The 243793-nt window shown below is 41.9% G+C and overlaps 1 protein-coding gene across 6 annotated transcripts; it reads left to right on the top strand.

Annotated features, from left to right (window-relative positions):
* The first annotated feature begins 1637 nt into the window (after positions 1-1637).
* On the top strand, positions 1638-175122 carry STK33 (serine/threonine kinase 33). Of its 6 annotated transcripts, XM_073808590.1 has the most exons (18): positions 1823-1929; positions 2092-2241; positions 20643-20737; positions 59313-59413; positions 94637-95026; positions 96089-96202; positions 99975-100088; positions 102777-102881; positions 107673-107811; positions 110059-110147; positions 112027-112111; positions 122433-122508; positions 126566-126678; positions 127134-127219; positions 151906-152100; positions 169950-170033; positions 170379-170505; positions 174870-175122. In XM_073808590.1, exons 5-18 carry the CDS (start codon positions 94802-94804, stop codon positions 174977-174979), a joined length of 1662 nt encoding a protein of 553 aa, XP_073664691.1. In that variant the 5' UTR covers positions 1823-1929; positions 2092-2241; positions 20643-20737; positions 59313-59413; positions 94637-94801; the 3' UTR covers positions 174980-175122. The 6 variants fall into 6 exon arrangements, with proteins under 6 accessions (XP_073664696.1, XP_073664691.1, XP_073664693.1 ...); XM_073808592.1 differs by lacking the exon at positions 59313-59413; XM_073808591.1 differs by lacking the exon at positions 2092-2241 and having other exon boundaries at positions 1886-1929.
* Positions 175123-243793: the final 68671 nt, after the last annotated feature.

Raw genomic sequence — 243793 nt, 5'->3', positions numbered from 1 at the left:
TCATTTAACGGGTGGAAGCCAGCATTAAAAAGTGATAAAATGCATGTGGAATGGGTAATATTTTATAAGACTTGTTTTAGTTATTAAATGTGTAGGTACCTGTGTACTGGGTGATAATGTAAAACATATTTCTTTTGGTGGATTATCGTCCAAAAAACTTGAAAAACCCTGGGCTGGGCAATATGGTAGGATTCTGCTACTGGGATGTAAAAAACATCATTCTTAAAATAATCCCTCCAGTAAATTCAGAGGTGTCATGCGTATCTTTTTTTAATAGCATCTCAATATAAGCAGATGGCATAAGGGTAAAGCATGACTTGGTAGAGACAATTTTGTAAGGGTGAAAAAAAGTGGTACAAACAGCTTTTTGATGGTCTGGCTTAATTCAGGATAAAACATAGCCCAGTGGTTCCCAATCTAGCTTTGTATCAAGCTCATATGAAGATCTTTTAAAAATGGTTTCATGAGATTTACTTAATCAGAATTTCTGGAAGCGTGTCCTGTGAATCTGTATTTAAACACAAAGCAAAACAAACAGAACTCCTCGGATGTCTCTGATTTATAGCAGGTTTGGAACTCACTTGACCCAGAGACTATGTAGAGGAGGGGGTCATCTGCATGCCTTTCAAACAATTCTCCGGAACTGTAGTTTCTCTCCACCAGGCTTTTCACAGGCATGAGAAAGTGGACAGTTCAAAGTTATTTCTTGGTAAGGCTGTGGAGTGTAAGACTACCTAGCTGCTGACTAAAGGCAGATCCACACACTTCACAGCTCAGTGAAGCAGATGGTAGAGTTTATCTTCTTTTGTCGGACATTGTGGCACTAACACTCATGTTTGGATAGAGGCAGGGTTGGGGGAGAGAGACAGAGAGAAAATTCTTGCAGGCTATTCCAGACCCTTGTTAGACCACAGTTCTGTACTTCTTCAAAACAAAGTCTGGCCAATACCCCAAAGTTCTAGAGTACAGGACATGGTGGGGATTATTTTTGTGTTCGAAAAATTTGCAAAACTGAAGTTACCGGTTGCTTACCACGGCCATTATGAGTTTTCAGATGAAGCTGACAGGAGGAACCCGTTGCCAAAGGTGGACTTCTACCTCTAAGCAATAGAATGAATCGACCTGCTGTACCAAGTTCTTGGCTATTAATCAAATAAATTTTAGAGGACATCTGCCTTAATAATTAGGCTAGGATCTGGAGAGTTGAGCCCACCCCTCGTCCCCCCACCCCCGCGGCAGCTGCTAGAGAGCAAGACCCGTGTCCACAGAAGCCATTCCTAGTTCAGGTCAGAAATACATTAGCATACAGCTGGAGCCCGCATTTCTAGCCTCTATTGCAGGGGGGCACGCATTCAGATGGTTCCACGGAGATTTGTGGCTAAAACATATTCCTGGTAATTGTCATTTGATCTCTCAAGAGCCTTCTCAGCGCCTCCGTGGGCACAAACACCCTGCACTCCGGGGGCCTTTCCCCCAGCACTGATACTCATTTCCCTTACTTTTAGGCCAGCTCGGAACCCAATGCAGTGCGAGGCTTACAGCCCCAGCTTCAACCAGCTGGACCACGAGGCCTCGGGCCTGAGCGAGAATACTAGCCTGGACATCACCTCAGTAGTGTGATATGACTGTTATAAAGTGTAACAGGTCTGCTTCTCTGTCCCCGAGACAGGCTTCTCAGGTCCATCGCTAAGAGGAGCTGCTCGCGGGAACGCCTCCGAACGCACCTGGGAGAACCCTCCTCGCCAGCCCCGCCGCAGGGAGAAGGGCTTCGCGCCAAGCCGACGCGCTTTGTCCCAACGCGGCCCCCGTCCACCTCCCTAAGGCTGCCCCGCCGGCCGAAAAGTTTCTCCAGGTGCGGAATTCCGGACTTGGCGACCACCAGCGCGGAGTGTGCGCGCCAGTTGGGAGCCAGCCCGCCCGACGGCCTGGGTGAGTGGCCCCTGGCGTTGCGGCGCAGGGCGGACCCCGCGGAAGTGGGCGGGAGGCTCCGGGGTAAAGCCGACCTGGCCGTTGCTATGGCAACGCGCAGGCGAACGGGCAGCTGGGCCTCCGTTGACCAGTCGGCCGGTGGCCCCCGCCGTCCCTTCCTAGTGTTTCCCGGGGCCCAGACGTTGGGACCTCATTTCCCCCTGAGTCGGTGTTTGGGGTGGTCCCTGGCTGCCCGGTTCATCTCCACCTTCTCACCTCGACCCCACCTTGGGACATGAACCTTTTTGAAATTTAAAGCGAATTTACTCTAGGGTAAGTGTAACACATCCTTAAAAGTTCTGAAGTTGCGTTGTTTTTTTGTTTTTTTTGTTTTTTCTTTCTCTCTCTTTAATTTCCTAGAGCCTGGCACCTAGTAGGACCTCATTATTTGGTAGTTCTTACAGCACTTAGTGTAGTTGCTTGCACACAGTGGATGGCACGTTTGAGGAGATAGTATGGCGTAAGAGCAGCCTCTGTGTAGACAGGTAATTTAAGCGCTCCACCTCAGTTTCCTCATCTGTAAATGCAGACCACATTTTCTCACCAAGTGTTGTGGGCTCCAAGGAGCCTGTATGTGATACTGCGTTGTGAACAGTAAATATCAAGCACCTGGGGTTTAGTTGTAACGGGTGTTTACATGCTGCACGTGGTTTGATTCCTCCTGTCCCATATCACCAGGCAAGGGGGACCTTCTCTTTTGTCTAACCACCAAACAGCTCCAGTATTCAACCAGAAAATGGGGTCCTGCATCGGAAGAGGGCTCTGCCAATGGAAATAAACATCAGCAGGTTTTGAACCTAAACTTTTCTTGTTTTAGACACTCTTACAGGCTCCCCCGCTTCAAATTACAGCTGCTATGCAGATGCCTCACATATTTAAATTTCTAGCTCATGTAAATCTCTAGTGAATCACAACACCATCCATTTAGTTTGCAAGCCAGAAGTCTTGGACACTCTTTCAGTATGGAAATCATCAAGGTCTGTTTATTTTACGTTCAAACCAAACTCAATTCCATCCACTTCTTTCTGTCTCTACTACTGTCACCCTGGACCAAGCTGCCATTGTCTCTTGCCTGGTCTCCTGTTGTAGCCTCCAAACTGGTCTAAAGGTATTCACCCTATCCTTTCAGTATTCTTGTCTGTTCTTTGCCCTGTAGCAAGACTAATCTTTTGAAAATTAAAATTTCATTACGATACCCTTCTTCTGCCCCCCTGCCGCTTAAAATCCATCAGGATTTCTTATCGCTTTTAGGATAAAAGCACGACTCTTTAATGTGGCCGATAAATTGGATGGCCATATATTTTATCATATAGACCAGGATACCTTTGAGAGTAAAAGAGAGTGCTATTATTTACACTGGGACTGTTCCTAAGGCAAACTGGGACAAATGGTTACTCCACCTATAAGGTCCTGTAGCATCTACCTCCTCTCTAGCCTTATCTTACACTAGGCTCTCCTGGTTCTCTGTGTTCCAGTTACACTGACTCTGAATCCTTTGTCTCCATTTTCCCTCCTACTACAGGGCCTTTGAGCATGCTCTTCTCCTTCCAGGTATGCTCTTCCCTCTTCTCGTTAACTCTTGCTCATTCTTCACTTCTCAGATCAGATGGTTCCTCAGGAAAACTGCCACTGACCAGTCTGTCTAGGACAAGCCCCCTTAGGGTATAGGCTCTTCTGACACCAGTTATCTGTCCTTAGTAGCACTGTCCCAATTTTAATTTTGTCTGTGTGTCTGACACATAGTATGTAGTTAATAAATACTTAAATATTTTAATTATAAGAATTTCCCCATGCCATTAAACAGGCTCTCAAAATAACCATGGTGGTTAAGAGCACAGACTCCAGAGCCAAGCAGATGCATAGATTTGAATTTCAGCTCTGCCACAATTCCTTATATGAAACTCGCGGGGCTGTCTGTGCTTTAAAATTCAGAATTTTTCAGATTATAGAAAGGCAACATGGTGTATAAACTGCATCCCTTCTAGTGGGGTCTGGGGCAGCACTCTGTAATCAAATGCATTAAGTTTTCTTTAGCAAGATAACTTCACTCAAAGTGGGGTAAGTAAAGACTATACATACTTTTGCTTCAGTTCAGGTCAGGTTTTGCCAACCAATGAATTTGCCACAAATTTATGAGAACACGTGGTGTTCAGAGCTTTTTGGATTTTAGAATTTCAGAAAAGGGCATGTGAGTCTGTGCCGGTGTAACCTTGAACCAATTACGTAAGTTCTCTGTGCCTCCGATTTCTCAGCTGTGAAATGGAGATGATACTAACACCTACATAGCTCACAGTTTCCATTTATGGTGTTGGAGGAGTGAATGACTGAATACATGTTAACTGCTTAGGACAGTCAGTGGTCCTTTATCAGTGCTATAGAATAGTCAGCGCTTACTATATCATTTTTATTGGCTCCATAATAATCCACACTGTGGACAAAGCATAATTTATTTGCAGTTTACTTACTGTTGGATAGTTACATTTCACGTACAAAAATGTAGAGATGAATATCTTTATACTTAAATCTTTTGACTAGATTTTTGATTACTGAAGATCAATTCCTAAAAATGACATTGCAGGGTCAAAGGGCAGAGGAATGCTCTTCACACATGCTGCCACCATTAGAAAGAGATACCAGTTTACCATCCTGCTATCAGCACCTGTGTTAGCATTATTATTTTTTAAAAAAATCTTCGCAAATTTCACAGATTAAAAATAGTACCTCATTTTAACTCACATCTTCCATTATTAATGTGTTACAGCATTAAAAATCTTATTAGCTGTTAGATTGCCTGTGCAAGCTCTTTGATGGTTTTTATATTGGAGTCTCAGTTTTTTTCTTAATTGTTTAATTGTTTGATTTCTGCCTCCCTAGCGCAGGCAGAAGCCAATATGTTGGGCTTTGGCTGGAATTAGTTGGATAAGGTATCCCTGGAGCCTGGGGTGAGTTGTTACTTGCCTGCAGGTTACAGAGCAATGTAGAAAGCAGTGTTTCAGAGGCTGGATCTTGGGGAAAATCTGAAATCAAGATCAGGCTGTTTATCTGAATCTCCTGGCTAACAGGGCTGAGAAGAAAAAGGGCATCCGGGTAGGAGGCAAAGGACTAAGGCAGAAGAAAGGCACAGTGATCATGAAAGCTGGGAGAAAGAAGCTGTAACCTCTTTTTTTTTGTAGGGACCTAGCAATTTCTTGTACGGATGAGGAGGGGAATGCGGGACAGGGTAGGGGGCACTTGTCTTGGCCAGACGCTGATTTGTGTGAACTTTTTATAGAGTAAGAATATTATCCCTTGCTTGTCATATTGGGGCATTTCTCCTACAGTTGCCTTTTCTTTTAATTTATGATGGCTTTTCATTTATAGAAATTAAAACAATTTTATGTTGTTTACTTGTTAACCTTTTCTTTTTTGATTCATTGCTTTTTATGCTTAGAAAGTCTTTTTCATGCAGAGACCAGTTAACAAACTACATTTTCTTTAAAAATGTTATTTTGTGATGTCAGCAAATCAAGGAAGAGTTAATGAAAGTGAGAGAGAATTGAGTAGTGTGATTTCCAATAAAAAACCTAAAAGATGATGATGTAAAGGGTGATACTCATGTCATCTTTATGTCTCCTTGAAGATAGAAGAAAAGAGCTTATACTGCTGTAAAAGAAACTGACGAAGACTTTTTCTGACAGTCTGTCATAGATCGTGAACTTGTAGAATGGTATCCTTAGAGACTTTCAGAAGTGTCCTGAAAGAGGAAAAGATGTGATCTCTGAAGAGATTTTCTACTTCTTTTACCCATCTGATGATTCTATATAGTATTTCAAGCACCCACAGTTGTTACATTCTGAGAAATTATTTCCCTGTTTTTAAAAGAGGCTTAAAAAAGGGAAAATGTAATGTAGAATTAATTGCTGACCTTCTAGGCATTGGTAAGTTAGTGTGCTTTAATATGTGCTTCAGAAAGAACTTCCCTTCCTACTGAGCTCCAATAGGGATCAGTGAGGTGAATTGTGTTTTGCTTGATCTGTCTTAGGGTTCCAGAATGTGAAGAGTAAACAACTTATTATTAAACTGTATCAATATATCTTTTTCTTAGTTTATTAACTAAAATAAATCTTAGGGTGCATGAAAGATTAACCACGTCACAAATTTCTGCAGTTTTATTAACCCGAAGTTGTTTTATTTCAGGAAGGTTTGTAAGATGAGAGGCAGTAACTTTTAGAATTAATCAGAATATCCTTTCTACTTATGATAGACTAATTATCTTTCTTAATAACCATTGACTTTTCAGTTTGACTCTCAATAAGGGTGTGGTATAACATCAGGAATAAAGCAAGAAAAAAACAACTTTATTAATGAAGATAAGTTGATTTAGAAATACTGCTACTGTTTGCCTTAGTATTTGATCTAAGTTATGTAGTAGATATTATTAACTATATAAACGTTATTCAACAAGTATTTATTGGGTGCCTACGATGTTCCAGGCATAGTTCTAGAATATTGTCTTATGTTTTTACTTTTACTTTGTATGTGTACAAAGTTTGCTTGTGATTCAATATTCTTGACATGAACTGTGTTCACCTGGAAAAACTGGTCATTTGGACTCACACATTCATTCAGAGAATCTGAGAAAAGCCTTATGGAAGATGTTCATCCAGTCTCTAAGGTTGAGATGCTGGTAATTGAAAGTTCTACTCTGTTACTTTGTCGTTATCATGGTGGAATGCTTGTCTGCAGTGACAGAGCTTGCTGGGAGAGAATCCATTTACCATTTACCAAAGGCAGGGCGTCTGAGGCTCAGTTTCTTATACTTGAATTCTTTCAAGTCTGTTTGCTGTCAGCAAATCTAACATAGAGGCTCTTATATCTGCTCCAGGGAGCTCAGCTTACAACCAGCTGAGATATTGGGAAGAAAGCAAATATTTATCCTTGGACGTTTTTCATGGAATCAAATTAATTTTTCCTCTCAATCTTCTTTATGTTGCTGTGCAGTTTATGGCAATAAAATGCAGTACTTCTCATATTTGTTATTATGAAAGTAAACACCAATGTCCAGCAGTGATTTTCAAGTTAACTTAATTGCTTTTCTGTTTTATCTCTTTGATGGTACGTGTTATAATGTGTACACTTAGCTCATTTTTATACTTGCAGCTCACCTTTTTTTATTGAGATATAATTAACATACCATATAATTCATCCTTTTAAAGTGTAAAATTAAGTTTTCAGTATATCACAAGGTTTTGCAATCATCACCACTATCTAATTCTAGAATGTTTCATTGCCCCCAAAAAAGAAACCCCACATCCGTTAGCAGTCGTTCTTCATCTCCCCTCCCCCAGCCCCTGGCAAACACTAATCTACTTTCTTTGCCTATGGATTTGCCTATTATTATGGACATTTTATATAAATGGAATCATACAGTACGGGCCCTTTTGCATTTGGCTTCTTTCACTTAGCATGATGTTTTCAAGCATCATTTCTGTTGTAGTATGTGTTAGTCCTTCATTCTTTTCTGTAAACAAATAAAATTCTATCATATGGATATACCACATTGTTTTTATCCATTCCTCAGTAGATGGCAATTTTGGTTGTTTCTTCTTTTTCTTTTTTGCTGTTATGAATGATGCCGCTATGAATATTTGTGTGTAAGTTTTTGTGTGAACATATCTTTTCATTTCTCTTGAGTATATATCTAGGAGTAGAATTGCTGGTCATACAGTAACTCTATGTGTGACTTTTTGAAGACTGCCAAACTGTTCTCCAAAGTGGTTGCACCATTCCCATCAGTAATGTATGAGGAGTCTTCCCATACCATCCCCAACCCTTTGTTATTGTCTATCATTTTGATTATAGCCATCTGAGTAGGTGTGAAGTGGTACCTCATTATACTTTTGATTTGCATTTTCCTGATGACTAATGATGTTGAACATCTTTGGCCATTTGTATATCTTCTTCGGAGAAGTATTATTTAACTCCTTTATTTTTTTAATTTGGATTCTCTTTTTATTCTTGAGTTGGAAGAGTTCTTTATATGTTCTGGATATTAGACCCTTATCAGACATATGATTTGCAGACATTTCCTCCCATTCTGTAGGTTGTCTTTTTGCTTGCTTGGTAGGGTCTTTTTTTTGGGCCTCCTCGCCCTGTGGCATGTGGGATCTTAGTTTCCCGACCAGGGATTGAACCCATGCTCCTTGTAATGGAAGCACGGAGTCTTAACCACTAGACTGCTAGGAAAGTCCCTGGTAGTGTCCTTTGAGGAACAAAAGTTTTAATTTTATGAAGTTCAATATATCTGTTTTTACTTTGGTCGTTTGGCTTTAGATGACATACCTAAAAAACTATTGCCTAATTCAAGGTCAGATTTACTCATATGTTTTTTTCCTAAGAGTTTTGTGGTTTGAGCTCTAGTATTTAGGCCTTGATCCATTTTGAGTTAATTTTTATATATGTGTGATGTAGGTGTCCAAATTAATTCTTTTGCTTGAGGATAACCAGTTGTCCCAGGACCATTTGTTGTATACCTCACGTTATTTGTTTAAGTCAACTTGTGAGTCATGTTTTGGGGAAACAAAATTTGGCTGATTCCTTGTCACCTCAGTTAGATGCCACCATCCTACAGAAGACATTCTAGGCAAAGAAATACCTGTATTGCTAGTTAGGACTTTGGTTACCATTTGTATGTAGGCTTATAACTTGGTGAATAGGCTTGCAGGGGATGTGTAAGCTTCAGGGCTGCTTCCCCCTCTAATCTAAGGCCCCTCAAGTGGACCCACATAGCTCTCTCCTTGCCGTCATTCCTCTGAATTATAACTTGATTGCCACTTGACCTGTTGGGGAACGGGAAGAGTAAAAGAGGCGTTGGAGAGGCCCTTTGTAAGCTGGAGAGGTCCTACAATTTTCCTTCCAGACTCATGGGAGGAACATGGGAAGAGTTGTGAACCTTTCGACAAGGAAAAGAGGGGTATTCTCAAGGGAAGGTAGAGCTTTTTCACCTCTTCATACTTCCCATTGAAAGCTCTACCCTCTGGAATCATGACCTGATTGAGCCTCGGCTTGTTTCAGAACTCCTTTTCCTTGGAATGGAGTGATAGGGAAGGGAGAATTGTGTTTCTCCCAGGGATTCATGTGTGCAGTGTGGGAAAAGATTAGGATTGGGGTCAGGTTCACCTGAGTTCAAATTTTGTCTCTGCATCTCTATCTTTGGTTTCTTTATCTGTAAAATGGGGATTATAATCCCAATTTCCCAGGATTATTATGAAAAGCAAATCAAATATCATATATAAAGTGCCTAACAAATTTGTAGCTCCTCAATAAATGCTAGTTTCCCTTTTCTCTTTTCCAAATCTTCTGGGAAATTTGTATAAGTACAGTTTTTTAAAACTCCTTAGAATCTTAGCACTGGAAGGGACCTTCATACTCATGACTATATCACTTTGCTGAATCTGTCAAAGCTCTTTTCATGTTTATTCACTTGATTTATTCAGTTGGTTTTCATTGGTCACTTCGTGTGTTTCAGGCACTGTTCTCTGTATGTCTGTCATTAGTCAGTAGAGAAGAGATAAAAGACATACATGAGACAAAGCCTGGCACATGATTGTCACCTTACTTATCCTACTTCCCTATGTTTGATTCATTCACTTACTAAATTAAGAGCCAGACTATGCTAGATTCTTGGAATATGAAGATACAGTCTTTGAGAGCTTACAGTCTGTTTTGGAGGGAAGCAAACCAAGAAATGATCATATCCCATGGGAGGTGCTGGAAGAGACACATGGATTGGTGCTATCGGAGCTGGAGGAGAGTACTCCCTGGTCTGCTTGGGGCAGTCAAGGGAGGATGAGCAGAAGGGGAAAGGAATCTGAGGCCGGATGAACAGCAGGCCCAAAAGCCTGGAGGTGGGGAAGAGTGTAGGTCTTTAAGGAAGCTGATATCCAGGGGAATAGTAGAAGACAATGACTGACAGGCCAGCAGTGCCCAGCTTTACAAAGAGCCTGTTATGCTGGGCTGAGATTTGAGGTCAGTTTGGATGGAGAAGACAGAAGCATAATTTGTAGTTAAGAATTAACAACTGTCTTGGCTTTATTCTTCTTATGTTAAGCCTAGCTTAAAAAATTCCTTTTCTTTGTCTTTTGTCTTTAGCATTTCCCCCAAGCATCTAATATTTTGGGCTTTTGCCATCTTGCTTCTCTTGTTATAGCATCCTGCCACTTTAATATCATCCTAGGTTACTTGCCTGTCTACTTTGGGATTATGACCTTATCCTCACGGAGAGCTCCCGCTGTGGCTATATACTCTCTGGAGGAGTCTCTGTCCTGTTTGCCCCAGGGCTTAGTCAGAAACAGGAAAGACCCATTAGGTTGGCTGAGACCTAGTGGAGAGAGCGCTATTGGAGAAAGGCCAGGTATAGGGGAAGGCCCCTGAACTGGAGGTGCTGTCCCCTGGTGTTTCTGATGTTGGCATAGTCATAGCCTCTCTTCTGATCTTCTTCCATAGTCACTTACTGAGTGGCTCTGCGCCAGGGCTGTGGCTCTCAGGTCCCTCCTGCTTGACTTATGCAGAGTAACTGAGGGGTTGAAGAGTGGGGCTCAAGAGGCTTCATCTTGTTGGGGGCAGCCTCCTCCCGATAGCCACTCATTTATCCCCTCAAGACACAGTCTGAGCTGGCCCGTCAGACATGAAAGAACATGTCTGAATTTCCAGAGGTCACTTATATAGGACTTTGTTCTGAGATCCTCCCTATATTATAAGTCATTGAAGGAACTGGCCTTGGAAAGAAGATTGGTTAGGGCGGGAAAGGAGGGTATGACAGCTTCTTTCAAGTATTTGAAGGGTTGTTCAAGTATAGAAGACAAGGTACCAGATTTTGGTCTTTAATTTTGGTCCTCCTTCTTACTAGCATTTTTTTTCCATCTAAATTCCTTTCAGCCTAAAATAATTCTGTGATTCAATAAATGAAGCAGGCAGTGACTATACTGATTAGATCAATAGATTCTGGAGGCAGATTGAGTGGCAGTGTTTTAGCTTTCTGAGCTCAGCCACTAGTGAATTGAAATGGTAATAGCTGTATTTATTATACTCAGAATTGAATAAGTAATTAATAAGCCATTCCTTAGCCCCATATTATCTCTGTTTTACAGACTAATTTTTTTCAATAGGATTTTCTTAATTGTATCAAATGTTTCATTCCTAGAATGCTTAACATGTCTGATTCGTATAATCTCCAGGGAAACTAAACAGTCTTAATTACATCCAGTATTTTGATTTCATTTGATTCTTTAGATGAGATTAAAAGTAATTTATTTTAAAGGCTATGACTATATATAACCGTGCTTATTGCAAATTTAGAAAGTTTTGGTCATATTACTTTAGCATTACCAGTTCTCAGGTAATTTAGGTTGTGGACTTAGTGTGGTTTAATTTCTTTCAGAATGAATAGCTTGATGACACTCTATTTTAAACTCCAACCCCCCCCCCACTTTTCTCATCACTGTTTTTGGATCGCATTGATTTATATTTTCTGTTTATCTAGCCATTTCCATTGTATACGTTAAGACTTGCTCCCTAGGAAGCAGAGGGTTCTTTGGTTTGACTCTTTCCCAAATATCTATTTCCTAGTGAATAAATGTTGGTAATAATTTGTGGAGTATGATTTTTAGTTCTAGATGCCGTTTTTTAATAGAGATACTGGCAAATTGAATTTCACCAAGAGGAGACTGAAGTGCCTGGGATGGTTAAGGGTCTTTAAATGATACGAAGGACAGCTTAGGGTATTGGGGATGTAGAAAAGATGCCTAGCCTCTAGGAAATATGACCAGGGGGAACATGTTCATTTCCTTCATATCTAGAACACAGAGACCTGTTAAAGATGGGCTAGGAATATCTGTAAGAACAGACTAGGTACTACCTGACAGGAGGATTTATAGGGAGATAATTTTGGCTTGATATGAGGAGAAACATCCTGTCACTGGAGTCTGATGAAATGAGCTTCTTGGGGAAAGTAAAGAATGGGCTCCCTGTCGTTGGAAAACTTACAACAGTGTCCATGTCAGCATCCATTAGATCTATGAAAGAAATTCCGTGCTGTATCAGATGTCCTTTGATGTTCTTTCCAATTCCAGGATTCTGTGATTGCCTGATACTATGACATGGCTACTTCTCCATTCTAGGTTTTGCTTCAGTGATTTATATGACTGATTTTAGATTCATGATCATACCATAGCCAAGAAGACATGGTGGATAAAAGCTGCCTGACATTAAATTGCTTTTGTAGATAATTCACAAAGTGGATATATATCTCCTGCGCATGTATACTTATACACATATTCATACATCTGTTTTGTATAATTGAGTGTTACTATACTTTCATAGTTTTGTCCTCTGTTCCTACTGTTGTAAAGCATATCAAGCTATATGCTGTAGAGACTTCTGAGTCTCATAAGAACATTTTGTTTTTTGAACACTTATTTATCAAACTGATTTAAAAAATACAGTTGTTAAGTCTTCAAAATAAAGCCAAAAAAAAGAGCTTTTGTGGAAGTGGGAATTAAAAACTGGTGATTTTATTGTGAGAATATTTGAGAAAGATCTATAAATAAAATAGTATGGATGTTCAATTAGCGTCTTAGATATTTAAGAATAGGAAGTAGGAGCACTATAGTCATTTTGGAAAATTGTGTTTTCAGACTCCCTTACTGATTGGATTTTTGAGTGCAGTATTAGTGGTTTCAAATGGAATCACAATGCATTGCAATTCTGACCTGGGGTAATAGATATGGAGGTAAAATGAAATCCATCTTCCTGAAGAAATACTGGTTTTAGGATATGATGAAACTGATTTTAAAATAAAGTATTAAGTGCAAACCACTAAGATTTCAAAAAATACTTACAGGCCCCGTGAAAGAAGATTTAATGCATTTAGCTTTCAAACAGTTTGCTCATTGTGGATGAACTGCCTTTAAATTGATGTGAGTTATCATGCCAATAAATTAATAAAAAAGGGGAAGTTACATATCTTCTGTCTGGAATGAGCTCAGCCTTCAGGGACAGATGGTTCTCTTTCGGAATAGACCTTCTTCTGAAGTGATAAGGCTCCATCTAAGTGTTGGGTTTCTTTTCCAAAGTCTTTAGAGAAGTCTGTTTTCTGGGCTGAACCTAAGCACAACGTGGATGCTGTTAAAGCTTTGATTTGGTATTATGAAAAAGAAAGTCACTGTGCTGGGAGAGTTTCCCTGGTGGGAAAGATACAAGTTTTATAGGACTTTTAGAATTCTTTTGTACTTTTCATTGCATATGTGATGATAGCAGATTACATCTCTCTTCCACGAACTCTTACACAGCCCAGGCTATTGGTATTAGAGTATATGGGGAATGTCTTTAAGTTTATTGGGGAGCGAGGTAAATTCTTGGCATCTTGGGGAATGAACAGATTGTCTGACTCTGTTAAAAGCAAATCTTCCACATGATAGTCTTTTCTTCTAACTCCAGCCTGCATACTGTGTAATGTAAATAGTGATATTTAATGTTGAAATAATGATTTTTCAAATATTTGAGTATCTGTTACAAACACTGAACAAATGAATTTTTCACTTCATGTTTGAACATTTTAGAGTCATGTCACTAAGTGAAAATATGACAATGAATTTCTGTTGAGAATATCTAACATTTTTCTCTCCCCCAATAGTAAAACATCCTCATGCATCTTTCTCAAAATATTAATAATATTGGTCATGGACAACCATTTTTGAAGTGTTTGAATCACTTTGACTTCTTAGACACTGAGTGGGGCATGGAACAATTTTTTTATTTTTCTCTTCCCACTTCTCCTCTTCCCCCCTCCTCTTCCTCCTTTTTTTTGGGGGGGGGGGCGGGCTCTGTGCTTCTACATAGGCTACATAAAGAAGTCTACATGGAGCTCCTTACTCTGTAAGCTTTCTTGTAGACTGCCATTGGATGAGAATGAGTAGTCCTTATTTCTGTTATTAATTAATATTAAAGTTCACTGAATTATCTGCATGTTAACTTTTAGAAATTTAACTTCTTTCAGGCTTCTTTTCCTTACATCTGTGGGAGTTCTCTACCACTTCAACGACTACCTTTCGACATACTTGAATAAATAGATTGCTCTTTCTCTCCCTTTCTCTTCCTTCCTTTTTCTCCTTTCCACAAACACCAAAAACCTACTATGTGCAGTGATAGCCTTAAAGATACAATGATGACAGATACACCTCTGTCTTCCTGAGAGTCTGGTGGAGGAGAGGTACTTAAGTAATACGATAGAGTGTGATAAAAGTAATACCAGAGCTGTGTATAAATTGCTCCCAGGTACAGAGGATGGAGAATCTTACTTTGTGTATGGAGGTGGGAAAAATAAGAGAATTGAAAATTGACTGTTAAGGTAGAGGTGAGATTGAATATTTATTAATTTTTTACTTGTCAGTGTGCTTAATCTGCATGGATTTTAGGCGTTGATTTTTCAGTTCATTGTGGTAGAACTTACAGTTGGCCAGGAAACTGCAGCATGTATTTTATATTTTTAAAAGATTTCCTATGATAGATTTTTTTTTTTTTTTTTTTGGTTTCCAGAGGCTTAGCAGGAGATGTATTGTTGCTCATGATTTCTTGCCTCTGTATTACTGGAAACTATTTCTGCCTATATTCTTCAGAGAGGTCTCTTTTGCTGTTTCCCAAAGATTCTGACCTGGTCACTGGACAGTCATAATGATTAGATTCTATGTCATATTGAGTGTCTCTGTAAGACTTTCAACTTCTGTATTTATTAGTATTTTATTTACTTGATTTACTTTAGTTTAAAAAAATCCTTCCACTTAATGTTGCTTGCAAAATATTCATGAACCTGCTGGAGCCCCATTTGTGATATTAATTTATTCAACAGATACTTAATGAAGCACCTGCCACGTGGCAGGCATTGTGGTGAGCATTAGGATAAAAGAAAGATGTGGTCTTTACCTTTGTACAGCTTATAGTTTGATGGGGGAATATAGATAAGCAAATAGGCAGTTGAGAAAAATGCTCTGATAGGGGAAATATATGGTACTGCTTGAATCATAGGAAGGGCACCTAATCCAGATTTGGGGGCCAGGAGATGTGTTTTTTGGATGAAGCGGCATCTAAATTAAGACTGAAGGGTAGGTAGCAATTATCCAGGTAAGAGGTAGAGTGATGGGGCATGGTGTTTCAAGCAGAGGACATAATATATCTAAAATCCTGGACCTGAGAGGTGTGGGACCTGAAAGAATTTTAGGAATGGAAAGAGTGATGACAGGAGCCTAGATGGCGGGGTGGGAAGGTAGATAAGAATGACACTTGAGACCATATCACACATATCACATTGGGCTCTTTAAGCCATGTTAAAAAAATCTAGACTTTAATTCAAAGTAATAGGGAATGATTGAAGGGCTTTAAGTAGGAGAACGGCATACATAGATACACATTTTAGAAAAATCATTTTGACTGCAGTTTGGAGAATATATTGGAGAGGGCTAGAAATAAAGAGATCAATTAATTGGAGGCCGATATAGTAATCTAGGTAAGAGGTATTGCAGTTGTACAGTAGGGAAGTAGCCATAGGCACAACGTGACTAAAACTTTAAGTGGGATGGAGACTCAGATTGATTGGACATTGGACTGTTTTGATTTTCTGTCTTGATGAAAAACTTTTGGATTTTATACCACTGTGGAACAAATATCTTATGACATTAAAAAAAAAAAACATGCTTCTGTTGGAAATAGTAGTGTATACTATAAAGTGTACCAGACATTATTCTAAGCACTTTATATTAATTCTTTTGCACTTTATAGTGATCCTATGAGATAGCTACTAGTATTTTCTCAGCTGGACAGATGAGAAAAATGAGACATAAGTTCAGTAATATGCCCAAGGGCAGAGAGCTGGTAAGTGCCTAAGCTGGGATTTGAACCATGCTATTTTGGTGCCTGGGTCAGACCTCTCAGTCACTGCTCTCCAATCCTGGAAGTCTGGGGGACTAGGCATGGGCCCTCTTTTCCAGTTCTCTCTCTTCTCCTACTCTACATCCATTCTGAAGAGAAGCGGATTCATTCTATAGATAGTTAGAGGTAGAAGCAGGATTGGTGGATTTAGGGAGAGGGAGGAGAGTAGCATCACTCTTAGATGTATGGTTTCCCATGTGGGTGACAGTGGGACAATTCACTGAACTAGGGGTCCCAGGAGGTGGAGGTGGAAGAGCAAGTCAGGCAAGGGTTGAGGGTGGAGGAACGAGGCAAGGTAGTTACTGCCGTGAATATGTTACTGCTGTGAACATGTTGAATTTGAGGTGCTTGTAGGTCATCCTTGTAGATACAATCAGTGTGGGCCTAAGTTGTTTGCTATGGCAGTAGATAGAATTCAGAGACCTGGGGCTACCAGATCCAGGGAAGCTTCTGTGAACAAAGTCTTGGTTGGCATAGGTAAGAGCCTTCTAGATAAGGGAAGAACAGTATGCTTGATGACGTCCTGGTAAGAGACACACTTCCTGTCAAGACTGTAGGTGAAATGAGTGCTGAAATGAGAAGATCTGAAATCTAGGCATTTTTATTTTTTCTTGTAAAGCATGTGGCCTTTGGCACGTCACTCCTCTTCTTTGGCTTTCATTTAATTAATTTATTATTTAAAAATCATTTAAATTCATATTTAATAGGTTACTCTTTAACTAAAAGTGTTTATCTACAAAAGAGGAACAAAAATGCCTGCTCTGCTTGTTTCATAGTTGTTGAAAAATTAGAATGTCCTTTAATGGACCTTCTGTTTCCAAGATGCAATTCCAGGAATTGAGCTAAAGTGTTTGAAAATACTTTACAAACAGTAAAGTGGGAATACAGATATAAATTGATGGCATTTGGTATTTAGTAGAGTAGAGATTATATGGATATGTCTGTATATAGTGGCAAATGTGCAGGGGCTTCTAACTGACTTTCTTATGAAATTCAAAGTCTTTAGCTAATACTTCCGTGTCTGGGCCAATCTCTAGTGGTTATACAATGGACATAAATGGTTGGATGCTGTATCTTTTTGAAAGAGGAACTAACAAAATTTGCTCACCGAGAATAAGAGAAAAAATGATTGATGATCTTTGTGACTTTCAAGTCTGCAGTACCATTTAAATAGAACATTGAATAATAATAGTTTCCAGGAACTGTGCTAAGTGATTTATATACTTGATTTGCTCTGATTCTCACAGTAACTGTCATTACCCCCATTTTACAGATGAGGAAACTGGGGCTTGGAGAACTTGCCTAAGGTCACACACTAGTTAATGGTAGAGCTGGGACTTAAACTCAGGTCTTTTTATCTACAGAGCCTCTGCGTGTAACTGCCACACTATATATTCTTTTAAAGTTTAATTATTTTTTGAATAGATAATAATTGTGTTTGGTACATAATTTAAAAATAGAAGGGTATATAGTGAAAAAGTCTTCCTTTTGTCCCTGTCCTCTTGACACTTATTTCCCTACAATGACTATCCTTTCAGAGATGTATGAGTCTGTATAAATTAAATATATAAAATATACATATATAATAACATTTAGTATATTATATATAAATATATTTAGTGTATAACATTTAGTATATTATATATAAATATAATTTCACCCCTCTTTTATACCTTGATTTTTTTTTGCCTAACAATATCTAGGAGATTGTTCCAGTTAAAAAAAAGTCTTTTCATTTTTCAGTTGTTGCATAGTATTCCATTGTATGGATGTACCACCAGTGCTTTATCAAAGGGCATTTGAATGTTTCCAATATTTTGCTAGCAATGCTATAATAAATAACTTGAATTTAGGTTATTTTGTACATGTGTGAGTCCACTGTGCCTGATAAACAAGAACCGAAGGGATTGCTCTGAATATGGTGAAATTCACTACAGGAAGAGCTCTATTTATTACTAATATGGAAGTTTTTAAAATTCCAAGTACAGGTGTATGATAAATCAACAAATATGTGAGTGCTTTTCCATCAGCAGGGCTCTACGTCAAGCACTGCAATCATATATATGTAAAAGCTTGCAGATTTCAAAAAAAAAATGAGAAAAGAGAAGGTTATGGCATAGTTGACAGACTTAGAGTGAGAAACGTCTGCATGTGAGCAGTCATTTACTCAACAGAGTGAGACTTTGATTCCTAAAGAAAAGTGGCTCATTACTGCATAGAAAGACTTCCCTGGAGAAGCAGTGATGCATTTGACCTTTATGATTATGGTAGGATTATGGTATGATTCTTGTTCAAGAAATTTGCCATATAAAAATGGCTGTAATGGGTCTGTTGCCATTGAGTATATCCAGAAAATGGGCAAAAGGGAATTTTAAAGATTCGTATGTGAAATGAACAGAACTAAAGTAAGCTTGTGTGGAAAGACCTGCAGAGCTGTCAGATGGAGAGGCGTGCGAGTGGAATACATACTCACATCTTCATAGCTTCTGTACTGGTAGAATAGAAAGTGACTAGGGGACTTCGCTGGTGGTGCAGTGGTTAAGAATCCGCCTGCCAATGCAGGGGACACCGGTTCAAGCCCTGGTCCAGGAAGATCCCACATGCTGCGGAGCAACTAAGCCAGTGCACTACAACTACTGAGCCTGTACTCTAGAGCCTGCAAGCCGCAACTACAGAGCCCGAGTGCCACAACAACTGAAGCCTGTGCACCTAGAGCCCGTGCTCTGCAACAAGAGCAGATGAGAAGCTCACACACTGCAACAAAGAGTTGCACACTGTAACTGCAATGAGAAGCTCGCGCACTGCAACAAAGAGTAGCCCCCGCTTGCCACAACTAGAGAAAGCCCGCGCGCAGCAACAAAGACCCAAAGCAGCCCCCCCCCCCGCAAAAAAGTGACTATGAAGATAAACAATAATGTTACACAGTACTTTTATTTTTCTGTTACTGAGTAGGCAATCACTATTTTTCAGGAGTGGTACTAGATATTTTAAAATAATCATGAAGAATATAGAAATATATTAATATGCCCAGATAAACAAGTTTAAGGAGGGTGACATGGTAGAATCAGGAAACATATCTAAGATTATTCTGCTTGTAGCGCATGATAAATAGTAAATAATAAATGAAGTTTGTGAAAAGTCATATAGGCTTTTGAAATTAGAGGCAAGACTGAGTTTGATTTGCTCTGTAATATTCTAATTTATTAATTATGCATTGGAATATCTTTGTTGATTTCTCTTTCTGGCTGTTTTCTGTTTCTTAGCTATTAGCTCTAGAATCTATAGTTAATGAACTTTAGAATGCAGACTAAAGTCACTTTAATTGTTGAAAAAATTAAAATCTCTTATCCAGAAATATAACTTAGTTTATTTGTATTGTGTTTCATAGATAATTATTGCATGTAACAGAGTGATGCTATCATATTTTTGTAGTTGTATCATGTAAGCTATTATAGTACTCTCTGTTAACTCTGTACTAGATTTTTTGGGCTCCTGTCCTCCTGCATTTTCTAAATGAATCTTCCTGTCCTACAGCCTCTGTTCTGACACATCTGAGTTCTTGGCATAGCCAACTGTCCTCCCTGAAAGTGTGATTAGACCAGAGATGGCTAATTGATTGGATACTTAGGTTTTCCAGCAGTGTATGACCTGTGTTCCTTGGTATGTAAAGGTGAAATGATCAGATATTCTCATTTTTATAACACTTGACTGTCAATATCTAAGGACCTCTCTTATTTCCCACACTTTTTCAAAGTCTATCAGTATTGGCTCTGAGGTTACACCTGCAGCTTTTCTTTAGCGTATAGCTCAGGGGGGCCTAGAGTGGCCTATACCCTTCTTTTTATCTGTCTGCATCTTCACCTCTCACTTTGTATGTTCTGCACATTCTCTTTGCTAGAGAAGGAAGAAACAAAATAGGAATTAACAAATTTTATGATGTGATACAATATATCTTATTACTATTTCATTCTTTTATGGGTTGTGACACTTCTGTGGAATGCTTATATTTATATTTAGTCTGATATAACAAATGAATACATTTATAAAATAACCATTAAATCAGCTATTGTTATAAAGTTACTATGTCTCTGAGTCAGGCATTGGTTTTTAAATGTTCTAGTGATAATATTCAACTTCTCATGATGTTCATCCACATATTTGGAGATAAAACGGAAAGCAGTAAGAGTTTGGGGTTCACTTTGGCACTTTTGGAAGTTTTGCTTGAGCAAGAACTGCTGGAATCTCTTGGGTTGTGGTAGCTTAGATGCAGCATCTTACATTAAGCTTCAGCGTCCCTGTTTATGAATTGGCAGCTATGATGATTCTCACTTTACAGCTCAGAAGATTGAGGTGCAGAGGTTAAATAGCTTGCTCAGGAATACTGAATGTTCAGTAGCACAGTAGGAGTTGGATCTGAGTATTATTCCACCAATTGGATCATACTTCTCTGAGTCTCTCTGATTAAGTAGTCTCAGGTGATGCTACAGCAGTCTGTTCTTTTGTTCCTGGTCATTTATTGTTAATCAAGGAGTGGTAATGGATGATAGTGATTTGTATTATATAAAAATAGTTGATTAGTTATTTAAAGTTATCCTGCATGGTACATTCTGCTCATAAATTTGCCAAAATGGTGTGGTAGGATTCTTTTTTTTTTTTTTTAAAGGAGATTCTAGGCTTATTTAATTTCTGTTTTTTTCCCAATAATTTTTTAAAAGGCGGAATTCGAGTCTTCTCACAACTAGGGCACCTACCAGGCACCAGTGGGGGACCACAGACACCTAAGGGGACGGGAAGAACCCCCAGCGACCAGGTAGGACATGGGGTGTGGGGGGAGTGAAGGGGGAGTAGAAGTGGAGGCGGACGGGACTGGCGCCCCTGAGGGGAGGCTGGGGGAGGGGAAGGGATCCCATGCCCAAAGAGGGAAATTAGGAACCCTTGGGAGGGCAGAGGATCAAAAGGGAGCGTGGCCAGGTTTCCCCTGCCCACTTGGACCCCCAGGAACCTATTGAGATCCCAGGCCTGATCCTCTGCCCACCTAGGCCCCCTCCACCCAGGCGGGTCCTGAGGGAGTCAGAGGGAGGGAAGGGGAAGCAAGAGTAAAGTGCGGACCTCTGGGACGGCACCCCTGAGGGCCGACTTGGAGAGGGGAGGAGTTCCTACACCCAGCGGGACACACCCATGGTTAGGGGTCCAGCGGCAACGGGTGAGACCCTGGGGGAGACGGGGCGGGGGGGGGGCAGGGGCATGAAGGAATGGAAGGGAACGGGCCAGTGCTTTCCCCGTCCACTTAGGCACCAGGGAGCCTGTTGGGCTCCCAGGCCTAATCCTCTGCCCTCGGAGACTCCCTCCTGGCGTGCAGAGCCCAAGCCCCGCCCCCACCCCCCCACCCCCGCACCCCCCCCACCCAGGGCCCTACCTCTAAACTCTGGAACAAGTACTGCCTCTCCCCTTCTGGGCAGGTTGGAAGCAGACGTCCTGCCCCACTCTTGAATGTCGCCCTGGCTAGGCCCCACCCCACCCTCAAACGTCAGCCCCCACCTGCCTAGGTCCCACCCCACCCTAAACCCCACCGCTGCCTAAGTTCCACCCCTGCCTAAACCCCGCCCCCATAGCCAAGGCTTTATTTTATTTTTCTTTTTTCCTCTTTTAGATTGGGGTTCTGTTTTACATTATTGATTCATTGTTGTTGACCCTTTTATATTTTTATTTTTCCTAATAAATCTTTTATTTTTCTAATTTTATTTTATTTTATTTTTTAACATTTTTATTGGAGTATAATTGCTTTACAATGGTGTGTTAGTTTCTGCTTTATAACAAAGTGAATCAGCTATACATATACATACATCCCCATATCTCCTCCCTCTTGTGTTTCCCTCCCACCCTCCCTATCCCACCCCTCTAGGTGGTCACAAAGCACCCATCTAATTTTATTTTATTCTTTATACTTTGTTAGTGATCTCTCCTTTTGACTTGTTGCCCCTCCCCCCCTTTTTTTATTTTTTCTGCTATCGTTTTATTTTACCTTGTTGCAGTTGTTTCAATTATAGTTTTATTTTTCCTAATATATTTTTTAATCTTTCTAATTTTATTTTGTTTTTTATTCTTTAATATTGTACTGCTCCTTTTTTCTTTCTTTCTTTTTTTTTTTTTTTTTTTAAACACTCCACGAAACATGTGGGATCTTGGTTCCCAGGCCAGAGGCTGGACCTGTGATCCTGTGGTGGGAGCTCTGAGTCCAAACCACTGGACTAACAAACAACCTCAGACCCCGGGGAATATCAATTAGAGTGAGCCTCCTGGAGGTCCTCATCTCAGCACCAAGACCCAGCTCTATCCAACTGCATGCAAACTCCAGGGCTGGACCATCCATCAAAAAAAAAAAAAAATGAAATGACAAAAAAAAATGTTACAGTTGAAGGAGCAAGGTAAAAACCTACAAGACCAAATAAATGAAGATGAAATAGGCAACCTACCTGAAAAAGAATTCAGAGTAATGATAGTAAAGATGATCCAAAATCTTGGAAACAGAATGGAGAAAATACAAGAAATATTTAACAAGGAGCTGGAAGAATCAAAGAGCAAACAAACAGTGATGAACAACACAATTACTGAAATTAAAAATACTCTAGAAGGAATCAATAACAGAATAACTGAGGCAGAAGAATGGATAAGTGAGCTGGAAGATAAAATGGTGGAAATAACTGCCAGGGAGCAGAATAAAGAAAAAAGAATGAAAAGAATAGAGGACAGTCTCGGAGACCTCTGGGACAATGTTAAACACACCAACATTCGAACTGTAGGGGTCCCAGAAGAAGAATAGAAAAAGAAAGGTTCTGAGAAAATATTTGAAGAGATTATAGTCAAAAACTTCCCTAACATGGGAAAGGAAATAGTCAATCAAGTCCAGGAAGCACAGAGTACCATAAAGGATAAACCCAAAGAGAAACATGCTGAGACACATATTAATCAAACTATCAAAAATTAAATACAAAGAAAAAATATTAAAAGCAGCAAGGGAAAAGCAACAAATAACATACAAGGGAATCCCAATAAGGTTAAGAGCTGATTTTTCAGCAGAAACTCTGCAAGCCAGAAGGGAGTGGCAGGACATATTTAAAGTGATGAAAGGGAAAAACCTACAACCAAGATTACTCTACGCAGCAAGGATCTCATTCAGATTCGATGGAGAAATTAAAACCTTCACAGACAAGCAAAAGCTAAGAGAATTCAGCACCACCAACCAGCTTTACAACAAATGGTAAAGGAACTTCTCTAGGCAGAAAACACAAGAGAAGAAAAAGACCTACAAAAACAAACCCAAAACAATTCAGAAGATAGTAATAGGAATATACATATTGGTAATTACCTTAAATGTAAATGGATTAAATGCTCCAACCAAAAGACACAGACTGGCTGAATGGATGCAAAAACAAGACCCATACATATGCTGTCTACAAGAGACTCACTTCAGACCTAGGGACACATACAGACTGAAAGTGAGGAGATGGAAAAACATATTCCATGCAAATGGAAATAAAAAGAAAGCTGGAGTAGCAATTCTCATATCATATAAAATAGACTTTAAAATAAAGACTATTACAAGAGACAAGGGCACTACATAATGATCAAGGGGTCAATCCAAGAAGAAGATGTAACAATTGTAAATATTTATGCACCCAACATAGGAGCACCTCAATACATAAGACAAATGCTAACAGCCATAAAAGGGGAAGTTGACAGTAACACAATAATAGTAGGGGACTTTAACACCCCCTTTCACCAATGGACAGATCATCCAAAATGAAGATAAAGAAGGAAACACAAGCTTTAAATGACACATTAAACAAGATGGACTTAATTGATATTTATAGGACATTCCATCCAAAAACAACAGAATACACTTTCTTCTCAAGTGCTCATGGAACATTCTCCAGGATAGATCATATCTTGGGTCACAAATCAAGCCTTGGTAAATTTAAGAAAATTGAAATTGTATCAAATATCTTTTCCGACCATAATGCTGAGACTAGATATCAATTACAGGAAAAAAATCTGTAAAACAAACACGTGGAGGCTAAACAGTGTGCTGCTAAATAACCAAGAGATCACTGAAGAAATCAAAGAGGAAATCAAAAAATACCTAAAAACAAATGACAATGAAAACACGACGACCCAAAATCTGTGGGATGCAGCAAAAGCCGTTCTAAGAGGGAAGTTTATAGCAAAACAATCATACCTCAAGAAACAAGAAAAATCTCAAATAAACAACCCAAATTTACACCTAAAGCAATTAGAGAAAGTAGAACAAAAAATTCCCAAAGTTAGCAGAAGGAAAGAAATCATAAAGATCATATCAGAAATAAATGAAAAAGAAATGAAGGAAACAATAGCAAGGATCAATAAAACTAAAAGCTGGTTCTTTGAGAAGATAAACAAAATTGATAAACCATTAGCCAGACTCACCAAGAAAAAAAGGGAGAAGAATCAAATCAACAGAATTATAAATGAAAAAGGAAAAGTAATAACTGACACTGCAGAAATACAAAGGATCATGAGAGATTACTACAAGCAACTATATTTCAATAAAATGGACAACCTGGAAGAGATGGACAAATTCTTAGAAAAGCACAACCTTCCAAGACTGAACCAGGAAGAAATAGAAAATATAAACAGACCAATCACAAGCACTGAAATTGAAACTGTGATTAAAAATTTTCCAAAAGGGCTTCCCTGGTGGCGCAGTGGTTGAGAGTCCGCCTGCCAATGCAGGGGACACGGGTTCGTGTCCCGGTCCAGGAGGATCCCACATACCACGGAGCAGCTGGGCCCGTGAGCCATGGCCGCTGAGCCTGCGCGTCCGGAGCCTGTGCTCTGCAATGGGAGAGGCCACAGCAGTGAGAGGCCCACGTACCGCAAAGAAAAAAAAAACCAAAAATAAACAAAAAAAATTTTCCAACAAACAAAAGCCCAGGACCAGATGGCTTCACAGGCGAATTCTATCAAACATTTAGAGAAGGACTAACACCTATCTTTCTCAAACTCTTCCAAAATGTAGCAGAGGGAGGAATATTCCCCATCTCATTCTACAAGGCCACCATCACCCTGATACCAAAACCAGACAAAGATGTCACAAAATTGAAAACTATAGGCCAATATCTCTGATGAACATAGATGTGAAAATCCTCAACAAAATACTAGCAGACAGAATCCAACAGCACATTAGAAGGATCGTACAGCATGATCAAGTGGGGTTTATCCCAGGGATGCAAGGATTCTTCAATATACGCAAATCAATCAATGTGATACACCATATTAACAAATTGAAGGAGAAAAACCATATGGTCATCCCATTAGATGCATAAAAAGCTTTTGACAAAATTCAATACCCATTTATGATAAAAACTCTCCAGAAAGTAGGCGTAGAGGGGACCTACCTCAACATAATAAAGGCCATATATGACAAACCCACAGCCAACATCATTCTCAGTGGTGAAAAACTGAAACCATTTCCTCTAAGATCAGGAATAAGACAAGGTTGCCCACTCTCACCACTAGTACTCAACATAGTTTTGGAAGTTTTAGCCACAGCAATCAGAGAAGAAAAAGAAATAAAAGGAATCCAAATTGGAAAAAAAGTAAAACTGTCACAGTTTGCAGATGACATGATACTATACATAGGAAATCCTAAATATGCTACCAGAAAACTACTAGAGCTAATCAGTGAATTTGGTAGAGTAGCAGGATACAAAATTAATGCACAGAAATCTCTTGCATTCCTATGCACTAATGAAGAAAAATCTGAAAGGGAAATTAAGGAAACACTCCCATTTACCATTGCAAGGAAAAGAATAAAATACCTAGGAATAAACTTACCTAAGGAGACAAAAGACCTGAATGCAGAAAACTATAAGACACTGGTGAAAGAAATTTAAAGATGATACAAACAGATGGAGAGATATACTATGATCTTGGATTGGAAGAGTAAACATTGTGAAAATGACTAAACTACCCAAAACTATCTACAGATTCAGTGCAATCCCTATCAAACTACCAATGGCATTTTTCACAGAAGTAGAACAAAAAATTGCACAATTTGTATGGAAACACAAAAGACCCTGAATAGCTGAAACAATCTTGGGAAGGAAAAATGGAGCTGGAGGAATCAGGCTCCTGGACTTCCGACTATACTACAAAGCTACAGTAATCAAGACAGTATGGTACTGACACCGAAACAGAAATATAGATCAATGGAACAAGATAGAAAGCCCAGGGATAAACCCAGGCACATATGGTCACCTTATCTTTGATAAAGGAGGCAAGAGTATACAATGGAGAAAAGACATCCTCTTCAATAAGTGTTGCTGGGAAAACTGGACAGCTTACATGTAAAAGAATGAATTTAGAACACTTCCTAACACTATACACAAAAATAAACTCAAAATGGATTAAAGACCTAAATGTAAGGCCAGACAGTATAAAACTCTTAGAGGAAAATATAGGCAGAACACTCTATGACATAAATCACAGCAAGATCCTTTTTGACCCACCTCCTAGAGAAATGGAAATAAAAACAAAAATAAACAAATGGGACCTAATGAAACTTCAAAGCTTTTGCACAGCAAAGGAAACCATAAAAAAGACGAAGAGACAACCCGCAGACTGGGAGCAAATATTTGCAAACGAATCAACTGACAAAGGACTAATCTCCAAAATATAGAAGCAGCTCATGCAGCTCAATATCAAAAAAGAAACTACCCAATCCAAAAATTGGCAGAAGACCTAAATAGACATTTCTCCAAAGAAGATATACAGATTGCCAACAAACACATTAAAAGATGCTCAACATCACTAATCATTAGAGAAATGCAAATCAAATCTACAATGAGATATCACCTCACACCGGTCAGAATGGCCATCATCAAAAAATCTAGAAACAGTAAATGCTGGAGAGGGTGTGGAGAAAAGGGAACCCTCTTGCACTGTTTGTGGGAATGTAAATTGATACAGCCACTATGGAGAACAGTATGGAGGTTCCTCAGAGAACTGAAAATAGAACTACCATATGACCCAGCAATCCCACTACTGGACATATATGCTGAGAAAACCATAATTCAAAAAGAGTCATGTACCACAGTGTTCATTGCAGCACTATTTACAATAGCCAGGACGTGGAAGCAACCTAAGTGTTCATTGACAGATGAATGGATAAAGAAGATGTGGCACATATATACAATGGCATATTACTCAGCCATAAAAAGAAACAAAATTGAGTTATTTGTAGTGAGGTGGATGGACCTAGAGTCTGTCATACAGAGTGAAGTAAATCAGAAAGAGAAAAGCAAATATCGTATGCTAACACATATACATGGAATCTAAAAAAAAAAAAGGTTCTGAAGAACCTAGGGGCAGGACAGGAATAAAGACACAGATGTAGAGAATGGACTTGAGGACACGGAGAGTGGGAAGGGTAACTGGGACGAAGTGAGAGAGTGGCACTGACATATATACACTACCAAATGTAAAATAGCTAGCTAGTGGGAAGCAGCTGCATGGCACAGGGAGATCAGCTCAGTGCTTTGCAACCACTAGAGGTGTGGGATAAGGAAGGTGGGAGGCAGACTCAAGAGGGAGGGGATATGGGGATATACTTATGCTTATAGCTGATTCACTTTGTTATACAGCAGAAACTAACAACACTGTAAAGCAATTATACTCCGATAAAGATGTTAAAAAAAAAGAATGTAGAATAATAGCTTTTACTTTTGAAATTTGGAAAACATTTTCACTTTAAAATTAAATTATCCTCTTTAATTTCTAGTTTCAAGAATGTATTCCCCCCAAAAAATGTTTTATTAGCATTATTTAATTTCAAAATACAGGAAACTTGAAATTCTTGTTGCCACTATTTACTTAGTGCATTTGACTTGCTTACTTTTAACTGTATAAGTTTATTTTCTGAGTCCTGGTTTGAAAATGATGAAGGTTAATGTACATTTACAGTTAGGTCACAATTTGAGATTACAGATGTCTCATATAAAAAATGCATATTTTCTAAACTTTTGGTCTATAAGCCTCAAAGTCTAATTTACTCTTTTTGATGGACACATATATGTGGAATCTAGAAAAATGGTACAGATGAACCTGTTTGCAGGGCAGGAATAGAAAGGCAGATGTAGAGAATGGATGTGAGGATTAGTTCTTAAGTTAGATCAATGGATTAGTGCATGAAATTTGTTGAAAGCTGTTTCTTTGCAGTATTCTGTTGCTTCCTAAATATGTTTCTGACATTCACCTTATATTTTTTTTAAAAACTTTTTATTTTAAAAAAAAAAAAACACCAAAAAAAAACTTTTTATTTTGAGATAACAGTAGAGTCATATGCAGCTGTAATAAATAATACAGAGATTCTTTTGGAGTCTTCACCCAGTTTCTCACAATGAGTACATTTTTTTAAAAATTTGTTTTTGGCTGCGTCGGGTCTTCGTTGCTGTGTGCGGGCCTTCTCTAGTTGTGGCAAGCAGGGGCTACTCTTTGTTGCGGTGCACTGGCTTCTCATTGCCATGGCTTCTTTTGTTGCAGAGCATGGGCTCTAGGCGCGCGGGCTTCAGTAGTTGTGGCACACGGGCTCAGTAGGTGTGGCTCGCGGGCTCTAGAGCACAGGCTCAGTAGTTGTGGCGCAGGCGCCTAGTTGCTCTGCGGCATGTGGGATCTTCCCGGACCAGGGCTCAAACCTGTGTCTCCTGCATTGGCAGGCGGATTGTTAACCTCTGTGCCACCAGGGAAGCCCAATGATAACATCTTGTATAATCATTGTACAATGTTACAACTGGGAAATTGACATAAATACAATCTGTGTACCTTGTTCAGATTTCACCAGTTTTACGTATGTGTGTGTGTGCGTGAGATAGGATCCCTCATGCCACAACCTCCTCCCTCTCTCCTCGCCCAACCCCTGGCAACCACTAATCTAGTCTCTATAATATTGTCACTTCAAGAATGTTATATACAAGTCCCTTATTATTTTTCTCCCTACATATGCATGATGTCTGAAAATAAGAACAGCTACAAGAAAAAGGGCAAAGGATTCTTAATGTTTGCTTCTACGTTGTTAGATGTTCTAAGGTTCTCTTTGATAGGAAAATAATCACTTTAATGTTTTCTAGGTAGATTACTTTCCCTGGGCATAAATTATAGTTTTCATATACTAAAATGCTGAGTTACTAAATCTGTGTAGTTGACACATTAAAAAATGCTTTTAATTCAGCTTTCCACTTAACTATCACCTTTTCAGAGAGACTATTTTGATTATTCAAACTAAAGTGGCCCCCAAGTTACTCTTGATCTCATTGTCCTCTTATTTTCATTTTATTGTTTACTTATTTGTCTTTCTCTTCCTTTTTACCCTCTTAAAATATAAGCTCCATGAGAGTAGGGACCTTATTTGTGTTTTCCCCTTCATGTTTCCAGTGCCCAGAGTGGTACCTGTACATAAAATGCTGTTATGGTATGAAATGCATTTCATGAGTCTGAAAACATATATTCTAAGCCCATGTTTTGTTTTGTTTTTTTACTTTGATGATAAATTTTAATTTGTTCTGGTGCCCTGACTCTGCCTGAGTTTAGGTGTACATTGCTGAAATGTTTGAATCATTTTATGATAATTTAGTCACCAATGATTTGTTTGGAACATTAAATCTAAGGGAGGTAGAGCAGTTCTTTCAAATCCTATTCAGGGTTGTTTAAAGTCATCCAATAGTCTTTTGTGAATTGATAGAATTCTAGAACATCTAGCACTGGCTTCATTTTATCGAATTACTCTTAAGAGTTTGGTCTGGCGGCAGATTTCCTGGATTGAAGCCTGTCTCTATCATTTATTAGCTCTGTGGCTTTGTGCAGATTACCTAACCTCTCTATATCTTGGTTTCATAATCTGTAAAATGGGAATAACATTAGAGCTTATTTTATAGAATTGTTATAAGAATTAAGTGAGACTGTGTTCCAAAAGTATTTAGACCAGTTCCTGTCACATAAAAGATGTTTAATAAATGTTAGCTATTATTATTCAGTATGAGAAAGTTAATGTCTGTTTTATTCACATACCAAGCAGTTGAAATAACACTAATCTGTGGCATACATTTAGTCATATAGTAATGTATCATAAGAGTTTTATCTATAATTGGAAAATGCATTCCAGGTTTATTTCCTCTTGTAACATCAGTTGGTTTCATGGACATCAAATAATTTGGAAAGTACTAAAAAAAAAAAGAAAACTTAAAAGCCTAGGAACATACTTTCTTGATTGTTGCTTGTAATTCTTGCTTTGAATGAGAGAGATCACTTCAGAATATAGACTGTTCTTTTGTTGTCCATGCAAATTATGATCACTAGTGTGAATTTGCCAGGCATTGGTTAAATGCCGACAGAGAATGAGAAGGATTAGGAAGCTACTGCTGTTTGTTTTAAGCTCCCCTTCAGCCCTCCTCTCAGAGCTCTCTCTTCATCCTCTCTATCTCACATGCCTGGTTGCTGCTTGCTGCCCTCTGGTACACCATCCTACAGACATTTTCTCCGCCATCTGCAAATGTTGGTTTGTTACTGATTGGCTCACTCTTTAGATTGAGTTAGTCTCTGTAATATCTCCCTCCCATATAATAGATTTATAGGTAGTGGCAAAGAAATGTCCAGGGAGTTCCTATGCACTTTTTACCGATCCTCCTCCAATATTAACATCTTATAACTGTAGTGTAGTATCAACACCAGGAAATTTCTGTACATTTATTGGGGGTGTGTGTGTGTATGGTTCTGTAGACATTTTTGTCACATGGGTAGTTTTGTGTAACCATCACTACAGTCGAGATACTGAACTATACCACCACCGTAAGGCTCCCTTGTGCTGCTCCTTTATAGCCATACCCACCTCTCCCACTCTGTAACCCCTGACAACCACTAATTTGTTCTATAATTTTGTTATTTCAAGAATGTTATAAACATAGAATCATAAAGTATGTTACATTTTGAGATTGGCTTTTTTCACTCAGCGTAATTCCCTTGAGGTTTGTTTCCCTTTTATTGGTGAGTTGTATTCCCTGGTATGGATGTTTAATGGTTCACCATTAAAGGGCATTGGTGGTTTCCAGTTTTTGACTGGTACTAATAAAGCTGCTATGAACATTCATGTACAAGTTTCTATGTGAACATAATTTATCATTTCTTTGGGATAAATGCCCAGGAGTTCAATTGCCGTGTTGTATGGTAAGTCCATTTTTAGTTTTTAAAAAAACTGCCAAGCTATATTCCAGAGTGGCTATATTAGTAGCCAGCACTGTATGAGTGGTCTAATTTTTCCACATTCTCGCCAGCATTTGGTATTGTCACTGTTTTTTATTTTAGTCATTCTGATTGGTGATATCTCATGATTTTAATTTGTATTTCCCTAACGGCTGATAATGTTGATCATCTTTTCATCTTATTTGCCATTTGTGTACCTTCTTTGGTGAAATGTCTACTCGTGTTTTTCCTATTTTCTAGTTGGATTTTTTTTAATGTTGAGTTTTGAGAGCTCTTATGTATTCTAAACACAAGTGCTTGTCAGATATGTGATTTGCAAAAATAGTTTCTCCTAGTCTGTAATTTGTCTTTTTAATCCTTAACAGGGTCTTTCACAGAGCAAAATTTTAAAAATTTTGGTGAAGTTAATATATCAGTTTTTTCTTTTTATCTGTTTTATTTTGAAAAAGCTGGCATTCAGTTTGGAGTTTGTTGAATTTCTTGGTTCTGTGGTGTATAGTTTTCATCATGTTTGGAAAAATTTTAGCAATTATTTATTTTTCTGCCCTCCTTTTTCTCCTTTTGATACTCCATTTATATGTATACTAGATGCTTAATATTGTCCCACAGATCACTAAAGCTTTGTTTCTTTGTGGCCTTTTTTTTTTCCCTCTCTGTGCTTCATTTTGGATAGTTCCTTTTTCTGTGTCTTCAAATTAACTGATTTTTCCTTTGTAAGTATCTAATCTGCTGTTAATCCTATCCACCCTATTTTTCATTTCTTGTATTTTTGTATCTGTAGAGATTCCATCTGGATCATTTAAACAGTATCTTCCATTTCTCTCTTAGTCATGTTCATGTATTTCTCTATCCTTTTAAACATGTGCAGCATATTTGTAACAGTTGTTTTAACATTCTTGTCTGCTAGTTCTATGATCTCTGCATTTTGGGGCCACATTTTCCTGAATCTTTGCATGCCTGCCCGTTTTTAATTGGATGGCAGACATTGTGACTTTCATGCTGTTGGTTGATGGATTTAGTTGACTTCCTTGCACAGTGTTGGATTTTGTTCTGGTATGCAGTTAAGTTGCTTGGAGTCAGCTGAAGCCTTTTGAGACTTGCGTTTAAGCTTTATTAGGGAAGTCCAGAGCAGCCTTTAGTGTAGGGCTGATTGGTCTCTATTACTAAGATGAGCCCCTTCTGAGAATGCTCTTTGCTGCTCTGTGTATTTTGAGGTCTCTCCATTCTGGCTGGGGTGGACGGGAACTGCTCCCAGTCCCGTATGAGCTCTGGGAGTTGTTCTGCTTTTTCTTCTCAAGGCTGCCTCTCCCCTCCATCCCCCAACCCCAGCCACTGCCTCAGCCTTGGGTAGGGTTTTTTAAAAATTATTATTATTTTTCTTTTGCGGAACGCGGGCCTCTCACTTCCGTGGCCTCTCCTGTTGCGGAGCACAGGCTCCGGACGCACAGGCTCAGCGGCCACGGCTCACGGGCCCAGCCGCTCTGCGGCATGTGGGATCCTCCCGGACCGGGGCACGAACCCGTGTCCCCTGCATCGGCAGGCGGACTCTCAACCACTGCGCCACCAGGGAAGTCCTAAAAAATTAATTTTTTATTGTGGTAAAATACATATGACATAAAAGTTGTCATTTTAAGCATACAATTAAATGGCATTAATTATATTTATAATATTGTGCAACTGTCACTGCCATGTGGTTCCAAAACTTTATCACCCCAAAGAAACTCTGTAACTACGAAGCAATAACTTCCCATTTTCTCCTCCCCCAGTCTCTGCTAACCTCTAATCTACTTTCTGTCTCTATGAATTTGCCTGTTCTAGGTATTTCATGTAAGTAGAATCATACAATGTTTGTCCTTTTGTATCTGGTTTATTTCACATAGCATAAAGTCTTCCATCTTTATCTATATTGGGTAGTTTGGGTCTCACACATGTGCATGTCAGCTCTTAGCCAGAGACTCACATGCACCTTTCTGTAAATCTCTGGAGCTCTCTTTTTGTGAGTTTCTTCCTACAACTAAGTTGGACTGCTGGGGTTTTTTTTTTTTTGGTTGGGGGGTAGTGGAGGTTCCTCCTCCTTGTACTGCATTCTGGAAACTGCTTCTAGGCAGTAAGCTGGTACAATTGTAGAACTCACTGTGTTTGTTTTCTTTCTCCCAGCTAACACAACCCTGTGTTGTCTGTTGTGTGATATCTGAAAACTGTTGTATCACATATTTTGTCCAGTTTTCTAGCAGTTTAAGGCAAAAGGGTAAATATGTCACCTCTTATTCCATCTTGACTGGAAGTAGAAATCTCCAGTGTGTGCATATGTGTGTGTGTATTTTTAACAGCTTTATTGATATATAAGTGACATACAATAAATTGTATGTGCTTAAAGTGTACAATTTGATTAATTTTGATATATGTGCACACCTGTGAAACCATCACCACAATCAAGATAATAAACATATCCATCGCTCTCAAAAGTTCCCTCGTGCCCCTTTTAACACCTTCTTCCTGCCTCTCTATGCCAAATCCCCATTTCTAGGCAACCCCTGATCATTTTTTGTCACTAAAGATTAATTTGCATCTTCTAGAACTTTTTGTGATTGGAATCATATAGTATGCTTTTTTTGGGTCTGCCTTCTTTTGCTCAGTGTATTTACTTTGATATTCATCCATGTTGTTGTCTGTATCAATCATTTATTCCTTCTTATTGCTGGGCAGTATTCCATTGTATGGATGTACCACAATCTATTTACCCATTCACCTGTTGGTGGACATTTGGGTGTGTGCAGTCTTTGGCCATCACAAAACTGCTGAAGACATATTTGTATAAGGCTTTTTGTGGACATATGTTTTTATTTTTCTTTGGTGTATACCTGGGATGTACCAAATTAAATTTCTTGTTCATAGGATAGATGTATGTTTAACTTTATAAGAAAGTGTCAAACTGTTTCCTAAAGTGATTGTACCATTTTATATTCTCAGCAGCAGCATGAGAAGGTTATTGTTGTTCCACATCCTCCCCAGTATTTGGTTTTGTTAGTCTTTTTAATTTTAACTTTTCTGAAGGGTGTGTAGGAATATCTCATCGTGGTTTTCACTTTCATCCATCTAATGACTAATGATTTTGTGAATTTTTTCATATGCTTATTGACCATTCATATATCCTTTGTAAGGTATTGGTTTTTTGACCATTTTTGTGATGGGTTATTTATGTTTTTTATAATTGAGTTGTAGGAGCTCTTTATAATTCTGGATATAAGTCCTTTGTTAAATATATGTATTATAAATATTTTCTCCCAGTCCGTGGCTTGCGTGTTCATTTTCTTATTGGTGTTTTTTGAGGAGCAGAAGTTTTTAATTTTGATGAAGTCTAACTTATCAATTTTTCTTTTATTATTAATGTTTTCTATATTCTTTCTAAGAAATCTTTAACTTATCTGAAAGTCATGAAAACATTCTTTATTTTCTTCTAAAAGCTTTTTAGTTTCAACTTTCGCATTTATGCATATCATCCATTTCAAGTTAATGTTTGTATGTTGTGGAAGGTAGGAATTGAAGTTAAAAATTTTTTTCCATATGGATATGCAGTTGTTTCAGCACCATTTGTTGAAAAGATTTTTCTAATTCATTGAGTTACTTTGCCACCCTCGTTGAAAATTAGTTGACCTCTGTTCTGTTCCATCAGTTTGTCTATCCTTACCCCAATACCACAGTGTCTTGACTACTGTCGCTTTATATCAAGTCTTGAAACCAGCTTTTTTCTTTTTCAAGATTGTTTTGACTTTTCTGGGACCTTTGTCTTTACAAACACATTCTGGAATCCGTTTGTCAATTTCTATAGAATGTGCAGCAAGGCTGAGACTCACAGAACAAACCTTGGTAAATCTATGCCTTGTAATGTTTCTTAGAAGTCATCCTGTGGACCTTCTCTAGAAAATATTCTTTAGGAGAACTGGGCTTTGTTCTATTTGAACTTTAAAATCTTTTAATTTCTAAAAAGGAAACTTATACTAATAAATACTTTTCTTTAGGTCTTTGGGTACATAGTCGCCTTGTGTGTTTTGGCATCTTTGGTAGAACTGTATTGTCACTGTTTCAGTCTTAAGAAATAAAAGTGTTTTTCTTAGTACAAGAAAAATAAGACAACACAGCAGGCACATCATTGATTAAGTATGTCTACAAAGGATATGTAAGAGAATGAGTTTTTTCCTCTGTAGTATCAGAATTGATCTTCCTTCTGCTACATTATATATTCTAGACAGGTATCAGGGACATATTCAGGGACACAATTTTTATGGCACTGTGCTTAGTGAAATATCAAATACTGTAATGGAGTAGCTTTATTGCTTTTATATTTCCAAATAGACTTGAATTTTCCAAAAACTTCAAACAGCCTATTTTTTGCAATTATCTTCAAATACTATATGCTTTAATAGTGTTACATTTCTTAGTGACTTTAAATTACAGAGAGAATTATATTACAGTAGGTGTGAAGTTTTCTAGAATTTACCTAACCATACTGTAGTATTCATTTTTGTAATTATTTCTGAGTTGCAGTTTTACATATATAAGACATTATCTGCAGTTTATTACTCCAATTACATACATTGGTCCTTTTTACTCGCTTGCAGTCAATACATGGAAATGTTATGAATAAGATCTTAGAGGAACTTTTATGTCATTTTAATGGGTTCGTGTTTGTATTGAATAACTGAATTGCAACTTTTAATTTCAATTTGGAGTGTTCACAGAATAAAAAATTTGAATTAAATGAATTAGGGCACCTCAGGACAGTGATGGAAATAACTAAGAACTATATTGATTTTATTAGAGTGATCATATTGTTTTATGAGAAAAACAAGCCATTTTGCTCTGGATGACAATTATTTGTGGTAAAGAAGTACCTGGAAATTATAGATCATTTTTCAATTTTATGGGCATTATTTTCAGCTGAAAATAATTACTGATTTGGGCTTTCCTTGGAAAAAGAGGTGGAAATTATATTATTAACTTTGTTTTAGTCGTTAATTAGATATGTTGTTCTAGATGCAGCGGAATATTATTTTTAAAAGTTAGAATTCTGTAATATATGCCCAATCAGTGAATAAATTGATTGTAGAAAAGTGCTACATGTGTGATTCAGAGAATCTGAGACTAATGATTAGTGTGCAGCAAGGTACTAATTGTATATGCTGTAGACATTAGGTACAAAAGGAGTCCAAAGCCTGAAAGATCCAGGTGGGCTGAATCTGCAAGTGTTTTTGGTTTAAAAGAGTATGTGGTATTCTTCATCGTGTTTGCATTGGGACAACAAAAAAACTTCCCCGTATTTCCCACAAAATGTTATCCACATACAGTTCACTTGCTTCTGAGTTCCCCCTGTGTTCTGTTATATACAGGCATAGCTCATGGATTTCTGCAAATGGGAGGACAAACTGAGCTGATGCTCTACTAGTATGTTACAGCCTAATCCCTAAAGAAGTGTGTTCCTACCAGGACTCTTTCACTTTTCTTCATATCCTCTGAAATTATGATTTGCCTCCAGCAAATAGCTCCCTCCTATAATAGCTACAGATAATAATGACCAATAATTTTATATCACTTAACTTTGTAGCACAATGTTCTATATACTTTTCATATGTTGACTCCTTTACTCCTCATGTCAGCCCTACGAGGTAGGTAATATTATTTTTCCCATTTTACAGGTGAGGAAACTGAGACAAACATTACACAGCTAGAAAGTAACAGAGATGAGCTATGAACCAGTCTCTGCTTTTAGTCTATTCTATTCTGCATAGCTTGAATTGATTAATAAATCCCAAGTAAATTTTATTCAGTGTTTTAAACATCATTTAAATAATGTCATAAGTTAGACAGCTGTAACTCTGTATTAGAGCTCTGTCAAAGAAGCATCTTCAGTAATTTCTTTACTTTCCACTAGAGGGCAGTCTGTCACCTAGTTTTTTATGTATATTATCTATCAGTACTTTCTGTTCTTGGAAGTACAAAATTTCAAGTATACTAAGTTAAAGAATTATGCTGTGAAAGAGACTTGGGCAATAGAGTAATTTTTGAATTATAAATATAATCAAAGAGTCATCTTTGCAGTAGTAAAAGCATACATGACTATTACAAGACCCTGTATTGACTCAATAGATTGTATTTGCAGAATTTAATCAAGATGTCCTGTGAGATGATATCCAGCATAGAAAAGGCTAATGACCTTGACCTTTCTTTATTGCCTCTAAACTAACCACACATTAAACATTAAACCAAACTTGGGTTACTAGTACTCCAAATTCCTTTTCTTGATTCATTTAATTCAATCAAGGACTTAGACTATAACCTGAGAGTAATGAGATAGTGAAATTATTTAATGTTCCCTAATAGACACTCTCTGGTAATTTTAAAGCAATATAGGTCTAAGATTTTTTTTTTTTTAAAGTAGCCTAGAGACTTTTGTTTCTCATCTTTCTAGTTTTCAAAATAGTTAAGATATTGAGTTAAGATGCAGAAACCAAGAGTCTTCATTTAGAAGCAACATTTTGTGGCAACTTCTGTGATTGTAAAAGGGGAGAGTCACATTTTGGAGGGATCAAATATAGTTATTTTGGGAGTTTAGTGTGGTCCTGCCTACAGAGTGATTTATCAGTTGATCAATGATGTTAGTTATATGTAAGTTAATGGTTCTGGCTACTGTAGGTTAAATAAAGCGTTTCAGGCAGCCTTCAAAGTAATGGAAACAATCTGACTTGACTTCAGATTTGTCACAGTGGAAATGAAAGGCAACATGCAGAAGAGGAGGCTGGGGAGGGAATACACAGCAGGGGTGAGTCAGCAGAGTTTATAGGTCTGGATAGGTAATAAGTTAAGTCCAGGGATTGTTGGTAGAGTGAGGGACAACAGAGTCCTGTAGGTAGAGATAAATAGGCAGAAGCAGACAGGATATTGGGGTTCCAGGTAGACAAGTTGCATCTGAGACCAAAGACTTCTTCAAAGGCAGCAGAGAAGAACGAAAGAACATGGAGGTAAGGATTTATGATTTCTAATTCTAACAGTACCTTTCCCTTATTGTGTACTATTGTGTGTCAGATACTGTGCTAAGACACTTTATGTCTCATGTTCTCTTTATAATAATCTTATTATACAAACAAGATGGCTGAGGCTCAAAGAGTTTCAGTAACCTGCCCAGAGACATATAGCTTGTAAATAGTAGAACTGGGATTTGAACCCAGGGCTTTGTGACTCCAGCTATGAAACTCTGCTTCCTGATGCAGAAGGTATTTTTTTTTTCTGCCCCAGTTTTATGCTGCCTGCAGTGTAGGGATGCTCATAGGCTTACTTCCAGTGGGAAATTAACCCCACAGGTAAACCCCAATTACAACAAAAGTAGAGGGTTATAACTTCCAGGGAGATGGGGGTGGGGATATTTTTGTTAAAAATGTGAAGTTTTTTAACCTTTGCCTGGAAATCACAGTAAAACCTATATTCTTTATGTGGCAGTGATTAGATGGTGGAGAATCTATCCTTTGTACTTCTCACTACTTTGTTGTTTTTTTTTTCCCTCTCCTAAAATCCACTAATTATCTTACTAGGTGTTCTTTCTGTTGCCTTGGTTTTTCACAAATGACACTCCTGGAGGTGCCCTCTCAAGGACTTTCTAGAGTCTTAATAAGAAGAGCAGTGGGCCAACCTAAAAGGAAGTTTAGGGATCACTAATTTGGTCTGTCAGTATACTTTTGTCACTTTATTTTTACAGCTGCAGGCAGCAGTGCTTCTGAGACCTTTTAGTCCTTTAAAGATAGCTTTGATCCTAGATCTCTTTCTGCTTGGGATATGTTTTTGAAGGGATGAGGACAGAATGTCAGCTTTCTTCTCCCAAAGGCACCCGTTGCTGAATTTCCCCTGTAATCTAGGGCTTTCATCATTTCCTCCATGTTGATGGTGGCGCTAGACCTGGGGAATAGCATTTATCTTTTGTTTTTTGACCTAAGTGACTGGTAAATGGTGAAAGGACCATCAGCTAAGAATGCTTTTAATAAAGCCCTCTTTTCTTGTGGTCTAGCCAGGGTCTATCTATGGTCAACTGTAAAAGTATTTCCTAAGTTCTCTCACTTTTTTCATCTGAAGTTGCTTGAAGGTGATGCTTAGGAAGAGTACCTCCACTTGCTGTACAAGGGCAAGCAAATGGAAAGTTCTTTTCTTTATATAGCTTTTAATCTCTTGGGTAAAACTTTGATTTATTTTGACAAAATAATACAGAATCCTTAACCTAGCAGTATAATGTAACACTAAATCCATAAGTGCCAGAATTCCCTTCTAAGCCTTTAGCAGAATTCTGTAAGGCCAGCGTGTCTGCTTTCTTCCAAGAGACTTTTGGGGTTGAATTTACTCATCCCTTGAATCCTATGAATGCCCAAAGTCAACTCTCTCTTCAGCTTGCTATATCATAGAGAAGGAAGACATTTGATGGGAATTCCCTACAACTAAATCTGTAAACCTACTTGCACCTGCACCCGCCCATTCTTCCTCAGATAACTTCCCAACTGGCTTTCCTACTCGTTTCCACTCTTGTTCTCTTACATCCTACAACTAAAGTCATGTTTTACAAATACAAATCTGGTCATGCCACTCTTAAAGCTTAATTATTACCTCGCATTGCTCTTAGGATAAAGCCTCAAATACTTAAGGTAGATTACAAAGCCCTACAGGAGACAGCCCGTTGCCGACCTCACCATCTTTGGCTGTCAACAGCGTAGCCCTTCTTCACAGTCCAGCCATACTGACCCTCTTTAATTTCCTCAGATCTTCCAAGTTTCTTCCTGATCCTTCTTTCGGAATGTATTCTTTACAACGAGATAACTGCTTGTTGTTCTTCAGATCTCTGCTCAAGTGTCACTCTTTCAGAGAAATCCCAATGTAGTCAAATCTCTTTTAATTATTAAGTTAATTGCATTATTTTCTACATGCTTTTATTGCCAGAAAGGTCAGTATCTCCCTTTTGAGGACTCTCCCTTCACTTTGTGTGTTGTCTAAGAACCTAAAGGTTCATGTAACAGTTGGGGAGTGAACTGGAAATCTGGTAAGTGCAATATAGCTGTTGCTAAAAAAGACTGTTGATGTTGAAGATGGTCCTGCACAATTATCTACTGCACGGTGGTGACCTGCTCAGGTTGTAGAATGTATCATTAGTTTACATTCGTTTACCCATTGTTCCTCTGGGCATAATCTTGTATCATGGTGATCATAGGCTGGGCTAGAGTCACCTTTCCTCCATAAACCCTTGGGCTGGCTTGAGCTTGGGTCACCAACTCAGGCAGCTCCTGCCTAGCAAGTACTCTTTTGGTGACATTTGCATCCCTTCTTGACAGAAGACTTTGGTAAGTGCCATGTCAGGTTTATCCCAACAGTTTTCCCTAACTTTGAATACCAAGGAATACTCCCACAAGGCCAATGGGTTTTGCACACCAAGAAAAAAGGTAGTTATTTTTAAGTTGGACCCCCCAAGAAAGGTCCTATTATACCCAGTTATAGGGTACGTCCTCATCTTGCAATCTGTCACTAAGGGAGGCAACTTACGTGACATCACAAAATAAATAAAATTAGCCGCAAGGAGGCTTTTGACTCTCCCCATACTGAGAAGCAACGCAGGAAGTTTCTTTCTTTCTTTCGTTTTTTAATATTTATTTATTTATTTATTTATTTATTTTTGGCCGCATTGGGTCTTAGTTGCGACACACGGGATCTTTCGTTGCAGCGTGCGGGCTTCTCTCTAGTCGTGGTGAGCGGGCTCCAGGGTGTGTGGGCTCTGTAGTTGCAGCACGTGGGCTTAGTTGCCCCACGGCATGTGGGATCTTAGTTCCCCTACCAGGGATCGAACCTGCGTCCCCTGCATTGGAAGGTGGATTCTTTCTTTTTTTTTTATTTTATGATTCTTTTTTTTTAACATCTTTATTGGAATATAATTGCTTTACAATGGTGTGTAAGTTTCTGCTGTATAACAAAGTGAATCAGCTATACATATACATATATCCCCATATCTCCTCCCTCTTGCGTCTCCCTCCCACCCTCCTTATCCCACCCCTCTAGGGGGTCACAGAGCACAAAGCTGATCTCCCTGTGCTACGCGGCTGCTTCCCACTAGCTATCTGTTTTACATTTGGTAGTGTATATATGTCCATGTCACTCTCTCACTTCATCCCAGCTTACCCTTCCCACTCCCCGTGTCCTCAAGTCCATTCTCTACGTCTGCATCTTTATTCCTGACCTGCCTCTAGGTTCTTCAGAACCTTTTTTTTTTGTTTTTTTTTAGATTCCATATATATGTGTTAGCATACAGTATTTGTTTTTCTCTTTCTGACTGACTTCACTATGTATGACAGACTCTAGGTCCATCCACCTCACTACAGATAACTCAATTTTGTTTCTTTTTATGGCTGAGTAATATGCCATTGTATATATGTGCCACATCTTCTTTATCCATTCATCTGCCGGTGGGCACTTAGGTTGCTTCCATGTCCTGGCTATTGTAAATAGAGCTGCAGTGAACATGGTGGTACATGACTCTTTTTGAATTATGGTTTTCTCAGGGTATATGCCCAGTAGTGGGATTGCTGGGTCATATGGTAATTCTATTTTCAGTTTTTTGAGGAACCTCCATACTGTTCTCCATAGTGACAGTATCAATTTACATTCCCACCAACTGTGCAAGAGGGTTCCCTTTTCTCCACACCCTCTCTAGCACTTATTGTTTGTAGATTTTTTGATGATGGCCATTCTGACTGGTGTGAGGTGATACCTCATGGTAGTTTTGATTTGCATTTCTCTAATGATTAGTGATGTTGAGCATCCTTTCATGTGTTTGTTGGCAATCTGTATATGGAAGGTGGATTCTTAACCACTGGACCACCAGGGACGTCCTGGAGAATTTCTAGCTAAATAACTTAATCCATAACTCTTGGGCCCTCTATTTAATTTCTGCTTTAACAACCACCTTTTTACTCACTTATTGATCTATTACCCTTGTGATTGTTTGTTTAGGTGTTTGTCTTCCTCGCTGTAACTATTTACAAGGAATAGTTACAGGGAAGAACTGTTTCTGCTTTCTTCATTGATGTGTCTTTAGCGCCTCTCAGAGTGTCTTGCACATAGTTAACATTCCATGCATGTTTGATGAGTGAATGGATTGTAAATTTTCCAAAGTAGAATTTTAATAGTAACTATTACTTCTAAAAGTTCAGAAAGTCAGTGGAGGGCCCTGAGTGCCCCATCCTTTGAGGTTTACACTTTGGGGCAGGCCATGTGAAAAACTGAAAATCCTCAAGGGAGCCAGTTCCATATCTTAGAATAGAGGGAGAAATAAGGCTAAGGGAATGGTGCCCTTTTATACTTGACTTCTAAGGTATAATGAAGTGAGGGGGAAGAAATGACAGTGAGCTTTGTAGAAGTTGACCAGAATCAAATGAACAGAAATGAATAAGCAATAAATTAGCAAACCAAAGTTGGCTAAACTGTTTTTCTCTAAGCATACATTTCAGATTCAGAATTATTTTGGGAAACAGAAATTCTGGAAAAATACATCTATAGTCACTTAAATAATTTGAAGGGAACATAAGATTTTTAACAATTGGGATTAAGGAAAGCAGGGCAGTCACTCACTAGTGAGGATCATGGGATGTGAGACTTTGGAGCTGTTGGCCATGTTTCCTGCCTCGTGAAGGAAGCGAGTCTGTCTGTGGTGGTAAAAGCCAAGTTAACACGTATAAGAAGAAATAAAAGCTGAGACACTCCTGGTAGATAAATAGGCCTGGTGGTGGTGGTGTTCAAGTCTGTGGTTCTAGTTATCCCTGAGGGCCAGCCGCTCTTTGGAGTTATATGAGGTACTCTAGTGTCATTTCAGTATATTCCTTTTATTTAGGCTAGTTCAAGTTAATCTTCTCCCATAGGCTTGCAACTAAAATTTCTAATATAATACAGATAATAAAGGTAGAGAGGATCCAACATATGCATTATTGGTGTGCCTAATAAAGAAAGCAGAACAAATGGACAGAAAATATTTAGGTGTATAATGGAGGAAAAAAACTTTCAGAGATGAAGGAAATTTGTAATTTGTAGATCAAAAGGGCACACAGTTCCAAGAAAAACTGAGACAGGATGATCAATACCAAGTAAGTATATAATAGTAAAGTTAGTGTACTACAAGGTTAAGAAAAGGATATTATAGGCTTACAGGCAGAAAAAGCAAGTTACCCAAAAGGGGGAAAATCAGATTGGCCTCAGATATCATGGTAGCAGTTAAAGCCAGGAGGCAGTGGAGCAATGTCTCTAGAGCTTGGTGGGATACATGTGGGCAGACTTGATACCTAGTCAAGCAGTGGTTTATGTATAAATAAAGGTAACAAATGATATTTTCAACCATTCAAGGATCTAGTTCCCAACAAATTGCCTCATGAATAAAATTAGTCTGTTAAGTGATAAATAAGGAAAAAGAACTTGGGAGTGGAGGAGCAGATCTATTAAAGGATTGGCAGGGTATGTGGAATCCATTTAAATATGGAACTTTAAATATGGAACTAAGTCAAATCTAAATAACTGCATATTATGAAAACAGAAGTAAATGTAAAGGCTGTACAATTATTAATGAAAAAAGGAATTAAATAATAAATATAAGGTGGGGAAGAAAGAAGAGGTAAAGGTATGTGAACTCATTTTTCTTAGTGGAGAGACAGAGAAAATCAGTAGATATAGCTTAAAGTTGACGAATTTACTGGTCTGAGTTGAAATCTTGACACTGCCACATACCAGCTGTGTAACCTCAGATAAGTTTAAACCTCATCTGTAGTCACAGACTCTTCATCTGTATCATGATGATAATGACACTACCCACCTACTAAGCTTGTTGTGAGGATTAAATGCTATAATGTATACAAAGTGCTTAGAACAGTGCCTGGGCCTGAGTAAGCATTCAATAAAAATCACTTATTAATTATTTTAAGGAGAAAATATGGGCAAAATAGTTTTATAATCTTAGGACAGAGGTCTTCTTAAGTATAACTCTAAACCCAGAGACGATTAAGGAAAAGATTAATAATTTGACTTCATAAAAAGTAAGGGCCTTTGCATGGCAAAATCACCATGATAACAATCAATGAACAAATATACAAGTGGGGAAGAATAATTGCAAAATATTTGACAGAAAAAGGATTGATGTTGTTAATGTTCAGGGATCACTGCTAAGTCAACAAGAAAATATGAGCAACCCCATATAAATGTGGGTAATTGATATGAACAAACATTTTACAGAAAAATAAAAATATTAAAAATTTGAGAAGGTACTTAGTCTCACTTATAATTAAAGAGGTAGAAATGAAAATGCGATGCCATTTTTCATTTATTGATTTGACAAAGGTGAAAAACTGAAAATATCTAATGGTGAAAAGGATGTCATAAAATAGGCATTCTCATATCCTTTCTTGAAGACAATTTGGCATTTATCAAAATTATAAATGTTCATATATTTTATCTCTGCAGTTCTTCTAAGAATATATTCTACAAATATATTTATCCTAGAGTACAAAGGTATATGTAATAAGATGTTGTTTTATAGCATTGCTTATAATAGAAACAATGTGGGAACTATTTACTTGACTATTGATATGAGTTTGTTAAATAATTTTAGGTGCTTGTATACCTTGGAATATTATATAGCCACTAAAACGAAAGTTGTATATTACTGATAATGGAAAAATGGCTGGGCTATAATACTTAGGGGAAAAGTAAGTTATATGAGAATATAGTATGATCTTATTTGCTAAAAATAATACGTAATTTATTCTTACATATATGCATAGAAAATTTCTAGAATATTACATGAGAGCCATTAAAATGAGTTCTTTCTCAGGTGAGGAATGGAGATGCTGTGGACTTTTGGTACACTCTTGACTCTTCCAATTTTTTTTTTACAGCAATTATCTTCTAATTTTATAGTAATTAAAAACAAACAAAAATAATCTTTGACTAGTGGTGACTGGTGACTATGTTGCTTTTGAAACTGGAATTTAATATTTGGGGACTAAAATTATTTTGGGTAAATAGCAAAACAAATCAAGTAAGTTCAACTAACATTTATTTAATGAAAATTAAGTAAGCCCCTGATTTTTGTGAAGCACTGACCTGAGTGCTCTTGATGCTCACAAGCCTGTGGAATAGATAATGCTTTATAAATGCTGTAAGTAGAGGCTCAGACATTCCTCCTGGAGGTTGGGTTTTCCTGATTAAAACAAAGTGAAATGGTATCTGTTCACAGATACTATTTTCACTACATGACAATTGTTATGATACCAAGCTAGAAACTGGCACCAGGGACAAGAACAGTGCTGTTGCTAAGGTTTGTGAACTATGCCAATGTGTTGGCTTTTGTGCCTTGGTTATCATAGTAGTGACTGCTGAAGGCCGAGAGAAAAACGTGAGAAGGTGTGCTAATGATAATAGTGATGATGACAGGAAAAGAAGATCCTAATTTCTGAGTAAAAACTAGATTTGATCAAATGCTATATTTACCAGTGATGTTTAGATTTTATGTCACTATATACTTATTGCTTTAAAGGCAATGATTTTATGAAGAAGATTGTACTTTCATGGAGCCAAGCAGACTCCAACGTTTTCTAGAGTTTGGCCATATGATTTATACAGATCTATTTAGGGATTGTGACTTTTTTCTATTAGAGACTCTGTGATTCTTCAAAATGTTGTGAGCTCAAGACATTTGAGCAATGGGGAAATGATTGCAGTATCAAGTTGGCATTGGTTGTTTGATTCTAAATACCCATAAAGTCAGTTCTGCTATTAATGCTTGTTTTGAAAACTTGAATTTGTTGCAACACGATTGATATATTAGGAAGCAATTTGAGCATAAGTGAATTTCATGTTTGCTTATGTATGATTTTTGTCAGCAAGAAGCACCAGGTGAACACAGAATATTGCACCCAGTTGAACCGAGCCATATAGGAATACACAAAATGGACACAGGTACACACACCTGGAATATCTACCAGCTCCCTCAGTTCACTGTGTGCTATGGGCCACACCCACCCACAGCTGGCATTACACCTTTCCCTGTGATTTCAGATAACCTTCTTTCCACCACTTAACAATTAATTCACAAGCTACAACCTTTCAAATCTTCACATCCACAAGCAAACTTCAGGTCTTTTTCAAGATAAGTTGCCATATTTATGTATTTTCCTAACCCTTTAACATGAGTGAAACTATGCTACCATTTGTATTGGGTTCCTATCTTGTGTGTGTATGTCTCTGACAAAATTTTTGAGTGTTGTGTCCCTAACTGCATTTTCTCCGTAAGGCCTATGTTTTCTATTCTGTGATTTTTACATAGTGTAGTGATTTTGGGGAATGCAGGTGTCTCTTTATAGCAAAACTACCTCCTTGAACAAATCTCTGCTGATCTTTTTTTCATTTTAAGTTTGGATAGTGCATCTGGTTTGCAAAATTTAGTTGCACAAAGAGCCCCAAAAGAATGATGGAAATCATGCTTTCCCTTTGTTCTAGGTACTCCATTGTACCAAGTTAGCTCAGCATTTCCAGAGTTCAGCCAACTTCTTTAGTTCCTTACTGATAGTTGGTTAGGCCTTCCTAGTTCATGTATACTAATGAATTGGATGATTTTTCTAAAGTTTTATAAGGGCTGCATCTTGTCATTAGGTCCCAAATGCCACATGTTGAACTCCTTTGGACTTCTCTAGACCTCTGTGACTCAAGGTTCATTACATTACTAATCTTCTATGAGTTTATTATTATATGAAGAAAACATTATACCATGTTTATGGCCTGGAGATCAAAGGTACAAGTAGCATGTGATTCAAAGCCATGTATTTATTAATGTGGAAATGAATTATTTGTGAAGAAGCTTAGCCATCTTTTTTTGAGGGTTTTATCTATTCCAGTGATTATTTAGGTTAACATAAAATCTTTCCTATTGAATGCTGAAGTTCTCTTTGAGGTTCTGACGTGATATGCATGGATCAAGGAGTCACCTCAAGTATATGATCACCTTTTTTACATGACTTATAATGCTTACTTTGTACTCAGATTCTGTTCCTTATTCCAGTTCATTTAGTAGTTGCTTTATTAATTATTTCTGTAAGGATATAAGAAGTAGAAATGTATATTCTGGCTTGAATAATTGGTTTAAGGTTTTCCTCATAAAAGTATAGACTTTTATTCTGATTTTAGAAGACAGAAATTTTATTCTGGTTTTAGAAGATAGGAATTTCGCATTCTTCTAAATTGAAATTTAAGATTTCTTTAAATTTTCCCTTTGAAAGAAAGTATCTTGGCCAATAGCACATTTAGCAAAGAAGGGCATTACAGTAGTGACCTTAAAATCTGTTCTGTTTTATTCATTCATTCTTCATAGACCTAATATCTGTTAGATGCCTACCTTGTGTTATATTGTTTAAGGCTCTGGAGAATATGATGATGAGCAAAAATAGTACTGTCTTTCCTTTCACAATCTAGTGGGAGAGAGAGATTTTAATCAATTACTGACCAAAATATATAAATAGTGATAAATGCTGTGTGGAAAAAGTATAAATTCCTTAGAAAGAGAAAAAACAGGGAGACCTAATTTGGATAAGTGATTAAAAAAGGCCTTTCTGAGGAAGTGACATTTAAACTAGACCTACAGGATAAGGAGTTTACCGGAAGGGAAAGGGGGTGGAAGGCTTTCCAGGCAGAGGCAAGAGGTTTTGTGATATCATTTTATAGTACTTATGACCTTTTTAGATGCTTACATAATTAGGTACTAGTCTATGAGCAAGACAGTTTATAGGGCTGTGTTACTGAAAAGATGCATATAAATTACATTTTTATAAATGAATTCCTGAATTCCTGCAGGCTTACATTATATTCACTGTGTTATATCGTCTGCATTTGATTGATGTTCACCTACATCAATTACAGCTAGATTGATTTTTCTAAAGCACAACTTTGATGATGCTTTTTCCTCCTCAGAAGTCTTTACCAGCTTCCCAGTTACCCAACAAAGTTCAGACTTCTCAGCCCTCCCAAACTGGTCCTAGTCTCAATGTCCTACTGCATCTTTAACTACTCCTCTTTCTGCAGTACTCTCTGTTAGCCAGTAGAATTTCTGGATGAGCATGGATGCTTTCTCATAGGTCCACCTTCACTTGTATTGTTTCTGTTCCCTTACAATGTTTACCTCCTTCTGAGATGGTCCAAATCACATGTATAGTTCCAGGCCTATCACAGATGTTAGCACCTAATCTTAATGTCTTCTCTGATCACCCCAGCTGGAAGTCACTTCTTTTTCTTCTGACTTCTTAAGACACTTTATTTTTACTGCTCTTTAAGCACTTCACCCTTTTTATTTTGTTTTGAAGTTCTTTCTAGTCATGTCTTATCTTCCCCACTAGACCTGTAAGCTTCTTGAGGCCAGTCTGTGATGGACAAGTCTTTGCTTCTCTTACTGTGCCTAACAGAGTCCCGTGCATATGGTAGGGTCTAAATAAAAAATTTTGGAAGGGATTTATGAGTTAGTTGTTGATTGCTAGATTGCTCTTAGACAGTTGTTAGTGGCCTCTAAACAAATGCTTCAAGGGATTGATATATACAAAAATCCTTTGTAACGTTGGTCATCCCAAATTCTGATTTTCTTACAGAGATACTACTCACTCGGGATGTTTATATGTCTTTTTGCCCATTTCACTGACACTGATTCACAGAGATTATTTTAGATTCATAAATGGTGCTGTCATTTCCATTTTTGCCACTCTTTTGAAGGTTTGCATGCTCATTTAGCTGTAAAAAAGAACGAAAAGAACAAATGAACACCCTCTCCAGTTGTTGGTACCCAGCGGGGAGAAATAGATTTGAAAGCATGGCTAGATAATGTACTTATTTTGATTGTTTTGGGTTTTCCAAGTGCATGTGACTTTAAATGAGTTTGGAATAATCCCACATAGAATTTCCTTTTTCATTGGTTCATTTGGACCTATACCTCTGGTGGACAACTTTCTGTTTATAAGCTTTTATTAAAAGCCATTTCCCTTTGAGAAGCTGTGCCCTTTATTTCTGTCTGAATAAACATTTGAACAGCTTTTAGACTGCTCTTCAATCTGTGACTATAGGACCATGTCATGGCTTTAGTTGATGTAATTCTTGGGCTTTTTTTTTTGATATAACATTATCTCAGGCAATATTTAAATATACAGGATTTCTCATAGAAACATTTGTCTCCAAGGACAAGTAAAACAAAGTATAGTTGCAGAATAATGTGTAAATATTTATGATTGATTTAGTATTTGTAATTCATTTAACATTATTGTTTTGGCTAGAAGCATTTCTTTATAAGTCTCTTTCAGTTTTATTCACTTCTCCCCCTTATATAAGTGGCACATTCATTAAAAAGAAATCATTTAGAAATTTCGTATCTTTATGATTAACTCTATTCTTAAAATTTAACCCTTGAATAATATGATTCTATATAAATTGAGGCGTGTATGTGAATTATCAAAGGCTCTTTTTCTTTGACTATATCATTTACTTTTCTTACAAAATTATTATGTGTGTAGTAAAACAAAAATTTTTTAAGTTATAAGGAAAAAAATATCTGTACTTCTTCTTTTCAGATACAATCATGATTCTAGGTATTTGTTAATAAAAAGAAATCTCTAAATAAATACCAGTTAAGGATACATATAAATCTGGATTAAAAAAACTTAAAAATCTGATTTCCTCTCTGGATGCAGTTTTCATATTAGATTAAATTCGGGACCCTAGAGTTTAAAATTTTTCTTTAAGATTGTTTTGACCTGGGAATTGTGAATTACTATTTAGGAAGATCATATGGGCCTTTTAACCTTTCCTAGTTACACTGTTCACATGATGAGTTTTTGCTGAAGACTGTTTTGATTGTTTAGTCTTGAAATATAAATTTGAAATACCTTGGTTTATCAACAAATGTGACCAAATAAAATAATAGTGTTTTAATTCCCGTAGTTAAAAACTATGTATTTTTGAGCTCTTAATCACTGAAAGCATTTGAAAATGTTTTCATCTGCTAATTTGAATGACAATTAAATGGTCAGTATAGTGTCCCTGTTTTGGATTCCCTTGGAACCATATCACACGGCAAGATCCTTGATAGACATGTGGTTTCATTTCATCATATTTGACATCACAGGGGAATCTGATGAATGAGTAGGTAAAGATCTTGAGAATAGAAATAGAGTCTGTATTAGGCAGAATCAGATTGATAGAGATAATAAGAAGCTATAAAAAGTAGAAATGAAGAAATTTTGCTTATTAAGATTCATTCATGCATTCAGCAAATATTTGTTCATTGTTCAAGCACATCTGATAGTGTCCTTGGTATTGTTTTAGGTCAAGGTTTCTCAGCCTTGGCACTAATGCCATTTTGGGCTGGATAATTCTTTGTTGTGGGCCTGTCCCATGCATTGCAGGTGTTTAGCAGCATCCTTGGCTTCTAACCTCTAGATGCCAGTAGCACTCCCCTAGTTGTGACAACTAAAAATATCCCCAGGTATTGCCAAGTGTCCCCAGGAAGGCAAAATCACCTCTGGTTGAGAACCACTATTCTAAATGAACATTTTAAAAGCAAATTTTTTGAAATGTATTTTGCATTGTTTCCCTATTTCAAATGTTGTACATGTTTCATGTGATTTGGTCTTTCAATACTTCCCAGGTAGTGCCCTATCTGGAAAAATGACTTAGGTTTTATAATGGAATATGAAACTAGCCGTATTACCTATAGAAATAACTGAAATAAAAACCATATATTTTAAAATTAACACTTGATTTAATCATGATTCTATAGGATTTATGACACCTGGGATCAAATAATCTACTATTTCTTGATCTTTTAAAAAGTACTTTGTACCTACAAACAAATTCTTACAAAGAAACCTTCTAATGCTTGTCATTTTCCTCCTTTAAAAATGATCCTATTCATCTTTTGTTTTAAAGGCTCTGTAGCTTATTGGTCCTGCATAAAAATTCTGTTATTGTAGAAACTGTTCCCTTTGCTTCTCTGCAGCATCCTTTTCTAAAGTTATGAAAGATGTGAAACATATTCCGAAACTTCATTCAAAGCTTTAAAACTTATTATATCCAGGAGAGACAGATTTAAGATTGCTGAGGTTTCTGGTTGAAGTACTTCAAGCAGAAATCCATACTCCATTAGACTCTCTAACATTGTGACCTTAATTTTCCAGATATTTAGCCCTTTAAATTGAAAGCAGTATTTTAATACTATTTAAGTCTTCTGGAGGGGATTGTAATATCACAAACTTAAGTTGTGAAACATTTGAAACAAATGGAAAGTAAAAGAGCAACTGACTTAGGGCTGTATCATTTTATATATTTTTTTATTTCAAAATATACAATGATAGAAAGATATGCATGGAACATACCTAATGCACTGAAGTTTGTGAAAAAAGCTATTTAGTAAGGAGTTGTTCATACTGTAGTTGAGTAGAATTTCTTTCATGGGGTTGCATGGGGTTCCTGGCATTGCCTAAAGAGTTTCTCATTGGGAATAGTTGTTAAGTTCTCTGAAGTTAGGAAATTCACTTTGTATAAAACTATGGACTGGGTGAAATGAAAATCTATCTGGACAATAGCTAGTGAGTTATCTTGCTTCAGCAGATAAAGCAGGAAATGTAAAATTGTATTACACTACTGAGTCAAGAAACTGAAAACTAGTTAAGAAAAAACCCTCTATGGAAAAGGAGAGATGAAAAGCCTCTTGTTCTTTCATTAGTAAATTAGGTTAGTTTTAAAATAATATGCTCATTGAAAAATGTACACATTTCTCAAGTAATTGATATAATTGAATCCCATTCCTATCTTAAAGGTATAAAGCTGAATTGAATTCTTTTGGGGCCCTGATTTGCTTTGTCTATTTTCCATTGTAAACGTTGTTTAGAACCTACATTGATCATATAATGTTTAGTTTATGGCTCACTGAAGGATGATATATCAAATATTCTTTATTAATCTATAGAAGCTTAAAATTTATATTAGCCTTTGTTTGTGTATTACTTTAGTTATGAGTTAGCTATAAAAGAGATATGGTAACCTCCCCGAGTTGTTTTATACATATTCCTGTTAGTTAAGTGCCAAATAAATCACATGACTGTATTAATGTCAAGTAATTATTGCATGAGTTGCTAGGGGACAAAGAAACAGTTGCAGGTAGATTCTTCAGATCTTTTGCTGTCCTGTTGTAATCCAAACCTAGGGTAGTTTGCCCTTACTGGTACTGATGTTTTACGGGTGCTCCATTGCTTAGGCTAAAAGTGAAAATATCCTCGCCTGTTTGTGGAATGTAACCCGTTTTTGCTGAGAGTTTGGTTTGGTGAGTCTCCAAGTCACTTTTTAATCTCCACCATATTGGCGAGCTGTCTTAGTCTACCTTATTCACTGATACCCTGTTTCCCAAATGATTATTAATGTCCTCATTAGACTGGGACAGAGAGGTCCATCACCTCCACTGAAAGAAAAATTTTTGAGATGCAGCATAGTGTCCAGAGATTATCATTAAGCCCCCGGAGGACTGAGCTTGATATCAATATAAGAATGCCTTTTCTGTGAACTTGCCATATCATTCAGTAGTGAAATCCTTCTGGCTAGATCTGACATTTCTTGGATATGGCTGAACATCAAAGGGAGAACAGATTTTGGACAACTCTTTTTTTTTAAATTTATTTATTTTATTTATTATTTATTTTTGGCTGCGTTGGGTCTTCATCGCCGCGTGTGGGCTTCCTCTAGTTGCGGAGAGCGGAGGCTACTCTTTGTTGCGGTGCGCGGGCTTCAGTAGTTGTGCCTTTCAGGCTCCAGAGCGCAGGCTCAGTAGTTGTGGCACACGGGCTTAGTTGCTCCGCAGCACATGGGATCTTCCCGGACCAGAGTTCGAACCCGTGTCCCCTGCATTGGCTGGCAGATTCTTAACCACTGCACCACCAGGGAAGTCCCTGGACAACTCTTAAACTCAATCATACCAGTTTATATCATCAGTATATTTGGAAACATTTCTCTTAGCTTTTATATACCTTCCTGTTGTCAGAATGGCTAATTGGCCAGTAGTGGTTCATTGTCCTACCATTATCACCCGAAACAGTTCCTGACCCCTAACTTTTAGAGGCTCCCTGTTAGGAGTTATAGCTTTAGTTCCTCCCCTCTTTAGCATCTTTTTATTTTTTTTAACATCTTTATTGAAGTATAATTACTTTACAGTTTTGTGTTAGTTTCTGCTTTATAACAAAGTGAATCAGCTATATATATACATATATCTCCATATCCCCTCCCTCTTGCGTCTCCCTCCCAATCCTCCCTATCCCACCCCTCTAGGTTGTCACAAAGCACCGAGCTGATCTCCCTGTGCAATGCAGCTGCTACCCACTAGCTATTTTACATTTGGTAGTGTGTATATGTCAATGCCACTCTCTCACCTTGTCCCAGCTTACCCTTCCCCCTCCCCGTGTCCTCAAGTCCATTCTCTATGTCTGTGTCTTTATTCCTGTCCTGCCCCTAGGTTCATCAGAACCTTTTTAATTTTTTTTAGATTCCGTATATATGTGTTAGCATACAGTATTTGTTTTTCTCTTTCTGACTGACTTCACTCTGTATGACAGACTCTAGGTCCATCCACCTCACTACAGATAACTCAATTTTGTTTCTTTTTATGGCTGAGTAATATGCCATTGTATATATGTGCCGCATCTTCTTTACCCATTCATCTGTCGATGGACACTCAGGTGGCTTCCATGTCCTGGCTATTGTAAATAGAGCTGCAGTGAACATGGTGGTACATGACTCTTTTTGAATTATGGTTTTCTCAGGGTATATGCCCAGTAGTGGGATTGCTGGGTCATATGGTAGTTCTATTTTTAGTTTTTTAAGGAACCTCCATACTGTTCTCCATAGTGGCTGTATCAATTTATATTCCCACCAACAGTGCAAGAGGGTTCCCTTTTCTCCACACTCTCTCCAGCATTTATTGTTTGTAGATTTTTTGATGATGGCCACTCTGACTGGTGTGAGGTGATACCTCATTGTAGTTTTGATTTGCATTTCTCTAAATATTAGTGATGTTGAGCATCTTTTCATGTGTTTGTTGGCAATCTGCATATCTTATTTGGAGAAATGTCTATTAAGGTCTTCTGCCCATTTTTGGATTGGATTGTTTGTTTTTTTGATATTGAGCTGCATGAGCTGCTTGTATATTTTGGAAATTAATCCTTTGTCAGTTGCTTCATTTGCTAATAGTTTCTCCCATTCTGAGGGTTGTCTTTTCGTCTTGTTTATGGTTTCCTTTGCTGTGCAAAAGCTTTGAAGTTTCATTAGGTCCCGTTTGTTTATTTTTGTTTTTATTTCCATTTCTCTAGGAGGTGGGTCAAAAAGGATCTTGCTGTGATATATGTCACAGAGTGTTCTTCCTATGTTTTCCTCTAAGAGTTTTATAGTGTCTGGCCTTACATTTAGGTCTTTAATCCATTTTGAGTTTATTTTTGTGTATGGTGTTAGAGAGTGTTCTAACTTCATTGTTTTACATGTAGCTATCCAGTTTTCCCAGCACCACTTATTGAAGAGGCTGTCTTTTCTCCATTGTATATTCTTGCCTCCTTTATCAAAGATAAGGTGACCATACGTAGCACCTTTTAAAAGGGCTGGACATTCTGCTCCTCTTTCAACATCTGTAGAGATGTGCATACATGCGTGTTCATTCATTCATTCATTCATCATTTGTTGAACACCAGACATTAGTGCAGGACACATCTTGTCGGTTTGGGTCACTCTGCAAAATTCGTGGGAAATTGCCTGTGTTCTTGAGCTCTTTGTTTTTCCAAAAATTCTTGCTATTGGCTTTTTTCTTTAGTTAGTGGCAACAAAATACTCTATAAAAATATACTTATGACTGCTAAAATGACGAGATTCACCCTTACTGTTTCCCTTGATAGAACATCGCAGCATAGAAATGGAAGATATAAGAATAACCAAATGATATTTTAGTACTCAAAAATACAACAGTTGAAATAAAAAAAACCTCACTAGTATTTAGATTTATGCTTGATTAAGTTCTAGTTCAATTATTAAACAATAATACTTCATAAGTGGTGCTGTATATTTTCTATTGTCTCACATCTTAAGCTTTGCATCACATCATCAGACATGTAGTGTCTGGTTTTCCCACTTTAGTGAGACTAATACTAATCGATAGGTTCAAGTGGTATCAGCCTGACCCCTTCCCCCCCGCATTGTGAAGGTACCTCACCAATCTTCCTTCTCTTTATTCTTGGTTTTCTGAAATTTTATGATTATTATTATTTTTAAAAATTTATTTTTTATTTTTGGCTGTGTTGGGTCTTTGTTGCTGCATGTGGGCTTTCTCTAGTTGTGGCGAGCGGGGGCTACTCTTCATTGCGGTGCGCGAGGTTCTCATTGCGGTGGCTTCTCTTGTTGTGGAGCATGGGCTCTAGGTGCACGGGCTTCAGTATTTGCAGCACGCGGGCTCAGTAGTTGTGGCTTGCGGGCTCTAGAACCCAGGCTCAGTAATTGTGGCACGTGGGCTTAGTTGCTCCACGGCATATGGGATCTTCCTGGACCAGGGCTGGAACTCGTGTCCCCTGCATTGGCAGGCGGATTCTTAACCACTGTGCCACCAGGGAAGCCTCCAAGAAATTTTACGATTATTGATGTGGATCATTTTTCATTAATTTTTCTGTGAAATCTGTGGGCTCTTTCAATTTGGAAATTTATGTTCTTTACTCCTGGGAAGGTTTATATGTATTATTTCTTTGATAATTTCTTCTCTTTCATGTTCTATATTCTTTTTTGCTTGAACTCTTATTATTCAAATGTTGGACCTCCTGGACTGATCCTTACTTTTCTCACCTATTCACTCCCCTTTCCATCTTTTTGTCATTTTGGTATGTTTTCTAAGACATTTTCCAAATTTATCTTCTAACTCGTTTATTTAATTTTTAAAATAAACTTTTTAGATTTGAAGGACTTCTGCTGGTTTCTGAATGTTCTTTTATTGTAGCTTCTTATTTCATGGATATGATATCTTTTAACTCTCAGAGGATTTTTTTTTTTATATATGGTATAATTTTGCTCCTGGCCTTCTCTCTGTTTTTTTTTGAGTTCCTTTTCCTCCATTTGTTTTGTTCTCTTTCACATTTGAGACTTTCATAAAATGTCTAGCTATCCTTGTGTATGTTTTCCTATTTGAGAATGAGGTATTAAAATTGCATCACAAGCTCTGTGTCAACTAGTAAAGGTGACCTGGTAATGATCTAAGCTCTTTTCCTGGGGGCTGCTGGGATTAGGGGAAGAATCCCAGTATGTCAGTACCTGTGCACCTTTTCACGTGTATCAGGCAGTTTCTCCAGTGATTCCTCACTGGCTCTAGTCTCCTGCCCAGGAGATATAAGCCTGGCTCCAAGCATTCTGGGAGGTAAGCAGGGGAAGAGGGATGGAGTATCTCAGTATGGTACTTCACTTTTGATTTCAGGTATGCTTGAACCACAAGCCAGAACCTATCTGAGAGGGGTAACTTTTAGTCTTTTGTAGATTGAGGAAGGTAGTGGTCTGGCTGTGCAGAATCTAGTGATACCTTTGAAATTTTTGCATTGATTGGGACAACTCAAATCTACAAATTGCTTTAGTAGTATTTTAGACAATAAGCCAAGTAATTCAGTACCTGGACCATTTATGTTTCTTGTATTGAGGCTTAGAAGAGAATAGTGGACAGTACCAGTTACTGGTAATTGGGACTAAAGTGACATCCCCAAACCCAAGCTGTCATGGCAAATTTACCATACTCTTTTGTATAAAAGAATAATAATTTTTCTAGATCTCATTGCTGTACCAGGTTTAGGGATGAATTTCCATACTCTTCCCTTCCCTGATATATTTCTGAGATGCTTAGAGGATTCTGTCATCCCAGGGAAAATATTTGCACTTTTCTCATTCCTAAACACTTAATTCAGTTTTTCACATTTTCTCAGAAACACCCAGTGTGCAGGGTCCTTTCAAAGGCAACTTCTTTGTAGTCCTTGGTCTCCTTAAGATCAATAGGACCGTGTAAGATATACTTTCATTTCTGAGTATTGCAGATTGCAGTTCTCTAATAATAGTAATTTTGTTTTGGTGGATCATGTGTCACTCAAAACAGTAGAATACCCACTGGAACCACAGATCACCTAATTGTGTGAACCACAGATCACCTAAGTTCAATGGATGATGATTTAGTATGTTACAGAGTTGTGTATATACATTTCTCATGCCTTAGAGCAGTGGCTTTCAAACATTTTGACCCAGACCTCAGTGTGAAAAAATTTACCTTGCTACACACACACACACACCCCCCCCCCCACACACACCCCCACACACACCTGAAGCAAGTTTGAAGAAATAATACCTTTATGACAAGTGTTATACTCTCATATATTCTTTTATATTTAATTTTAGAATGTTGTGTCCCACAAATGATCTAGTTTGTGAATCACTGCAGTTGTGATTCTTAATATTTTTGGGAAGGGGGTATGGTAGATTGTGGACCTTTTGGCACTCTGGTAAAAGTACTGGACTCTTTTCTCAGAAAAATGCACATACACATGTTTTGTATACATTATCAGGAGATTCACAGTCTTCAGGCATATACATGGACTTCCCAGTTCTAAAAACTTCTATGCCATATAAAATTTGGAGTTATTAGTTTTGCTGATACATTTCACCCAGCATACCAAGTATCATCAGCTACACAGTAGATCTTCTGCCCTTCCTCGCTTTATCTTGCTAGGTATTGTTAATACAGTGTTGTAGACCAGAGACCCCACATAATAAATAAAACTTCCTCTTGCATATCAAGGTTAAAAGTCTCAGAGGATCCTTATTCTTCCTGGGTATATAGTTGTCTTTATAGTATTTAGAGTCAGTGCACAGGAACTGGAAAGAGAAACACTTGCTTCTGATATGTCAGGAGCCATTGTGTCCTTCGCTAGGATCTTAGCACATCAGACCCTTAGCAACTGGAGGCTGATTACCTGGCCGTCTTCATTTTTAGTGGAGAAACTTATTTATTACCAGTTACCTTCCCCAACTGTTCTTTATAACCACCATCTGGTAATTCGAATGGAGCCGCAGCTTTGTTGTGTGAACTTCTGCCCTCTCTCCCTTTCACCTTTCATGCGTTCTGTCCTTCCTGCCACAAATGTTTATTGAGTTTTTTTCTGTGGGCCAAGCTTTGTTAATGCAAGGAATAATACAGTGGTAAGAAAAACTCACGTCTGGGTATGCCTGGTTACCCTTGCCTGGTTCCTCTAGGACTTCTGCTCTGTGGTTAGTTCTCCTGTGCCACCATCCTTGGACTTCATGGCAGCCCTGCTTACTTCCTGCTTTATTGGGATTTAGTATTTAACTGTTTCTTGCCCACATTGGAAATTTTCATCTGCAGTTTTTTTTCCTGCCTAGAACAACAAGCATACACATATATTTTCTTGTACAGTTTTTTTTTTGCCTAGAACAAAAAAAATACATATTTTCCTTTAAAATAATAATGTAAATATGCAAATCTTAAAATATCATTTCCCTTATTGGTATGTTCTGGGTCACTATTTTAGAAATAACATCATGGGAAAATGGTGTTAATGTGCGAAAATCACCCCCAAAGTTGAGAGGATCTTTGAAAGGTATCTTAATAACGGGAACATTTTTCAACTGATAAAATATAGGCTCATAGCATTTGAAACAGTATTAGTATTCTTCCAAGAGCAGACATCAATCTCAGAAATCTTGTGTACAAAAATGACAAAATTGGTCTGTATTACAGTCTAATAAAATCACAAAATGATTTTATTTCTCCACTTTTTTATGAATGTGAAATATTTAATACTATTACAATAACTTCCACAGCAGTTGGAACAAAATCTGATACATTGTTAATGGTGTAGTTAAAAATGTGTGCATTCTTTCCAAATTTTGTTGCTGTTATCCAACAGTTTTTTTAGAAGATTCTTAAAACTTGTATACTTTATAATCAGGCTCAGCAAGTAGATGCCCGTGGAAGACATCGCTAATCAATCACAACATTCTTCCTCACCGAGCTTGGACAGTTTCACAACCTTTCAACGTGGTGATCCAGGTCGTGAACTGCATGCATGTGACATGAAAGCTATTTGTTGTATTTGTTTTGCACCTTAACCTTTAGTATCAACAGAAGATACCAAAAGTCTGCTGAAGTTTGGAAAAGGGAAAATATAATGAGGTAGAATAATACAGTGGTTTAGGCAAGGGTTAGCAAACTTTTTTGGCAAAGGGCCAGATGGTAGGTATTTTAGGCTTTGTGGGTCAGTCTCTATTGCACCTACTCAACTCTCACTGTAGTGCAAAAGTAGACATAAACGATTTGTAAATGAATGAGCATGGCTGTATTCCAATAAAACTTTATTTATAAAAACAGGCAGTGGGCCACATTTGGTCAACAAGCCATAGTTTGCTAACTGGTTTAAATCACTCCTACTCAAAATTTATCTGTGGAAAAATGGTATCAACATCAGCTGTTGGAAATGCAGATCCTTGTTCCATACTCTAGACTTAAGTGAATCAGAATCTCTGGCGATGGTGCCCAGGCATCTGCATGTTTACCAGTTGATAAGGTGATTCTGGTGCTCACTAAACTTTGAGATCCTCTAGTTTAAATAACATGGCACTTCTCTCTTTAAAAGTTACATATAACTCAAGTGTGAAACTACCTGATGCATTTAATTAATGGCTGATCTTTAATCCCTTTTCCTGTCTTTTCTATGGCATTTGATCTGTTCAAGCTTTCTACTTCTTCTTGGGTCATGACTGGGAATTCATGTTTTGCTCCAGACTTATTGATTTTCTCTAGCATTCAGATTTGTTGCTGTGATGGTTTTAAAACATTTCTGCAATGTTTTTTGACATTCCTATCAAGACATGGATTTATGTTCACTCCCTTTGGATTTAGGCAGGCTTATGATTACTTCAGCCAATAGAGTATGGTGGAAGTGATACTAGGTAACTTCCAAGGCTGGTTCAGAAAAGGCCATGCAGCTTTTATCCAGTTCTCAGGGATGCTCACTCTGGGAGAAGTCTGCTGCCATGTAAAACGTCTGATTGCTCTGAGCCTACCATACTGGAGAGGCCATGTGTAAGCTCCCAGCTATCAGCCAGCGTCTATTGCCAGCCAGCTGAGTAAGCCATTCTGGACACAGTCTAATTGAACCTTCAGAGGACTGCAAACCAGCTGGCATCTCAGTACAGTCACATGAGAGACTCTAGCCTAGATGAGCCCTCCTTGACTTCCTGACTGATAAAATCTGTGAGCATAATAAAATAACTGTTGTTTTAAGCCACTAATTTTGGGGTAGTTTGTTATGCAGTCATTGTAACTAGGAAAATTACCATAGAATTGCAAGTACTATTGTTTTATAATTATCTTAATCGCGTTCTCATCTGTGCTTATGATTTCTTTTATACTCTGAATCTTTTATATGTATATTTTTTCTTTTTCTGATTCTTTTCCATTATAGTTTATTATTAGATATTGAATATAGTTCCCTGAGCTATACAGTAGGTCCTTGTTGTTTACTCTGTTTTGTATATGGTAGCATGCATTGTTAATCCCATACTCCCAATTTATCCCTCCCCACCTTCCCCTTTGGTAACCATAAGTTTGTTTTCTATGCCTGTGAGTCTGTTTCTGTTCTGTAAGTAAGTTCATTTGTACTATTTTTTAGATTCCACATATAAGTGATATCATATACAGTAATGTTTGTCTTTCTCTGTCTGACTTACTTCACTTTGTATGATAATCTCTAGGTCCATCCATGTTGCTACAAATGGTGTTATTTCATGCTTTTTTATGGCTGAGCAATATTCCATTGTATGTATATGTGTGTGTGTATATATATATATATATATGTATGCCACATCTTCTTTATCAGTTCATCTGTTGATGGACACCTAGGTTGCTTCTATGTCTTGACTATTATAATTAGTTATGCTTTGAACATTGGGATGTATGTATCTTTTTGAATTAGAGCTTTCATCTTTTCCAGATATATGCCCAGGAATGGGATTGCTGGATCATATGGCAACTCTGTTTTTAGTTTTTTTAAGGAGCCTCTATACTGTTTTCCATAGTGGCTGCACCAATTTACCTTCCCACTAACAGTGTAGGAGGGTTCCCTTTACTCCACACTCTCTCCAGCATTTGTTATTTGTAGACTTTCTGATGATGGCCATTCGGACTGGAGTGAGGTGGTACCTCGTTGTAGTTTTGATTTGCATTTCTCTAATAATTAGTGATGTTGAGCATCTTTTCATGTGCCTGTTGGCCATCTGTCTCTCTTCTTCGGAGAAATGTCTATTTAGGTCTTCTGTCCATTTTTTTATTGGGTTGTTTGTTTTTTTGTTGTTGTGTTGTATGAGCTGTTTGTATATTTTAGAAATTAAGCCCTTGTTGGTCATATCATTTGCAAATATTTTCTCCCAGTCCATAGGTTATCTTTTCATTTTGTTAATGGTTTCCAAGTTTATAAGTTTGATTAGATCCCATTTGTTTATTTTTGCTTTTATTTCTATTGCCTTGGGAGACTGACCTAACAAAACGTTGCTACTATTTATGTCAGCGAATGTTTTGCTTATGTTCTCTTCTAGGAGTTTTATGGTGTCATGTCTTACATTTAAGTCCTTAAGCCGTTTTGAGTTTATTTTTGTGTATGGTGTGAGGGAGTGTTCTAACTTCATTGATTTACATGCAGCTGTCCAGTTTTCTGAACACCACTGTGTTATCTCCATTGTATATTCTTGCATCCTTTGTTGAAGATTAATTGATGTAGGTGTGTGGGTTTATTTCTGGGCTGTCTATTCTGTTCCATTAATCTATATGTCTGTTTTTGTGCTGATACCATGCTGTTTTGATTACTGTAGCTTTGTAATATTATCTGAAATTCAGAAGCATTATGCCTCCAGCTTTGTTCTTTTTCATCAGGATTGCTCTGGAAATTCTGGGTCTTTTATCATTCCATATAAATTTTAGGATTATTTGTTCTAGTTCTGTGAAAATTTTCATTTGATAGGGATCACATTAAATCTGTAGATTGCTTTGGGTAGTATGGCCATTTTAACTATATTAATTATTCTAATCCAAGAACATGGGATATCTTTCCATTTCCTTGAATCATCTTTGATTTCCTTTATCAATGTTTAGTTCTCTGCATATAAGTCTTTTACCTCCTTGGTTAGGTTTATTCCTAGGTATTTTTTTTAATGTGATTTTTTTTTTTACTTTCTCTTTCTGATATTTCATTGTTAGTATAAAGAAATGCAACAGATTTCTGTTTATTAATCTTGTATCTTGGTACCTTGCTGAATTCATTTATCAGTTCTAATATGTTTTGTGTGGAGTCTTTAGGGTCTTCTGTATAGAGTATCATGTCATCTGCATATAAGGACAATTTTACCTCTTCTATTCCGATTTGGATACCTTTTATTTCTTTTTCTTGTCTGATTGCTGTGGCTGGGACTCCCAATACCATGTTGAATAGAAGTTGTAAGAGTGGGCATCCTTGTCTTGTTCCAGAATTTAGTGGGAAGGCTTTCAGCTTTTCACCGTTGAGTGTTATGTTGGCTGTGGGTTTGTCATAAATGGCTTTTATCATGTTGAGATATGTTCCCTCTATACACACTTTGGCAAGAGTTTTTATCATGAATGGATGGTTAATTTTATCAGATGCTTTTTATGCATCTATTGAGATGAGCAAACAAAACCTAAAGTCAGCAGAAGGAAGAAAATAATAAAGATCAGAGAGGAAATAAATAAAATAAAGATTAAAAAAATAGAAAAACTCAATAAAACCAAGAACTATTTTTTTTAAAGGATAAGCAAAATTGACAAACCTCTGGCCAAGCTCATCAAGAAGAAGAGAGGACCCAAATAAAATAAGAAATGAAAGAGGAGAAATAACAACCAATATCACAGAAATACAAAATACCATAAGAAAATATTATGAACAGTTATATACCAACAAAATGGACAATGTAGAAGAAATGGACAAGTTTCTGGAAACATACAGCCTGCCAAAACTGAACCAAGAAGAAACATAATCTGAACAGACCAATCACTAGAAGTGAAATAGAATCTGTAATAATAATTTAAAAAACCTCCCTGCAAACAAGAGTCCAGGACAGATGGCTTCACGGGGGAATTCTGCCAAACATACAAAGAAGAACTTATACCTATCTTTCTCAAACTCTTCCAAAAGATTGAAGAGGAAGGAACACATCCAAAGTCATTCTGTGAAGCCACCATCACCCTGATACCAAAATCAGACAAAGATACTACCAAAAAAGAAAATTACAGGCCAGTATTTTTGATGAATATAGATGCAAAAGTCCTCAGCAAAATATTAGCAGACTGAATCCAGTAACACATAAAAGGGATCATACACCATGATCAAGTTGAATCTTATATATTTATTTTTGCTCTCAATTTTCTTTTATTTATTAATCATGTCAAAGAATCAGTCTTTAGATTTATTCATTCTACTATGTGAGATATTTGTTTCATTAATTGAAGCTTTACCCTTTTTCATCTTTTCTTCCTACTTTCTGTTTATTTAATTGTTCTTTTCCTAGTTGCTAAACGTGAGCACTAGGTTAATTTTCTTTTTCATTTTTCGTCTTGTATAAGAAATACATTTGAAGCCATCAGATTTCTTCTGAGTATAACCTTCACTGTTCCTCGTAAGTTTGGTAGGAAACATTTTCCTCTTCACAGTTTTCCTGAGAGTTTGTATTTCAGTTTTGATTTTTGTTTTATCAAAGCATTTTGGAAAATATTTCTAAATTTCCAAATAGTTAAGTTTTTTTCTTGGTGGGGAGGGAGGGTCTTTCATTTTTCCAACATATATAATAAGTACATATTTCTCTACTACTATAAGAAAATAAAATTCTAACTATTTTCCACACCAAGACCCTCTCTTCTTCCTTTACCAGTAAGTTTGCTTTTTACTTTAGGGTGCTTTTACTTACTGATTCCCCACATAAGTGCTTTAAATGCTTTTCCTTCTGCTGTCTCCTCAGGCCTGACCTTCTCAAACCTAAGTTGCTTTAAAAAAAAAAATAGTTTAGTAATACTTGTTTCAGACTATGATTAGCTTTTTATTCTTTGTTTAGTGCTGATTATTATACATTCTCATTCCATTTCAAGGTACCATGATGCTACCCACAGTCTTGTCTCCTTGGATGCAAAGGCTTTCTTCCATCCTAGGGAGCAGGAGGGATGTAGCACACCTTTTCAGCCCCCACTTTCACCAGCCTCAGGACCTAATGGAAAATGCTTAATAAATAATATGCTTATTTTAACTCTACCCCTATTGTATTTTTATGGCTTAACTGTTTTGCTTGGAGTGTTGATTTCATTGAAAATTTTGGAATGAAATATTCCTACACATATAAAGAATGGAAATCAACTACAGTTTACATGGAAGTTTTTCATTAAAAATGTCTCTTCTTATAGATTTCCCCCAAAAGATAAGATTTAATAACTAAACCCTTATCCTTTAAATAGGAATTATACTTAGTGTAGATCAGTTCATGCCATTTAATATTTGAATATGTTGTAGTAAATAGTAAACTTGGTTGGGGTCTTGATGCTCATTCATTTTAAGCTCCTATTTAGGGAGGAATCTTTTCTCCACATTTCCTGACCTCCTGTGTAGAAACTTCTGCCCTCTTCTGGAGTGAAATGGATATTCTTTCCTATTGCCTTGGGCTGAAATGCTTTCCCACATCATAAGTCATATTTTTGCTGAATTGCCCGGTTCAGACATTTTGTTTTCTTATTTCAAGGGTATATAAACTATTTGTTACTAGTTAAACGTGATCTAAACTTTGGTAAACCATAATTTGGAATTGATAAATTAGTTTTTGATTACCCAAGTTGAAAAAGCTTGCTCTTTCCATCTTGTATTTTATACTTTTGTTTTGTGCCTTGCACTGAAACTATTTGTACATATGCCGTATTATTGATATTTCCTTTTAGATTGAAAGGATCCAGGACTTCACTATTTTGTTTCCTATATAGGGCCCATAATTCCTTGCACATAGTAGAACTTGACCAACATTATTAAATAAATGATTGAATAAATAGATATAACTGCCATTGTGATAATAGTAAAGTGATTTTAGTAGTGGTCCTACAAATTTACCATGGTAACTTTTTAAAAAAATTATATAGACTATCCTGTTAGAGCAAAATTATTTTCTGGATATAATCAAAATATACTACACAGTACATATAGTACATACAAAGCTGAATTCTGGGAAGCCTATTCATCTGTGAAACTCAAAATCTTTAGATACTTGATAGTTCTTTCAGCATCTGGATATGGCAAGATCAATGGATTAAGCAGTAATTTACCCATTCATTGCAGATGGAAATTGCATATGTGGTAAATTAGTACCTCTCCTTTTGCCTCTCCAAAGCATATAGAACAGATTTTGGCTAAGTTTTGATACTGCTTACCAATGCCATATAGTGGTGGGGAAGTGGGGAAACTGTGTGGCAGACTTGAGGCAAAACTGGGGACTGGAGAACACCCGGGCACCTTGGAAATCTGGATAGGGGCAAAGGCAGGTGCTTTGGACAGTGAGTGGACTAGTGACTGGGCATTGGGGACTCCATGGGGTTGGGTGTTCATCCCAGAGGATGAGAGTAAAGGGACAAGAGAAACAACATTATCTAATTGACAAATCAGATAACAGCTCTCAAGTTTATGTCTAAGCTTTGCCATTAGTTAGTGTATCGAATATTTTAGCAGCTTGTTTTCCACCCAGATTGGGAAAATAGTAGTATAAGGGAGATTAACTATGACCAATCCTTAATTCCTGTTATTTGAGTTTCCATTTGTGTCCATAGTTGTATGCAGTGGATCCTGGGTGGCCCAGTCAAAATTACTAACTTCTTCTGTGTTCCCACAATAGCAACCTTAACTGGGCACTTAATTCATTCTTCTTTGTGTTAAAGTTAGTTGGTCACATGTCCATATTCATATTTTTCAATAACAATTTGGTCAAACTTTGGACCAAATTTTACTGGGTAGTAAAATCAATTTAGTGGAGTGATAGTAGGGTGCTGTGACAAGATTTTTTAAAAATTGGGAATAGAATAGACAAGAATAACAAGTAGAGTGTATTATAAATACTAAGGGTATTTTTATTAAACATTAATTTCACTGTATATATACATGCGTGTGTGTGTATGTGTGTGTACTGGGTCATAATGTAAAAATATATTTGCTATTGTGGATCAGGTCAAATGAGTTTGACATGGATATGTACTATCTTTCCTCCTTCACTGTTACCTTTACCTTTACCATAGAACTTATCAAAGAATCTTTGGGGCATAACGTGAGTGGTTTGGTCATGATTTAGACTCATTCCCTGTTCCATTACCCCACAACGTGTGTTGAGTGCTTACAATTTATCAGGCACTAGTGTAAGCATTTTACATGGGTTAATTCATTTAATCCTCATAATAACCTATGGAAGATGCTTTATTATCCCAATTTACTAATGAGGAAACTAAAGCACAAAAGTAGATTAAGTAGATTTAAATCACAGATTTAGTAAGTGGCCAGGACTTGAACCTGGGCAGTCCATGGTGTAATGGAAAGAACACTGCACTGTTCAAGGGCAGAGAGCTAAGCTGGAGGGCTAGTTGGCCTAGGGAATTTTGCTCAGTAAGGCTCTTTCTTTGGGCAGGGCTGCTAGACAGAAGACCTCACATAGGTATGACTGGGCCCTGAAATTAGGTAAAGCTGTAAGATAGACTGAATTCCTGCTTTTCTTTTTTTTTTTTCTTTTAAAGATTTATTTATTTATTTAAATTATTTTTGGCTGTGTTGGGTCTTAGTTGCGGCATGCAGGATCTTCATTGAGGCACGCAGGATCTTCTTTGTGGTGCGCAGATTCTTCCTTGCGGCATGTGGGCTTCTCTCAGTTGTGGCATGAGAGTTTTCTCTTCTTTAGTTGTGGCATGCAGGCTCCAGGGTGCATGGGCTCTGTAGTTTGCAGCATGCAGCCTCTCTAGTTGAAGCAGGTGAGCTCAGCAGCTGTGGTGCATGGGCTTAGTTGCCCCGTGGCACGTGGGATCTTAGTTCCCTGACCAGGGATCAAACCCATGCCCCCTGCATTGTAAGGCAGATTCTTTACCACTACCCCTGGACCACCAGGGAATTCCCCTACTTTTCAATTAATATTTGATGCTGTGTGGACAAAGCTTGAGATAAGTGGCCAAATGCCTTGCCTTTCAAGAAAAATTCATATTTAGTCTGCCCCCATCAATTTACTTAAGTTAATCTTGGCAAATTTTCAGGGACAATTTAATTTTTTAAAAATTTACCACTTTAAAGTGTACTACTCCATGGTTGTACAACCATCACTACCTTCTAATCTGAGAACATTTTCTTCTCCCCAAAAAAGAAACCTCAGACCCATTGACAGTCACTGCGCATCGTCACCCTTTCCCCTCCCGCTAGGCTTTGACATACACTAATCTAGTTTCTGTCTCTACGGATTTGCCTATTCTGGACATTTCATGTCAATAGAGTCATTCAATATGTGGCCTTTTGAATCTGGCTTCTTTTACTTAGCATAATATTTTCAAGGTTAACCCACATTGTACATATATTAGTGGCTGAATTTTATATATATAAATATATATAAATTATATGTATATCACATACCACATTTTGTTTATCCGTTCATCAGTTGATAGACATTTGGATTGTTTCTAACTTTTTTGGTGCTGTGAATAATGCTGCTCTATTCAGTTGTGTATACGTTTTTGTGTAACATGTTTTCATATTCTCTTGGGTCTATACCTAGGAATTGCTGGGTCATATGGTAACCCTTTGTTTAACTTCGGAGGAACTACCAAATTGTTTTTCATGGCTACACCATTGTACATTCCCACCAGTGATGCCATTTTGCATTCCAGTTACTCCACATTCTCTCCAACACTTATTTTCTGGTTTTGTTTATTTAACTGTAGCCATCCTGGTGAGTGTGAGTTAGTATCTTACTGTGGTTTTCTTTTTCCTTTTTTTTTAATTTGGCTGTGCCACACAGCATGCAGGATCTTAGTTCCCCAACCAGGGATTGAACCCGCAGCCACTGCACTGGAAGCACGGAGCTTTAACCACTGGACTGCCAGGGACGTCCCTCATTGTGGTTTTCACTTGCATTACAATAATGACTAAAGAAATTGAGCATCTGTTCATGTGCTTATCGGCATTTGTATATCTTCTTTGATAAATTAGTTTTTGATTACCCAAGTTGGAAGAGCTTGTTCTTTCCATCTTGTGCTTTATACGTTTGTTTTCTGCCTTGCATTGAAATTATATTTAAATATTCCATGTTATTTCCTTTTATATTGAAGGGATCTTTTTTCCAATATTATTATGTCTATTCTGGGTCCCTTGCATTTCTATATGAATTTTAGGATTGTCAATTTCTGCAGAAAAAAAAGACACTTGGAAATGGATAGTGATTGCATTGAATTGGTAGATCAATTTGAGAAGTATTGCCATCTTAACAATACTAGGTTTTCCAACACATGAAGTCAAAGTGTCTTTTCATTTTTTTCTTTAAGTTCTTATAACAGAGTTTTATGTTCTCAGTGTACAGGTCTTGTACTTATTTTGTTATTTACTCTTGTTTTTTTAAAATTATTTAATTAATTAATTTATGGCTGTGTTGGGTCTTCGTTTCTGTGCGAGGGTTTTCTCTAGTTGTGGCAAGTGGGGGCCACTCTTCATCGCGGTGCGCGGGCTTCTCACTATCACGGCCTTTCTTGCTGTGGAGCACAGGCTCCAGACGCGCAGGCTCCATAATTGTGGCTTATGGGCCCAGTTGCTCCGCAGCATGTGGGATCTTCCCAGACCAGTGCTCGAACCCATGTCCCCTGCATTAGCAGGCAGATTCTCAACCACTGCGCCACCAGGGAAGCCCCTACTCTTGTTTTTTGATATTATTGGATTAAATCATTTTCTTAATTTTATTTTCTAATTTTTCATTTCTAGTGTATAAAAATACAACTGATTTATGTATATTGATCTTGTATCCTGCAGCCTTGCTAACCTTGTTTATTAGCTTGTGTGTGCACGTGTGTGTTTATGTATTCCTTAGAATGTTCTATATACAGGATCATGTCATTTGCAAATAGAGGTAATCTTTTCCAGTTTCCCTTCCAATCTAGATGCTTTTTATTTTATTTTCATGTTTAGTGCTCTCCAGGCTAGAACCTCCGGTACAGTGTTAAATAGAAGTGGTGAGAGTAGGCATCCTTGACTTGTTTCTCATCTTGGGGGAAAAGCTTTCAGTCTTTCACCAGTAACTATGATGTTAGCTATGGGTTTTTTGTAGATGCCCTTTGTCAGTTTGAAAAAGTTCCCTTCTGTTCCTAGTTTGTTGAATGTTTTTATCTTGAGAGAGTGTTGGATTTTGTTAAATGTTTTTGCTGCAGGTATTGAGATGATCATGTGTTTATTTTCCCTGGATTTTATAAATATGGTGTATTACATTGACTTTATATGTTGAACCAACCTTGTATTCCTGAGATCAACCTCCTCTCATAGTATTGTGTAATCCTTTTCATATGCTGCTTGATTCAGTACTTTGGTGGTATATGCTGCTGGTATTCTGTTGAGGGTTTTTGCATTTATCATCAATCATAAGGAATATTGATCTCTAGTTGTGTGTGTGTGTGTGCACTTATGTGATGTCTCTGACTGTTTTGTTATCAATATAATTCTGGCCTTAGGCTACTCACTTCATTTTTGAAGGGTAGTTTTTGCTGGATTTAGAATTTTTGATTGACAGGTTTTTTTTTTTTCTTCAGAACTTTGAATATGTCATTCCATTTCCTTCATTCTGTTTCTAATGAGAATACAGCTGTTAATCTTACTGAACATTTCTTGAATGTGATAAGTCACTTCTCTCTTGCTGCTTTCAAAATTCTCTTTGTCTTTTGACAGTTTGGCTAATATATGTCAAGGTGTGGATCTCTTTGAGTTTATCCTCCTTGGAGTTTTTTGAGCTTCTAGATGTGGCGATTAATGTTTTTCATCAAATTGGAAGTTTTTGGCCATTATTTCCTCAAGTATTCTTTCTTCCCATTTCTGTTTCTCCCCTTCTTCTGAGAATCCCGTTATGCTTATATTAGTACAGTTGATGGTATCTCCACAGGTTTTTGAGACTGTGTTTATTTTTCTTTATTGTTTTTACCTTTGTTTCTCAAACTAGATAATCTTCATTGACATGTATCTTCAAGTTTATTGTTTCTTCTGTCTGCTCAAATCTGCTATTGAGCATCTCTCATGAAATATTCATTTCAATTATTGTACTTTTCAATTCTAGAATTTGTTTGATTTTTTAAAAAATAATTTATATATCTCTATCGATAATCTCTATTTGGGGAGATAACCACATACTTTCTTTTAGTTCATTAGACATGGTTTCTTGCAGCTCTTTGAACATATTTATTTATTTATTTAATTTATTTATTTTTGGCTGCATTGGGTCTTCGTTGCCACACATGCGCTTTCTCTAGTTGCAGCGCGCTGGGGCCTCTCTTGTTGAGGATCATGGGCTCTAGGCACGTGGACTTCAGTAGTTGTGACACGTGGGCTTCGGTAGTTGTGGCTTGTGGGCTCTAGAGCACAACCTCAGTAGTTGTGGCGCATGGGCTTAGTTGCTCTGCGGCATGTGGGATCTTCCCAGACCAGGGCTTGAACCCGTATCCCCTGCATTGGCAGGCAGATTCTTAACCATTGCACCACCAGGGAAGCCCTGAACATATTTGAATTAACTCATTTAAAGTCTTTGTGTAGTAGCATCTGGGCCTCCTCAGGGCCAGTTTCTATTAAGTGCTTTTGTTCTTCTATATGGCCATACTTTCTTGGGTTTTTTGTGTGTTTGTTTGTTTTTGCATGGCTCATAATTTTTTGTTGAAAACTGGACATTTTAAATAATGTGGCAACTTTGGAAATCAGATACTCTCCCATCCCCAGGGTTTTTTTTTTTTTTCTATTGGTTGTTGTTGTAGTAGTTGTTTGTTTAGTGACTTTTCTGAACTAATTATGTGAAGTCTGTATTGTTTGCTTTGTGTGGCCACTGATGTCTCTACTTGTTTAGCTTAGTGGTGAGCTAGTGATTGGAAGAGTGACCAACAAATCACCAGTCTTTGCTGAGGAGCTCTATGTGCGTGTTGGGGTGCACCGTCAACACTTAGCAAGGTGTATGACAGCTCTGTCTTAACCTTCACTTCCTGCTTGTGCAGAGCCTCAAGGTCAGACAGAGATGAGAGCTTAGGGGCTTCTCAAGTTTTCCTTTTCCATGTGTACAGACCTATGTGTGTGTGTGGTCTCCTAGATTCCCAAGACTATGTTGGAGCTTTTCTTTTCTCTTTTTTAAATTAATTTTTATTGGAGTATAGTTGCTTTACAATGTTGTGTTAGTTTCTACTGTACAGCAAAATGAATTCATCCCAATTCATCCCACTCCCCTTCCCCCTTGGTATCCATACCTTTGAATGTCTGTGTCTCTGCTTCTGCTTTGCAGATAGGATCATCTATACCATTTTTCTAGATTCCACATATATCTGTTAATATATGGTATTTGTTTTTCTCTTTATGACTTACTTCACTCCGTATGACAGTCTCTGGGTTCATCCATGTCTCTACAAATGACCTTTTTGTTCCTTTTATGGCTGAGTAATATTCCATTGTATATACGTACCACATCTTCTTTATCCATTCCTCTGTTAATGGACATTTAGGTTGCTTCCATGTTCTGGCTATCGTAAATAGTGCTACAGTGAACATTGGGGTGCGTGTATCTTTTTTTTTTTTTTTTTTTTGCGGTACGCGGGCCTCTCACTGTTGTGGCCTCTGCCGTTGCGGAGCACAAGCTCCGGACGCGCAGGCTCAGAGGCCATGGTTCACAGGCCTAGCCGCTCCGCGGCATGTGGGATCTTCCCAGACTGGGGCACGAACCTGTGTCCCCTGCATCAGCAGGCGGACTCTCAACCACTGTGCCACCAGGGAAGCCCGCGTGTATCTTTTTGAATTATGGTTTTCTCTGGGTATATGCTCAGTAGTGGGATTGCTGGGTCATAGGGTAGTTCTATTTTTAGTTTCTTAAGGAACCTCCATACTGTTCTCCATAGTGGCTATATCAATTTACATTCCCACCAATGGTGCAAGAGGGTTCCCTTTTCTCCACACCCTCTTCTGTGTTGAAGCTTTTCAAAGCCCCTATGGGTGAATATTTCTCAGCTGTTTCTTTTAAGCTTTTTGGTTAGTCTATTGTTGCTCCAAGTAGTAACTACTTCCTCAAGCAGCTGTGAAGTTAGAACACTTGCTTGTAACTGTTTTCAGCAAATGCGCCTTGGGAGAAGGCTTTTTTATACTAGGTGAGTTCTGAGTCAGGTCAATTACAGACTGACTTATAAGTGGGGTCTTCCAGGGAACCATCAGAAAGATCAAATAATGACAGTTCTTTGGGAATGAGGATTTGAAAGGGCTCCAGCTCCATTCTGCTCTACCCAGTGACTACTAGGCTGTACCAGGAATGTGGGCTATTATTTTTCAAGACTATTGCAGAGATGAGAATGGGGGATGGGAGCAAGGGAAGTTAAAATGTCACAAAGCTTCTTGTTCTTCCTGAGATACAACTATTTATTGACTTAAAAATAAATGCTTCCTGTGTTGCTGCAAGGCTTTGGTTAATTTCCAGAGCTCTGGAATAGTTTATTCTAATAATTTTGTCAGCTTTTTCATTGCTTTTATGGATGAACAAAATTTTGGAGGTCCCTAATCTGCCATTTTTGCCAACAATACCCCATAACTTAATTTTAAAATAAAACTTTCCAGCCCTCATCTTCCTTGAAAGTTTTGAGCCACCTGGCTTTTGCCAGTCTTTCCTTCATTAAATACCCTCTTTTCTGCCTCTGTGGATACTCTTTTCCATTGTTCAGTGGACTCTCTTCCTCTGATTATCCTTTAGAATTTGATGTTTCTGAAAGTTCTGTCCTTGACTCTCTTACGTTTCCATTCCACACATCCTTCCTGGGTGATCTCACCTATACCTGTGATTTCAGTTGCCTCTTCTATGACATAACTCTTAACTCCAAGTTTTAAATCCAGATTTCTTTTTATCTTTGGACTTATGTAACCACTGCCTCTTAGACATCTCCACTTCAGTGTCCTCTTTGACTTTGTCTCTTAGCATGGTCATAGGTGATCAGTTACCAAGTTCGATCACTCTACCTCCTGAATATCTGTAGAATCTATTTTCCCCATCCCTGATGCTGCTTTCCTAATTAGGACCACATTTCTGTCTTGCTTAAACTATTGTAATACTTTCTTGTCTCTATGTCTCCAGTCTTGTTCTGCCTTTCATACATTTTCTATACTGCAGGTAGAACATGCTTTCTAAAAAGCGCATTTCTTTTTGTCCTTCATTGGGGAGACAATAGCTAGCAATATAGACACCATCCCTGCTTTCAGGGAACTTTGGGTATAGGGAGGGACACAGACACATACAGTTCCAAGTATGCTAGAGCAAGTACATGCACAAAGGAGAGGCATACACTCAACTGAGACTCAAGACATCAAGAAAATTTCAAAGGAGATGATATCTAAGCTGAGATCTGCAGGTAGAGCAGAAATTTTAACAATGAAGGGAAGAATGGGAAAGAGTATTCCAGGCTGAGAGTGCATGTAGGAAGGCCTAGAGAAAGCATAGAATTGCAGGAAATGAAAGAAGTTCTGTATGTTGGAAAACTTTACATTGAGGAAGTAGAATCAGTTAAGCCTGAAGAGGTAAACTGGGGCCATATCACACTGAAGCGATTTTTGTTGGGAAGAAACATGATGAGTTTTGCATATTAGAAAAAGCATCTTGGCTAGAGTATGGAGAACGCTTTGCATGAGAGGGTTGACTTGGAATCAGAGTGACCAGTTAGGAAGCTCTTGCAGTATTCCAGGCAAGAGATAATATTGATGTAGACATTTGGAATGGAGAAAGTCAGATCGATTTGAGAAGTGTTTTGGAAATAGAATTGTTGAATGTGGAGACCAAGGGAGAGAGAGGAACTAAGGAAAATTGTATTATTCACTTAATAAAGCTATCTATTCCAATAGCTATTTAGAACATAGAGCTTTTTTAAAAAATTGAAATGTAGTTGACGTACAATATTGTATTAGTTTCACGTGTACAGCAAAGTGATTCTGATATGAATATATATATATTCAGATTCTTTTCCATAATAGGTTAATACAAGATACTGAGTATAGTTCCCTGTGTTATACAGTAAATCCTTGTTTTTTTAATCAATTCTTTATATGGAAGTGTGTGTCTGTTAATCCCATATTCCTAATTTATTCCTCCCCACCCTCTTTCCCCTTAGTAAACATAAGTTTGTTTTCTATGTCTTTGAGTCTGATTCTGTTTTGTAAATAAATTCATTTGTATTATTTTTTAGATTCCACATTTAAGTGGTATAATATTTGTCTTACTCTGTCTGACTTCACTCAGTATGATATTTTCTCTAGGTCCATCCATGTTGCTGCAAATGGCAATATTTCATTCTTTTTATGGCTGAGTAATATTCCATTATATATATACCACATCTTCTTTACTCATTCACCTGTCGATGGACATTAGGTTACTTCCATGTCTTGGCTATTGTAACTAGTGCTGCTATGAATATTGGAGTATATATATCTTTTTGAATTAGAGTTTTCATCTTTTCTGGATATATGCCCAGGAGTGGGATAGCTGGATCATATAGTAGCTCTATTTTTAATTTTTTAAGGAACCTCCATACTGTTTTTCATAGTGGCTGCACCAATTTACATTCCCACCAGCAGTGTACAAGGGTTCCCTTTTCTCCACACCCTCTCCAGCATTTGTTACTTGTAGAGTTTTTGATGATGGCCATTTGGACCAGAGTGAGGTGATACCTTATTGTAGTTTTGATGTGCATTTCTTAATAATTAGCAATACTGAGCATCTTTTAATGTACCTTAGAACATAAAGCTTTTATATATGTATGCACTTCAGTGACAAGAAAGTATGTGGTGTTTTGTAGATTTTCTTCTTAAAATTATCTACATCTGGTATAAGTCTAAGACCTAAGCTCCCCTGAATAGACTTTACTGTTCACTTGGTAAAAGCTGGTAAATGTAGACCTAATGCCTGGTCAATTTATTTCTGTGAGCCTAGCACTGTATATTCTATCAGGATTCATGATTAAAATTATCTCAACATTTCAGGTCAACTTTTTTTTTTTATCATAAGGATAAAATTACATAGTTGATACCATCAGCTTTCCCATGCTACAGAAGAATGTTTCTACTTTGGAATTTTCAGTATAAAGCAATCAAAAACTTTTGCAGTTTTCTGTTTGTAGTATAGTAGAACATCTGACTAGAGTAAAAGTCTTACTGATTTTAGGTTCAGTTTTATTTGGTCACTTTTTACCAAATGAATTTATGTCTACATGACTAACTTTTGCTATCTGATTAAAAAGCATACTTTGAAATGTAGCATTCTTTGAATTTGAAGGCCTGTTTTAAAGTTTGTCATTTCATCACTAAGACCTGAAAAAAGAGTCATTGATCATTTTTGCAGAAGAGGTTTGGAAATTCATATATTTGGACGTTCATATTCTTCTGCATGGACTTTGAAGAAATAATAATCCTCCTATAACCACTATTCCCTGAACTATTCTAATATTTGTGAAATGGATGTGTGGTTGGATATGGTATTGTTAAACAAAAGTAGCTTTCAGTTTAATTTTAATCAGGATCATCAATCTATTTTTATTTTTGGAAATAAATGAAATATTAATATTATTTTTTAAATGTTATAGAGGACATTTAAAATCTTCATGATAAAAAAAGAGAGAAATGATGATTTTCTTTTAATTGAAGACAAAAAATCCCTTGGCTCCAAAAAAGAAATACTCTGTATTCTCAGTTGCTTTTAAAAATCTTGAACCTGTCAGTGAAATTGTGTAATCTAGTAATAACATGCCTAAGGCTTATTGCCTTTTCTTGGGCAACAGTATCAGCAAATGATGTGCTCTATCGATTTTAATCACATTGTTTTACAGTTCCATTGCAGTGTTTGGGAAACTCACCAAGTAAATAAATCTGTGGATACAGACACCTCTTTTTTTTCTCTGAAAACCTAACCAATTGTATATTATTCCTTCTTGATCAGTTGCTAAGGTATAACACAGAGTAGTAATATTTTGAGAGGCTGTGGTCTTGGCTAGGCTAAAATGTTCTTGATATTCAGCACTACATATTTTAAAAATAAAATTCTTATAAATGTGATATTTGAGTGCCTGTAGCATTCAGAATTTAACATTTAACAAGCTGCCTGTAGGCTAATCTAGCAAGCCATTCCCTCTACAACTCAACTGCATATATCTAGAGCAGGCTCCCATGAGGTTACATTCTAAGCTACGAGCTGATTTGATGGCAATTTGTATCTTGGAAACCATGTAGAACAATATTTGGAGCATTAGATTGAGAGATTATGGCTGATAAAATAATTTTCTGATGCTACCATCTATTGCTATTGGGTTTTGGCAGAGTTTCATAATAATCATAAAAACCTCCACTTATTAAAAGCTTACAATGTATCAGGATTTTACATACATTATATCCTATCCTTATAACGATTCTGCCATGTAGGTATACAGACACCGTCTATATACTTTGCATATAAGGAAGGTGAGACCACATAGGTTAAGTCACTGATGAGGAATCTGAACCTTGGTCTAATGGTAAAGCTCAGGTTCTTTCTGACTACCAAGGGCAAACAAATTTCATTTAAAATATTCTGTACGTGTAAAATGGAACCATTGTCTGAGAAGACTTCTGAGATTTAAATGCTCATAAATTGTTTAGAAATTTGGGGTCTTTATACCCAAATGGTAGAACACTGCTGTTCTGTTTTTTGGGACTGATGTAGCTTTGTTTGCAGTAGTGCTGAATTTGGAGTAGGGATGTATGCGTGTGTGTATAAAATAAATAACTTAATATTTTTCTTTTTCTGTGGAAGTTATAGTGGGAAGGCTCCCTTGGTATTTTTTGTTATTCTGGAACTAATTAGAAATAAGCCATATATTTCCATCACATTGAAACACTGACTGTAGTTAATTTGTCACTAAATTCTAATTTGTTCATACGGCAGTAGATTTGGATTGATTGTACTGTCTAGGACTTATTCTGCATACTTTAGAACTTTACAGTTTATATTTTCAGCATACGTTGAAGCCCTCTGTCCCTTCCATGCCTAAGCTGCAAATGCTTGCTGGAGGACTTAGTGTTGGCAGTTTGGTGGCTACTCTCTCTTCACTCCAAATCTGTGGCTAATTAGTGCCTGGCTTTCTCTCTCCCATTGTTCTTGCCTTTAAATGGAAATCACCTTCTTCCACTCTTCTTGAACCATAGGTTCTGAGCCCTTGCATGTGCTGGTGTCCCTGTCTAAAGAGCCTTTCCTTGACTTGTTCACCAAGTGAACTCCAATTCATTCTTTAAGACTTAGTTTAATAGATGAAGAAAAAGGACAAAATTCAACATTCATTTATGATAAAAATTCTCCAGAAAGTGGGTGTAGAGGGAACATACTTCAACATAATAAAGGCCATGTAGGATAAGTCCACAGCTAACATCATACTCAACGGTGAAAACCTGAAAGCATTTCCTGTAAGGTTGGGAACAAGGCAAGGATGTCTACTCTTGCTACTTGTATTCAACATAGTATTGGAAGTCCTAGTCATAGCAATCAGACAAGAAAAAGAAATAAAAGGAATCCAAATTGGAAAGGAAGAAGTAAAGCTGCCACTGTTTGCAGATGTCAAGATACTATACACAGAAAACCCTAAAAATGCCACCAAAAGAATTACTAGAGCTCATCAATGAATTTGGTAAAGTTGTAGGATCCAAAATTAATATATAGACATCTGTTGCATTTCTATACACTAAGAATGAACTATCAGAAAGAGAAATTAGGGAAACAGTTCCATTTACCATCACATCAAAAGTAATAAAATACCTAGGAATCAACCTATCTAAAGAGGTAAAAGAGCTGTTCTTGGAAAATTATGAGACACTGATGAAAAATTGAAAACAACACAAATAGATGGAAAGAAATATTATGCTCATGGATTGGAAGAATTAATTTTGTTAAAATGACCATACTACCCAAGACAATTAGAGATCCAGTGCAATCCCTATCAAAATACCAATGACATTTTTCACAGAACTAAAACAAATAATTTAAAAATTTATATGGAAACAAAAAAGACCCCAAGTAGCCAAAATAATCTTGAGAAAGAAGAATAGAGGTGGAAGTATCATGCTCCCTGACTTCAGACTATACTACAAAGCTATAGTAATCAAAACAGTATGGTACTGGCACAAAAACAAACACATAGATCAATGGAACAGAATAAACAGCCCAGAAATAAACCCACACGCTACGGTCAATTAATCTGTGACAAAGGAGGCAAGAATATACAATAGAGAAAAGACAGTCTCTTCAATAAGTGGTGCTTGGATAACAGGACAGCTACATGGAAAATAATGAAGTGAGAACATTTTCTCACACCATATACAAAAATAAATTCAAAATGGATTAAAAATCTAAATGTTAAGACTGGAAACCATAAAACTCCTAGAAGAAAATATAGGCAGAACACTCTGACATAAATTGTAGCAACATTTTTTTTAAATCTGTCTGCTAAGACAAAGAAAACAAAAGCAAAAATAAACAAATGGGACCTAATTAAATTTAAAAGCTTTTGCACAGCAAAGGAAACCATTGACAAAACAAAAAGACAATGTACTGAATGGGAGAAAATATTTGTAAATGATATGACTAATAATGGGTTAATATCCAAAATATACAAGCAGCTCATACAACTCAATATCTAAAAAACAGGGCTTCACTGGTGGCGCAGTGGTTAGGAATCCTGCCAATGCAGGGGACATGGGTTCGAGTCCTGGCCCGGGAAGATCCCACATGCCATGGAGCAACTGGACCTGTGTGCCACAACTACTGAGCCTGTACTCTAGAGCCCACGAGCCACAGCTACTGAACCTGTGTGCCACAACTACTGAAGCCTGCGTGCCTAGAGCCTGTGCTCCATAACAAGAGAAGCCACCGCAATGAGAAGCCTGAGCACTGCAACAAAGAGTAGTAGCCCCTGCTCGTCGCAACTAGAGAAAGCCCACACGCGGCAATGAAGACCCAATGCAGCCAAAAATAAATAAATAAAATAAATAAATTTTTTTAAAAAAGAATCTGATTAAAAGATGGGCAGAAGGCCTGAGTAGACAGTTATCTAAAGACATACAGATGACCAACAGATACATGAAAAGATGCTCAGCATCACTAATCATCAGAGAAATGCAAATCAGAACTACAATCAGGTATCACCTTACACCTGTCAGAATGGCTGTCATCAAAAAAGCCACAAATAGTAAATGCTGATGAGGTTTTACAGAAAAGCAAATCCTTGTACATTGTTGGTGGTAATGTAAATTGGTGCAGCCACTATGAAAAACAGTATGGAAGTTCCTCAGAAAACTAAAACTAGAGCTACCATATGATCCAGTGATTCCACTCTTGGGTATATATCCAAAGAAAATGAAAATACTAATTTGAAAAGATATACGTACCCCAATGTTTGTAGCAGCATTATTTATAATAGCCAAAGTATGGAGGCAAACTAAGTGTCCATCAGCAGATGAATGGCTAAAGAAGATGTGACACATATATACAATGGAATACTACTCAGCCATAAAAAAATGAAAATTTTGCCATTTGCAACAACATGGATGGACCTGGAGGGTATTATGCTTAGTGAAAAAAGTCAGACAGAGAAAGACAAATACAGTATTTTATCACTTATATGTGGAATCTAAAAAATAAAACAAATGAATGAATATAACAAAACAAAGAGACTCACAGATATAGAAGGAAGAGGGGAGGGACAAGATATAGTTAGGGTATTAAGAGGTTCAAACTACTATGTATAAAATAAGCTACAAGGATATATTGTAGTGCACAGGAAATATAGGCAATATTTTATCTTAAGTGTAAGTGGAGTGTAATCTATAAAATTTTTGAATCATTATGTACCTGAAACTAATATAATTATAAAAACTAATTGTAGTAATTGTAAATCAACTATACCTCAATAAAAAAAGAACAAAAAAAGAGACTTAGTTTGAATATCACTTATCCCATGAAACTTGTGACCGTTCCCTCAGCAAGTGAGGGATAATGATTTTTTAAAGCAATAATATGTACCAGGCAAAGTTCTAGGCACTTTACAAATGTTTTGTAGTTAGTCCTCACAATTATCATTTAAGATAGTTACTATTAACTCCTCTTTACATATCCCGATTTGTACAGAGCTAGTTAGTAGAGGTGGGATTTGAATCCTGATCTCTATCATTCTAAAATTTTGTTTCCCACCTGATTATATTACTTCCCTGGTTACTTCTTCTTTTATATCACTTTTGTACTCTGTATATGCCGATCATTATCTTTATCATAATCATTATTAGTAAGGCCCATGTCTTGATAATCTCTTTATTCCCAGCACCCAATACAATCTTTGGTATATAACAGGTATTCAGAAAATGTTTGCTGGATACATACATACACGGTTAGATGGCTGGATTCTTAGTTGGTCTGTTCTACTTCGACCTCTTGTGCTCTTTGCTTAACTCATTACTGCCCTCTGGACACTCTTCTTGGCCAGTCGTACAGAACTCTTGCCAGTAAGTGCCTTTTAGGTCTTATTTCCCCTGTCTTTCCTGTCTTGCTGTAACTAACAGGCATGCCACATTGACGCCTGAGATACGACACTCTAAATGCTTTTGTTCTGGCTATAAGTCTGGGGTTTGTGTGCTGCAGATAAATGGCTCACCATTAGGAGTGAAGAAAACAGGCTCTTTCCAAAAATAAGTATCCTTACTTGAGGTGGTTTGACTAGGGAGCCTGAGAAAGTTAACATATATATCACGTGAATTTTTTTGGTCTTGTCTATGACATGCATGTTTTACATGAAAGAAACATGAACCAGTTATTGCTGGTTACATCATCTGCCAAAAATAGTGACCTTTTGTTGAATATGAGGATCTGAGTAATAATAAGGTTTATGACCAAGGCCTGTAGTTGTTGGAGACTGAGCAGAAACCCTTAGAGTTTGATAATATGGTTTATCACTGAAATAAATATTTGTGTCTATGCATCCTTTGAGATTCCTGAAAGCCAAAAGTCTGGAATAGAACATAAGTTTGGGAGTGTAGTTATAACATCTTGTCTGATAGGGAAACTTTCAGAAGTAGGTGGAAATTTAGAGTACAGGATTGGGGTCAGGCTTGGTATGGGGGTTTTGGTGTTTTGCTCTAGAATGAGAGCTTCAAGATAGAGTGAGGGTTGGGTTGTAGTGCAGTTTTTTGGCCAGGAGACTTCCTCAAGGATATTATTTGTTTACATGATAAACCACTGGCTCTCTTACTCTAGGCAATTATATTGCATATTATGTTTGTAGGTTTGAAAATACTGTTTCTATCAATCAGTGAATGATTTTCAATCAATAATCCTTATTTAATAATAGAGGCCTTTACTGGATACAAGACGACAAGGTGAATAGAACATACTTCCTGCCCTGGAGGGGCTCACAGTTAAGAGAAGTATCTTTTCTTGTTGTTTTCTGTTTCCTTAAATTAATATTACTTATACAGAAACTTCAAAACGGGGATCATGGAATCTGTTGTTGGTGTTTTGTTGCCGACTCTTTGGAGTTGTCAAGTTTTCAGACACCTGGCCACAAGACGAAGGTTGCCTGGATACCTCTAAATTGTGTTCCCAGTATTTGCAATGACCTTGGGGGTCAGAATGCCTTTTCTCATATGGTATGAAACATCTAGGTTGGAGCATTATATCACACTTTGCTTAGCTAACTAACTAGTTTCATGGAAGTTGCTGGCTTTGGACAGTTCCTCTCTTTCAATACTCCTGCGAATATTTGACATACAAGAAAGATCTCTGGCCACATGGTTTTACATTAATAGATCTTATTAATCCAGAATTATTAATTGGTGCTTGATAAATGAAGCTAGCATAACTTTCAGATTTGCCATCAAATTCTTAAACTTATTGATCTGTTGCTAATTGGATTAAGATTCCTTTTGTGTGTGAGAACATTTAAATTCTAGTCTCTTAGAAAATTTCAATTATGTAATAAACACAGTGTTAACAGTAGTCACCATGTTATATATTAGATCCTTGGACCTTTTTCATCTTATAACTGAAAGTTTGTATCTAATACGTGAGATGGTGAATGTGTTAATTAATTTGATGAGGGGGAATCCTTTCGCATATACGTTTATCAAATTATCACGTTGTGTATTTTAAGTACCTTAAAATTTTATTTATCAATTTTTCCTCAGTAAAGTGGGAAAAGAGGAGTATTTTCTTTTAAGCATCCTGGATGGAGCACTGCTGAGTGTTCATGCCACAGTTCTCTGAGTGGTTCTTCTTCTCTCCTAGAGTTTCTTGGCAATGTTGTGTTTTCTGGCTGCCTTAGCTACATGTGGGCCCATTTACTCACTCTTCACCTATTATCCTCTGATTTAATGAGTGGGAAGACAGACTTACTTCTGTTTTCTTACAGTGTCTTTTCTTTCTCACTTAATTTAGCTTCTTCCTTTCTAGCTGAGCACTACTCCTCCAGCCTGGCGCCTCATCCCCTTCCTCCTCCTCACTATCACCCTGCGCCTGTGGTAGAGCTTGGCTGCGCTGCTCTGTTAAAGGTGAAATTCAGATTGGCCGAGGTGAGTTTTGGGGCTGTAACCAGTTTGGCCTGCTCTGCGGTAGGAAAGCGGGATCCCCATTATAAAATTGAAACCTCCACAGTAGAGGTGAGGTCACCTATCACTTCGGTTCCTTTAAATGTCTGCTCCATCCACCTCAGTTGATCATTAGGAGTGATTCATCTTTGTAGACTTTTAGAACTAGGAACCTCAAGACATCCTAGTCTATGCTTACATATCATCTATGGTTTCTTGCTAGCTGACCTTCCAACCTCTACCTGGACACTTGTAGTGGTGGAGATAGTCTTTCCTTTTATCTTTGACAGTTCTAAATGTTAGGAAGTCCTTTGTATCAGCCTTAAATTCGCATGCAGGCTCTTTGAATCGTGCAGAACTCTAATTCCTGTGCCTAACCCTCTTCACATCTATGAAGGGAACCCTGACATTCCCTTTGAGTTTTTCCTCCTCCACATGACCCCCTCCTTTCTTTGATAACTCTTCTGTACACCTGCCTATTTTTCTGCCTAAGTGATTTGTGATTCTGGCTCTTCCCCACAAAATGAACACTCAGAAATTTTCGTTGAGTGTCTATTATGTACAAGGATAATTCTGAGCTGGCATAAATGTCCCTGACTTCAGGTTGCTTATAATGTATCAATACATGGGGAAAAGATACTGGATAATAACAGGAAAGAATCAGGGAGAGGGTCTCTCCAGCCTTTTTTTTTTTTTTTTGCGGTATGTGGGCCTCTCACTGTTGTGGCCTCTCCCATTGTGGAGCACAGGCTTCAGACGCGCAGGCTCAGCGGCCATGGCTCACGGGCCCAGCCGCTCCGCGCCATGTGGGATCCTCCCGGACCGGGACATGAACCCGTGTCCCCTGCATCGGCAGGCGCCACCAGGGAAGCCCTCTCCAGCCTCTTTAAGCCAAACTTTCTTGGTAAAATCTCTGTTCTTACCTTAAACTGTCAGGATGGGGACCACATTTAAGATTGTCCCTTCAGATTAGAGCTTAATCAGTGAGGAATATTATGCAAATTAAAATTTAAAAACTGATAGCACGCATTAGCTGTTAAACATTTTTTAAATGTCTGAAATAATGTAAAATTTAAACATACTGTAGATCCTTTCATAAGACAACACAGACCGGTTTCCCTAATCATGACCTTAATGGAAATAGTAAACAAGTGCTCGTCTCATTTAAAATTAACAACACTATGATCTAGAAAGCTCATTTGGCCCCTATTTCGGTTCTGTAAGCATGTTATGAAAACAAGTAGTTGAAAAGTGAATATACAGTCATTCTGCTTGGTCTGCATCGTCAGACAATTCATAAGGTTTTTTTCTTCACTTGAATAGAACACATTTTTTACTGAATTGACTGACGGTTAGGTTCCTTGTAGACACAGTCTTAGCAAAGAAAACTAAAAAATTGCTTTTGGGGAAGAAAATTGTAGCTAGTTATATCTCATAAAACCATTCTTGTGTTCATTTTCTTGAGGAAATTACTGTAAGTGTATCTTAGAGGGCCAGTGCGTAAGAGACCTTTTTATGCTTAAATGAAAGCTCAGAGAGTTTCCATATCAGAGTTGTTCCATTGACTTGTCTTACTCCTGAAAATAAAATGAAAACCTTAGCCAAAGGAGAGCTCACATGTTAGTTAAGCATTGACATGATTTGACCTTATTTTATTTATTTGCATATGTTTAATACCTATGCATGTCCAGTCTTTGGAGACACAAAGAAACACTATTATGTTAGAAGTTTCTTTGGTTTTCTGATATATTTTTTATATCAAAAGTCCTGTTTAAATGTAATTCCATGATTCTATAGAAGAAGAGCTATTCATCTTTGTGTTTACATAAAGATATGCTAAGTTTGCAATACCTGATTCATTTTATGCCCCTAAAATATGAATGACATCATTTGGCCTGCTCGACAGTAGATTTATTTTAGTAACAAATCTTTCAGATAAATTCATAAATGAAAAAGAAAGAAATGTGAGTAAACGTTTGTTCTATTTTGGTTTTTAAGCTAAAATAATTGGAATTCAGCCAGCCAAAAAGAAATTAAATTCGAAATCCAATCCTTGTCAAGAAATTTTGCATACAGCTATTCAACCTATTGTTTTAGACCTGCTGGGGTAAGAGAGTAGAACATTACGCTGGCAAATGTAATAGTAAGTTGGAGAGTAGAAATGTAGCTTGTCAGTGAGTACCAGGAACTCCTATGCTTTCTGAATATAGCTACCAAATACTTCTAGGGCAATGGATATGTCAGAAACTGAAGCAAGAAAGTACTCGTCAGAGGGCGGAGTCAAGATGGCATATTAGGAGGATGCGGAATTCGCGTCTCCTCACAACTAGGGCACCTACCAGGCACTGGTGAGGTACCACGGACACCTAAGGGGACAGGAGGAAACCCCAGTGACCGGGTAGGATGTGGGGTGTGGGGGGAGTGAAGGGGGAGGAGAAGTGGGGGCGGGACGGGACTGGCGCCCCTGAGGGGCGGCTGGGGGAGGGGAAGGGATCCCACGCCCGAAGGGGGAAATTGGGTAACCACTGGGAGGGCAGAGGATCAAAAGGGAACGTGGCCAGGTTTCCCCTGACCACCTAGCCCCCTTCAGCCACGCGCGTCCTGAGGGAGTGGGAGGGAGTGAAGGGGGAGCAAAAGTAAAGGGTGGACCTCTGGGACAGCACCCCTGAGGGGTGCTGGGGAGGGGAGGGGTTCCTATGGCCAGCGGGACCCACCCACGGTTAGGGGCCTAGTGAAGTAGGGGGAGACCCAGGGGGAGACGGTGCAGGAGGGGCGCAGAGGAACGGAAGGGAATGGGCCAGTGCTTTCCCTGTCCACTTAGGCACCGGGGAGCCTGTTGGGCTCCCGGACCTAATCCTCTGCCCTCAGAGCCTCCCTCCTGCCGTGCAGAGCCCAAGCCCTGCCCCTACGCCCTCACCCAGGGCCCTACCTCCAAACTCCGGAACTCCACACTCCAGAGGCCCTCCTTTCCACGTGCTGCTTCTCCCCTTCCTCACAGGTCCAAGGCAGAGGCCCGGCTCCATGCTTCAATGTTGCCCCGCCTAGGCCCCGCCCCCAAGGCCTTTTCGGCTGCGTGGGTCCTGAGCCTAGGCCCCGCCCCAAGCTCAAATATCAACCCCCCGACCGGCCTAGGTCCCACCCCACCCTAAACCCTGCCCCTGCCTAAGTTCCACCCCCCCCCAGCCTAAACTCCACCCCTGTAGCGAAGACTTTTTTTTTCTTTCTATTTTCCTCTTAGATTGGGGTTCTGTTTTATCTTGATTCATTTATATTTTTATTTTTCCTAATAAATTTTTATTTTTATAATTTTGTTTTATTCATTATGCTTTGTTATTGTTCTCTCCTTTTGGCTTGTTCCCCCACTCCCCCCCCCCCTTTTTCTTTTCTTTTTTCTGTTGTGGTTTTATTTTACCTTGTTGCAGTTGTTTCAATTATACTTTTACTTTTCCTAATATATTCTTTATCTTTCAACTTTTATTTGTTTTTTACTCTTTGATATTGTACTGCTCCTTTTTTCTTTTCTTTTCTTTTTTTTTCCGTGCCACGCAGCTTCCGGGGTCTTGGTTCCCAGGCCGGAGGTTGGACCTGAGCTCCTATGGTGGGGGCTCTGAGTCCAAACTGCTGGACTAACAGAGAACCTCAGACCCCAGGGAATATTAATTGGAGTGAGGCCTCCCAGAGGTCCTAATCTCAGCACCAAGACCCAGCTCTATCCAACTGCCTGCAAACTCCAGTGCTGGGCGGCTCAGGCCAAACAACCAGTAAGGCAGGGATACAGGCCCACCCATCAAAAAAATAAATAAATAAATGACAAAAAAATATGTTACAGATGAAGGAGCAAGGTAATGCCTACAAGACCAAATAAATGAAGATGAAAGAGGCAACATACCTGAAAAACAATTCAGAATGATAGTAAAGGTGATCCAAAATCTCGGAAGCAGAATGGAGAAAATAAAAGAAACATTTAACAAGGATCTAGAAGAACTAAAGAGCAAACAAACAGTGATGAACAACACAATAACTGAAATTAAAAATATTCTAGAAGGGGGCTTCCCTAGTGGCACAGTGGTTGAGAGTCCGCCTGCCGATGCAGGGGACACGGGTTCATGCCCTGGTCCGGGAGGATCCCACATGCTGTGGAGTGGCTGGGCCCGTGAGCCATGGCCGCTGGGCCTGCACGTCCGGAGCCTGTGCTCCGCAACGGGAGAGGCCACAACAGTGAGAGGCCCACATACCAAAAAAAAAAAAAATTCTGGAAGGAATCAATAACAGAAAAACTGAGGCAAAAGGATGGATAAGCGAGCTGGAAGATAAAATGGTGGAAATAACTGCCAGGGAGCAGAATAAAGGAAAAAAAATGAAAAAAATTGAGGACAGTCTCAGAGACCTCTGAGATGACATTAAACACACCATAATTCAAGTTATAGGGGTCCCAGGAGAAGAAGAGAAAAAGAAAGAGTCTGAGAAAATATTTGAAGAGATTATAGTCGAAAACTGCCTTAACATGGGAAAGGAAATACTCAGTGAAGTCTAGGAAGTGCAGAAAGTCCCATACAGGGTAAACCCAAAGAGAAACATGCCGAGATTCATATAATAGAACTATCAAAAATTAAATACCAGAAAAAATATTAAAAGCAGCAAAGGAAATGCAATAAATAACATACAACGGAAACCCCATAAGATTAACAGCTGATTTTTCAGCAAAAACTCTGCAAGCCAGAAGGGAGTGGCAGGACATATTTAAAGTGAGGAAAGGGAAGAACCTACAACCAAGATTACTCTACCCAGCAAGGATCTCATTCAGATTTGATGGAGAAATTAAAACCTTTACAAACAAGCAAAAGTTAAGAGAATTCAGCACCACCAAACCAGCTTTACAACAAATGCTAAAGGAACTTCTCTAGGCAGGAAACACAAGAGAAGTAAAAGACCTACAAAAACAAACCCAAAACAATTCAGAAAATGGTAATAGCAACATACATATCGATAATTACTTAAATGTAAATGGATTAAACGCTCCAACCAAAAGACATAGACTGGCTGAATGGATACAAAAACAAGACCCATATATATGCTGTCTACAAGTGACCCACTTCAGACCTAGGGACACATACAGACTGAAAGTGAGGGGATGGAAAAAGATATTCCATGCAAATGGAAATCAAAAGAAAGCTTGAGGGCTTTCCTGGTGGCGCAGTGGTTGACAGTCTGCCTGCCGATGCATGGGACACAGGTTCGTGCCCCGGTCCAGGAAGATCCTGCATGCCGTGGAGCGGCTAGGCCCGTGACCCATGGCTGCTGAGCCTGCACGTCCGGAGCCTGTGCTTCACAACAGGAGAGGCCATGACAGTGAGAGGCCTGTGTACCCCAAAAAAAAAAAAAAAAAAAAAAAAAGAAAGCTTGAGTAGCAATACTCATATCTGATAAAATAGACTTTAAAGTAAAGAATGTTACAAGAGGGCTTCCCTGGTGGCACAGTGGTTGAGGGTCCACCTGCCGATGCGGGGGACGTGGGTTCATGCCCTGGTCCGGGAGGATCCCCCATGCTGTGGAGTGGCTGGGCCCATGAGCCATGGCCGCTGGGCCTGTGCGTCCGGAGCCTGTGTTTCGCAACGTGAGAGGCCCGTGTACCGCAAAAAAAAAAAAAAAAAAATGTTACAAGAGACAAAGAAGGACACTACATAATGATCAAGGGATCAATCCAAGAAGAGGATACAACAATTGTAAATATTTATCCACCCAACATAGGAACACCTCAATATATAAGGCAAATGTTAGCAGCCATAAAAGGGGAAATTGACAGTAACACAATCATAGTAGGGGAGTTTAACACCCCACTTTCACCAATAGACAGATCATCCAAAATGAAAATAAATAAGGAAACACAAGCTTTAAATGACACGTTAAAAAAGATGGACTTAATTCATATTTATAGGACATTCCATCCAAAAACAACAGAATACACTTTCTTCTCAAGTGCTCATGGAACATTCTCCAGGGAAGATAATATCTTGCGTCACAAATCAAGCCTTGGTAAATTTAAGAAAATTGAAATCGTATCAAGTATCTTTTCCATCCACAATGCTAGGAGACTAAATATCAATTACAGGAAAAAATCTGTAAACCATACAAACACATGGAAGCTAAACAATACACTACTAAATAACCAAGAGATCACTGAAGAAATAAAAAAATACCTAGAAACAAATGACAATGAAAACAGGATGACCCAAAACCTGTGGGATGCAGCAAAAGCTGTTCTAAGAGGGAAGTTTATAGCAATACAATCCTATCTCAAGAAACAAGAAAAATCTCAAATAAACAACCTAACTTTACACCTAAAGCAATTAGAGAAAGAAGAACAAAATCCCCCAAAATTAGCAGAAGGAAAGAAATCTTAAACATCATATCAGAAATAAATGAACAAGAAATGAAGGAAACAATAGCAAAGATCAATAAAACTAAAAGCTGGTTCTTTGAGAATATAAACAAAATTGATAAACCATTAGCCAGACTCACCAAGAAAAAAAGGGAGAAGAATCAAATCAACAGCATTAGAAATGAAAAAGGAGAAGTAACAACTGACACTGCAGAAATACAAAGGATCATGAGAGATTACTACAAGCAACTATATGCCAATAAAATGGACAACCTGGAAGAAATGGACAAATTCTTAGAAAAGCACAACCTTCCGAGACTGAACCAGGAAGAAATAGAAAGTATAAACAATCACAAGCACTGAAATTGAGACTGTGATTAAAAATCTTCCAACAAACAAAAGCTCAGGACCAGATGGCTTCACAGGCGAATTCTATCAAACATTTAGAGAAGAACTAACACCTATCCTTCTCAAACGCTTCCAAAATATAGTAGGGGGAAGAACACTCCTAAACTCATTCTATGAGACCACCATCACCCTGATACCAAAACCAGACAAAGATGTCACAAGAAAAGAAAACCTCAGGCCAATATCACTGATGAACATAGATGCGAAAATCCTGAACAAAATAGTAGCAAACAGAATCCAACAGCACATTAAAAGGATCATACACATGACCAGGTGGAGTTTATCCCAGGAATGCAAGGATTCTTCAGTGTATACAAATCAATCAATGTGATATACCGTATTAACAAATTGAAGGATAAAAACCATATGATCATCTCAATAGATGCAGAAAAAGCTTTTGACAAAATTCAACACCCATTTATGATAAAAACTTTCCAGAAAGTAGGCACAGAGGGAACCTACCTGAACATAATAAAGGCCATATATGACACACCCACAGCCAACATCGTTCTCAATGGTGAAAAACTGAAACCATTTCTTCTTAGACCAGCAACAAGACAAGGTTGCCCACTCTCACCACTATTATTCAACATAGTTTTGGAAGTTTTAGCCACAGCAATCAGAGAAGAAAAAGAAATAAAAGGAATACAAATAGGAAAAGAAGAAGTAAAACTGTCACTGTCTGCAGATGACATGATACTATACATAGAGAATCCTAAAGATGCTACCAGAAAACTACTAGAGCTAATCAATGAATTCGGTGAAGTTGCAGGATACAAAATTAATGCACAGAAATCTCTTGCATTCCTATACACTAATGATGAAAAATTTGAAAGAGAAATTAAGGAAACACTCCCATTTACCATTGCAACAAAAAGAATAAAATACCTAGGAATTAACTTACCTAGGGAGACAAAAGACCTGTATGCAGGAAACTATAAGACACTGATGAAAGAAATTGAAGATGATACAAACAGATGGAGAGATATACCATGTTCTTGGATTGGAAGAATCAATATTGTGAAAATGACTATACTACCCAAAGCAATCTACAGGTTCAATGTAATCGCTATCAAATTACCAATGGCATTTTTTACAGAACTAGGACAAAAAATCTTAAAATTTGTATGGAGACACAAAAGACCCCACATAGCCAAACCAGGGAAAAAAACAGCTGGAGGAATCAGACTCCCTGACTTCAGACTATACTATAAAGCTACAGTAATCAAGACAAGGCGCTGGCGCAAAAACAGAAATATAGATTGATGGAACAGGATAGAAAGCCCAGAGATAAACCCATGCACCTGTGGTCAACTAATCTATGACAAAGGAGTCAAGGTTATACAATGGAGAAAAGACAGTCTCTTCAAGTGGTGCTGGGAAAACTGGACAGCTAGATGTAAAGGAATGAAATTAGAACACTCCCTAACACCATACACAAAAATAAACTCAAAATGGATTGAAGACCTAAATGTAAGGCCAGACACTATAAAACTCTTAGAGGAAAACATGGGAAGAATACTTTTTGACATAAATCACAGCAAGATCTTTTTTGATCCACCTCCTAGACTAATGGAAGTAAAAACAAAAATAAACAAATGGGACCTAATGGAACTTAAAAGCTTTTGCAAAGCAAAGGAAACTACAAACAAGACGAAAAGACAACCCTCAGAATGGGAGAAAATATTTGCAAAGAAATCAACAGACAAAGGATTAATCTCCAAAATATATAAACAGCTCATGCAGCTCAATATTAATAAAACAAACAACCCAATCCAAAAATGAGCAGAAGCCCTAAATAGACGTTTCTCTAAAGAAGATATACAGATTGCCAGCAAACACATGAAAGGATGCTCAACATCACTAATCATTAGAGAAATGCAAATGAAAACTACAATGAAGTATCACCTCACACCAGTCAGAATGGCCATTATCCCAAAATTTACAAACAATAAATGATGGAGAGGGTGTGGAGAAAAGGGAGCCCTCTTGCAGTGTTGGTGGGAATGTAAATTGATACAGCTGCTATGGAGAACAATATGGAGGTTCCTTAAAAAACTAAAAATAGAACTACCATATGACCTAGCAATCCCACTACTGGGCATATACCCTGGGCATATACCCTGGGCATAATTGAAAAAGAGTCATTTACCACAGTGTTCATTGCAGCACTATTTACAATAACCAGGACGTGGAAGCAACTTAAGTGTCCATCAACAGATGAATGGATGAAGAAGATGGGGCACATATATACAATGGAATATTATTCAGCCATAAAAATAAACAAAATTGAGTTATTTGTAGTGAGGTGGATGGACGTAGAGTCTGTCATACAGAGTGAAGTAAGTCAGAAAGAGAAAAACAAATACCATATGCTAACACATATTTATGGAATCAGAAAAAAAGTTCTGATGAACCCAGGGGCACAGGCCAGGGATAAAGATGCTGATGTAGAGAATGGACTTGAGGACACGGGGAAGGGGAAGTTTAAGTTGGGACGAAGTGAGAAAGTAGCATTGACATATATACACTACCAAATGTAAAATAGATATCTAGTGGGAAGCAGCTGCATTGCACAGGGGTATCAGCTTGGTGCTTTGTGGCCACCTGGAGGGGTGGGATAGGGAGGGTGGGAGGGAGACGCAAGGGGGGGGGAATATGGGGATATATGCATACATATGGCTGATTCACTTTGTTGTGCAGCGGAAAGTAGAACAACATTGTGAAGCAATTATACTCCAATAAAGATGTTAAAAAATAATAAAATGGACAGTATAAAAAAAAAAGTACTCGGCAGTCTGTGTCAATGTCAGTGATACAGTGATAATATCACTTAGTGAGAAATTGAGAGAAAAACTAAAGGAAATGCTTTCTGAACAGAGCTAAGAAAAAGACAACTATTTTTTGATGTTTTTAATAAAGTTTTTTTTCTGTTTTTGATAAAGTTTTCTTTTAAGTACAACTTTGCTTTCATTCTGTAAGGTTCATGGTCAAAAGTCACATGGCCATCTGCAAGCTGCAAGGGATGCTAGGAAATGGAGGATTTTAATTAGCATACTGCTGTCCCAGACAAAAATCAGGATTCTGTTAATAAGGAAGAATGGGGGAATAAACATTGGATAAACTACTAGCAGTATCTTTCATAAAATCCTAAGGGCCTGGGAGATTTTCCTGTAGATTGCCATGCTATACAGATTGTTACAAAGCATTGCGAGATGGAAAGATACCCAATTTATTTTATAAAGCTGCCAGGATCTTGTATCAAAACCTGACAAAGATGAGTGAAAAGGAAAATTATAGACCAGTTTAACTTATGAATATAACTGTGAAAAGTCAAGATACAAACATTTCAACTTTTCAGCACATTGAAAGAATCATCCATCATGATCATGTAGGGTTCATACTATAAATGTAAGAATGCTTTAATATTAGGAAAGCTTTTAATTCAATACAGCATATCAAAAGATCTAATAAGAAAAAATATGGTAATCGCAATAGATAAAGATTTGATCAACGTTAGCCCTTGTTTCTGATTAGAAAATCAGTCTTAGACAATTAAAACTGGAAATATATTTCTTTAATGAAATAAAGATATCTAACTCCTATTCTGGTCAAGTTTATTCCAGTACAAAGAACAAAGGTATAGTCCATATACCCCAGCCTTATCAATCTATGACTTCAAAATACACTTTTAAGTAATACCTGAAGTAGGATGGCACAAAACCATAACGATGTACTCCCAGTTCCTTCTGGAAGTGTCTCAAAGTATTCTCTTTCATGTGCTGCAGAACACATCCCCCTCCTTCCTCAGCTCACATCTCTCTGACTTGCCACCATACAGCTGCAGTAACTCTAGTTAGGTAGAATGATGGGCGTACCTGTTCTTCACTTGGGAAAATAGTACCCACTCGTTCCTATTTTTCTGTTTGAGAATAAAAATGAGGATACTTCTAATATTGCCTTTGAACTTCTAGAATTAGATAGTTTTATAAAATCAAATTATCTACTCCTTTGTAAAGTGTGTGATATGGCTTTGCTCTGATAATAAGTGGACTAAGGCTTATTAACTTCTGAAGCCACAGTAGTGTACGTTTTATATCAGTATTTTTAAGTCTTTTTTCTTTTTACCACAACCCACACTAAGAAATACATTTTAAACTGTGACCAAGTGTACACACACTCACACACACACATTCTGTACATTCATATCTATAATTTTTTTAAGTTTCACAAAACTTACCAAGGATCTATGCAAAATACTCTCATATATATCTATTCTATTCTACTTCATTAAAAAAAATTGATATCAATCCACCAAATTTCCTTAGACCATGCTTTTTTAAGTTTTATGATTCTGTACAGAGGGTGATTCTTTCGACTCTTAAGTAAATAAAATGTCTGGAGTTCAAGAATTCAATTTTGGAAGATGAGAATGTATTGGTTTTTAGAAATATGTTCTAATTTTGTTGTAAATATTAACTTTCATGTATAGGCAGGATGCTTTTGGTGCTAGTTGCTAGTTTTTCTTTGATTTCTAGGAGGGTGATTGGATAAGAAAGAATTTTCTAAATGGTGATTTCTTTTCTACCTGCAGCTCTCATGTGTGACTGTAAGTCTAGTGCATCGTTAACCTAAGGACCTCACCACTTGGAAGTTACAGTTTTCGTCATCAGCTTACCTTATCCTTTTGGTCTGGTTGTTTTCCTCAAACACTGGAAACATCTTTCTTTCAAGTTGCTTTTGTTGAAGAGTTAGGCAAATGGCTGATAGCAGCTGTGGTAAAAAATTCACAAAATGCCCCAACTGTTCATCTGCTTCTCAGAGAAATGTGCTTTGTGTATGTTCTTGTAAAACAAAGCTTTCTCCAATGTCAGTGGTGGAAATGTCACAGACATCGAGCACTGGTAGTTCAGAATTTACAGTTTCACCAGAGAGAAAAAAAGAAAGACAAGCCAGCAAAGATAGTACCTCTGGAAAAGATTTGGTAAATATTGAAGATTCAACACAAGTGGATGTCCCATTCCCTGATCCCATCCCTAGATTCATCCATATCCCATGGACCCTTGTCAGCCAATTCATTGCCTTCTTAACTATTAAAGTAACATTTCTTTCTTACATAAGAGGTGAGAAAAGTTGGTTGGTAATTTCTTTTATGCTCTTTCCAACGACTGCCCAAATTAATGATTTCTCAGGATTATGAATAATTCAGAATGTTATTCCAGCTTCTTTTTTTAAAAATGGTTTATATGGAAATGAATTGGTTTTCAAATTGAATTCAATCTGAATTTGGGGGCATTTTCTTCAACTGATGCAGAATGAGATTTATGGTTGTGGTTAAATATAGGGTGGTTATTACTTAAGACAGTTCCTGGTTATCTAGATGGAATATCAAGTATACCTTACAAAATTGACTTGCATTAGTTACAATCTATGACTACCCAGTTGGACAGGTTTTGGTATATTCGCCTTTATAGAGGAGAGGCACTATGGAAGATTGTCATTGATATAGCACAACTTTGGAGACAGAGAGCAGTAAGTTTAAGAAAAGTTAGGTTCTCAGCCCTCAAGTTTGTACCCTTTTCACATTTTCACCCTAAACTGTTATTTCTGATTTGTATTATGGTATAGTTTTTTCCATATAGGTGTCTCTGAGTGAATTATTGCTATGTTATCTTCATTCAAAGCATATTTTGTGAATGTCTGGCCAGTAATTTTTTGTGTATAACCTATTTGAGATGACTGTTATGTCTTGAAACAAGGGTGATTGAGAAAGCTGTGAAGTTGCTTTCTTTTGTGGTGTTAAAGATTTTAAGTCCTGATTTATCTTCTATGCAAGTCATCATGTAGACTTGCCTGGATAGAGGAGATTAGATTGAATAACTTCTTAAGGCCTCTTTTAGCCTAATGAGTGAATGAATTATATAGGGCTTAGAATTTGAAAAAAACAGTAAACTGTCTTGTACACAATAAATATCTTGACACACATTAAAGATTTGTCAGATTATTATATCTTAAAGTTAATATTAAAATTTCTTTTTGGTCCAAGCCCTCAGAAACCTCAAGTGTAGAGAGAAAATCATCTCAACAACAGTGGGGTCGAGGCAACTTTACAGAAGGAAAAGTTCCTCACATAAGGATGGACAATGGGGCTGCTATTCAGGTATATAGAGAGCAAACTGAAGCTACTAGAAATTTTCCAGTTTCTTCTAAGTCAGTGTTAATGGCAAAAATGATTTAAAAGTAAGTCTCTAAGGAAAGGAAAGAGGAAACTTACCATTTTTAAGTATGTCAAAGCCTTTACTAAAGAAAATGCAGATTAATTATTTTTTCTGTTCATAGAGGTGCAAATGGACTTTAATAATTAAAGTGGAGAGCATTTTTATTAGACAAAATGAGAACATTTTGGTCTCCAGGTCTTGCCTGTTGCTGAGGGCAGTTGTGGAGTCTTTGTATAGACCTATTCAGGATGCAGACAGAGACCAGGTGACTTAGATGGTTTGGCTGTTCACTTCTTTGATGACCAGTAGTGAGGCTAGAATTTCCCTCATGGACCCCTCCATATTTTTCCAGCCTGTGACTGAGTGAATACCAATATTATTCTTCCCAGGATTCTAATTCTTATATACAAATATGACTTAAATATTAGTACCATTTTGGAAATTAAAATGTGTTCCTTTAACACCAGATTAAAGGAACTGCAACAAGAACAACAAGAAGAAAATTGTGTTAATGTTAAATAACTTTAAAAAATTACTTTAAGAAATATTTGGCAATTTACTTGAAGAGATCAGAAAAACTTTCTGAGAACTTCTGACCTGAAAAGTTTAAATCTTCCCCTGTAAACAAAAGACCTGAATTTTAAAAAAATCCACAAATTTACTGAGTTTTAAATTTAACCATAAGAGCTTTTATAAAAGCAAAATGTATGTGTTTTGAAAAATTAGGAAAATATAGATAGAAAAGTGAAGAAGATAAAAATCATGAGCCAGACATAAACAATTTTAACATTTATTGTCTTCACTTCATTTTTCTAGGCATGTATAAGTCTTACCCTATTTTTTGTTTTTGTTTTTTTCCTGGTTTAAATTGTAAAATATTTCAAATATACACATATTTTTAAGAAATAACATTAAATGGTATAGTGGAAGTTTCTCTTCCCCTATTAAATAGACAGGCTCATTTTAAAGATATCAAACATTTCAGAAGAGTATAAAAAAGGAAGCTACAGTCATCCAAAGTTCTACTACCTAATGATAACTATTCTTAATATTTAGATGAACAACTTTCCAGACATCAATGTAAGCACCTCCACATATACAGATTTTTCGTAATGGGATCATATCATGCATGCTTTCACACTCTATACTATATCATGGACTTCTTATATGTCAATAAAAAGAGATCTACGTTATCATTGTAATAGCATCCTCTTAAAATTATTACAAACAAGAAGTCATTTTCTCCTTATTGTCATCACTATGTAATGATGCCAAAGGAGTTAGTTGAAGAAGAAGATTAATTTATAAACAACTAGTTGGGCAGTTGGACTATTTTTCTACCCATTCTTCATTTTAAAAATCCTATAAACAGTATTAAAATACTGTGTCCAAATTGTGGTTCTATATGTCTAGAGATGAAATGAGAGGTTAATTTTTAAAGGACAAGAAAAGTTGAGGAAGTGGTTAGGGATTATTGAGATTATTTTGTTCTGTGGGAATAAAAGGTTTAAGTGGAGATTTAACTCATTTTACATAGCGTATAGTTGGGAGTTGCAGGTACATATAATAAAATGTTTTGTCTTATTTTAATCATCTTAGTTTTTTGACTTTAATTCTCACTATCAAGTGGTAATGGGAAGAGGGAAAAGCCAAAGTAATTATAAGTCATCAGAAGGCAGTGTCCTGAGGACAATCGCCTGGACAGGATGTGCCCTGCCTGAGTGGGGGTCACCATTCACAACATTCAAGACCTCAGATCTGGAGCTCCTTCTCCAGGGTTCAACTCCATGTACCCAGTCTCTCACTTCTCTCAAATATGCATATGTATAGAAGGTTCCTGACTGGCTGGCTTGCTGACTAGATTGATTTATTGATTCAGTTCATTTATCAGCTCACTCATTCATTCCACATTTGCACTGCTGTTCCTTTGAAATACCTTCCTTGCTGTGATTGGATTAGAGAAAAATATTCTCAGTTATTTTTTTTTGCCTTTGTTCCCTCACATGCCTATCTCAGAAGCCATGTCTTTCATAACGTTTTCCCTTATTCTCCCAGTATTTTAGCTCTGGTCTCTGGCCCCAGTGTCATTTTGTATTTTTTTTTAACTTAAGATTTTATGACTTAAGTAATAATCTTGTCTTTTGAGTAGACTACAAATTATGAGAAAACAGTAATTATGTTTTATTCATCTTTGTAGCCCCCAAAGTATGTATCACAAGGAAATATCCAAGGAAAATCTAACATGTTGAAGCTGAACATTTTTCTTTTCTTTTCCTTTTCTTCTCTTCTCTTCTCTTCTTTCTTTTCCTTTCTGTCTCTCCCCTTCCCTCCCTCTGTCTCTTTTTTCTTTCCGTTTCCTTCTTTCCTTTCTTCCTCCCTTCCCCTTCTCTCCCCTCCCTTCCCTTCTTCCTTCTCCCTTTTCCTCCCATGCACTAAGCATGAATATTTTGCCTACAAGGTTTCAGGCAGGCTTTTTAAAGGATACAAAAGAAACAGCTTCTTCATAAGGTGTTTCTAGACCATCTTGGAAGGAAAAAAATGAGCCAAAGTGTTTGTAAGCAAGAGAGTAATAATAGTGTTTGAGGACCAATGCATACATGTTGAAGGAAGTCAAACAAACAATTACCATGGTGCAGAGTTAGGCAGAGAAGCCCTTCCTAAGGAGGTAAGTAATTAGTTGGATACGGATCTTCTTTTACAAAAGTAAGAAAGGAATGTAAGCAGTAGAAAACATAAAGTCTAGCAGTAACTTACCTGTTGCATGGTGAAGATGAAAATAGTCACGCAGAGGGAACATGGCATCTCTAAGGCAGGCTTTGGCTGGCTAACCCAACAGAGGCTTCCCCGAGCAGCATTAGCTCAGGTGTTCTCTCCTGTTCTAGTCCCTGTGCATCATGGGTCGAGAAACTCTTGCTACTGCCCTGGAGTTGATTCAGATCAAGGAGACTGACTCCCTCCAACCAAATTCACAAGAAATGAAAGTGTAAATGAGTTACCTGCTTGTTATTTTACGACATGAAGAGGAATGCTGGTTGCAAGACCACACATTCTGTCTTTGTAAGCAGGAGTAAAACGATAAGCAGAAGGATCCTTGGTCTGGATAGTGTTACTGTGGAAGGTTTTCATTTTTTTTTACAGTGCTGATGTATATTAATATTTTGGTCATATATTCCTTTTCCTAAAACAAAAGGAAATAAAACAACAAAAGTGATTTTTTTAATAGAAACAGTGAAGATAAAGAAAAAAGGTTACTTGGTAAACAGGAGAGCAGTTGTTCAGTGGTTAATATGTGCTGATTTTATAGTGTAGCTCTCAGAGTTTGGTGATAATTTTTTGGTTGAATGTATCTTATACACACACACATATATTTGCATGTATGAATGTTCCATTCCTCCTTTTTCTTATGAAGACATTTCATTAATATTGTAGTTTATAAGAGGTTCATTTTTTATGCTTTTGAAGTTTTTTACATTTCTTTGTAAGGATTTTTATGGTTTTCCTCTAAAGGATATTTAATAAAATTCATCAAAACTTATTTTTGTTTAATTAAGATGTGTTTATTAATATTGAAGCAAATATGGGGTGTCTTCTGTTTGATTTTACCCTGGAGCAGAATCACTCTTCCCTTGGGTGGATATCTGTCAGTATTATATGTTTATTTGTAATCCTGATGAATGGCAGAGAGAGACAAAGGAACTCATGTTTTTTATCCAGGAAATCTATACCTTTGGAAGAATACTGGGAAAAGGGAGCTTTGGAATGGTCATTGAAGCTATTGACAAGGAGACAGAAACTAAGTGGGCAATTAAAAGAGTGAGCAAAGAAAAGGTAAGGCATATCGGCAGCGTCCTACTGAGAGCACAGTGCCAGTGCAGGGTGGGGTAGGCAGTACAGTTTTTCACACTAACACAGCTGACCCTGAGGGCCAGGGCCTAGGCTGTTCCCCTGGAGAAATGTGGATATTTCTCTAACCTTCTGGGACGGGACCAGTTCTTAAACTCAAGTAGACAGGTACTAAAAAGTAAATGAAAGGATTACCTAACATAACCAGCATAACCAAATATAGGTAAAGTTTACCAGAGTGAGCTGAAGGTGAGGGCTGATCATCAGTATGTGTAGATGGAGGGCTGTGGGCTAGTGATGTCTTAGTGAGAAATGGGTCCCGGTAGTCTTTCCCGATGTGGTTCTGATATACTTTGTCCCTATCTTTGCCTTTCCTTTGATTCCCTATTTCCTCATTGGTAGCTAACTCTGTTTATTCATCCTACCTACTCTTTCAGTTTGAACCACTTTTCCCCCAACTCTCTTCTGTACTGTTTACTTGTAATCACTGTATGTCTTACTAGATTTCATTGGAGTGAAGAACAACTGGGCTTCTTTTTAAGGGAGAATCTAAGTCCTCAAGCTTTATATCTGATCGTTTCATCAACTTTAAAACACTTTCTATGCCCGAGGAAAAACAAAAGACAACATTAGGTGTTTTCCCCTTGGATTTGCGATGATAAATATTACACTTACAAAAGGAAATAGTAGGTTTTATGTATTCTTTAAAACAAGCCATAGGAAATTATATACCATTTCCCCCTAAAGTTTAATACAGTAACATTAAATCTTAATAAAGGGAGATCCAAAAAAATAAAAAAATAAAGGGATATCCAGAGCCCTTCTAGAAATCTTTAGAATTAACTAAATGAACTGTCGGGGCTTCCCTGGTAGCACAGTGGTTGAGAATCCGCCTGCCAATGCAGGGGACACGGGTTCTATCCCTGGTCCGGGAAGATCCCACATGCCACAGAGCAACTAAGCCCGTGCGCCACAACTACGGAGCCTGTGCTCTAGAGCCCGTGAGCCACGACCACTGAGCCCACGTGCCGCAACTACTGAAGCCCACATGCCTAGAGCCCGTGCTCCACAACAAGAGAAGCCACCGCAATGAGAAGCCCACGTACCACAACAAAGAGTAGCCCCCGCTCGCCACTACTAGAGGAAGCCTGCGCACAGCAATGAAGACCCAACCCAGCCAAAAATAAATAAATTCAATAAATACATTTATTAAAAAAATAAATAAATAAATAAATGGGATGTTATATCCTTTGCTTTGCTCCTATCCCAGACTGGGTTAGGGGTTAGGTTTTAGGGTTATATAGTCAGGATGCCTGCTTGCAACTTTAGGAATTCATAATCTTGCACATACCTATTGATGCTGAGAGTTTTCAGGACACTAAGTAAAATAAAGTTATATAGTCAGTATATGAATTGGACAGTATCTTACTGCATTATATACAGGTCAAATCATTTGTGGAGGGAGGTAGGAAGAGGATTGAGATGGATATTGTTATAACTCTCCATATCTAGTCTGTATAGGAATTCACTCCTCACAATCACTATTTCTCTTGACCCTCTAGGATAACCTTAAACTGTGACTTTCATCCTCCATGGGTGAGGCACAGAGGGTGGGCAGTTTCCTATCCCTCCTGAGATGGTAATGGTTGAAGGGTAAAGGTAATTGGAAGCAGGGATGACACTAGGAACAATTTTAACTAGGTAAAATTTGCCTTATGATCAATCCCTTTCCAGTCCTTCAGGAACTATTATGTCTCTCCCAAACTTGGTGGGGGCAGGGGTTAGGGGTAAGGAGGGAGGAATAAGAACTTTATTATCCCTTTCAGGGATATTTTCATGTGAGTGAGGACAATGTTTATCCTTGAATAATGATGGTAATTTAGATATCAAGAGGGGTGATGACTGGGTTGGTGGTAGTGGTGGTTAGGGTGGAGAAAGCCCTTCTGAAATTTCTTAGATGACATTGTAGACAGTTACTTACACCCTGAATGAAGGCCTGGTCAGGTGTGGTTAAGGGTTACATGTAAGGAGATAAATTGGCGTTAGGTTGGTCTGAAGGCAAAATCTCCATCTCCATCTTGATCGCGTTGCTCTCTCTGCTCTTTCTCTCTCTCTCAAATTTTTGAGGCTGGGGGACTAGGAAGTAATATAATGCAGGGCTAAGTGTAGAATCTCACTGCCTGTTGTTTCTTTTGATATGTATATAAATATAATCAAAACAAAACAACAATAAAACAAAAACATTTTATTTTAACAATTCTAACATTTAATGAGACAGATGCTTTATATCCGTTTTCTAATTGATGGCCCGGGAAAGTAGATTTTGTTTTTATTATGCTAACATCAAAGGATCAATACGATTTTGAAGGAAATTCCAAAAAGGCTATTAAAAATTGCAATAATTTTGTGACATGACAGAGACCATGTTGTAGCTAATTTATAGAAACAGTCCAAGAAACGTGGTTTGAGGCCAAATTATATATCTCTTAAAATTGGACAAAGGATAAGATGGGGCATACTTTAATCTTAACACATAGGTAAGTTGCATGTTATCTTTTGAAAAAGGAACTTCTAAAGAAAATGTAGGAAAAATATTAAATAACTTTAACTTTTATATTGAGGTATGCAGTAATGAAATTCATATGTGAAATCTATGTTTCCTCATCATTGAAGGCTGGAAGCTCTGCTGTGAAGTTGCTTGAACGGGAAGTGACCATCCTAAAAAGTGTGAAACACAAACACATTATACATCTAGAACAAGTATTTGAGACGCCTAAGGTAAAGCTTTGTCAGGTGCTGCATTTTGAAAATTGTTGTTATTACAAAATGAACATCATTCCCTTGGGAAGTAATCCTTTTGGGACACAGTGGCTCATGTCCTTGGGATGAGTCTGTCACTGGAGATTGATGAGAGCATTCTGGAGGACTTTTTATTGTTGATTTTATAGTTAGGTGTCTGATCATTAGATTGACGTTTTTAGTGAAATTTCTGGTGGCATGTTGAAAACAAATGTTTAAAATTGAAACAACCTCAGATATAACCCATTTGTGACCAGAGCTTCCTCAGAAGTGTCTTTCTTTTTGCTTTGCCTTGGTTCTCCATTAGAGTCTCTTGGAATATTGTCATAATTTTGCAAGTCTAGCTTCATAGTAGAGTTGGTATGGGCATATTTGGCACTATGTAGAAGATATTTTGTCATCTGTGTCTTAAACTAATATGTTTAATCTTCCTTCTTCCCTAGATGTTTTCATTCTTGTCTTTCAATGCTTGTAATTTCCATTTAGAGTTGTTCTGAAGCCTGGGTTATTTGCCATTCTGCCTTCAAGTTGTTTATGCACGTGGGCTTGGGTATTTCTCTGCTCGGAGGCAGTATGATACAGTGGTTACGCACGTGGACTCTGGGATCAGATTGCCTGTGCAATATAATCCTGGCTCCAACACTTATTAGCTCTGAGACCATGGACAAGTTACTCAACCTCTCTATACTTAAGTTTCCTCATCTGTAAGATTGGTTTAATGATAGTATCAAACTCATTTGGTTGTTGAAGGATTAAACGGGAAAGCGAATATAAAGCATACATCTCATCGACTGTTAGCTACTGTTCTTTGTTTCCTTTGACAGTCTCTAAGGCAGCAATAGTCAACTTGCGTTATGCGTTATGCTTGATTCATTAGAAGTGCTTGATAAATGTTAGCGACCACAGTTACCTTTTATGGGAGCAGTATATGGCAGTGGTGCCAGAAGGCTTCTCTACCTTTTCAGTTTTAGAGCTGTGACTTATTTTATCCTCAAATCTGCTTAGAATAGTTTTGCTCTTTATCATCAGTTTTAACCAATTTCATTATGTTGTGCCTTGGTATAGTTGTCTTCATGTATCCTGGCTTGGGGTTCATGGAACTTCTTGAATCTGTGAGCTTATGGTTTTCATCAAATTAAGGAACATCTTGGCCATTATTTCTTCAAATATTTTTTCTGCCTTCTCCTACTTTTAGGACCTCAAGTACACATGAGATTGCCTGACATTGTACAAAGCTCACTGATGCTCTATTCATTTTTTTCCAATCTTTTTTCTCTCCCTGTTTAGTTTCGCAGAGTTTCTATTGTGATCTCTTCAGATTCAGTCATCTCTTTTTCTGTAACATCATATGCGCTGTTTATCCCTTCCAATGGAAATTTGCTTTGGATCATTTTTCTATCTTCCATGTTTCTACTTAACGTGCTCACTATTTCCTCCTCCTTAAATATAGTTACAATAACCTTTAATGTCCTTTTCTCTTAATTCTATCATATGTGCCATTTCTAGGTCAGTTTTAATTGATTGATTTTTTTCCCCTTCGTTATATGCCTGCTTCTTTAGATGCCTGTTAATTGTTGATTGGGTGCTGGCTATTTTTTATACTCTTACAACTATTTTTGAGCTTTATTCTGGGACATAGTTAAGTTATCGGAAATAGTTTGATACTTTTCAAGCTTGCTTTAAGCTTTGTTAGGTGGCACCAGAGCAGCCTTTGGTCTAGGGCTAATTTTTCCAGACTAATGAGGGAAGACCCTTTTGAGTATTCTACCCCATGAATAATGAGATTTTCCACTCTGGCTAATGGGAATACAGACCCTTCCTGGCCATGTGTAAGCGCCAGTGATTGTTTCTTCTGATCTTTTCACATGGTTCTTCTCCCAACTTTGGGTAGTTTGCTCATACATATGTGCTAGTTGGTACTTCGCTGAAGAGTCGAGGGGGGGCTGTCTGCAAATCTATGGAGCCTTCTCTCCATAGATTTCTCCTCTTTGGTAATCTTCTCTGTGAACTTCAGTTGTCTTGGCCTTCAGGGACTCCCAGCACCATCTCCTCAGTTCATGTAGACTGCTGGGCTCTGTTTGGATTCCTTTTCCCTTCTCTGTGGCTTGGAAACTCTCCAGACAGTAAGCTAGGATAATCACGGGGCTGGCCTCGTAGGTTTCCCCTCTCTCAGGGATCACTGCCCGATGCTGTCTGATGTCTGATGTCTGAAAATTGTTATTTTATGTATTTTGTCCATTTCTTAAGTTGTTTCAGGAGGGAGGGTAAGTCTGATCTGTTACTTCATCAAGTGGGAGTCCAAATCTAGGATAATTTGAAGGCCAAAGAAACCATCATCTGTGATTGTCTTTTTTATGTATTGTTTGCCCTTGATTCACACAGGTCACATCTGACTCCCCATCTTCCCAACTCACACAAATGCCTAGACCTTCCGTTGAAGCCATCTTAAGGATGAATGGAAATTGCTACCTGAAGGGTTAGGCTAAGATAGTAATGCTGATCATGCAGTTTGACTATGTATGGTTTCCTGTGAGTCTAAATGTTCTACACAATTACTTTTAATAATTGTATAAAGAGTTGTAAAAAAACTTCTGTTGATATAACTTTTATCAACGTACACATTTTTAAATGACATCAATTTATATTGTAAGCACTGCTAATATAACTTTGCCTTCCAAATAGTTCACTTACCATTTCATTTCATGATCCTACAGTGTTGTCAGTGGAAAAACTACGGCCTAGTTCAAAAGCTTATTTACGTGTTAGACTTTGCAGCATTCTTGTAGTTACTTGTGAAATTCTAAACATCTTGAGATTGAGTGAGTCAGAATTTTGACTATAGGAAGAATGGTTGTTAGCCTTGTCCTCCTGTATTCGTGCTTGCTGACTGAACACAGAAATTGCACTAGTAGTGGTAATAGAATAGGATCAGATGCCAGAATCTTAAAAACAGCAGTGAAAATGTGGTATAGGATAGAATGGAGACATGGAGGGTAGTCTGTGTCTGAATAGCATAGGTATGAAAAAGACACGCATTTTAGTTGACTGTGAATCTTTTTGACTTAATAGATGACTTGGCTATCGGAATACCTAAGGTGATCTTAATATGTATGCACAGAAACAGAAAATATGGAAGAGGCATTTCATTTGTGGCTTTTTACGATTTATACCCAATTAGTCACTAAGTCCCACTATTTCTCCCTCCAGGTATTTTCACATCTTTTTCTTCTTCCTTCTTTTCTCCATTCTGTGCCTCACATCTACCCTCTTATAATCAGAGGTCAGCTTACGCAGCATGTGAGCCAGTGGCATGTGGCCTGTTCTTTTATGGCCCATAAGCCAGGTTTTATACATTTTTAAATGGTTGGAGAAAACGTAAAAGAGTAAAATTTCATGACATGTTAAAATCATATGAAGCTGAATTTCAAAGTCCATAAATAAAGTTTCGTTTATGGATGCTTTTATGCTGTAACAGCAGAGTTGAGTGGTTGCAAGAGATTGTGTATGTTCCTCAAAGCCAAAAATGTTTACTACCTGGATCTGGCCTTTACAGAAAAAAGTTTGTTGAACTCTGCTCCTCATTACTGTTAGAGTGTTCATTTAGAAATGCAGAATTGATAGTAGCACATACCTTTCCCCCCACTCCAGACATCAGCTTAAAATCTACAGTGGCGGGCTTCCCTGGTGGCACAGTGGTTGAGAGTCCGCCTGCCGATGCAGGGGACGAGGGTTCATGCCCCGGTCCGGGAAGATCCCACATGCCACGGAGCAGCTAGGCCCGTGAGCCATGGCCGCTGAGCCTGCGCGTCCGGAGCCTGTGCTCCACAACGGGAGAGGCCATAGCAGTGAGAGGCCCGCGTACCGCAAAAAAAAAAAAAAAAAAAAATCTTCAGTGGCTCCTTATTGCATATGGGAAAAAAGAAAAAATCCCAGCTCCTTTGTGTGACATCCAAGACTCCTTACAGCCTGACACCAACGTGTTCTTTCTGGCCTCACCCCTCACCATCTCAGTCTTCTCTGACTTACCAAACTCCCAGTGCTATTAACACTGAGATACTTGTTATTCTTTAACTGCCAGCACTGGTTTCTTTCTTTCTTTCTTTCTTTCTTTCTTTCTTTCTTTCTTTCTTTCTTTCTTTTCTTTCTTTTCTTTCTTTTCTTTCTTTTCTTTCTTTTCTTTCTTTTCTTTCTTTCTTTTCTTTCTTTTCTTTCTTTCTTGTCTTGCAGCGCTGGCATGCGGGATCTTAGTTCCCGACCAGGGATAGAACCCGCGCCCCCTGCAGTGGAAGGGCGGAGTCTTAACCACTGGACCGCCAGGGAAGTCCCACCAGTGCTGTTTTGAGCTTTGGAGTCTGCAAATGCCATGTGCTATGCCTGTTCTTGCCCATATTCTCTACCCATAAATCCCTATTCAGTCATCCAGACGTGCCTGTATGTTGCCTCTTCAGTGAGCATTCTTTAGGCAAAGGCTCCCCTCCTCTGTAACCTCATCACATTTCGGACATTCCTCTTCTGTTAGCCATTACCCCATGGTATTGTGATTATAGCGAAACTCTGAACTCCTTGAAGGTAAAGACTATGTGTCTTATGCTTCCTTTTTCCTCTAGTATCCTGCATAGTATCTTGTACATGATAGATAACAAATAGTTTTGAATGAAAAGATCGATTGTAACCATATTTCTGCTAGACGTATACCATATATAACATTTTAAAGATCCTCATCTAAATAATTTGTGCTCTCTGTCTCTCTTTTTAAATTTATAATGTCAGAAAATGTACCTTGTGATGGAGCTTTGTGAGGATGGAGAACTCAGAGGAATTCTGAATAGGAAAGGTCATTTCTCAGAGAATGAGACCAGGTGGATCATTCGAAGTCTCGCCTCAGCTATAGCCTATCTTCACAATAAGGGTAAGAAGAGGATCCAGCTCACTGACTCCATGAGCGCAGACACCACTTTTGTTTAAGGGCAGTTGTATTCAGGGTTCATAGTCACAGAAATAATGCCTACTAATATGGAAGATATTCTTTTAAAAATTAAAAAAATTTTTCCTTTTTAACTTTATAGATATATTTTAATTAGAAGCAAGGCAGGTATGCAATTACATTGTACACAGACAAGATGAAATTATGAATGTTTCTACAGAACAGTTTGAAAAGAAGCTAATATTATCAAATCAAACATAGAAAATCAATAATAAAAGTGAAATTTCTAAAAACACATATATTAATAATGTTAAAAGTCTATATATTCTAGGCATTTAAAATTTTTTAGATTAATTATTAGAGCAGTTTTAGGTTCACAGCAAAATGGAGAAGTTACAGAGAGTCCCAGATACCTCTGCCCGTGCATGCACATCCTGCCCCGTTATTAGCATCCCCCATCAGAGTGGTACATTTACTACAATTGATGAACCTACATTGACACATCATTATCACCCAAAATCCATAGTTTGGATCCATAGAATCCAAAATTCTATGGATTTTGACAAATGTATAAAGATACATATCCCCCAGTATAGTACCATATGGGAATCGTTTCACTACTTTAAAATCCACATTTAAATATTATTCTAATTCTTCTAATTGCTTTACTGTTCTTTGGTGTTATTGCTACTGTTTTTCCTCGTGCTTCTGCTTTTTTTTCTTCAGTGTTAGTTTGGCTTACATGTGACTTTAGAAACTTCTCATTTTATAGATGAGAAAAAGCTTTGTTCCAGAGAGGTGAAGTGACATGGTTAGGTGTGGCAGAGCCGGTACTGGAACCCAGGGGTTCATTCAGCAGATATTTCTTGAGCACCTACAGCATTGTGGTTAGTTCTAGAGTTACAGAAGTTAAAAGACAAGGCACCTGCCCCTCAAGGAAATTGAGAGGCAGATGGGTGATGGAGTACAGAAAACAAACTGTAATGCAACATGATAATTTCTGAAAGCCATATAAAGTGCAAGGAGCATAGGTATATTAAGCGCCTCATTTGACTTGGAAAGTCAGGGAAGAATTCACAGAGGAAGCAAAACCTGAGCTGAGGAATACAAACTCAGACGAAAAAGGGAGGGCTTTCCAGGCAGAGGGCAACAATTTTTGCAAGGGCAGGAAACCAAAGGCTTAATATTATGCTAATGTCGATTCTCCCACATTAAGCTGTAAATTCAGTATAATTTCAAACTAAATCTTAACAGGGTTTTTCATGGAACTTGATAAAATTATTTTGAAATGGGTGAGACTAGTAAAGCAAACAATGAAAAAGAACAGCGGAGGCAGCAGAGAGACTTGCCCTGCCAACTACTAAAACATAAAGATAAATTAATATTAAAATTTTGTGGTATTTATGTAAGAAGAGATAAGGAGAACAATAGAAACAATTAAAATTCCAACACAGGCTGGAACTGTGTAAGGGAACTGTAAATAATTAGGTATAATTGCCAGTCCAGGGCTCATTCAGCTTCATTTTTCCAGAAATTATGCCTATAACTTTTTAAGTTCAGGGAAATGATTGCTATGGATATGAACTGAATCATTTATTTGCAAAGGAAATATTTGGTACATGAGAGTATTTGCATGTACATAAAAGTCCTACCTGAGCTCTGACATGTTCAACTGGAGATTTTGTGTCTCAGGGGTTTTTGTTTTTAATTTTGATGTATGGAGTAGGAAGGTGGTACTGATGTTGTAGAAAAATATACTGAAGTAAGTGTAGTTTGTATACGTGTTGCCAGGTTGCAGTATGTTAAATGTTTATACTGGCAATAACATATGCATAGAAGTAAAGAAGTCATCCTCTATTTGAAGAGCGAAGGACATGGGAAACCTTCCCAGGCTTGTAAGTACACGTGTCTCCCTCCTCCAGGGAATACCTAACCTTGGACAGGATCCTCTTCCATACTTACCAGGCCACTTGTCATGAAGAGCGGCCAGTTGGAGCAGCAGGGGATTGGGGAGAGGTGAGGGAGCCAAAGAAAATGGCTCCTTAAGGTTAGAAACATGGAGAAAAGGGATCTGAATATCAGGGAATAGAAGAGGGCAGGGTTACACCTGGCCCTCCTCAAATTTTTCAACAGTGGATGTTAACTGGTCAAGTATATTTATTTGTTCTATTTGTGTCCTCTCTATTTTTTCATTATCCATTTCATTTGATTTGTTGTTTATTTTCTTGGTAGATATAGTACATAGAGATCTAAAACTGGAAAACATAATGGTTAAAAGCAGCTTTATTGATGCTAATGATGAAATGAACTTAAACATAAAGGTAAGATATTAGAAATGGTCGTAATTATTTGCCTATAAACAGTTTGATAGCGAAGTGGCAAAGTACATCCTCTTTTTAGATACATTTTGAAAGCTTTTAAACAGCCAAAACTAAGTGCTTGTGCTAAAAATATTAAAATTTCACAAAAGAGGTTGTGACTGACAAGAATAATTTTACAAGTTAAGTGGTGCTATTGAATTTTTCTAAAGTACATATTCATTTTGATAGTTCTAAATCATTAGTTAATAGCAAACAAACAGATGCTCTGAATTCTAATTAATTTCAAAATTATGCCTGGTAATTTGATGTAAATGTGTTACAGATCTAGAGAAAAAGTGCACCTTGGCTGTGCCTTTGATACTAAATTAATGCTAAAGTCTGTATTTCTCATTTAAAAATAACGTCTGTATTTCTCATTTAAAAATACCCAAACTTAATAAGTTGGGTATTAATATTTATGTCCTAAGAAAAATTAATGTGCCAAGTATTTATTCTTGAAGACTTTATTCAAATTAAGTGTTCCTTAATGTCAAATAAATGATAGGATACATTATTTATTACTTAGCACTTTAAAAGTGGCTGCTTTCAAAATATATGAATGTGTTAATTTAGGAATAAAATGTTGTCTGTGAATAACTTGCTCTGTTGCATTTAAATAGGTTTAACAGCATTGTTGTTTTACCCAAGTAAAGTAAATGTTCTTAAATATTTCCGCTGTAAACTCTACGAGAACAGGAATTCTGTGTGTCTCATTCACTGTTGGTACCTGGAGTAGTGCCTGAAGCATAGTATGTGCTCAATTAATATTTGGTGCATAAAGGAATAAATGCTCTCCAAAGAACTGAATTGGATCATGAAAGCTTTTATATATTTGATATCTGTATAAATTTTCTGTGGAGAAAGATATGTATCATAATGCTCCAAGTAGGATCGTTGTGAACTCTCCTGGAGAAATCTATTAATCTCTTTAGAAAAATAGTGAGATTACATTGTTGACAGGAATATTTTCTTACTCCATGCGGTACTGGAAACTTTCCATTCAGTGTCTGTGGACCAAAAGCCTATCTTTGATTGTGTGATCAATAAATGTGCCTGTTTTTCTGCTTTCAGCCCAAGGCTGTTCCAACTTGGGAGACAAGACCAAGGGCACGTACTGAATATTTAATAACCAAATGTTTAATGACCAAGATTTAGAACTGAGCAGAAAGCCTGCAGTTGCAGCAGTAGGCCTCCTGTGTATTCGTAGCTATATTGTGTTTTTTTTCCTGTTAATTTGCTTCTCGTAGTTTTTAATAGTGTAATAATTTTTTAAATTAATATACTCTAGAAAACAAAGGAAATATTAATAAAGAAAAGATAGCATTTACTAGAGATAATGTTTTGTAAATAATTATTAAAGGGGGGAGTTTCCTTGAGTGCTGACAAGGATAATGATTTGCATTTATAACGGCACTTTAGACTGGAACATAGCTTGAGCATCAGAAAAATAGATGATAAACTTACTAAGGCCAGAATGTATTTTACAGTGAAAGAACTTTATAAAGATAACTTTTTTATTTGAAAAAAAGTTAAATGCCTTCTTGCAAGAACAACTTCCTATGTTGAACTGGTGAATTTAATTAGAAGGAATGAACAATCAACGTCATGGGTGTTTTCTCAAGATTGGACAAACCAAGCTTCTCTTTACCAAGTTTCTTCTTCAAAAGGAGGGGTGGGTGGAGAGGGGAAGCAAGGTCCTTATTAGTAATACAAGCAAAGCCCCTCCATCCTCAAGAATCCCTGAATTAAATGCAATACAATGCGGTGAAAGTCCTATTTGCAGAATGAGTGAATTCTGGGACTGGAACACAGGTAACTCCGTATGAGTTTCTTCTTTTAGGTGACTGATTTTGGTTTAGCGGTGAAGAAGCAAGGAAGGAGTGAAGCCATGTTGCAGACCACATGTGGGACACCTATCTATATGGGTAAGTTAGTAGACTTAAAATGATTCTTTTTCTATATGAAAAAGTAGAACAACTAGTATGGATTAAAACTTGAGCAGTTCAATTTCACATCATGACTTAATGGCCCTGATCAAGCTACCTTTTCTTAGGTCAAATAATTTTAATTGTTTTAGCAGATTTCTCATAGTTCTTATCTTCAAAGATTATAGTTTTCATTATTTCTCTGGGCTCTTCTTATAGCTGTTTATGTCTCTTAGGTAATCATACACCCAAACTTAATTATTGTTTTATTAATTCATGCTAAAATCATGAGTATGTTTTGCTTCTTTCCATTTTTTATCCAATTTCATTGCCATCCAGTGGTTTTTCAGAGAGTACTGATTAAATATATTTTATAAACCAAGTTGCCCATTTTCCTAAATGTGATTTTTAACAGCTTTCCTGAAGTATAATTTAAATACCATAAAAATGTACCATTCAGTGATTTTTTTCATACATTCACAGAGCTGTGCAGCATCACCACAATCCAGTTTTAGAACAGTTCTACCCCCAAAAGTTGCCTCATGCCCGTTTGCACTCAATCTCATTCCCATCCCAACCCCAGGTAACCACTAATCCTTATCTCTCTAGATTGGCTGTTTCTGGACATTTCATATAAATGGGATCATGCAATATGTAGGCTTATACGCCTGGCTTCTTTCACATAGCATGATGTTTTTGAGGTACATCCCTGTTGCAGTCTGTTTCTTTATATTGCTGAACAGTTGTCCGTTGTATGTTGTTTATATATTTATTAGCTGATGGGCATGTGGATTGTCCAGTTTGGAGCTATTATGAATAATCCTGCTATGGACATTCGTGTACAAGTTTTTTTTTTTTTTAAGCTTTTTGTAAAATTTATTTACTTTATTTTATTTATTTTTGGCTCTGTTGGGTCTTCGTTGCCGTGCACAGGCTTTCTCTAGTTGCGGCGAGGGGGGGCTTCTCTTCGTTGCGGTGCGCAGGCTTCTCATTGTATTGTCTTCTCTTGTTGCAGAGCACGGGCTCTAGGCGTGTGGGCTTCAGTAGTTGTGGCTCACGAACTCAGTAGTTGTGGCTCGCAGGCTCTAGAGAACAGGCTTAGTAGTTGTGGCACATGGGCTTAGTTGCTTCATGGCATGTGGGATTTTCCCGGACCAGGGCTCGAACCTATGACCCCTGCATTGGCAGGCGGATTCTTAACCACTGCGCCACCAGGGAAGTCCCTCGTGTACAAGTTTTTTTTGTGGACGTGTGGTTTCATTTTCTTTGGGTAACTACCAAGGAGTGAAATTGCTGGGTCATATATTATTTATGTTTATACTTTGTAGGAAACTGCCAAACAATTTTCCAAAGTGGCTCTAATATTTTCCTTTGCACTAGCAATGTATGAGAGTTCCAGTTTCTTCACATCCTTGCTAACTCTTTATATTACCTATCTTTTTAATTATAGCCATTCTAGTGGTTATGAAGTAGTATCTCATTGTGATTTTTAATTTGCATTACCTTAATGACCAATGATGTTGAGTATCTTTTCATGTACTTATTAGTCATTCCTATATCTTCTCTGATGAAATTTCTATTCAAATCTGTACCTATTGAGATGATCATATATTTTTTCTCTTTAAGTTTATTAATGAAATAATTACATTAATAGATTTTTAAAATGTTGAACCATCCTTGTACTTTTGGATTAAACCCCACTTGGTTTAAGGTACTGCCATATTCAATTTGTCACTACTTTATTTAGGAACTTTGAGTGTAGCTTTCTTTCTTTCAGCTGCCCTTGTCATTTTGATGTTAGGGTTATAATATCCTCATTTTAAAAATAAAATATTTTCACTTTTTGTATGCTCATGAACCACTTAAGCAATAGAAATTACCTGTTCATTAATTATTTGATGAAATTTCCCCTTAAAATTTTTTGGTCCTGATACCCTTTGGGGGATAAAGTTTCTATTATTAATTTATATTAGGTTATTCAAGTTTTTCACATCTTCTTGAGTCATTTTGATAATTTATGTTTTTCAGAAAATTTCAAAATATCCAGTGTAACATTTGCAAAAATGAATCCTGTGTTCAGTCACAGAGAAAACTCCTAAAAGTTGGAAACCTTTAATAAGTCACAATTACCTAGTATAATGAAGAAAGCTAGACAGAAAAACCAAAAGGCTAGATAAATTAACACACATTCACATGAGCATCAAACACATCCCAACCACCTAGAAAATTTAACCCCCCCACCCCCCTGGCAACCACCCATTTGTTCTCTATATCTATGAACCTGTTTCCATTTTGTATTATATTGTTCGTTTGTTTTGTTTTTTAGATTCCGCATATAAGTAAGATCATACAGTATTTGTCTTTCTCTTTCTAGCTTACTTCACTTGGCATAATAACCTCAAGAACCATCCATGTTGTTGCAAATGGCAAGATTGAATTTTTTATGGCTGAGTAGTATTCTATTGTATATGTAAACCACATCTTCTTTTTCCATTCGTCTATCAGTGGGCACTTAGGTTGCTTCCATATCTTGGTTATTGTACATAATGCTGCATTGAACATAGGGGTGCAGACATCTTTTCAAATTCTTGGTTTTTTGTTTTTTGGGGGTGTTTTTCCAGAAAAATACCCAGAAGTGGAATTGCTGGATCGTATGGCAGTTTTATTTTTAACTGTTTGCAGAATCTTCATACTATCTTCCAGAGCGGCTGCACCAATTTCCATTCCTACCAACCAGTGCATGAGGGTTCGCTTTTCTCCACATCCTCACCAACATCTGCTACTTGTTATCTTTTTGGTGGTAGCCATTCTGACAGGTGGGAGGTGGTATCTCATTGTAGCTTTAATTTGCATTTCCCTGATGGTTAGAGATGTTGAGCACCTTTTCACGTGCCTGTTGGCCCTCTGTATGTCTTCTTTGGAAAATGTCTATTCAGGTCCTCTGCCCATTTTTAAATCGGGTTGTTTGGTTTTTTGATGTTGAGTTGTATGATTCTTGGTATATTTTGGTTATTAACCATTATCAGATATGTCATTTGCAAATATCTTTTCCCATTTAGCAGGTGGCCTTTTCACTTTGTTGATAGTTTCCTTCTCTGTGCAAAAGCTTTTTAATTTGTTGTAGTCTGATTTGCTTATTTTTGCTTTTGTTTCCCTTGCCTGAGGAGACACATCCAAAAAATATTGCTAAGACCTGTGTCAAAGAGCGTACTGCCTATGTTTTCTTCTAGGGGGTTTATGGTTTCAGGTCTTACATTTAAGTCTTTTATCAATTTTGAGATTATTTAAATTGTATATGGTATGAGAAACTAGTCCATTTTGAGTCTTTTCCATGCAGCTGTCCAGTTTTCCCAACATCATTTATTGAAGAGGCTGTCATTTCTCCATTGTATATTCTCGCCTCCTTTGTCATAGATTAATTGACCATATAAGTGTGGGTTCATTTCTGGCTCTCTATTGTGCTCCATTGACCTATGTGTCTATTTTTGTGCCAGTACCATACTGTTTTGATTACTGTCACTTTGTATGATAGTTTGAAATTGAGCAGCATGATATCTCCAGCTCTGTTCTTTCTCAATATTATTTTGGCTATTCAGGAGGGTCTTTTGTGTTTCCATACAAATTTTAGAATTATTTGTTCTAGTCTGTGAAAAATACCATTGTTATTTTGATAGGGATTGCACTGAATCTCTAGATTGCCTTGAGCAGTATGGTCATTTAAATAATATTAATTCTTCCAGTCCATGAGCATGGTATATCTTTCCATTTGTGTCATCTTCAATTTCTTTCATCATTGTCTTGTAGTTTTCTGAGCACAGGTCTTTTACCTCTTTAGTTAGATTTATTCCTAGGTATTTTATTCTTTTTGATGCAATTGTAAATGAGATTGTTGTCTTTTTTAATTGACATATAGTTGATTTACAGTGTTGTGTTAATTTCTGCTGTACAGCAAAGTGATTCAGTTATACATATGTATACATTCTTTTTTATATTGTTTCCTTTATAGTTTACCATGGGATATTGAATATAGTTCCCTGTGCTATGCAGTAGGACCTTGTTGTTTATTCATTCTATATATAATAGTTTGCATCTGCTAACCCCAAGCTCCCAATCCACCCCTCCCCTACTCCCCTTTCCTCTTGGAAACCACAAGTCTCTTCTCTATGTCTGTGAGTCTGTTTCTGTTTTGTAGATAGGTTCATTTGTGTCATACTTTAGATTCCACATATAGGTGATGTCCTATGGTATTTGTCTTTCTCTTTCTGACTTACTTCACTTAGTATGATAGTCTGTAAGTCCATCCATATTGCTGCAAATGGCATTATTTCATTCTTTTTTTTACTGCTGCAAAGTATTCCATTGTATATATGTATGACATCTTCTTTATGTATTCATCTGTCAATGGACATTAGGTTGTTTCCATGTCTTTGCTATTGTGAATAGTGCTAGTATGAACATAGGGGTGCATGTAGCCTTTTGAATTAGAGTTTTGTCCAGATATATGCCTGGCAGTAGGATTGCTGGATCATATGGCAGCTCTATTTTTAGTTTTTTGAGAAACCTACATACTGTTTTCCATAGTGGCTGCACCAATTTACATTCCCATTAACAGTGTAGGAGGGTTCCTTTTTCTCCACACCCTCTCCAGCATTTATTTGTATTTGTAGACTTTTTAATGATGGTCATTCTGACCTGTGTGAGGTGGTACCTCATTGTAGTTTTGATTTGCAGTTCTCTAGTAATCAGCAATGTTGAGCATCTTTTCATGTGCCTGTTGGCCGTCTGTCTCTCTTCTTTGGAGAAATGTCTATTTAGGTCTTCTGTCCATTTTTTTATTGGGTTGTTTGTTTTTTTGTTGTTGTGTTGTATGAGCTGTTTGTATATTTTGGAAATTAAGCCCTTGGTCGCATCATTTGCAAATATTTTCTCCCAGTCTGTAGGTTATCTTTTCATTTTGTTTATGGTTTCCTTTGCTGTACAGAAGCTTGTAAGTTTGATTAGGTCCCATTTGTTTATTTTTGCTTTTATTTCTATTGCCTTGGCAGACTGACTTAAGAACAGTTTGGTATGATTTATGTTAGAGAATGTCTTGCCTATGTTCTCTTCAAGGAGTTTTATGGTATCAAGTCTTATATTTGAGTCTTTAAGCCATTTTGAGTTTATTTTTTGTGAATGTTGAGAGGGTGTGTTCTAACTTCGTTGGTTTACATGTGGCTGTCCAACTTTCCCAACACCACTTGTTGAAGAGACTGCCTTCTTTCCATTGTACATTCTTACCTCCTTTGTCAAAGATTAATTGACTTTAGGTGTGTAGGTTTATTTCTGGGCTCACTATTCTGTTCCATTGATCCACATGTGGGATTGTTTTCTTAATTTCTCTTTCTGATAATTTGTTGTTAGTGTGTAGCAATGCAATAAATATCTAAATATTAATTCTGTATCCTGCAACTTTACTGAATTCATTTATTCTAATAGTTCTTTGTTGTCATTTTTAGGATTTTCTGTATACAGTATCATGTCATCTACAAACAGTGATGGCTTTAATTCTTCCTTTCCAGTTTGGATTCCTTTTATTTCTTTTTCTTCTCTGACTGCTGTGGCTAGGACTTCCAATACTATATTGGATAAAAGTGGTGAGAGTGGACATCCTTGTCTTGTTCCTGCTCTTAGAGGATATGCTTTCAGCTTTTTACCATTGAGTATGATGTTCACTGTGGGTTTGCCATTATGGCCTTTATTATATTGAGGTATGTTCCCTCATACCCACTTTCTGGAGAGTTTTTGTCATAAATGGTTGTTGAATTTTGTCAAAAGCTTTTTCTGCATCTATTAGGATGATCATATGATTTTTACCCTTCAATTTGTTAATGTGGTGTATCACATTGATTGATTTGAAGATATTGAACCATCCTGAGTTCCTGGACTAAATATCACTTACTCATGGTATATGATTCTTTTAATGTATTATTGAATTTGGTTTGCTAAGATTTTTTTGAGGATTTTTTATATCTGGTTCATCAGTGATACTGGCCTATAATTTTCTTTTTTGTGGTATCTTTACCTGGTTTTGATAGCAGGCTGACACTGGCCTTGTAGAATAAGTTTGGAAATCCTCCTTCCTCTTCAGCTTTTTGGAATAGCTTGATAAGGATAGGTGTTAATTCTTCTTAAGTGTTTTATAGAATTTACCTGTGAAGCTATCTGGTCTTGGACTTTTGTTTGTTGGGAGTTTTTAAATTACTGATCCAATTTTATTACTGGTAATTGGTCTCTTCATATTTTCTATTTCTTCCTGATTCAGTCTTGGGAGAGTGTACATTTCAAGGAATTTATCTGTTCCTTCTAAATTGTCCATTTGATTGTTATATAATTGTTCATAGTAATCTCTTACGATACTTTGTATTTCTGTGGTGTTGGTTGTAACTTCTCTTTCATTCTGATTTTATTTGTGTCTTCTGTCTTGTTTCTTGATGAGTCTTGCTAAAGGTTTATCAATTTTATCTTTTTGAAGAACTAGCTCTTAGTTTCATTGTTCTTTTATATCTTTTTAGTCTCTATTTCTTTTATTTCCGATCTGATCTTTATTTTTTCTTCCTTCTACTAATTTTGGGTTTTGTTTGTTCTTCTTTTTCTAGTTCCTTTAGGGGTAAGGCTAGATTGTTTATTTGAGGTTTTTCTTGTTTCCCGAGGTAAGGCTTGTGTCTCCATAAACTTCCCTCTTAGAACTACTTTTGCTGTGTCCCACAGATTTTAGATCATTGTATTCCCATTTTTATTTCTGTTTAGGTATTTTTGATTTCCTCTTTGACTTATTCAATGGCCCACTGGTTGTTTAGTAGTATATTATTTAAACTTCATGTGTTTGTGCTTTTTGCAGTTTTTTTTTTTTTTCATTTTGCCCAATTCTCTGTGTCTATTTCTATGTATTAGGTATGTTGGTTGCGTTTTCTGATCTTGGAGAAGTGGCCTTATATAGGAGATGTCCTGTGGGGCCCAACAGCATGCTCCTCTCTGGTCACTGGAGCTATATGTTCTTGGGGCAACTCCTATGTGGGCTGCATGCACCCTTCTGCTGTGGTAGAGCTGACTACTGTGAGCACACTGGTAGGTGGGACTGGCCCCCAGCCTGGTTGGCTTTGAGGCTGTGTCATGTCCAGTGGCTCTGGGCCTGGTAGAAGGTGGGGTAGGCTTACTGCAGGGTTAACTGCATGGGGCTGCTGCTGGCCTGCTGGTGGGCAAGGCTGGGTTCCCACATGGCGTCTGAATGGCATGGGGGGCTTAGTGCTGGTGTAAGTCTGCTGGTGGGCGGGCCAGGTCTTGGCAGCTGCCTACCGGGGGTGTGGGGCTGGTGTGTGCCTGCTGGTGGGTGGGGCAGGTCCTGGCGCTAATAAGCTAGGGGGAGGCATCCAAAATGGTGCTTACCAGCACCAGTGTCCACGTGTTACAATGAACTCCCCAAAATGGCTGCTGCCAGTCAGCAGGGGGAGTCCTAGTTGCTCCCTCCCTCTCTGGAAGGTTTTCCAAGATCAGCAAGTGGGTCTGACTCATTTTCAAAGTACTGCCTCTGAGCTGGGATTCAGAGTGGATGAGATTTTGCGTGCACCCTTGAAGAGTGGAGTCTCTTGTTTGCTGTAGCGCTCCAGCTCTCCCAGACATAAGCCCTGCTGGTTTTCAGAGGGAGACGTTCTGGGGGCTTTGTATTCCTGGTGTCGGACCCCCTGGGCTGGGGAGCCTGCTGTGGGACCAAGAGCCCTCACTCCCTGGGGAGGACCTCAAGACCGTGACATTCCTCCTGTCTGTGGCTCGCCGATCTGAGAGCGTAGGTCCTAACTCTACTGTGTCTGTGCCCCTCCTATCCATCTTCTTGTAGTTCCTACTTATGTCTTTAGTTGTGGAAATTGTTTTCTGCTGGTTTTCAGGTCATTCTTATGGACAGTCGCTCTGTAAGTTGTGGTAATTTTGGTGTGTCTGTGGAAGTTCACGGTCTTCCTGCTCTGCCATCTCGGCCACCTAGTCAATACTGTTAATTTAATCGTGCTTGCTTCCTCTGTTGATTTCTAAGAGAGTTATTAAAGTCACTCACCAGCGCAGGGCTTTGATAGATTCTTTTTGTACTTTGAGTAGATTTCTTTGAAATATACTTTATTGAAACATAATTTACATATAATAAAATGCACAGATTTTAAGTGTAAAGTTTAGTGAGTTTTGACAAATACATATACTTGTACAATTACCACCCCAGTGACTATATAGAACATTTCCATCACCCCAGGAATTTCCTTTGTGTCCCTCCCAGTCGATTCCTCACCCAGACCCCAGCAACCACTGATGATTTCCATTACCTTAGTTTAGTTTTGCTTGTCTAGAATTTATATAAATTGAATCATAAGTATATATTCTTTTGTGTCTGTCTTCTTCTGTTCCATGTAATGATTTTGAGACTTACCCGTGTTGTTATATCAGTAGTTTATTCATTTTTATGGCTGAGCAGTATACCTAGTTCATTGTTTCTTTGTCTACTTGATGCATAAAGCTTCTAAATTGTTTTATCTTATTTGGGAAGAGGCTACTTTAGATTCTGTTCATATCCTCCTGTTGGCAAAAGACATCTGGTCTGTAGTTACATGGGGAAAATATATCCAAGCACCCTGAGCTTTATGCCTGCTTATTAGTTGTCTGCACTGTGAGACAAGAGAGAGAACAAGAGAGAAGGCAGATGGTTTGTGGAGCTTTGCTGACTTCCTAAATGGCTTCTTGGCCCAGCCAGTCTGGCCTTTGCCTCCCTGTGAGAGCTGCGATGACAGTGCAAGTAGAAATGCCCCTGATAATTAAGGTGGCTCCAAAAGAGGGAGTGAGGGCTCCAAATTCCGGGCCCCTGCTGTGTGATGCACCTACATGGAGATCTGTCAGGGAATCGGATCACGGAATCTGCCCTTGTCGTAGGCATGCAGCCATAGAGCAACTTGAGCTTTAATGATTCCATATTTTAAAAGTTTAAGTATTAAAGAATACAAGTAATTGCTTAAAGGAAAATATTAATTTTAATTTTCAGTGATTTAGAGAAGAATTATTCAATTTGTTAATTATCTACAGTTGAGCCTGTTCTCTTTCTTCTGTTTACCTTTTAACTCCTTTGTTGTTGCTTTTTAGTTCCTTTCACAATAGGCAGAGGAAATGAAATTTCATTTGCTTTTAGTAGTTATAAAAGCTGTGTGTATGTTGGGGGGGTGATTGAAACAGTTTTCTAAAGTAAAAACACCTTTTACATGGGAGGCGCTGTATAACAGTGTTGCTTTAGGTGAGTCGCTTCATATCTGTACCTGAACCTTAATTTCCTCGCTGGCAAAGTAAGTCATGGCTACATACCCGTGTCACATGATTCTTAACATAATTTACACAAATAACATCATCTATACAAAAGTGCTTTGTCAATTTTAAAGTTCTATTCAAATACACGCAGTTGACCCTTGAACGACGCAGGGGTGAATCCACGTATAACTTACAGTCGGCCCTGTGTGGTGCTACCTAGCTGTAGAAGTATAATAGACATAGTCCTGGGATATCATATGTGACTTTTTAGAAAGCCAGCCATTATAAAAAACCTAATCATTAAAAAATGTGCTACCTCAAAGTAAAAAAAAAAGTTCTACTTTGAGAAGATTGTTTAAAGGAACCCTATTGTGGACACATTGTAAGTAAGTAGCCCAGAGTTGGGGAGTCAGGAGTGCCTGCACCCTAGTCATCATCCTGGGCCTAATTGGCTTTTTGATCAAGTTATGTTATAGGAGCTCTCTGTCTTAGTTTTCTCATTTAGAAAATGTGGAAGATAATTCATACTGCCATAGGAGTGCTATGATGTTATTATTACTACTGTTATTTTACTGAAGTGATTTATAACCGTTTATCTTAGTTTCTCTGTAAATCCAGATTTCTACCTATTGGGCTTGTTTTAAATTGTATCTACTTAAGGTATGTTTTCAGTTCTATTTTTGGCAAAGAACTGAGATATTGTTGTCTTCTACTATAACTACACAATCTTTGCAAAATCATTTCTTAACAATTTGAAAGAGATGAAGAGTTGTGCATTTAGCTATACAGTGTGTGCCATTGTTCCATCAGAAGCTAAATAGCAGGGGTGAGGATACAGCGACGTCAGTTGTTAAGCCTATACATTATTCACTTAACATCTGCTGTTGGTTCTCTTTTTCCCTGTGGGGGAATAAATTACAGCACATCAGCACATTTTTCATGCTTTGTGTTTAAGCATTTAAAAGTCATTTATTGTATTATTAATATTATTTTATTTCTGCTTATTTGGCAGCCCCTGAAGTTATCAATGCCCACGACTATAGCCAGCAGTGTGACATTTGGAGCATAGGTGTCATAATGTACATTTTGTAAGTACCCTGCTAAACGTACAACTTAAAATGAATGGATGATCCCTAACAGTAGAATTACATAGAGTTTAAATTAAAACTAAACAATATAGTTTTAAGAAAGCGACTAAAGAAACAGTTGGGAAGTCATTCTAAAAGGTGTCTTATTAGTTGTCAGGTACATCCATTAGGTATTTTTTTAATACAATCAATTTATGACTTTCAGCTTTTCTTTTCATTGATCTATAAATGCTACAATGCACTGTATGATCTGAGCCACATGAAAAACTTGCCTCAGCACCTCCCTGATCCTTTGCTACAAAACGAAAGCTTCTTTGTATTTTCTCAAGAGATTCACTTATAGAGCATCAGGTAGAGGGAGGTCCTGGGACCTGGCACTAGAGCCACCTGATGGACCTGATGGTGTGAGGAGCGGGCAGTAACCAGATAAAGGTTCAGCCCAGGGTCCAAAGAGTATTCCGTTGTTTCTGCTTCTCTTCATGCTACTGAAAATGTTGGCCTTTCTTGCTCTCTCTTCTGTCTCACTCTCAAGATTCAGTCAAACCCCATGGCCTGTATTTTTCCTTTGAAGTGTCCTCACCTATTATTTCATTTCTCTTCACTTGTATCATTTCTCCTTACGATCCCTTTCTAGAAGATTACAGTGTCTTTCTGTCGGTTCTCCTGCCTCGGGTTCATCCTTCACACAGTTGTCAGAGTTGTCTTTCTAAATCACAAATCTGATTGTACTACTTTCCTGATTAACAACCTCTGGTAATTCTCCCTTGCTGTAGAAAAATCTCAGAGCATCCCCGCATGGCGTAACACAAAGCTTCCACTGCCTGGCTCCAGAGTGCCTTTCTAATCTTGGTCTGCATATGTGTTCCCATTCACTTGCCCTGTGCTGGTGGACACTCTAGGCCACTCCTTATGACTCAGGCACCCTGTATTGCATGCTTCTGGGTCTTTGCTCATGCAGTTCATTCTGCCTAGATGTTCTCTTTTTTCTTCTCTACTAACCTCTTTCCTGGGTGTGTCCAGCTCACACAGTAAAGACTTCTATTTCCCTAAGTCCTACTCTACCCCAGCAGTTACTACATTCATTATGTGTATACTTTTTGGAATTTAAGGCAGTAGACGAAGATGCATGTAAAACAGTAATGTAGAAAGAAAAACAAAATAATAAGCATATTTAATCAGGAAAGTTTGCACATGTGTAAATATGATAGAATAAATTGTTCACTTTTCTGTGTTCTCATTGCACTTTTAAAAGCTAGATTATAATGGAATATAATTATTGTATTATGTGTATTGTACCTGTTTTTCTTACTCTAAATTCCATGAAGGACAGAGATATGATTCATCTTTGCATCCCTGGTATCTGGTACAATAGTAGACATGTAGTCAGTGCTCAATATTTGTTTGTTAAATTGAATTAAAGTGAATTGTCTAAGAGATGTTCTGCAAAGTTAGTGGTCACTGTTCTGCCTGTTGGTGAATATGAACATTTTTATGTTGATGCAACATGAGTTTTATGGTCATATTGAAGATTTCACTGTGCACTACCTCTTCCAGATCGTTTCTAAATATTGACATCACAGTAGTTATATTTTCACAGTCCTGTGAAATGGAATACACGGGCAGTAGAAATTGGATGTTGTGATCGTAGTTGTAACTCAGATAGCTGACATCTCACTGCTTAGATTGCATAAAGTATAAATGTATTCACAAAGTTTTTGATCATTGTTTTGTGCTGATTAGAATCATATTAAAATTCTGAGCCTTAGTTTTAAATTAAAAATACAACTATTTAAAATTAGTGTTTTATACTCTTACGACTTTCTGGACAACACAAGTCAAACATAATACATGTGAACTATTATTGCACCATTCATGTGGTATTTGCTGCCTTCTTAGTTTGAATTTGGTGTTAAGGGAAGTGATAGTGTATTACATACCTTAAATTTTTTTCTCCTACTTAAAGATGTAATTTTAATTTTTCTGCTTCTGAGTGTGACTGCGTATCATAATAATGACATATTTTTTTCTTTACAGTAGACTCTTGCTCAGCTAATCAGTGCCTATTCATTAATCTGCCTGAGCCCAGTGGTCTTACAGATAATTTCCTTCAACAAGGGCGCAAACATGTTACCTTCTCCAGGGGGGTTATTTTCTTGTTTATCGGTTACCCCTGTTTCATTGCTACTTAATTGGACAATGATAACATACTTTCTCAAGGTGAAATTGACATAAATACTCTTTATGGGCACTATCTTTTGCTGTTTTGATTCCTATGAAGCAAAATAATCGGAAGGCTTTAAGAGGCATTTTTCATGTCTTGGATTCCCTTTTCTGGATGTGCAGAAAATTGCTGTCATAAAATTTCATACGCTGCTGATTGACCAACCATTAGATACATTTTGTGTGAATAAAATTGTAAAGGACAGAAAAAAGTGGAATTTTTAAAATGTAGCCCTTGAGCTATATAGTTGCATGCTAGTCAGGCAGTGTGGGAGCAGCTAAGAAATTGGTGAATGTGCATATCACTGGTTGTTAACAGACTCAATGAGCCAGGCTTTTGCTGGCCTGTACTTGCTATAATAGATTGTAATTGTCCATAAGACCATTTTTTTTGGCTTTTTTTTTATTGCATTTTAAAACTAAACAGTAGTAAGGCAAGTAAGATCAGAGAGAGGAGGGTCAGAATGAGCTGGAGAAATAAAAAGTATTAAAATGAGAGTTTGCAGAACAATTTAATAAATATTTATCATTTAACAAGAACCTGTTGGTAAATGAAAAGCTGTGTTATCCAGCCTAGTTTGATAAATTACTAGGATGAGAACAGCTCTCCCCCTCCCCCTCCAGAAAATCATTGTCATGTAAGATATTTACCAAATTTAGACTTATTCAAAAAATATTCATGGGAAAGGTTTTTAAAGAACTTTAAGAAAAATATGACTAAAAACAAAAATCAGTAAAAATCTGTTAAGAGACCTGGAGATCATTATACATTATACTTATGTACATAATAGACCAGCATTTGGGAAGTGTAATGGAATTCTGCCGTTTTACTGTTTCCATAATAAAGTGGAAAAGTATAATCCTGAGAGTTGAAGAATAGACATACAGAGTTAGAGTTGCCTCTGTGATGAGTCCAGGTCCAACTTCTCTCTGGTTGTCATTGGGAAAATCTGGTTGTTGTCTACAGGGTTGCCCTCAGATGTTGGGGTTGATGATAAAGATGATGGCTAACGTTTGCAACTTTTAAGCATGTTCTTGTAGTTTTGGACTAGATCACCTATTGAAGCATAGGCTTGCCATGCTCTTTGTAAAGTATAGCACGGTGCTTCCTTTAAAAGGTTCTAAAGACTCATAGTCCCCGTACTACAGAATCTACAAATAAGCCCATGTTTACTGTATACACATGGCTTTACTGATATTGGTTGTTACATATACTCAGCTTTCACCCTTCCAGACTGATTTTCCTCATTCAGATTTTCTTCATTTTATGTATCATTTTTGAAGAGTTGTGGCCATTTTAATGGATTTTTGGTTTTGACTCAGAGCCTGTAGACCCCAGGGTTATTCTTACTATCACTAACATTCGTGTAGCATTTTACCACAGATAAAACTCTTACATGGTCATTAGACTCTGATAACTCTCGTTAGACTCTGATAACTCTGTATATCTTTCTGTAAGTCCAATGTGAATTATGTACCTTAAGGTGTTACCTTACCTTTGCTCACGTTGAAGTGTTTCTCCTCTATCATCCACCACTATTACTGTGCACTTAAACTCACACACCTTTCTGTATTTTAACCCTTTAGTGTTTCCCCACCTGGAAGAGCTTTGGGTCATTTGCAAATGTGGAAGTTCCAATGTATACAAGAGCCTAGCACAGATCTTGCAAAAGCCCTTCGCTTCCATTTCTACATCCAGAGAAGTTCCCACCTCTTTCTCTCCTTTACTTAAATATGAAGCACCACTACTTCCAAGTCCTGTGGAAACTTAATTTTTAATAGCCTCATTCTGATTATTTTTTTAAAAATCTTAACAAAACGACTGTCTTTGTTGTAGATTATGTGGAGAAGCACCCTTTATGGCAAGCTCAGAAGAGAAGCTTTTTGAGTTAATAAGAAAGGGAGAACTACATTTTAAAGGTTCAGTCTGGGATTCCATAAGTGATTCTGGTAAGTATAGATTTGTTATTATTTACTAAAGCAAGTATACATAATATAAGAAAGGCAGCCAGTAACTCAGATACTTTAGATCTCTGGTTAGTCATTAAATTTACTTGTAGAAATACACTATTTACTTGTGGTAATAGTGATATCTTCACTGTGCTTGTTATAGTTGAAACTTGCAGCAAAAACAGAAAATGCATAATAAAAATTGAAGAGGAAATTTGCTGATTATCTAGCTAATTTTTTACTATAGACCATAAACCAGGTAATCCAGGCAATAAAACCTCACTTTAGGCCTTAAACTTTATTTAATACTAGCCATTGGTACTGATGATACTTATTTTATAACTGAGAAGTTTCCTTCGTATCATACAGACCTAATCCTAAATAAACTGGAAAATGTGTGGTACTAATTATAGTTGAGATAAATAAGACTTTCAGGATTTTTCCCTTATTTGCAGCTAAAAGTGTTTTGAAACAACTTATGAAAGTAGATCCTGCTCATAGAATCACAGCTAAGGAACTACTAGATAACCAGTGGTTAACGGTAAGTTACAGTGTTACTTCTTTTTTTTCTTTTTGGCATGCTGTCATTGCTTATTTCTTCTCATCTGGCCTTGTAGTTTATATATAGTCTTCTTAAAACAGTCATTTAGTTTCATCTTCTGACAAGTTAAAAAAATTATTGAGTGTTGCCACATTTCTGAAATGGGTATTTTCAAACTGTTAAAATTACTACCACAGTTGTTTATATATGTTTATAGAGGTTTAAATGAACTTTTGTTTTGTATCAAATCCAGTAAAATAGAGCTGAGAAATGTCCATTATTAAAGCTGTGGAATATTGAAGCAGTCTGTATAGTTTAGTGACGTAAAGCACTGGAACCATCTACTTCTCTTTCAACTCTTTGGATGCAAGGAATCTTCAGGGATTCAGAAAAGCCAAGGTCTTCTAACAGTGTCTGTTGCCTGGCTTGAAATCTTGAGTAATTATTCATTTACATATTGCTTTCCCCCATTGGACTAATGTCTTGAGCAGTGACCCTATGTCTTTTTTTTGTGTGTGTGGTACGCGAGCCTCTCACTGTTGTGGCCTCTCCCGTTGCGGAGCACAGGCTCCGGACGCGCAGGCTCAGCGGCCATGGCTCACGGGCCCAGCCGCTCCGCGGCCTGTGGGATCTTCCCGGACCGGGGCACGAACCGGAGTCCCCTGCATCGGCAGGCGGACTCTCAACCACTGCGCCACCAGGGAAGCCCTTGTGACCCTATGTCTTACTGGTCTTTGTATCCCTGTACCCAGAACATTACCTGGTCACAACAGGAACTTTGGAAGAGGATACTACTACCTCTCAGTATTTATTTTCTCTTTCTTCTGTGGAAATGAGGATCCTGGCTTTTAGCTGGTAACATTGCTATCTTGTCTTCTTTGCTAGTTCTTCCCCTTCGTTGCTAGTTATGGTGCTGGTCAATGAGATCTAAGTGGAGGTAGGAGCAATTTCTGGGAAGTGTCCTTAAATGGAGGGGGTATGGCCTTCCTCACATCCATCTTCTTCCCTAGTGACTGAAATGCAGCTGTGATGGGTGGAGTTTAAGTAGCCATATTAGATCATAGAGTGGAATTTATAAACGGGATAGCAGAGCAACAAGATGCAAGGAACCAGGGCTCTTAGCATATAGAGCTGCTATGCCAGCCCTTGACTGCCTACCTCCAGACGTTTTTATATGAGCAGGAGACAAATGTCTGTCATCTTTGAGATACTGTGAAATATGCAGTTAAACCTAATACCAATTAATACAATAATAAATAATTGCTGGATGAGTAGATGATTCAGTAAATGAATATCTGTAGGTATGTCAGAAAATGTCTGAGAATGGAAATTAGAGATTGTCTTAGAGACATAGGAATATTGCTAAGTAATATTTATCTATGCAGAAAGTTATTTTACATCTATGACTTGCTAGACACTGTGTTAGGCACTGCAGATACATGATATGCTTATAATGCAGTAGTAATGTTGAGAGATGATGGTGGCTTGGACAGGGTGGTAGCAATAGAGTTGAAGAGAAATAAATGTAATATATTTTTTAGGTATATTTGATAGGGCTTGGTGATGGATCAGATAAGAGATAAGGATAAGGGAGGTATCAGGATGATTTTTAGATTTTGCTTTAACAGCTGGTTGGATGGTAGTGCCATTTGCTGAGATGTGGAAGACTGTAGGAGAAATAGATTTTTTTTTTTCTGGGGAAGAGTGGTGAGTCAAGAGTTCCATATGAAACATGCTAAATTTGAGATGCCTATGTAGCATTCAAGTGGAGATTTCAAATAGATCATTGAATGTATGAGCCTGGAACTCGAGAAGAATGAGCTGGAGATATAAATCTGTGAATCCTGAGTATATAGATGCCATGTAAAGCCATTGGGCTGAAGAGATAAGTTAGGAAGAAAATACAGATAGAAAGGACAAGAGGCCTTAGCACCCTGCCTTAAACACTACAACATTTAGAAGAGGAGAAGCTAGCAGTGGAGGGTGAAAAGGAATAGCTGATGAGGAAGAAGGAAAGTCAGGAGGGTGGTACCAAGGAAGTTAAGTGAGAAGAGTGTTTGAGAAAGCAGGAGCAGTCAGCTCCCAGGTAAATGCTGCCGAGGGGTCAAGATGAGAATGAGTTTTCATTAGAATGGCCAACAGAGGGGTTGATGGTGACCCTGAAGGCCTAGATAGGTTTAGATACCATAAATTTATAGTGATAGCATTCTGACTTTCTTTTGGCAATTTCTAATCATTTTTTTTGAATAACATTTTCTTTAAGGACTAAAGAAATTGTCTTCACTCAAAAATGGTTTATATCTGCCCTCTTCTGTGAATGTGTTGAACTCTCAAATGATTCTGTGCAATAAGTATTTCTGGCCTAAAGTAATTGTGCAAATGAGTTAGCAGCTAGATCATTGCAAAACTACTGAGTAGATTTGCAGTACAGCAAAATAAAAACTGTAAAACAGATGGTATGCTTTAGAAATCTATCTCTTTTCAGCATCACACAACATTCGGGTTTGGCCATTTAATTATTTGTTTTCTAATTAGTACAACTTTATTTCTGGCTTTGGTCATTTTTCCAGAAGTCTCCATTTTTGAGCCTCTGTAACATTTGTCTCTATGTAGTCTTTGCCAAATGGATAGAGAAGTGACAGATAGTGTGTACTATATCAGACTATCCTAAGGAGTTCAGTGTATGAAGTTTAGAATACTGGCATTTTGTAAACTTCTGAAAGGCAAAACTCTTTTCTTCTTAACCACTTGAAGTCTTGCTTCCTGTAATTCATATTCTGTTTGAAATAATCTAAAGAGAACACATTAGTTTTCTCAGTGCCTTACTGCTTTGTAAGCAGAACTGATCTTCCAATACCGAACAAATAGTAACATTCTTTTCAAAGAGCTTTATTGGATAAAGTTTCTATGGTTTACCTATATATTGTGCATTTTGAAATACAGTACATATCTGAAAAGTATTCTGAGAAAAATAATCATTGCTTCGCTATGTACATTTAAGTGAATGGGTCTTAAACAGATATTGTCATCCTGATTTAAAAAGTCAAAGATCGGGACTTCCCTGGTGGTGCAGTGGTTGAGAATCTGCCTACCAATGCAGGGGACACGGGTTCGAGCCCTGGTCCGGGAAGATCCCACGTGCTGTGCAGCAACTAAGCCCATGTGCCACAACTACTGAGCCCGTGTGCCACAACTACTGAAGCCCGCACACCTAGAGCCCATGCTCTGCAACAAGAGGAGCCACCGCAGTGAGAAGCCCGCGCACCACAACAAAGAGTAGCCCCCGCTCACTGCAACTAGAGAAAGACTGTGCACAGCAACGAAGACCCAACACAACCTAAAATAAATAAATAAATAAATTTATAAAAAACAAAACAAAAACCCAGGTATTTTAAAAAAAAAAGTCAAAGATCAGATGCAAGGAAAAACAGCCAATAATGACTTTACTACAGAGGAAGAGTTTGATGATGACTCCCACTGCCAAGAGTGTGCCTGTTATCCTCTTTATCCTTTTCTTCTTTTTTGCCCTTTTCATTCTCAGCAGTGGTTCAGGACTTCATTCCTTATTAGATAGTTATGGTTGCCCCTTGGTATTAAGTCCCCTGGTAACAACTAACACCAAGAATTTGCATACTTAACAAGTTTCCCCAGTATTTTTAATGCCTGCTTATATTTAAGAACTCTGTCATAAATTAACAAAAGCATTTTTCTTTTACGGCTTGTCAAAAAGTAGTTTCCGCAGTTGAGCTCTACTGGTATTATTCAGTAATTCCTTCAACAGATTCTTTGTGTGTGTGCCTACCATGTGCCAGGCCCTGTGCTAGGTAATAAAATATAGTTAAAGACATATAGGACCTAGTCTCTGACATGAGGAACTTACAATATAATAAGGAAAACAAACTATGTATAAGATACAAAGCAAGGAAGAAAATGATAAATGACATAAGAAATTGCCAGATGAACAGAGAGATACAGAGGCAAGCAAGTGTGAAATCAGGAGTTCAATTTGACTGACAAATAAGATGCCTGAAGGAAAGAAGTGGGAAATAAGACTTTAGAAAAGGAAAGAAAATTGTGAGGGCACTTGAATCCCAGGCTAAAGAGTTTTAACTTCCTGCCATAGATAGTGGGGAACAATTGCAAGCTCTTTGACGGAAGGAAATTATTATTATAGTGTGTCAGTCTTGCAGGGTGGCTTATTTTAAATGGGACAACAGTCATTTAAACGTCTATGTTGATTTTAACAAGTGTCTTTTGATTTTAATTCATTGGGCACTATGTGGGTACAAAGATGAATAAAACACAGTCTCTCCCATTGAGTGATTTACCACAAATTACAGTGTACTTTGCTTTTTAGTCACACTTTACAAATGCTCTTGTAATGAACTGTAGGGTCTAACTTCAGAACACTCTTTCCTATGTGTGAACAGGGTCCTTGTTCACTAATTCACAAACTGTTATTTAGGCTTTGGTCATTAGCTTTTAACCTTTAGCCTGTACACTCTATGTAAAAGAATTGGAATTTTCTGATACCTAACTAATTATTGGTACTTATTCTAATACCTAACTATTTTTTTTCCTACTGCATATTTTCTTCCTAAATATATTAAGTCTCTTACCTTTATTTTACTATTGATATATTTACTTATTCTTAAATTCTGAATTATCTTACGTATATGAATACGCTTTGAAAGCCCTCTTTAATGAAGGTTTTTTAATAAATAAGAATTATGTTTGGAAGCTCATGAACCAGGAACCTTGGGCATTTACTCAAAATTCAGTGATTGATATATACTTAATAATTCAAACAAATATTTATTGAATAACTACTATGTGCTGTGGAGGACACAAGGATGAGTCTGGCGTAGTCCCTTCCTACAGGTTGCCCAAAGCATAGTGGAAAGTTTAAAACAAAAACACAGGCAGAGAATGAGTATATGATGTGTGTGTGTGTATACATATTATATATATATATATATATATATATATATATAAAATATACTGTATAAAATATATATTCTATAAAATATGTATTATATATTTATAACATATTTGTACTTATTAATGTATATTAAATATATATTATATTTAATATATAAAACATGTATTTATATAGTATAGTAGTAGTACTATTAGGTTTTTAAGAAGAGAGCTATTATTCCCTTTAGGGGGTTACAAAAACCACTTAAAGTGAAGGTAATATGTGATCTGACTCTAAATGAATGGGTAAAAGTAGCAATTAAAGTTGGAGTCATAGTAAGAAGGCAGGGGATTCTAGATAGAAAGAACTTTACAAAGATATAGAGAAAGAAAAAATGAAGTATATTAGTAGTTCTGGTTTTTTAGAATCATAGAAGACATGTAGGGAAGTAGTGGGAAATTAAGCTGTAAAGGCAGATTAGGGCTATTTTGCTCTAGACCTTGGCCTACATAGAGAAGACTTTGTATTTGACTTATTTGACAATGGATTGCTACTGAAAGGCACTGAAGTACCAGATCGTAGCTGAACTTATGTGAGTTTTGTTTTCTGCTTTGTCCCTTCAACCCTTGTGGAGTGATTTGAGTGGACTTGGATGGGGTCTGTGGGATATTCTGAGGGGGGAGCTCCTCTTCTAATGCAGTATCCTGGCTGAAATAGTGTGAAGCCAGAAGGGCCCTAGGAATAAATTTGAGGGATCCTTATGCACGGATCATGGCTGAAGAGCAGAAACAGGATCTTAATGGGGAGATAGAACAGGATAGGCATTGGAGCAGGTTGGGAACAAGTAGCAAGTGTCTAAGATTCTTCACAGGTCAACTCTGTCAGTTAGTGGGTTGGTGGATGTATTGCTGGCCAGGGCAGACAGAACTTCAGGAAGAATAATCTGGCAACGGTATGTGTGATATGGTTTGCAGAGTGGCAAGTAAAGTTGGAGAACTGAAATAGCACTCAGGTGAGATAATAAAGATTGGAACGAGGGCAGTGAGAACGGAACAGAGGAGAGGAGAGAAATAGACATTAGAAAGACAATCAACACAATTTTTCAACTAAGAAGAAATGTTAGATAAAAGAGTAAAAGGAATAAAAACTTTTTCAGGTGATGAGGAAAATGGGGTAAGACAAAAGTATAGAAGACTTACTGGTTTTGTAGATTGGAAGAAGAATGAGGTGCTTTTTGAAACAGTATATTCAAACGTCTGTGCTTGAATAATTTCAGAAAGACAGAAAAGTAACGAATCTCTTCAGATATTTTTAGGTTGAGCTTAAAAGTTTTTCATCATAAATGTAAATAATTACAAGGGATATAATTTCCTATATATTGTAAATGTTGGTAACTAAAAATAACTTTTTTTACATATATAACACCTCCATCTCATCCAATTTAAAAAATTTATGAACAAATTATCCTTTAACAGAAACTTTAGAGTTCTGTCTCCTCAAGCACCACCAGGTCCTCAGCTTTGGGACTCGAAGGGCCAGCATCCTTGCAACAGGAGTTCAGTCTCCATAGGACTTGCTGGGATTTGGGCTTCAGGACAACCTGGGGCTACATCCATGTGGACAGGACCTGGGTTTGCTCAGGATCCTCCCAGGGAGGCACAGCCAGGAACTGAAGTGTTTAGAAATGCAGTTGAGAGATAGGTTCAAGATGGCAGAATAGAAGGATGTGCACTCACTCCCTCTTGCGAGAGCATCAAAATCACAACTAACTGCTGAACAATCTTCAACAGGAAGGCACTGGAACTCACCAAAAAAGATACCCCACATACAAAGACAAAAGAAAAACCACAATAAGACGGTAAGAGGGGCACAATCACAATAAAATCAAATCACAAACTGGAGAACACTTATACCACAGAAGGCCACCCACTGGAGTGAAGGTTCTGAGCCCCACGTCAGGCTTCCCAACCTGGAGGTCTGGCAACGGGAGGAGGAATTCATAGAGAATCAGACTCTGAAGGCTAGTGGGATTCGATTGCAGGACTTTTCCCTGGGGGAAACAGAGACTCCACTCTTGGAGGGCACACACAAAGTAAAAACCACAGGCTCGCTAAATGGATACAAAAACAAGACCCATATATATGCTATCTACAAGAGACCCACTTCAGACCTAGGGACACATGCAGACTGAACGTGAGGGGATGGAAAAAGATATTCCAGGAAAATGGAAATCAAAAGAAAGCTGGAGTAGCAATACTCATATCAGGTAAAATAGACTTTAAAATAAAGAATGTTACAAGAGAAAAGGAAGGACACTACATAATGATCAAGGGATCAATCCAAGAAGAAGATATAACAATTATAAATATATATGCACCCAACATAGGAGCACCTCTATACATAAGGCAACTGCTAACAGGTATAAAAGAGGAAATCGACAGTAACACAGTAATAGCGGGGGACTTTTGACACCTCACATACACCAATGGACAGATCATCGAAACAGAAAATTAATAAGTAAATACTACCTTTAAATGACACAATAGACCAGATAGATTTAATTGATATTTATAGGACATTGCATCCAGAAATGGAAGATTACAGTTTCTTCTCAAGTGCACATGGAACATTCTCCAGGTTAGATCACATCTTGGGTTACAAATCAAGCCTCAGTAAATTTAAGAAAATTGAAATCATATCAAGCATCTTTTCTGACCACAACGCTATGAGATTAGAAATCAGTTACAGGGAAAAAAATGTAAAAAATACAAACACATGGAGGCTAAACAATGCGTTACTAAATAACCAAGAGATCACTGAAGAAATCAAAGAGGAAATCAAAAAATACCTAGAGACAAATGACAACAAAAACACGATCCAAAACCTATGGTGTGCAGCAAAAGCAGTTCTAAGAGGGAAGTTTATAGCAATACAAGCCTACCTCAAGAAACAACAAAAATCTCAAATAAACAATCTAACCTTACACCTCAAGGAACTAGAGAAAGAAGAACAAACAAAACCCAAAGTTAGCAGAAGGAAAGAAATCATAAAGATCAGAGCAGAAATAAATGAAATAGAAACAAAGAACACAATAGCAAAGATCAATAGAACTAAAAGCTGGTTCTTTGAGAAGATAAACAAAATTGATAAACCATTAGCCAGACTCATCAAGAAAAGGAGGGAGAGGACTCAAATCAATAAAATTAGAAGTGAAAAAGGAGAGGTTACAACAGACACCACAGAAATGCAAAGCATCCCAAGAGACTACTACAAGCAACTCTATGCCAATAAAATGGACAACCTGGAAGAAATGGACAAATTCTTAGAAAGGTATAACCTTCCAAGACTGAACCGGGAAGAAATAGAAAATATGGACAGACCAATCACAAGTAATGAAATTGAAACTGTGATTTAAAATCTTCCAGCAAACAAAGTCCGGGATCAGATGGCTTCACAGGTGAATTCTATCAAACATTTAGAGAAGAGCTAACACCCATCCTTCTCAAACTCTCCCAAAAAATTGCAGAGGAAGGAACACTCCCAAACTCATTCTATGAGGTCACCATTACCCTGATACCAAAACCAGACAAAGATACTGTGAAAAAAGGAAATTACAGACCAATATCAGTGATGAATATAGATGCAAAAATCCTCAACAAAATACTAGCAAACAGTATCCAACAACACATTAAAAGGATCATACACCATGATCAAGTGAGATTTATCCCAGGGATGCAAGGATTCTTCAATATACGCATATCAATCAATGTGATACACCATATTAACAAATTGAAGGATAAAAACCATACTTGATCATCTCAACAGATGCAGAAAAAGCTTTTGACAAAATTCAACACCGATTTATGATAAAAAATCTCCAGAAAGTGGGCGTAGAGGGAACCTACCTCAACGTAATAAAGGCCATATACGACAAATGCACAGCAAACATCATTCTCAATGGTGAAAAACTGAAAGCATTTCCTCTAAGATCAGGAACAAGGCTAGGATGTCCACTCTCGCCACTATTATTCAACATAGTTTTCAAAGTCCTAACCACAGCAATCAGAGAAGAACAAGAAATAAAAGGAATACAAATTGGAAAAGAAGAAGTAAAACTGTCACTGTTTGCAGATGACATGATAATATACATAGAGAATCCTAAAGATGTCACCAGAAAACTACTAGAGCTAATCAATGAATTTGGTAACGTTGCAGGATACAGAATTAATGCACAGCAATATCTTGCATTCCTATATACTAATGATGAAAAATCTGAAAGAGAAATTAAGGAAACACTCCCATTTACCATTGCAACAAAAAGAATAAAATACCTAGGAATTAACCTACCTAGGGAGACAAAGGACCTGTATGCAGAAAACTATAAGACACTGTTGAAAGAAATTAAAGACGATACAAACAGATGGAGAGATATACCATGTTCTTGGATTGGAAGAATCAATATTGTGAAAATGACTATACTACCCAAAGCAATCTACAGATTCAGTGCAATCCCTATCAAATTACCAATGGCATTTTTTACAGAACTAGGACACAAAAATCTTAAAATTTGTATGGAGACACAAAAGACCCCAAAGAGCCAAAGCAGTCTTGAGAAAGAAAAATGGAGCTGGAGGAATCAGGATCCCGGACTTCAGACTATACTACAAAGCTACAGTAATCAAGACAGTATCATACTGGCACAAAAACAGAAATATACATCAATGGAACAGGATAGAAAGCCCAGAGATAAACCCACACACATATGATCACCTTATCTTTGATAAAGGAGGCAGGAATATACAATGGAGAAAAGACAGCCTCTTTAATAAGTGGTACTGGGAAAACTGGACAGCTACATGTAAAGGAATGAAATTAGAACACTCCCTAACACCATACACAAAAATAAGCTCAAAATGGATTGAAGACCTAAATGTAAGGCCAGACACTATAAAACTCTTAGAGGAAAACATAGGCAGAACACTCCATGACATAAATCACAGCAAGATCCTTTTTGACCTACCTCCTAGAGAAATGGAAATAAAAACAAAAATAAACAAATGGGTCCTAATGAAGCTTAAAAGCTTTTGCACAGTAAAGGAAACCATAAACAAGACGAAAAGACAACCCTCAGAATGGGAGAAAATATTTGCAAATGAAGCAACTGACAAAGGATTAATCTCCAAAATTTATAAGCAGCTCATGCAGCTCAATATCAAAAAAACAAACAATCCAATCAAAAAATGGGCAGTAGACCTAAATAGACATTTCTCCAAAGAAGACATACAGATGGCCAGGAAGCACATGAAAAGATGCTCAACATCACTAATTATTAGAGAAATGCAAATCAAAACTACGATGAGGTATCACCAATTAGAATGGCCATCATTAGAAAATCTACAAACAGCAAATGCTGGAGAGGGTGTGGAGAAAAGGGAACCCTCTTGCACCGTTGGTGGGAATGTAAATTGATACAGCCTCTATGGAGAACAGTATGGAGGTTCCTTAAAAAACTAAAAATAGAATTACCATATGACCCAGCAATCCCACTACTGGGCATATACCCAGAGAAAACCATAGTTCAAAAAGACACATGCACCCCAGTGTTCATTGCAGCACTATTTACAATAGCCAGGTCATGGAAGCAACCTAAATGCCCATTGACAGATGAATGGATAAAGAAGATGTGGCACATATATGCAATGGAATATTACTCAGCCATAAAAAGGAGCGAAACTGGGTCATTTGTAGAGGTGTGGATGGGTCTTGAGACTGTCATACAGAGTGAAGTAAGTCAGAAAGAGAAAAACAAATATCGTATATTAACGCATATATGTGGAACCTAGAAAAATGGTACAGATGAACCAGTTTGCAGTGCAGAAATAGAGACACAGACATAGAGAACAAACATATGGACACCAAGGGGGGAAAGTGGCAGGGAGGGGGGTGGTGTGATGAATTGGGAGATTGGGATTGACATATATACACTCATAAGTATAAAATGGATAACTAATAAGAACCTGCTGTATAAAAAAATAAATAAAATTTTAAAAATTTTTTTAAAAAAGAAACTTTAGATTATTCGTTCATTTCTTTGAATTTGTTTTTGTATTGCATTTCTTCCACCGCATTTATCCCAATGTAATATATATTTTTTCATGAAAGACTTTTTCCTAATCACCCTATCATTTGTTTCATTTTGCAAAAAACAGCTCAAATATATATTTTTGTTTTTATTTCTCGTGACCCTAGGGCTCTAAATTTTTAAAAATTATTTAAGAGTGACTTTAATTATTTGTTTATAATTGATCAAGGGAATGTAATTATAATTGTTAATAATTATCAAACATAAGTCAAATTGTATTGGAAAAATATCTGTTTAGTGGATGGATAGGGCTACATTTCCCCCCAAATAGCCATCCATCCATGATTGAATGTTACTTAATGTTAGAGAGAGACAGTGTTCAGCATCAATTGTATTATTGTTTTCAGTTTTCATAGATGTAAGCACTGAGAACCTTATAAACAAGTAGAAGGAATTTTGATGTAGCAGTGTCACTCATTTCTTTAAATCTGTTTGGGTTATATGTCAAAAACCACCTAGTGAAAGACCAGCTGGAGGAGGCTCTGGTTCCTGACAAGGTACTGAATTAGCACAGACTTCTGCATGTTCTCTGAAGATTAAACCTAGAGTAACTTTAGAGAGAAACCTCATGATACCAGGATTCAGAGAATAGTGTGCAAAACCCCTGGGAAGATAAGGGGATATTCTGAGCTGGCATGTATGATGAGTGAGGTTACAGCCAGGGAAGGAAGTAAAATAGGAAGACAAAAACAACCCAAGTTCCCCTTTGCCTCGGGACGCTGATGCCTGTCCTCTCACAGGAGTAGAAAGTAAAATCAGAGCAGCACTGAGGCCCTGCATGAGAGAGAAGCTAAGGAAAATGGGTGCGAATTGGATTTAGGCATTGACTTACCTGTTGGCCTCCACACCCTAGAACAGGTGGGTTATACTTTTAGAAGTGCCTCCTCCTTGGGTTGTTCCTCCTTGGAGGAGAAGTTTGATAAGGTTGAAACCCTGAACTGAGGAGTTGCTTTGTGGGGGCAGATCTTTGGTGCCTAGGGATTTTGAGCTCCTGGGGCTGAAGGCCTGGTTCTGGTCTGTCCTCCTGAGGAGCCAGTACTCCCTGTGGAGTATGAGCTAACAGGCCACATTTCACACACCATTAGGAGAGTTTAGAATAGTCAGTTCAAGAATTTAGAAGTCAACAAAATGAACATGCTACAGGAGATAAGGGAAGATGTTAATAATATGAAGCAAGAAATGATAAAGCAAAACCAGGTAGAACCATTTAGGTATAATAGTTAAAATAGAGATACAGTTATATAGGATAAGTAGTGAAATGGGTGCAGCTGAAGAATGAATTAAAAAAACTAGATGATCAGATTATGGGACTTTAATAGAACTTTACAGAAGGGAACAGGTGAAGATAAACAAATTGAAAAAATAAAGAAAAGCTATAAGGAATTGAAAGTAAAAGTTACAAAATCCATATAATAGGAGTCTCAGGAAAAAAAGTAAAAAGAGGGAGAAGGAAATCTTTTAAAAAATAATAGAGATAATTCGTCAGAATTAAAGAAAGAAGAAAGACTTCAGCTCTAAATAGATGATAGACTACCAAATAGGAGAGAGAAGGAAAAACTGACAAAATAGACATAATGAGATTTAAGAACATCAAAAACAAAGAGGAAATTCTAAATGTTCCCAGAGAGAAAGAGCAATATCATATAAAAAAGAACAAGAGTCACATTGACATCTTACTTTTCAGCAGCAACATTGGATGCAAGTGTAAATGGAGTAATAATTCTAAATGTGTTATAGGGAAAACAACTGTAAACTTAGAATTTTATATCCATCCAAATTGTCATTCAAGTGAAAGGGAATGATAAAAATATTTTCAAATACACAAGGCCTCAGGTTTGCCACACAAATCCTAGATTTAAAACACTTGATAGAAGTAATTAAATAGGAGGTCAAAGAAATCCAGTAGATACTGCAAGAGCTATGTGTACCGAGAGTCTTCACATACCTTAGTAAAGTGTGTTGGTGTCCAAAAAAAGAGAAAAAGACCAAAGAAGAAGAGGAGAAAGTATATTCATAATAACCCAGACTTAAAATGTGAGATAATATACACATGACAAGTGTTGAGAACGGAGAGAGAACATGGGTACACAAGAGGGGGCTAAAATGGAAGATGTAGACAATGGATTTTCAAAGTAATAAAGGATTAACAAAGATACAAAGAGTGAGACAGTTGTAGTAACAAACTTAAATGATAGAAACAGTTTCAAATAAGTTAATGGGTTAGAAATACCTGTTAAGGGACTTCCCTGGTGGTGCAGTGGTAAAGAATCCACCTTCAAATGCAGGGGATGTGGGTTTGATCACTGGTTGGGGGACTAAAATCCCACATGCTGCAGGGCATCTAAACCCACGTCCCGCAACTACTGAGCCCACGTGCCACAACTAGAGAGAGAAAACCTGCGCACCACAACTAGAGAGAAGCCCACGTACCACAACAAAAGATCCCGCATGCCGCCACTAAGATCCAACACAGCCAAAAATAATAAATAAATAAATAAAAATAAATAAACATGAAAAAATAATATTTTTAAAAAAGAAATACCTGTTAAAAGACATAAGGTCAGGTTGACTTTTTAAAAATCTAGCTAAGTGCTATTTACAAGAAGCACATTTGAAGCATAAGGACACAAATATTGAAAGAAAAAGAATGGAAAAGAACATACCAGGCAAACACTAACCAAAAAAAGCCTGAGTAACTGAATTAATATCAATTAAATATACCTTGCCACAAACAAATCATCGTTAGAGATAATGAAGGTCACTTTATAATAATAAAAGTTCAATCCAAACAAAATATATAAGTTTAAACATGTATGCAACTAATAAGATAACCTCAAAAATATACATCAAAAATGACAAAATTACATGGAGAAATTGGAAAATTCACCATCATAGTGGGAGATTTTAATGCACTTCTCTCAATTATTGATATGTAAAGCAAATGAAAACAGAAACAAGGGTATTTTAACAACACAGGTAACAAGCTTATTTTAGTGGACATGTATACAAAAAAAAAAAGCATCCATCAATTAGAGAATATACATTTTTCTTAACCACATGTGGAAGGAACATTTACCAAAATTGAACTGGCCAGGAAGAAAGCAAGTCTCAATAAATTTCACACAGATTATGTTATCTAACAATACACAATTAAGTTAAAAGTCAATGCCAATAAGATTAAATATCTGTATATATTTGGAAATTAAATCACATGCTTCTAGATAAGTCATGGGTTAAAGAATAAATACTAATGAGAACAAATTTTTAATTTGTAGAACTGAATGGTAATAAAAATACAACATATCAAAACCTGTGAGATGCAGTAAAAGTGTGTTTCAGCAGAAACTTATCACCTGGAGTATTCACATTAAAAAAGAAGAAAAGGGCTTCCCTGGTGGCGCAGTGGTTGAGAGTCCGCCTGCTGATGCAGGGGACACGGGTTTGTGCCCGGGTCCGGGAAGATCCCACATGCTGCATAGCGGCTGGGCCCGTGAGCCATGGCCGCTGAGCCTGCACGTCCGGAGCCTGTGCTCCGCAACAGGAGAGGCCACGACAGTGAGAGGCCCACATACCGCAAAAAAAAAAAAAAAAAAGAAAGAAAGAAAAGAAGAAAGGCTAAAAAAGGAACTACATATCCAACGTAAAATCTCAGGAAAAAATCCCAACAGAATATACCCAAATAAAGTAGTAGGAAAAATAAAACAAAGTAAGAGTGAAAATAAATTAAATGGAAAGGAAAGGTAGAAAAGAGAAGATCAATGAGACCAACATTTGATTCTTTGAAAAGACCAACAAATAGATAAATCTTTGGCAAAAATAAGAAAGAAATAGAGAAGACAAAAATAGTATTAATAGGAAAAAGGGAATACAGGCACAGATAAAGCAGAAATTAAAAGGATAAATATTAAAAAGGCAAGGGAATACCACCACCAACTGTATACTAATAAATCTGAAAACTTAGGGAAAATGGACAAAATTTCTTTTCATAAAAAATATTTTCCTCAAAAAATACAGCTTCATAATATTGTCTCAAGAATAAATAGAAGGGACTTCCCTGGCAGGCCAGTGGTTAAGACTTTGCCTTGCAATGCAGGGGGTGCAGGTTCAATCCTGGTTGGGGAGCTAAGATCCCACATGCCTCACGGCCAAAAAACCAAAACATGAAAGAGAAGCAATATTGTAACAAATTCAATAAAGACTTTAAAAAATGGTCCACCTCAAAAAAAAAAAAACTAAAAAAAAAAGAATAAATAGAAAATTTGAATTGTCCTATATAATTACTAAGGAAATTGAAGCAGTAGTTTAAAATCTTCCACCAGGAAAACACCAAGCCTAGATGATTTTACAGATTAGTTCTACCAAACTTTTATGTCAAATTTATAACTCTCCTCCTGTGCCCCCAAAGAGAGAATTTTCCTGATTTATTTTGAGTCTAGTATTAATTCTGTATACTCTAGTATAACAAAATTAGACCATTGTAAGCCAAACCTATGAAAAAGGAAAATGATCCATATTACTTATTAATATAGATGTAAAACCTTAAACAACATGTTAGCAAGTTGAATCCAACTGTGTTTATAAAAAAGGTCGTGATCTAGTTGGATTTTCCCTAAAAATACAATGATGGTTTAATTTTGGAAAAAAATCTGTAAATATAAATTCACACATTAATATATTAAAGGAGAAAAAGCATATGATAATTTAATGGAAACACTTGTAATAAGACTCAGTATACATTCATAATTTAATTAGGAATAGAAGAAAACTTCCTTAACCTGATAAATGTTTACAGCAAATATCGTTTTAAATGGGAAACGTGAGAAGCATTTCTTTAAAATAAGAAGCTAGTCAAGGAAATCAGCTTTCAATAGTTTTTCCCAACATTGTTGATCTTAGTCAACTTAAGACAAGGAAAATAAAGTCATGAGAATTGGAAAACAGAAAGAAAACTTTTATTATTTGCAGTAATATACAAATTATTAGACAAATTATTAAACTATTTGAAATAATAGAAGAGCTGAGTAAGGTAGCTGGATTTAAGGTTGATACTCATCGATATATAAGTGTATCAAATCAACACATTGTCCACTTTAAACTTACACAATGTTATATATCAATTATATCTCAGTAAACCTGGAAAAAAGAGATTGACATTGTATTTCTTTTCACTAGCAAGCAACAATATAAAATGTAAAATAATGAAGATGTAAAATAATATTCAAGAATATATCATTTCTAGAAATAAATTCAAGATAAGATTTGGGGAAAATTATGAAACTTTATTGGAAAACATTGAAGAAAAGTGTAAAGGTATACCATAATCATAGGTCAGGAGACAATATCATAAAAACTGATTTCCTCATGTTGATGTACATACATGATGCAAATCCAATCAAAATTCCACAAACTTTCCTGACCCTAAAATTTGTATCGAAGCTTAAAGGGTGGAAAATAGCCAAAACATTTCTGAATGTTTTGCTCTACCAGATATTAAGACTTATGAAGCTGTATTAGTTAGCATAGTGTGATCATTTGCAGTAATAAGCAAATTGACCAGTAGAATAAAATAGAAGGTGCAGAAACATATCCATGCATATCTGGAACTTTTATGACAGTGGTAGTATGGCAGATCAGTGGAAAAAGGAGAGACTATTCAATAACTGGAGGGAATAAATGGTTGTCCATATGAAAAAAAGAGAGAGATGGGGTTCCTATCTCACACTGCAGACAAAAGTCAACTGCAAATCAATCAAGGACTTAAATAATAAAATTTATATTTAAGTTTTAGTAGAAAATATAGGTGAAAATCTTTTGGACCTTGGACTGTGTAGAAAAGGATTTTATAAGCAAGATACCAAAGGCACTAACATAAAAGAAATGGTGAATAAACTTGACTTAATATGAATCTTCAGAACTTCTGTTCATAAAACAACACTTTAGGGATAGGTTATAAACTAGGAGAAGGCTTTTGTAACCCAAAAAACCAAAAAAGGGTTAATATCATGAAATCTCAATAATTCTTACAAATCAATGAAAAGTGGACAAACAACCTAGTAGAAAATGTACAAAGAGACAGGGCCAGGCATTTTTTAAAATTAATTTTTATTGGAGTATAGTTGCTTTAGAGCCAGGCATTTTTACAGAAGAGGACCCACATTTGGCTGATGAACACGTGACAAGATGTTCAGTCGCATTAGCGATTGGGGAAATACAAACCAAGACCTCAGTGAGATAAACCAAAAATTAAGAAGTCTGGGGCTTCCCTGGTGGCTCAGTGGTTGAGAGTCCGCCTGCCGGTGCAGGGGACACGGGTTCGTGCCACAGTCCGGGAAGATCCCACATGCCGTGGAGCGGCTAGGCCCATGAGCCAGGGCCGCTGAACCTGCGCGTCTGGAGCCTGTGCTCCGCAACGGGAGAGGCCACAACAGTGAGAAGCCCGCGTACTGCAAAGAAGGAGTCTGGCAGTAGCTGGTGTTGGAATAGATGTGGGTAAATAGTATCTTTTTTTAAAATTAATTTTTATTGGAGTATAGTTGATTTACAGTGTTGCGTTAGTTTTGCTGTACAGCAAAGTGAATGAGTTTTACATATACATATATCCACTCTTTTTTAGATTCTATTCCAATATAGGTCATTACAGAGTGTTGAGCAGAGTTCCCTGTGCTATATAGTCGGTCCTTATTAGTTATCTATTTTATATATAGTAGTGTGTACTGTCAATCGCAGTCTCCCAATTTATCCCTCCCCCCCACTTCCCCCTTGGTAACCATGAGTTTGTTTTCTATATCTGTGACTCTGTTTCTGTCTTGTAAATAAGTTCATTTGTACCATTTTTTAAGATTCCACATATAAGCGTTATCGTATGATATTTGTCTTTCTCTGTCTGACTGACTTCACTCAGTATGACAATCTCTAGGTCCATCCATGTTGCTACAAATGGCACTATTTCATTCTATTTTATGGCTGAGTAATATTCCATTCTATATACGTACCACATCTTCTTTATCCATTCCTCCGTTGATGGACATTTAGGTTGCTTCCAGGTCTTGGCTATTGTAAATTATGCTGCAATGAACATTGAGGTGCATGTACTTTTTGAATTATGGTTTTCTCCAGATATGTGCCCAGGAGTTGGATTGCTGGATCATATGGTAGTTCTATTTTTAGTTTTTTAAGGAACCGCCATACCATTCTCCACAGTGACCGTACCAGTTTATATTCCCACCAACAGTGTAGGAGGGTTCCGTTTTCTCCACACCCTCTCAAGCATTATTGTTTGTAGATTTTTTGATGATGGCCATTCTGACCAGTGTGAGGTGATATCTCATTATAGTTTTGATTTGTATTTCTCTAATAATTAGTGATGTTGAGCATCTTTTCATGTGACTCTTGGCAGTCTGTATGACTCACCAGCAATGTGTAAGAGTTCTAGTTTTGCTCCCCATCCTCTCCAGTGCTTGTTATTATCAATATTTTTAATTTAGATACTCTGGTAATATATAATGGTATCTCATGTGGTTTTATTTTTTTAACATCTTTATTGGGGTATAATTGCTTTACAATGGTGTGTTAGTTTCTGCTTTATAACAAAGTGAATCAGTTATACATATACATATGTTCCCATATCTCTTCCCTCTTGATCTCCCTCTCCCACCCTCCCTATCCCACCCCTCCAGGTGGTCACAAAGCACCGAGCTGATCTCCCTGTGCTATGCGGCTGCTTCCCACTAGCTATCTACCTTACGTTTGGTAGTGTATATATGTCCATTCCTCTCTCTCGCTTTGTCACAGCTCACCCTTCCCCCTCCCCATATCCTCAAGTTCGGTTTTAATCTGCGTTTCCTGAATGACAAATGAAATTGGTCACTTTTACTTTACTTATCCTTATTGGCCTTCTGGATATCTTCTTTTGTGAAATGTCTGTTCAAGTCTTTCCTCCATTCTTCTATTAGTTTTTTTTTTTATTTATTGATTTGTAGAAGTTTGTTGTATATTCTAGATGTGAGCCTTTTGTCTCTCACACACACACACAAATAATATATGTACAATAACAAGCATTGTAAGAAGCTGACTTAAGAAAAGAACATGGAAAGAATTACTGCAGATCCTTGCTCAAGCAGGTGACTTTTGAAAAAGAGTAGGTCATTGGAAATTAAGGGTCTTGAAATTGACTCCCTGCAAACCATCCCTGCCCATACAGCCCTTAGGAAGTCTTCGTTCTTGGTGTACAGCGAGGTGTACACATAACCATTTGAAGAATGTTGGTTTGGAATATATTTTGTTTTTATTTTTCCAGCTTTATTGAGACATAATTTGACATATAACATTGTATAAATTTAAGATGTGTAACATAGTGATTTAATATATGTGTATATTGTGAAATGATTACCACAATAAATTTAGTTACTATATCCATCACCTCACATAGTTTAAATTTTTTTTCTTGTGGTGGGAAAAACTCTTTGAGCAGTTTTCAAATATACATTACAGTATTGAAGGCTCAGCAGCACCTCTACCTAGAAATTCTTAGCAGACAATGGAAATGCACTTCTGGAATAAGGGTAAATTACTAAATTTCTCAGTTTGTTTCCTCTTAAAGAATAAGAATATCAACACGAATTTTCTCTATTCTCATTATTTGCTATACTTGTGAAAACTAAATCACTGAGATGCCTTTGTTAGGAAAAATTTTAAAGTGGTGCAGAGTTGCTTACTTCAGCAGCCCTTACTACCTTTCTATGCTGCTGCCTTGGCCTCACTGAGACCCATGAGAGCATGTTTGGTGATCTTACTGGGTGCTATCAGTCCTTTGTGAGTATCTGCATCTTACATTATTTCTTTTCCTACATAGTTTATATTAATTTTTAGTCATATAATAGTTGCCATTACCCTTAGTAAATGATTTAAATGGTAAACAAGGCAGGAAAAATAACTTTCTCCCTCTATTCCCTCATTCCCAATTACTAAAGATAACCATTGTTAAGTCTCTTATGTATTCTTTCAAATACATTCTGAACATTTTTATTATTCACTTTTCACAAATGGGTTTATATTATGCAAACTATTCTTTTTCATCTAATGTATTTTGGGAAGATACATTTATTTTTTTGAAAAACAGTATTGTATCCAAAACTATGGATACACTATTATTTTGCCCCTATGAATATGGAATATTTAAATTGTTTCAGGTCTTTTCTGTTACAAACAATGGTGCAACAAATGTTCTTGTAAGTATATGTTTGCATACTGTGTCAGCATATCTATAAAATATATTCTTAAAAGTTGAATCACTGGTTTGTGAGAATGTGCATTACATATTTTGATAGTTTATTGCCGATTTATCCTCCCATAAAAAGCAAGTAAATGAGAGAGCCTGTTTCCCCATACCCTCACCAACACAGTTTTATCAAACTTAAATTTATGTCCATCTATTAGGTGAAAATTGCCAACTCATTGTTTTTGATTTGGATTTTATTAATTTTGTGAAGTTGAGCATCGTTTTATATCTTTTTTATAAAGATATAAAAAAATTTTCTAATTAAAAAATTTTATTCCTCGGAACATTACAAAATAAAGAGTTCTAGCTACTTACGAAAAGTAGAAAATGATGACCGTAAGTTAAAGACACAGAATGTTTCCTTTTCGCTTTGCTGATTTTATGTTTTATACTATCTTACCCCAACTCATACATATCATTCATTCGTTCATTAAAAAATACTTGTAAAAGACTTATTGTTTACAGAATACTGATAGGCACTGTCCTTGAAAAGGCAAATTTTGTTAGATGAGGATGTATGTTTGGGTTCCTATTTGCAGGACCTGTCTACTAAGATTAAATCCAAATCTTAGTATTTGACCAATGCTTCTCCTCTGTGAGTGTTCATTTTTCCAGTTTTTCAAAATGAAGTCATCTCAAACTGTTAGTTAAACAAGTGGAAATTTATTAACAAAAAGGTTTGTTTTCTACTTATGATAGCCTCAGATTATCAGCCTATTACTGCTGCCTTCTTGCCATTTGCTGCTTCATGGTTGAGGAGTTCAGGGTGTGACCCCTCTTAACACAGCCAGTAAAGGGAGTTCAGAGGTTACTGTTCTGGTGGTGAGGTGTCTCCACAATCTCCAGTGTCTGCCCTAACAATTCCACCCATTTTTCTTTGGTTGGTTCATGTGTAATTTCTCTTGAGCCTAGAAGGCTCATGACACACAGCTCTGGGCCACTTATTCATTGGTCAGTCCAAGTATCTGATGCAATTCTTCCTCCAACTGTTAGCAGGCAAGAAGGGGCTAGTCTGGTAAGTTATTGGCTGGACTTCAGACAAGAGGGAAAGTCTGGAATCTATACCAACATTTGTGCCCTGTTTGATATCACAAGGGAATATAGGAAGCAAATAGTTAAAAATTTATAAATGGTAGAGTGTTTTTGATGGGATAATGACCCTATTCTAGATCTTTTGCTCTTCTCCCCAGTCTCTTTGCAATAAGAAATAGAGTCATTTGTAGCGTGTCAGTCACCATGCTTTTGTGTGTATATATTGATATATGTGAACCAAGCACTTGAAAGCTGTCTAGAAATGCAGATTCAAGATAGTACAGGTAATCCTTGCTTTGCACAGGAGTGCAGAACCATAATAATAGTGCAGACTGAAGCTGTGCAAAATGATTTTAATAATCAATGGGAAAAATTGTGATTTTTCCATGCCCTTTAAAATTTTTTGTTAAACATTAAAAACTCCCTGTTGGTTCTAAATACAGAGAGAGAATGAAATAAAAGTAAAGCTAAATTTTTGGCGCTGTAATTTAATATTGAGAGAAATATTGAGAGTTAAAGTATCTTATTTTGGGGTTAAAAACTTATCAAGATTAGTTTAAACAGTGCTTGCCTTCTTCTTATCATACAGAGGGGAGCATCTTTTTTATGCCTTGGTGAATTGTCATACTGTTTTACAAGTTTGGATCAACTTCTAACGTTGTATCCTTTTTCTTTTCAATGTCTTGAATATCTCTGAAAATTCTTTAAATGTCAAGTTTTTTTGTGGGTGGCATTTTCCCTGAAGCATCTTCATCCTTCCTCATTTATGTTGATAAGTTTGCCTTCACTAAGTTCCTTTGGTTGCGCATCTAGATTCTCACAGTGGCAGTGGCAGCATTCCCATGGTCAGCTATTTCTTCTGTTATTCCATTTACATTTGATTCAAATTTTACTCCCAGTATTATCACTTTTAATTTCTTTGTTGCAGTTTCATTTTTGTTGGCAAATTCCCTGCGAGACAAGGAGGCAGCACAACTGCACACATTGCTGTCTGTGTGTGAACTGAATAGCAGATGCACAGTGTCCAATCACCAACAGACTGTGAAAGAAGTGATGTGATTGGTCACTGATTGTGATGCAGATCTGTAATTTACCTGGTGATCGTGGATTGAAGAGCTAGCAGTGAAGTTTGAACTTTATGCAATTATAGTTAATGTACCATGGTGACTGAAATTTGAACTGTGTTGCTGAGGGACTGATATTATTTAAGTCATGATGAGTAAAATTCATGCATATCAGGACTGTGCAAAGCAAAGACTGCCTACATAAATTGGCTATCACATGGTACTGATTGCATATGATTTGTGTAGTAATTACAACTTTGTTGGGTATGCTGATTATATAGCGGGCTCACTCTTTATAAAGCTTTTTGGAGGTGACTTACAGAGTGTAAATATTTAATCTTCTGTCTATATCAGGACAGGCTAGATTATGCTGTGGTAACAGGTGACCCCCAGATCTCAGTGCTGTTTATGCCTTCCATTGCACATTGGCTGGGACGAGGGGAGCAAGCTCTGTTTTACTTTGTCTTCACTCAGGGACCCAGGCTGATGGAGGCTCCATCTCTGTGCTTCTATAGTTACTAAGGCAGAAATTGAGAACATGTAAATTACATGCTCTTTCTTCAAGTTTCTACCCAGAAGTGATACACACTATTTCAAATCACATTTTACTGGTCAAAACAAGTCATATCATCATGTTCCAAAAGAGGTGGAGAAGCAAAATTCTACCATGTGCCTAGAAGAAATGACTCTAGATCCAAAGAGTTAACTTGTAGAGAGTTTATCAGGGAAGAGCAATTGAGGACCGGGATTACAGACATAGATGTCAGATTGTCTCTGTTTTCTAATGAAAGAATTAAGTTGAGGCAAAGTTGTGTGTACTAGTATTCCAGGAGCCTGGACACTGTGGGTTAGTGTTCAAGGTCATGATGAAGCCAGGAAGTTATAATAGAGGCTAGATGAATCACTGGGGTCAAGCAGAGCTGTTGACAGAGGCCTGAAGATCAGAACTCATTCAGATGAGAGCTCTGAGACTATCTGCCGTTCTAAACAATTTCAACTCCTTTTTGCTCTCTGAGACTTCATCTGTGCTTCATTTAAGTTGACAACATCTTTGGAAGTTCTGGGATACTTGACGGAGATGACTGTCAACTTGAGCCTTGACGGAAATGTAGGCTACGGGTTGGCAGAAGGCATAGTAAAGGCATTCTGGGAGTAAATGGGTAGAGGCTGCAGAAGTGCAACCAAAAGTAGGATGCTATAAAAGTAGTAAGAATACAGACCTTCTTAAAACAGGATGACGTAGAAGAATGACAGGGAACGAATAGCATAATGATCCTCATTTAATTATTACTATTCCATGCTTAATATTTGTCTGTGTCTTTAACCACGAATATATTGAACTCTACAAATCCTCAACAGTGTACTCAGATGGCTGCCCTTAAGATGCCTGGCCTCGTACTATTCTGTATCACTGTTGCTTAATGCTTCAATCCACCCACATATCAAATTAACTTAGATCACTCCATAGTTGTTCCCACACCTAAACGTCCTGTTTTAATCTAAATGTGATCCAAACTTCTTGTCCAAACTTTCTCTACTAGTCTGAGTTAGGAGCAAAACTATTTAAGGCATACCTAGTCTAGCAGGAGGCATTTAAGAATGCATTCATGCATTTCTTGGCATTAAATGGAATATTATATTTGAGAAAAATATAGTTAATATAAAATGGTCAATTTTAGTATGGTATAGCCACATCTGGGGTTAAAACAGTGCACGGAATCCATTATAATCAAATGACCACATTATATCGAAATCTTCCAGTCAACCAAGAGCTTTCAAGTCAAACATCTATATTCTTGGACACGGCACCGGACTAATCAACTGAATTTAGATTTTTTACCTAAACATTTTGATGTTATATAGGCTTACCCAGTAGACTTTGGGCAACTTCTTTCATTCTTTCAGCTTCCCTATTAATTTTCTAGGAACGGCACTATAAGGGGGTCTTTGGATTCCAGGAACTTGCCCTATGTAGTGGTTCTTTCACACAAGCATGCTGCACTATTCTTTTAAACCAGAATATTCTCCCATCCCTAAATTTTGGCATATTGTAAAAGTATTAGTGAAGAGGTCTGAGACGTGCCAGTACAAGGAGTATGCTCAAAAGGGCATCCAAAGTTTTGCTATTTATTCAGCGTTATAATTTTTCCATGTGACTTACTGAATTTGTGAGACTATATTACTAAAATATGTAAGAGTCTTCCGTTTTCTAAACTGTTTATAACACCAAAAATTCATTGTTAACATTAGGGCAATATACTTTCTTCGGCGAGACCAACCAATGTGCTAGAAATGATGAAAGAATGGAAAAATAACCCAGGAAGTGATGAGGAAAGTACAACAGATCAAAAGAACAACTGGTCCGGTCAAGAAAAGCTGAAAGGTTACCAACCCAGCAGAAGTATCCATGTCAGGAACTCTTCAGATGAAGAGGAAGGAAAACAGGTAGGAAGAACCAACAAAACAAGTAGGAAGAACCAATTGTTCCATTTCTCCAAACTGTAAAATACCTTCACAACACTTGGAACATTCTTTTGCAACTCTTTTTTATTGTTGGTTTTTAATGGTTTGTAACAAAGGAGACCTGCATGATAAAGACAGTAAAGTTCTTTCCTCCCTTGAAACTATCATGATTTAGCAATGTGGCCTACATGCTTATTTTAGGATCCATGATTATATAGGGCAGGAGTCTGCAAATTCTTCCTGTAAAGGAACAGATAGTACATATTTTAGGCTTTGTGGGCCGTAATAGTCTTTGTCACAGCTTCTCAACTCTGATGTTATAGCATGAAAATAGGCATAGGCAACAAATGAATGAGCATGGCCATGTTCCAGTGAAACTTTATTTACAAAGACAGGTGGTGTGCCAGTTTTGCCTAATGAGTCACGATGAATAATTTTTGTATTTTACCAGGCTACACAATTTGGAATGGGTTTATGTATTACCTAGAAAAAGACTTACTAAATTATCCAGTTAGTCGTTTCCAATTTTATGGTAGCTAAAACTGTTTGTATAGTTTTATTATTTTACCTTATTAGATCTGAATATAGTTTTATCATTTTTGGTGAATAAAATTTAGTAACATTTTGATTAATTCTAGATTGTGTTCTGCTAAATTGATATCCTGACAATTTACCCAAACCCTTTTTTTTCTTTCATTTCTGTGTTTGAGGAAAAATTGTCTGCATGTTTGTTCTCTTTCTTGTCTTGAGATCTAATCAGCATATTTTCGCTCTTCTTTAATGATTGAACATGCTGCCAGTGGGGGCTGTATTTACCTCCGGAGAGCCCAGACTTCTTGTAAGGAGTTGCTGCCTTTCTCCAAGGCCTAGAGACGGGCAAGTGGAGAAAGGAACTGAGAGGGTAAATCCTGACCCCCAGCCAGGAAGGTGCAGCATGGCTGGCCCACTCCGTGCCATGCTAAGAATCCTGTCAGAAATTTGCAGAAAGAGACCCAGAAGAGCGATCTGGTTGATTTTTATTTACTCATTGGGAACTTCTTTGTCTACTTGATAGCAAATGTCTAGATAATAAGCTTGACATTTAATTATTCAGATACTTTGAAATAACCATATTTTTACCATAATATAAACATAGGTTTATTGACTCCCTTTCATCCTCTCTAGTCTGTTAACAACTCCTGCAGTGCTTAGCAGATGTGTGTATTTTATATTCTTGTTAAAAATATCCTAAAAACCCGATGTTTGCATTTCCTCATATATAGTTTGAAAATTTTCCTGTTAGCTGACTTGGCATTTTATACACACATATACATGTGCACACGCACACATACGTACGCATACTCACACACATATACATACACACATGTATATATACTCACATGTATACACATACATTACACGTATTACATACATGCATCTACTGTATACTCACATATATACAAACACAAATCCATACATACACATGCATATGCACATTGTCTTTTGTAGTCTTGGATTCTGTTTGGCACTGAATCTGACATAAAATATCCTTGTGAACCAAATGTTTGGTTGTCTTCCATCTCCTTTTTCATTGCTCTGTCACTTGTCTCCACCATCCTCCTCCTCTTTCCCCTGCAAGTCACAGAGTGATGGGACTTGCCATGCTGTTCTCAGCTACTTCCAATTAGGGAACAGAAGAATTGGAATTTGAGGTTCTTGTGGATGCTAGAACTATACTCAGTGGATTGAAAATTTAAGAATATAGATTTCTACTCATCAACAAGAAGAACTTTTCCACAATCAGAGCTCACCTGCAATAGCACAGGTTGGGCCATGGATAATAAACCCTACCTTTCAATCATTGGAACCATTCATGCAGACTCTGGAAAGCTACTTGTTATAAATGCTGTAGCAGGAATTTCTCCAAGACGGGTAGGAGTTTGCCCTGGATGTCTTCTAAGGGACTTTCCTGTGCTTAGGTTTTGGCTGTGATATCTTGAGAGGAATATCTTACCTTATTTGGGAATTTTTCTGAAAATTGTTACCCCTTAAAAGAAAGACTTCTCATCCATATTAAATTTTTCACTGATTTTTATGAATAAATATGTTACTTTGTTAATTATATTGAAGTTGAGTTTATGTTAAGAAATTACTTCTTTTATTTTTTTCAAATCTTCATTAACAGTAAATAGTAGAGTATAAGGCCTAACGTGATAACTGAAAATAGCATAGGCCATTTAGTCTTGAGTCCACACAGGATTCATATAGTAACTAATATTCTTAAGGGTGAAATTTTAATTTTATTAAAAATCATTCTACGAAGGGCTTCCCTGGTGGTTAAGAATCTGCCTGCCAATGCAGGGGACATGGGTTCAAGCCCTGGTCCAGGAAGATCCCACATGCCGCGGAGCAGCTAAGCCCGTGTGCCACAACTACTGGGCCTGCACTCTAGAGCCTGCAAGCCACAACTACTGAGCCCATGCTCCTAGAGCCCGTGCTGTGCAACAAGAGAAGCCACCGCAGTGAGAAGCCGACTCACCGCAATGAAGAGTAGCCTCCGCTCGCCGCAACTAGAGAAAGCCCAAGCACAGCAACAAAGACCCAACACATATAAAAATTAATTAATTAATTAATTAATTTTTTAAAAAGAGAAAAAAATCACTCAATGAATATTGAAATATTTCTCATGGGAAAAATTTATTTGTTAAAATTAGATTATATGGATAATTTGATATGATAAATAATTTATACTTACGAAATTAAAGAGGTGTATATGACTCTTTTTCCATTAAAATATTTGAAATTTGGCTTTACTTTAAGTGGAAATCTGCCAGCAGTTCCTGCTTTCCATTGTATCATTGTTCTGTCTTCTGAAGAATCTCATAAATCCATTTAGAGCTCCTGATTTTGTATTTCTCACAAGCCAGTGTCATCATATTTTTTAGATAAGTGGCAAAACACTTGAAAAACCAGCAGAGAAAGTGAGGAATTATTAAAAACCAAAACAGTTGAACTAAGCACCTTCCTCTTTCTCTGAGTAACTGTTCCTTAGTTCCAAATGCCCTGGGCATTATGGAAAAATACAGTGTGTATCTCCTCATTTTTCATGTTTGGACTAAGGTATCACACTTCACTTTTTCAAACTTATTTTTGACTAGTTGACATTTGTTAATGTCCTTTTTTTTTCTTTTCATTTTTTTCTTTTCATTTTCAATTTAGGTAATTGCGTTTTTTGAAGATAGAAGTGTTCTCTCTTATATATCTTGTTTTTTACAGGCTGAGTACATCTAGATAACGTTTTGTGTTATTGGTAACCCTCTGAATTCCCTACAATGGGTTCTTAATCTATTCTGTCAGACAGACCCTAGACTTAATTCCTACAGCAGCATTTACTCATCTTCAAATGAGACACTTAGCAGACCATTGCTTATTGCAGGAACATGCCTTTCGACGTTCGATTCTTAGTGATTTCCGATAAGTAGTACGGTACTTTCATTGTTCATTAAGCTCAGAAAACAATTGAAGAGAAATGAATGTCTGTAATTAAAATGCACCCCCCCCATAACCATAGAGGGAGGGACTAGCAACTCTGGATGTGATAGAAGTATATTTGCATTACAGAATTCTTGCTTCATAAAGGAAAAACTTCTTAGTTGTTAAATTGTTTATTGAACACAGTCTTGAATATACTTGTTTAGTGAAAATGGAAGATTTTTGTGATCATTTTTCTTGACTGAAAAAACATGGCCTTTACAGAATCATAGGAGATGGTATGTGTAGCAGATACTTTATCTAGTCTGGAAAGTAGAAAGGCGAGCTGGCTTAGAAGCTTTGAAAATTATTTTGATCAATGAAATGTATTCATTAGCAGTTCTTCAAAGTCAAGGAATATTTGAATTTAAATAAGATTGAAATTAAACGGTTGAACTATGTGGTATATTGACCTGTTGCTGTGAGGAAAAAGTCAAGTTTTCTTAGTATTTTAGTTGAGTAAGATAAAAATTTTCTTTTCTTAACATATTAAATCTTAGTTCCCCGAGCCCATGTGAATCATGTGAAAATTTGGTGGTGCTTCCATGTTTCTGGCACACTTTTACACTCCAATATTGAAGCATTGTAATCTAGCATATATGCCCAAGCATTCCATTTAAAATATCCTACTGGTTAAAAGCACAAGCTCCAGATCTAGGCTGCCTGGATTCAAATCCTGGCTTCACCACTTATAAGCTTTAGGACCTTGGGCAAGTCTCTAGGCCTCTGTTTCCTCATATCTAAAATGGGAAAAATAATGACATCAACCAAGGACTAAATAAAATCATGCATGTAACACTCTTGACATATAGTAAGCACTCATTAATGTTAGCTATTATTAATTTTATTATTATGTTGCTAAAGAACTTGCATAGGATATTGCTAAAATTCCATGTTCTTTCTTGTCTGCTTTAAGGCTCCTTTGGGCATAGGTGTGGGAATAAACTAATGAACAAACTAAGAAATATCATTTTCAAAAGTGGTAAGATGATGCTTCCAACCTCGTTTGCCCTCTGAGTTTGGTGAGATCCCTAGGGCACTGTGGTAGATTGGATTATTTTTCCCAATTATTTAAAACCTCTGTAAGGGATCTGTACATTCATACCCTTTGCCATGTGGTTTTTCTCCCTATTAGAGTAGATGTATATTTTCTCACCTCACTAATGTTGATCTTAGCTATATGACTGACTTTAGCAAATGAAATGTTAAGAGGTGTGATGTAAGCAGAGACCTTAAAATTGTTTGCATGATTTAGCTTGCTCTCTTGTATTTCTGCCACCTGACATGAGAAGAACATGACTGCAGAAGCCACAGTTCCTGGAATTATGAAGATCTGTGAACAGACTTGAACCCAGTACAAAGCCTGAAGTCTAGCCTAGCACCACCAAGCAAAAATTAATGTTTATTGTTATAACATACTGAGACTCTTACAGTTCTTTGTTAGGTAGTTGTACAGAAAAGAGTTAACATAGCAGGCCTAAACTGCTATCCTTGAAAAGGCCTGCTTGCCAGGTTGGCCCTTGGCTGGCTTTTGGGAACTTAGATTTTGGAACAGTGGCTACCATTAACTGATAAGAATGATCAATTGTGCCTAAACTGTGCAAACAATATGGTTTATGCTGAACACCTGCTTTCCTTCTGGGAGTCTGGGATTTTGCTAGGTGCTAGGCAGAGGTTGCCTACATGACCAGCTCCCAATAAAAGCCGTGGGTGCTGAGTCTCCTAGAGCTTCCCTGGTTGACAACATTTCACATGTGTTGTCATAACTTGTTGCTGGGGTAATTAAGTGCATCCTATGTGACTCCTGGGAGAGGACTCTTAGAAGCTTAAACATGGTTTCCACTGGACTTCTCCTCAAGTGTCTTTTCACTTTGCTAATTGTGCTCTGCATCCTTTCACTATAATAAATCATAGCAATGAGTACAACTATATGCTGAGTTCTGTGAGTCCTCCTAGTGAATAATGGAACCTGGGGACCTCCCAAACACAGTAGCATAGCTGCAGCAATAGCTGACTTATACAGGTACTAGTTATTCATTGTGCTAACATGAATTTTGACCTGTTGTTGTTTGATCTAATGCTATTGGCAATTCCCGTTGCTAGTTTGGATTCATAGGCTTCCGTAAACAATAAGGCTTTTGTCTGTACTTCTAGTCCCAGTAGAATCTCCTATGTAAGGCTTAGGTTTCACCACGGGTTTAGCCAGACGTCTATGGTTGAAGGGATATATTAGTGAATCCTTTCAAATCATTTCCCTGCTCTCCCAAGCCTGGCTTCTGCTCAGCTCCCCTTAGAGATTATAGCTTCTAGTATATGCTATGTATATTTTCCCCTGTGGAGAACCAACCCATTGGGTTGGGTTATAAAAAATATTGCTTCAATTTCAAATGTATTAATTTGGTTCCACTCATCTCTTATCCTGCCTTTATGCTATAATTGTCACATGTATTACATCTATGTAATTATAAACCCTACAAAACAATGTTTTAATTTTTGCCCTAAATAGTTGTATTTCCAAGACATTAAAAGGAAAATTGTCTTTTATATTTACCCAGATATTTACCATTTCTGATGCTCTTCTTTCCTTTCTGAAAATCTAAGCTTCCATTTAGTATCATCTCCCTTCAGCCTGATGAACTTCCTTTGCATTTCTTGTATTGCATGTCTGCTAGTGATGAATTCGCTCAGTTTTCTTTTATCTAAAAATGTCTTTATTTTGTCTTAATTTTTAAAGGACGTTTTCTCTGTTTACAGAGCTCTGGTTTGACAGGTAATTTTGGTCCACACTTTAAAGATGTTATTCTTCTGCCTTCTGGAATCCAGATTCTCTGATAAGAGGTCACTGGTCATTTGAAATGTTCTTTTTCTATATGTAATGTGTCACTTTTCTCTGAATGTTTTCGGGATTCTCTCTTTATCTTTGGTTTTCAGCAGTTTGACAATCGTATTGCTAGGAATGTGCTTCACATTTATCTTGCTTGGGATTTGCTGAACTTCTTGAATCTGTATTTCTGTCTTTTGCTAAGTTTAGGAAATCCTGTGATTACTTTTTCCTTATTTTTTTCTGAGAGTCTTAATTACTGGTATGTTAGACCATTTGATATTGTTGAATAAGTCCCTGAGGCTGTATTGATTTTTTTCAATCTGTTCTTTAAATTGGATACATTCTATTGATCTGTCTTCAGTTTTACTGTTTGCTCTTTTGTCTCCATGTTCCTGTTAAACCTATCTGGTGAATATTTAATTTCAGATATTATATTTTATTCTAAAATTTTCATTTGGTTCTTTTTTATTATTTCTATTTCTTTATGGAGAGCTGCTTTATTCACCAAATAAATTTTCACTTTACATCATTGATAATAGTGATGATAACTGCTTTAAAATCCTTGTTTGCTAATTCCAATATCTGGGTCATCTCAGGGTCTGTCTCTATTGATTGTTATTTCTGTTGAGGAATTTGAGGAATTTTGGATTGTATCCTAGACATTGGAAATGTTGTGTTGTACCGGCTCTTGATTTGACTATGTTCCTCCAAAAAGTGTTGACCTTTCTGTTTTAGCAGGCAATTAGTTGATTGGATAAAAACTGAAAATTGCCTCTTAGCCAGCAGTTCAAATCTTAGGTTGGTTCATTTATCTTTAGCTGAGCAGAATTTAGGATTCCCCCTTTCTGGCTATCTCCTTTAAGGAATTCCCTCACTATTCTTTGGTGTCTGTGGTTGCTTTGAATTCCATCCTTTAGTTCTTTAGATCAGAGAGAGAGAATTGTGAAAGCATCTGGGGTAGAGGGTGGGGGCACGTTGTCATCAAAGGAGCAACTTTTGACAGCCCAACAGAAATAATGGAAGCCAGAAGACAAAGGAATTATATTGTTAAACTGCTAAATGGAAAACAATACAAAACAAAAAACCTGCCAACTTGGAATTCTGTATCTGGTGATAATTTCCTTCAAAGATAAAAATAAAAAGGTTTTCAAATATGTAAAAGACGAGAGAATTTTTACCAGCCTATCTTACTATAAGAAATACTAAAAGAAAAGTTTCAAGGTGAAAGAAAATGATCCCAGATGAAAGTAACTGTAGGAAAATATGAAGGGCATTGGCAAAAGTAAATATGTGAGTAAATATAAAATAATGTTGACTGTTTAAAACAGTAGCAAAAATAATAAGAACTAAGCTTTCATCTCAATAAGCTAGAAACAGAACATCAAATTAAGCACCCTCCTAACAAAAATAGTAGGAAGGAAATAATTTTTAAAAGAACATATTATGAATCATTTAATGCTAATACATTGGAAAACTTATATGAAATGGTCAAATTCCTTTAAAATACACCAAAACAGATACACAAAAATAGAAAATTTAAATAGTTCTATTCTTATTTTTTAAAAACTGAATTTGTAATTGAGAACTTGCAGGTGTAGAAAACTCCAGTCCCAAATGATTTCACTGTTAGTTCTTCCAAATATTTAAGAAGGAAAGAGGAGAAAGCTTATGACACAAACTGTTGAGACTATTTCCCAACTCATTTATAAGGAAGGCATAACATTATGATCAAGTGTATAGTATATTCCAGGAATGTAAGTTTGGATTAACATCCAAAAATCCATCAATGTAATTTACCATATTAATAAGTAAAGGAGAAAAGCCATATAGTTATCTCAATAATTTTGAAAAAACCATTTGATAAAATTCAACATTCAAGCATGAGAAAAACCCTCAGCAGATTAGGGACAGATGGGAACTTCCTTTTACATACTAAGGGATTTTTACCAAAAGAAAAGAAAACCCCTCTAAAGCTAATATAATTCTTAATGGTGAAATATTGAACACTTTTCCACTGAAGATAGGAGATAGACAAGGATGTCCTTTCTACTTTTTTTTTTAACATTGTACTACAGGTCTTAGCCAATGCAACAAGGCAAGTAAAAGAAATAAAATTATATAGATTGGAAAGGAAGAATAAAACTGTGGCTACCTGCAAATGCCATGGTTGTGTACATAGAAAATCCCCAGGAATCTTCAGAAATTGAACTTAAAGTGCAAGATGCAAGATTTGTATACAAAACAATGAATTGTATTTTTATATACTAGCAATGAACAATTGGAAAACAAAAGCTTTTTAAACCATTTAACATATTATTGTAAAACATAAAATATTAGTGATAGATCTAACAAAATACATGTGAAATATATATACCAACCCCCACACCATATTGCTGAGTGAAATTGAAGAAGGCTGACATATATGGAGAGATATACCATGTTCATGGATTGGAAGATTTGATACTATTAAGATGTCTCCCCAAACTGATTTATAACTTTAAAGCAACCCCAAGTGAAATCTAGGGCTTTTGCTTTTCTGATAGAAATTGACAAGTTGATTCTAAAATTTATTGGGGAATATGTAAGACCTAGAACAGCCGAAATAACTTGAAAAGAACAAAGTTGGAGAACTTATATGATCTGATTTCAACATTTACTGTGTAGCTTCAGTAATCAATACAGTGTGATATTGGTTTAAGAGCAGATAAATAGGTCAATGAAACAAAATCGAGAGTCTAGAAAGAGACCTACACTTATGAGGTCAGTTGATTTTTTACAGATATTTCAAAGCCATTCAATGGAGAAAGGATAGTTTTTTCAATAAATGGTGCTAGAATAATAGTACATCTATATGGGAAAATAATAACTTTGACCCCCCCCCAGCTTACACTGTATACAGAAATTAGTTTAAAAGCCAAACTATAAAGCTCTTATGAGAAAACATAGGATAATATCTTCCAACCAGAGAGTAGTCAAAGATTTCTTAAAACACAGAAAGCCCTTTAAAAATGGACAAAATAGACTTCAGCAAAAGTAAACATATTAGCTCATCTAAAGCATATTAAGAAAAGAAATAGGCAAGCCACAGACAGGGAAAAAATATTTGCAATAAACATATCTGACAAAGGACTTGTATCCAGAATATAAAGACAATTCCTACAACTCAATAATAAAAAGACAACTAATTTTTTAAATGGCCATAAGACTTGAACAGACACTTCAGATAGAAAGATATATCAGTAGTCAATAAGCATATAAAAAAAGTGCAACATCATTAGTTATCAGGAAAATGCAAATGATATCAGGAAAAGTTACAATGACATATCACTACAATCTTTCTAGAATGCCCCAAATTTAAAAGGACTGACAACTCGAAATTTTAGCAAATATTGGAGCAACTGGAATTTTCCTACATTGCTGGTGGGAATACAAAATGGTGCAGTCCTTTTGGAATACAGTTGGGCAGTTACTTATAAAGTTAAGCATTTACTTAGCATTTACCCAGCAATCCCAAATGTAAGTTCAAAAAAGGATTAGTAGAATATGTTTATAGCAGCTTTATATAAAAAAAGCCCCAAACTGGGAACAGCCCAAATATTCATTAATAGAAGAATGGATAAACAAATTGTGACATATTCATACAATGGAATACTGCTTGACAGTAAAAAGGAATGAACTACTAATACACAGATGAATCTCATAAATGGTATAATACTATGAGAATCTATAACTATCTCAATAAAAATTTCAGTTAAAAAAAGCATGTTGGGGCTTCCCTGGTGGTGCAGTGGTTGAGAGTCCGCCTACCGATGCAGGGGACACAGGTTCGTGCCCCGGTCCGGGAAGATCCCACATGCCGCGGAGCAGCTGGGCCTGTGAGCCATGGCCGCTGAGCCTGCGCGTCCGGAGCCTGTGCTCCGCAACGGGAGAGGCCACAACAGTGAGAGGCCCACGTACCGCAAAAAACAAAACAAAACAAAATTTAAAAAGCATGCTAAGCAAAAGAAACAAGGCACAAAAGAGTACATACTGTATGTTATTTTGTTTATATGAAGTTTTAGAAAAAACAAAAGTAATTTATGTTGAAAAATGTCAGAACACTTATAGCCCCAGGATGGGAGGGAGTTGACTGGAATGTGGCATGAGGGAACTTCTTGGGTAATTGTTCTATTTCTTGATTGGGGTGTTGGTTATATAGCTCTATGCATTATCAAAACTCATCAAACTATACTTTTGAGATTTGCACATTCTACTGTATGTAAATTATACTTTAATTAAAAAGAAAAGAGAGATATTTATATCTTTCTCTAATTTACAAGTTAGATTTTGTTTTCATTAACGCCATAGAAGGCCCTGCTCTTTATGTGGGTAGGCTTATATAAGAAATCTATGTTTGGAAGTCAATTTCTCTTCTTCCCTTTGCTTTTTTTTTCCCCTTCCTCTTCCTTCCGAAAACCACAGGAATGTGAAAGAAAGTGGGTGACCATTGCAAGTAAAACTATAGCTGGAAACTTATATCCGAATATTCTGTCACTTGGACCTTGTGCAGGCCTATAATTTGAATGTGTGACTCTAGAAATGGTTGCTATGGTGATAAACCACTTGACTTAAATAGCATGTATTTTACTCAAAATTTAGAGAAATGGTAACAGTTTCTAGTAATTGTGCACTGGTATTAACTTGCAGGGATATGCCTAGAGCTTACAGGTTTTGCATCCATTATCACCAGATGAGTTCATCAAGTTGAAGTTATGCCAGTGAATAATGAAATATGTGTGTTTAGCCCATTTCTTCTGGTTATATATCTCCCCTTGCACACATGGAACCCCCATTTCAAGATTAATAATATCATCTGGAGAAATCAGGCCCAGGGTGCTGAACCACAAAAAGATGGAACCAGAGGGAACCTTGTAAGGTCATCTTTTCTATCATTGTGCCTCTAGTAGGAATGACTATTCTTCAGCAGTCCCACATGGTAAGAGTCTGTCAAAGATGAGGAACAACTGAAATGCTGCTTGGGGGAACCCCTGGTGTAACCATCCTGACTGCAGCACTCAGAGATGCTGCCTAGCTTCCCAGTGCTGAAATCTTACCCCTTCTGCATTTTAAAATTGTGATTATGTGTGTGTGTGTGTGTGTGTGTGTGTGTGTGTGTGTGTGAGAACCTCCACTAGCACATCAGTAGCCTGTCTGTAAACCTTCTCTGGTCCCTTTATATCTATTCAGACTGGTTGCAGTATTTCAGATATGAATTCTTCATGATAAATAAGGATAGAAGAATTTTTTTCTTTGATTTCTAAGATGCTTTCTGATGATAGCCAGGTTCTCTTGGTCACTGTGAAATGGTATATTACAACAGTATCTTTAGAGAACAGTTTACAATTATTTTTAAATCCTCTCTTGGAAAACAGTCTACAGTGTTCTTTAGATCCTCTTTTGGACTGATAATTATGACCAACAGTCTGATAATGATCATTTAGATAGACTCTTTCCCCCTAGAACTGAATATTGAAATTCCTCTCTCATCTTTCTCCCGCTTTGTACAATCTTATGGGAGCTCATCACCTTCTATACGCCTTTCATGACCTGGAAGATCTTAGTAACTTCTATAGCCTTGGCAATTTCACTTTCCATTTCTCTGGAAATTTCACTTTCCATTTCTTACAAAACTGTAAAATTGCATCAGTTACAGCATAGATCCCTGAAGAATCCCATCAACTATGAGAGAAGAAAAATACAAACTTAAAATTTAGGTAGCCTATCACTTACAGAAGAAATCCTTTTAAAAATCCTAGAGAAAAGCCTGGAAGTTGGAATTCGCCTTGGCTGTTTATATTCCAAGGAGATGAGAGGCTTGGCTCTTGGTGAAGAAAGCTGTAACTTGGCCTGAAGGGCATCATGTGGGCCAGCCTTCATCCGTGTTTTATTAGCATCAGAGAACGGTTTTAGTGAGGGGATATTTAAGTAGGGAGACTCAATCTTTAGGAAAGCTCTTAGGATTCTGATTCCTAAATAATGGCACCCTAAACTTAATGAAACTGCAAATTAGCAAAGAGAAATGGTAAAGTACATACATAATGTTTTACAAGGTACACACATATACACAGAAGCTTTTAAGCATTTGCAATAAGTATTTGCATTTAGGTAAATAGGCTTGCATTGATGTTACCAGGGAGTTAAGGAACGAACATTGTGATTTGTTTCCATGCAGCCAGTTTTAGGCTGATTTTGAAGCTCAATTAAGATATGGTTGACTAAAAATATTTGCAAGCAATGCTACCAACAAGGGATTAATTTCCAAAATATACAAACAGCTCATATAGCTTAATACAAAAAACCCCCCAAAGAACCCAATCAAAAAATGGGCAGAAGACCTAAATAGACATTTCTCCAAAGAAGACATATAGATGGCCAAAGACACATGAAAAGATACTCAGTATCACTAATAATTATTAGAGAAATGCAAATCAAAACTACAATGAGATATCACCTCATACCAGTCAGAATGGCCATCATTAAAAAGTGTACAAATAATAAATGCTGGAGAGGGTGTGGATAAAAAGGAACCCTCCCAAACTGTGGGAATGTAAATTGGTGCAGCCATTATGGAGAACAGTATGGAGGTTCCTTAAAAAACTAAAAATAGAGCTATCATATGATCCAGCAATCCCACTGCTGGGCATATATCCAGAGAAAACCATAATTCGAAGAGATGCATGCACCCCTATGTTCATAGCAGCACTATTTAAAATAGCCAAGACGTGGAAGCAACCTAAATGTCCATCAACAGATGAATGGATAAAGAAGATGTGGTTCACACACACACACACACACACACACACACACACACACACACACTGGAATATTACTCAGCCATAAAAAAGGAATGAAATAATGCCATTTGCAGCAACATGGATGGACCTAGAGATTATCATATTAAGTGAAGTAAGTCAGACAGAGAAAGGTAAATATGTAATATCACTTATATGTGGAATCTAAAAAAATGGTACAAATGAACTTATTTACAAAGCAGAAATAGACTCACAGACATAGAAAACAAACTTAGGGTTACCAAAGGGGATACTTGGAGCAGGGGGAGAGACAAATTAGGAGTTTCGGATTAACACATACATGCTACTATGTATAAAATAGGGAAACAACAAGGACCTACTGTATAGCACAAGGAACCATACTCATATCTTGTAATAACCTATAATGGAAAAGAATCTGAAAAAGAATATATGTATAACCGAATCACTTTGCTATACACGTGAAAGTAACACATTGTAAATTAACTATACTTCAGTTAAAAAAATAGATTCATAATAACAAAAAAGTGGTTGACTATATTAGTTTTAATATGTATTAAATACCAAACTGAAAAAGAAATAAGAAAATAGGTACTCATAATGTTGCTGGTAAGAGTATAAGTTGGTACAACTGCAGTAGAAGGCAATACGGTGATGTCTTGCAAAATCACAAATCCATACAACTTTTAACTCAGAAGTTCTACTTCTAAAATGTATATCCTGTAGATATATTATTTACACATGTACACAATGACACAAGTACAAGGTTATTCACAGCAGCATTATGTTTACTAGTTAAGATTGGAAACAACCTGAATGTCCATTCTCAAGGAACTGGCTACATAAATTATGGTACATTCAAACAAGAGAACACTGCATAGCTGAAAGAAGAATGAGAGCTCTTTTATGTATTGACATGGAATGATGTTCAAGATAATTGTTAGTTTAAAAAGATCAAGGGGGCTTCCCTGGTGGCGCAGTGGTTGAGAGTCTGCCTGCCGATGCAGGGAACACGGGTTCGTGCCCCGGTCCGGGAATATCCCACATGCCGCGGAGCGGCTGGGCCCATGAGCCGTGTCCACTGAGCCTGCGCGTCAGGAGCCTGTGCTCCGCAACGCGAGAGGCCACAACAGTGAGAGGCCCGCGTACCGCAAAAAAAAAAAAAAAGCAAGGTGTAAAAAAGTGTTTACAGTGGGCTACCATTTGTGTAAAAAAGTGAGAGTAAAGTGCGTCAATATATGGATTAGATTGAACCATGTGAAATTGCCATTATTAGGCTGTTTTGACCTGCAAAAATGATGACGACTTCCATTTGGTTCCACCTAATATTTGCTTGAAGTTACATAAAATCTCTTCAGAAATGTGCACTGTAAACTGATAGTATTCGTTGTCTTGGATGGGAGGCAGAGCTGAGTTAACTAGGGGGCAAGGAGGAGATTTTGAACACCGTGAATATTAAATCATGGGGATGTACTACCTATTTAAAAACTGATTCACTTAAAAATTATATATAAGTAAATAAAATAGATAAATGTGGCTGAGTAGTATCATTTTCTCATCTTGCTCTAGAATGAAACTGAGAAATATGTTCCGACACTGAAGCAACCAAATAGTTTAGTTTAGTTTCCTTTTTCCTTCCACTGTGCCAGAAGATTCTGCAAATTATCTTAAGATATCTTATCCAGGAAGAAATCAGAGCCTTCAGTGTTTTTGAAAAAAAGAAGACAATATCTATATCACTAATCCTGCCCATAGAGACTTTCTGAGTATTTCTTCCCAGTGACTTCAACTTCTGAGTCTACTTTAATGACTCAAGTACATTAATTAGCAAATGGAACAGTGAAGAAGAATGGAAATGTTAAACCAGATATGAATATGAACACATTAAAAAGAAAATGACTGAGTCTCTATTCCTATTCTATAGATTATTTGTTGTAGTGGACATGATGAAAACCATTTCCTCAACTACTCAGGTGATAACTCAAGAGGTGGAAATGTCAAAAGAGAGGTTAAACTTAGATTCACCTTTTAAAATGATTTGTATGTCAAGTGACTTAAATTTTTATGAATTGAAATGTCCAAGCTAGGGACCAGTTCTGTACTAAACAGAGCAGCTTGTCTTTAACTGGACACTGGAACATCAGGGGTGTTTTACTCTCACCCTGTTGCTAAACGTAAGGAGTTTTCAAGGAGAAGACACAACCTGTATTACTGAAGGCTAACACATTTTGTTTTCTGTTTCTTGAAAGAATACACAGAGAAGCAACCCAGAAATTTTCCTGAGAAAATGCATCTATACAGAAAAGGACCTTTTTACTTTTCCAAATTTATACAAATTAATTTTTCAATGTGCAAAATTACCAGCTCAAGAATTAACATATACTGTTATAAGGTCATACAAGAATGATAGTTTGAAGAAGCACCTATTTAAGGACTGTCTGCAGTAAGCAAACATCTGGTAAATTTTCTCTTTTCTCGAAATAGAGGTACCAAAAATCCATAAATGACCTGAGGTTTTGCTGCAGCCCTGGGAGTTCATTTACTCATTGGACAAATACGTACTGCTGCTGTGTATAAAACATGGTCACTTGTATCACAAGAGTGATCAAAAAACAACACACGCACACACCAGGTTTATTTGTTTTGTGTTATATGTAATCTTTTCACCTTCTTTGAAAATTGTTAACCTGATTATTAACTCATGTGTATGCTTTCAGTTAACCAGAGTATTAAACTTATGAGCCCTTTCCGAGCTCATTCTGTGTAAATGAGAACTCGCTGCATCTATAGCTCCTGTCTCATCCCCCATCCTGCTTGTGCCGGTCTCCTGAGACGTTCTCTGCTATTTTAGAACTCTATGCCCAGCTTCATTTAATGGGAAGTGAGCATTTCTAAAATGGGTCTAAGGTCAAAATGGACTCTGCTTCCCTCACAACAGCAGGATTAGAGACCGTTTCCTCCACTGTGGGGTGCAGTGACCTGAGAAAACACAGTTGCCTGTTAAAATTCCTTCTACTTGTTTCGTGCTTTAAAGCTCACAGAGTACTTTCGTGGCCACCACCTTAGTTCATTCTCATAATAAGCCCATGTAGTAAATGTGCAAATACCATTTTCCTCATTTAACAGTGAGGCATCAAGACTACAAAAGGTCTTCAGACCTGCCCAAGCGGTGTGACTGGGGTTAGAAGCCAGTCCCTGGAATCAATGCAGAGAATGGTGAGCATGTGAGGAGTGGGCCACATGCAGCAACTTTATACCCAGGTTAGAAAGAATAATCATGATGTGCTTGTCAGGGAATCCACACACATGTCAAAGCTCATCTAGAAATCCGGAAAGATGAATGATTACAACTGTGTCCAGATGGACTTGCCTATGTGAATGGTACCAGGTATTTACTTTCATTTTGCAGGGCAGTGGATTTGAAGTTGTGCCTGTAGTTTGCTCTATCCCAGACACTAAACAATTCCGTTTTCTTGAAGATGCTAAAGGAGCTTTCTTTGGCATTCAATAAGTTTCACAGTGTGATTAGTTTATATCTCACGTCCGAAGAGAGCTCCAGCTTGCACATCCTAGACAACTTCGTAGCCCCTCGCTTCTTTGAATTGATGTAGATTGCTTTGTGTCTGCAAAATTAATCCAGGCCTTTTTTTTTTTTTTTTTTTCTAGCCCACTGCTTATGAAAAGACTTCTGTGCCCAGTAAGAAGGAAAACATGGATGACTCGGACATGAGTTACTCAAGTTACATATCTAGCAGACTCCCTTCAGTTGAACTCAAGGGAGAAATAGAGAAACCCCCCACGACTTCAGGGCAAGGAACAGCACCCAGAGGCACTGCTAAATCCATTGCCCTGCCTAGAACCAAAAAGAAACTCAAACAACGCTGAACAGTACAGAAACAGAGCTGCTCTTTCTAGTGCAATGAGGGTTTAGGAGGGGAAAAGGACAATAGTATGCCGAGCTTTCAGCGTTTCAGCCGCTCTGAGCCCTGCCAAGTGTTTGCACCAGTTTTAAAATTGAAGCAGTCAACTCCAAAGTGGGGTTAAAGGACAGCCAGCAACAGGCCTGATGGCTTGTGCAGCTGAAATCAACTCAAGGTGTTTTCGAGAGTTGTTCAGAGGAGTGGATGCCCTCAAAGCAAGGCTGTGGGCACACTTGTCCGGTTGTACTTCAGATTCTTACATTTAGGCACAATTATTTGTAGGGGAAACTGAGAGCCAGAACCTCAGTGGAGGTTCCAAATGATTATGTGCACTTTGCACTAGAAGATTTGTTAGGAAATTACTAATAAACTTGTCTATAAGCGTAACAGCAGAAGTGCTTCCGCCATTCACGTGTGTTCTTGTAATTTTAGGTTGCTGTAGATGGTTTAAGACAGCTTATTTTAAATGTAGAAAAATAGATTTTGTAACTGTTTGCCATTAACATGCTGCTAAATTCCCAACGTATCGATCGAATCAATAAAAAACCAGATGTCACCCACGCACGTTAATTTTTACGTGAACAAGAGGTGACTATAATCAGGTCCTCTAAGCCCTAAAAAGCAAATTTTGAGCTTGGCCTGCTGCTGCAAAGGTAGGCACACATCTTTGGGGATGGTCATGAGGCTGGACACAGGGGAAGGTACATCATTCCTCTTAGTATTATAGGTCTCTCCTTTGCAGCTGGACAAATAGTTTTGTCATTCTAGGTCACACTGGGTGAAGAGATGCTTCCCTTGGCCTCACAGACAAGCTCTGAGGAAGCAATTTGCATCTGCTTTTGCCTTTATAAAGTAAGTAACCTAGGTTCATTCCAGCTCCTCGTGGGATTGTCACTTAAGCCTCCAAAATGCCCCACACCTGGCCAGCTGAGCAGGTCCTAGTTGCACATAAATCCCCTCAATGGCTGCAGGTAGTAGACGTGCTTCTAGTGATCAATTTGGAAGACACCGTCCAGCCTCCAAATGGGTCAGAGATAACACTGACGTATGTTGCCCCTGGCTGAGTAGTTTGGCCAGTATTTTCTCAGTGCCTTCAATGTGCTTCCCCGGGGGAATCTGCCAGCTTTACTTTAAAACTGGAGTTGAAGCTTCTTCAAGGTCTTTCTCCTTCCTGACTATTACTTCCAATCCTGCCAGGAGCCCGTAAACCATCTCTCCGGGATTAGTGAGCCATCTTTGAGGAGCGTATTCTGTTCACCTACAGAGAAGCCAGTCTCAGCTGAGTGGAGATTTACGTTTCCCAGAGGTGCTCCCAGAGGCAGAGGTGAGGTGACTGGTCTCCCGGCAGAAAAGCCAACCGAGACAGTGGCTTGGATTCTGTCCTTCCCCTGGGCCCGAAAATGGGATAGTTCCTGTGTTCAAAACTGCTCTTACTTTCATGGTGATACCTTCTTCTCTATCATGTATTGGAGAACTCTTGTTAAATTGAATAGTATCCAAATTTCTATCCACATTTCTCTTCAGTCTTTTTGTTTTTTTTAATTGGGGTATAGTTGTTTTACAATGTTGTGTTAGTTTCTACCGTACAGCGAAGTAGAGTTCCCTGTGCTATACAGCAGGTTCTCATTAGTTACCTCTTTTACACTTATTAGTGTGTATATGTCAATCCCAATCTCCCAGTTCATCACACCCCCCACTTTCCCCCCTTGGCGTCCATACGTTTGTTCTCTACATCTGTGTCTATTTCCGCCTTGCAAACCGGTTCATCTGTACCATTCTCTTCAGTCTTAAATTAGTGATTCTGCTCAGTAAACTTGAGCAAAGGTCCAGAACTAAGCACTAAGTGAAAGGTGAAGTCATTTTGTAACGTTTTAGTACATCTGTACCTTTTCCCACCCCAGCACCAGGCCAGGCCAGCTGTCCATCTACCAGAAAATGCGTTCTATTAGCTGTCCTCTGTGCAGACCTTCACTTGATTTACGTAGAATCATTTTGACCGGGACTTAGCTCACTCTTTCTAAAGAGAATTTTCGTATTTTTTCTATTTGTTATTTATTTGTGTGGAACACACTTGGGCCAGGCCATATGTGAGCTTTGTTTTCCAACTGTGTACCTCTTTACTATCTGGGGATCTGTGGCCTTGCTTTCTCCATTTACTTTCATGGCTGTGAAAATAGTTACTCTTCTGTTTCAGATGTGTTTTCAGTGACTGCTAGGCCCACTCCAAGGCACTGATAATCACTCTGACACCTCCTGTGCACCACGGCGTGGAGGGCTGGGCTTCGTTATGACCCACAGGGACACAGTCTGCCCAGGACAGTGCAGAGCAGGTGTTATTTCCAAGGAATGCAAATGCCAATCAACACTCTGACTTGAGTAAAAGACAGGTCAAGGCAGTAGGAATATGATAAAAGATAAATGCCTGCCGGGGGCTGGGGAGAAGTTCAGCCGAGGAGAACAAGAGGATGGCAGAGACGGACTTAAACCACAGAGGACAGGAAAATGGGTTGGGGTCAGGGGAGCAAAAAGAGAACAAAGTGTAATTAATAAGGAAGACTGGTTGGATAACAGCACATGGTTCTGCCAAACCCGGAAGCAGGAGTCAGAGGACGAAAGTGCTCCTGGGGTAATTAGAGAGGTCCCTGTCCTAGGCCAGTCTGCATTAGGACTGGCCTCTCGTGGCCTGGACAGCAGCACACCTGGGTGAGGACACAGGCTGAAGAACAAAGACCCGGGGAAATGGAAGCTGAGAGAGGCCGGTTGTAAGAGGTGGCCACAGAATAGTCCTGACATTTTGAGTAGGAATGTTATGCTGTGTAGGGAGGGGAAAGGAGAAAAAATTCAAAACACTTTGTGCTTATCACTGAAATGCTTTGTTTAAATAATTCTGTTTGACTCCAAAATGTAAGTTCCAGGTTAGAAAGATTGAAAGCAGCCAGTCTTGAAAATGAAGCTTTTTAAATTCCAGCCCTGCTGTTGGAATAGAGAATAAAGGCTTTGTTCAAACACGCATTCCCAGCAGTAAGCAGAGCTTTGAAATTGGCCAGGGAAGTTGTGTTCCATAATGGCTGCACTTGGCTGGAGACCAAGAAGCTGTGGCCTCTGGGAAATGACCCTGGGCTGGATATTTTCCATCTGCCCCTCCAGAACCACTCTGCCCTGCTCTGCCCTCTCCACTCAGAGAAGTGATCTTTCAGGAGTGAATTAACAGGCTCCCTTGGCCTCTGGCTTCGCTGGGCTTCTGTCAGTGGGGGACACCAACAGGCACTTAGGGAGGGGAGAGGTCTAGGCCTTGATTCCCCCAGTGCTGGGCCACTGGGAAGTCACTGCATTCTCTTTCTATAGATCTGAGCTCCTGCCGGCAGCGCTCCCTCACAGCTGTGTTCCCTGCCCCTTCAGGCTAAGACCAGGGCTATTGCCCTGGGGACTGTGTCTTCCTTCATGGGTTTCCCTAAACTCTCTGGTACCTTTACAAGTAGCCTCTTTGTTAGATTCTCAACTACCCCGTTTGAGTGAGTACCATCTGTCTCCTCCTGACACCCAAGGTGATCCAGACCCTTGTCAGTTCTGCATTGTTTTGACCTGGGGCAGCTTTGTCTATGGTTGCCAATCTCCTACCAAATGACAGTAAAGTGAAGAGCAGAGAGCATAAATGGGTTCTTCCTGAAACAAACTGATGCCCTTGGGTGGTCACTGGGGCTTGAGCGAGGGGGTGACAGGGGAGATATTCCTGAGGTTGGAACCTAGACCCAGTGAGATAAATCTAGCATTGCCCAGGTGGATCTGAGATTGTGTGGACCCAGAAGGCTGAAATTTAGGCCTTAAATTCCAACCATGGCCTCTGGGAGCCTAAAAGAAAGCCACACTTGACTTGTAACAGCCAAGAGGACCTACAGGCTGGGACGGGAGCTACCCTCGCCGTCTCCTGGCTGTGGACTCAGGGCTCAGCAGAGGCTTCCAGGGCAAGCACAGGCAGCCTGAAGACAAGACATCTCCCTGGGCTGTGCATTTGTTTCTTCTCTACAAGTGCTAACGTCCGTTTACAAAGCATTTTAAAGTAAAACCTTTCGCTATTCAGAGGCCTCGCATAGTTCAGTTTTATTCTTCAGGATCCTGTGCTTTCCTGGGTGAGCAGGCTCAGGCTTGGGATTTCTGCTCAGCACATGGTTACCGCTTCATTCTCTCATGGGTGAGCCAATTTGCTTTGCTTTTGTTCTTCAAAGGAAGACCATAAGCAATGTCTGTCTTGCTTTTTTGTGGCTGCCTTCCTCAGTTGCTGGTATAATCTGCTCTCTCTGTTCCCTAAATTATCCGGAGCAGCCCTCAGCCGGAGCCATGCGGATTCCCACCACTGCCCCAGTGGCCTCACTTCAAGCAGCAACACACAGGAGACAGTGGAACACTGGGAAGATTAATAGGGCTGTGGCAGTGTCACCACTGGCTCTCTTAGAGCCTTCCCCTCTTGGTTGCCTGGTGCCACCCCAGACATCTTTGAGGGACCCAGCGAACTCAAGGTGAAGACCTCAGAGGACCTTCTCCGCAAAACATGCAGTGGTTCCTGGCCTGGCACAGAGGACAGACCCACAGATGCAGTGCAGACCCCTCCCCCCAGCATGAACTTCTCCTAAGTGGACTCTGCAGCATCTCCAGACCAGACATATCCTTGGCATTGATACAGAGGTTACATAAATCTCCCTGCCCTTGGAGGACTGAGACAGCTTTGACCCTCTCACCCACAGCGGGGTCTGCAGACAAGATCCTGACATCACCCTGTTGTTTAGGAGAGACTCTTCTCATCAGCACAGCAAGCTGTCTCCATCCCCGGGGCAACTGTACCGTCCCAGGAGTCGGCATTTCCAGTCTGACCAGGGGCAAGGCAGCAGCCAGTATTTCCTGGTCCAGGCACTGGTTCACACTGAGTTTACTAGAGATCAGAGTCCCCGTGTTAGCTGGACTTTGAGCTGTATTAGTGGAAGCAATCACTGTCTCTTAACTAAAGCCCCTCTTCAGGGTCATAATGTAATAATAGCAGCAACATCTACAGAGCACTTGCCACATGCCAGACACCATCCTGAGCCCTTTACACGTATTCTTCTAATTCTTTTATCTCTAAAGAGGAATAAATTAAGGCACAGAGAGGTTGAGAAATTTGTCCAAGGTCACACAGCTAAGAAGTAGCAGAACCAAGATTTGAACGTAGGCAGCAGGCTCAAGTGTGTCTCCAGGCATTTGTAGTTCAGGCCTGAGACTGCTGTAAAGTTCAATCTCAGAGTTCCAAAAGGCCAAGTGGTTCCTGAACATTCTGTCTTCCAGCAAAAGTCGAGGTAATTTTGTGAAGTTTGGGCCTTGAGGTTTCGGAACAGAGTAGGATTATTTTGCATGCTAATAAATTTGAGTAAGACCCACCCGCAGCCAGGGAGAGCTGCATTCTGCAGGACTTTGCATAATAAAAATAAGTTCTAAATGCTCTAACAGGTCATTGTCAGGAACAGTCTTTAGAAGCCTTTGAATATGTTTTTGACAGAAGAAAGAAAAGGGGCTCCATTGCCTCCTCGGGAATTCACGCCCTGTCTGTGCAAACATGATAGATTGATGCTTACCAGGCGCCAAGTGCTGTAATTCCCATCGCAGGGCGGTGGGGGTTAAGAATCACTATAAATGTTTTGATTTCCCATATTTCTTCATCAGGTAGTGTGTGTAGCTGTGAAAATATGGAGTTCACAAGTCAGCTGCTGGACCATTTCTCCACCTCGCCCTTCTCCAGTATCTCTAGCATTTGCCATCACTTACCACTTTAAGATAATGCCAGGTGGAGTGATGATTTTCCTCGTCATACAGACAGCTCCCTACTTCAGGGAGCACAGACTGTTTCTGAAGGCTCGGACCCCTTCTGTGGTACAGGATGAGGCAAACATCTGCTCTGGAACGAAGCCCAGCAGCTAAGGGTGATGCCACCTGCCAGCCGCCACCCATCTCTGAGTCTGCTGCCGGTGGCTGGTCCCCGGAGGAGAGAGGGAGTTCTTACACAGGATCCTCATTGCTGTTTTGGAACTTTGATAGAAAGGGCTTCTAATGGAAAAGATCCCAAAGCCCATTGAAATGGGTAATTTTTTACAAGAGTTGTTTTCCCTCCAGAAGCAGTTACCTGGTTGTGGCTTGACATCCTTCCTCCCATCAGTAGAGAACTTAGTCGTCCAGCCATTTGAATTTTATAGCAACTTTCAGCTGACTCTTTTTTTAACACAGTCCCTGACCGTGAACCGTTGTTGGGTGCCCCACCCCCGTATTCAATCTCAGCAGGGATGTCTTGCCTGCAGTACACTCTGCTTGCCTGGAGGGGAAGAGCAGTCTGACCACTGCCCACGTCTCCTTTTTCCTCCATGTTGACCAGCACCACACTCTGCAGCACCAGCACGAAGGACCAGGAGTTGCACAAAGAACTCAGTAGAATTGGATTGAGAGACTCAGTCCTTCATCCAAGAAGTGTTTATTGACCATCTACTATGGGCCGGGCACTGTGACAGGCACTGGACAGAAAATGATGTAAAAGACTGTCAAGGTCATTGCCCTTAACGAGCTTGCAGTCTTGGAAGAGGGAGGGAAAGATGATTGAGACCTATACAAATAGTAGAATAGCTGTGTATTGTGATTAGAGCAATAAAGGAAAGAGTAATGTAATAGAGAATAACAGAAGAGAAACCTTATCTGAGAGCAATTCTGAAGATGCTTGAAGGCTAAAGGGAAGAATGCTTTAGGCAGAAGGAAAGGGGAAAGAGCTTGTTGGGTTCTAGGACTTGGTCCAAAGGCCAGAACAACACGGGTGAGGGAGAGGCAGAGGCCAGGTGCTGCACGACTTCAGGGGCCACGGGAAGGAACCTGTTTATTCTCAACACAGCAGAAAACCATCAACAAGTTTTCAGCTGGGGAATGGCATCTGATTAAAGGATCTCTGTGCCTTCTCTGTAACAAATGACTCAAGTGGAGCAAGAGGTGGGAGATTGGTTAGAGGACATGGAGTAAGATGGTGGCAGAGAAGATGGAGAGAAATAGGTGGATATGAAATATGTTTTGGAGATAGAATTGATGGGATCAAATGATGAGTAGATGTGAAGTGTGAAGAAAAGGGGGCAGGGGGTCAAGAATGACTTCTGGCTTCAGTAACCAGACTGATGGTGGTTTCACTCACTGAGGAGGACCGAGTCAGGGGTGGCAGTGGACCAAAGAGGGCTAAGCTGAGAGGCCATCAGACCTTGAAGTGGAGATGGCTGCTTGAGATGGACTTAAAGTCTGGAGTGGATCAAGGTGGATGGAGAGAGGGGAAAGTGGCCTAGAGGAGAGAAAGCATGTGAAGAGAGACCCAGAGTTAATCGTGAGTTTTTGCATAAGGGCTTCTGGACACTGGGCAGGGGTCACAGAACCCAGAGCCCAAGGGAGACCCAGGCATCCAGGCACCATCTTGGTTACCCAGCAGCCTGTGTCCCTCGCTCAGGAACTGGGCAGTGACTGTGCTTTGGCAAGAACAAGGATGAGAATGGAATGGGATGACATGAATGCCATTTGGAGAAGTATCCCTAGGGGATGTGGCCAAACCTCCTTATAGGTTGATTAAGCGAATCTGGATAGTGATAGGTAACACCCTCAATAGCTAAATCATCATGCGATAGCCTCCCATCAGCAGTGAATGAGAAGATGATGGACCAGATACTTTCCTGAAGCCCAAATTTGCAGAATCATGGACTGTCTGCTCTATTTCTTCTGCCCAACTCTCCCCCAGGGGAGGGATCCCGACCTGCAGCCTCAGGGGACACGCCCCCTGGGATGGACGGGCTCCCTATGTCTCAAGGCAGATGAATTCCACCGTGGAAACACACAAGTGCTAGAAGAGTCTTCATATTAACTGACACCTGCTCCTTAGTTGCCCCCTGGGAACTATTTAAAGTCTGTTCCTTCTGCCACGTAACGGCCCCTTAGGAATTGAAGGTATCCCCATAGCCCTGTGAGCCTTCTCTAGTCTAAATGTCTCCACTTCTCTTGGACTCCTCCTCAGATGACATGTGTCTTGGCCCTTCATTCTGGCTCATCCAAAATGAACCCAGGCCTCCAAGTGTGGCTGCCACCCCCAGTCCTCTGGACACGGGGCCCCCATCCCTGGGGCCCGTCATGTTCCTATTAGCAAGGATTTGTGGGCAGTCTGGTTTGAGTTTACTAGGACAGGCTTTAATGACGATGTGTCCCCGAAGCATTTTATTTTCCTATCGATGTCCTTGTGGCAGACTCTCGGTGACCACGAAAGAGCCCCTTCCCAGCGGGCTGCCAGCAGGGAGCGACAGAGAGTGCACCCGGGTTGAGTCTGCGGCACGGAGCCCTGAGATTAGCCGGGAAGACAGACTCACTTTCCTCAAGTGGCTGTCTATTTACCCACTGAGTTATACGGAGAGGGGGGAAGGCGCAAACTGAATGGTAAGGCTGCTTGCCCGAGGATGCGTTAGTGGCTTCCCACTACTGGGTGGCACTGTGGGGCAGGAGAGGCTCGCAGCCTCAGACGGGACCTGTCCCGGGCCCTCCCAACAGGACGAGCACAGGGACACAGGAACATCTGTGCCTAAATTAAATGGCTCTGAGCCGTCCCCCCGGTACCAGCAGGAACCTGAGTCTTTGTCCGAGGATTGCCTCCCCAGACCTCCGTGAAAATTCCTGGGGCTGCTCACGTGTGTTCTTGTTCACGTGCTGCTCTTTGCCTGAAGCAGAGGCTCAGACGTGACCCTCGAAACCAGGGCATAACTTCTGAGGCCCTTGCCCCTCACTTTTCTCTCCAGGGCTTTTGCTTCCCCAGCTTCTGTGCAGCTCCTGGGGAGCCAGGGGCTGTGGCAGCCGCTGCCCGGCAAGATGCTATGTATCCAAAGTGATGAGAGCCAGGCCCAAATCGCAGGTGTCCCACCGAGACGTGGTGGGACGGAGCAGCCCGGGCACCTCCTCGTGTAGCCCCTGCTGCGGACTCAGCCTTGTGTGGTGGTGGATGTGGGTGGTGATGAGTGCCGAGGTGCCTGGGATGTGGGATGGGAGCTGCTGGACGGGGAGCGGGTGGAGTTTGTGGGAGGAGGGTCACTGTGCACAGAGGGACTCGGTGGGAGGGCCCTCGGAGACCTCTCAGGCCTTCCCCTCTCCCAGGCCTCAGGGCGCCCCAGGTAATCCTGACACACAACAGCTCCGCTTCCTATCTGGGCCCCAAAGCGGGTAATGGGATTTGCAGGCTATTTTCAAATGTCAAGGAACGTCGTGGAGAGAGCATCTCTGTCTGTGATGAACGGCTCTGGCCACACTCATACCTGAAGTTTTTGGGTGACAAAATCTTTCAAAACACAGAGTCCATAAAAGAAAAGGCACCTTTGGGGTGAAAAGGGTAGGATGTGGTCCAGCCCCTCTCTGTACAGCAAGGCTCAGTGAAAGGGCTGCTCGGCCGCCACTGGATTAGAAGCCAGGCAGGTGTCCCAGTTGGAAGTGGGAGCTGGGAGCTGGGTGGTCTCTCAGGACTCTATATTCAGGATGTCTCCCATGGGACGAACCTTCCAGATCCAGGACAGGCAGAGCAGGCAGAGGCTCCAGCATCTCCTCAGCCAGCAGCTTCCCTCCTCCTTCCCTACGAGGCTGCAGCAGGAGCCTAACCCTCAGGGGGCGGGGCCAGCAGGAGACCCTCAGCTGACCTGGGTATCAATCATGCACGGGTCCCCATCACTGCCTTTGGGGGTTAAGAGATTTAAAATGAGATTGAATGTTTTTTAGAGAGGATTTGTGAAGATTAAGGGGTCTGCAGTGCTCCCACCTTGGCAGCAGGACAACTGCATCAATCCAGGGCTGTGGGGTATTTACTGGTCATTCTGGGTTAACGAGGACACCATTTCTACCTTCCAGGTTTTGCTTTGGATTTGACATGTTTAAAGGAAAATGGAGGGTTTTACAGGGTGTGAAAGGGCACAGTCAGGTCACTGATTTTGATGAATGGACCACCTTCCGCGGGATATGGGACACCAAGGAGGAGAGAACAGACACTAGCAGAACAGCTTCAGATTCTGCCACGGAGGGGCCTTTCCTACCCGGGCAGAGTGTTGGGAACTTCAAGGACTGTAGGAGCCAGTGTGTGGCAGCCAGAAGACGTGATATGGCTTATTTAAAAGAGATGAAAAGCAAGGGCTGCCAGACAAGGCGTTAGGGCAGACCTCGTCCACTTGCAGAGATCCCAGCTGATGACGTAAGCACCCAGGTGGGAGGAAGGAGCTCTCAACTGTGCCTCAACTTCCTGCCTTCTCCTGGCTCGGGCTAAAGGTTTTACATAACACCCCACAAACACACACACTCGTGTGTGATCTCTGACCCTCACTGCCTCGGGGAACGGGTTTGAGCTGCTCACATGACAGGCTCAGACACAGATGACTTACATTCACTGTCTGCCCCACCTGCCCAGGATCCAGGTGCCTGAGACTCAGCCGAGACTCCTGTTCCCAAGAGCCCTGCCCCAGCTGGGTATCACTCAGTGATGCCTGGGTTGGAACCACAACACTGACCCTGCTCATTCCCCCACGGCCTCTCTGGACACTTTTATGGGTGGCTGGCTCAGGAAGGAAGCAAGGGGGTGCACGTGTCCTGATGGAAGTCTGGAAATTTCAGTGGCCCGAGGGCCCAGGCAGTGGACTGTGTTCTCCAAGCTGAATTTCCCCCCAAGGCTCACCCACCTGCTTCCATTTTCTAGGCAAAGAGAATTCTCAAGTAAGTTGCAGACAGCTGGCTGCTGGCAGCATGTATGAACTGCATATTTACTATTAATGAATATAAGCTTAAACAGATTATAAAACAATTCTCTGTGAACTTGAAAATCATGCAGTAGTTCTATTATTCTTACCTTGATGGTGCACTGCTAGTTATTCAACTAATACAGATTCTAGGGGTTCATTACCAGTAATGAGTTTCTTTCTGTGCTGCAATGTGGGGAGGGATGGTGAGTAACGTGTACCTCCAAGGTAGGAACAGGACGGAAATGTTCCATGTTTGCACCAACGTGAATGCCCACCTCCAGCCCTCAGCAGTGGGAAGTTTTATGCCGGGAACCCTGTTTTTGCAACTATGTATCCCTACACATTGCAGGGTTAACCAACAAGCAACTGAGTGGATAATGATGAAGCTAAATTAATAGTAGCCTGTAGCTAATTAAAACCACAACCACTCAGGAAGGCTCGGACCCTGCAAGTGCACTCAGGTGCCGCAGACTCTCAGGGGGGCTGGGCGTCAGGATCTTCCACAGACTGTGGAAACGCACTAAGAAATTTCATTTAGGCTACGTGATGGGGAAGATGTTATTCGTTGAAAGTCCTCCACTTGTTTGCAAAACACTGCTTGGCGGGTCCTTGACTAGAAGAAGAGAGCGACAGGCCTGAATCAGAGGGAAGTGTTGAGGGAGCTATGGGGTCGGGGAGGCGCGCCCATCGCTCTGAGAGAGGAAGTTAGAGGAGCACGAGATGGTCGAAACCCTCCATTTGTAACGTGACCTCTGCATCAACATCCCTGTTATGGACTGAATTGTATCCCCCCTCCCAATTCATATATTGAAGCCCCAATCCCTAATGTGACTGTATTTGGTGGTGGGGTCTGGAGGGAGGTAATTAGGTTAAATGAGGTCATATGGGTGTGGCCCTGATCCAATGGGATGGAGGTCCTTATAAGAGGAGACATAGGAGAACTCCCTGTCTTTCCCTGCTGTATGAGGCCACAGTGAGAAGGCACAGTCTGCAAGCCAGGAAGAGGGCCCTCGCTGGGAACCAACCCTGCTGGGCCTTGATCTTGGACTTCCCAGCCTCCAGAACGGTGAGAAAATAAATTTCTGTTGTTTGGGTTACATGGTCTGTGTTATTTCATTATGGTAGCCCAAACAGACTAATTCAATCCCCTGCCTTTATTGATCTACCCCTCCTCCCGACTTGCAAGGTGCCTGAGTGCAAGGGGTGGGGATGGAGCCAAACGGGCTGGGCTCTGTGCTCTGAGTGCCCCTGAGGTGGGCTCAGGTAGACCCAAGAGCAGAGTGAGAGGCGGTGGGAGCCCAGAGGCAGAGAGAGGCACGGGAACTTGGAGAGGGCTCTGGAATCCCTCCCACAGGCCATGTAACTGAAATGTGAGGCAGCTGGGAGCTCAGGTGAGAGCCAGGAGGCACACATAAGTATTAGCCTTAGCAACGTCTAAGGCTTACATCGCTTCGCATTGGTAAAGAAGCCCGGGGTGAAGGAAGACAGGGAGGAGGGGAATGCATGTGATTCGTGGCTAAGAGCCAGAAAAGGGCCTGCGCGCTTGGACTGGTGGCAAGAGGAGGACCCTGAGCTCCCGAGGCTACAGTCACAGCCCCGCTTGACAACCACTGCTGGAAGGTAGGAGTCCCAGGATGTACGTAGGAGGGAAGCAGCTTGGGCTCTTCCAGCTCAGGACAGTTGTGCTTTTCCAGGGGCTCCAGGCCCCACTTCCTGCTGACTGAGCCTCTGCCGCTGGGATGAGCCACCTGCGAAGAGGGTCTGTCCCAGTGGCAGTGGAGCCAGTGAGACCTGGTGATGCTTTGAGCCATCGGACCTGAGGCCATCCTAGGCTCCTTGTGGCAAGCCCACCCCCCGCCCATTCCCTACCTTTCTTCCCTCATATTCTTCCCAGCCATGCCTGGCCTCAGCCCGGCCCTCACACTGTCACTGCCATCCTCTGCCAGGCACTGCCCCCCCTCCATCCCTGTGCCTTTATCCCCGGGGTTCCCAGGAGGGTGGCAGTAGGGATGTCTTACCAACATCGCCTGGGAAGCTTTCTCAGCATCCATGTGTGGCTGGGCTCTCCACGTGTAGCCGCGCCCTCACAGCGTGGCTTTACTGTCTATCTCCCGGCCCCTGAGCCCGGGCTGGCCTGTGACGTGCCTCAGCCAGTCGAATGTGGCTCGAAGTGACTCATGTCATTTCTGAGCTGAAGCTTCCAGAGGCCTCGTGTGCTTCCATTCACACTCTTGCTCCCCTGCCTTCCCATCAGAACGAGCCCAGATCAGCCTCCTGGAGGATGAGAGACCACGCGGCATGGAGCCCAGTCATCTAAGCTGAGGGCCCAGTCAAGGTCAGTGGAGGCCCTCAGACTTGGGCCTGTCTACGGGGCTCTTGGCAGAGGGGAGTGGCACACAGACTCTGCCGCTGTCAGAGCACTTGGGCAAACCCCCTGCTCTGGGGCCATCTTTCCCGCTGACCTTCAGGTTCCTGGTGAGCCCTCCTGGCTGCCTCCATGCCGGCCCTCATCTTCCCAAGGGCCGTGCAGGGCTTCCCAGAGTGACTGGCCAGTGAGAGGGTCCCAGAGCATGTGGAGGGGCCGGCACCCAGGCTGGCCTGGCACGGTCTCCGCCTCTCTGGCCGCTTGGCCTGCATGCTCTCTGCAGTTACCAGAGCAAGCTCAGTTAGATGTGATCTTGGTGCGCCTTTTCCAGAGGAAGGTATTAAAAGTGAAGAGGTGCTCTTGGCTGTGAGAGGCCATCGTAAGAGCCTGCAGTGGGTGACCCTGAGCGCAGCTTGGGGCAGTGGGGGAGATGGCGCCTGTCTGAGTCATGCAGACCATGGGCGCAAGACCGGCTGACCTTCGCCCAGGCCTGTGGGGTTGCAGCGACGGGGCTGCGTGAGGAGCAGGCCTCAAACCCCAATGCCCGGCACCAAAGAAAGGCACACTGTCTCCAGACCCCTCTTCCGAGTGCCTGCATTTCTACTAGTTTCTAACTGGGAGGCAAGGTGGCAAGGGTCTTCCTGACAGACTATGGTGTCTACTGCTCGCGTTGGAGCCCAGGCGTAGTGAGAATGCAAAGTATGGGGCAAGCTTCCCCTGCCCCACTCCCACCCACTCCTTCCCAGGCCAAGCATCAGCCCAGGTCAGAAATACCAGGTCTTGGTCTAATTAACCTATGTGGGTCACCAGAAACCCCCACCCTTTCCAGAGTGGGCTCCTCCACCCCTACAATGGCCTGATGGTGTTCACAGAACTTGGCCTGAGCCCTTACGGCAACAGAGAGCTCATTACCTTACAGGACAATCTGCTTTTCTGTTAGAAAAGACTTTTTAAAATTTAATTTAATTTATTTTTCTATACAGCAGGTTCTTATTACTTACCTATTTTATACATATTAGTGTATACATGTCAATCCTAATCTCCCAATTCATCCCACCACCACCACCTCCCCTGCCACTTTCCCCTTGGTGTCCATACGTTTGTTCTCTACATCTGTGTCTCTATTTCTAGAGACTGTCATACAGAGTGAAGTAAGTCAGAAAGAGAAAAACAAATATCATATACTAATGCATATATGTGGAACCTAGAAAACTGGTACAGATGAACCAGTTTGCAGGGCAGAAAAGCCTTCTTATTACTCTAAAATCTTCCTCCCATCCATTCTCCCTGTATCAGTTTCCTAGGGCGGCCGAAGCAAATGACCACAAAGTCGGTAGCTTAAAAGGACAGAATTCTCACGGTTCAGGAGGCCAGGAGTCCAAATCAAGGTGCTGGTAAGGCCATGCTGTCTCTAGAGGAGGATGCTTCCTTGCGCCCCCTGGCTTCTGGTGGCTCCTGGTGCTTCTTGGCTTGTGGGAGCATCACTCCAATCTCTGCCTCCCTCTTCACTTGGCCTCCTCCCTGAGACTCTGTGTGTCCTCTCCTCTTCTTATAGGATTTAGGGCTATGGTTTAATCTAGAGAGCCTTCACTAATTACATTGCAAAGACCCTCCCTATTTCCAAATATGGTCACATTCTGAGGTTCCAGGTGGACATGAATTTCAGGGGTGGGGGGGATGCAATTCAACCCACTACACTCCCCCGTGGTCCATCCTCTGCCCCTGTCAGCCCAACAGAGATCTGACAACATCAGCCATGCCCCTGGCTTTGTTTCACAACAAGCTGCCCCATTGCTTCTCTCACTGTCTCCTCTCCTCATCCCAGTTCATGGTCTCCAGACCCATCACTCTCCTGTTCATCCCACTCTGGACCACCCAGGGTGTCAAAGCCTCTGAAAATATGGTCCTTGAAACTGAGCCCATCACTGAAGCCATGGCTGAACAGTGGGACCGAAGCAAACCTCCCGGCCACTCCTCATGGCTGGGCGCACTCTGGCACTGGATGCCTGTGGTCACGGCACACTTGCCCGGGGCTTCTAGGGTCTTTCTCCAGCCCCGTTTTTCACGTGAGCTGCCTGGTCTCCTCCGTCTTCAACTCCAGCAGTTCATTTTTTTTATTGAAGTATAGTTGCTCTACAATATTATGAATTACAGGTATACAATATAATGATTCACAATTTTTAAAGGTTATACTCCATTTATAGTTATTATGAAATATCAGCTACATTCCTCATGTTGTGCAATATATCCTTGTAGCTTATTTTATACCTAATAGTTTGTACCTCTTAATCCCCTCCCCCTACTTTATCCCTCCCTCCTTCCCTCTCCCCACTGGTAACCACGAGTTTGTCCTCTAGATCCGTGAGTCTGCTTCCTTTTTGTTATTCGTTAGTTTGTTGTATATTTTAGATTCCACATATGTGATATCATACAGTATTTGTCTTTCTCTGTCTGACTTCTTTCACTTAGCATAATGCCCTCCAAGTCCATCCATGTTGCTGCCAATGGCAAAATGTCATTCTTTTTTGTGGCTGCATAGTATTCCATTGTGTGTGTATATATATCTTCTTTATTCATTCATCTGTTCATGGATGCTTAGGTTTCTTCTATATCTTGGGAATTATAAATAATGCTGCTCTGAACATTGGGGTGCACGTATCTTTTGGAATTAGTGTTTTGGGTTTTTTTTTTTAATACCCAGGAGTGGAATTGCTGGATCATATGCTAGTTCTATTTTTAGTTTTTTGAGGAACTTCCATACTGTTTTCCACAGTGACTGCACCAGTTTACATTTCTACCAACAGTGTACTAGGTTTCCCTTTTCTCCACATCCTCGCCAACATTTTTTGTGTTCTTTTTGATGGTAGCCATTCTGAGCGGTGTGAGGTGATATATCTCATTGTGGTTTTGATCTGCATTTCCCTGATGATTAGCGATGTTGAGCATCTTTTCATGTGCCTCCAGCAGTTAATTTTTTGACCAGAAATTCAGGATGTTGCATTTGCCCCTGTGAGGTCCCACCTTTAAGGTCTGGATGTGGTACTTCGGCCTCAAGAATGGAGAATTTTGGCCGGGTGTTGCCCCGTACTTCTCCCTTAAGGCCTCGCTTGGGGAAAGCACTGAGGAGAGTTGTCTAAACGCTCAACTTTTCATGCCTTGGGCCTGAATAGGCTGTTTTTTCTCCCCTCCCGACCCTTAAGTCTGCTCCAGGCATCCCCAAGCCAGCTCCAAACTCAGACCTGGCCTATGGGAGGGGCAGGTGGCCTGGGCTGGCCTCCTCCTGCCTTCACTGGCCACAGCTGCAGCTGGAGCCCGTGGGCTATTCTGTTCCTAAAGCTGAAGGACCCCAGTCAGAAATTCAGAGATGACAGACACCTGCCTCTGCTTGGCGTCCCCCACCCAGGGCTCTGAGTCCTCATTGAAGAAAACAGACACACGGGATTGAGTGCTTGGTCTGCAAGTCTGCCCGTGGCATTCCTCAGGCTTGGCCCTGAGGTTAAATAAACCTCCAGCCTCTCCGGCCTAAATGACCCTTGAGGCCTCCAGAGCGAGGTGGACCAGGCTTGACCCAAACCCTCAGCTGTTCAGGGGGCCGTCTGCTTCTCCCCAAGTCCTGGGGCCTTGCTAGGCCAGCCTCTAAGGAGTCTCCACGCTCTGAGAGTTCAGAATTTTCCAATTAAGAAACTGAGGTCAACAGAATGGGAACCAAGGCCTGCGAGCTCCAGCCCCGGGGCTTTCCCTCCCCGCACAAGCCAGCAGTACTCTCTCCCCTGCTGGAGTGGGGGGAGAGGAGGGACAGGAAAAGAGAGGCTGGGCCTGTTTGCCAGCTCCAGACCTCTCCTCCAGGCCCCTCCCGTCCCCCACCCCACCCTCTGTCCCAAATAGTCTTGCTTTCCACGCAAATGAAGAAGTTTCTTCTGGCAGGACTTGCTCAGCTCCCCTGCCCTCTGGAGGCTCCTCCCGGGCCCTCTTCAGTTAGAAGATCCCACCAGCCGCCCCTGGGGCCCCGAGTGCCTGCCTGTCTGCATGCAGCCTTTCAGTCAGCGCCCTCCATCAAATCAGTGCACCTCTGCGGGACTTTATGATTTGAATATATATATGTATATATAGAAATATAAAAATAGACATATTCAAATATATATTTCACCACAAAGAAATGGAAAAAAAGGAAATTAAAAAAAAAAACAACCTGATTTCACCACTGAGAGATAATATCTGCTAACATTTTGGGAACTTCAAAACATCCGTCTCTTGAGCCTTCTTCCTTTCTCTCACTCTCTCTCAAAGAATAAGATTTTCTGTAAATGTCATATTATCAATGCACTTTAGTAACCTACAGCTTTGCCAAAACAGTGTATAAAGGACAGTTTCCATGGCAGTAACTGCGGATTTATGTCACTGTTATTGTGTCACTGTCTACAGGACTGTTTGCCTGTAAGAAGCCATCCCGTACCCATGGACGTAGTTGTGACTTTGGGTTGTGACAATCAGCTCTGTGCTGGAGCTCCTTCTACATGTTGCTCATTTGTGTGATCAGCTCCTTTCCATAAATTCCCGAATGTGGAGTGGAAGGTGAAAGGTCATGTATATTTCATGTCTTGATCTGACTGCCCGACATCTTGGGGTGGCTCGGGCCCCCACTGGGGGCCTGAGATGAATGGGAAGCTGCTGTTAAACAGGGAGTCAAGACCAGCTAGCCTGGGGTCCTTAAGGGCAGGGGCCAGGCTCCCATCCAAGGGGGGGCAGGGCTTTGGAACTGGAGGGGTTAATTAAAGAGGGCTTGAGAAATCTAAAAACACCCAGAAATGACTGACAGGTGCTAATTTCTTCTTTAGTATTCACAATGGCTTCCTGTTAATTAAGAAAAGAGAGAGCCCAGGGGAGGGATGGCAAGCCGACTTTCTGGCACAGGCAGGCAGGGCAAGCTGTCCGGGGCCTTCTGGGTGTGAGGGTGCGGCCGGGACACTGCTTGACCTTGAGGGCACAGGCTAGGGACAGCCTGGCCCTCAGGGAGCCTCCTTGGGCCAGAGAAAGCATCGTGCATGGGGCAGGCAGCAGCTTTAGTTTTTATCTTTTTGAACCTAGGTGGCTGCTGGCCCTTGAGGGGACTGGGGACATGTGAGGCTTGGGTGGGATGGGGGTTCCCATTTCCCAGAGAGTCCTTTCCACAGGCTTGGGCAGGGACAGGGTGGGCAGCGTTCTTCCCCCATGGCTGCTAGAGAAAGTGAGGCCATGCTGAGGTCTGCAAAGCAGGCGTGTTTGTTCGGGTGTGCTGCGTGGGGAGGACCCTGCCCTCCATTCTTGGGCTGCATGGGTAGGATTACAAGGCAGAGAAAACCCCCAGGCACTTCCCTCTGGTCCTCCTTCATCTCATGCTCACCGCCTTCCTCCCCCCAGATGCCCACCCTGGCAAAGCCAGGGCTGAGCTAGAGCTCTGCTCTGGTCTGGGTCACTCTGGACAGTTGGGGACACTGGACACGGCCTGGATGTGGACGTGTGCAATGTGTGTAGGTGCATAAGTGTGTGCCCAGCATGTGTGTGTGATCATGAGTGTGTGTCCATTGTCTCGTCTACATGAGCATTGTGTATATGTGCCAATGTGGGTGTGAGTGTGTGTCTGTTCGAATCCTGATTGTCCCACTTTTAAGCTATGTGTCTTTGGGCAAGCTACTAAACATCTCTTTGCCTCATTTTCCACATCTGTAAAATGGAAATAATGATAGTGCTCACTCCATAGGGTTGCTGTGAAGATTATATGAATGTGTGTGTAACACACTTAGAACATTTAGCCTGGAACCCCCTTCCCTCCTTTACTACTTGGTGAACTCCTATTCATCCTTCAAAACACAGACGAAGCTCAGGCAGCATCAGGTCCATGTCAGAGTGCAAGAAGATCTACCCTTGAGAACCCTGGGCTCAAGAGCAGAACCCCAGTCCCCAAAGAAGCAGAGAGGAGCCTCTGCCCCCTACCCCACGCCCATGCAGCAGAGGGGGGATCTGCTGGCCAGGGCCCCTCACAGTCAGCACACGAATGTACAAGCACACATTCACAGGCACGTGTACAGTGAGGCAGGCAGACACAGAATGCACCCTTACACACAATCCGAGTGGATACAGAGGTGCAAATCCTTTGTGTTCTTGGTGTTCACCAACATAGGACTCACACACAGAAGCTTCACACACACACAATGCACACAGATAAACCTCACGTTATGTACAAACGTAATATAGAGGCATCATTTATATGCACATACTTTGTACACATAACAACATACCGTACTTTGCACATATATAACGATTTACACTTTGTACACATAAACATTTTGTATACAGACAATGCACACATACAGAGTGCACACGTGTACACACATAAACCAGTAAAAGATGAACATTGCCTTTATACACAGGCAACGCAAGGGTAATGAACACACATGCTTATACACACATGCCACACAGACCAGCCTGTAACTCATCCTGGGGAAGAGCCACCCTGAGCCAGTGCCCCTCCCTTTAACCTTCAGCACTGAAGGCTGCAGGGGACCCACAGATGGGGAATTAATTGGTGTCATTAAGATGTGGTGATGATAATGGCTTCCCATTGATCCCAGTGGCAGACGTATGGCCACCCCGAGGTGGAGTTGGGAACTCAGGATTGGGAGGCAGGCCGGCCGTGCAGAGCCCTGACCTTTGGTGGCCACACCAGGCAGCCCTGGCCTCACCCAGGCCATGGTGAGGCCCTACCTTGCAAGGTTCCCTTGGAGCGCAGTGGGGAGACAGAACTGAAATCCAGGGGAGAGAAGCGACTTGCCCAAGGTCACAGGGCTGTGGGAGCCTGGGACCACCTGGGCTCTTCCCCTCTGACTTTCCTCCCCCCTCCCTCCCCCTCCCACCCCATTTTCTCTTCTCTTTCTCCCATGCCCTCCGTAGGAAAAGTCACTCTGTCTCTCCTTGCCCCCTCCAGGCTCTAGCTGTCTCCCATGGGGCTGGCTCCATCCCCAGTCTCTGGCCTCTGCCCCTGGAGCCTTCAGTGGGTCCGAGACCCTGCGGTGGAGGGGCTCAGCTGTAAGGAGGGGAGGCCTGGGCTGTAGCGAGAAGGGTGAAGGCACAGAGGTGGTGGTCTGAAGAGCAAGCAGCAAACTCCTGCTCCTGGTTCAGATGCTGCCTCCTCCAGGAAGCCTCCCCTGACAGGTCCAACCCCTGGGGTCCTGGAGTCCCCTCTTCTGATGCATCTGCAGTTTTTACTCCGGCCTTTATCCAGCCTTTACCTCACAGGATTGTAATGTCTGTTTACTCCTCTCCTTCCCGCTGTGTCATGAGTCCTTTATTAGGGACTTGACGTAACCTAGCTTTGTAGCTGCTTCAGACTTAGCCCAGAACAGGCAAATCATAGGTGCCTAGTGAATGTTGAATGAATGGAGATAGACTGAGACAGACCGACAGACAGAGCTGCGACCGGAGCTGGAGGGACGAGTGGAGAAGGGTTTAGAGAGCATGCGCCCCAGGACTCAGTGAGTGGACGGGGGGCACTTGAGTCTCCCAGGCTTGGCCTGGTGCCCAGTGTTGGGCAGAGAGTCTGGGCTCTCTGGGGTCCCTCGCGGCTTTGGGGTCCCCCTTCCTATCTTGGAGCCAGACTGCCTTCTCCTATGTGGTCCTCACAGGAGAGGAGCGCAGGGGAGGGTAGCTAAGGGTCCTGAAGCTGGGGGCAGGGCTGGAAAGTGTCAGTGGGCAGGTGGTTGGGGGAGGGGATATTTTAATGGTATCCAAGGACTAGGATTCAGACTGAGGATTCAGACATGGGCACAGTGGCTGAGCTCATTCCCAGTAGCCCCCCACTCTGAAGCCCAGCCTGGGTCACTCCCCTGGGGACACCCCCGGACTGCCTGGTTGCACCAAATTTGTTACTGTCACTGCATTCAGGGCTTCTAATGAGCTGCTAATGAGCTGTCAGCTAATTATGAAAATTAAATGGGGCAGCCAGGCCGGCTGAGCTCTTACTGAGAGTTCTGGGGTATCAGGAGAAGGTAAGGTTCCCGTTTTGGGCCTCCCGGCCCCATACACCTGATTTGACCTCAGCCCCATGCGGATGGGATGAAGGTATTTTCCCATTGAGATAGAGAGAGTCCCACTAGCCCCAGAATAAGGCAAACTCTAGCTCCACAGCTGGGAGGGCTGACCCTCAAGGGCAGCCCTCGGTAGGGCAGGCAGGCCTCCTGGAGGGCAGGTTGAAAGGGGCCCCATAGATCTGACTCTGTGTGACCTCAAGCAGGTCCTCTGGATCTAGAGTCTATCTTCCTGTCTGTAAAATGGGTCTGGAAGAGGGGAAGGACCTCCCATCTCAGTGCAATTATGACCCTCTTTCTTTACAGATGTTGCTCAGATGCCCCAGCTCTGTGGGGATGGGGAATTGCCTGGGGACACATGAAATAATTGGGTAGAAAACTCTTTAACCAACCAAAATGAGTTCATATGTTGACAGAGACAGGTGCAAGGATATTCATAGCAGCTTTATTCATAATAGAGGCAAACTGGAAACAACCCAAGTGTACAGCAAGAGGAACAAATAAATTGGGACATAGTCACACAATGGAGTAGTACACAGCAGTGAAAAAGAACCAACTATTTATACAAGCAGGCTTCACTTGACACGGTTCCAATATGCACAAATTTCAGTTACCACAGTTTAGTCAGATGATACCAGTTTCCCAATAACACAGTTCAAATTTTAGTTACCATGGTATATTAACTGTAACTGCATAGAATACAAACTTCCCTACCTGGTCTTCAGTCTGCAAATCACGATCTGTGACCAGCCACGTCACTTCTTTGGGCGTCTGTGGGTGACTAGCCACTGGGCATCTGCTGTTTATTTCACGAACAGACAGCAAAGTGTGCCATTGTGTTGCCTCCTCATCTCCAAGTTATAAATACATGCAACACTTTACAAAACTCGTTAAGTGAAAGAAGGAATTAGTCACAAAGATGAAAGTGCAACAAAGAAATGAAAATCGATAATGATGGAATTGAAATTTGAATCAGATGTTAAGTGGAGCTACAGAAGAAATAGCTGATCATGAGAATGCTGACATAGCCACTGTTTGAACCTGATTGTGACTGAAAGGATGAAGATGGCCCAGAGAAAGTGAAGCTCACACAAAACTTCGAATTAAAGGAACTTTCAGAGATATTTCACCACACTGAAAGCACAAAGGCACAACGTTGGAAGCTGATCCAGACTTAGAAAACAGCAGGACAGTCTGCCAAGGCACAGAAAAGACGCTCGCTCTGTATTGTAAGTTACATAACGTGAGCAGAAGGAGGCGAGGACTGTTCAAACGGCTCTTGATAAGTTTTTTTACAAAGAAATACAACACTTTAATTTTTAATGCTTTAAACGACAGGTTACTAAATATTAGTGTTCCTATTTTTTCATTTCCCTCTACATTTATAACCAACAGGAAGAGAGTTTTTAATGTTTTGATGAAAAATTTTAAAAGTCACAGAACAATCATAATATTCCCCATTGATCATCAAGATTGCTTTGCATGGTTTCAGCCTGCATATTCATTTCACAGTCCTGCTGTGCAAAGCAAGGACTGCTGGTACATACAGCATGGATGAATCTCACAGATACAACGTTGAAGGAAAGAAGCCAGTGGCAGAAAAGTACATACTTTATGATTCCATTTATAAGAAGTGCAAAGGCAGGCAAAACTAACGTATGAGGATAGAAGCCAGAATAGTGTTTACCTAGGGGGATGCAGGGTTATTAATTTTGAGGAATCGTGAGGAAGGCCGCTGGGGTGCTGGAAATACGGTCGTCCTTCGGTATCTGGGGGGGATTTGTTCTAGGGCCCTCCCTTGGATACCAAAAGCCAAGGGTGCTCAAGTCCCCTATATAAAATGGTGCAGTATTTGTATAAAACCTATGTACATTCTCCCGTATACTTTAAATTGTCTCTAGATTACTTATAATACCTAATACAATGTAAATGCTATGTAAGTAGTTGCAAATACAATGTAAATGCTATATAAATAGTTGTCAGCATGTGGCAAATTCAAATTTTGCTCTTTGAAACTTTCTGGAATTATTTTTTCCAAATATTGTCAATGCACAAATATTCTGAATCTGCGGATGCAGAAGCCATGGATACGGAGGGCCAACTGTATTCCATATGTCCATCTGGGTGGTGGTTACAGGCATATATAAATTTCTAAAACGCTCATCGAGCTGCACACTTCATATTTATGGACTTTGCTGTAAGACAGTCGTAATTTAAAATTTTTTTGATTGGAGAAATTCTGTGAATGCCTTGGAGTTTTATGTGTCTCCATCTTCTAGAATTTGACAATATTTGACATGCCTGGTCTTTTTCTCCTGCTTCAAACTCTTCCCTTGCCTGACTTGTGTGATCCAGCTCTCCTGGTGTTCCTCCTTCCTCTGGGCACTCCTTGTCCACCACTACCTGGCTGTGGGTGTTGTTCTTCGTCTGCTGTGCTGCCCTGCTGGGGGGCACCACCCTCCACCTCGGAGCCCAAGCACACCCAGAACACTCCCTGCCCTCACTCTGTCCAGATGGCCAGTGGTTTGACCCTGCCACCCTGCCTCCTCACCCTCTCCCCAGAGGGAGGGAGGAAGGGGGGGAGGAGGGAGGGAGGAGGGAGGAGGAAAGGAGGGAGGGAGGAGGGAGAAAGGGCAGGAGGAGGGAGGGAGGGAGGAGGGAGGAAGGAGAGAGGGAGGAAGGAGGAAGGGAGGAGGGAAGAAGGGTGGGAGGAGGGAGGAAGGGAGGGAGGAGGAGGAGAGAGGAAGGAGAGAGGGAGGAGGGAGGGAGGAGGGAGGAGAGAGGAAGGAGAGAGGGAGGAGGGAGGAAGGGAGGGAGGAGGGAGGAGAGAGGAAGGAGAGAGGGAGGAGAGAGGGAGGAGGGAGGAAGGGAGGTCTGGCTCTGGGGGAAGAGGGAGTGCCGGGAGAGGTTGTGCAGGCAGCAGCTGCTCAAGGTGGATTTGGGCCTGATTCCTGCTCTAAGGAAGCAGCACCCCATTAATGCCTTTTCAGCCACCCAATGCGTCTCCCTGATTGAGCCTGGAACTCCACACTATTAGCCACAAATGGCATTTTGAAATGGCTTTTTTCTTTTTTTGGGGCGAACCCCAAAGACATTGCTAAGATTTACATTTTCAAATATATGCTGACCTTTTTTTCCTCTTTCTTTGAGTTCATTTGTCATCAGTGTATAATTGAATCAATGTATTTCCCGATCAGCCCCAAGATTGAATAAGGTCACGGGGAGCCATGTGTGGGCATTAGACATCATTATTTCACTCTGAATGAGCGGCCATGGCACGGAGCATTCCGGGCGCCAAATGAAATTCTATTAGATTCTATTACACTTTTACAATTATAGAGACGTTCCAATATTACAAGGGGAAATGAAGTCATAATAAAAAGGCCCAGAGGTGTATTACAGAGAAATGGGCACACTATTTTTCTGGTTAAAAACTTGATGGAAGGCGCTCGACTGGCTTTCGGTTGCCAAGTTGTGACCTTGTGCTCAAGGCCCCTCAGCTGCTCCACCAGGCCCTCCCTTCCCAAGACTCTGCCAGCCAGAGAATGGTCAGAGCCAGAGCCCAGGGAGCTAGCTCACCCTCTCTGTTCAAACTGAGTCCAGGGCCTGAGTCCCAGGACGTATAGACACTCTTCAAAAACACGTCACACCTAGGGAAACAGAGGCAGCCCAATACTGAACCATTCTGGGCGGGGATCCCAGAGTGTGTGACAGAGAGCACAGCAGCCCGGGCAGGCATGTGAGAGGGTGGTGAGAGGGAGGGACACTGGAGGGGGGTGGTTATGGGGCCGTGTAGGCTTGGGGGCAGCTGCCCCTGCTGGACACCCCCTCGTGAAGGGCAGAGTATCACGTAGGGCAACACCGGCATTTTAGGGTGCTTACTCCCTTCCAAGGAACAACCCCCATATGTAACTGTGCTACCACTGGGCAGGGCTCCCCCCACCCTGTCCTGACCCTTCCAGAAGGAGTTCCACCCAGCCCTGGAGCAGAGTAAGACAGGGTCCAGGGGGTAGTCTGGTAGGGCTTCCTGAAAGAGTGAGTAAACTAGGCCTTGAAGGATTGGAAGGATGTGGGTAAAGGGATCAAAGAGGAAAAGCCCTGAAACTCAGCAGGAGGGGCAGCCAGCGTGATGAAAGGCCTGGAGGTTGCACGAGCCTGGTGCACAAGGGCACTGCAGAGAGCAAAGGCTGGAGAGAGGCAGATGGCCTGGGGACTAGGATGAAGGGACTGGACCTCAGCCTCTGTCCCAGCATGTGGGGAGTGTCTTGGGAGATCAAGGGGCCTAGTCAGGACTGGAGGGCCTGGCTCACCCAGGTGAAGTGAAGGCTGGACAACCGCCCGCAGTGAGACAGGATAGGGGGCCAGAGGAAGGGGGTTCAGAAGGGTCCCAGGGCCTGCGTGGGGCTCAGACACCCAAGTCCATCCTGGGAAGAGAACAGTGATGGAGCATCTTGGGAACAGGCCTGGGGCCCTCCCTTTCTGTGGGGTTCTGCCCAGGTACTGCTGAAGATTGTCTAGTGGTCAGATGAGTGGATTTGGAGAGGGTTTTTCAGGAACACGTGATAGGTAAGATAATGGTTCAGTAACATTTCACTTGCCTCTCTGGGGAGGTACATATTTTCCCACCCATAGATGCTGGACTTGGCCATGTGTGCTAAGCAGAATTCTAAAGATGCCCTCCAACCCCCGAGTTTCCTGACCACGAGTTATTCAATGAAACACGAATCTAGCTGCTGCTATGGAGGGATTTTGCAGATGTAATTAAAATCCCAGGTCAGCTGATCTTACAATGCAGAGATTATGCAGGTGGGCCTGACCCAGTCAAGTGAGCCCTTTAAAAGCAGAGCAATTTCTCTGGTCAGCAGCAGAAAGGGAAGTCAGAAAGGTTCAAAGCGCGAGATGAATTTGTTGCAATGTTGCTATATTGAGGATGGAGGAGGCCATGTGACAAGGAATGTGGGCGGCCTCCAGAAGCAGAGAACAGCTCTGGCTGCCAGCCAGCAAGTAAGTGGGGACTTCAATAGGCTCAAGGAACCATCCTACAACCACAATAGCAGGAATGAGCTTGGAAGAGGATCCCGGGCTCTAGATGAGAACACAGTCAGCTCACACCCTGATATCAGCCTGAGCAGAGAACCCGTCACGCCAAGCCTGGCTTCTGACCTACAGACTGTGAGTTAATAAATGGATGTTGTTTTAGTGGCTGGGTTTATGGTAGTTTGTTACACAGCAGGAGAAGACTAACACATCCACTGTCTGGACAGTGGAAGCGACAGTGTGTGGGCTCTGGGACAGGGCCCTGTGTTTCTGCTCAGCCTCCTGTTTCCTTTGATGGGGTAACAAGCACATGCCTAGGGAGCTATTACCCCTTCTGCTGGGCCCAAGGAGCAGGCTTAAAGCCAACAACGACCTGCAGCCAACCCAGCCAGTCTGCATCCTGAAGTAGCCACCCACCTCACCTGTCGACCTGAGAGAGAGGAAAGAAATGCTGCTGTCTCCGTGCACTTCTGGAGGGGGTTGTCACAGTGATGTCACAGCAGTTGTTGGCTGTTACAAGCATCTATATCTGAGCAGCAGCTGGAACAAGCTGGGGTAGGAGGCAGGGGCTGTGTTAAGGTTCTGGAGCAGGACTCTCATGCAAAATGAGCCCTGGAGGCTGCGGACCGGTGCTGAGTAAGCGCTCGCTTTGACCCATGGACTTAGGGCACTCAGAACTCAGCTTACTGTGTCCTTTCAACCACCCTGGGCTTCTGTGTGCCCTTCCTGTTGGAGTCACCTCCTGAAGTCACTGTGCTGTGCCCTGCCAGACAGTCTCCTTGGGGAGGATTCTTCCAAGAAAGCTGAGCCCTGTGACCTTTCCCTTGCTCCTAGGGACGCCCTCACCTTCGTCGAGCCAAACTCCACCAGCATGCCTGGACCACCCAGGGTGGTGAGTTCTCTTCTCTCTGCAGCACAGATGGCTGCAGCTGACCTCTGACCTTCAAACTTTCCTGGAAGATGTCAGAAACCTGCCCTCAAACTCAGGGGACAGGCCATGTTCCCTCAAGAACCCCCTCGATGGCCTGGCAGCCCTTTCCCAGCGCTGGGGCAGGTGGAAGGTAAGCAGCAATACGTGATCTCTCCAGAGAATTCCTGGCTCCCAAATCTTTCTTTGGTCTCTGGCTTCTCCCTCCGACCATCTGGAAGCAAGTGACTGGGTGAGGCACCTGGGCCGATTTGGGCCTCCTGTTGGCAAGCCTCGCCTGGAGCATCCAGCACCTCCCCTAGAACATGGGCAACTGTGGTCTTGTTTCGTCCAGCTTTGGGCCTCAGCCCAGAGCAGGACCTCCCCCACACTTTACAAATTTTTAATTCTTTTTAAAAAAAATTTATTTTACTGAAGTATAGTTGATTTACAATGTTGTGTTAATTTCTGCTGTATAGCAAAGTGATTCAGTTATACATGCATATATATTCTTTTTCATATTCTTTTCCATTATGGTGTATCACAGGAGATTGAATATAGTTCCCTGTGCTATACAGTAGGACCTTGTTGTTTATCCATCCTATATATACTAGTTTGCATCTGCTAACTCTGCACTCCCAGACCTTCCCTCCTGCAACACGCCCCCCCAGCAGCCACAAGTCTGTTCTCTCTGTCTGTGAGTCTATTTCTGTTTTGTAGATAAGTTCATTTGTGTCCTATTTTTTAGATTCCACATATAAGTGATATCATACGGTATTTGTCTTTCTCTTTCTGACTTACTTCACTTAGTATGATAATCTCTAGGTCCATCCATGTTGCTGCAAATGGCATTATTTCATTCTTTTTTATGGCTAAGTAGTATTCCATTGTGTATATATTCCACATCTTCTTTATCTATTCATCTGTCAATGGACACTTAGGTTGTTTCCATGTCTTGGCTATTGTGAACAGTGCTGCTATGAACATAGGGGTGCAAGTATATTTTCAAAGTATGGTCTTCTCCAGATATATGCCCAGGAGTGGGATTGCTGTATCATATGGTAGCTCTATTTTTTGTTTTTGCTTTTAAGGAAAGTCCATACTGTTTTCCCTAGTGGCTGCACCAATTTACATTCCCACCAACAGTGTGGGAGGGTTCCCTTTTCTCCACACCCTCTCCAGCATTTGTTATAAAGTTTAATTCTTATTTTGAAATAACCTCAACTTTACAGAAAAGTGGCAACTACAGAACACATGACTGTCTTTTTCCCTGAACCATCTGAAAATAAGTTCCTTACATTATGCCCCATCACCTCCCATCCCCATGGGTTACAGTACATTTCCTACCAAGAGGGACATTCTCCTACATAACCACCAGCCAGCCAGCAAAATCGGTAAGTTAACATCAACACCTAACTACCATTTAGTCTTCAGATCCCACTCAAGCTTCACCAGTTGTCCCAGTAATGCTCTTTATAGCAAAAGGATCCAGGTTTGGGGATCATGTCTCATTTAGTTGTCATATTTCTTTTGTCTATTTCAATCTAGAAACAGTTCCTCAACCTCTGCTTGCATTGTCACTTTTGAGACTACAGGCTAGTTCTTTGGTAGAATGTCCCTCAGTTCGGGTTTGTACAACGTTTTTCAAGATTCATTTCAGACGGAGCATTTTTGGCAGAAACACGACAGACGTGATGTAAGGTTCTTCTCATTGTCTCCAATCAGGTGGTGCCTAGTTTTGATTTGTTCCATTACTGACATTCACTTTGATCACTTGTTTAAGATGGTGTCTGCTGGACTCCTCCATTGTAAAATCACTTTTTCCCTTTGTAATTAATAACTATGTGGGAAGGTACTTTGAGACTATGTAAATATCCCATTCCTCATTAAATTTTCCATGTATTCATTTATGTCAGTATGGATTCATGGTTTCCTATTTTATTCAATGGGCTATAAACTGCTACCATCATTATTTATTTTGATGTTCAAATTGCCCCAGATTTGGCCCATGGGAGCCCCTTCAAGCTGACTTCTGTTTCCTTTTGATATATGCACATCAGGATTTGAGTACACTGGCTTTTTGGCACAATAAGATGTCCTAGGTTCATCTGGTACTTTCTCTGCTCTCGCCCTGGAATCGGGCATTCCTCCAAGAAATCCTGGTTCATTTTAGGGGACAACTATATTTAGAATTCAAGAACTGGGTGCAAGGTATGCTCTTTGCTATTGGTGTGTCACTGTTCGCAGGTCCTCTTGGTGGACTGAGCAAAGGAATAGATGAATATAGGTCAATTGATTGACAGATCACGTTTATGTCTATGTTTTTGCTTCTATCTATCAATCTGTCTATCATCTATCTGTCTCATCTGTTTCTGCCGAGAACTGTGAGTTCCCATCGCCAACTCCAACTCCGACCCAGGATCATTCTAGTTTTCTCTCTTTCCTTATTTGTAACTCCTTTCCCCCATAGCGTGAAACATGGATCCCATTAGCCTCCGTATATTTATGCATTTGATCCCCTGTGTGTAATCAGGCTCCCCCTGTTGCACCACTCTCCCAGGTGGCTTCCTCACCCTGTGTTCTGACCCACCGAGGTAGACACTCCCCTTCACATGGGAGTCCGGCTCATCTGCTCAGGCTCCAACATGACATCCTGCTCTGGGCCACTGTGGCCCCTCCCCTGGCCTTCGGTGCAGACAGTGACCTTGCTTGGCCTCACCTAATGGCTTTGGGGCAGAGTTGTTCATAAAAGGAAGGAAAGGGAAGGGGTGGGCAGGGGAGGGAGGGGAAGGGAGGAAAGAGGAAGAGGAAGAAGAAGAGAAAGAGTAGAAAATCCATTTAAAATCATTCTCATTTGCCTGCCATGGGAAACCACTCCCTTCCCCGCAGGCTCCATGTGGCGTTGCCATTTTGCAGACCTTGGGAATCAGACTGGTGAGTGGCTTTGCTTGTGCTCAGCCTTCCTCTCTACTCCCTCTATTTAACTTCTCTGTGCCTCAGCCTTCTCATGTGTAGAATGCAGATTACAGCAGCGTCCACCTCACACGCTGTTGAGAGGATGCAATGCTCCAGGCCCTGATCATACCAGACCTTCCGGGGGGCCTGCCCCAGGGCCTTGTCACAGCTCCCACCTCCCCCTCACTGTTCCAACCTGTTCCTGGCTGTTGCTCAGGATGTCCCTGGACAAGCTTAAAGTCCAAGCTTCCACCCTCCTGCATTCACTGTCAGGCTGGCATGATGAGCGCCCATCTCTCATCCCCACTGGAGCTGAGTCTGGACAGGTTTGGATCTTGGCTGGAGGGCACAGGCAGGCCCTTAGCCCGGTGGCAGACCTCAGCCCCTGACCCTGGCTGAAGCAGATCTGGGGCTGAGCCAGGGACCCCCTGGCACCCCACTCACCAGTGTGATGATGGGCTATTGGCTCAAAGGGGTTCTGCACAGCTGCCGCCGGTGTAGGCTCATTCCCAGGGCTCAGACATGCCCTCCTCCTGGGCTGTGACTCCACCCAGTCCCTGGCCCTGAGGTCTTCTTCCCTGTTGTCTCCGAGTTGAGGATACTTTGCAGGCGAAGGTAATGCTCAGCATGGCTCTGCGGCCACCTGCAGGCAGTCTATGATTTTTTAGGATGCAGAGAAGGCCTGGTGGCAACTGTGTCATAATGGAGGACATCTGAGCAGAGTCTGGGGAAACGAGAGAGGGTAAAGAAGAGAGGCTGAGTGACACCAGGAGCCTGGGTGGGGCGGTGCCTGGAGTCCCTCTGGCTACATAGGCTGGACCCCCAGAAAGCCAGCCTTTAGGGTGAACAACAGCCATGCTGGGCTGAGTCCCTACAATTTTCTGGCTTCAATTCTCATGCATCTCTAGACATTTCCTGGTGTGGAGCTCTGGTTACAGACTGGGCGTGAGCCCTCTGGGCTGACAGCCTCACAGAGGAGCAGTGTGTGTGGTTCAAATGTGACTCTGGGGTCCACCTGAAGATCGCAGTTCGCGTTAATTCCTGTGGGATTCCCGGAGGGGACTGCAGGCTGCCTTCTTCTAGCGGGGAGGGGTCTCAGGGCAGAAGCACCCTGGAGTGTGCAGGGTCTTCCCTGCAGGCCGGTCCCGGCCCCTGTCACCGTTAGAGCCCGGGTTCCCGCGGCGCATAGGCCTGGAGCTCCAGGCTAATTGTGAATTAGGAGCGCAATTATGCCCGGCAGAATTGGCTCCGCGCTGCCGCCTCTTCCCGACAGACATGTATATTAATAGTTGGCACTTATTGAACCAAATATGAATATTCATCTTCATTTATATTTCAAGGCCTTTCCTCCCGGAGGCCCGCGGGGCTGCGACCAGCTCCAGCCCCATCACGGAGCTGACAGCTCGCACTCCTGGGCCCTGACTCCTGGCTCGGCGGGGCGGCGGCGGCGGCCCGGCTCCCAGCTGTCCACAAACACTCATTAGGGGCCGGACCCAGCGAGCTGCGGAGAATGTGTAATCGCGCCGCGCGCTGCTAATTAGGGAGCTGATGGGGCATTGAGGGCGAGAGGACGAATTCTTTAAACAGAGGACGGGAAACTTGAAGAGCTGTAATTACTTGGAGCAGAGTTCATTTCAGAACTTGGGAGCCAATGAGTCTGATGACAGCCCTGCCCGGAGGCGGGCGGGGGCGGCGGGGGTGGGAGGGGGGGAGAAGCGAGCCGCTGGCCCAAACCTCCGCAGTGCCCAGGAGGCGGGGCGCCGCCCTCATTTTGTTCAACGCAATCAAGCTGCGCGCGCTCGCCCTCCCCTCCCGGGACAGCTTCCTCTCCCTCGGGGTCACCTTGGGCTCGGACTCCTGTCTCTCCAGAGTGCTCCCCTGGCCTGGCGGGTCGTCCCTGGGCGCTCCCGGCGCCACTCAGGGCCTTGGCTCTCCCCGACAGCCAGCCCAGAACGGTGGGTCAACGATCCAGCCACCTGACAGCTGTTGTCGCTCTTTCCCGGAGCCAGAGGAGATGGAGGGCTTCGGGCTCCCCCAGACACCCGGGCTGGCCCTGACAGGAGCTGTGCCACGTGGAGGTGGGGGGCCGCGGTTTAGAGCCCTTGCCAACAGGACTTCCTCCAGAATTTCCCAGGCGTGTCACCGCAGGCCTCAGACCCTAAGAGGCGGTGTTGATGCCTGGGTGCTCTTCAGTCCTCATCTGCCTCCCCCAGCTCCAAGGCCACCGCGCCACCAGGAGTCTTCTGCAAACCTCCGCCTGAAATCCCACCCACCTCTCTCAGGGAAACCTCACCACTACTAGCTGGCGTCGGTCCTTGTGGCCCAGGGCAGAGTCCCACATCAGTCATGCATTTCAGAGCACCTGCGGGGGAGGGGGAAGAGACACTCCTCCACCCTCACCCTCCCCTTTAAGGTCCAGTGCCACCCAGGTCTCCCAGGACAGCTGTGGGCAGGAAGAGCGCTAGGCCCATGGTCAGAAGTGGACGTGGGAGCTTCTGGGGGCATTGTCCTGTCTCCGTCCCCACCGGGGTGAGCTTCAGGCCTGACTGTACCTATAACATCCGACAGATCCCATTCAGCTGGTGCACCCCGCCCCCAGCCCCACCCAGGTGGCAGCAATTGTTAGGTCTGAATCCATACTCTGACCACTTCCTCAACTAGCAAGAGGTGTTGGCCCCCTCCCCATTATTGGGTGTTTGGGTTTTTTTCCGATGGCCTTTACTCTCTGTTGCTCAAGGAGAAGCTTGTGACTCAAGCTGCGTTTTTCTTTTTTTTTTTTTTGCAGTACACGGGCCTCTCACCGCTGTGGCCTCCCTCACTGCGGAACACAGGCTCCGGACCCGCAGGCTCAGCGGCCATGGCTCACAGGCCCAGCCGCTCCACGGCATGTGGAATCCTCCCGGACCGTGACACGAACCCGTGTCCCCCGCATCGGCAGGCGGACCCTCAACCACTGCGCCACCAGGGAAGCCCACAAGCTGCGTTTTTAAGGTCTGTGGTCTCCCTCCAGAAGATAGTTGTCAGTACTTGCTTCTAATTCCAGCTGCTGCTTTGCGTGCTAACTAGTGGTGATTGTGGTGGTGGTAATAGCAACAAAAACTCCCACTTATTTGAGTGCTTCCTGTGGGCGAGGCACTAGTCTCGGTGCTTCACATGTATTAACTCATTCAATCCTCACAGTAACCGAAGTGGATATTAGTATTGTTTATGATACCCATTTTACAGATGAGGAAATTGAGGTTCAGGAAAGCTTGGTGGTTTGTTGGTAAGTGGCAGAGCAGGGATGGATTTGAATTCCAGTCTGTTTGGCCCCAAAGCCTGTGCTTCTAACCTCAATCCTCAACTGCTCCTGGAAGCCCAGCCCGCAGGGCCCGGAGCTCCTGGGGCAGGGACCCAGGCTGACATGGAGAGAAAAGAAAGTCCTTTGGCCGGTGGAGAAGATGGGGTCAGGGGACAGTCATGCCATTCCTCAGGTTCCCCAAGCGACCTGGGAGGAATTTGGACAACATTTTCCTCACTTCAGTCTAGATCTGTGCTGTCCAGTGCTGTAGCCTCTAACCCCATGTGGCTATTTAAATGAACTCAAATAAAATTACAAATTGGGTTCCTCAGTCATGCCAGCCGCATTTCGGTGTTCAGTAGTCAGATGTGGAATATTAACCTCCCCTGTTATCAGTCACCCCATACAGAATGCCAGTGGCCTTCCTAGCTTGGGGGTAGAACTCAGAGTCAGCAACCTTCAGGAATCTTCTCCCGGATGCCCGTCAAGGACTCAGAGCGTGAACACCTGGCAGGGACAGAGTGGGAAGGGGCTGTGTGGGAAAGCATGAGAGCCCTACCCTTACACCTGCCTCTGCAGCCCCCAGGCAAGCATCAGGAGCTGCAATTAGCAGACAGGGCCCCTGCTTAAACCTGCCATTCGTTCCCCTCCTCCCAAAGGCAAGCAGCTTACAGCAGCTTTGCTCTTTTTCCTGCAAGAAGAGATCAGAAACAGAAGCATTCAGGCCTTGCCTGGCGCTCTCCTCTCTCTCAGCGTGAAGTCTGCCCAGCCCTGCCAGGCTCCGCTTCTAATTAGGGAAGCCAGGCTGCGGCCACAGAGCGGCCGGCGCCCAGCCAGCAGCCCACCTGGCCCCCTCCCAGCTAATCAGGTCCTAATTGACGCAGGGGTTGCTCGGCCGTGCTCCCCTTGCTCCGTGGGCCCAGCTGCCACTCCTCCCCAGAAAGGGGCTCAGCCCTCTGTCCCAGCAAGTTTGAAACCATCTGGACAGAAGGTGGGAGACCCGTGTTCACAGCATTCAGGACTTTCTTCACGCCCCCGGGCAGATTGCTGGGAGAGAAAGCTCCTTGACAAGATGTAACCTGCACTGCCCTGGGCGGGGCTGGGTTCGATGTGGGGCGTCTGAGGGGTGTGCTTCTGTGCTTGAGTTCAGACCCTGACCACTAGGTATCCTCAGGCCTGTGCCTTAGGAGACTCTATCAGGGAAAGCAAAGATGGGAGGTGGGGGTGGATTAGGAAGGGAGATAAGGCCTGAGGGTGAGAGTGGAGATGGGGGCAGGGGTGGGAAGCCCCTGGGAGTTGGCTCAGGCTGGGCCTGGCAGGGGTTTTTCCTCGCTGATGCCGCTATGTCCTTGGATCTGATCCACAGGGAGGAAAGCCAAGGAAGGGAGGAGGGAATACATTTACAGAGCATCCTCATCTTGCATCTCCTTTTACGGTTCCAAAAGGCTTCCTCTTGGTTTATCCCCACAGCTCTGGGAAAGAAGTGGGGCGGGACTGTCATTCCCATGCTGCAGAAGGGGAAAACTGAGGCCCACAGTGGGGAATTGATTCGCTCAAGGCCACACAGGGTCAGAGCTGGAGTTGAAAGCTGACCTTTGTCCTCTCACTCCCCAGCCCAGGGCTCCAATGTGGGCTGTGGTCCATGGCTGACTATAGAAATGTCAGACCCTCACTTCACTTACCTTGGGGAATGTTATTGATTGCTGAAGTGGCCACATTTGTTTCCAGATGGCCTGGAACTGGGGCTGTGGCTGAAGTGTTTTAGGAGTTTTAGGAAACATGGCACAGATAAGAGAGTTTGAATTCGCTCTCCATAACTTTGAAAACCACTCCCAAGAAATTTGGTCAAGGCTGCAACGGTACAGAGGTACCCTCGACACCCCCCAGGCCTCCGAGGAAGGCCCCCTCTCTCTGAGACAGCCGGAAAACGATAGGAAGGGAGAATTTTGAATATGGATTAACACATAGAAAGGGATTTCATTTTGGACGTTAGTTTCTCTGTAAGAACTTAATGAGGAGGTGAGGCTCAGACTTGGGAGTTTTCTGCTGCCGCCTAGGCTTCTGCCGCCTGTGCTGTCTGTGGCGCCCCCTTTGTTGAACTAGCTGGGGCAGTGGGGCTGGTCAGAACTTAAGGTAGGGAAATAGAAGGGTGTGTGAATTTTTGACTTAAGTGTGTGGGACAACCTTGGGTTATTCAATTATCAATTAATGTCCTGTTCTAACCTATTCAGAGACCTCTGGACCTGCAGCTCTCCTGTAGGTTTTTTTTTTTTGGCCACACGGTGCCTCACGGCATGTGAGATCAGGGATCGAACCCATGCCCCCTGCAGTGGAAACGCAGAGTCTTAACCACTGGACCGCCAGGGAAATCCCTCCAGTAGGTATTGACCAAGGGGCCTTCGTGAGCTGGGAATGGAACTGTACCAATGGGCTGCTGGTTGTGGCCCCCTCCCTTGGGAGGCAGTCACGCCCCCCCACTAGGTAGACCAGAAAGTCAAGAGAGGACAAAAACAGGGTGCTTCACCCCTCCACTCTCCCCTTCCTAGACCTTCCTCTGACTGCTGTCCTCCCACCGAAGGAGGGCTCTGCCGACTCGCATGGTCAGAACTCAGGACGTCGGCTGGGCCAAGGTCATGGCCTTAGTGGACCCCGATTTAAGTTCACGGCATCTCGCGGACCCAGGCAGGGCGCGAGCCCTGGGTCCTGCGACCACTCCTGCTCAGCATCCCCTCTGATTGTACATTCTGGGAGGAGGAGTGGGCTGAGAGCCTCTCCCGGGGCCTCACTCTCTTTCCTTGGGAGGTGCTGATGCCACATTTAGATTTGGGGAAGTGCTCGGGCCCCCTGAAGCCGACGCTCCATGTTCCGGGTTCTGGCTGCTCAGCGCGCTGTGCTGGGCCTTAGGCATCACGTGTCACGTAGCTGTGAACACAGCAGGGCTCTGATCTGTGCTGTGCTCTCGCTCCCCCAGGAGTCCCGCCAGGAAGTGGAGGTTACGTAGGGTAGGATGCAGGCGTTCCTGGGTCCCTGGCAGTAAGCTAACAGCACAAAACCTCACCCTTAACCTAGAATGGTTATTAACATATTAATTAATATTTAAAAACTCGTTATGCCTTGATGATGGCTTCCTTAAGCTGCTTTTATATTAACTGCAGCCACCCAGGAGCAATAACCGTACTTATGTGGCAAAATGGAGTCATTCTGCTTAATTACCGAGGAGGCTTTACAGTCAGTCTTCAAAGCCCACAAACAATCAGAGAGTTGATGTCATGTCTTCTTTTTAGATTTTCTTTTAAATTGGATGCTGTGATGGTTAGGAAGTCGTTTCTTACATTGAGGAGAAACCTTCCTGTCAACACCCTGCTTTCCTCCCACTATGCCAGGCTGGGGCACCTGGTCCGGTCAGGCACAGGGCCCTGTGAGAGCCTGTGGACCCAGTGCGGCTGGGGGGCACCCTAGCACCTACCTTGCACCTTGGGGGTTACACCACCGGACAACCCCACAGGCTGGGGCCCCAGGTCTGGAAATGCTTCTCTGTCTCCCCCTGGCAGGGTTCTGCCTCTGAGCCCTGGGCTGCAACCCTAGCGTTCTGTCTGTGGTTAACACCAGTCTTCCGGGGGGCTGTGCCTTCAGCATTTTCAGGTCCCAGGGGGTGATCCTGTCAGGCTCTGTCACAGCGTCCCTCCTCCCTGTTACCTGCAGGCTTCTTCCTGAACCCCTTTCCGCCACACCAGCACCCAACTCTGCAATGGGTCACGCAGCCACCAACCACCCACTGCCTGTGGGGTCCCGTGACAGCAGTAGAGGCAGCTCATGGTCAGTCTGTTGGGACAGTTGCAGGTGGGGAAGGCGATGGGAGAGAGGCCACAGCAGGCCCTGCTTATGTCCCTCCTGCCTGTGAGGACAGGTGCCTGAGCACCGCTGAGGATTTTAGGATTTCTGTCACCTTCCTGAGGGGCTGGAGGCACAGTGTGACAGGGACCCCTGGTGGTCTCTGCTTCACCTGCCTCCTGCACGCTCCAAGGCAATGGGGATGCTCATGGTGACATGGAGGCCTCAGATGAGCCAGGAGTGCTGGGGCTGAGGCAGAGGGGGCCTGGCGTGACATCTGTCCAGGAGGCCAGCAGAACGTGTGACAGCTGATGCAGCCTGCCTGTCCGTGTCTGCGAAATAATCGCACCAGGCTATCCCTTCTAGGTCCTGGCCCCAAGGAAGCCCTCTGGGGCAGGGACGGAGTCCAATGATGTTGAGAGATGGCATCAGCTTACTGTGCTTTAGAAAGTATGACGAGGTGACAGGCGGGGAAATGGGTGAATCCCTCCCGTGGTGCTGATGATGGCAGGCGTGGCTGGAAAACTTCAGAGCCCCGACCACTCTAAGGTGGTTCCCTGCGGTGCTCAGGATGGGGCAGGCAGAGGCTGGCAGCCGCCAGGTGCCGGGCACAGTCCTTTTAAACTACAGTAAGTCCCCTACGTATGATCCTTCAGCTCTACCATCTCCCACTTCCTTTCCCCCCTCCAGTCAGTACCTCCTCTTGCCTCTTCACTCGATGCCAGCCCCGGTGTGCCAGCTGTTGTACTGTACTACTGTACTTTTCAAGGTACTGTACTGTAAGACTGAACATGTTTCCTTTATTTTTTGTGTTTCTTTTTTATGTATTATGCGTGTGAAAAGTATTATAAACTTATTACAGTACAGGACAGTATAGCCAATTGTGTTGGTTGGGTACCTAGGCTAACTCTGTTGGACTTACGGACACATTGGACTCACAAATGTGCTCTCAGAATGGAATGGGACTCTTCCGTATGTAGGGGGCTTACGGTAACAAAGCTGTGTCCCTGGACGTGCACAGGCCAAGGCAAGCGTGGAGCTGTCAGGACCGAGGTCGTAGGCTCGTGGAGGATGTTCAAGGTCGGGGCAGAGCAAGAGTGAGGTTTCCAGTTGGGTCTGCACTCAGTCAGGGTAGGCTGGACGTAAGGCTGGATTCAGGTCAGGGGTCAAGAGAGGCTTCCACGGGAGCTTAGGAGAGAGGTCAGGTTAGGGAATAGAGCTGGAGTTTGGTTTGGGGGAAAGGATTTTTTCCTGGATGAGGGTGCAGTTGGGATTATGTTTGTGTCAGGGTGTAGGATTTCCTCATTTGGGGGGTACCATCTAGGGACCCAGACAGAGGCCAAGACCAGGCATGACATGCCCAGAGTCCACTCCAGCTCACCCTCAGGGAACACCCAGAAGTCTCCTTCTCTTGCTTCTGGCCCAGTGTTCTGTGCTTTCTCTCTCCTTTCCCTGTCCCCTTTCCTGCCCCAGCCATTTTCTGAGACTAAGGGTATTAGGGGCTGGTGACGCCATGGAAGCCCTGAAACTGAAGGTCCCCAGTCACTTCCATTGCTGCCGGTATGGGCGGTGCGGCACCATCTCCAAAGGACGGTGATCTTGGGCTTCCTTCTTCTCTCTCTCCTGCCCACAGCCATGGCCACCCACCCACACCTGCCATTAGCTGTAAGCCCTGTCCACAGCTCAGGTGGAAGCTTGGCCCCAGATCTTAGGAAGGGGAACTTTGAACTCCCAGGTTGGCTGCACTTGACTTATAGCCACTCTTGCGGCCTCCGAGGTCTTAGGCAGAAGCTGCTCTGTGACAGGTCCCGTCGTCACAGGAGGGGAACACAGGGCCACTCCTGTCTTCCCCTCCTGACCCTCACTGCCCAGCTGAGGTCCATGCTATTCCCCTGGCTCCCTCATCAGGGGCTGGATCAGGGTAATCTCTCTCCCAATTCAGATCCAAACATGTCCTGTAGGGGTTGTGTTTCCAAGCTCAACCCAGGACCCTCTCTGAGCAGACCCTCCTGCCCTGGGTCTCCCAGTGGGCCTATCCCTTCCTCCCTGGGGGCTGGAGCCATGCTTGGAGTGTTCTAGTACAAGAGAAGGTGGCTGAAACCAGGAGAGTGACGTGGTGTAACCAGGGTCTCTGCAAGGGAATGGTGACGTGTGAGCTGTAATCCCCCGGGCGTCCCTGGTGCGTCTGTGTCACAGTAGCGCGTGCACATGCCACGCTGCGTATCCTGGTGGGGGCGTGTGTGTCGGTGTGGGCGGGAGAGGGAGCAGTGTGCAGTCTGACGCTTCTTTCTTCTAGTGCCCGTGGGCTGGCTCAGCCCAGCCCCTTCCCAATCCCACGTGCTGGCTGGGGTCTGCCTCTCCACCCATATCCCCACTTTGAGCTCTTTCTGTTTTGCTCTTCCATAATTCCTCCAAAAAGGATCTTGGTCTTCCCTCACACTAACTACCTTACCTCTTGTCACGGGACTCTCGGCTGTGTTCACCCACTGTGCGTCCTGGGGTGGGGTGTGTGTTAGGGAGGTTGACTACAGGGTCCCACAGCCTTGGATCCCAATCCCGTTCCACCATGTACTGGCCAGATGGCCTTCAGCGAGTCACATGCCTGCTCTAAGCTTCCGTTTCCTCATCTGTAAAATGCGGATAATAATATCTCCTAGCTGGAAGTTCAGTTGTGAGGATTACATGAGACATGCACGTGAAGGGCCACGCACACTGTAGGCGCTCAGTAATTAGCTGGTATTCTCAGCCTTACCTGTGCCTGCTTACAGCTCTGAGGGGCCTGTGCTGTCTCAGGCTGGGTTCTCAGCAGTGAACCCTGAGATGAGAAATCGTGTACAAGTGGTTTATGAAATAGGTGCTCCCAGGACAAGCCTGTGAAGCAGAGGAGGGGGCAGAGGGTCAGCCGGGAGAAGCCAAGCTGGTGTGTGGGAGGGGAGGACGGAGGCTGGAGGATGTTACACAGAGGAAATTCCCCTCCACAGGCAGAGGAAGTTAAGGGATGGGCACCACTGAAATGGCGAGTAGGAAGAGAGGCAAAGTGTCAACACCCTGGTTGCTCCCGGAGTGGAAGCAGCAGGGAAGTGGAGTTGGTCACCCAGATGGGGCTGGGAGTCTCCGTGTATGCTAATCTCTAGGTCCGCCCATGTTGCTGCACATGACATTATTTCATTCTTTTTTATGGCTGAGTAATGTTCCATTGTACATATGTACCACATCTTCTTTTTTTTTATTTTGTTTTAGAAGGCTGATATTTTTTATTGAGTGCAGTGACTTTATGAGGTAGGCGCTATTGACCCTGGTTTACAGCTGGGGAGACTTACTTTTTTTTTTTTTTAAGAAGATGTTGGGGGTAGGAGTTTATTAATTAATTTATTTATTTTTGCTGTGTTGGGTCTTTGTTTCTGTGTGAGGGCTTTCTCTAGTTGTGGCAAGCGGGGGCCACTCTTCATCACGGTGCGCGGGCCTCTCACTATCACGGCCTCTCTTGTTGTGGAGCACAGGCTCCAGATGCGCAGGCTCAGTAGTTGTGGCTCACGGGCCCAGTCGCTCCACGGGACGTGGGATCCTCCCAGACCAGGGCTCGAACCCGTGTCCCCTGCATTAGCAGGCAGATTCTCAACCACTGCGCCACCAGGGAAGCCCTACCACATCTTTACCCATTCATGTGCTGATGAGCACTTAGGTTGCTTCCATGTCCTGGCTATTGCAAATAGTGCTGCTGTCAACATTGGGGTGCATGTATCTTTTTGAATTACAGCTTTTGTCTTTTCCAAATATGTGATATCACTTATATGTGGAATCTAAAAAGTAGTACAAATGAACTTCTTTACCAAACAGAAACACACTCACAGACAGAGAGAACAAACTTATGGTTACCAAAGGGGAAGGCGGGGAGGGAGAAGTTGGGAGTATGGGATTAACAGATGCACACTACCATATATAAAACAGATAAACAACAAGGACTTACTATATAGCACAGGGAGCCGTATTCAATATCTTGTAATAAACTATAATGGAAAGGAATAGAAGAGAAGAATATAGATGTATACATATACATGTATAACCGAATTACTTTGCTGTACACCTGAAAGTAACACGATATTGTAAATTAACTATACTTCAATAAAAGTAATACATACATACATTTTTTTAAAAAATGGCCAAGGAAGGTACCCGGGTGACTAAGCCGAAAGACAGCTTCACAGGACCTCCAGCACTCTGTCAGGGGTGGGGCGGGGGGAGGTAGAGAAAGCCCGTTTGTGTTCCCAGCCCACAGAGGGCATGCTGGGGAGAGCGATGGCACATTCAAGTAGGTCTGGTGTTGGTCACGTACTGGAGCTACAGAATAGGGGTCTTAAGCGTTCCAGTTTCTTTCTTTCCCCTTCCTGGCATGGGGCAGGTCTGAGATCCTGGCTCCATGGTGGGACCACGTGTCTAGTGCTAGTCAAAGCGTCACGAGCAAAAGTGCCTCTTCTAGGACAGAGCACTTAGACCCTGAAGTGAAACCCTCCGCAGCACTCGCTTCCCTCTGCTGCGTCATTCACGATGTTCTGGATGGTGCCTGCTCCATCGGCCTGGGTCCTGGAGGGAGGACGGTGAGGATGTGGATCAGGGCCCGTGGCTGACTTGTGATGGACACGTAACACAGTGAGAAATACGTCCCTGAGATGTGGGGGCTGTGTGTTGTCATGGCGTAACCTAGCTTATACTGGCTGATACAGGCTTCATGACTAGAAGCCAAGATGGGACTCAAGGACTCAGCACCTCAGTGAACACCAGGAGCTGGTCACACCGTCTGAGACCAGTGAGAGCACAACGGGCAGCATGGGTTCCTAATGCCTTTCCCTGTGCCCCCATGAGAGGTGCCACCTGCCCCCTGCAGTTGGCTGCCTTCTTTGCAAGAAGGGAGTAGAATGAGGACATAATGAAAGAGGAGAGTGTCCTGAGAGCTTGAATTTTGGAAGACTGAGTATTTATGCAAAAGATATTGAGTTAACCTGAAAGAGACTGTTTTAAACAGGAAAAGGCTGAGCTATCTTTAATTGATGAGTTAAAGGATCTCCCCTACTCCTTTCCCAGGCATCGGTGGGAATACAAGTGCAAGAGCAAGATGAGATGAGTCATAGAAAATAAAGGTCTGTGCTTTTGCACATCTGAATGTATACAATTCTGCCATTTTGTGCCTGCCCAGCTCAGTTCTGCCCGACTCCAGAGGCTGGGCCCTACTCTCCCCAGATAGCTCACGTTCCCTAAAACATGGCTCCACGTGCCATGTGCCAGCCCAGAGTTGTGGCAGCAAGAAAGGTGGGAGCTGGGTGGGGGGACATGAGGAGGCCATTTCAAGTAGCTGGTTAAGTGCTTTGTTTTAGAAAGAAGGAGACCAGGGATAAGACGAGGCAGGTCCTCCGCGCCACAGAGCCAGTGCAGGCCATGTGGGAGCCTCGGGGTGGAGGCAGGAGCGTTCCCGCCACAGAGGTCCTGCCCTCCTTTCCCTTTGACTCTGTCTCTGAGCATCACACCACCATCTGCCACTAACGTCCAACCAGAAACTGGGTCAGCCTTGACTCTGCATTCAGTCCCCAGGCCCTCTGGCCTTGACTGTGTGCTCCAGCCCTCTAGGCCTGTCCTCTCCCACCCCATGCCCAGGAGGCTCGTCACCTGGTCTGCCTTCATGTGGTTGTTACATTTCTCCTAGTTCTCCTTCCTGCAGGGTCACCACGGGCTCACTGTGTCCCCCAGCTGAAGCACCCCACCTCCACGGTGGCACCCCACAGCTCTCCTCTCTCTGGGTCCCAGTAGCTGCTCCCTCCCCATCTCCTTTCTGACCTGGGCTGGTAATGGCTCCCCATGGTTCCAAGCTCTAGGGTACAGCACCATTCTTTAGAGCTTTCCTTCACCCTGCTCACATCTGTGAGACAGTCCGTTGATTAAACTCTTCTCATGGTGCCGAGTCTGAGGGTGCTATCTGCTTTCTGCCAGGGTGTGGCTGATAGATCCTTGGTGGGAGGATTCCTGTAAGGATGGAGATAATGGATATAAGGCACAAAGGTCTAACCCGGAGGACACAGTTGTCGCTGGATAACTAGAAGCTATAATTAACTGTAACCTACTAAACACTGTCGAAGAGTCATTTATCTCCGACCTGGTTGCCACTTTGCTAGGAGAGGTGGCCATTATCTTCCTCCTGACCATTTTAGTTGTCCTCCTTGGTCTGCCTGCCTCCTAGGACAGAGCACTTCCTTCCTAGAACAGAGCACTTCCTTGAGCACCTTGGTGGAGTCCAAGCTGCTCAGCCTGGCCCACAGGCCCTTCCTGCGTGTCCCTGCCCATCACACACACACACACACACACACACACACACACACACACACACACACACACACACACACACACACACACACACACACACACACACACGACACCTCCAGGTGGGGGACTGTGCCCTCAGCTCTCTGGGCTTCCCTCTGCTAGTGTTCCCAAACCTCATGCCATGGATGGATGTTAACCACAAAGATCAGTGTTCTGGCTTTCAGCACTTCCCCCAGCAGCCAGCACAGGCCCTGGCTCACAGCAGGTGCTCAATATATAATTGTGGAAGGAAGGAAGGGAGACTAAAGTTTAATGGCATCTTCTCTGTGCCAGGCCCTGAACACATTACCTTCTGTTGGCATAAGAGTTGCTGGCCTTTAACAGTGGTAACATAGATGTAGTGGTTTTATGACTAATATTAGCCATAACTTTCTAAGGGGTTTTAAGATTACATGGTTGGGATTGTCAATAGTTGGAATTAGGACTAGAGCAGGATAATAGATTTTGAATTGAACTCTGCAAGGCCTCTTAGGGAAGTTCTGGAGATGCCTGTTGTCTTGGGTTCCAACCTCACCCTTGTCTGGGGCTGAACATGGTGGAGGGTGGAGGTGAGAGAGTGAAGGGATTTGGAGGGGAAAGTTTCTGGACTGACCCTTCTGCTAGAGAGCCTGAGCTGATCTGAGGACTGTCAGATCCAACAGGGGGGCCTTTGCCAGGCAGCTCCAGAGACACACGGGAAATGCTGTGAAAAGCCAGGTGCTGGGAGAGAGGGATGGAGGCTGAAGATGGTGCCCGGTGGGGGGGACCTGCCCTTATGGGATGCTCTTAATGATGCAGCTTGGCCTTGGGGGTGGGGATCAGAGCCCCCTGCTCAGCCAGGTCATCAGCCAACTGTGGGGTTCAATCCCACTCTCAGGCAAAGGGCTTTGCAGTAAAGTAGACATAGGCCCAAGCACTCGTCTTCATACCCTAGAAGGAAACAAAGCCTATAACCAACACCCCAACCTATGAGTCTCAAATAATGGTTAAGACTCTGGAGCCAGACTGTCGAGGTTTGAATATCAGCTCCACTCCATACAAGCTGTGTGACCCTGGGTGCATTACTTAACCTATTCTGTGCTCAGTCTTCTAATCTGTGAAATGGGACTGATAGAATATCTACCTCATACAGCTGTAAGGGTGAAAAGAGTTAGTGGGGTAAAGCTTTTGGAATAGTGCTGGCACAGAGTAAGTGCTATAGAAGTGGTTGCTGTCACTTTTGTACTTATTGTCTGGAAGCTCAAGGGAGGAAAAATGGAGATTGGAACTGGCTTCATGGAAGGAGCAACGGGTTGGGGCTTTGAAGGACTAATACAATTTCCCACGGAGGACAAGAGAGTGGAAGGGCCTTCAAAGCTGAGGGCAGAGTTTGAGTTGGTAATTAGATTGCCCTTTAGGGGAATGGTAAGGGCGTGAGGTGATGGGGGCCCAGGGAGGGAGAAGAGATGTGTTGTGAGATGAGACCAGGCTGAGGGATTGGGCTCTGCCCTCGGGGTGCTAAGAAGCCTCCAGAAGGCTGTTACCAGGGTCAAGGCATGGACAGAAGTATGTTCTGGAATCAGTCTAGGGCAGTGGAGAATAAGGGGCTATTGGGTGAGGGAATTATGGTGTAGGGGTGGGACAGGGAGGCCAGTTAGGAGGCTTGCCCCCAGCTTTGGTGAGGACAGGGGCCCCCGGAGTGTGGAATGGAAGCAGCCCTCTGAACTGGGATGGGGAGGGTGCTTCCCGGTGCCCAGGCCTCCGACCCTTCTCCCTTTGCTTGAGGCATGGCCCAGGGCTCAGCCGCTCCTCTGCGGAGCTGCCCTCGTCTGCTCTGGTCCTGGGCATTTTTTCCTTCCTGGGTTGCAGGGTGAGAAACCATCTGTTTCCGCAACTGTCACTTTTCTTCATAACCCTCAACGAGACCCCTGGCTCAGTCTATTCGGAGGGCTTTCCTGCAGACAGTGGCAGAAGTCACAGCGGAGGCAGCCACAGGTTCCCAGAGCCCTGACAGGCTGGCTGCCTGGCTACAGCTCTGCTGGCCCCTGACGTGGAGGTTGAGACCCCACTGGGCCTCACCTTCAGCTACCCTCCTGCAGAAGGAGCCCACCCTCACTCCTCCCAGACCCGCCTGACTGTGGGCTGTCATGATTTGTACTCACAGGGGCAGCCAACTGAGCCAGAATCCTGGCCAAGATTTCACTGCCTCAGCCACCACTACTGTCACCTCGGAGCTCATTGTGCCAGGCATTTGCTGCTGCCCCTACTGCCAGTCACATGGGAAATGAAACCTGTGTCTTCTAGGCCTCCCTTTCCAAGTGAGGGGTGCCCCGCCTCCAGCCGTGTCCACTTAGGGGTCCTACAGCTGGTGGCTTGGCTTCAGGGTATAAGTGTAGCGACTCAGTCTGTGATGGTTTTCTCCGTAAAGGGCACAGCACACGCGTGCTCCCCGGGTGGCCAGCTAAGCTGTATTCCTCCCCCAGCTGCAGGGCCAGACCCCACATCCCCACTGGGGCTCTGATCTGGCTGGGCTCGCCCTCATTCCAGCCACCATCACTTCTTTGGGTGAGCTCTTACTTAGTACCATTGCTCTCTGTCAGGGCCCTGGAGTCCATAGAAAATGATTGTATGTGGTCTAAATTCAAGGCCTTTTCCCAGTATACTTCTTGGCTCTTACGTAAATCTTGGATGAAAATGCTTCCATGGGGATGTGCCTCAGTGCTCCCATCAGAAGTATCAGAGGTAGCTCTTGCCTCCCCCCCACCTCCCGCCCCTCCCCTGCTCTATTACACTTTCCCTACCACACAACTTCCTCCCTTGACCTCTGTGTGGCCCTCATTCTGCTCTTTGGACTGGTACAAAGAAAGTCAAGTCTTAATGATAGCAATAATAATATTTATTGAGTGCTTACAGTGTGCCAAGTCTATTACATCCATTGGAAGAATGCCTACTAGCTGTGTGACCTTGGGCAAATAACCTAACCTCTCTGGGTCTCATTTTCCTGATCTGTAAAATGGGGAAATAATACCTACCTTCTTCTGTGTAGTGCAGATCAAATGAATGAGTAACAGTAAAGTGTTTGTTTAGAATAGTGCTTGGTACGTAGCAAGTGTTCAAAAAAATGTTAGCTCTCATTATCAAACAATTTAATGACTTAGGTGCTATTTATCGTGCCACTTTCCAGGCAAGGAAACAGCCTGTGAGAGGTGGTGTGACTTTCAGAAGCCACACAGTTGGTTAAAAGAGGGGCAAGGGTTATTTCAGGACCCACTCTCTGGACCCCCAACTATTGAACTGCTTCCCCACACAGCCCGCTCTGCAAACATTCTCTTTGCATTTGGTCTTCCGTAGCAAAATGCCTCCAGTTCTTCCACCTGTTGCCCTCAGGTTGTTATTGTTGAACAACTTGTTTCTTCTCCCTTACGCGAAAGGTGAGGCCACATTCACCGAAATCCACAAGGAAGCCAGTGCTGGGCGTGGGGGGAATGTGGCTGGGCAGGTGGCGGGGGAGCTGGTCTGGGAGCCCAGGGGCAGGAGCAAAGAAGGTTTTGGGGAGACCACGGGAGCCATGTGGGAACGGCCCCCTTAGGTGCTCCAAAAGCCGCCTGGGATGGGATGGGGACAGTAGAATGACCCAGGAATTAGAAGCCAAAGAGGCAGCCTCCCTGTCCCATGGGGTCCCTGTCCTCTGACAAAGGGGCCTTGCTAGATAGAGGGGCCCAAGCCTTGTGACCCCCAAGAAGACCCAAGGTGGTGATGGGGTGCCTGGCCCTAACTCCTAGGCCGCATGTTGATGTCTAAGAGTCTGGGAAACAGCCCCCTCAAGGTGTGACCTGGGGCAAGACCCCCCACTCTGTGAGCCTCAGTTTCCCTGTTAACCAGAGGTATGTAGCCAAAAGTGCTCTCAGGGGGCCTGCTCACTGCTAGGGCTCTTTTGATGCTGTTTGCTGTCTGATGGGGCCGGGCTGATGTTGGGAGGCAGCCTGGACTCCAGGAGGGATGGGGCTCTGGAAATTGGAGACCCAGGTTCTAGTCCTGCTTCCGCCTCTGACCTGCTTTGCCGTTGGGCCTAATACTTAAGTCTCTCAGAGCTTGCTTCCCAGACTGGAAGAAAGGGGAAGAGGAAAAACGACAACACTCAAAGAGTCTTTCCAACTCTGGCGTCTTGTCAGCTCTGCTTTGCTCAGGGTCTGAAGACAGGCTGTGAGAGGCAGCTGAGGAGGGGTGCTTGGCCTCTCCACAGGTTAGGTTCTCTAGGACTACATCTCTGTAAACAATACTTGTTGCACACCATCTCCTGGCAGGCACTGTTGTGGGCACTTGGATGTATCAGTGAACAAAAAGATCCCTGGTAGAGACCCCCGTTAGGCCAAGCATGGGTTTGGAGGCACTGAGTTATACTATATGTGAAGGAAGCGACCTTGATCTTCCAGGAAACCAAGTTGGAATCCCTTTGTAAGTCAAGGGAAGTCCCTTTATGACGCTCCTGAAAAAAAGAACCCAGTTTTTATCAACTGTGTTTGCTTAACAGGAAGGGACCAGAGCCCAGCCAGTTTCCGTGCTGTTGGAGGTGCTCATTTGCATTTGGATATGCTATTTATAAACGCACTCCTATTCATTAAAGCAGGTTCCCCAAGGCCCTCAGCTGCTCAACAAGGTGGGGGCTGGCCTGCGGTGCACCTTCTGCGTGAAAGGTGCATTCACCGTGCAGGGCTTTGCACAACCTCACCAGGTGTGCAGAGAAGGGGGCGGGGCCGGGTCTGGGGCCAGCAGGGCTGGGAGGGTGGAGATGAGGACAGTCCTGGTGAAGGGATGCGGAGGGATGTGGTGGGCGGGTGGGGAGCCCCGAGGGGGAGGCTTGAGCATCAGGGCTGCACTGGGCTTCAGGCAGGCCCAGGGGTGGCTGGGGAAGTGTGAGCCTTCTCTCCCCAACCTTGTGGACCATGGGCGGGTGACCATCTCCAGCCCAGGCCTCGCAGCCCCCCTGCAGAGAAAGTCTGCGCTGGTCCTTGTGGGTGCACCCTGGTCTGCCTGGGAGGCTCCCACCTGTCCAGGGCAGGACAGCAGTGATGCGGCTGGGTCGTCCCTCTCCACCAAGGCCCGCCACCCTCTAAGCGCACATCTTTCTAAAGGGATTAGGCTTCACACGGGTCAGGGAACAATTTGTTATTCTGCTGGCTAGAGCCAAGTTTCCCTTTGAAAAATGGTTACTCTCGGAGTCGGCGATTACTTCAAAATAAATTTACCAAAGACAAAATTGTGCCTCTTGGGTCAGTAAATGACTTGCCTGTTTGGGGCTGAGGAGACAAGGTGTTTATTAAGGACCGCCTTCGTTTCCTGTGCAGGTTTTTCAGTTTGAATAATTGTCCAATTAAATATAATTTGGAAGTCAGTGCTAACCCAGTGCCTTGATCACAGGAGGAAGAATCACTTGGAGGCGTGCATTAATAAATCCCTGGGAGCCCCATCGCTCCCCAGACCCCTCCTTTGGTTTAATTTTGAGAAATTTTTTTGTCTTCCCATGGTCTATATGCCTCCCATTTGGAAATGAGCTGCTTTTCCCCAAAGAATTCCTTGGCCTCACTCGTTTCCATCTGTCTGTCTGCTTCTCTCTAGCAAGAAGATACATGAGGCTTCTCCTCGGGATGGTTCCTTTATGGGCCTGGGGACTTGTGGGTTCTTCTTTCATTCCTCCAGTCATTCATTCAACAAACACCTACTGAGAACTTACTCTGGGCCCTGCCCTGCGCTGGAAAGGGGAAAAACCAGATGTTGCTCTGGCCCTCAAAGATGACTCAGCCCACTGAGAGAGAGGGACCCAAAAATGGGCCTGAGTGGTTCAATGTGGTTCGTGCTGTGTTCTGCTCCCAAGGGGGCCCTGGTCAAAGGCTTACCTGGAGAAAGTGACAGCCAAGTGAGGCCTAGAAGGACAAAAAGAGACAGCCCTAGGAAAGGAGAGGGTGCATCAGGAATGTGCAGAAACGCAGAGTGGGAGGGCACTGAGCGGGATAGCCCTAGGTGCTTTGGTGTGGCCAGGTGCAGTCATGTGGGGTTTGGTAGGAAATAGGCAGGAAAGGGCCGGAGCTGGGATGTGGTGATGCCTTGAGTCTAGAGAAGGAATCTGGAGTTTATCTGGATTTAAGGGTAATGCCAGGCTAGGACTGGGTGAGTCCAGCAGGGCCCCTAGGGATTTAAGGAGGCATTGCTATTTAAGGCTGACCCTACATTGCACAACCAGAGGATGAGTGCATTCTTAAATTTTGCACCCTAGTCTGGGTCTTGGGGCAATGGAAGGTTTCCAAGAGAGAGATATGGGAACAAACTGTTTTAGAAAGATCATTGGCGGCTGTATGCTAGAACTCATCCTCGCAGCCCAGTGCAGCCCAAGGGTTAGGGTCAGAGTCAGGGAGGCCAGTTAGGAAGTGACTGCAAGGGTCCCAGGGAGAGGAGAACACCTCAATCAAGGGGAGGCAGGGAGAATGGGGGAGGGGCCGTGCTCAGGCAGACCAGACAGGAGGAATCACGATGGGCCTCACTGGGAGAGTCCACAGACTAATGAGAGACGCAGGCCTTCTGGAGCCTGGGGGGGGTGTGTCACTGTGGGCAAAGCTGCCACCTGCATGGCCTCAAGATGAAATCTGGTGGAGATGGATGCAGGGAGACAGCCATGCTCCCTGCAGCTCAGCTCAGCCAGGAGGCTGGCAGCCTGAAGCGTAGCATGGCCACTGGGCTCGGAGGTCTTGGCTGGGCCTGGTCCAGGGTCAGGGTCAGTGATAGGGCCAAGCTCAGGACTGAGCTGGTGACCAGAATTCTGTTCAACCTATTCGGGCTGGTCGAAGGGGAGACCCCAGGGTCATGGGCCTAAGTCAGAGACCCCTGGCCACCACCCCGTGAACGCCTATCCCTACCGTGAAGAGCTGATCAGAGTAAAGTCCCCTTGAGGGCTGCGGTCAGGTTTGGTGGCTTTTCGATGCTCACAGCCCTACCACCTGACCTTGTGGCCCATTTGAGGCCCAGGAACAAAGGGGAACGAAGTAAGGACTTGGCGTGTGTCCCTCACCACCGCCCTGCGACCTGTCCAGAGCACTGCTCCAGACCCAAGGCTCCACCCTGCCCCAGGCTCTCAACCCATCCTCCTGGCCCAGTGCAGCCCAAAGATGCGAATTGCCCTAAGAAGGTCCATCTAGCTGGTGGGCTTGCCCTGCCTGTAGCCCCAGTACCTCCAGTTGGCGGGTCTGATTTTCCCCAGAATGAGCCGGAGAGGGCTCTGACCTACAAAGGGGTCCTCAGGTTCTCTGGATCCATATTGCAGATGGGGAAACTCAAGTCAGGAGATGGAAGAAAGTCCCTCGGGGCCATACAGAGAGTAACTGCAAAGCCAAGGCCAGCCCAAGGGCTCCCAGTGGCCAGCCAGGGTGTTTATACAGCATCTTAGTCTCTTTGGGCTGACAGAACACAATACCACAGACTGGGTGGCTTACACACTATAGAAACGCATTTCTCACAGTTCTGGAGGCTGGGAGTCCAAGATCAGGGTGCCAACGTGATCAGGTTCCAGGGTAAGCCCTCTTCCATGTTGTAGACTGCGACTTCTCGCTGTGTCCTCATGTGGTGGAATGGGCTAGGGAGGGGCCCATTTTATAATCACCTCCCAAAGTCCCCTCTTCCTAATTACCTGGGGAATTAAAATTTTTGCATTTGAATTTGGGGGGAACATAAACATTCAGACCGTAGTGTACAGTAATTATTATACCACTTGCCCAGCCTAAGGATGTAGTGAGGGAGATGGGCGGCAGCCCTGGGGTCCCCACAGGAGGATCCGTCCTCTGGGAGTGGCTTGGGGAGGGCAGCTAAGGACCCAGAGCATTTCTGTGGTACTGCCCTGGTCAGCTGCATCTGATGGGGTGAAATACCCTCACACAGGGGCCTGTCCCCAGTAGGAGGAGACTGATGGGCTCAGAGGTGTGGTCATGGGCTTAGAAACTATCTGTCCTGAGACCAAAGCCTGACCAGGCAGTGTCCAGGCCAAGCTGCAGGCCTAGGGAGAGGATATTTTTGTCTGGGAGCCTGAGGTCACTTCAGTAGAGATGATGGTGAAGTGAGGATGCGGTCCGGACATACTGCGTGGTGTCCTCTGGAGGCTGGGGACTGGATCAGAAGGTGGGGTGCTGGCGCTGGCTGGGCCCCTGCGTGGCCTGCATTGAACAATCATTTATAGAGCATGTTGGTGTACTGAACACTGTTCTAGGTGGCGGTGACACTGTAGTGAACCAAAGGGGCGAACAGCTCTGTTGGCATGGAGTTTAGCCTTTAGAGAGGGCAGATAACCAACCAACACAAGCAAGTAAAACGTAGAGCGTGTGAATTATGATAAGTGCCACGCAGGAAAGTGAAGGGGGGAGGGTGCGGGGGAGCCTAAGGGGATGGGTACCGTTTTACATGGGGTGGCCTGAGGAAGTTTCACTGAGAAGTTGACATTTGAGTGGAGACTTGAAGGCGGTGAGGGGAAGAGGCTTGAGGGTCCTTCTGGGCGTGGGAACAGCAGTGCTAAAGCCCTGAGGTGGGCATGTGTGTGGCTTGTTCAGCAAAGAGGTCAAGGCTGGAATGGAGCGAGCAGAGGGGAGCGTTTGGGGATGGGAGTCACAGAGGACAAGCTATAGGAAGCCGAGGACACCAGAAGACAGGCTGAGGGCAGCGCGGGGTGAGTTCAAGGGTCCCTGGAGCTGTCCTCCCAACCCAGGAAGGATTGGCGAGGCCCCATCTGCTGGCTGTAGTCACAGAGCCTCCCTACGGGCCCGCCGTGCCTCCCCAGCTCCCCCAGGAAAATGCTGCTCCGGGCCACTCTGCTGACTTCTGTGGGAAGGCACACAGGGGTGGCGAGGAGGGTGCAGTGGCCCCCATCTGCTCTAGCTGCCACCCCCATTCTTCCTCAGCCCCACCAGCAAGGAAGGAGCGGGATTTGTCTGCCCATATTCACAGCGATGGAGGTGATCCAGGTTGAAAGAAAATCAATAAGATGTGTCCATTTATGTGGCACAAAGGAAGAAAGGTCTGCAGACAGAAATAGGCCGGGATTCACACGCAGGTGACTTAATAAGACTTTTCGCCAGTTTGAAGAGGACGGTAATTTAGATTTGCCTTTGAACGTCTCTTTTTTTTGTGCCTCAATAACTCTCGGGATCAGCCTGCTTAGGAAGCAAGGGAAAGGAGATTGGCCGCCTTCTTAGAAGACAAGCCCGTTTGGGAAGGCCGCTTGCTCGGAGAAGTTCAAACACCGGCCTTGAGAAAAGATGAAAGTGCCGCTTCAGCACATCCTCGGCCCATTGATCATGATTGAGGCCTGGGCCTGGTGCATTTGGGCTGGAGTGGGACAATGAGAACAAGGCTGGGCTGCCGGGAGGCCTCCTCTGAGCCGCTGTGGAGCCGGAGGTGCTCATTACCGGCTCTGGGGCTTCGTGGCCAGGTGGGGGGCAAGAGGCAGCGAGGCCCTGACTGCAGACTGCAAGCCCCACAGGCCCCGTGGGCTGCCACCCAGCCTTAGCCCCGGAGGCTGCTCAGCTCTCCCCGCAGGCGGTGGCTTCCCTGGCTTTTGGCAGGCAGGACTCAGGCTGCCTCTCTGGCTCCAGCTTGGCCCACGGGCAGACCCAGTTCATCCCAAAGAAGTCTGGAGTGCCTGAAGGAAAAGGCGAAGGGCCGAGGCCGGACTCCTCGGGGCTCCCCTGAGGAGGTCACGGCACCAGCCACCTCTGAGGCTGGGTGTCGCCTGATGGGCAGGGCTGGGCTACCTGAGTGGGCTCTCCTCACCCTTCAGGGGCAGCTGGGGTCCCGGGGTCTTAGGAAGCTGGGGCGTTGGGGCGGTGTCCCAGCCTCCAGGTAGATCCTGTGCTCCTCTCCCCAGACCCAGTTCAAGTTTTGCCTCTCCCAAACACCCTGTCCTCAGTGCCTCCATAGGGCCCCGTGCTTGCCCCACTGTGGGCCTCATCACCTATGCTGTCACTGTCCCATCCCCACCCGCAAGCTCCTCAGGATGAGGACAGCCCCCAGCCACCACACGGGGCCGGGCACAGAGCAGGCGCTGGAAATGTCTGCCACTCTGGTGCCTCTTCATTTGACCTCCTTTCACAGCCAGCAGGAGGTCCCCACGTTCAATGCAGTTCCTGATCCACCCAAGGCCATGTGTGGGGAAGGTTAGCAGCAGACCCAGCACATGACGCCCGTCTCTAGCCCCAGCCCAGTGTCTTCTGCTTCAGTGCCCTGGGCCCTCTCAGGGTCCAGCAGGACTGTGGGAGGGACAGAAGTTGGAGTCAGGGGACTTCCTCCCACAGCCTGGTTTGCGTTTAATCCTGAGCAGGTCTGCCTTAGCTGTGATAGAATACCATAAACTGGGTGGCTTATAAAGAACAGAACTTTGTTTCTCACGGTTCTGGAGTCTGGAAGGCCAAGATCTGGGCGCCTGCATGGTTGGTTCTGGAGAGGGCCCTCTTCTGGGTTGCTGACGGCCAGCATCTCACAGGGTGGCCAGCAGAGAGAAGAAGCAAGCTCTCTTGTGTCTCCTGTAAGGACACTAATCCCACTCCTGAGGGCTGCACCCTTGTGATCTCATCTAATCCTAATTACCTCCCAAAGGCCCCACCTCCTAATACCGTCACACTGAGGGTATGGTTTCAACGTATGAATTTTGGGGAGACAACAAACATTCAGTTGATAGCAAAGTCCATTCCCCTCCTTCCCAGTTTCTTCCTCTGGAGACACGCTGGGCTGGTCTCTGCTGTCCAGTATAGTAGCCACTAGCCGCTTGTGGCCATGGAGCACTTGAAATGTGCCTAGTTGGAATTGAGATGTGCTGTCAGTGTAAAAGATTATACACTTCAGTAATAATTTTATGCGGATTACATGTTGAAATGATAGTGTTTTGGGTTACATAAACCCAATAATAATATGGGGCTAAGGAAAATATATTATTAAATTAGTTTAATCTTTTCAGTGTGACTACTAGAAACTTTAAAAATCATGTATGTGGCTTGCAGTGTATTTCTGTTGGACAACACCAGTCTATGTGGGTTCTGAGCATGAATGTTCTAGAAATCTATGATGAGATATGGGTGGGAAAGTGCTTTGAACAGAGCCAGTTTTCACAGGGATAATACAGGCAGCCAGGAGGGACCAGGCCTGCCTCGGAAACGGTTATTGCCCAAAGCTGGGCCTTTTGGATATCTCCTTCAGGCTTTTCTAGTACCAGAAGCCAGTGACCACTGTCATGGATGAGGCAGTGCTTTCAAGGGGTCTCTCTCATTGGTGGCCTAGGGTGTCATGGGCACTTCCTTCTTTCTCTGAGGTTCACGTGCTGTGCAATACTGTTACTAGAACAGGTGACCAGGACCTCGTGGTCTTCACGAAGGGCTTGGGGACCCGGGCTACGGATCAGGAAGGGGTACTGGTCTTAAAGTCGGGGTTCTGCCTCGTTCCCAGGCTTCCCTGGCCTCTCTGTGTTTGCACACCACTCCACCTCCTAGAAGGCCCTTTGCTCTTTTGCCCACCTGGTGACTTCCTATTGAAGCTCATTGGCACCTCCTCAGGGAGCCCCACAGATGGAGTTCTCTGATCCGTCTGTACTGTGATGGACCAGCATTCCTATTTGGCTGGAAGCACCCCAAGAACAGAGTCTGGTCCCTGTGCTCCAGCACTCACACGGGACCAGGCACAGAGCAGGTCTACACATTGAAGAAGAGTTTGAGTGAATGGACAGAATCTGGTTCCAGATCAGCCTTGGAATGGGGCACAGTGCTTAGTGGGGACTGGGCAGGCGATGGATAGAACTTGGGGGTGATGCAGAAAAGCAGTGTGAACTGGGGGAGGCGGGGGAAGACTGAGAGTCCAGGAACTTCCATTAACAGTCTTCGAGGTGTGAGGTCCTCCCTGGAGGGGATGACACCAAACAGGCTTAGGGCAGCCTGGCTGAGGGGAGCGGGAAGGTTAGGTCCTGCCCCCTGGCTTCTTGGGAAGGCCAAGCAGGAGCCAATAGAGGAAGTGGGGGATTTGGTCCAGGATCTGAGAGGGGCCTAGGAGGTCCTGCAGGCACCTAAGGGACTTCAGAAAGAAAGGGGCTATAGAGACTGGGAGAGAAGAGCCCCCTGTCTGGAGATAGGGGCCTCCTCCTGGCCTGGGAATCTGGAATCTGGAACAGGAGGGTCCCTTGAGAGATGGAAATGCCAGAATGACTGATGAGGGAGACCTTCTGGGGTAGGCTGGGTTGTGGGGTGGGACAGGCCAGGGTGAGGCTGGGCTGGGGGCACTAGTCCAGCAAAGGGAGAGGTCAGGCCTGGGGGTGGCAGGGGGCTCACTGGGTTCCAGAAGAGAGGCTGCTGGGACTGGAGGGAATGTTAGGACCCTGCAGTGGCTCCAGACATGGCCGTAACATGGACAGGTACGTTGGCAAGACCGTGGGGCTCCACACTCTGCCACTGAGCTGCCTCAGGACACCTGTCAGCCCCTCTGCACTCCTACTAGTCCTGTGAGCTGCGAGCACCATTGAGGCCTCAGGCAGGCAGACCCGAGGCCCACCTGGGTCCAAATGCCTGGCTGTAGCTGCAGCACTGGTAGCTGATGGCCCCGGATGCTGCCTCCCTCTCTGAGACTTGAACTTCTCATCTGCACAGTCCTTGGGGTTTGCCACTTCCTGCCCGCCCTGGAGGGCCCAGGCTATGGCCTAGCCTTTGCCTCTTTGGGGAGGGGGCTTCAGCATCTCAGCCAGCAGGGGCAGATCCCCAGAGCTCCTGAGGGTAGGCAGATGAAAGTCACTGCCCCCACTCCCTCCCCCAGCCTCCCGGCCAGTCACTTCCCCTCTCCTCCTCTCCTCAGCAGAACTGTAAGAATTATTATTTTTTAAATCCTCATTGGAATGCTAATTTTGATTTTGAGTGTCTGTCATGGGCTCTTTGAAGTTTTTCAGACAAAATAAGTATCTCCTTAACAGAGGGGATTAGTGCCTACTTGTTTAGAATCCTCAGACCGAGAGTGACAACCAATTTCAGAATCTGTGGGGTTTAGGGAGGCTGCAGGAAGAGGGGCCGCCTCCCTCCCTGGTGGTCAGCTTTCCATAAATGGCTTAATGGGGTTAGAGTTTAACCCCTCAAACAGGGATCAGAGCCCCCAGCTTGAAAGCCAGTGAGCAGTGAGGCAGATCTTGCTATTTAAATCCAGCAGGGCTTGGTTAGAACTCTTTCATTCTCTAGAGTTTAAAGAAAACAAACCCACTTCCCTTGCAGAATGTAGGGCCCGCTCCAGACATCCGTCCCAGGCTTCCTCCCCAGAATGCAGGCCTTCGTGCCACAGGTAATTCCTGGCCCAGGCTCGGCCCAGGCTGGGAGGCTCCTGGCGTTAGAATTCCGTTCAATTCAGGAGTACTAATGGGCCAATTTGTAAAGAAAGAAATGTAATGAGTTATCACAAAGCTCAGCAAGGACTCGACAAACCGGGCACTTCCCCTCCATCAAGCATCCCAGCGTGCTGGCAGACCAGCCGCACTAGAAGTCCTGGGGGTCCCCTGGGAATGCAGCCCTCCCTCAGCTGCACAAGCAGCGGCAGCCCTGGCCGGTTTCCTTCCCCCTTTACTCCTCCCCCAAGTCATAGTCCTTAAGGGCCGGGTGGCTGAGGGTGATGGTGTGGGGTATATGGAGGTACAAGGAGTGGGGGGACACTTAAGGATTTATTTGCCAAAGCAAAATTATCATTCAGGACATTTTTAAAAAGAGCATTAATACCGCGTGAGGGCCCGTGAGCCCCCGCTGGGCTGCAGCATTTCCCCGGGACTCCCATGGCTAGCCCGCACCCGGGATCTGAGGCTGCGGCTTGGTCTGTCATTAAGGCTGGGGTCATGGATGGTGTTGGGCTGCCGCATCCATCCAGTCTGTCACATGAAGCCACACTGCACCCAGCCTGGACTTGTGGGTGGGCTGTGGGACCTGCTCTGCAGAGAACAGGTGAATGACACGCTGTGTCCATTCTGCTGAGATAACAGGCTATGAACTTGAATCATAGACCCCTAGGCGGGCAAGACCCTCCTGTTCTTCTTTCAGATGTGCAAAATCAGGTCCCCAGAGGGGAAGTGAACTGCCGGAGGACTCACATTAAGGCACTGGCAGCTGTCACACGGTGGACGTGTTGAGCTAGGACAGACTGTCGTTGAAGCTGGTGAGGGGCAGTGGGAAGGGCTGGGCCTACAGGTTAGCCCTGGAGGCCTAGAGTGAGGCTCTGGGCTCAGCCTGGCCTGGCCTGCTCACCCTGCAGGCTGGAATGCCTGGAGTCACCCCCACTCTTCCTTCCCTGGCCACCCACTGACCTGGTCTAGCCCAGGCCTGGGGACCGGGAGGACAGAGATCTTGGCCAGCTTGGGAAAGAGGGCTGACCCATGCAGAGGGTCTCTCTGGGCTGATGTGCCCCTATGGTCTCATTCCTGCCCCTTCGGCCTCTGCTGCCCGCACTGCTGGCCTGTACCCCAGAAATCTGTCCCATCAGGCACATCAGGAGGTTCTTCCAGAGCTGCAGGTCATGGGAAGGTCCCATCACCCATAGATGGGACAGGTGGAGGTCTGGCCACTGTAGGGACTGCTTTATCTCAGAGACACGTGCTCCAGACTGGTCCTCAATGAGGTGCCAGGTAGCCTGGTCCTGCCCGCTCAGATCCTGCCTCTTTTCCTCCTATTTTTGTAGGCTACCTAAAGATCGCTCAGGCTCAAGGGAGGTCAACCTGGAGCCTCAGGTTCCACAGAGAGGGCCACAGTCATCTTCCTCATACGAATAATAAATAACAATAACCAGCACAGCTAGTGTTTACTGTGTGGCAGGCATGATTCTGAATGCCGTACATTAACTTACCAAATCTTAACAGTACTATGATGAGATACTATTGTTATGATTCCCATTTTGCAGGTTAGGAAAACTGAGGCCTAGAGAGGCTCAATAACTTGGTCAAGGTCACCAAGCTAGTGAATGACAGAGTAAGAGTTCACATCCAGCCAACGTGGCCCCAGAGTCTGTGCTCTAGCGGCCACTGATGCCTGGAGTCCAGCAGAGTCCTGAGATCCATCCCTGGCATCTACCATGAGGGCAGGTTGAGTGGCCAGAGGCTGAGATTTCCCTGTGCTGTGAGAGATGAGACACAGGGAGAGGGCAGTGGATGCAGGGCATTGACTCAGGTTTGGGGAGAGCCCAAGGAGCATGGAGCTGACAGAAAAAACACCTGCCGTGTGCCGGGCACTGTGCCTGGCACTCCACCCACAGTATCTAATAAAAGTCTCCAGCAGCCCTGTAAGGTAGGAATGACTGTCTCCATTTAACTGATGGATAAGATGGAGACCCAGAAAGGTTAAGTTACTTGTCCACGGTCACACAGCTTGTAAAGAGCATAGCTGGGTTTCAAACGCAAGTTCATATGGTTTCAAAGGTGGGTCTAAGGCCATCGTGTGCCAGAGGGTGGGGTGCGGCTGGAGGGAGAGGGGAGGGAAGGGGAGGACTGAGAGTGACGTACCTGGGCAGCCGTTCCGCAGCTGGCCAGAGCTGGGTACGCCGGGAAGTCACACTTAGAGCCAAAGGATGCTGAGTCAGACTGGCTCACGGCCAGATGGGGAGGCTTAAGAGCAGCAGGGACCCTTCCTGCGTGCAGGCAGGGGGCTGCAGGGAGTGACCTCAACTCCTAGTTAGGTCATTGCTCTGAGCTTCCTCTAGGGCAGGGGGGGAGGTGAACTGTTACTAACCAGGGAGGGAGACTGCACCCTATGGACCGGGGTGGGGCAGGGGGAGAGGCCAAAGCCCTTGCTCACATCACCCCAGGTTTTCTAACTCCTGGGGGTTCCATCGCTGTGGCAGCGTCCCCCACCCCTGTGTCCTTTGTGTTCCCACACCTTCTGGGTCACCACCTGCCACGTCCCAGGCTCCCACATCCTGCAGCCCGTCCTGGGAGCGGAAGGGTTACGGCTTCTGCTGCTGAGTGGAGGCCGCTGTTCCCCAGCATTAAGCAGCTTTAGTGTCTCCTACCCCAGCCCTGATTTAAAATTCATAAATGCTAATCCTTCATAATTTACGGTTTAAAAGCAGCCCCACTCACAGGCCCCATGGCTACAGCTCTGTCAGAGTAATTATGCCGCCAAGCTGAAATTGGACTACTAACTGAGATATTAAACAGGGGGGGAAATCCTCGCGCTGGCAGCCGACCCAATTATTCCAAATAAGCAAACAGATTAGTGAGTAATTTTCCAGTTAAATTTGGTGATTGGTGCCAGAATTGTATGTTAAATATTCAGAAGTAAATAGATTAAAGATGAAATGTGCCCCCCTCCTTTTTTTCTGAGCTTAACTTACTGTGTATATTAAAACTTTTTCATGAGGAGAAAAAAAGTAAAAATGATAATTAAAAAATCCAAATAAACCCCTCTGGGCCTCCCCAGTGCAGCTTGGCACAGGCCAGAGCCGGGTACAGGCCCCTCCAGCCTCCTTGACTTCCCAGCCTTTCCTGGGCAGGGCCGGCCAAGCCGCCGCCAAGCCCAAACTCCAGCCCTCCCCAGGGAAGGTGGGGCACGTGGGATTCTGGGCATCTGGGTGGGCTAGGGACCTCCCCGGCCTGGTGCACTGGGGTTGTATTTCTTTACAAAGAGAAATCACAAATCTATTAGTCCTACAATCAGAGCTGAGAAAACCCAGGCAGGGGTGGCAGAGGGAGGGGCAATTCGTGGACCCGCGAGGCCGCGGGGGTGCTGGGTTCCTCCAGGCACAGAGCAGTCTCTGGTTCTTAGGTCCCCGTGCCTGCAGCTAGGTCCCCAGCCACCATGCTCCCCCACCATGCTTTCCTGGCCTGTCTGTAGCCTCTGGTCTGCTGTCCTCGGGTTGGGGGTTACTGAGTGGAGGCACACACACCTGCTGGGGCCTCCCCACTGCTTAGCCTCCTACACTCCTTCCTGGCAGCCTGAACACTCCTTTCTCCACCTCCTCCTTAGATTCTCTGCAGCGGCTTAACCACAGCAGAATACCCGATAGGAAGGGGCCTGTGAGTCATCTCCTCAGAAAAGCCAATGTAGAAACGGAGGCCCAGAGAGGTCAATGGATCGTCCCAAGGCACGCAGCAATTCAGAGACAGAAATGCATCTGGAACAGGGCTCTTTGGCCGCTCAGCCTGTTCATCCTCTCTCTGCTGCCCCCTAGAGGCCCAGGGCTGCTGGCACAGGCTCACCAGGGCAGGTGCAGAGACCTGCGCAGGAATAGGGGGAGAACAGGCAGGAGCCCCTGTGTCAGCCCAGAAGTGAGAGGCTGGGTCTGCAGAGAGGACAGAGGGTGGAGGGGGAGAAGATCGTGGGCCCAAACTGGGACAGTCAGGCAAGGGGAGCTGAAAGAAGGGGCCTGGGGAAGGTAGTCTGTGGGTAGGCAGGGGCCGGTAAAGCCTGCAGGCCCCAGGAGGGGGGACGGTTTCGGGACCAGGACCTCCTGTCTGGTTCCACCCCAGCCCCCTGCCCCTCAGCGTTCCAATTCCAAGTCCCAAGACCAACCTTAGGCACAGTTTCCTCCAGGGCAGGCCCCCTTTCCCCCTTTCTCTTAAGTAACCCCTTCCATTAGGTTCCAACTCCCAAAGGACTGAGAGGGTAGATGGGGGAAGGTGGGGAATCCAGGGGCCGAGTCGCCCTCTGCAAAGGTCCCCTTCCTTGTCCTGAGGAATCTCTGTGGCCCCAGCCATGGGGGACAGCTCCCTGTCCCCTGGGTTGAAGGGAGCCCCCTTGTCTCTCCTTCAGCCTCTGAGAGGCACACCCGAGGGCAGGGAGGATGGGGTGGAGGGTGGTCCAACCTCCTCTCTCCAACACGACCCACTGAGGCTGCAGTCATAGGAGGGCCTGCCCAGGCCGCCAAAGCAGCACCCAGATAAGCACAAGACAGGCAGGCAGGCAGGCATCAGGCCCACATCCAGTCAGAGGAGGAAGGTGTGAGGACACAGAAAGGACATGATCTGTGGGACCCGCCCAGCTTGGCCTTCTCTGACCCACTAGGCTACTGGTTCTCACACAGGGCAAATCAGGGCCCCAGAGAATCTTTTACAAAATACACACAAGCCCTCCACCCCCATGTGGAATCCCCTAAAGGTTATTAACAAACCTACCTAATGAAATTGCTACTCCTAGAACAATGATTTGCAATTCTTAAAAAGTAGCTGAACCCTTTCTTCAAACAAAATCTTTTGTATAAACAAGGCTATTAGGCAAAGCAGGTAACAGGACTCGAGTTAAATGTCTTAATTGCCACTCCCCTACCCCCTATTCTGAGGCATCTGGGAGAACCCCCAGAATTCCACCAGGGGGCAGCCGCCTAGGCACCAGGAATCTGAGCCTCTAGTTTGTGGTTCCCAGGGACTCCTCCTGAGGGGCTCCCATCAGTGGGGACAGCCAGCTGAATGTGGCTGAAATGCCTGGGATGGTCAGGGAGTGAGTGGGGACACAGCCAAGTTCCTCCAAGTGCTACTGAGGACAGCTGCTGTGGCCAGGAGGGCTGAGAAACTTTATAAGGTACCTTTCTGAGAGTTCCCCAGAAGGAGGGGCCAGTTAAAACTAGAGAGTGAGAGGGTCCTGGCCTGAGGTCCCAACCCTCTTGGTCATCCATCGTGCAGGTAGATTCCTTTCTTGGCTTCTTTCCTTTGGGGACATAGCAACATAGTCCTTCCCTCTCAGAACTTCAGGGAAGATGGGAAAGGGGCCTGAATCATTATCTTCACATCCTGGGCTCCAGCCAGTGACCAGGAGATGAAGGGTATGCAGACATATTCAGTCGTCATCTGAGAGAGAGAGAGAGAGAGAGCGAGAGAGAGAGAAAAGGAGGGAAGGAGGGAAGGAGGGAAGGGAGGGAGGGAGGGAGGAAGGAGAAAGAAAGATCCCCCCCCATATAAAAGAACAATAAAAAACACTGATTGAGTACCTTGTGTGCCTGGCCAGCACGGAGACATGGCAGTGTTACTTAATTGTCAGCCTTCCCATCTGAGGTGCACCCAGGTCTGCCTCATGACCTCTGTTGACTGAGAGAAACAGTCCCACCTTCTTCTACCAGAGCCTGGCTGAGCTGAGCCCAGCCCTGGTAGTGCACTGAGCTCATTTCATACACTGTCTTTTTCCTCATCAGGCTGGAGCTGCCCATAGTACCAGGTCCTTCCAGTTCTTCCTTCTCACTGGTCTTCTCTGGATTTGGTATGAGCATAACTTTGCATGACAAGCTAAAGGTTATCTCCTAACTAACTTCTAGTAGTTTGTTGTTTTGTTTTATTTTGTTTTTAACTGTTTCAGACTTAAGACTTTCCAAAGGGGCCAAATTTTGTTTTCTGTCAATATTAAAATGAAATATAAACAACCAAAGGAAACAGAACACAGTTTTTGAACAGAGCTACACCAGGTGCAGGGATTCTGGGGCTGCTAAGGCGCTTATGTGCACAGAATCCCCAGCCCTTTACTATACAATTCAGGTGGGGACCTGAGGCCCCTGGGGTCAGGCAGGAGAGCCTGCATGGTCAGAGTGGAGCCTCTTGCTGGCTCTCTGGGGGACATTTCCCCTACCGTGGGAAACTCTTGCTACATGCGCAGTTTTGGTTGTCAGAGAACCCACACTGCCAGTCCCTGTGCTGAAACATACAGAAGGACACACACACCCATGTATGCACATGTAAACTCCTATAGGGACACGCACAAGAGCAAACACACACATGCACATATGTACACACACACACACACACACACACACATACATACTAGGAATCACCCTAGGCCTTTCCAAACACTTGGCCCCTGGGAATCAGGCCCCCAGGCTGTGGTGAGTTAGTAAACTGCTCTCCAAGGGAAAAACAGGCCCTGATTCGTAGTGTTTGCCAGTTTCCTCGATGGCAGATTTTAAGCTACCGACAGTTTAACAACTGACTTGCAGAATTCCTGCATATTTAGTAGTTGGCTCTTGCAGGCTGCAGGACCCTGTGTCTTCCATCCCAGGCCTGGCTGCTGTTGGAGTGACTGTTTGAGGGAGTCTGAGGGGACGGAACCGGGAAGGGTGTTGGCCTGGAGCAAGCTAAGTCTCAGGAGCAGGCTTTTGAGCTCTAGTGAGTGGAGAGGCTGCAGAGGACCCAGTTAGCCCCTGGGGGGAGGAGCTACAGGCAGGAGGATGGTGGTGCTGGACTGACCAGTGGCATTCTCACAGCTACCCCAGGAGGCAGTGCGCTCCCGGTCCCTGGAGGTGTGGCGTCAGGGCCAGAGGCCCAGTCAGCTGGGACGTGAGGAGGGGTTCACGCCTCCGCCTCTTACTCCCTCCGTGGAGCCCACACTCGGGACTTTTGCCCTGAATGACAGCACAGAGTAGTGAAGGCTTAGGTTGTGACGGCTCCCGCCTGGGGTGCCAGGGGTAGGGAGCAGGTCCAGAACTTGTTCCCGGGGAGGGGGTCAAAGCTAGACTGTGCTCCAAGCCCCTGGCACATGCGCCACTGTCCCAGTAGCCTTCACACACAAAACACAGATTCATAGATAGAAGAATTCCAAGACAGCAACCACAGAGCATTAAACCCCAAGCATGGGGCCCTTCTGAGCCTGGGCCACTACATCCAGGACACAGCTGTCTGTTCAACAACCAGGTCCCACGGATCCACATCCAAATGCCTCTTCACCAGGCCTTCTGCACAGTCATTTCCCTCCTGACTAGTTGGAAGAGTCCCCTTCAACTGCAGGAGGGAGTCCTTGCTTACTGGCCTTCTGTGACCAGAGCCCGCTTCCTCCCCAGCCCCGCCTGTTGCCACTGCACCTGTGCCCTGGTTGTGTCAATCTACTTACACTCTGTGGCCCTTTTCTGTCTCCCAGCCTTTGCCTGTGCCTGTGCTCAGCGCCCTTCCCAGCGCCACCTGCAAGCTCTGAGTCAACACTTCCGAGTTCATCTAGCTCGTCACCGGCCTCGTGAAGTCTTTCCTATCTCCAGGAAGAGGTAAAGAGGCTTCTTTTCTTTTCTCTCCTTGTGCTTTATCCTGCGATAACCTATTGTGGTACTTATTACATTTGTTCACTTATTTATTTAATACATATTTATTGAGCATCTATTATGTTCAGTTACAGCCTCGCTAACACTCTCGTTTGAAGGTTAACCAGCCCCCAAAGATCACTGTCTACTCATTTCTATATCTTCAGGGCTTAGAAGCAACTAATAAATATTTGTCTAATTAAAGAAAGAGGGAAGGAAAGAAGGAAGGTCCACCTGAGGCCACTCCTGGCCCCATCGTCTACTGGTATTTGAAGCCAGCTTTTTCAACCTGCATCTGGTGACACAGCCTGGGAGGCATGAAGCAGTGGCCTGCTGGGAATGGCGTGGGCATTGGGGAGGCAGAAGCAGAAGAATAGGTGGGCAGGGGCTGGATCATGAAGGGCCTGGAATGTTCTGGTAAGGGTTTTGCGCTTTACTCTGTGGGTGATGGGGAGCCACTGAAGGGTTCAGACGCTCTAGTGACTCGATTCCATCTTAGTAAGGTCACTGTGACTGCCGTCATAGGATGGACTGGGGACAGTGACATTCACTCCAGTGCTGACATAGGTGGGTGAATAGTTTGGGCTCAGTGAGGTTAGCTGCCAGGGCATGAGAGCTGCAGGGTGGGAACATTCCAGACTCAGGGGGGTCAGTTCTTTACCACGGTGGTCCCCAATCTTTTTGGCGCCAGGGACCAGTTTCATGGAAGACAGTTTTTCCACGGACCATGGGGCGGGGGCTGGTTCAGGGGGTAATGCGAGCGGTGGGGAACAGCAGAGGAAGCTTCGCTCGCTTGCCCGCCGCTCACCTCCCGCTGTGCGGCCCAGGGGCTGGGGACCCCTGCTTTACCAGTTGCCCCCCACCCTATTTCCACCAACTGGGAATGCATCCTCCTGAGGCCAACAAGGACCAGAGCTCTTCTTTCTCCACATGGCTTCCAAAGCTCTTCAGCCTTGAGAAGTTATCAGGAAATAGCATGGGATGTTTGGCCATAGCTTTTTTTTTTTTTTTTTTTTGTGGTACACGGGCCTCTCACTGCTGTGGCCTCTCCCGTTGCGGAGCACAGGCTCCGGACGCGCAGGCTCAGCGGCCATGGCTCACGGGCCCAGCGGCTCCGTGGCACGTGGGATCTTCCCGGACCAGGGCACGAACCGGTGTCCTCTGCATTGGCAGGCGGACTCCCAACCACCGCGCCACCAGGGAAGCCCCTTGACCATAGGTTTGAGGGATTTGTATCTAGTTTCTGATTATAATCCTCAGTCCGTTGTGTGCTTTTAGAAAACATAACATAACCACAGATACACTATACAAAATATGCACTCATGTGCCATGCCCACAAGTGAGCACACATGTACACTCGAAAAGGGCACGTCACACATGTGCACACATGCAGGCCATGTGCTCTGGGCACACATGGTACCCAAATGTGTACCTATGCACATACTTGGGGGTGGGGACGGGACGGCTCTCATCGTCATCGTTGTCACCACCCAGCATCACCACCCAGAGTGACCACGCCCCCATGCTCCTGCTGATGTCCCACTGGCCTGATCCCACCCTGACCTCACTCCCTCAGTGGGCGATTCTGACCGCATCCTGTTCCCACCGGGATTTCATGCGCCCAGATCTCACTCCCTCAACACCCCGACCCTCCAGTCTCTCCCCCTCATTGTTTTCATCTGACCGTGACCTCGCCTCCCACACCAAAGTGACCCGTCCCTGACTTCACGTCTTGACCTCACCTTGACCTCATGTAACTGATTTTGTCCTCATGACTCAGACCCTCATGACTAACCAAGGGGGCATTTCAGTGCAGGCCTTTCTCTGAGGTGATCATGGAAGACGTGGGCCTGGCCACACTTATATGTCCTTCCCTTGCTCTAAATAAGGTCACATTTTCCTCAGCTGTCTTAAATTGTTTTAGAAAGGAGGCCGATATAAATTAAAATCAATAGGTAACTATATATATGCAAGTCTCCTCAATCATTACACACACAAAAAAAATTTTTTTAAGTATTTCATCCCCTCTGGCATCCCGCCCAAGGCATCATGAACCTCCTCCCTTCTTGTCAAGGTTCTGTGGGCCACACGGCTGACCACGCTTCCATGAATTCTTTTCCTCTCATCTTCCCTGACCCTTCCTTCCTCTCTGGCTGCTCGTCCTCACTCCCTTCTCTCTCTTCTTCCTCCAGTGACCTCCTAGATGTCAGTGTTCCCCAGGACTTTTCCTCTCATTAAACACACCTCCTTACAATCTGGCCTGGCCCTGACTTTCTTCCACTGTTGAACTGTACACTGAGGGCCCCTCACCTCTGTCTAAAGCACTGAGCTGTCTCCTGGGCTCCAGACCCTCATAGCCAAGAGATTCCATCATCTTCACGTGATGTCCCACATTCAAAATTTATCCCATCACTTTCTACCCCCAACAATCCCTGGTCCAAACTGCCCTTTCCTCCTGTATTCAGCGTCCTGGTGAATGACACTAACCATCACACAACTGCCGGGTAATTCTCCTACTAGGCCCCCCACTTCTCTTTCTCTTTTCCTTCAAACACAAAGTCACCAAGGTCTATTGATTTTACCTCTTTAGTGCCTCTTGAATCTGGTTCCCATTCTCCACTGCCATCACCACCCTGATCCTGTCTGGTCTTCCTGTTTCTGCTCCACATGCCCCCGGTCCAGAGCAACCTTTCTAAGGCAGGAATCAAAGCATGCCTTTGAACTGCCTGAAACTGTCAACGGCTCCCCCATTGCCTACAAAGTAAAGTGCATAACCCTTACCAGATATCCCAGGCTCTTCACGATCTCACCCCTGTGCACTATTTCTTCTTCCTCTGCCTCTCCCACCTCTGCAGCTCTGCCCCAATCACCCTCCTCCTCAATGCCCACCCCACCCACAAAAGGCCACTGCTTCATGACTCTGACACATAGTGGTCAGTTGCTGGTCCAAAGTGTTGACTTTAAACATCAGTAGAGATGGGCCTGGGGAGGTATACATTCATGTATTCACTCAACAATCATTCCACGAGCCTGTTTCATTCCAAGCACTGGGATAGGCACTGGGGTTACAGTGCTTAAAAATCCAAGGGTTAAAAAAAAAAAAAAATCCAAGGGTTCTTCCCTGGAGGAGCTCACTGGCCCCCTGGGGGAGATAGAAGGGAAGGTAAGCAAGTACAGATTAAAGAGGAGCCACTGGAGACAGAAAATCAGAGTGGGATGGAATCCTGATTTGCTTCAGACTTTGGGCATCAAATGCAGTGGAAAGGGCAAGAGTGGATTTGGGGAGGCCCGTCTGGAGCTACCGCAGTCATCCAGGAGAGAAATCACGGGGCCTGGATGGGCGAGGAGGCCACGAGAATGGAGGGGTGTCCAGAAAGTGGAATGGGCAGGACTGGGTGACTAATTAGCATGGGGTACAAGGGAAGAGTCTAGGATGACTCCAAGGTTTCTGCATCAGGCAATGAGGGGATGGTGGTACCACTGGTGAAGCGAGAACCGGGCAGGGTGAGGAACAGGTGTGAGCCTCAGCCCTACCCTGAATCCTTGATATTTATTGTCGCTGTTGTTTTAGCTAATAATCTGGAACACTACTAGAGCCAAGCACGTGCCAAGTGCTTTACTTGCTTTATCTGATGGCATCCTCACGTGAAACCCTTAAGGAGACGACTGTAATCCCCATTCTCAGTAGATGGGACGACTGAGGCTGAAGAAAGTTAAATAATTTGTCTGGGTTCACATACTTGGTGAGTGAAGGAGCCAGGATGCCAGTCCAAGCCTGGATGACTCCAAACACCCCACTCTTAACAGCTGCACTATGTCACCTTCTCAGCTGGTGACCCCTGCTTATGGGTGTGAGCCTAGGGGGCTGCATCGGCCTTGTATCCAGGGCCACTCACTGTAGTTTCTGCCTCTATTCCTTGCTTCTCGCTCCAGGGTAGAGCTTGCTTTTCCTTTACATGGCTCTCGATCTGTGTAAGGACAGGCTCCAATGCTGGGCGCTCACCTGAGTGCCTGGACGCCGCAGTGATTGGTGAGGGCAGGGATCTAAAGGAGGGCAGCAGCCTGGCCTGTGGGCAGTGGCCTGCCCTCTGGTCACACATTCCAGAGCTGAGAGCTGTGTCCTCCCAGGCCTTTTCTGCGCACTGTCACCTGTCCTTCCACTGTCTGAGCTGAACCCCTGGGACAGAGGACAAGGCATTTCACGGGGTTTGCAAAGGCTGGGCTGGGGAGCTGGCCTCTGTGGAGTGGAGAAGCAAGGCAGGCAGGGGGCGCCACAGACCCCTCTAGGGTGGTGGACGCCTGGGAGGTTGTACCTGATGAGCTCCCCTGAGCAACCAAGCACTGGAAAATCAATACCGTTTTCCACTTTCAGGGCTGGGCTACTACTTTTCATTACATGTCGCGCTTCCTCTGTGCTGCTAGGGACTGAGACGTTTCTCTGGCCACGGTCCCAGCCCTAATCTCTGTGCAGGCTGACAAGCCTGGTGAACACATGGCTCTGGGACCCCTGGTTTGTTGCACAGTACCTGGGAACCCGGGGCCTGTCACCTAACCCTTAGCTACACGCGTCCCTGCCTTCCCTTCTCTCTCTCTCTCTCTCTCTCTCTCTCACACACACACACACACACACACTCGACCCTGACTCACGTCATCCACATTTTCCAGATAGTGGAATGTGTCACCATACAAGCACCCACTTTATCATTTTAACCTTTTTGAATGAAAATTTTTCCTAAATCTCCTGACATTAAGTAAAGACTAGGGCTTCCCTGGTGGCGCAGTGGTAGAGAGTCCGCCTGCTGATGCAGGGGACATGGGTTCGTGCCCCGGTCCGGGAAGATCCCACATGCCACGGAGCAGCTGGGCCCGTGAGCCATGGTCATGAGCCTGCGCGTCCGGAGCCTGTGCTCCGCAACGGGAGAGGCCACAACAGTGAGAGGCCCGCGTACTGCAAAAAAAAAAAAAAAAAGACTATATCTTTATCTCTTTTTGTTAAAATAATAAAATTCATTATACAAAGTCTGGCAATTATAGGCCATTATGAGGAGAAATGATTTCGTTCAGGAGTCATTAATGAAGAAGAAACTGCACACAGGTGTGCATGCATATGGAGTCTGTAAGGATTTGCATGTGGGCACCAGGAGGGGGTGTGTTTATCTCAGCTCAAGCATCATCTCCTCAGGGGAGGAAGGAGATTCTGTGACCCTCAGGGCCCAGAACAGTGCCCAGACCACAGCAGGAGCTTAACACATAAAGTATTTGTAGAATGAGTTAATGAACATGCTTCAGTGTAAGGATAGAGCTCCTCCTAGCCTCCATCCAGGCCCTTTCTCAGCTCCAACTCAGCTGAGAATCGGGAAGGAAACAAAGAGCTCTGAATAAAACACATGTCCTGACTCTTACTTTGAGGAGAGTCCCCACGCTCTCAGCCAAATCTATTTCCTCTTCTTTTACAAATAATGTATAAAGTTTGGTTTTCTAGTCTTCATGCTGCAAAGTTGATTTCCTGGTCTCCAAGCTCACCAAAGATTAGGAGTAGCACAAGAAGTGAAGATGCTAGGGACAGACACCCTGGCGGCTACACACACCGTACACATCCACACTGTACGCATCCACACCGTACACACAGGGCTCAGAAGCCATGGCGCTGGGGCATTCTGTGCAAGGACTAACAGCCTTCAGAGCCTCTGAGTGCATCTAGATATTCCACTTTCAAACATAACGGTGACCGTAGCCATCTCAAGAAGATGAAATCCTGTCTAGAATGCCGTCTTAGAGAAGGCATCAGAGGCGTATGATATTCGAGGTTTATTCTTCCCAAGCGGCTCCCCACCCTCACCTTTCTCCCCTCTCTGGCCGAGAGGGCCGCCCTAAACTATGTTGGGGACAGAGAGGAACCCACCTGTGTTGTCTCCAGTGACACAGGATGATCTGGAAAGCACAGCTGTGGCTCCTGGCCCTCCCCATCCCCTGCGCCCTCCCGATTTTAGATTTTTCGCCTCCAAACTTGCGCCCCAGTCGGGTGGATTCTGGCGCACCAGGAGCAGACCGGCCTTCGCAACAATGACTAATTGAGCCAAGCACTTTAAGAATGCTTATTTGCACACAGTTATGAAGTGTCATGATATGTCTCAAATGCAAGCGGCTTCCATTAGAAGCGGAACGGCAGAGCAGGAAGCACGAGCAATATTTCCTTAAAAGTTCATCGTAGGCAATGGGCTAGTGTGCCAAGCCAAACAAGTCCAGGCAATAATGGAAATGTAGCATGAAATTACTTCTGTAAACAACAACCATTCATTATGTGAACATTTTTCATAAGCGAGCAGGCAGGGAGAGGGGCAGGGGCTGCCGGTGAGAGGGGAGGGGGCCGTGGCGAGCACGGCCCATCCACCCACTGGAGTTTCCGGGCGGAGCATTCTCGGGGCTCCCCGTGCCCATCTGTCTTCGGAAAAATGCGGAGGCGAGGCTCCATCCTGCCCGGCTCCCGCCGTCAGGTTCCCTTTCTTCATTAAGCGGGATTGGCGCAGGCAGAGGGAAGGTATGATTTAAGGAGGAAAGAGAGGCCCACTACTTAATGTTGATTTGGCGGAGTGTATAACCCCGGAGAGAAATGTAAATAGCAGCCTGCAATAACATGACAGCCCACTAATCATATTTACAAACGATATTAAATCTGTCCGCACGCAGGCCTGCCTGTGGATTGGCCCGGCCGTAATTGTCATTGTAACCAGCGCCGGCTTATGGGAGGATTTAACTGCAGTGATAGAAGGTGAGTCGCGGGCTTATTATGACTTTATTATTACCCGGTTTATGTTTATTAAAACAATTTGTCATGCAGAGCAGGAATGGAGGAATGGGAGCGTTAAATCGTGCCATACTCAACCTGGAGAGATGACTCCGGGGATGAATGGTAGCAGGTCCCAAGCCTCAACTCGGTTGCCTCTGGAGCTGGGACCCACGGTACCAGCTGCCCAGGGCCCTGGCCTGGCCGAGGAAGACCACTCCACCAGAACCTCAGAGCCCCGCAATGCACGGCCGGGGTCTTTTCTGTGGCTCTAACTGCCTTTCAAATAGGAGTCAACTCAGGGCAGCCGTGGGAGGGATCTGGGCCCGAGTTATTGCTGGACATTTGCAGGAGGGACCATGAGAGCCAGGTTTGGGGCTCCCCTCGCCCGCAGGAACAGAGCCAATCCTGCGAAGGCTGCACCCAGAGAGCCTGCAGAGGCTCAACACAAAAGGTCTTGGAAGAAGTTTAATAAAAGCTGCTTTATTTTCTCTGGGGGTCCTTATTGGTTATTATCGAATTCATTTCATCCCCAATCTTCATTCTTTGGCAAGGCAGAGAATGGGGGCGGGCTGAGAGGAATAGGTCTAAGCGACTGGTAAATAATATTCCCTTTCCCCAATCCAGTTATCCAAGGACAAGTGGCATTGGGAGGTGGGAGGCCTGAGGTGGCAGCTCCCGAGGTCACTGGGGCTGAGGCCTTGTGTGCAGACATGAAAGTTACAGGCACCAGTTCTTGCTGCCAACCCCAGCATGCAGGAAAGGCCCCATGTGCTGGGGATGCACCCATGATGCACTAGAGCTAAGCCTGTGGCTGTCACAGAAGCCTCAGAAATGTGACCCTTGGTCCGAGTGCCCTGGAGAGGAAAGGCCAGTCCTCAAGAACCAGGTGACTACACATTCAGGGTCTCCACTAGCCCTTACAGGGTCTCTGTGTATCTTAAAATTAGGAAAGGTTCCCCTTCCTCCAGGCAAGGGTGGGCCAAGCAGGGCCCACAGGTTGGTGAGCAGAGCAAAGTCTGGATTCCAGGCCTCATTTTCTCCCTTTACCCTTGTGCAGTGAACAACCTACACAACTGTACGTGCTGGCCCTACCCCCTGCCAGCAACATCGTGGTCTGAAATGCTACTGTTTAAGCAACTTACTGTCTGCACGTCTCCAAAGCCATTAACGTTTTGGGCAGTGAAGCAAGGCAAGTCTCCAGAGGGGGCGATGGACAGCAAGAAAGGATGTTCCCATCATCACTATCTACTGGGGTGCCCACGGATCTCAGGCATCATGGCAGGTGAGGGCAAGCAGGACAGAAACCATTCAGGCTCCCTTCCGGATGCCTGGGCAGTGCTGCCTGTGGGCTATGGTAGCAGCTGCTTCGAGTAAAGGGTGCTCTGGGACGTGGTGCCACGTTTCAGTCTCCATTCCCCAAGGGTATGGGATACCTGGCTCCCAAGTGTGTGCAGCACCGGGTGGTGGCCTCAGGTTCAGAGTATCTCTAGAAATGTCAGCACACCCCTCTGCTCCCCCCATTCCTGCCTGGCCAAGAGGGCTCGCTTGGGGATCCTGAGTCTGGGCTTTTGGGCATTGGAAGTGAGCTCGTTGTGCAGAATTCAGCCTTCATTCTGGACACCCTCCTGGCAGGTGGGCTTCTGGCCTCGGCTTACACACCTCCTGCAGTGGGGAGCTCACTCTCTCCTGTGGTGGCCTCTCTGGCGGTGGAAACCTTTCCTGGAGCACCCCTACCCCCAGGAGGACTTTGAAAATGAGGCTTGTCCCCAGCGTCCCATTAGCTGCTCCTCTGCTGGCTGTGCAGCTCCCCTGCAGGGGGACTTCGGGGCCCCTCCTTGTCAGAGTCCCGCCTCCCGGAGCTCTAGCGTCCCCTGGAGTCCCCACTGGAGTGTGGATCCCATGGTCAGCACTCCCGGCTTGCCCTCTCCCGTGAGTGCAGTCCAGATGGAGCCAGAGTTGGGCCCTCCACGCCAGACCTGGCTCTGGGGTGGCTGTGGGGAACGCTTGCTAACTGTGGGTCCAGCCCCCCAAGCCTGGGGAGGCCAGTGGGCCTTGGGTTCCCTTTGTCTCACTTAAGAAAGGAGTCACCAAGCGGTGGCTCAGGGGAGGAACAATAAGCCTTTATTGCAGCTGCCCTTCTCCATAAACGCTCAACCTGCCGGCCGGCCGGCAGGAGTGGCCGTGCTGGCAAATTAAAAGTCTCTAAACTTTCTTTATGTCTCCTTGGACACTCCAGCGGCTTTAACACTGCACTGGCCGGCCTGGCTCGAAGATAAAGAGGCAGGCTGGGGTCAAGGAGGATCTGCCTGGGCAGTCCCTTCCTGGCCAGTGGATGCTGGGTGGGTGGAGTGGTCGTGGGTCTGGGGCGCCCTGGGGCACCAGAAGGCCTCTTGGGGGAAACTTGCCTCCTGACCGTCTCCATCCTGTGGATGGCAGACACAGTCCCTGCCAGCCACCTCTGAGGTCCACCCTCAAGGAAAGGGTAGCCTGGGCCCGGCAGAGCTAGGTGAGCAGGCTGCCACCAGAGGCAAAGGAAGCCTCTCCCAGGCCTCCGGGGTGTCTTGGCTCCGCACCTACCCCCACCACCCTTCTTGCTGAGTCCCAAGGCTGGTGGACCCCCAGAAGGGGTTGGTGGGCCAGGTCTGGTCCTACTACAGGTGAGGGCCTCCACAGCCTCCACCAGAAACCTTGCCTCAGCGCCTCTGGGCTCTCCCTGAGGGCCGAGAGGCAGCAGGCCTGGGTAAAGAGAGAGACTGGGACAGTCCCTGTTAATACTTGTCGTCCTGACATCATTAACTCTTTTCACTCCCCAGAGTACCAGGGTTTCCTCCTATGTGTCAGTCGGGGGCTGGGTCATGCCACCTTTCCAGCAACAGCTGAGTCCTAGGCACCAGCGGGGAGCCCTGCTGGGCCAATCGATCCTCTGGCTCACAGAAACGTGCCAAGATATGCAGAACAGAGGTGACGTTTGTGGGAGTGTACTGACTGGAAGGGGGCACGAAGGCGCCTTCTGGGATGCTGGAATCTAGACCTTGAATCGCGTGACGGTTACACGGTGCACACGTATGTGAAAACCCATTGAGCTGCACTTGCACGCTTTGCTATGTGTAAATTTAAATTTTGAGTGGTAACAACCAAATAAACATAGGCCTTGCCCTTGAGGCCTTCAGTTGGAATCCCAACTCTACCTCGCCCCAGCTGGGTGACAGGACACATCGGCCAGTCTCTTCATGTATGGTAAATGGGGGGAATATCACCTACCTCTTT

The sequence above is a fragment of the Tursiops truncatus genome, chromosome 8 (assembly GCF_011762595.2).
Source record: "Tursiops truncatus isolate mTurTru1 chromosome 8, mTurTru1.mat.Y, whole genome shotgun sequence".
Classification (NCBI taxonomy): Eukaryota; Metazoa; Chordata; class Mammalia; order Artiodactyla; family Delphinidae; genus Tursiops; species Tursiops truncatus.
This window is presented reverse-complemented; position numbering and strand designations above follow the sequence as displayed.

Excerpts from the sequence above, each read along its gene's own strand:
- STK33 (XM_073808592.1), top strand. The coding sequence starts at position 94,802 with ATGGCTGATAGCAGCTGTGGTAAAAAATTCACAAAATGCCCCAACTGT. Across the intron at positions 107,812-110,058 it reads AGCCTATCTTCACAATAAGG|ATATAGTACATAGAGATCTA; the intron begins GTAAGAAGAGGA and ends TTTTCTTGGTAG. Across the intron at positions 112,112-122,432 it reads TGGGACACCTATCTATATGG|CCCCTGAAGTTATCAATGCC; the intron begins GTAAGTTAGTAG and ends CTTATTTGGCAG.